This window comes from Phyllostomus discolor, chromosome 13, assembly GCF_004126475.2.
Source record: "Phyllostomus discolor isolate MPI-MPIP mPhyDis1 chromosome 13, mPhyDis1.pri.v3, whole genome shotgun sequence".
NCBI classification, from domain to species: domain Eukaryota; kingdom Metazoa; phylum Chordata; class Mammalia; order Chiroptera; family Phyllostomidae; genus Phyllostomus; species Phyllostomus discolor.
Window position 1 is genome coordinate 34741001 of NC_040915.2, and position 242683 is coordinate 34983683.

Genomic DNA, 242683 nt, shown 5'->3' on the forward strand with positions numbered 1-242683 from the left:
AGTGCTGGGCATTCCGTGTGCGTTTCCGAGGACTCCTTCCTTCATCAAGAAACGCCCGATCACCCTCCTCTCCAGCCCCGATGAGAGCGCACAGACTCCTGCCCACTGGGACCACGCAGCTGGAGCCAGAGCAGCTGACTCCAGGTCGGAGGGAGCGCCTGGAGCTGGAGGCGGTCAGAAGAGGCGGGAGAAAGCCCCTGCTGTGGGCGGGCGCTGCTCCCTCAGTCCGGCCTCCCTGGGACCCAACCAGGCCCCCCTGGAGGCTGCCTGAAAACTTTCCACTGAGTGCCCAGCAGCAGCTTCCTGCTCTGCGGGGAGTTCCCCCGCATCCCGAGAGAGGCACGGAAAATTGATCCCTTAGATTAACGGGCGAGCAGAGGGCAGGAGAGCAGGCGGGGAAGCTGCAGAGTGGCGGAGTGCTTTGTGTAGCAGTCCCCTCCCTCCTGACCGGAGTATTAATTGCTACATTACCACTGCCACGCAAGAAAGACAGTCAGCAAAGCCTGGGAGCGCGCCAGCTCCTCCCTCCCCACTCTGCTCCGCTTCATTCTCCTCCTCGGTGCCCTCGGCGCACCCCGTGCCAGGCAGCGCTGCCTGAACCCTGGCACCCCGAGGCCCTCCTGTGGGTCGGACCTGAGTAGAGGAGGAAAGGACGGAGGAAGGGAACCGACATCGTGCCGGGCAGGCTCTCTGGATGCAGGAGCCGGACTCACTGCAGAGGCAGCTGCGCTGTTCCGGGAGATTCTGGGGTGCGTCCCTGTCTCGGGGTGCGCCCAGGCAGGCTGCGGGCTCCGGGGGCACGTGCCTCGGAAGCCTTCCCCTCTGGACACGGACAGCAGAGCCCGCCTCCCCTCTGCCACCACCATGAGCGGCTGCTCCAAAAGATGCAAGCTCGGGTTCGTGAAATTTGCCCAGACCATCTTTAAGCTCATCACCGGGACCCTCAGCAAAGGTAGGAAGCCTGGCCTTGACCTTCGTTTTTTTGTCTTGATGTGATCTGGCTGCTCGGGGAGCCTCGGCGTGGCAAGCGTGGCTGTTCCAGTGTGCTCGGGTCTCAGAGGAGGCGGGGAGGAACTGGCGGCTGGGACTTGGGGTTGCTGACACCCTGGGTCCTGGCTCGGAGCAGGCAGGCACCCGGCCAGGGAGCTCAGCTGGCTCTGATTGCCTGGGACTTCGGAAACGGCTTTGGTGGCGTGTGGCCGATGAGTGACAGGCGGGCGGGGAAGAGAACCCTTCCCAGAGCGCTGCGTGCTGCTTAGCCGTGAGTCGAGTTTCAAGAAGTTACCCGTGGAGTGTTGTGTGTTGTTGATGAAAGGGATTAGGTGCGGTGGGCTGTGAGTAACTCTGCGGAGCAGAGACGCTGGAGGGGCCGGCAGGAGGCGGCAGGGGCCGTGGCCCTCCTCCGTGCTCCGTGGGCTCCGGTACTGACGTGCCGGGAGCTCTCTCTCGCCGGCTCCTGGTTCCGAGAGAGTGCTGCGTCTCTGGGGCTGCAGCCCAGCTTCTGCCTCCGGGGATCCCTGTCCCTCCGTGCCTCCTGCCTGTGCTGGTGTCTGTCTCCCCTACTTCTCTAAGAACCAGGCTGGCAGGCAGGTTGCCGGGCTAACTGCCCGGCGGCCCAGAAGGGGTGGCTGTGGACTGAAGCCGGGACTGCGTGCCTGTGACTCGGCCCCAGGGCAGAGGGGAGGCTGCACCTCGGGGGCGGCCGCCGCCCCTGCAGCCCCATCTGCCCCTCTGACCAGGGAGGGCGAGGCGCTCGGAGACACTCTGGCAAACTTTCTGGAGATCATGTTTAACGGGGGCAGCAGCAGCGTGACGTGGCTTCACTAGCTGAAAAAAATGTCTTTAAATATTCATGCCCTGGTTCGGGATGCAAGGCTGGAGCAGCAGGCAGGGGGTCGGGGAAGGAGGGAGGCCCGCAGAGCTTGGGCAGGACTTGAAAGCATAAAGGTGAGCGGGGAGGGCTGGTTGAGTGTGGCCAGCTCCCCAGCTGCCCCACGCACGGGTCTGGCCTGCAGCAGATTGAGAGGCAGATGTGGGTGGTGGTGATGGTGAGGTTTTGCTTATCTCCTGTCTCAGGCCCTTTTGTCATTCCTGTCCTGTCCCAGTGCACTTCTGAAATGGGGCACTCCTCCTCCAGGAAGCCCAGGTGGACTGAATGCCCAAGGCTGAGGGTCAGCTGAGGGTTGGCTGCCGGGAAGAATTATTGGAGGCCCCGAGTGTGCTGGAGCGAGGGGCGGAGGAGAGTTCGGAGGGCTCCGGAGACCTTACAAAGTCCTGCCACTCAGTCCTCGCAGACGAACTGAGGGTCCCCGTCCCATACAGCCGGCACCGTGACCTCAGGATCTCGGGGGTGGGGGTGACACGCAGCACCCTCTGCCAGCCTCTGCTTCCCAGAAATGCGGCAGAAGGAGCTGGGGCCGGAGTTAGGAAACCTGGACTTCAACTCCGGCCCTGCTCCCTGGGCAAGCCCCTGCCTCCCTGTGCCTGCGCTTCCTCGTGTGTAAAACGTGTCCGTACCGCCTGCCTGTCTCACCCCGGCCCTGTCGCTAGTGTCCGGGCCGCTGAGACGGGGCCCCTATACAGAGTGTGCTGCGGTGGCCAGATGTGGGGGAGTAGTCGGGGGCTGAGACGGGCCTGGGTCCAAAGCAAGTGCCCAGGCCGTCCTGCGGCAGGGCCGGGGGCAGACGCCCCTGGGTTCAGCTGAGCACGGTGGGTCCGTGCACCCCGGGCAGTGAGTGCCAGAGCGGGGAGAGAGCACGGGGAGGCGTGATGCCGCAGGAAGGGTGAGTGTGAGAACGTGAGTCAGAGAGAGTGTGTGTGCAAAGGCGTGTGTGCGTGGGTGGGTGTGTGTATGAGGGAGAGAGGACGAGAGATGGAGAGAGGGGATGGATAGACGGCTGTCCGAGTTCACGAGCGTGAAGGTGGTGTCCTCTGCGTGTTTGCCCACAGTCACTGGCTCAGGGTGTGTTCATTACCTACTCTGTCGCGCACTCCTCGCTGGACACACGGGTGAATGAGGCACAAGTCCTCCGTCCAGACACGCGCATTTGGGTGGGGCACAGACAGAGGACACAACACCACCTGGACAGCACACTGCAGGGAGGCGTGGGGGCCGGGGGCCGGCGCAGGGCTGCTGGGGAGGTGGCTTCTAAGCTGAGTGAGCAGGGGGGTGGGGCTGGGTGGGGGAAGGGGTGCTGGGTCCTGCAGAGAAACCAGCCGGTGGGTACAGTGGGACAGTCCCCCGTCTCCTCGCAGAACCCCAGAGGCTGAAGGCCACATGGCTTGGACTGTGCTTCATGGGAACCCGAGCTGGGGACCTGGCCTGTCTCTGACCGGCAGCAGGCCGGAGTTGTCTGTAGCCGAGGCTCGGGGCGCTGGCCACGGCCGGTGGCAGGACGGGACCCCGTGCCCCCGCCCCACAGAGGGCACCCGGTGTTCACACGGCCCTGGCTCTGCGCCAGGCGTGCGCTGGCAGCTGGTGTGCTGCCCAGCCCAGGTGTTTGCACAATACTGGCTAAATGAATGGCTGTGGGAGCCGGGCCAGGCCCGGAGCAGGGAGCGGAAAAGATCTTTCTAATGTATAGAGCAGCCCTGGGTGGGTTTAGATTAGGCGCTTTGTGGACATATTACATTTGCTTAATGACGTCTGGTTTTAATTGTTTTCACTTACTCATTATTCATGGCACCGACTGAGTCCTCCTTTTGCAGTAATCCAACCCTTGGAAAGATTTTTTTTGTCCCTTTCGGGATTGAGTAACGTAAAGATTCTGTAGGACCAGGTACCTCCTGCTGGCCCTAGGGACAACGTAGTGTTTCTTACCTGCCTAGGGAACCCCTGGGGAGCAGGGCGAGCCAGCACTGCCCCCCCCAGCCCTGCCTGTCCCTGGACCTCGGCTGCCCCCCTCGAAGCCGGCCATCCCCTTTGCTGTGGGTCTAAGCCGCTCTGTGGCCTGGAATGCTCATTGGCGCCCTTTTCAGAGGTGAACTGATCAGGTTCTTCTGCTCACGAGTCCCCTTGACCTTGAGCTTTTCCTCCGTAGCCCCGACCACCGCACGGGACCCACGTTCCTCTAGGAACACGTTTGCCCGCGGCTGTGGACTTGGGCTCTGCGTCGGTGGGGACGCCATGCGGCGTTACGCACCACTGTCACCTGCGCTCCTCGCCCGGCGCCCAGCCCAGAGCAGGCGCTTTGTGGTCGTGTTAAGTGAGCGGAGCAGACACCCGCCGGGGCCCACGACGGGGTTGAAGTCGCAGCTTCGCAGGGCGCACCGTGCAGGCCCCCGCCTGGGCTGTGCAGCCCACGTGCTCCGAACTCTGTCCGTACGCAGCCGGAGCGTGAGCCTCCACGTGGGCGACTCGTGCAGAGCTGTGCCTGAGTGTCCTCCGGCCTCGGGAAGGCACTTACGTTGTCCTGACTCGTGGGTGGGTGGAGCTCTGGCACTCCACTCCGGCCCCTCCACTTCGATTTGCTTTACATACTGGGTTTCTCTACATCGAAAGAGAGAAAGCTCCTCTTGCTTTAAAAAAAATGGCCGCAAACCTGTAAGGCAGTGGGAAAGGCAGTCGGTGCCAGGCTGGGACATCCCGGGTCCTTGGCACAGTGGCGGGGACGCCTGGTGCTGGCCCGCACTGCTCTGGCCTCGGCTCCCTAAACTATCGGGCGGAACCCGTGTGCCCGCCTTGCTGCACTAATGCGAGCGTGTGCATTCGGCTCCCTGCGCAACTCCTGCCCGGGAGACGTTCCCTGGAGCTGCGGGAGCTGCTCCTCTCAGGGCTGTGAGCGCCTCCGGCCCAGGCTCCTCACTTGCTGCTGGTTTCTCCAGTGCTGGGCGCAGATTCAGGGAGGTGTCTCTAGTGTCTAGAACATTCCCTGCTTCCCCTCTCCTGCACTTGCTTTGCTAAGGCCCCTCCCCGCGCAGAGATGGCTTGGAAGCCTCTCCCACACCTGATTCCTCATTCGGAGTTCGGGGCATGGTTCCCCGAGACGGGCCTGCCCAGCTCTCTAACTCAGCAGAAGCCCAGCTCCTGACTTAGGGGCCCAGTTAAACTAGGGGTCTGGGGGGCCCGCCTCTCCCTGTGCGCCCAGCTGCCCCACACCTCACGGAGCCCCCGGGGCTGCTGGGGCACAGCCTCCTTCTAGCCAGGGAGGTTTCAGCCCATTTCCTTCCGTACTTGGGGAACCCATCTGTCACCCCAGGCTGAGACGGGGCAGCCAGAGCAAGCAGGAGAATGGAATCCCATCCAGGAGAGCTTGCAGCATGGTCCCGGCCACCCACGTGGCTGCAGGGTGGGCAGGCGGCGTGGGGGCTGACCTTGTGAGATTTATGTCCGGACGAGGCCCTGGAGCCCCGACACCCACCGCCCTCCCAGGCCCAGGCTGTTTCTCTCTGTGTGCGGCAGGACCTCAGCTCCAGGCCATCAGGGACATGCCGTTCCTCTTGCCTCCTCCTCAGCTGCCCTTCAGGGTCCTCAAAAAACTGCCTTTGAACCTGGGGATGGGTCATTCCTTAAGGCAGGCTGGGCTCGAGTCCCAGCTCTTTCTGGCATCTACCCGCTGTGGGAGCTTGGGGGAGTCATGCACCCTCCCCAAGTCAAGGCCCCTCGCTTTCACTTGGAGACGATAATATTATCACCTGCACCAGGTTGTTTTTCATTTAGTGAGGGGAATGCCCGTAATAGGCTGGCGGCTCTCAGGGTGACCCTGCACCTGCAAGTTGCGGAGGGCGAGGCCCTCCTTAAGCGTGGTACCCCAGGTGCCGCTGTCCTCCCGCCTCCGCTCTGACCCTGACAGCAGGGCCCGTTATCGCCATGGTCACAGATAAGGAGGCTGAACTGTAGTTAAGCCAGGTGGCCCCGCTGGTGGAGCTGGAATTAGGACCAAGGCCCTGCGGTGGCCCAGACCAGGCGCGCACCTCTTGCCTCCACGGGGCTGGAGAAGGGAGCCCTGCGGGCGTGCCCGCCACCTCGGCCCCAGCAGAGACCGCCCCAGCTTCCCTCTGACCTTGTAGGCGAGTTCGTCAAGAGCTGTTGCGTCAGCCTCACAGTGCTGCTCGGACGTCCTGGTGACGTCAGGACCACAAGGGAGCGGCTAGCTGTTCCCAATTACAAGTAGCTGGCTGTGGGCCCCTCTGGCGGGTGGGAGGGTGCCGTGGTCTGTGATACCAAGGCACAGGGTGGTGTGGATCGAGTCAGGGGTGGATGAGCCTTCAGAGGACCCGGCCACGTCCGTGTGACCCTCAGCACTCCCAGGGCAGCAGGAACTTCCAGGCCACAGAACCTTCCCTGGGCCCCCGTCTCACCAGGTCCCGCGTCCTGAGAGCCGTGGGTTCCCGCGTGCGGGTGCGGTGGAGCCGGGCAGCCGCGGAGGGCAGCACGATGCCGGGACCGATGCCGGGACCAAAGGCACAGCTCTGCGCCCAGACGGCCCTCGGCCCAGGCCTGCCACGTGCTGACGGGTGACGGGACAGCCCTGGACAAGCCACTTCCCACCCGTGTCTCTGTCCTCCCGTGGAAAATGGGCCCGTCACTCCCACCACGCGGGGCCTCGGGGAGCCTGAGACGGTGCCTGTGACACTCGCAGTTCCCAGCACGTAGCAGCCGCCCCATGCAAACCGAGTTCCCACTCTTCTCCCCTCCTCCTACCGTTGAACTTGGACTTGTCGCCAGGAGGAAGGAGGCAGAGAAGGAGGCAGAGCTGAGATGGAAATGGGCTCTGGGTCAAGACTTCTCCCAGCCCTTCTGTGCCTCCAGAGCGGCCCCCACCCTCAGCCACTCTTGATCACAGGTTCTGGAATCTGGCCTCGCCGGCCGCTGAGATGGCCCTTCTTATTTATTCGGGGTTCACGTGTTTCCCCACCACCCCCCAACCCCAGGGCACATGGGCTCTGCATAAGCGTGCTCAGTGTGGGGCTGGTGTCCAGCCTCCCGCGCCTGAGGGAGGTTGAATAAATGACGACGGGCCCTTCCGCCACTCAGTGCCTTCCGCCGCATGCCTGGAGTCCCCCTGTGAGGCCTGCTCTCGGCTGGACTGGTTCGGGAGCTCCCACGCCCCACTTCCCTGGCCTGAATTTCTGCACTGGGTTTGATAGAAGCGACTGGCCAGAATGACCTTGCTGAGATTGGGAGGTCAGTGCAAGCCAGACCGAGGGCCTGGTTCCCCCTCTCCGTCCAGTTCCCACATGCTCTGTCGGCCTGTCCCCTCGGCAGCTGGCCCGTCCCCTGCAGCTGGTCGGTGTCCATCTGCACCCCAGCCAGAAGAGCAGGAGGGAGGACCCACAGAGCTGGGGAGGGTCTTTTATGGAGAGGAAGCCGAGAAGGGGAGATCCCATGGGCTTCCCGGGTCAGCAGGGGAAGGCAGGACTTCCAGAGAAGATGCAAGGGGAGGCGCCCACCACTGCTGGGCCCGCCCCCCACTCCTTGCAGGGCCCCGGCCTGGAGGTGGGAGGAAGCCTCCTTTCCCCTGGGGGAAGGCGGAAGGGCCATGAACACAGAGCCAGCCCCGGTCCTCCCCGTCGAAGCCATTATATTTCCCTTCCATGTTCTTCGAGCCACGAAAGCAGCAGCTTTGGAACCAGGCCTGGGTTCGAATCCAAATCCTCGTGGTTGCTCACTGTGCAAGCAGCTGCCCTTCTCTCAATGTCTTCATCTCTGCAATGAGCGAGGTGCCGGTTGCAAAGTCCCTTTCAGCTTTGCAGTTACGAGTTCTGGTGACAATCATGGTGACACCGCCCATGGCACCTGCTCACTGCTCTGGTCATTCCTCACGTGCCATTTACTTAATGGGCACAAGGACGCTGGGAGGTAGAAAGCTCCGGTCAGCCCCCCGACAGGTGGGAAGACACCTGAGCTTCAGACAGGGAAGGGCCTGGCTCCGAGTCACACAGCCGGCCCGGGATAGGACCAGACCTGGAGGCCGGGCTGCCGGTTCCAGGTGCCAGCTTTCCCCTCCACATCACACCGGCTCCCTTTCTGAAACTCAGATGCAGGACAGCAAGCAGTGAAGACAAAACCGATTCCTTCCCAGTTTGGCAAAGAGACAACATGCCAACTTCAGACATCAGGGTTCCCAGGCCGCTGTGCTGACTGAAGTGGCACCAGTCGGGAGAACTCCCCTGAGACCTGAGCCCCCCAGTCGACACCCCCAACCGTCACCCATGGGGTCACCCTCACAGTCACGAGACGCACCACGTGGGAGGACTGGCCTGACAGCCAGCGCTACAAGGAGCGGAGACGGGAAACCTCCCCCCCGCAAGCGTTCCCATGATAATTCCAACCTGGCCGATGTTCGCTTCTCGCTAGAACTGGGCAGGAGTCAGGGAGGAAGATGCGAACCTGAGGCTGAGTCTGAGAGGCATGAGTTAGCCCACCCCAGTTTCCCATCTATAATCTTCTTTTTTTTTAAAGATTTTATTTATTTATTTTTAGAGAGGGAAGGGAGGGAGAGAGAGAGAGAGAGAGAAACACCAATGTGCAGTTGCTGGGGGTCATGGCCTGCAACCCAGGCATGTACCCTGACTGGGAATCAAACCTGCGATGCTTTGGTTTGCAGCCCGAGCTCAATCCACTGAGCTACGCCAGCCAGGGCTGTAACCTTCTGATTGACCCGGGGCCGGCTTGGGTGGCATTTTCCAAACCATCTGCGTTTGACCGGCAGAGCCCAGCCTCGGCCTGCGGCTCGCCCTCTGCAGACGTCAGCTGGGAACCTGCCGTCCCTGGAGCTGGGACGTTCCCAGGCTACGAGGCACGCTCCCTGCGTCCCTCCCGGTGCCCATGAACCCTGCCCCTGCCGGCAGCCCAGAAACAGTGGCCTGCTGCCTGACAGCGAGCGGGCACCGCGGGAGGGGCAGGAACTGTCGGTGCTCATTGGTTCCCTGGGGCTCTCCCGGGGCCCCTCTGTTCAGTGCAGCCAGAGCCCTGGGTGTTAGTTATTACTGTTGTTATCCCGCCCTGGAGCTGGGGGAGGTCAAACAACCGGCCCAAGGCCCCAGAGCTGAGGATCACTGTCATGGCCAAACCCCTCAGCACCCTCACCCCCCCGTCATGGACTGAGTTCTGCTCCCCCCACCCCACACTCACACGCTGAAGCCCTCACCCTGGTACTGGGTATTTGTGCATTAGAACTCAAAACAGGATACTTAAGGGAAAGGGAGGTCGTAAGGGCGAGGCACTGGCCCCACGGGACTGGTGTCCTTACAAGAAGAGGAAAGGACACCCGGAGACCACGCACACACACACACACACACACACACACAGGAAAGGCCGCGTGAGGACACAGCAGGGAGAACACAGCGGCCACCATCCACAAGCTGACAGGGGCCGACCCGACACCAGCTCTGCCAGCACCTTCACCTTGGACTTCCAGCCTTGGGAAACGCGACCAGATACATTTCTGTTGTCTGAGTCGCCCAGCCTGGGGTGTTTTGTTACAACGGCCCCGGGAAGGTAATACACCCCAGCTCCCAGCAGACCACCGGAACGCACACACAGACTCCCCCTCGGGGGTGTTCGCCGCGGAAGCACGCCACAGCGGGCAGAACTGGACACGATCTTGAACCCTCCAAACACAGTGGGTGGGATGGACTTCGGTCCGTCTGCCTGGTGGGACGGCACTAACCCTGTGCGAAAGGCCTCCGGGGACCGCTCAGAGGAGCAGGCAGCAGGGCCGCCGCCGACAGGACAGTCGGGGGGACGCAGGGAGCGGAAGTGCTGGTGCAGCGAGGCTCCAGCCTGTGAGCGCCTGTGTGCGCGTGGAAAAAGCAAAATGGAAAAGAAAGAAACTGAAGTATTCGCCTGGGTCTTGGTCGAGGTTAAGGGCCATTGTTCAAAGTTCCCGATTCTCACCTGTACTGTCAGCACGGACCACAATAAGCACGTACGTTTAATCAGACTGTAAAGATACCGGAACCGACACACAGCCTCAGTGGTGTTAATTCTCCTCCACGCCTTCAGTACACGCGGTGCTCCCACTGTCGCTGTGTCGCTGCCTGTCCCCTCCGTGTCAGCGCACACCCACCCAGACCGCCCCGCCCGGCCCACACCCACGGCCTCAGCTCACCTCCCGCCCCGGTGCCCTAGGCACGTTACCTACCTTCTAGGTCTCAGTTTGTCATCCACACGGTGAGGACGATGGAAATCATCATGTATGTCTCCCCCGCAGCTCTCTGCAGGGGGGAACGGACGTGTGTGAAGGGCGTGGCGGAGGGTCTGGTGCACCTGAGATCGTTGGGATCTGTCCGTGTAGTGAGCATTAAATAGAAAAGCCCAGTTCTTAGCCACGAAGGTGTTTATAATACTCTCCGACCCCCACTAAGCTGCTCAACCCTGGGTGACTCACAGGGGTGTCCCCCGCTCGGCCCTCGGACCACATGCCGCCCAGGAGGGCTGTGAACGTGGCCCAACACAGAATCGTAAATTTACTTCAAACATTATGAGATCTTTCTGGGATGACGTGTCACAGCGTATTGAATGTGTGGCCCGAGGCAACTCTTCTTCTTCCAGTGGGCACAGAGACGCCAAAAAGTTGGGCACCCCCGGAGAAAGAGAGGGACCTTCTGCTTGTGGAGCAGCAAGAGTGCAGGGCCAGGTCCCACCGGTGTCCGTGTCCCCGGGTCCTGGCCCAGAACCTGGCCCAGAGCCTGGCCCAGAGCAGGCCACCCAGAAACGCCCAAAACCCAAAGCGAGACACTCGAAGGGTTCCGTTTGCTCTTTAAAGAAAGTGCTCATCAGCCCTGGCTGGCATAGCTCAGTGGATTGAGCGCGGGCTGAGAACCAAAGTGTCTCAGGTTTGATTCCCAGTCAGGGCACATGCCTGGGCTGCAGGCCATGACCCCCAGCAACCGCACATTGATGTTTCTCTCTCTCTCTCTATCTCCCTCCCTTCCCTCTCTAAAAATAAATAAATAAAATAAAAAAGAAAGTGCTCATCAGACACGAGCCCGTAGTTTTGCTGATGCAGCCACTCCGTTCCCACAGGCTTCCTGGGGCTGAGGCGTCCGCTTGATAAATTAGTTCTGGGTACGGGCCTCCTGCAGCTGGTGTTGAAATGCAATTTAATTTCCAATTAAGCCTGATCTCTGGGCCGAGGGACCTGCCGGCCCCGCACCGGAGGCTCATTCCGAGCAGACCTATCGTCGCCAGTGACGGACGGCCCGCCTGCAAAGCGTGAGCTCAAGGAAGCCGGGCCTCGGACCCCAGGGAGGTTCCACCAGGTAGGGGCATGCCCCGCGGCCAGGGACCGCTTTTCCTCCGGAGCCAAGCTTGTACGAGTCGGTTCAAGAAAGTTAAAAACCAAGTGCATCCGTCTGCCTGTGGCGGGGCTTTCTAAGAAGGAATCCAGCTAGAGATGGATGGAGAGGGCGAGATGCCAGACAGCCAGCCAGTGTGCTCCCTCCCGAGCAAGAGAGTCAGGGAGTTGCCAGTGAGAGGGAGGGGCGGGTGGGCGGGAGTTCTCCGAGCTCCGGCAGAGAAGGGTCTGTCTGATCAGGGGGCGGAGACACGTTTGCTCAGAAACAAAAGAGACGTGCGGAGTGTCTGCTACGCCCCAGACGCTGCACCTCGGGCCCCACATTCCCTTACAGCGAGTGTCCAGCCATCTCAGGAGCCCTGTACTGCAAACGACGTTGCACCCATTTCCCAGCTGAGGAAACTGAGACTCGGAGAGCTGACATAAACACCGACAAGCCGGACTCCAACTCGTGGCTTTTCTGAGCTTTCGTCTCCGCAGGTCCCCTGTCCAGAGAAAAGACACGCGCAGAGTTTAGGGCCAGAAGAATACGGTCACACGAAGCGGAAACTTCCCTCCCCCCAAATGTGAGTAACAGGAGAGAAAGCCTTGAAACGTGTCCTGAGAGTGGCGATAAGTGATGGCCGGGTCGGCCTGGGGCAGTTGACCTGAGAAAGGGACCAGCCACGGCCGCCCTGTCAGACTCGCTCCCGCCTTCCCTGCAGGAGTACGCCCGAGACCTGGGCAGGACGGTCCCGGTGGCTGAGAGTCCCCCTGGGGCTCGGGGGCTCCTCAGAGAGCCCCAGCTGCCCCCGGCCAGCGGGGCTCTGGCTCGTGGCCCAGGGAATTGCCATTCCAGGGGTCGGAAGGAACCAGCAGAGCGTATGAAACAGCGTTTGGAGATACGTGTGCGTTGGTGTCTAGGAATAGGACTTGTGGGCAGCGGAGCCGCAGGAAAGTCACTTAGGGACCACGACGGCGTCTCGAGGCCCAGCTCTGATTAACGGCAGTGAAAGGCTCCAAAGCTACATGTAAATGGACATCACCCACTCCCCGACAAATGCCGGCGCGGACTGTTACACCGGCGGTTTGGGACCGTTCGGGAACAACAGCGGGGGTGTGACCGAGGTGGGCGGGGTCCCTGAGAAAAGTCGCATCAGACCCGCCTCTCTTCTGAATAGAGGGACCAGTCAGGGGGGCGCTGTGGCCATGGCTGGCCTGGGCCCCTGCAGGCATTTGGTCAGTTGGTTGCCGGGGGCTGAGGGAGCGTGGGGTCGGGCTCGTTGCAGCTGACTCGTGGCCCTGTCTGGGCAGTGGCCACATCAGAGTCTACAGGGCTTTCTCGGACACGTCTGTTCGGGTCCCACCTACGTCTGCTGACTCTTCAGAGGCGTGGCTCCAGGGAGCTCCTCCCCCTCCAGCCCCCAGAGCCTGGGCTCCCTGGGGAGGTCTGAGGAGGCTTTCACCAGGCTCCCCGCACCACCCTCGCCCTGCTGGGCAGTCTGCCTGTCGGATGGGGGGGCAGAGACAAGGGGCAGGAAGGGCCGGGGTTAGAGAGAGTAGCGTCGGAAGCTATGGTCTCCGGGTAGGGGTCCCCACTCTGCCCTCGACTGGTGTCTGCCTGCTGCAAGTTAAGCCCCTCCCCTTCGCCTCTTGCCTCACCTTTGTAAGCGGGGATAGTAACAGCAACCAAAAGGGTATTGTGCTGCTCATGGAAAAGCTTAACCCAGATTCCGGCCTATCGGCGCTGAACAAATGTTAGCCCTTATTACTATCAGCGATGACAGATGATTGTACAGGGAGCGATTCGCTACACATGCCCTGAAATGGAAGTGGCCACCTCCGGCGGGGCGGGGGGGGGGCGGGGGGGACCGTGAGTCATTCATCCGCAGAGAGGCTGATACAGAGTGTCACTACAGGGGAATGTGGGAGGGAGGGTTCGAACTGCCAGATTAGATCTTTAAAGAACTCCTGACCCGTGAGAATGTTAGTTTGTGTCTGAGTGTCAGGAGTCAAAGGGGAGTGGAGCAGCAGGGGCTCCGGAACCCATGGAGGAGGAGGACTCGGCACTCCTGTCCCTTGGTGGGGGGGCAGGGAGAGAGGACCCGCCTTACCCCCGCCTGCGCTTAGCGAGCCCGTGTGTGTCGGTTTTCTTTGATGTGTGTCAGGAGCCGGGGAGCTCGGCGTGTGGTGATGGACACTTCGGGAGATTCCAGTGTCTCTGAGTCAAACCCTTCACTCGCACGCCGGGCGACGAACCGCCCACTTCACCCGACGTTCGGGTGGGAGTGGCTCACTCCGTACCTGTGTGCACATCCCTCCCCTCCTCCCGAGCTGTCAGGGGCTGGCTGGCGAGCGTGGGCCTTATCCGGGGGTGGGGGGCGGGGTGGGGCAGCAGCGAGGGCTGTGCAAACCCAGCAGGAAGCTGCGTTCCGGATTGGAGTGGACGGACGGAGGCCCGGGAAGGCGCCTGGGGGCTGGAAGATAACCCTTGTAGCCTCCGTCCGTGGGGGAGAGAACCAGGAGCCGGGAGGTGCTGGGAAACGGAAGCTCTCCTCCTGCTGCACCGCCCCCCCCCCACCGTGGGAATGTGACGGCACCCTGTGAGGTCTTGAGGGGCCGCAGGGCATGGGTGGGGGGAACAGAGAGACCTGTCTCCGGACACACCGAGCCAGCAGTTCTGAGACCTCCTGGCCTCAGAGTCCTGTCACAGTCTTAGAGTGCATGAACTCCGAGGAGGTTCGGTTTATGTGGGGGGTAGCTCCTGACATTGATTATTTTAGACATGAAGAGGACAGCTTAATGTGAATGCATTTACGTTAAAATAGCAAGCTCCTTCCGTGTTAACAAAATAACCTATTTTTATGAGAAACAATGATACTTTCCAAAAAAAAACTGCATTGAGAAAAGTGGTGTCGCCTTCCATTCTGACACGTCCCCACGTCCGGCTCACCAGAGGCAGCCGGGGCCTCACACCTGCTTCTGCGCTCAGCCCGTGGAGGGGCCGCACGTCCCCGGAGGTGTGAGCCGTGCTGCGTAGGTGAGCGAGAGGAGGTGAGTGACAACACCAGGGAGCATCTCAGCGTCATTAGGAAAAGGCTTTGACCTTGCAGGCACCCTCCCCTCAGAGAACTGCCAGGCTGGACTGTAGTGATGTCTGTTTGTCTTTCTGACCTGGTGTTGCTCTTTCTCCGGTCCCTCCATGGGAAAGGACCGCGGCTGGCGAGGTACGGGACAGCCTCACCTCGTTCAAACAGTATCTTTGCAAATATTTTGTGTCGCTCAAACGCCGCCCAAATGCAAGACGAATCCAGAGGACACTGGATATCCTTGCTCACTGACCCGTGCTGCCAGTTAGCCACGGAACGAATGTGGTACACTTCCACGCGCCCGAGCAGTTGTGAAATCAGGAGAAATCTCGGATAAATTGTTGATTTGGAGAGAGGAGAGCCTCATTTCGATGAGTCACGGGAATTGAGATGCCGGGGCTAGTTCCTGTCGCCTCTGCTGAGTTCGCATAGAGTGGGTTCTTCGCGGTGAGGAGGGAAGACCTTGGTGATGGTGGGGAGGGGTCTGGTGGGGAGAGTGGCAAGAAGATGGACAGCTCCTTGGAGGCAGGCAGTGCCCTGGGCCTCCCTGCCCATCCCCTTGCCTCTGACCTCCACCGGCGGGGGGGGTCTCGGTTCCCAAAGAGGCACGTGGGAGCGAGAGCCAGGGGCGCCTCCCCAGCCAGGTGTGAGGCACTGGCCCAGGAGAGGAAGAGTAGCACGGTGACACGGCAGCCATCAGCGGGGTGATTTACTGAGAACTGACGAGCACTCGCGGCTCCCGGGCGGCCATTCTTCCCCAGAACATCTTTCCTCGGCGTGTATAACTCCATCACACGTCAGTGCCCCTTTATCTCCCGCTCGTCCCGCTGCTCCCGGAGTTCGTGAGTGGCAGGCAGACGTGGACAGGAGCCGGGCGTTTGCCTCGAGCAAATGAAGGTCATGGTCCCTACAGCAAGAGACCTCAGGGTCTGGGCTTCCCCAGGCGCTACACTTTCTAAAGGGACATGCCCCTTCCCCCTGCAGGGGCTGGTGGGCGTTCTGAGTTTCTGTGTGTTTCAGCCCCAAATAAACACGGTGCACGGAACCCCTGTGCATGGAACCCCTGTGCAAAGGAGCCCTGTAAGGGAGACTCGGGGTGGGGGCTTTCTTTTTCTTTGTCATTTGTTACAGTTAAACGTAAGACTTTGGGATAATTGCAGAGTCACGGGCGGCGGCTGTAAGGAAAGGTACCTATGTACCTTTCACCTCATTTCCCCAGTGGCAGCTTCCCGCGGGAAGGTAATATGACTGGGGCTCCCTTAGAAGAGTGGGAGGACCAGCCTGGGAAGGGAGGGCCTCTGGGGGGCAGCAGGCCGCCTCCCCTCGCCTCCCCTAGCCTCCCCGAAGAGGGAATGCTAGGCAAGAGCCTGGAGGGCGTGGAGGTGCGTCAGACTCGGACTGGACGTGACTGGCATTGGTGCAGATCCGGGATGCCCCCGCCTCCCTGCCCGAGGGCGCCGCTGGGCTCCTGGGTTGTCCCTTACCTGGCCCCAGGGGTGGGGGGGGTTGCGTCCCTGAGCCCACCAGCTGAGTCGGATCGAGCACGGCATTTGAGAGGCCAGGACCTGATTCCCAGGGTCTCCCCAGCTGGACAGCTGCCCTTGCTACACGGCCACTGACCGCTCAGAGCCATGGTTTTTCAAAATATCTTCAATAAAGCCCTGGCTGGCGTAGCTCAGTGGATTGAGTGCGGGCTGCAAACCAAAGTGTCGCAGGTTCGATTCCTAGTCAGGGTACATGCCTGGGTTGCAGGCTATGACCCCCAGCAACCACACATTGATGTCTCTCTCTCTCTTTCTCCCTCCCTTCCCTCTCTGAAAATAAATAAATAAAATCTTTTTAAAAATGCATGTATAACTTTAAAAAAATATCTTCAACAGCACCTACCGTGTGTCTGTCAGCCACTATTCTAGAAACATTATGTAACAGCCCATTTAGTACCAGCAGCCCCAAAAGGGAGATATTATTAGTTCCCGTTTTGCAGAAGAGGAAGTTGAGGCACACAGAGGCTGAGTTATTTGCCTGAAGTCGCCCAGCCCGCGAATGGCCGGTCTGGGAGTCCGGACTCGGACGCCCACACCGCAAGCCCCCACACACCCAGGGGCCTGCGTGTCTCCCCGGTGACGCCCTCAGCATCTCACTGAATTCTTACAGGGCACGCCACGCAGCACGGTGCCAGGCATGCAAGAGACAAGCACCTAAACTGCTAGTCCATGCTGTTGTTGGTATCACTTCTTCTGGAAGCTTCTGAGTGTTCGTTACTTACTGTTATGAACAATAGCCTCCTTCCGGGGCACCTACTTCGTGCCAGACCCTCACCCAGCCCTCTCAGTGGCCCAGAGGGAGGCGTCTCTCTCTCACACAGATGGAGCCACCGAGAGTCGGGGCGGGGGGGGCTGCGGTCTGGCAGAGGCAGGGCGGGACTCGCACCCGGGGCCGCGTCCAGAAGACACAGCTTCAGGAGGCAGCCTTGCACTCAACGCAGGGCTGGCCTGCCCAGCGGCTGTTCGCCGAGCCCAAAGCCTGGTGCCAGGACACTGGTGCGCCACACCAGGGGTTCCCGTGCACGAGCACACGTCAGAAGCCCCCACCCACACCCCGCACCCTCAGGGTGTTTGACTAGGTGGTGCCCGGGGGCCCAAGAACGTGCATTCCTCCCAGGTCCCCACAGAATGCTGGCACTGCCGGTCCAGGGGCTGCACTTTGGGGACTCCCGTCCCAGGAAAGCCACCAGGAGCAGTGACAGTGGGGGTCGCAGCCTCCTCCAGTTCTGCCCTTTCCCCCCACCCCCCCGAGAAGGGCTCCCCAGCAGGGCCAGTGCCCCCTTGCATTTACCTGCAATGTCAGCCCCCACCTGCGCGGCTCCCCCCCTCCACAGAGGGCTCTTCCCACGGCCTCTGCTCGAAGGGCCCTGCTCTGAAAACACGCCGGGGGCCGGGGGCTCACAGGCTCTCCCCGAAATCACATCCGCTGCTGCTCTTCTGGTTAAAAACACAGCAAAACCAAACCTTCCCCTTGTGGACAAGACCGAAGATAAAAAAGGGGATAAGGAAGACAATGAACATGAACCACCAGCCCACTGGTACTAGTACTTCGACGTAGTATTTTAGTATATTTCCTGGTAGTCTCATAGGTTTTTTTTTAATGTATTTGTTAGCATTGGAATAAAAACGTGTACAGCACTTACTGCCCTAAAAACAAGAGATATTCTCAATGTGCTCTGCATAAGGGAGCCGCAGGTTTCGTTGTGAAACTCCAAGTTTGCCAAGGACAGCTTCCTGGGTGGGATGGGGCGGGGGGGGGGGGGGGTGGCTGTGGAGCCCGGTGAGAACACAGGCGCGAGGTCAGAGCCACTGCCGTCTGGGGGGCGTGGGTTGGGTCAGTGGGTCGGGGGCGGGGAATGGAGAGCTGGAACCAGCCGGCCTGCGCTCTCCAGGGCAGTAGGGAGCCGTTACTTGTACGTTCCTGAGCAGAAAGGGGCTGAACAAGGGCCGCACGTGCGACGGGAGACAGGCGGACTGTGTGGGGGGGGGGGGGGGGGGGGGGGGGAGTGGGGAGGCAGAGGAAGAGGCATGGGCACGGAAATGGGCACAGCCCAGGCTCCCCAGCGCCAGGCGGCCTGCACGGTGGCGCGGCACGGCCGGGCTCACTTCTGAGCCGCCAGGATGGAGAGGGACTGGTTGAACTTCACCATGGCGATGACGAGGAGGCCGCCGGTCAGCAGGAAGGTGGGCCAGAAGAGGGAGAAGAGCAGGGTCTGCGGCCCGTAGAGGCGCCGGTACAGGACCCGGGTCTCGTTCTCCCGCGGGGCCGCGAAGCAGCGGAAGGCCCGGTGTTCCTGGAATCTGCCTCTGACCTTCTCCGCGCTGGCCCGGGCCAGCTGGTAGTTGTCCAGGCTGCCGGGGATGTAGGAGCACTGTGGGGAGAGCGAGAGCGCCGCCCGTGGGCTGAGGCGTCCCTGCCTCCCAGGCCCTCGAAGGACAGTGCCTGCTCCGGGTGGGGCCCCCATCCAGTGGGAGTCAGAACTGGGTGCAGGCCGTGGGCTGTGCACAGCGCAGTCCCAGAGGGCACCTGCACCGTGTCATTGGTGAGTGTGGTGGCCTCAGAGCTGCTCCAGGGACCCGCTGACACCTGGAGCCAGGGGCCCAGCTGGAGTCCCGGCTCTGCCTCCATTGCTGTAGGAACTTCAGACAAGTTCACTCACCCTTTCTGAGCCTCGATAACCTCATCTCTTAAATGGGTCACAAGCAGGACCTTTTTCAGAGGGTGTTATTACAGAAGGGCTTCAAACTTGGCTGTCAGACGGGGCCAGTGAGTGGCAGTGAGTGACACAGGCCCAGTGGGCTTTTTGTGTGGATTCAGGGCAGAGGTCAAGTGCGCGATCACCTGCAGGGCTCATGCAGGGAAGGCCCCCAAGGGGTGTGGGTGAAGGGACAGGATGGCAGGTGCCAGGGAGACTGTCGGGGCGTGGTGGGGCCCGGTGGAGTGGAGACGGCCAGACGCGTCCAGACTGGCGGTCACCATCCGTCTGGACGATGGACACCAGGGGACCCAGAAGACCTTTGCAGCCAGGCCCCTGACATTTCACGAGAAGCCAGAAAACTAGATTTTAATATGAACACTCACATTTTTAAAAATATTGGGCAGAAGTTCAAATTGAAAAGCTTCTGTGGTCTAACCTGGTGTGAGGCAGACAAAGATGCTGGCGAGCCGCTATTCGACACCAGGACTGAAAGGAAAGGGGGAGGGGGTGCACGGAGAAGAGCTCGGTGCAGGCGGAACACGGGGCGCAGTTCATTCTGACACTGACTGTTGCCCTGGTGAGCCCCTGGCCTTGGCAGACGGGGTCCCCCTGGAGAGCTCTGCGGGGGGGCCTGTGGAAGACGTCTGTGAGTGAGATCCCTGCCCCCCAACCCCAGCCCCTCCAGCAGCCCACCCAGAAGGCTGGCCCCCTGAATCCCTGAGGGTGGGGCCCAGCAATCATGTGATTCCTTCATATTCAGAAGTCTGAGACCACTGGAGGAGGCCAAATTATGTCCAAGACCAAAATGTGTCAACCATTGAGCCAGCTTCTCCCCAGGCCTCAGCTACTCCCTGGGTTTGAATGAGGCCCCTCCCCCAAGGCTGCCTGCCCTGCCAGTGCTCGGCCTAGCAGAACAAGGGGTGGTGGCACCCTAGTTCTGACAGCCTGGGGAGGGAGGGAGCCGCACCCAGAAGCAGGTCACCTGCCAGCCAGGGAGCAGCTGGGGCTGGGGAGAAGCTGGCTCCAGAGGAACCTGGCGTGCAGAGTTGTAGGGCACTACAGGGTCTCGTTAGCAGGTGGATTCAGACTCCCGAGGTGAGAGGGGCAAGCCCAAGCCTGCCCCGTGCCTCTGACTGTGACCTTGGGTAGCCTCGCCCACTGAGCCACACGTGTGGGTGTGGAGCCTGGCAGGCCGGTGTTCAACGGCCAGTTCCAAACTGTGTGACCATGGCAAGTGCCACAGCTTCTCTGTGGTGTGGCACTTGCCACACCCTTGTGATGTGGGTTTGTGAGGGTGGCGGCCTGGTTGAGTTGTTGTGTGGACTGAGAGGGAAGATGCATATTATTAACACCTGGCACAAAGCCCAGCACTTAGTGAGCGCTCAGTAAACGGGAGATGCCGTTATCATTCATCGTAATGTAACTTAACGGTGATATTGCAACAACAGCTCCTTCGTTCTCTTCTCAAAGAGGGGCCTTTCACACGGCCCCCGGCTGGCCTGCAGCACGGGCCCCCTACACCCCAGAGCCGAGCACAAGCAGAGGGGCAGCCGGCCCACTGACCCAGCCTAGCGACAGAAGCAGGAAGGTACTTCCACCGTCCCACCCATGCAGCCGCCGGCCGCCAGCACTGCCCCTGGTGAGGCCTGGGTGCGGTGGGAGGGAAGACGGAGCAGCGGCCGTGGCCGCCAGCCAGCACCGCCCTTCCCGGGCCGGACAAGCTGCTGACAGCTCGTCTCAGGGGGTAATCTGGCCTCTCCTTCCTCTGAGCTGGCAACCGTGGCCTCGGGGAGGCAGTCTGCAAGCCAGCCCACTCCCAATCCCTGTCACACCCGTGATCACGTCTGTCTTTGAAAATGCGCTTCTCGCTCCTTGGGTTAAATCAGGGGCCACGGAATGCCAGGAAGAGGCAGGAGTCCCGGTCAGGGCTGACTCAGCAGGTTCGGCGGCTCCTCCTCCGGCTGGTGGGGCTGAGTCATTGCGGTGATGAGGACAGAATGGGTCAGGCCACCTTGCACTGTGCAGACCAGACCCCCTCCTCCAAGGCTCCCCACCGCCGGCACTGCCAGGGATCCCACCGTCCCTTCAGCCCCCGGCCCCTGGCCCCTCCCCGTCCCATCTGCCACTGAAGTCTGACTGCCGGCATCCGTCCTGCTGGAGGTCCGGTCGTCATCCTGGGTGTGTGCTGTGGCCCCGTGCCGCTGCCCAGTCACCCACCCGCACCCCGCTCTGCTCCGCCCTGGCGGTGCTCCCGGGGCCCCCAGCCCAGTGAAGACCCCAGGTTGCTCCCCCAGCAGGAATTCCCAACCTCAGGGTCACCTGGAGGGCCCAGGGGCTCTGCACCCGTCCGTCAGCGTGGGAGCCTGGTTCTGCTGAGCCTCCCTCCGGGGTGGGGGCGGTTCTCCTGCACAGCCAGTGCTGAGGGGCCCCCGCTTGCGTGACCCCTTTTCGACTCCACAGTTCGCTAGTCCTCGGCAGCGACGACAAGGCACCCAGCCTAAGCAGTGCCAGACTGTCACCAGCATTTGCCTTCTTCACGGTTCTCTTCAAGCCCCAGTGACCAGTAGACGCTTCTCCTAGGAAGTAGTGGACTTGGTTAGGGGGGTTCGGAGCCGCTACAACTCGCACTCCCTGTGACAGCCGGCACCGGGAGCACTGTTGGGAGCGAACTGTTCCTTCTGATGCCCATGCAGAGGGATTCCGTCTGCTGTGAGCCCGGGAAGGTGAGACGCCAGTCCTTGTGGAACCCGAGTTTCTTTGAAAACCGTTTGGCAGGTCGTGACATCAGCATCGAGACCAGAAGGCATTGGCCGTTGCTCCGTGGACAGGATTAGCCTCCCTCGGCGTCCAGCGGCCGGGCCTGTGTGTGTTTTGGCAACGTGGTGCCTGTGGGTCGGCAGAGCCCTCCCCTCAGCTCCCTTCCTTGTGCGGGACTTTGGAGGCGTAACAGAGAGTCCTGATCGCACAGGCACGCCCAACTCTGTGCTTTGTCAAAGGGTGGCTTCCAGCCCTGGCTGGCATAGCTCAGTGGATTGAGCGCGGGCTGCGAACCAAAGTGTCACAGGTTCGATTCCCAGTCAGGGCACATGCCTGGGTTGCAGGCCACGGCTCCCAGCAACCACATATTGATGTCTCTCTCTCTCTCTCTCTCTTTCTCCCTCCCTTCCCTCTCTAAAAATAAATAAATAAAGTCTTAAAAAAAAAAAGGGTGGCTTCCCTGTTTCCCTAACGCTGCTGTGCGCCTCGGGCTGGAATCCCACTCTCCCGTCTTTGTTCCTACCGTGTTGTAGTTGCTATTGTCTCTCGGACATCCTTTGAAGATGCTCTTCTTAGCGAAACAGTTTCAGCGAAGTGTTTTTCTGTAATTTTTTAAAATCCGGGAACTAATAGATATAACACGTAGTTTTCCTCATTCAAGTTCTGCCTCTCTCAAAAAAAAAGAAAAACAACCACACACACACACACACACACACACACACACACAGGTTGTTCCCCACTTGGGCAGAGCGGGGGTCGCCTGGGAACACACCTGTGCTCACCTCTGCAGCTGTCCCCGCTGCGCCCCGTCATGTGTCAGTGCCTGTACAGGTCCCGGGGTCCCTGTGTCCCCAGCCCTCCCGTCCAGCCTCGCCCTGTGCCCTGCGCTCAATTCACATGCCCCTCCATGTTTGCGTGGGTCCGGCACCTGCCTGGCATTTGAAAGCCTAACCCAGGTGCCCTCCCGAGTCCCTTCCCTGCCTGCCTCCCTCCCCGTGGGCTGGGAAATGCCCCCCCCCACTGGGCATTATTTCCCATATGGGCCTTCTCCTCCTCAGTCCAAAGCCCCTAACACAGGATACACCCCCTTGACTGTCGAATGAATGAGCCAGTGAAGGAGCAAAGGATTGTGGGCCAACGCGTATTCCCTGTAGGAGGAAGGGCCATGATGGTGGGTGCGGGGGCGGGAGGGATGCTGTGAGGCTGCGATGAGAAGATTGAGAAAATATCCCAAGTGCTGGCTTGGCTGCAGCCCTGGACCCCTGGGCTCCTGGGGTGGAGGGCTCACAGGGGTTTCCCTCGGTGGGGTCAGCTCTGGGCCTGGCCTCTCATTTGGCTCGCTTTATAGAATGAGTGACCGCTTCTTTTTCAGCCCGCTCTGTCCACCCGACAGGAAGCTGGGCACCCTGTGTGCGGTGCCTGACTCCATAAGAGCACTTCAGCGAAGGTGGAAACTGAGGCACAGAGGGCCTCAGTCAGCCACCCCAGGTCACACAGCCACTGAGTGGCATAGCAAGGATTCGAACTGAGGTCTGTCTGATCCCAACACAGAAGAGCTAGGTCTGGCTGGACCTCATGCCAGCCCGGGTCCCTGGTCAAGGGGGCTCATCTTTCTCAGCCTCCGCTCTCCAGAGAGGGGAGGGGGTGCCAGCTGGGGACAGGCCCGCACACCTGCCAGGGGTTGGGGGACAGGTACCCATGCCCCCAGTCAGTACCTGCTGGTTCTGGTCCCAAGTGTCCTCCGTGTGGTACAGCACGGCCCAGCGGCCCACGGTGGACACGTTGACCCACAGGCACGGGTACTGGGCCACCTTCCTGCCCTCCAGCTCCTCCTGGTCCCAGATCTTGGCCTCAATCAGGTAGCACATGGATTCCTGGGTCCACACGCTGGAGAGATCACACACACACACATTTCAGAATCAGGGTGGCACAGGACGCCCTGTGTGCACCCCTCTCGGGAGACCCGGGGCCCGGCCGCCCGTTGTACTGTGAGCGCCCAGCACTAAAGCCGCGTGACCCAGAGTCCCTCGGCCCGGGGGAGGAAATACAGACTCAGAACGTCCATGCTGACGGCCCCTCGGGCGGCACCACCCGAGCCATGGCCCAGAACGAGTGAACCAGGACTTCTGCGGCGGGTGCGGCCCAGGCCTGGGGAGGTCATGGAAGGAGCTGCCGAGATTCCAACGAGCAGCCGGGCCCCAACCCCGTGCCCACGCCACCTTCACCTGGCAGAGAGTGGGAGAGAAGCCCAGAAAGGTCACGTGACTTCTCCGAGGCCGCACAGGACCTGAAGCCCGGTCTGGGCGGCTTCAGAATCTGTGCCCTTTCCCCTGAAAAGCGCCGGTGAAGGAGGCTTTGATTTGTGCCCAATGGGGAGGCAGTGGGGGCAGCGCTTCGCCTGCAGGCACCGTGCTGGGGGGCACAGGCTGCTCAGAGTGGAGCCGCCCCGGCGCTACGGGGTGTGGGGAAGTCGCAGGCCCAGGAGGGGGAGGCGGGCAGACCCGTCAGCACCTCAGCAGCAAATCAGTCGTGACTCATCTCCCGTATATCGGGCGAGGGGCTGGCAGTCACCGGGATGTGCTGGGGGGCAAGGGTCTGAGCCTTATCCTAAGAAGAGGCCTAGAGAACTGGGGGTGTTTGTTCCAAATAGAGGGTGGATCAGGGACTTCCCAGCATGCCCTTGAAAAGCTCACGTGGTCGACATGTCAGGGAGCAAGGGCATGGAACATTCTCTGAGATTCTAGAGCAGAGCTCCAGGGGAGCAGATTTGGGCTCAATGTAGATACTTCCTGCTCATCAGAAAGTAGGTATGCGCAGTGAGGTAGTGAGCTCCCCGTCACTTGAGCTATGCAACAGGAGGCTAGATGCCCACTGATCAGGAGGTTTCGGGGGGTAGTCAAACTGTGCAGATGAGCTACAAGATTCTGACTCTCTGATTCCCCCTGGGATGACACTCACCCTGGAGCGTTTGCCCTGACCCTGCGATGTCTCCTATGGAAAGGGTCTCCTGTGTCTGTTGCCTACACGTCCCAGAATTCCAGACCAGCAGGGCCCTGTCCGTCTGGCGGATAATCCTTGACTCTAAGAATGAGGATCATCCAGTCTCTCTGCCTGGTGTGGGGGCCAAGGGGAAGGGTGGGAAGAAGCCTGGGGTCCCTCCCAGACCAGACCCTCGGAGGGGCGGGGGCTGGAGGGTGCGGCAGGCGGGGGCTCGGTACCTTTTCTGGTAGAGGGGCAGCAGGGTGGTGCCCAGGATGTAGTAGGCGATGACGGCGCACACCACCATGGCCACCCCCAGGCAAAGGGCTCTCGTCTCCCCGCGCTTCTGGGCCATCACCAGCTTCTTCCCCATGTCCACCGGGGACGGCGGTCATTTCTAGGGCCACAGAGACACACAGACATGGGATCAGCACGGGGGGCAGTCAGTGCGTGGAAGGGGAGACGGGTGGAAGGGAATGTGCGTGGGAGAGGAGGGCGCTCGGAGGTTAATATCGCCTCTATTTTTACATGGAGCTTTGCACCCTCAGAGGGCTTTTTGGACCCCGAGTAAGCCTCCCGCCAGCCCGAGAGGCCAGTGTTACACCCCCATTCTGCAGGTGAGGGACCTGTGTGGCTCAGAGAGGCGAAGTGACTTGCCCAAGGTCGCGCTGTGCGATAGGCTCCGTAACGGCCCGCAGGACGCCCATATTCTCAGCCCTGGACTCTGTGACGGTTCCCTCACTCGGCAAAGACTTTAAATCACAGAACCCGAGATGGGGCGATGGCCCTGGATTATCCGTGGGGACCCTGCGTGTCCTTACGAGACGGAGGTGAACAGAGACCAGGACACAGAAGAGGAGCAGGTAAGGTGACCAGAAAGGTGGGGATCCGAGTGACGCCACCCTGGCCCAGGGGATGCTGGCAGCCCCCAGAAGCAGAGGAGGCAGGGGCCACGGACTGTCCCCTGGACCCCTGCAGGGCGCACACTAGCCCTGCCGACCCCGTGACACCAGCCCTGCCGGCACCTTGCCGATCGGGCGCCTCTGGCCTCCAGAACTCCGCACGGGCGGATTTCTGCCGTATGTGGCACTCGGTTCACGGCACCGGGTTCACGGTGCTTTGCTGAGGCAGCACCGGGAAAGCGGCCCAGGAGATGCGCACCTTCAGCGCGAGGCCGAGGCGGGACATCCGCGCACTTCCTTCGGGGACACTTGTCCCCGGGAAAACCGGGAGCATTTCACAGGCCCGCCCAACAGGCGCACAGCAGGGCTGGGAAGCGGGCAGAGAGCCCGGGGGGCGGCCATGGTGAGGGCTGCCGCCCACTTCCAGGGAGGGCAGAAGGCCTTCAGTGGCCTCAGCAGCTGCTGCCTCCTCTGGGGGCTCCAGCCCCTCCCCCACCCCCACTCCCCCGCCAAAGCAGGGAGCAGGGAAGTGGCCGGCAGCGTTCTCCCTCCCTCCTCCCTCCTCCCTCCAGAAGCAGCCCCTCATCTCCCTCTGGGGACTCTACCGCCCAGGGCGGGCAGGGGCCAGCCCTCCCCCGCTGGGTGCTGTGAGCACCCCCGGGGCGTGACTCCTCATCACCCGAGAGTCACCTGGAGCCGCTCGGCTGCCGGCCTCTGTCCCTGGTGTGGGTCTCCCGTCTGTCCTGTGAGTGTCCCCGTAGAGTTCGGGAAAATGTCTGGGTTGTTTCTGTTTGCTTAAGGCAACCATAGTCCCTCTCTCCGGAGGATGCCAGGACCCTGGGCCCTGCTCTGAAATCCCCTGCCCCAGAGGACGTTCCAGCCAGAGGCCAGGATGATCTTTGTTTTCCCTGCCAGGTCTTTAAAGTAATAAACACGTTATCTTTTTTTAATCCTGAGGATATGTTTATTGATTTTCTTTTTGAGAGAGAGAGAGAGAGGAAGGGAGAGAAAGACATGTCAATGTGAGAGAAACATCATCCATTGCCTCCCGTCCCCCATTGAACCTGTAACCTAGGTGTGTGCCCTGACCGGGAATCGAACTCCTGACCTTCTGGTGTGTGGGATGATGCTCCCGCCGCACCACCCGGCCAGGGCTTGACGTGCTACTTTTTACGAGTCAGCGAGTGTCCAGGGCAGACTTTGGTCCAAGGGGGTTTCCAGCAAGGTGCTTTACTTCCTGCTTAGCTGCTCTCCTGAGCATTGACTGTTTCAAGTGACCCGTCGGAGACCATCTGCCCCCCCCCCGCTGCACCCCTGCTGTCTCCCCTCCCCGCCCCTTCCCGTGGGAAAGCGGGGACCGGGCACCAAGGATGCAACCACTCTGTCACTGCGTCCCAGATGACGGAGAGGGTTGACGCCCAGGGACACGTCTCCCTCCCTCCCTGGGGGCACTGAGCAGGGGGGTCCCCCTGCACTCTGACAGAGATGTCACAAGGGAGTGCGTTTCCCCGGGCTGCTCTCTGGGCTCAGCCCTCTGCTGGCGGCTCTGGAAGCTGGCTCCTGACGGCCAGGGCGCTGAGTTAATGGGTGACCAGGGCCCCAGAGCCCCCCACCTCCCAGCTGACCACCGGGTGCCAGCAGTTCTAGTCCCCAATGGCGGCAACATCAGCCCCTCTGGAGCCCAGGGTCCTGGCGCACAGCCCCTCCGGGAAGGAGTCCCCACTGCCCCCTCCCTCCCTCTCTCCCTCCCTCCCTCCCTCCCTCCCTCCCTCCAGGAGCTCCCCCTCTCCCCTGCAGCCCCAGCCCTGCAGAACCCCGCACTCACAGTCGCCCGCACCCTGCCGTCTTCAGGTCTTCGGCAGGCAGGCGTTTTCTGTCTGCCCGGCCCCCGGCCCTCACCCCAGAAGAGGCCGCCTGAGCTCCAGCAGGAAGCCCGGGCTCCCAGCCCTTCTCCGTCTCCAGGGAAGTGGCCTTTGGTCCCCATCTGAGATAAGCCTCCATGCCCAAACATGGTCACGTCTGAGTCCGAGCTGCCCCGGGCCCAAACTGCGGAGCAGGTACCCGGCCAAGGAGGAGGGAGGGGGACCGAGGGCACTTCCCAGAGTCTCCTGGGAAACAGGCCTCAAACAACAACAGAGGGAAAACTGGAGGCCGGGGAGGCCGTCTGTCCGGGTGGATTTGGCAACGCTGCTTCCCTCCGTCCCTCTGAGCTGGCGGGGTTGCAGGGATGAGACATGCTTTTCCTTTTGTCGACACGCGGGAGCCAGGAGGACTCGAAGCTGGAGGGGGCGGGGTGTCGGCCGCTGGGGGGCTGGTGTCCCCCCGCAGGAGGAGCCAAACCCTCCCGCTGCTGGCATGTGCGTGCTGTGTGGCCCGGGCAAGTCCCAGCCCTGCTCTGAGCCTCAGTGTCCCCGTCTCTGCCGCAGGGACTGTCAGACCTCACTTCGTCCAGGGCGGTGATGAGGATCACAGATGCTGGAGGTTTGGGGCAGGGAAAAAGATACTTCCGTTTTAAAGGCCAGCCGGGCAGAATCGGGGGGCAGCCCGGGCTCCGCAGCGGCTCGCAGCCCGGCGCAGGCCAGCCCGCTCACTCGGGGCCCTCCCGACGTCCGGTCCAGTGCTGGGCCGGGCAGAGATTTGTCCCCATCAGCGAGACAGGCGAGCATCAGCATTATCGGGCAAAACCGTGCTTCCAGATGTCTCCGTTTCCTCATCTGTAACGTGGTCGTTGTAAGGATCAAATCCAATACACTGGGCCTTTCCCAGCTACCGGGCATGATGTCCCCACTCCCTACCTTCTCCAATGGCGAGGTGAAGGAGCCCAGGCTGAATCTCCGAGGCCTGGAGCTGCTGGTCCATGCTACTGTGCTCCGAGGGCCAGAGCCAGGTTCAAAGCCGGCCGGCCCTTCCAGACGGCAAAGCCCAGGCTGTCGCTGCCGAGCCTGGCTCCGCTCTGAGACATGAACGCTCACCTCCACTATACAGTCCCCGGCCACCTGAGGTTCTGGGGGTCCCCCCGAGTGACCCCCAGTCCCCAGGGAGGCGGATGCAGCCCCGGCGTGCCTGATAGATGAGTCTCAGCTCCTCCTTCCCCCCCTCCTGCCTCGGCCGCTGTCAGGCAGCCAGCCCAGCGGACTGTGAAATGACACTCTCCGGCAGGAAGTCCCCTTCCCCTCCGCCCTTCGCTAATTGAATCATATTAACAGGAGAGTAAATTGTCCGTTTAATGGACATCAGAGCAAAGGAGGCCTCTTAAGGCCTTAGGCTTCGCAGGCAGATTGACAAGGAGGGACCCGGGGCCTGGAATGGGGCCCCACAGCAGCGGCTCTCCATGGATGGTCCTCGGTCCACTCGGGAGCCAGAGGGTCCTCCCGGCCCGTGAGGTGGAGCAGAACGCCGGTCCTTCCTCCCACTCCTGGGGAGAGTGCATGGCCACGCAAGCCCCTCGGAAGTGTGACCACAGGGCTGCTTGCTGGCAATCCGCTGAACGAGTTAGTGAGGGCGACACGTTCGGAACTCACAAACACACGTTGGCATTCTTCCCCAGGTACCTTTCCCCTCGGAAGAGGGGAACGGGCAGGGAGGGGGCAGGGGAGGCAAGCTCTTCTGCTGAAGAGAAGGAGCCCTAGTTCAGGGCTCCGACAGGCCTTGCTGTGGCGGGAACGTGGATGAGACGAGGGCCCGGCCGGCGGTGGTGGGGTCGCGTGTCCCAGGTGATCGTAGGGGGCAGGGGCGGGGGTGGGGGCAGTGATGGTGCCGCAACAATAAAGGTTGGCGCTTTGCACTGGCGGGGGTGTGGGCGTTCACGGAACACCTTCCCCGACGACTGAGTCTTCCAGCAGCCTCCTGGGGCCACCAGTCCTGCAGGCTCGCCCTAGTCCACTCAGGCGCAGGTTTTCCCACCCACTTGATGGCGTGGGTGGCTGACGTTCAGAGGGGGTACTAACTAAATGTCCCAAAGCACGTCCCTTGGCCTCTCGGAGCCTCAGTGTGTCCGTCTCTAGAATGGAGATGCCCGGACAGAGACCCTCGGTGCTTTGCGAGGAATCAGAGATCACACAGGGTGGCAGATGGTGTTTTCCCAACACGGCCACACCAACACGCACCCCACCCCACGTCCCACGTGCGTGCCTTCCAGTGTGACAGCAGCTCCCCTCCATCCAGAGTGGGCATCCCTGCCCTCTCCCCTTCGGCCCAGGCAGAGCTCTGTAACTGCTTTGCCGGTCGAATGTGGTGGGAGCGGCACGGGGATCCCCAAGGTCAAGGCAGAGATGGGGACCCGGCTCTCGCCAGGCACTGCCTCCAGGACACACCACAGAGCCAGCCTCTCTGGTGTGGAGAGGCCAAGGGGCCACAGGGAGGTGTTCCAGCCCCCGGCCCGGCCCAGCGACCGGCCGGCAGCCGGCATCTCCCACCAGACACGCGAGTGAGGAGCCTGCACGTGTCCAGCCTTCAGCTTTCGTGTCCCCGCATGGAGGCCGCAGACTCACGGAGCAGGGGCCACCAGCCCCCCGTCCCCTGTGTGCTCTCCCAGTACACGCACATGGATGCACACACACACACACACGCATGTACTGCATTCCTCCCGGCCATCCTCACAGAAGTCCTCTCGCTTCTCTTCTTTGCCCCACCTGGCAGGTGTCATGCCACCCCTGGCAGATGGCATGATGGGGCCTGGATGTGAACTGTGCTTTTGGATCCCACCGCCCATCCCTGTGCCCGCCCCGCCTCCCACTGACTCCCCCGGCCGCGGTTTCCCAGAGGACCTGCGTTCCTTTCTGACATCTGCGTCAGTGCCTGACAACCCCCCTCCCCGGTCTGCAGCCCTGTCTGGACAGTGCATCCACTTATTTATTTAAACCTTTTTCAATCAATACCTATTCTCCGCCGCCACTTGGGATAATAAGTTCCATAAATCAAATTGGCAAGCGTGTCCTGAGCCCCGCGGAGGGTGTTCCACCGGCCGAGTGCCACGGGGAGTGGCTGTGCGAGGACCTACTGTGCGGAGCCTCTGACCGTGTCCCTGCGCCGAGGAGAACCAGGCGTGGCCCTTCCCTGGGGGGGGGAGGGAAGGATGGATTTTTTTTTTAACTGCAAAAAAGACACCACGGAAAAAAAATTAAAGCCCATATTTAAGGGAGAGAGAGAAATAAAGGGCAGAGGAAACCAGAGTGAAAGGTTGTTCCGTGGAGTTGAGAAGACCACAAAACTGGACGATTAAGTGCCAGTGCTTGCATTCAATGGCACGACGGGACTTGGGGAGGAGCAGGACAGGGCGGCTCCCTGCGCGCGTGAAGACGGGACGCCTGGGTCCCTCCGCCTGCGGTTCTCGGAGCCGCGTTTCCCCTTCCCCTCGTTTTCGTCCTCAGCGACGCGGCATCCAGCCTGCCGTATTGCTAACGCGATTGTGAGCGGCTTGGACTTCTCCTTGAAACGAGGAAAAACACGAATAAGTGAGGAGCGCCCTTACCCACCTGTGCAGTCAGGGCCCTGCTCCCGTCTTTTCCTCCCGCAGAACCCTCCCCCCCCCCACCCCCCCAGCCCCCAGCCCCCAGCTCTCCGTGGAAAAGCCAGGCCCTAGAGAAGGGTAAGGAGAAAACCCCGCCCCTGGGAGGAACTTGCTGGGGTGGGGGCGGGGCAAGGGTCCTTCCCAGCACTCATAAAAGCACGCACACAGCCTTCTCTCCCTCCAGCGGGCACACCCCTCGGTCCCCACCTGCCCGAGAGCTCTCCCCTTCCTGGGGACTCAGTCCAGGGGTCCTCGCCTCACCTTCCACCCCCTCGGGCATTCTCCCTGACGCCTCGGCCAGGGCAGCGCGCTGGGCAGCACGCTCAGAGCACGGGGTGCGGCTCCTTCCGAGCAACTCCTCTCTCCGCAGTTTTACGTTTATTCTCGTGCCTCCTGCACTCGCCGGGCTCCCCACTCGGGGGGCATGTTCCCCGATATCTGGGGCAAGAAACTGTTCAGTGTCACACGACGCACACCCAAAGGTGTGAACGGAGAATCTTGGGTTTTACAACGGCTTGGTTTGAGGGGAAAAAGAAATCTCTCTTGCTTTAAAGAAAAGGTTTTTACCGCCTTAACGGTGTTGAAGTGCATAGTCCAGTGGTGTTAACTAGATTCCCTTTGTGGTTCAACAGCTCTCTAGAACGTTTTCATAGGGCAAAACCGAAACTCACCACCCGCGAAACAGCTCCCGTTCCTCCCCGCCCCCAGCGCTGGGCAGGCACCACTCCCCTTCCTGTGCTGGGAGTCGGGCTGCTATGGACTCGGCGGGCGGCGTAGAAACGGAAGCAGGCCGCGTTCGTCCTTCTGTGTCTGGCCCATTTCACGCGGCATAAAATCCTCAAGGTTCCCTGACGCTGCAGCATGCCACCAGAAGGAAGTCGTGTGCTCTTTAATGTAACAGGACATTGGATAGTCATTCTCCCACACCGTGAAACATTTTTAAAAGGGTTGTACAGTATTGCATTGTATGGGCAAACCAGGGCGTATTGACTCAAAGCTCTGTTGTTGGCCGTTTGGCCGTGGTCCTTGTTTGCTTGCTCTGAGTGGGATTCACAGTCGTCCTCTGCTGGTGGGACGATCCGCTCTGCCTCCACCCGCACCCGCCCTTGCACCCAGGATCATTTCTCGGGAACTGACCAGTGTGAGGGAGACTGGGTCTGCAAGGATGCGGTTTGGGGACCAGGTCCCATGGCCGGACATGAGGCAGCCGTAGAAGTGGAAGGCGGTAAGCAGGCCGGCTGAGTCTGACTTGAGCCCTGGACAGACAGACGTAGAGACACAGAGAATAGTCGCTGGAAGCTCAGGGATAGCTTGTGGGAATCTGGACAAAAGCAGTGCCACTTTGGGACCCAGGTGACAAAGTGGTTCTTCCCACTTCTGCTCGCCCTGGCTCTGGGGTGATGAGCACTGAGGACTCCCAGCGACACCGTGGCCCTGGGCAGGTGCCCCCTGAAAGGCAGTCTGCATCACCACTTTCGGGTGCCGCAGCAGAGGCGGCCACTGCTGGGGGGCGGGGGCGGGGTGTGCTGGAACCGGCTCATTGCAGCTCCGTGAGAGCCTTCGCCCAGCCGCCTGTTCTGCCCCTGGGAGCTGGCAGTCGGCCGGGGGTGGGAGCATTTATACCTCGGAAATCTGATACAAACACTGCAGTTCAGCGCTTTTGCTTCTTGGAGAACTGGTTTTCTAGCACAGGACTTTGGAGGACACACAGAAATTGGGAGATTTGAAGAGGTTTCGGGAACCATGGACAAAGGTGTGGCCAGGGAGCAGGGACAGGGAAGCTCAGGGACAGTGGACCCCGAGGGCCGGCCGCGGGGGCCGAGGGAGGAAAGAAAGGGGCCGTGTCCAGTTCCACACCTTTGAGGTGCCCCACAACGTAGTAGCCGATGGCTCTCGAACCCTTGAGAAGTGACTGACGAGGGTGAGCAGAGAGCTAAATCTTTAACTTTACCTCATTGTAATTAATTTCAACTAAGTAGCCACGTGTGACCTGTGTCCACCTTATTGGACAGACATCTCCGAGCCATGAGCTGCCGGCCACCCCACTGCCCGGCATTGCCTCGCATGTGCTGCGTCACGGCCCGTCTCCGGCACGTCCCGGGAGACTCTCCCACACCCCCTGCACCTGAGCCGGGGAGGGACTCCGTCCACACCGAGCCTCAGCCTCCACTCACCCTGGGACAGGCCCCCAGAGGGAGGGCACCCTCGGGCCTGAGGCTAGTGCTTGGGCGGCCCCAGGGCGGGGCTCCGGGCAGCTGCTTCCTGCAGGCACTTAAAAAGCCAGAGAGAGGCTGTTTAATCCCCTTTGTCACACATTAGTGAAAACGTCGTCTGTCATGCATACACAACAAGGTCGCTCCCGTAAAGCTCGGGGTCTGAGGTCCTCTTTACTCTCAGAGCCGGGACTGGTAGAAGCTTCCTAGGGTCTTGCCCCAGAGTCAACAATGTAGATTTGAACCGTGTCGGCTCTGGGGGGGTACAGGACCCCCGGGAAGACCCTATCTCGAAGGAGGGAACTGTGGCGGCTCTCAAGAACTGATATTTTTTTAAGTCAGCATTCATTGAGGGTTTTCTGCATGCCACACACAGAGCTCGTCCCTGCACACTCCTCACTGTGTTAGTCTCCAGGGCTGCTGTGACACACGGCCACCAAGTGGGTGGCTCAGAGCAACGGAAGTCTGTGCTCCCGGTTCTGGAGGCCAGGAGTCCCAGCTCAGGGGGTCAGCAGGGTGCTGTCCCCCACGGAGGCTGGAGAGGAGGACGGTTCCTCACATCTTCCAGCTTCTGGGGGCAGCGGTGGGGGCTCCTTGGCCTGGGGCTGCTTCGCACCCTTCTCTGGCTCCGTCTTCACACCCCTTCACCTCTCCTGTCTCAAAAAGACAGTTGTTGTTGCACTTAGGGTCCACTCGGGCGCTCTCAAGATCTGTAACTTACTTACATCTGCAAAGCTCTGTTTCCACAGAAGGGCGCATGCACGGGCTCCAGGGACTTGGCCGTGGATGTGTATAGGGAGGACGGGGGTGCACCGTTCGGGCTGCTACCCTCCTTGTATTTAATCCACATAACAACCCTGAGAGGGAGGCCAGTTAGCCCGGATGGTTTAACTGTCACAACAACCTCAAGATGGTCATGACTTTACTCAGCGATGATACATTTCTCACTCTCGGACAGTCCACTGGGTGTGCTTGGGGGCGGGGAGGTGGGAGCTCGCGAGGGTCTGGAGCCCCTGGAACGGTGCCTAGGGCAGAGTGCGTGCTCACAGGCACGGAGGTGAGCATCTGCAAGGCCGGCTACAGGGCCTGACCCGCCTTTTCCCAGCACAGTGTGCTGATGGCCGAACTCAAATCCACGGTGTTCCCCAACTTTACATCCTTGTCCTGAGCTCCGCTGCCCTCATCAGACGGCTGGGGACAGCCATCAAGGGCCCTCAAGCCCCACCAGCCCTCCTGCCGTGGCAGCCAGCCCCGGGCGGGTCCCCCGAGTCCTTCACGCAGGGCGTCGCAGCAGACACAACACAGGTGCACCTGTGCCCCCCTCCCCATACCCTGGCATGGAAAAGGAGGACTGGCACGTTTTTTTTTTTAGCTCATCTTCTGATTCAGACCAATGAAAAGAAAGGCCTTTTAATGGGCTGTGTGGAAAGGGAACCGCAGCTGTGTCCCTAGGCTGAGCGCTGGGCCCGGGGTCAGGGCGGGACTAATAAGGATGCTATAAATGCAAACCGCGGCCCGTGTCTCTGTGGGCAGCGCGCTCCGGTTTCGGAGGAAGGGAGAGAACTAAGTGACGCTGGGAAGACACACAGGGTTGGAATAAGGATGCAGAGGCAGACCTCGGCGGAGGCTGCACGGACTGCCCGACGGAGGTCGGCTGAGCTCAGCCGCGCGGAGCTGCCTGGGTGGGGTCGGGGCGGGGGTCATGGGTCGGGCCCCAGGCAGCGGCCTCATTACTGGTCCCCGCACCCTGTCTGTGGGTTCTCGTGCTGCTTTCCTGGGAGGACAGTCACACTCCCCGGACTTGCCCTCAAGCTGACGCGCGTGTTTGCACACCCGGTGACTGTCCTTTGAGCATCTCTGTGTCCCAGATCCCAACAGGCACTGGCGGTTCGGAGGGGAACAGAGCCAGCTCGGGGGCGTCCCCGGGGGCACACGGACACACCCACACCAGGCGGCCAGTGGGGAGGTGAGGCTAACCGGCCACGAGGTCCGTGGGCCTACAGGGCTGGAGCGCTTGCCCCCCTTTGCTCCCAGAGTGGCCCTCTGGCCCTGCCAGGCGGCCAGTGTGGTCACGATGGCAAGGCTGTAGCTCAAAGAGGGGAGGGAGCCCAGCTGGCTGAGCCAGGGTCAGGACCCGGGGTCCGCGCCTTCCAAGACCAAGTTCTCATCCACCTCGCAGACAGCTGTTCTGAGAGAAGACAGCCGAGGAGCAGTGTGTGTTCACACGTGCGCACATGTGCGTGTGAGTGTGGTGATGGCTCAGTGTCCACCTGAGGTGAGCATTCCTGGAAGACTTCCTGGAGAAGGCAATGTCTAGAGGAGTCTCAAAAGGAAGGTCTTGTGTGCCAGGGGAATTTGGATTTTATCAAATGTTTTTTGAGCAGAAGTTAGCCATGATCATACCCTCAACAAACCAATATTTAATTAGCAAGTGCCACGTGCACCGTAATCCGTATGGTGCTGGGGGGATTGCAAGGCTGTAATGAAAAATGTCGTGCCTGCCCTCTGCTAGCTTCGGTCCCGGTGGAGAGATGGGACAGAAGGATCAAAGAGCGGTCAGTGGCGGGGCTGAGAAGCTTACCCAGGTGCCCAGCAGAAGGCAGAGGCTGCACATTGCAGGCGGTGAGAGGAGGGCAGACTGGGCCCCAGGGCAGCCAGGAAGACACCCAGGGCAGGCGGGACCCCAGAGGGGTCGGAGGAATTCAGAGGACCCCAGCTGTTGCCATCATGGGGTCCCCGCTGCTTAGCAGACCTGGAACAGGCCTGGAACTCTGTCCCCTCCCTCTGGTTCCGTGACTCACTCCTTCCCGTCTCTGCCTCCTCCTCCCTGATACCTTCCCGACCACCCTGCTAACCTCTCCTCCACCCCACCCCCATTTATAACAGACACCGCCACCCTCTGCTGACTTTCCTCCCGGCCCCTGGTGCCGCCCAGTTCACTCCACCTGCTGGTCTGTCCGCACTGTCTCCCGCCCGCAGGCCCACCAGTGTGCCCCCACCCCGGCCTGTCGTGTGTCCTGTGCACTGCTGTGCCCCGTCATTGGGGCAGCACCTGGCGCCTCGCAGGTGCCCAGGGAAGAGTTGCCAGAGGAGCGAGTGCGTGAAGGCGTGGATGGTGGGTGGGTGTGCCTGCGAGTGCGTGGCTGCGGGGGCATCAGCTGGAGCACCGCGCCCCCTGGGGAGTGGGCCAGGGCCGCCCGGGTCTCTGCAGGTGGAGGCTGGGCCGGGCACCTCGGGGCCCGCTGGCTGGGGCCGGGGCAGGGCTGCGGTGAACACTCTCACACTGATCACGCCCAGCTTTGGCACTCAGCCGGGCGGGCCATTTCCTGTCACAAGGAAGCCTGTCTCAGCACCGCTGCACACAGAATGTCACAGCGCGTCCCCTGCAGCTGCGCTGTTCTCGAAAGGACCCCGGGCCTTACGTCAGATGACGTGGGCTCACACCCCACTCGTCTGCCCACACCCCCTCGCAGGCCAGGCCCGCCCCTCCTCTGGGCACTTGTTTCCCGTCCATGAGAGGGGAGTAACAAGGTGTGGCAAGGTCTCTTAATGCCTGGCGCACAGTAGGTGCTCCGCCAGCGCTCCCAGAATGAACTCGGAATGGTGAGCCCAGCACCTGTGCATCTGGCCCCGATTCACAGGTGCTGCTACCTGAGCAGGAGCTGCAGGGCACATGGCGTCTGCTGTCGCCTCTTTATCTGGGAGCAGGCGTGACGGTGTCGCCGGGGTGACCTGCGTGGACGCTGTCCCTTGGTTTCTCCGATGGAGGAGATGGGCGGCCTGGGGGGAAGGGAGAGTGGGCCCTCCTGCGCATGGTCCCCACTTCTGCGTCTCTTGCTCGTTGTCTGCCTCTCCCTCCTCTTTCCCCGTGTCTGTTCCCCATCTTTGGGTTCCTGACCCCACAGCCCAGCACGACCGACCCTGGGGCGGGAGGCTCCCTGCCGTGGGGACTGTCCTGCGAGTTGTGGGACGTTCAGCAGTGTCCCGCGCCTCTCCCCGCTGGGCACCGGTGACAGCACACACACCCCGCCATGTGCGTCAACCAGAATCGTCTGCAGGCTCCCTGGGGACATGTCCCATGTGGTGAACCCCTGTTCTGGCCCCCTGGGCCTGCAGCTGTTTCCTTCTGTTTGAGCAATTTCAGCGTTCGAGTCACCTTCTCGGAGAGCCCCCGGCCCGCCCAGCCTTGGGACTCACCGCCCTGCCACCTGTTCCGTTCCTCTGCGGAGCACTGCCTCCGTCTGGGACATGGGCAAGGAGGGCCTGTACCCCGTGCCCCAGGTCCCCCCAGAGGTCAGCGTGAGTAACTGCTCTGTGGGGAGGAGCCAGGCAGGTGCTGTGCTCCCTGGGGAAATGGGTCCCCCTGCAGGCTCCTGGGCGTGTCTGCCCCCGCCCTGGTGGGGCTGCCTGCCTGCCCGGCTCTGTGCTGCAGGGCTGGGACTGGGCTGGGATTGGAGGTCTCTAAGGGGAAAGAAGGCATTTCTGCATTTAACACGAAGAACTTGAACCTGAGGCTGCTGGTATTTCCTGCTGAGAAGACTAGCTAACGATAACCGCTCACTCTGTTTGGAATGCCTACCAGGTCCTACGCTCCATCCTGAGCGCGCCGTGCTGACAGCTCACTGCGCCCTCACAACCACCCCGTGAGAAGAGCCCTGTCACGACCACCCATTTCACAGGTGAGGAAACTGAGGCCCAGAGAGGCTCAGTCATTTGCCCAGATTCACGAAGGATTCTCAACCACGTTTGGCCAAACGGTCCACCTAGGAACCCTTAAATTCTATTCTCTTTTTTAAAACTGATGTTGGAATACACCACAGTATCTTTTCAAATGAACATACCTTTAAAAGTCAGTAAGTGACTATACCTTTGGCCTCAGCCATTCCACTTCTAGACCCTGAGCCTAAAACAGCACAAACACCGAGCCACAGGGAGGAGGTCTCAGTTCAAAGCAGAACACAGCCGGCACCGGCGTCACGAAGGGGATGCATTGTTCAAGTACACCGTGGCGTCTCTGGAAGACAAGTGTCGCGAGTGACATCGAGCCGCAGGTGCCCACGCAGACGGACACCCGCAGCAAAAACATCCGGAAAAACTGCGTGGGGACAGACTGCAATTTTGTCTGAACAGTGGGGTTCCTCGTGATGTTCTGTTTCATCTTTCTGCTGGTCTGCACTCTCCAATGTTCCCGCACGGAACATGGGCTGCGTCTGTCATAAGAAAGAAACCCCTGGCTGGCGTAGCTCAGTGGATTGAGCGCGGGCTGCCAACCAAAGCATCACAGGTTCGATTCCCAGTCAGGGCACATGCCTGGGTTGCAGGCCACAGCCCCCAGCAACCGCACATTGATGTTTCTCTCTCACTCTCTCTTTCTCCCTCCCTTTCCTTTCTAAAAATAAATAAAATAAAAATCTTAAAAAAAACAAAAAAGAAACCCAGCGAAAGTTACTGGATAAAAGAATAAACAGACATGAATCTTTCTCTCCCGAGGAATTAGTGAGCAGGTTCCTCCCCGACACCCGGGGCCGGGGCTGCTTTGCTGGAACCTCCCTTCGTCTCCAGGACCCGCTCTCAGCCAGTGGGGAGGTGCTGCAGGTGTCCCAGGAGGGCAGAGCGTGAGGTCAGGGAGCGCGTTCACCCGCGTCCCTCTCTGAGGTCGCCCAGACAGGAGGTCACTTCCAAGGTGTCTGGCTCTCCACACCCTGTTGCTTCCTGGGGTCTGGCGACTCCCCTCCCTGGTGTGGGGGCTGGAGTAAAAGTTCCGCCCCTCTGCCCTGGTCCCCCGCTCTCTTTCCTGTTTTCCCCACACCCCACCAACTCCGCCATCATCAGTCCTTCTGTGAATACACCCCCCCCCCGCCAAATTGTCCGCGTGCAGCGAGGCACCTATTTCCAGTTGAGGACCTGACAGATACACGTTTACCCTCTTGGGTGCTTCAGTCCCGATTTCCTAAAATTAAATGGTTCTCAACTTGACCTTGGACCCTGCTCTCCGATCTTTCTCTTGTGTCTCCCTACCCAGGGCCTCAGCCCGAGGTCGGGGGGTCAGGGGGTCAGGGCAGGCACAGAGTGGTTCCTCAGCGACTAGAGGGGGGCTCCGCAGGCGGCTCCAGGGCCGGTCTTTGCAAAGGCAGACCCTGGCCGGTCCCCAGGAGGGTGTGGGGCCGGGACCCCGGGAGAGGGCTGGTGGTCCCACGGCAGATGTGCAACTGCAGACCATGGCAGGGCCACGGCGCAATGTCCGTCGGCCTTGGACCCGGTGACCAGAGAAGCAAGGGGCAAGGTCCGGTGGGGAGAGAAAGTCAACGGCCCGCCTCCCTCCCTGCCCAGTGCCGTCGACCTGCCTGGTCACCCCCACCTTGGAGGCCACCCCCATCTTGGAGGCCACTCCCCGCCCCCGCCCCCCGGGCCCTGGAGGGAGATGGGCCGAGCTCTGGGCTTGTGTGTGATTCCGCCATAACTGAGCCCACCTGGACGGGAGGGGCTGGGTGTTCTGCTCCAAGTACACTCGGAGCTCGGAGTGAGGAATTGCTCAAAGTTCCGGGAGAGTCACTCTCCCGCCTCTCTGAGTCATGCTCCTCTTACACACGCACTTGTGCACGCACCTGTGCCCAGCACGTGTGCCCTCATCGAGCGAGGGGGGCCGTGCAGGTCATCGAGGCGGTCAAGGCAGTTCTGAGACTGGCGAGGGCACGTTCACCATCTTGGGGGGCGCAGGCCGGAGTGGGCCACGCTGGTGGCCGCCCCCGGCCAGCCCTCCCGGCGTCCCCGCGAGAAGGCAGCACCTGCCTGCCCGCTTAGAGGCAGGGAAACCGGGCTCAGGGCAACTGGATCAGGGGTCCAGAGGGAGTGGGGGGGTCACAGTCCGAGCCCAGGTGGGCCCGAGCCAAAGCCCAGGTGCCTTCCGCTCCCCACAGGCCTTCCCTGCTGGGGTCGGTCCGGCAGCCCGGCGCCCCCTCCCCGCCTGCTTTGTCCCCCCTTCTCTGGTCAACAGAAAAAGAAGTAATGCCAGGCATGAGATTTAAAATGTCCTAGTAGCCACATTAAAAACTAAATGGAAACAGGTGAAAGTAGTTATAATAGTGTGTGTTATTTAAGCCGGTAAATCCAAAATCGTATCATTTACTGCGTAGTCAATAGAAAACAGTTATTCATGAGATATCGTACATTTCTTCCTTGCTGTTCAAGTCTTGAGCCAGCGACCGATGTACCCCCGCAGCACACCTCACTTCGGACTAGCCACGTGGACCATGAGGGCAGCCAGGGCTGGGGGGCGGGCCCTGCGAGGTCCCGTCGCAGGCACGCTGCCATCTAGTGGACGGAGGCTCCTGGGACATCACCGCCGACAAAACTGGGTCCCGGGCAACAACGAAGTCGGGGTTCAGGGTTACTCCCCAAAGGGGAGAACTTGTCGGGAGGGGGTCGTGTTGCTGAGTTGGTCCCCACCGAGCAAATTCAAAACACACTATTAGCAAACCCTGTGTCAGTCTCGCTTCCTAGTCACAAGGAAGACTTTTAGCAGCCAGTGACGCCGTTTTCCAGAACGCGTGTTTAAAACCGGCCTTCGGAAAGACAGCGCCCCCTCCCCTCCGCCCAGGGTTACTGCGTGACCGCCCTGCGGGCCTTCTCCCCGGAAACCCCGCGGCTGCTCTTTGAAGCCTCAGGCGGAACCAGGTCTCCTCCGAGGGGTGCCTTTCTCGCTCACACGGGGTGCGGTTATTCGAGGACCCCAGTCCCCGAGGCTTTTTCCAGAGTGAATCCTGGACTGGGGGTCTGTAATGAGGGCTGATGGGGGTCTAGACTTCTGACTAGGGGGGACTTGGAACACGCTTTGTGCGACTAAAAGGACGCACTTGCATCGCTCACGGGGCGGGGGAGGGGGCGGGGCTGAGATGGCTTGGCAGGCGGGTGTGCGCCCCCCAGCGTTGAGTCTGTCCTCGGCGCTGTGCTGGGTTTGGGGCCCCCAGAGCCCTGGCTGCCGCCTCTAGGGAGATGCGGCCTTCTCAGCTGCAGTGATAAGTGACAGACAGTGGTAAGGAAAGCAAATGGCACCAGGAGAGTGTGCAAGGGCACCCGTGCTCGGGTCGCAGCTCGGGGCAGAGAGCAACGAGAGCTAAAGCAAAGGAGGGAGTGAGACAGGAAGCTGGTGCCCATCCCAGCCGCGGCCACCTCCGGCTGTGTGACCACGCCTCAGTGCTGCAGCCTCGCTGGCCCCTCGGCTCCATCACGGCATGCTAAGCAACGGACAGTCCCGACAACTTATGCTGCTCGGGTGGGGAGCCGAGGAGAAGGAGGAGCCAGACGTCCAGGAATCCCAGTGATTGGCTCAGGAGGTTTCCCGGCTGAGGGAGGACAGCCCCCACCCCCAGCAGAAAGGGGGGCTTAGAGCAGGGAGGGAGGTGGGCCGGGATGTCTGCCTCCTCTGTGCGGGGCGCAGTACCCTTCAGAGGCAGGAAGCCGGTCTAACTGGTCGACTTAAAGGCTCCAGAATTCTTTGGGAAAATCCAGAACGGCAATTCTCGAAGACTGTTTCACAGAATGCTGGTGCTTCCTGACGGGGATGGGTGCTTCCAAACAGACTTCTGTGCCGTAGGACCTTTCAGAACTTTTTGGTTTTCTGTGATTTCCTCAGAGGCCAGAGGGTACCCAGAATCCCCCAGACTCGCTTCCCTGTGGAACACTTTATTTTAAAGGGACATCGCTTCGGAAGGGTTCCAGGGAACACGCTTTGAGAAACACTGCTATAGTCCAACCCTGCTTTTTTTTAATAGCAGAACCGAGGTCCACAAGAGGCAGGGGGCAAAGCCAAGGCTCCCACAGACAGTGACAGGGCCAGGGCTGGATCTTCAGTTTTTTGACACCAGTGTTTTGCCAGTTTTCTTACTTTTTCTGTTCATGCTGCGCTCTTGAAGACAGACAGAACGATCCACAGAATTGTACTCCATGTCCCTGTGCCACCGCCCCGACCTAAGGAATAACGCGTTTCCCAGACAGTAAAAGCCCCTGGGGTACCCCTCCCGTGGTCCCCCAGGGGGACCCCTGTGCTGAATTTAGGGGCATGATTTATGGAAGCGCTGATGGAACTTCCAATACACCCCATCGCCTTAAGGGGAGCCTCTCAGCATCGCCCATGGTTTGTGAGTGGTGGTGGTCTTAGAATTAAAAACAGAAGAAAAGTGTCCGCTCGGCCCGGAGGAGCGGAGATTAAAAGCCCACCCCGAGGACCCTCAGGTGACCTCCCCGCCGCTCCCGGCAGGTCGGAGGAATGGTGGGAGTCGGTGAACTTTGTCATTCGCCAGCGGGCCCTCGCGTGGTTTATTAATTCTGTCGGATGTGGGAGCGTTTTTGCTTTCAATCCGTGTGAGACATCATGGCATATTTTCGCTGCACCTCCCCACCATCCGCAGGCCAGATGGGAGCCGGTGTGTATAAATGTTAATTGTGGAGCAGGAAAAATATATTTGCTTTCCGTAGCTAGCAGCTACCCGTACGGAGGTCGGGCTGTCTACTGGAGTTGCCAGACTTCATTCTAATGAGAACGGAAATAAAGGCTGATTAAATCAAATTCCCCATAGTGTAGAACCACTTAAATAAATGTTTCATATTGTTTGCATGATGCTCTTAAAATGTAACAGCTGCTTATGTAACCATTACGCCGGACATAAATCATTCATTGCCATCACTGCTGTCAGAGCAATACTCGGCTCCTCTTCTGCTGCTGCTGACATTTTCATCACGAGGGGGCTTTCCGGACTGGATGTGTGGGTGGCTCCTTTCTATTCCCCGGGCCGGGCAGGAGAAGCGGGGTGTGGGGGGAAAGGGAGGCACGAAGGCAAAATTGATCTGGGGCTTGCGCTGGGTGTGTCCCATTGGGTGTTTTCCTAGTTCATCCTCACCACAAGGTGGCGATACTGTTCCCATTTCATAGATGGGGTACTGAGGCCTGTGGAAATGAGGCAACCTGGCCAGGGCTCTCTGAGTAAGAACGAGGTCTGTGTGTGAACCCGGGTCCGTCGGAGCCTCAGCACCTCACACGAGCTGTCTGAGAATGAGACTCCACCCCCCACACGCCTCGTGCCTGCAGCAGTGATGAGGGCAAGGCCAGGGCAGGACCTGGAACCCGGGAATCCTTCGGGTCAGGGCTGGGCGATGATAGGAACTCCAGCTCCCTGGTCAGCAGCCTGGTCCAGGCCCTCGTCACCTCTCACCTGGCCACCGTGGTAGCCTCCTCTGGCCTCCCCGCCTCCGTCCTCGCCCCCCCAGTCCATCCTTCACTCAGCAGCCTGGGTCATCTTTGAAATGTGCACATCAGCTCACGCCATTCTCGTGTTTAAAAGCCTTCGATGGCTCCCACCACCCCTTAGAAAAAAGCCCAACCTCCCTCCTCGGCCCACGAGGTCCCGTGTGGGGTGACCTCTGCCGGCATTGGCTTGTCCCTCCCCCGCCCCTGTCCTCTCTGGGGACACCCGGCTTTTTTCCGGCTCAGATACTGAGCTCCCACCCACCTCAGGACCTTTGCACATGCTGGAAGCCTCCTCCCCCAGGCCTCCTTGTGGCTGACCCCAGCCTGTCATTCAGGCCTCAGCTCAGAGTCACTCCCCAGAAAGGCCCCCTGGGCCTTCCAGGGACACCCTTCATTGCATCGCTCTGGTTCCTTGGCCTGGCAGCGCCTGTCACCACCCCCGTTTCTTAGCTGGCTTACATTTTCTGCTTCCGTGGAGTGGGAGCACCATGACGGACGCCTGGGCTCCTCCCCACTGCGTCCCCAGGCCTGGGGTGGTGCCCGTCACGTAGCCCATGCCCACTAAATAGTAACTGGATCAATGAATTAGCTCGGCACCTCCATTCCCCCTGCCTCCAGACGGGGCTGACCCTGACCTGGCTGACCCTGACCTGGCTGACCCTGACCTGGCGTTCGGAAAGTGAGAACTTCATTCTGAAGGTCGCTCGCCAGCTCTGTGTTCCTCAGTGAAGAGGCTGAGGGGTCTACACTGTCTGCAGAGCGAGCGAGCAGCGCGACCCACTCGCGCTCCCCCGAGTCCGGTGGCGGAAGAGATGTCCACCACTTGTTTGTTGTTCTTCCGGGAACCAAGCCTCAGGCTCTGGGTCGATGCAGAATCTCTCTTCTGAGGGCACTTTCTCCTTCCTCCAGCCCAGACAGCAGGGGCAGGGCTCCGGTGCGGTGGGTGGGCCTGCGCACAGCCGAGGGCCGCCGGGGCCCTGGATGCTCAAGACTCTGTTACTCAGGGTCCCTGGGGGCACCGGTCTCTGCTGAAGCTGGGCTCCCCCAACCTGATTCATGGGGAGCCAGGTTCCCACTGTTGCTAGTACACGTCAGAGGTCCAGAGAAGAGGAATTGATAAGAGATTTTATATTTGTGTGTGTGTGTGTGTGTGTGTAGAGAGAGAGAGATGGTAGATAGAGGTAGATATGGCTACGTGTAAGAGGAGATTTATTAGAGGAATTGGCTCCCATGATCGGGGACGCCAAGAAGCCCCTCGATCTGCCACCTGCAGACCAGAGACCCAGGACAGCGGCGATATGATTCCAAGCCAAGACCTAGGAATCGGGGCCAGCGGCGTTTGCCTCAGCAGGAGTCTGCAAGCCCAGGAACAGGGCACCAGGCGGGAGTAGAGGGTGTCTGTGCTCAAGCAAATAGCATGTTCACCCTCCGCCTGCCTTTTCCTTCCCTTCCAGCCTGTAACAGATGGAGGTGCCCCTCTGTCCTCAGGGGGCTGGTAACCGGTGCTAATCTGTCCCCCAAAATGCCCTGGCAGAGACGCACCAGGAAGCCTGTCTTTTTCCGGGCCTGGGCCCGCCTGGCTCAGCGGCTGAGGAAACGCCCCATCACACCCACCCAGGCTCGCCCCCACCCAGCAGGGCCCCCCCATGCCCAGCATCTTCTGGGCTTCAGGGGATCAGTCTCTGTTTCCCCCCTGTTCTCCCCAGCTCCCCCTGCTCCTGGCCTTGCCGTCCCCAGGGAATCTCAGCTCCCTTCCTGCAGGCCAAGGCCCCCGAGGAAAGATTCCATCTCCCGGTGGTTTTGTTCGGCCTCGACAGTGTTTTGTTCCGTTTTGTTCTTTTCCTTCAAATTAAGCCATTTTTTAAAAGTGGAGGTTTTCATAGATACATGCAGGCTGCTGGGTTCTCTCTGAAAGTAGGCCAGCCTGGCCATTCCGAGCCTGTGTGGAAAGGGCTGGGCGGAACTGAAGGTCAGGGTTCTTCCGTGAGACCTGAGCCTCCCGCAGCCGAAGGACGCTCCCCCTGTCCGGCCCGCAAGCCCTCCCTGCACTTACTTGTATCCGCTCGGCAGCTGGCGAGTGTTCATGTTAGGACGTTGGCCGGCAGGGGTCACCCGAAGGCGCCCCTGGGGTCAGGCAGTGAGTCACCGCTCACAGGGCCCCCTAAAGCCTAGGAGCGCTTTACCTGCATCTGTCGTTAGGTGCTCACCACGGCCCTGCCAGGAAGGAGTCCCTCTCCCCTGTGGCAGACGGGAAAACTGCTCAGTGAAGGCACAGATGTTACCAAAGTGGCCACACGAGTAAGTAGAAATGAGATGAATCCTCCCCAGATTTACGATGGTATAAAACAAAGAAAGCGGGGCTGGTCCGGAGATCGGAGAATATGTCTTTAAAAAGGTGACGTCTGCGCACTGAGATCTGAATGATAATAAGTGTTAAACGGGAGAAGAGCAGGCAGGAGGGGAAGACACTCCACGCTCTCATCTCAGACGCACAGCTCGGCCCAGGGGGAGCCACGGAAGGAATGATGAGAGCCGGCACTGCGCCAGTCCACGAAACCCGCGGGCCCGGGTACCGGCGCTGTTCCACGCTTCCTGCATGACCCGTTGAGCCGGAGCGGAAACTCTCCGTCCCGAGCTCGCACACTCCCTGGCAGCCGCCGAGAGTAGTTACGGGGCAAAGCGTGGGTGCTCGGTGAGCAGGCGGGGTCAGCCGGCACCCCCCGTCGTCATGGCCGCCTCTGCCTCCGCCGGTGGCTCGGGAGCCGAGGTCCGGTTTCAAAGGGAAGTCGCCTCGTGGAGGTCTTACTGTACCATAGATGCGCCACGTTGTTGCGCTTTGCGTTTAAAACCCCTGAGAGACAGGAATGTTGTACTATTTTACAGATGAGGAATCGGGGGCGGCTGAGAGTCTCCCGTCACCAACCGCAGCCTTGGGACCCCCTCCCAGGACCACACTTCCCCAGCCTCTGCATCTCCCTCCGCCCAGAGGTGCCCCCTGCTGACTGGCTTCGGCTCTCACTTCCCAGCCTGGGAGCTTTGTCTGGACTCAGAGGGGCCCGAGCATGGTGCCCCCACCTTGTGCAGGGTAGTGCCATGGCCAAGGGCCAGGAGCGAGGAACCAAAGCCTGGGTTCAAATCCCGCCTATGGTCCACTGGCTGTGGGACCTCAAACTCTTGGTGCAATTTGAGTCTCAGTTTTTGTCTTCCGTAGCATGGGAATAATACTATACCTCCTTCCTCCTAAGTTGGCGGTGAGAACTAGATAACTGAGTATATATGTACTTTTATATGTATATATATACTCAGAATGTATATATTCTAACATGTGTATCAGAATAGTCAGTGTTCAGTTGTCAGGTACTGTCAACATGATCCCAGTGGTCCCCAGTCACGAGGCACATGGACAGGGGGCTGCTGTCATACCCCTCCCCAGGGACCAGGGTGGGCCACTGTAGGAGGGCTCAGGAATTCCGGCCCAGGTAGGATGTGCACCGGGGGTGCTCGGGCAGGAAGCTGATGTTTTGGATCAGCCTCTGTGGACAGAGGGGAGCACAAGGGACCAGGACTGGCCAGCAGGGTGAAGGCTGTGCCGTCTCCCCGATGGAAGGGTGTGTTCAGCTCCCCCCAGCCTTGGACGGTGTGGGCCTGTCTGAGCTGCAGGACTAGTGGCCAGAGTCCTTCCTAGATAATTCCCCGCTGCCCTGGCCTGAGACCCACAGGGCCCTGGAGCTGCGGCCAGTACCACCAGTGACCAGCAGAGGGCGGCCCAGGCCACAAGCTGGCTGGCTTCTGCCGCCAGCTCTCTCCAAGGAGGCTTTACTAGGAAGTTCAGCCTCTTGGCCTCAGCGTCCCCCTCGTCTTCCCTGCAGGCTGGAGACGTCCAAGATGCTCCTCACGGGCAGGGGCCGCCCCACCTCCCTCATCTCCGCCCCCTAAGGCCTGGTCTTTCTGGATTCTGTTAGCCAGTGTGGAGGCTTCCCAACAAACTGGAGCATGTGCTTAAACTCCCGCCCCAGAGCAGAGGGTCCCGGCGTCTGCAGGCCCGGCAATTCACCCCACACAGTCCCAGCGTCCTCGCTGTGACGGGGGGCTGCTTGGCAAGGCTGGTTTTGTGGGCTCACTCCTCGCCAGGAGCTGAGCTCCGCCCTGGACGTTGTGTGTCAGGAGGAGGAAGGGCAGCGTGGTGCTGAAGGTCAGAGCCACACCACTCCTGTGTGACCCAGCCACCCCCCCCCCCCCACCGTGGGATCCGGTGCTTGGAAGGAGCCCTGTTCTGCAGACATGTTCTGCAGAGACCCCCAGAGGGCGCTCCCTCAAGGACCTGGCCGATTTCCCTCTCTCCCCTGCATCAACTTCCCATTCCCCCTCTCCCCCCCAGGGAGCCCCTCATTACCTGAGTGCCCCCCAGCCTGCCGGCTGCCTCCACCTCCTGGGACCAACACCCTGTGCTGCCCGCCCACCACACACCCCTTCAGTGCCCAAGGCCCTGGCCTGCCTCGTCTCCCTTCTGTGTCAAGTGCAAGTGCGGCTCCAGCTCGACTGCAGGGTTCTGGAACACGGAGGCGGAGGCACCTGCATTTCCACAGGCAGCCCAGCCCAGGCCATCCGAGACCCACAGAGTTAAAGCCCCACCGCTCCAGACAACCAGGCCGGGAAATGGTATTCCAGCACAATTAATTAGGGCTGGTGAAGGGGACAGGAGAGCCATTATGCAAACAGGCGGCCATTCAAGGCCATTCATTTCCAGGAGAGAATTCCGGGGCAGCTGAGAATGCCGCCCATCAGCCGAGTCAGAAGGCCGCTCCCCATGGGGCCAATTCCTGCTCAGCCGGACCAACAGAAGGGTCGCAGCGGCCACCTGGGAGAGTGACAGGCCTCCCACCGGGCGACAGGAAACAGCCCCTGGGCCTGGGGCCAGAACCTGGAAGGTCCCCACCTGTCTTGCTCTGTGATTCTCAATCTTGAAGAGGCACCAGAACCCCCCAGGGAGGTTCGTGGAAGCCCAGATGGCTGGGCCTCAGCCCCAGAGCCTGTGGGAGAATTTACCTTTCTGACGTGTGTGTGTGTGTGTGTGTGTGTGTGTGTTTTCTGCTTCCCGCTGGGTTCAGCTCAGACTCCCTGGTCGGGAACCAGCCCACCGGCCCCCATTCTGGGCCCCAGAGGCCAAGACTGGACCAAGCAGAGCAATTGCTGGCCCAGCTCCTTCGGATCCGCAAACCCTTTCAAGGCCAAGCTGTGGCTGGTTTGAAAAGGCCGCTGTGTGCTTTCTGTCCCCCAGCCACTGTCTTCGAAACAACCCCCCACCGGTGCACGCCCCTCCCTGGCAGATCCGAGCGGGGAAGCAAGCTGAGAGGGACCCAGACGGGGCTGGGACACAGCACAGGACAAGGGTCCTCAGCAAGCGCGGGAGTGGGTGTGGGGCTGCATCCCGGAGCTGCGAGTGGCCCCTCTGGACGGGGTACCCAGCAGGCAGGCCTCCCCCTGTCCCCGGGCCTGCCCTCGCCTCTTCCCCCTCGTAGGTAGAGCCGCAGGCAGAGCCAAACCCAGGTGGGGTTTCCTCACCCCCGGGGTCTCTTCACAGTCTTCCCGCTGGGGTGAGACCCTGCACCTCTCGGGGGGGGGGGGGCGGGGGGTGCTTCAAAGGGTCCCTGCAGGATGATACCAAGAGCAGATGTTTAATGAATAAAAATTATCCTTGCGCCCTGGCTAGTGTAGCTCAGTGGTTTGAGTGCAGGCTGCGAACCAAAGCATCGCAGATTCGATTCCCAGTCAGGGCACATGCCTGGGTTGCAGGCCACACCCCCAGCAACCGCACATTGATGTTTCTCTCTCTCTCTCTTCTCTCTCCCTTCCCTCTCTAAAAATAAATAAATAAAATCTTTAAAAATTATCCTTGCCCTATAGGTGGCTGAAAAGGTTATCACGGATAACCTTAGGATGGGCAAAGTCCTTAATTCAAGGTCTTCTAATAGTTCCGGGGAGGGGCAAAGTTTCCCTGGAGCCTGAAGCTGAAACTGCCCTTCGTTCCTGACAACCTGCCTGCCACAGAGGCACGTCTCGGGGTGACTCGTTCTGGACCCCCTGTCCCTCCACAAAGCCTCCACTGAACTCCCCGGCACCAGCCTTGGGTGTTTCCAGAAACAAGGCCCCCGCAGGCTCCAGGACACGACCCTCTTGGTTCCGCTGGGTGGTCCCGGCCCGGTGGGTCCCCCAGCCCTCCGTTGATGGGTTCCTTCTCCCTTCTTCCCCCCACCCCTGAGCTCTGCTTTCCAGCCCCTCGGTCCGGGGGCAGGACTCTGTGCTCAAAGTCTGGGTCCACCTTTTGGCACCAGACCAAAGCTGCCTCCCCGGCCATTCTGCAGTGTGATGGGCCTCCAGCCCACAGCTGACACGCCCTCCAGGGCGTCCTGGGCTGCAGGAGGGGCTTTTCCTCTGGTCCCCACCTCACCTGCCTGCGAGGGTGTGTCCACTCTCCCCTCCTCCTGCTCCCAGGACCTGGGCCGGGGAAGAGCGAGTGCCCGGCTCCCTCTCCTGGGCACAGGTGGCCCTCCCGAGGCCCCGGAGCCTCAGGCCCCACTGAGCCCACAGCCTCGCTCGGGTCTTACCCCCCTCTTGCTTTTCTTCTCCTCCACTCTCTGCTGGGCTCTCCCGAAGCACTTCCTTGACAAACCTCCGGCACAAAAATTCCCGTCTCAGTCGCTGTTCTGGAAACCTGGTCTGAGACAAAGGGCGCGGTGGTGCTCCTGCCTCCGGCTGGGGGGCGGGATGGGTGCAGGCGGGATGGGTGCAGGCAGGGGCCAGCTGCCAGGCAAGGATGTAGTTGTAGGGGCTGCTGTCATGCCACCCCCTCCTTTCTGCAGCCTCTGCCCTCCCTCACCTGTGTCCACCCCCACCTCCCTCCGTCCTGGGGAAGGGCCTCCTGGTCCACAGATGCTCCCCCCCTGCAGAGTCAGGTGGGCAGGAGGGTCCGGGCAAGTCTCTGGAGCCCACTGGAGCCGTTAGCACCTCCCCCTGCCCTTCCCATGGCTCCCTGCACCCTGCTGCCAGGTGCAAATAAGAGAGGACGTTTTAATTCCGCAAATTGCAGCATTTAAAGCTCGGCAGGGTAACTGGCAGGCAGGCGCAGGTGAGGGACCGGCGTGCAGGCTTGGCGGGGTGCCAGCGCCCCAGGCTGCCTTCCAGGAAGGCTCCCCGCCACCTGCACTGAGACTCCTTCCTGAAATGTGTCAGGAGCAGCGTGATGGGAGGGCGGAGGGGGGCCGAGCTTGGCATCTGTCCCCCTGTCACTTTCACAGCCTCTCGCCTCTTGATACGGAGATGCTTGCTGGGCAGGGGAGGGGTGGGTGGAGTCCTGGCACTTTGCAGGGCCCTCCCGAGCTAGCCTGGGGAAAGATGGGTTAGCCTGGGGGTTGGGGGGGGGGGGTTTCTGCCTCAGTGCTTGCAGGCTGAGACAGCGGGACCCCTAAAGATTCTGGAACAGCCTTTCGGCCCAGCCCCCAGTCCAGTCGGGGACAGTCACGTGTGGCTCCCTTTCTGTTCACTGACGGGGGTGGGTGGGGGCGGTGGGAGCTCCTGGGAGTAGACAGGCCTGCGGCCGGAGAGGACCCAGAGCCCGAAGGAGGGGTCCACCCCGTCCTTCAGGGTTCTGCAGGCCGGTTCTGCCAGGGCTGTGCCCGGGAGGCAAGAGGGGCTCAGATAATTAAATAGAAAACGGCAATAAAGCCCCGGCAGCAAAGGACAGGGTGCCACGGACGCCAGAGCAGGGGCTGTTGTTTCGGAGATCGGGAAACGGAGGACCCCCGGGAAGGGACCCGCGAGGTCCCACAGCAGTTGGAGGCAGAGAGGAACCAGAGCAAACATGCTCCAGGCGAGGGCCTTCCCTGTCACCTTCCTGCAAGGTCCTGAGAGGCTTCTGGGGACCTCAGGATGCTGAGAGGGCAGGTGGAGGTTGTGTCCTGAGGACTCTGTGTCGCTCATGTGACAGATGCCCCAGTTTACGTCGGTAACTATGCAGAGATGGGACGGTTCCCACCGTCAGCGGGTTCCGGGGCGGGGAGACTTCCGGCAGTGCTGGGTCTGGGGGTCCGGCGGTGTGGGCAGGACCCGTCCCTCTCCCGTCCCTGGCTCTGCCTTCCTGCACGGGCTTCTCTTTCACGGGGTGGCTGCTGACAGTCTCCTTCCCCTCGGACGGCAAGCTGGCCTCTGAGCTCCAGCCACACGTCCCCGCAGGGCTGAGCCCCCTGCAGGGAAAGAGCTGGGGCCACGGGCAGGGGCTCCAGAGACCCTCCTGGGCATCCTGCTGATGAAACAGGGTGTGTCGTGAGGTTCACCCCTGAGCTAATTTCTGAGGTCGAGGTCGGGGCAGATGGGACACCCCAGTTGGCATTTGTCCCTAGTCAGAGCCCTGTGCCCGCCCTCACGTGTCTCAGCCCTTCCTTCTTCTCGGTGGCTTCTTCCCGGAGAGGGGAGCCCCCCATAAGCGCTGTGTGGCCCCCCATCTCTGCCGCCACAGCGCTCACTCAGCGGCTCCGGACGGCACAGATGCATCAATCACCTTCCAGCTCGAGCTCAGGAGTCCGAAGGGGGTCTCCCTGGGCCAGCGTGAGGGTGTCGGCAGGATCAGGGTCTTCTGGAAGCTTTAAAGAAGAACTTGTTTGTTCTCTTGCCTTTTTCATTTTCTAGAAATTGCCTTCTTCCTTGGCGTGTGGCTGCCTTCAAAGCCACACAGAACCTGTACGTCTCTCTTTGAGTCTCACTGTTCGGCTCCACCTTCCCCACGTAAAGGATCCCGTGGTTCTATTGTGTCCACCCGATAGTCCAGAATAACCTCGAGGTAAAGTCGGCTGACCCACAGCCTTAACTCCTGTGGCGACCTTGCTTTCTCCTCGCCATGTGGATAGCAGTTCACGCGAGCCAGGGGTCAGGTCGTGGGTGTGTTTGGGGCTGTATTATTGCACACAGGCACTGAGAGCATTCCAAGTGAGCAGGGACTTTCTCAGCACCTTTCTCTGTAGAAAAGAGAAAGAGCGGAATTCATAAATACCCAATAGCGTAAACTGTGTCTAACGGGAGAGGAAATGTGGAGCTACACCATTCCGGGACCGAAAGAGATACAGATGCCCGCAGCGGTTCCGTGTAAGGGACAAGGGCCCCGAAGGGATTCGGTGTGTCCAGCCCTGAGCACAGAAGTCCTGTCCAGCGAGAGAGGAGTCCAGACGCCTCCTTCCTGAAGGGGGGCCTCCCTCACAGCGTCCGGTTGCTGAGGCGTGAGGTCTGCCTCCTCAGTCTCCCTCCCACGGTCTCCTGTCCTTAGGGGCTTCCAGCCTTCCAAACCCATCGGGGCCGCGCAGGAGCGGTGCTCCGCCCGTCAGGCTATAGCCGGGAAGATTTGAGGGACGTTCTACGGGGGAACTCGGGTGTGAAATTGTACAGCCCCGCCGGTGGAAGTGCCCAACATGTCATTACGCGTGTGAAACAGAAGTCGCTTCTGGAAGGGTTAGATGGATGAAGCCAGGTATTTGGAGGATAACCCCGTATTTGGAGGGCCGCTGTGTTCCCCAGGCCCCACTGATTCAGACCTGGGGGGACAAAGTGGCTCAAGGTCGGCATCACTCATGGCGGGTGTCAGAGTGGCTCCTGCCACATCGCAGCCCTGGGATTCCAGCTTGCGACCTTGGTATTGACTCACTCTGTGTCTCACCTGTCTCCAGCACTGCCCCCCCCCCCACACACACACGTCTCCATTCTCTTGTATTCTTCACGGTGACAACTGCCGCGTCCATCAGGTTGAAGGCAATCGTTATGTCTTACACCTGTATCTGTGGGCCCATTGGTGATGTTTTCCTCATTAGTTCACTGCCATCGAGTATCACTCCACATGAGATTTGGAACGCGCCCTCCACCCCCGTGAGTCAGAGCCTACCTCCCACTGTAAAGCTGGGGTGCCGAACACCCTTTGTCCCAGACTCCCTTACAGCTATGGTCGACAAGTGTCCTAGGCTCAGGCAACCAAACCCTCCCCCCGAGGTTTGAAATGGAGGCTGTGAGTTGAAAACCGGGAAACGCACAGGACACATTTGAGAAGGGGATGGCGGGGGAGCCAGCACATGGAGTGTCTGGGGGCAGCATCTAGAATTCGGCCTCAGCCATGCTGGCCCACATCGGCTTCAACTCCCGGTGGGGCATCTTCACACGGCCAGTTCTTCAGTGTTATTTCAGTGCTTGCTCCCACCTTGTAGCCTCCAAGTGGACTTTAGTGTCTCTCCGAGATCAAAGAGCCAACTCATGTAACTCAGTCAACCCCCTTTCTTCTTGGAGGGACCAGGCTTCGTGTTTGTTCTCACAGGTAAATGATGCCCTGGTGGAGACAGATGGTCCTGAGTTCCCAGCTGGAGGCGTGCATGTCCCCTCTCTCCCCGAGCTTTGCACACGCCACTTCCTCAACCCCGAGCAGTCGCCACAGCCCCGGCACTCCGGATGACTGGTGCTCATGCCCTGAATGTCCCTCCTGGCAGCACTGACCCTGCTGCATTTTATTTCTTTCTGTGTCTCCCCCACCACTCTGAGCCATACGCGACTAGAAGCTGCACCATTCCATTGCTGACAGTCTGGCCCGGAATGTCACTGGATGAGCGAGGGAGGGAGTAAGCGTGTGGCACTGTCCCAGGCCAGAAGAGTCCCCAGTGGAGACCCACTGTCACTTCCTAGCAACAGAGAGCCTCTCAACTTGTGGGCTCAGGGGGTGCCCTGTTCCAGAAGCCCCCTGAGCGGCGCTGCCTCCTGGTATCTCCAGTAGCATTTGCTTTGTGCATCTACTGGGTGCCAGGCCCCGGCCACGTACGCCCCCACCGCCCATCCTGCACCAGAAGCACTCACAGAGCCTCTGCCCGGTAGGAGAAGCCCCAGGCACTGGGAGGGCAGGTCAGCCTGCAAGCCTCTTTAGTGGGCAGGTTGCCATAGTGATTCTCTGACGACCAGAGTGGCTTGAGGGAGCAATCACTACAGCAGCAACCACTTACGCAGCAGCGTTCAAGAATGGGCCAGGTGTAAAGCCGCAAGTGAAAAGACGTTTGAAACAAACAATAGTGCGTGAGCTGGTTGTCCTCACTCCCCCCCACCCCTCCCCTCCCCTCTCTGAGGAACAAACCTTCATGTCTCACGAGCCGCACCACCACTGTGAAATGACTGGTCTCCACACTGTCACTGACACAGCACCCGTGATGCACCCTGGAGGACACTGGAAATGTGCTTTCTAGTCCTGGAAACAACCGTGCACGGTGAGTGCTACTATGCCCACCTTACAGATGAGGAAACCGAGCCCCGCCGTGGCCAAGCGTCCCGCCCAGGGCTGCACAGCTGGGAAGGGCAGAGGCAGCATTTCAGGTTCCTGCTTTCAGATCAGGGCAGCGAGCTCTCCTGTGCCGGTGACACCGTCCCAGCCCTTCAGAGGGCTGGGAGCGGGCCCTCTCCTGTTGGGCCCCTGCCATGTTCTGCAGCATCGTGTTGTTTCGGGGGCGGGGGATCTGTTGTTTTGGTCTTCATTCACTGCTCCATACATGTGCACGGAACCTTTCAAATTCAGCCCCACGGGGCAGGCGTGGAAATGAGGACACAGGGGCTCCGAGAAGTGACATAAGGTGCCCGAGGTCACGGAACTGATGGGAAGCCGAGCCAACACTGCAAGGAAATGCCCCCAACGTCTGTTAAAGTGCTTCCCAAGGCACAGGGCCCAGAGGCCCTTTCCGATCCTGCAGAAAGCAAACCGGGGCCAGGAATGTGGTCCCTTCCCCAGCCGGCGGGGGTCGTGTACCTGCTGTGGGCGGGCAGCATGGCACTGCCTGCCTTCCCCAGCCCCTCAGCAGCGCCCCCACATGGAAAGGCTTAGCAAATGCCATTGATGTCGACATAGGGGCCACTTCTCCTACTGCAGTAACTTTGCTCTAAAGTGCAGTCAAGAAGCTAGGTGACGGGCAACACCGTTTGAGCAGCCGCTGAGTGTGAATGCTTCTGGAGAGCAAATGCCCCTTCAGAAAACGGTCACTTCTCCTGTGCTCTCAGATTGTCACTTGGGAGGGCGGAGGAGAGTGTGAGAGGAAGACCCCACGAACAAAGGATGTTGAGACCAGCCAAGACGGCGGCGGCACGCGCACGTGTAATTCAGGCTGCCAAAGTGCTCGCTCGTTTCTGACACCAAACATACTTAATCAGCAATAACCCCGTCCCTCCAGAAGGCCCCTAATTTGCTTTACTGCCTTTTCAGATTTGTCCCCTTTCATTTTCTGAAATATAATCATAGTTCAGCGACTCCATCTGCGAGCGGCCCGGCGATGAATTCTGGGTGGTAATGATGTACAACCAGCGAATAACAATTCTCTAATCACGCCGTTTCCTCCTACTGTCGCCTCATTGGAATTCATGGTTTTCAGGAAATTCAATTATATTTGCAATTTCATCCAGAAATCACTCAGATAAATAATGGACAGAGGAACAGCTCGCCTGTTTGTCAGGAGCTGGGCAAACGGGCGGAGGGACACAGAAGACAGATCTGCCGGGACGCGCTGTAAAAAGCCCCGCCTCCCCGAGAGGCGGAGGGCAGGGGGCGGGTTCACAGTCGCAGACCGCAGCCCGGCCTGAGCGCGTGGGACGGGACAGGCGCCCCTGTGTGGGACTTCCCCGTAGAGCAGGCCTGGCCTTGGGTCCTCCCCGGAGCTGGCTCCTGCTGGCCGGCAGCCAAGCCCCCTGGTCCTTCTTCCAGGTGGAAATTGATGACGTGACCTCCATGACCCCGCACCACTCTATCACGCCCCCCCCCCCCCCCCCCCCCCCCCCGGTCTCCTATTGATTTCGGCCCGCACACACTCCGGGCTCTCGATGTGAATCTTGCCCGTCGAGATTCTCTGACTTTCTAAGAAGGAAATTCATCTTCCTGCGGGAGGCAGGCTTCCCTCCGTGGGCCTTCCGCCTCTGTTGGGATGACTCGGCCCCTCGCCCACCTGCTGTCAAAGCTGCCCTGTGCCCACACTGCACGTGCACTCCCTGCTCTGACTCAAAGCCCAGATCTGTTCTCGGCCCCACGTGCTACCAGCCAAGCATCTCCCTGCATGTTTCTTTGGGAAGGAGGACTGGGACCACACCCACAACCCAGGTATGCGCCCTGACTGGGGATCGAACTCGCAGCCTTTTGGTGTACACCTGGCTGCGGGCTCACTAGGCGTTTTTGACGCTAGCCTTGCAGACAGTTACAACTTATGAGAGCTCCCCCAGTGCAGGCCCTACGCCAGGGCAGCTGCTGGGACAGACACCGAGGTGCCCCTCTGGAAAACGTAACCTCTCAATGGCAACATCCTTCTTCTCCAAGGAGTGTATCAATCACAGACACCCGGGAGGGGAGGGGCAAAGCTTCCTCCCTCCTCCCCTGCACACACCACTGCATGGGAGCTAAAGCAGCTAGCTCTCCAGAAAGCGATGTTACAGGCCGGGTCCTCTGCTCTGGCGAGAGTTCCCTATAGGAAATCTATTTCTCACCATCAATTAGCTTGCAGACCTTTTGAACGTAAGTGTTTTACTATAAATTCAGGGAGACGGGGAGTAGATGACGTCAGCGCCTTTTAGTCGGAGGCCTCAGGGACACCCTTCGCCCGCACAGAGCGGGGTTATTGGCTCACTGCGGCAGGGGGAGCACGCACCGTGGGGGGCAGGGAGGTGCCTGAGCACAGGGGGATGGGAAAGACCTATGAGAGGGTTGGGGCTCGCGCCGAGTGAGTTTGGGCAGGGCCCCAGGAAGGTGGCCTTGACTCCGGAACGTGCCCTTAGAACGGCACCTGATGCTTTCGAAAACGTCAGTGCCGCAGAGATCCACCGGGGTGGGCAGCGAGAGGGGCTCCGCAGAGCCCCCTGCCCAGGAAAGCAACCGTAAACGGTGAGAGTTACTTCTTAAAAAGCGAAAGTCTTTAGAAGAGAAGGCGCATCATTCAGGAAAACACTGCTCAATCTTCAATCTAGGGCGGAACAGTGAGCACGGAGGTGTTCAGCGTGGCCCGCCCCCTGTCCCTGCTTCGCTACTGAGTACGTGGCAGCTCCACACCAGGTGCTGAGGTCCAGGGCGTGGGACTCGCCTCCACGGGTCCCGACGGAGGGCTCATGGCCATGGAGCCTCAGCCAGGGGGACAGGCGCCTGTGTTTCTCATCCTCCCGCTCCGGTTACAGAGGCTGAATCCCAAGCAGTGTGAAGAAGGTGCGGGCTCCCCTCTTCCACCCGCCCCCGACTCCTCTGCTCCGGGTGCAGCAGACCAAGCATCCTGGGGCCTCGGTCACCTCGCCCCAGTGTGCTCTCCGGAGTGGGGGTGTCCTGTTGGACGAGCAAACCAGGAGGGCCACAGCCTCCTGCTCCCCTCCCCCGAAAAGTACTCTGCCAGTGAACCACAGTGTCCCTGTAAGAGGAGCAGGCCACTGTCCCCACCCCAGCCCCTGAGTCGTGGCTCAGAGATCTTGTGCAGGGAGAGAAGCAGTAGGATCAGGGCCCCAAAGCACAGCTCCGAGGAGCTTATTCTTCAGGACAGAGCACGGGCCAGCTGAGGACTCAAGGACACTCTCAGGAACTATGGAGGTTTGGGTGGCAAGGAAATAAGAGGGAGTTGGGCTCTGTACAAAAACAACAAGCTAGACGCAGGCTACCCAGTTTGCCAGAGATAACCAGGAAGGAGACCGCTCAGACCCAAGGGGCCCACGCTGAGCTGCATCAGACTGTGAAGTGATTCACCCAGGCCCTTACGGAGCAATCCGTCTGCAATTCCTGGAGCCGAACAGCAGGACACCGACAGAGGCAAATGGTTTCACAGGGAGATCAGGGAACGAGACAGCCAAAGAGGGAATATAGCACCCCCTAAAGCACTGACCCCCCGGGGCACCATGTACATGCGTGCCCAGGGCGCAGCCCTCTGAGAAGTGACATCGGAGACCTCAGGCTGTGGGGAAGGAGGCCTCACCACAGCAGCCCGGCCACATGACTACACGAGTAAACAGCAGCGAGACACAGGGGCGGGGCATCGGTGTGCGGCGTTGCTACAGTGTACGCCCCCAGATGCCCAGTTTCCAACAGAAGTCACAGGATAGGCAAGGCAGCAGAACAGTGTGGCCCATACACAGGACAATAAAGCAGGGACCACAACTGCCCTGGCGAGGACCCAGCTATGGACTTAGGAGACAGAGACTTCAAAGTTGCCATTAAATGCGTCCAAAGAACAGAAGGGGAAACCACAGTTAAAGACGTACAGGAAGTACGGTGACAATGTCTCATCAAAGACAGAGTATCAGTGGAGAGAGAGAGAAGCTATTTTTTAAGAGAACAAAACAAATTCTAGCATTGGAAACAGAATAACCGAGATGAGAAATGCAGTTGAGAGCCTCGTAGTAAATTTGAACTGGCAACAGAAAGAATCTGTGAACTTGAAGACAGACGATAGAGATTGTGCAACCTGATGAATAAAGAGAAAAGGAATTAAGAAAATGAACAGCGCTTTAGAGGAATGTGGGACATTGTTAAGGACACTGGATACATGCCTAATGGGAGCCCAGAAGGAGAGGAGAGAGAGAAAAGAGCATAAAACTCTCCAAGAAACAGAAGAGGGAGCATCCTCAACTCACTTTAGGAGGCCAGCATTAACCTGATACCAATACTCAGTCAGATGGTCGGACCCAACTGCAAGGGAGGCTGGGAAATGTAGTCCAGCTTTGCGTGCTGGAAAGAGAGTTTTGGGGTCAGCTCAGAGTTCAGCCCACAGTAGGTGAGCATCTCTTAATCCTGGGAAGATTTGGTATTACGTGTGGAAATGTAGAAGAGAACCATACCCTTGGCTTTAAAACAGTTGTGCTTTGAGATAAGTTGTGTTTATTTGCTTGTTTAAGGAAAGGTGGCCTTTGAGAGTCACCGATTAACTTTTCCAGTCTCCCGTGAAATGTTTAATTCAGCAATTGATTTAAATTCAGATTCAAGTTGAAACCTTACTAATAAATAAGTATTAGAACCTATAAAAGAATATAAGCTTTGTCATATTTATAAGTTTAATGAATTAGATTTATAGCAGTTACATACTTGAGGTTTGTTAGATAACTGAAGTACTTAAGAAGAGATTCAAATATATTAGATCTATAAATGCAGTTTACAATGTTCAGAGCAATTTAATTAAACACATTTGTAAATGAGAAGAAACATTTCTCAAAGGTGCCTTTAAAAGTGATTGTTAAAATTTGCTAGGCTTATAAATAAATAATAAGATTTGTAAGCAGAACTTTAAGTTTATGAAAGACTTTGGTGCGGTGTGAATTTGTAACTTTAATAAATTGAATATTAATTTTAAAAACCGCACAAACCTTTGAGTAAACTTTCAGTCCCCAAGAGCTTCCCCCGAGGGCACCAAATTAATAGTTTTTATTATTAAGAATATGGTCATGATAAAAAAGTCAACCAGTGAAGGAGGGGAGAGGCGAGGTGCCCAGGCCCACCCCCCCGGGGAAGTGTCATGCCTGGCTTCTAGTGCGCCCTTCCCTTCGGGGACACGCATATAACTCGCCCTCCCCACCCCACTGGTCCCCACAGGGATTTATTCTGTGTGACATCCTGCACCAGTTCTCTGCCTGACGCTGTGTCTCAGAAACATGTGCGTGTCTCCCGTGAAAATAAAGATGAGAATTGCTCCGTTCACCCCTCGCCACTTTGTTGGGACAAGGCTTCACCTCTCTCCCCAGGTCATGGCCAGACTTCCTTCCAGAGCCCACACCCCATCGCCTCCGCTCCCTCTCCCCCCACAACCCCTCGGCGCACAGAAGGCTCTCGCCCAGGGCACCGAGGCCTCCACGCCACCAAGCCCCCCCCCCCCGAGGCCTCAGTTCTCCTGCACCATGACCTGCAGCTTTTAAGGCTTCGCTCTCTCCCTTCTTGTCCCTCACGGGGCTCCCCCCAGTCTCCTCCCCCTGCTCCGTCTTCTGCTCTCGCCGCCTCTCTCCCGCCTCCCCTCCGCACCTGCCATCCACGGACACCTCAACACTGGGCCCTTAGGTATCCTCTTGTCCTCCTAAACCTTTCCCTGGAGTGGTCGCCTCCCTGCCCAGGACATCTGCCCCCACTGTATGCAGGGGACCCGCGTGGTTGTGCAGGTGTCTGGCCGGAAGCCCCCTCCGAGCTCTCAGCAGACCTGGGTACCTGCCTCAGTAGCACCCACGTCCATACGGCTGAAAGGCAGGGGTGTCTGCGTGATTCGTTGGTCCCAGTGCACAGTGGAGATGCAGGTCCCTTCGTCAAAAATGCTTTAAGGGTTTCAGGATGGGGGCAGGGGCGTGCTGAGCCACGCGTGGGTCCGTATGGGACCGGCCGCACAGGTCGCGCGCCCACGAAGCCGGCCCTGCTCAAAGGTGTCGGAAGCCAGAGTCTAGAGAAACATACACCTCCCACCACGTCGACCCTTCTCCTTCCTTCTCGGCAGGTGGCACCCCACCATCCAGTTGTGCCCGCCTGGGACCTGGGAGCCACCCTTGAGACTCCCTCTCCCCCCGCCCCACCGAGCCCCTGGTTGATGTCCTCTCCTGCTGCTGGGGGACCCCTGCCCCCGCACACCCCACGTGGTGCAAGAGCCCCCTCTCCGATCCCCACACTGCTTTCTCTCCACGTCTTCCCACGACCCCCACGGTGGCTAGAGAAACGTGTTTCCAAAACATCAACCCAGTCACGGCGTCTCGTGCCCCCTCCACCCCCTCCCCCCCGCTCTTCGCCTGAAAACCCTTACAGCTTCTTGCCGAAGTCTCTTCCCACACCATCCTTTCTTTGGGCCTTTGCACGTTATTGTCAGAATAGAGATTTTTTTAAAATGTTTTTGGACTCAAATTGGTCCGTCTCTTGTGGCTTTTGAGATGGGTGCTTTCTTAGCATGATTCCATTCAAGTGTTATTCACGTTTTCTTTCTCTATTTTGTAGTCTCTTTTTTTTTTTTTTTCCTTTACCCTTTAATGTTTGATCATGTTTGGAGATGACTTGTGAAACTCCGCTTGGTTGTATTCCAGACGCTCGGCCACCTCCCCAAAGGGTCCCCTGCTGAGCCGTCCTCTCGTGTCTGAATGCAAGCCGCCCGACCTGGCCTCCCCCGTCCCCCTTTGTGTCACCTCTCATTTCCGGCCTCTCCTTCCCATCCCATTGATCTCTCTTTCCGCGGGGACACGTTTTCTGATGGCCCGAGCTGATTCAAGGATAAAAGCCAGACTCTTCCGGGGAATGAGCGTCCTTAAATCAATCCGCCGTAAATAACAGTTCCTTCCACGGAGCTTCTTCTTTCCTTCTCCGCGCCAGATGGGGATAACAGAGGGTCAGGACTCTATCTTCGGGTGACAGCCCAGCATGCCGTGACCCTGGGCCAGTGATGGAGGGCAGGGTTATCGGCCAGGCACGTGGCGGAATTGATAGCCTGGGGCGGGGACTGAGTCGTGTGCCCCCTCCCCCAGACCGAGCTGCAGGTCTTTGAATTCTGAGCCCGTGTTTGCGGCTGGCTGACCCTGCCCGGCTCCGGGGTGAATGTGGGGTGGAGATGTGCTTGGTTTTCGGCACAGAAGCAACACATGCTCGTTGTAGAAGATCCGGATGACGGAACTGCTCCTAAGGGCCCCGTCCCGCAGCCCCAGTGCCTTTTCCAGAAGGAACCTCGGTTTGCTGAGTGTCTTGGTCCGAGTCTGAGGGAGCCCTGGCCGACTGTCCCGCAGTGGACGCCGCCCACCTCTCGTCAAAATGAGAATAGTTTAGTCCCATCGCCCTCGTGCGGCTGGGGGAGGGCGGGAGGCCCACAGAGGCACGCGGGCACGGTTAGTCGTGGCCTGTCTGGGATTTGAAGTCTGTTCCCATGAAGAAGCTCTGCTCCCCGTGCCAGGCTGAGCCCGCGTGCAGCCTTGGCAGAAATCGGACGGCAGGGGGCAGCAGGCCTGGCCCCACGCTCCTGCTCTGCTTCTGCCCACCCCCCACACTGATCTCCTCCCGGAACCCACTCATTTATCACCTTCGATGAGCTCCGCCAGGCAGGCTGTGTCAGGAAATGTCTTGATGTTTATTTTAATAAAACTTAATTATTAAGACAGCCTCAGAAGTCGTAATACATTTACCGGCTCATTTTTCACCTCGCCTGGTGGCCTCCTGGCAGCCAGGTGGGAGGGGTAGGCTATGGGGTGGAAGGTGTCAAGCCCTTTCTGGCTCCCCAGGGCCTGGGCGGCGGGGCGTGGGGTGCAGGGAGGAAATGAGGCCCCGACCTGTCCTCCGCCAGCCCACACCCTTCACTCTTCATCCAAGGGGCGGAGCCAGGAGGCCTGGGACTAAGTCCCGCCTCGTCACCAGCTGCCAGACAGGTGCTGGGGAAGGAATACCGTCTCTCTGGTCCTCAGCGTTCCCATCTGCAGCATGGGAATAGTCCCGTGTAAGCCTGCTAGGGCCATGGTGAGAAGCGGAAGCAAGGTCTCAGAGCGAGAGCCCGCCAGCGGGGCGATGGGGGTAAACCCAGGCTGGGAGCTGCCTTGGCAGCACCTGCCCCCACAGGCTGGTGGGCCAGCTCGCCTGGGCAGGGATGGGTGAAGCTGCGGGTCCCCACAGCCACAGGGACAGCTGACACGTACTGAGTGCTCTGTGTGTCCAGGCCCAGCGCTGAAGTCCTCACGTGCTTCAGAAGCTCGCTAAATTTCCACAGCCACCCTAGTTGCTGCTAGTACTGTGTGGCGGTCCCAGTGTTACCCCTGTTTCACAGACCAGAGAACAGGGAGGTCAGGGTGAGTCGAGGGCACAGCCAGATTTGAACTCCCGCCAGCCCCAGAGTCGTCCTGCTCACCAGGTGGCCAGAGCCCTGGGAGAGGGCAGGGAGGGGCAGGAGCTTCTGTAATCTGGGCGACCCTCCCTGAAGTTGAGACACAGGTGTGGCTGAGAGCCGTCCGGCGGCTCGGGTGGGGGTCGGTGGTCGTGGGCACACCTGTGCTGCTTACAGGTGACACACCTTTCCCTCGTGCTGCTTCCCTCAGATCCCACAGTGGCAGCCTGGTCCGAGCCCCACGTCTCAGGCTGACCGAGCAGACGGCCGACACAGGCTAGGGCGTGACAGATTCATTCCGACAGTAATAACAGCACGTGGGCCCAGGAGGCGAGAAGGCAACTCCGTTCACTGAGCCCTGAGAAGTGCCCGGCTCTGCCCTCCCGTGTGGTCACACATCCCGTCCGAGTCTCACAGACTCCTCTGGGGTCGGTGGTGTTGCCTCCACTTTGTTGGTGAAGAAACTGAGGCTCGGGGGCATAAGTGACTCGCTCAAGGTCACACGGTCTGGAACTAACAGCAGCGCGGGCAGACGGCCGGGTCGGACCGACCTCACAGCCCCTTCCCCATGCCTGCTTCCCTCTGCGCCGTACCCATTTCCTCAGCTGTTCCAGCCTCACGTCGACCACCTACTGTGTGCCAAGCACTGGCCTAAGCCCCGCGTGGACCCATCATCCCAAGCCACAGCTCACTTCAGGCGGGGAGAGTGGCCGGGGTCTGCAGGATGAGCTGCTCGGTGGCCGCCGCAGCCTGGAGAGGTCCTCTCCCACCCCGATGCCCCAGGAACACGCCGGCTGGTGGCGGCTTTTCTTAGGGTTTCTAAGTTAAGGGTTCTCACTGCTGGTAAGACAGGGAAATGGAGGAGATAAAAATAACAAAACAAAAGGGGGAGGTCACAAAGTTAGGAGAAGTCTCAAAATATCTTCCTGTTCCAGATAACACAACTGCGCCAAGGACACCTCTGGAGGGGGGTCCTTTACACGCAGGTTCACGGGCCCCAAAAGAGTTCTGGGCGGGAGAGATCACCCTGCCCTGCTCCCCTTCGCCCCCCTTTCCCCTCCCCTCTCCCCTCCTTCCTGGCCAGCAGACCCACTTTGGTGTAGGAATTACCCACCGGGGAGGCCTCCCGGCACCCAGCTCAGGGAACTCCTGACTGATCCAGTTAGAAGTGGCAAATGCTTTCTGGGGTGGAGGAGCTGATCTCACGGTTATCGGGATGAATCTTGGTTCAACTCGTTTTCTGACTTGCAGTTCCAAATTCACAGAAGTGCCTGTCTCTGACTGACTGCGGTGACAGACGATGACATAGTGGCGCGTGGAGCTGCCCTCCGGCTCCCCCACCCCCAGGCGCCGACACGTCCTGCAATGCAGGCTCCTCTGCATTCCAGCGGGGCCGCCTCAGCGCCCTGCGTTGGGTGCTGCGCGTCTCTGCTCTTCCAGCCTGGGGTTTCCTCCCCATTAGTCAGTTACACACGGGGGGCTGATGACCAGAAGGAGGAGCCAGGATAGGTTTGAAAGACAGTCACGCTGTCATCTGTCTTGAACTCTGGCCTTTCAATAGCGGCTTGTTTCTAAGTTACAGCCTTGGGACCGTGATGCGACCCACGGAAACAGCGACTGGCCTGAGATTTTGATTTAAAGCAAACCTCAGCGAATGAAAGAACCTGTTTCTGCTGACTTCCGCTTTGGAGGTCCGTTCTCAGGGAAAGAGCATTGCTATCCACCAGCCAACACGTCACTCCCTACTCTGTAGCAGAGAGCCTCAGGTTCCTCGGATTCGGGGGGTGGGGGGGGAAAATGAAAACGCTCTCCAGGTGTCCTGTCAGGAATGCACACCGGAGATCATGAAGCTCGGAAACGGTGCTGAAATGCAAACCATTTTACATCCTCGGGCCCAGAGATGAGGACAGTCCCTCTGAGTTACCAGGACCTGTAAATCCATGCTGGATCTTGTACCTAGGAGAAAGCAAATATTTCTTCCTACACGTCTGAGATCTAATGCCCTTCAAAAGGTGTTTATTTCTTGGGTTGTCTCCTAACTAGTCAGCAGGCTGGTTTAGCGCCGTTAGAGGCTGCGGGCCACTGTTCACGCGTGGAAGAGACGTGTTTGGGTGCCGCAGTGTGCAGTCCCTCCACAGGTCACCAGGGAGAAAGAGAGAGAGAGAGGGGGAGGGAGAGGGGGAGGGAGAGAGGGAGGGAGAGAGGGAGAGAGGGAGAGGCAAAGACGAGTCCCAGGTGGCCCTGTCCCCAGCGTCCACGTCTTCACAGGTGTGCACATTAACGTGCATATCGTGTGTGACAAAAACTTCAGTAGGCATGCATGCAAGGAGGACGGGGACCCGGTTGCCTTGTGGTGGGGAGCAATCAGGGAGGGCTTCAGAGAAGAAGGGTTGTGGAGGCGGATCTTGGATCTTCGAGCCTCCCGGAGGCTTGGGGCGGCGGGTGGGACCCGGGCGCCTGCGTGCTGCGGTGCAGAGGGCTCGTCACGGGAGCGGCTCAGGAGGGAAGCTAGAAAGGCAGCGGGTGAGGTGGGGGAGGGCCTGGTGGGCCGGCTGACAGTCGGGGTTTTATCCAAACAGACATCACGGTAGTCGGACGGGATGTCTTCTGCGACTTCCTTGCTTGGCTGTTCCGTAACGGCCGTGGCATTCGGTGGTGCGATGGCCAGGGAGGCTGTGCTGTTGGTGGGAACCAGGCTGTTCTCCTGTGCCGGGCCCACGCGGAAAGCGTTCCAAGGACCCACGACCGGAGCTTGCGATGCGGCCGGTTGTATTTGGGTGGGAGTCTGCCCCGGTTTCCAACGCCCATCTCCATCTGTGCCCCCGTGGAAGAAGTCAAGCGGTGTCTCAGCAAGGTCAAAGCCAAGGCCAGTGACCAGAGTCTCTGTTTCGTAATTAAAGCACAGTCCTCGGAGCCCAGGGGCGGCTGCTAAGTGGTCTCAGTCCCCACCCGGTGGCTCAGCTTGTCCCCAGCTGTGCGTGGGTGGGCAGAAGTCACATGACTAGGGAAGAGACCGGAGCACAGGGGACAGGCGCAGGTCCTGGCAGGAAGGCAGGGGGTGGGAGGGCGCTTCTCTTTGTTCCCCTGGGATTATAACCAGCAGCTTCTTCAAAATGAAAACAATCAACTTCCTAAGCTTCCACAGGCTTTTGATAAGCCCTCCCCCCACTTAGACTGACAGGTGTCTATGCCAAGGGCCCCACCCGGCACCTCCCAACCGTCCGGTACCAGAGGGCGGACAGTGCTCCTGGGGAGGCTCCTGTCCCCTCAGAGACCGGGGTCCCCTGGCTGTGTGAGTGAGCCTGTAAGTGCCGTGGCTTCCTGGCTGCACAAGCAGGCATACACTCCCCAGTGGATTAAACTCAGTGTCTGGTGCCCTTTGCTGTCTCTCTCATCAATAACTAGTTAACTACTTGCAGAACAGTATCCCAGACCCAGCAAAAGAAGGGGCTTCCTCTGACTGGACTCCTTTAACAGTTCCGGGGACAGAACAGCACTCACGGTGGACAGAAGGCGTCCTTGGCCTTCAAGTCCCAAGAGGGCACCAGCTATGGACGGCTGCCCCGATGCGGGGGTGGATCCCCAGGCCTGCAGGGCGCTCCCTGGGCGGTTCTCAGGGGCTGCGCTTTCCGAGGACCACGGAGACCCCGGTCTCAGGCCGGAGGGCTCACCGCGGGACCCTGCACCACCAAGGTCACTTTCCCACGCTCCGTGTCTCAGGAGAGCCGTCTCCCAGTCCAGCCCAGTTTCCCATTTCCAGAATGACTGTCTGCGTGTCTGAGTTTCTGTGTGAGGGTTTTGGCGTCTTGGATTCTTTTTTAAGTAGGACACGCTTGTAAGCTCGAAAGTGAAAAGGAAAAGGTTTTTGCAAGGTGTCGTGCCTTCCGGGTTACCACTCAGTGGGCATTCCAAGGTGCTGGGAGCGCCTGGAAATGACACGGACGGCGGGACACTGTCTGCAGCCGGGACAGCAGCGTGGGTCTGTGGGTCTCGGTCTCCTGCGTGCCCCCCGAGGCACTGAGTGGACGGGACAGGGAGACAAAGGGTTAGCGGTATCTTCAGGGCATTTTGCCCCGAACGATTCAATCCTGTTTTCTTTGGAAAGTGGGACTGCAAGAGATCTGCCAAGGAGGGACCAGACCAGAGGACCCCCCGAGAGGCGTGGTGTGGCTGCGAGGATGTGGGCCTTCTGAGAGGTTCCCTCTCCTTGTTGCTAAGGGAACTGGGGGCTTGTCACCCAGGGGCACAAAGAAGTCCCCAGCTGGAGCTTCTGAGCAGGGCAGGACATGAATGGCCGGTGGTTTCCTAGGTGGTGAAATCCTGCTTCTCTGGGTTAATGAAATAATAAAACGATCCCAGGGCTCTGTGAAAAGGAGTCATCCCGGGCCTGGGTGCTGGCGAGGGCCCTGGAAACGCTCCTTTTGATCACTTCCCCGGGGACGTGAGGATTTCTCCGTTTCTAAGAACATTCACATTAAAATGCAAACAGCATATGGCATACCTCACGGCACAAATAATTGTCAGTCCCTTTTGCTCTTAGTACCGTTCTGTGGGGGTAACACCTTGTTTCCTGGCCGGGACAGGGGCTCTGGAATTTGGGCTGCAATGCACCGATAGGTCCTGTGATGCCCGTGGGACACTCGTCACCGGGAGGGACACACTTGCCTGTTTGTGCTTCACTGAATTCAACTTGCCAACCTTGCAAATTCATTAAACAACATTCCTCCTGACATTCAAACACTGTTTGCATAATTGATGAATCAAAACTTATTAAAAATTAAACCAATTAGAGTTTCTCAAACTTACAAACATTCATTACGATATTAACCACACTCTCCACAACTTTTAATTAAAACCGTAAGTTTCATGTCTCCTGAATGCCTCAAACATCTAAAAAGTCAGCCCAAAGGCACACAAAACATCACAATGATTGAAAAATATATTCTTACATTAACCCTTACCCTAGTTACAAAAGGATAAAGATCATGGATAAATATCAGCGTTTTCAGCATTTTCTTACTGATTCTTGTGTTTTCCCAGAGTTACTTTCTCAGAATAAATACAACAGTTTCCTAGAATGAGGGTAAAGGAAATGATACAGTTTCTCTTGGAATTTCTCCCAGAACTAAAAGAAAAAATAGTATCTCAGGCCACCAGTTTTAGGGGTCCTGGTTCTTATTTGGGACCCCAATAAAGTGTCTTCCAGCAGGATGGTACTTGAGGTGAACGTGACCTTGCCAAGGATGTGGGGGTCCATGCCTTTCACAGAGACCTTCCTTCTGCGACCATGGGGCCTTCCTAAAGCGCCGTGTTTCATTTCCTAAGGAACCACGCATCAAAACTCAGCAGTTTGCTCTCTTCTTGGAGATATTTGGCCAATTCAGTTTCTCCTGCCACACTACCGGTTGGTTTCCTCTTTATTTGTTATTGTGCACGACCACGACTTTCTGTCTTGTCCCCGGAACTGTCAGATGTGTGTAAAACACGCCCTTCCCTCCTTACAAGGGCAGGGAAAAGTGCCCTCTGTGCTTCGTAAGCCAGCACATATTTAATAGAGGAAATGTCACCCACATGCGATGCAAGGCGGCTATTAAAAATAATGCAACGTGCAGTGCAATGCTATCCCGTTTGCCCTTTTTGCGCAGTCCCTGTCAACCTCTCTCTTTGGAGCTTCATTAGGAACTTATGGCGCTGCACGGATTCCATTTGTTTTAATTAATTATAGTTATTAGTCTCATTTGATATTCAGATCGTCTGGGCTCAACGCGGCTCCTCGGCCCTTTCATGACTACCCCGTGACATTCTGGGGAGCATCCTTGCATCCCACGGGAAAGGGACTTCCTTCCTACGTAGAGCTGCCCTCCAAAGAACGCCCCATTTCTTTCAGGGGACACGGGTGCTGGAGACAAACTCTGGACGTTCAGGGGTGCGTGAGCGCTGGCGGTTGGACATGCATGGTGCTGCGGCTGCTGCGGCTGCTGCGGCCACAGAGTAACCGACGTGGGGAAATACTTATGTCAAGTTGAGGGGTCCGCATTAGCCTTTCCACTTTAACTTGAGCCTTGCTCACATAGTGCGTCCTGCCCTGACATCAGCATTTTAAAACTACGTTCCGTACGACAACAGTTCAAGCCCTCATCTGGGCGATCATCCGCCTCCTTTTCGTTTTGTTTTTTGTTTATACAATAATTATACACATACACGATGGCAGCTGTTTCTCACTCATCTCCAGTCCGTTGGTTGGAGACCGTAGACGTCAGGCCAGCCTACCCCCCTAGGGAAGGGTTTCCTCTTCCTCCTCTCTGAAGGCAGCTGCCTGCAGGGGAACCACGGCCACGACAGGGAGCAGAGCTGAGAATAAGGCATAGTGACAGCTGCTTGCAGTGGGTTTGCGGTGGGGAGCAGGGCCCCCTCCCCGGCAGCTTCTGCCCTGGACGGTCCCCCTAATGGCGCCTGAAACTCAGTGGCTGTCTCCCGTTCCTGCCCTCGTGTCATTCCGAGGTCGCACTCACCGTTCATCTTCGCAGCAGAGCGGCTCTCTGAGTCCCCGTCCTTTATCGAGTGCTGAGGCGCCTGCCCCCCGCGGACGCACCCGGCGGAGTGTTGGCAGCGGCCGCGGGCGCTCCGCAGACGGTGTCTCCGGCCAAGCGCGAAGCTTTGGCATTCCCTCCGGCGGCGGCGCGGTGGGCCCACAGGGAATACAGGAGATACTGATACTTTGAAAAGAGTTGTTAGCGGGAGCAGACACTGTCTGGGTGGAGTCCGCTCTGAGAGAAGACCTGCCACTCCAACAGCGTCCCTTGCTCCCCAGGGTGTAACCCCGGTCGGTGCTCTCCCCCAGGGCCGCCCCGCCTGCCGGACTTCTGCACGCTTCAGGCCCAGCCCGGGCCCTTCCCCTGGGGCTCCGAAAGGGGAAGGCTCCTCGCCAGATTCGTCCATAATCGTTAGTAGGAATAACGACCATAATTATAACGATAGCCAATTTTCGAATTCCTACTGGGTGCCAGGCGCCATATGAGACTCTTGACGGCTATTCTGTCGTAACATTTGCATAAACGGTCCCATGACATGTGTGCAGTCATTTGCTTCACGTCACCTTTGACGAAACGGAGACTCGGGGAGCTGGAGTAACTGTTCAGGGCCTGGCTGGTTGGTGGCAGAGCCGAGAGCCAGGCAGATGGATGCTGGTGTTTTGAGGAGCCATGCCCCCTGCCAAAAGCCGCCCGTGGTGGCTGGACCTGCTTGCTCCAAAGTCCAGTCCGGCCAGCAGTAGGTTCGGGAAATCTGTGAATGGGGTTAGTGATGCACTGTTGCTCCGCCCCCTGGGGGGTGTGGCTACAGAGTGAAATAGACGTTGACTGTGGCTCTGTTGGAGGAAGGCTCCAGATAAAGTCACGTGTTCCCAGTGACTTCCCAGCAAACTCCCTTTGTCTTTCAAGACCCAGCTCCAGCACCGCCTCTCTTGGAAAACCTTGCGGACTGCCCGCCCCTCCATTCTTCTCCCCTAGGTGAATTGGGTGTCTCTCTTCTGAGCTGGCTGGCCTCTGAGCTGATCCCTGCGGGCCCACCCTCCATCGTCACGTGGTTTGTGAACCACTCTGTCCCCACAGGACAGTGAGCTTCCTGAGGGTCAGGACCGAGCCCACCTCACCTCTCTTCGCATCTCCTGTGCCATCACAGGACAGGTAGGGCAGAGCCGGGGCTGGGCGGATGCCAACAGACTCATTGGAGGGACTGGCCGGGAGCTCATCCGTGACAGACAGCAGGTTCTGGGTCATCGGGCAGTGTGGGAGCCAGGCGAGGGGCCCTGGTTTTGTCTGCAGCCTGCCTCCGCCACCTCCTACGCTCTGGACGCAATCCCAAGCTCACGGTGTCCAGCCCTCACCGCAGAGCACCCTCCCCAGCAGCCCTGAGCTGTGGGCACCGATATTCACACACCATGCAGGTGCCAGCCCAGGGAACGAGAACCCCACACTGTCACCTAGCTTGCCCAGCCCCCGCTAGAGCGCCCAGCCCTCTGGCTGGGGGCCAGCCAGCGCAAGGAAGGACCACAGAACAGGCATCATCTTGAAGTGCCGCTGTTGTCAAGGCGATCTTGTGGCAGGCCGGTGGGGGGAGCAGAGGAGAGGGCCAGGCTGGCCTCTCAGAAGGGCTCCCCTCAGGGGACTGGGAGGAAAGGGGTATATCTGCTTTTGGAGCGGCTGTGTCACCTTTCCCCCCAGCCCTCCACCTGTGTGCACGCCACCTGTGTCTGGGGTCCTCTAAGCCAAGACAGAGGCCCTTCACAGCCACGTTCCTCTGACCTGCAGCACTCGTCCTGGGAGGGGCGAGTGGAAGTCCCCCCCTGACCCCAGCCCCCAACCGTTCTTCCTGGTGCTCCTCTGTGTCCCCCACGTCCTTCTCTGCCCTTCCCCGCCCCCTCCCCTTCTCTCCTTGCTGGGTGATGGTGTGGGCCTCGAACACAGGCAGAATGGGCTTCAAGTGCTGGCTCTGCAGCTTACTCCAGCTCCGTGGCCTTGGGCAAATCACCCCACCTTTCTGAGCCCCAGCGGGCTGATTTGTAAACTGGGGAAGAGAGCAGCACCTGCCACAGAGGCAGTGTGAGCACGGTGTTACAAATAGCTAAGACCTTCAGGCAACTTCCGCAGGTGTGCCAGAAATGTGACTTTGCTTATTTCGCAAATTGCTGAACTTAGTTTCTATTCTTCTTGCGGGGTGGGGGACGGAACTGAAATCTCAGTCAACTCAGGGCACCCCGTCCCCCCAGGGTTGCCTGACTCTCCTGGGGGCCTGGGAAGCACGCAGGTGTGGGGTGGGCTCCACCTGTGGTGCGCAGCCCATCATCTCTCCAGGCAGGCAGCACCAAGACACCCTGGCTCCTGTGCCTTCTGCGGTCACCAGGCCAGCCGGGTCACAGAGGGGCCCTCCAGCCTCGGCCTGAGGTTTGCTGGCTCTCCAGGGCTCTCTGGGCTACACCCCGCTTGGGTGCAGGGGCAGGATTCTCCTCCTTACCAGACTCGGCCCAGAGAGAGGCCAGGGCTCCAAACCCCAGTCCTAGGAAACCTGGGCTTGTGGAGTGTGCAGCATTCCTGCCACGGAGTGGGCTGAGGGCTGGGACGGGGCCTCGAGGTCATTTCCACTCAGGCCGGACTTGGGAGAGGGGCAGGAGGCTCTCCTTGGCCCCCAGATTCCACCGCAGTCTGGGTTTCAGTGCTGAGCAGGCCCCCCTGAGGGGGGTCCAGGACAAGCCCCCATCCTGCCCTCTAACTGAGCCTTGTGTCTGACGCCAGAGCCCCTGTAAGTCAGCACCCAGAATGGGATTCCCGCCCCCGCGTGTCTGTGTCCTCTCTGCCCCGGGAGGGGAACGCTGCAGGTCTCGAGTGAGGGGCGGAGAGCATGGTCACAGGAAATAAGCGAGGAAGCATCCACTGATCCCCTGCAGTTTTAAGTTGCTGCATTTCTGTGGCCCCGCCTCCCCCAGAGTCAGCCCTCAGCGTGGTGATGGCCGCCCCCAGCTCCCCCTTCCTGCCCGCCTCCCCTGCCCCCACGCTCCGGGTTCCCTCCCTCTTCAGGCTCCACTGCAGTGGCGCCAGCAGCAGCGGGGCTGGGAGGCCGGGGGCCAGGCCTGTGGTAAACAGGAGGCGCTCACTGAATGCACTCACGGAATGAGTGAGTGGGCGACAGAGCGACTGAAGGTTTGTGATGGCGGTAGGACGACCCTCACCTTTCACCGATCCTGGGGACCTGCCAGGCACTGCACTTGAATGCTTCTTCTCACTTACTAATTCTCACACCAGCCCTAAGGAAGAGACACCATCCTTGCCCCCATCTGACAGATGTTGAAACTGAGGCTGGGAGGGGTTAAAGCCACACCTCTGAGAAAGGACGGGATCGAGTCCATTACTATGATCTTTCCTCCTTAGGGCAGAGGATTTTTTTGTGGTTTTTTTTTTAAAGATTTTATTTGTTTTTAGAGAGGGAAGGGAGGGAGAAAGAGAGAGAGAGAGAAACATCAATGTGCGGTTGCTGGGGGCCATGGCCTGCAACCCAGGCATGTGCCCTGACTGGGAATCGAACCTGTGACACTTTGGTTCACAGCCCGTGCTCAATCCACTGAGCTACGCCTGCCAGGGAGGGCAGAGTTTTTTGACCAGGTGTCCATGGCCGTGCCCCAGGGGGAACATGGCGAACACCGTGGAAGTGTGTGGAGAGCGTGAGTGTGTGTGCACGCACGCATGGTTCTTTTGGAGGAGGCGGTTCACAGGTTTCATCAGGTGCTGGAATGCTTGTTCGGGCATATTGGAATCCATTCATTTCTCTGCCCTTCCTCTGCCCATCCATCCTCCCATCCACTCCCAGGGGGCTGTCAATCAATCGCTCGAAGTACTTGCCTCATGCCCGGCCTGCTGCCGGCACCCAGGACTGCTCTGGCCTCCCGGCACAGAGCGTGGCCTCAGAGAACGAAATCCGAGATGCTCTGCAACGTCCTCCCTCTCCCGGGTCTTGGTGACTCGGAAGGGCCTTGCCGCCACGTCTGGGTGGCCGCACTGTCTGAACATCTCTCAGCCCCGCGCGGGGAGACTGTGCCAGCGCTGGAGCATGAAGGGGGGACCCTCGGGCAGTGCGGCCGGCGGGGCCTGAAAGGCAGAGCCTGTGTCCCGGCTTCCCCTGCGTGATGCACTCCCTGTGGCCTGCACTAGCCCTGCTCCCTGGAGGGGCACGGCCAGCCTGGCCAGAGGAGAGCGTGCTGGATGCATGAGGCTCTGGCTCAGGACAGGCACTTCCAAGCCCCTGTCCTGTCCCGGGGTCTTTTCTCCTCCCGGGGCGGCAGTGGGGAAGAGGTGCTTGCAAAGGAGACCCGAAGGGGAAACCGAGGCATTAGGGTTAGAGTTTTCTAAGTTGGGAGACTGTGTCACTGGGGAGACCCTGCCCCGGCATGTTTGTGATCACTCGAATCTTCAGCCTCACCCTACAAACAACATCCGTGGGATTCTTCTGCGTGTGGAAAGCGAGGCTTTCAAAGGTCAAATAGCTTGCTCAAGGTCACGACCCCCCTCCACCCCGTGCATCTGAAGCCTGATCTCCCTGACTTGGAAACTGTACCCCCCCCCCCACTCTGAGGACCTGTGTGCGATCAACGTCACTTTGTAACTCCGTAATTTGCAAAGGTTATCCCACTGGGTTTCTCTGAGCGTCTCCCCCACACGCCCCCTCCCCTTCTTTCTGTCCAGCCTGATGGCGGTTTGTCATTTGTCATGGGGGGGGGGGTGATTGTCTTTAGTCCTACACCACCAGCTCTCGTGGCTCATTACGGGTCCACATACTTCGAACAGTGCCTGGCAGGTAGATGGTGCTTCACAAAGATTGTGTTGAATGAAGGCATGAGTAACCAGGTGAGCCCCAGGCAACCAGTGATGGCGGGCGCTTGCAGAGAGCTGTCCAAAGAGACGAAGCCCTTGCCTTTCCTTTGCCCCGCCCACCGCCCTCTGAAGGGGTCCTGCTCTCTGCTCCCAGAGGCCGCTGCCCTGGCCCAGGTGTGCGTTTAGTAAGAGAGGTGGGACTCGACTGGTCCCAGGGCTGAGCGGGGGTGGCCTTTCCCCTGCCCTAAAGGGTCTCAGCGTGAGGGTTTGCGGAGCACCGAGGAAAACTGGGGCCAGGTGGAGCCGAGGTTGGGGGGTACAGGGTGTGGGGTGTGTGTGCGTGGGGGGTGCCTGCTTTGCTTTCTAAACGCTCCGAGTCTGTTTGAGGAGGAGCCAGACTCGTGCGTGTGGACCATGTGGGAAACGGCACGAGGCAGCAGCCAGCACAGTGCTGAATCGCACACAATCGGGTGCCAGCCACATCCTCTTCCTTAGCTAATCTGAGTCTCTTCACACCAGACGGGGACCCTGAGAACAGCTTCCCCATGAAACAGACGAAGAGCGGAGCCGGGAGCCAAGGGGAGGCTGCGGCTCGCTCACGTTCACACCGCTCTGCCCGGCACGGTGCCTGGCCCGCAGCACCGGCGACAGTGGCAGCCCCCTCCGTGCCCGGCCACGCCGCATGCCAGGCACCTGCCGAGGGCCTCAGAGGCATCACCTGGCCACTGCTCACAGTGACACCGCCATCCACCGAAAGTGAGGCTGGGGCTTAGAAAGGGTACTCAGCAGACCCCAAGTCACACAGCTATGAAGGGGCAAAATTGGGATTTGAACCCAGATTCAGCCCCCACCCCCCCCCAGACCCAGGCCCTTAATCTGACACTGCTTCCTCCGAGTGTCAGGGGACACACGGAGACCTTCCCTGGCTCACAAGGGTGGGAGGAAACGCGCCGGAGGGAGCCGAGAGGCAGGAGGAGAGACTGAGGGACCAACGCAGCTGCGCGTTGCATAATCACAGAGCAGCACGTGCGTGCTGGAACGGGATCCCTGCGGGTCCCTGACCGCCTCAGCCCTGCCTCCCTGCACAGCCTCCCCGGGGGGCCCTAAGGGCTCCTACAGGGGGGTGCTCATGATAGAGGGAAGGGAGGGCCTTGCCTCCCGTGACTCCCCAGGGCATGGGCAGGTGCTGGGGGTGTGTATCAGCCTGCTCGGGTGCTGGTCCAAAATGCCGCAGGCTTCAATGACAGACGTGTATTTTCCCACGGTTCTGGGCACTGCAAGTGTCCAGGTTGGTGTCTGGTGAGGGCTCTGCCCCCGGGTTGCAGACGGCTACCCCTCCTTCCTCCTGTGTGCTTGCCAGGCCTGTCCTCGTCATGTGTGGGGGACCAGGGGCGCCTCTCTGGTATCTGTCCTTACAGGAACATTAAGGACACTAGTCCCCACCCTCACAACCTCATTGAACCTTAATTACTTTTTCAGAGGCCCCTTCTCCAACCATAGCCACACCGGGGGTAGGGCCTCAACCTGCAAGTTGGGGGGCGGTGGGGGACACAAACGTTCAGTCTCCGAGTGGATGAGCTGGGGACCGAGTGTGAGCTCCCCCACCTACTGGATTAGGAGGAGCCACGGCCATGGAAGCCCAGGTGGAACGGGGCTGGCAAGGTTGCGTCAGCGAGTACGCCGTGCTGGGGGCGGCGGGTCACGTGGCCCCTGCAGCCAGGTGACTGGGGGGAGGCTCCCTGTCTCCGCACTCGGTTCTCTGCTCTGTCACAAGCCCCCAAGAGACAGGGAGTGGGCCTGCTGTCTTCTTCTCTCTTGTCCTTCACGCTTAATGTGCATTCCTCCTTGGGTGCTTTCTTCATGCACATCCCGCAGGTGATGGGTGCTGCGTCCTACGTAGCACGTGCCTGTTCATCTGTAGAGGACACCTGCCACCCAGGGCATCGTCGGGAACAAATGAGCTATCGTGTGTGTGAATATTTGGTACGTGGTTGGTGTATGAGTGAATGAATGTTTGTTGAATGAATACATCTTCACTTGGGAGAATGCGCTTCTTCCTCAGAAGGGCAAGGGTGATCTGGTCATCGTCAGTTTTCACTCGCCAACTGGGTCACTGAGCAAAGAAAATCCATTCATTCATTCATTCATTCGTTGGTTCGTTCAGCACTGACTGACTGTGCCCCTGTCGGAAACCAGGGGTTAAGCAGACAGCGTAGAGCTAGATCAGCAACGGTCCCTGCTCTTTGGGGACGCACCATGCAGAGGGACGGACAGACAAGGAAAGGGGCAAGGTGTGCTCTGATGCGGGGGAGCCCCTCCTTCTGCAGGAACCCCAAGGCGGACACAAACTAGGGGGTCAGAGGGATTTCTGAAGGAAATGACACCCGAAGCACATCTTCAAGGATGAGCAGCAGGTCGCCCGATGGAAAAGGCTGAGGGACATTCAAGGCGGAGGGTCCAGCAGGCACAAAGGCCCCGAGGCACATCTGGGCAGAGCGAAGGTCTGTGTGGCCGGAACCCCCAGGAGAGCGCCAGGGAGCAGGGGACGGGTAGACGGAGCCAGGCCGCCGAAGGCCTCTCAGTGTGTGTGTAAGCAGTTCGGACCTTCTCTTGGTGGCTTCGCTTTACTCCCTCCCGCTGCTCGGAGGCCGCCAGCGGTGGACTTCCGGAGGCCCCCGGCTCTCTCTGCTCTGTGAAGAGGAGCATTCGTCTGCACCTGCCTCGGAGGGCGCTGGGGAGGACGGGATGAGAGAGAGCGGCATCTGAGCCTTTTCCAGACTCCCGAGGGTGGGCTCCAGGCAGCGTGGAGATGATGGGGGCCCGAGGGTGGAGGGGCGTGGCGCTCCCTCCGGTGATCTGAGACGGCTGGGCGGCACCACCCTCGCCCCAGCGAAGACGCCTTCTCTGTCCCTTGACTCCTGGCCATCCTCATGGGTCCTCTCAAGTGACCTGTGGCCTCGGCCGCACCCCTCCCTTCTTCCCCCGCAGGGGTGGGCAGAGGGAGGCGGGGGCCGGCCCCTTCCAACCTTCTGTCATCCAGAATTGCAGGCCTCCTGGATCAGGCAGCGGAGTGCTGGCAGTTAGGAGAGCTGAAGCTTTTTTTCACTCTGGTGGCACCCAGAGGTGCTCTCCCAGGGACTCCATGGCCCCTACATCCTCATCTGCCAGCAGGAGGTGGTGGCAGAGCCTGGGACTCCAAATCCTAGTCCCGCATTTGCCTGGGTCACTTCGGGCAAATGCCTTAGCCTCAGTTTCTCTCTACAGTGATGATTAGACTTCATCTGCCTAACTCGCAGGGCGGGGGTCACGTGGGGGTCACGTGGGTCACACAGCAATGGGCGGTGCCACCAAAAGGGGTGGATGTTTGCGGTTCCCTCGTACACGAAACAGGACGCTCTTGGACTTGAGGAAGCGTTACGTGCCTCATAGGCAGAGAAAGTCACTCAGGTCCTTCTCCAAGTCGCAGGACACTGGTGCCCCTGAAAGGGCAGCTAGTGGGCTGGATGAGGGGAGGCAGCCCCTGAGGGTCGCTGCACCCTTGGGGAGTGACTTCGTGCCTGTGCGGCTGTGAGCCTGCATGCATGGGTGACTGGGCTGCCTTTTGCGCTGACTCTGGGTGCACCTCCGGGCCTGGGCGCCTGCGGCTCATGTGGGGCCCTGTGGATGCGCCCGTGGGTGTATTGTGGGTGTGTGAGTCTGTGTGCACCGCAGCAGCGCCTGCGTGGGCTGGCGGGACCCTGTGACCATGTGTGTGCAATTCTAAGGCCACATGTGGCAGGACCCCGTGAGCTGCAGACTCGGTGTATAGTGAGGACCCAGGCAGCTCCCATTTGGGGGAGGGGTGGCTGCTCCTCAGGCTGCCAGGAAGTGAGCCTTGCATTCCAGCATCTCAGGGGGCTGAGGAGAACCCACAGGAGTGGACCCCAACTTTGCCCCTTTGCACCAGAAGCTGAAACTGGGGTTCTGGTCTGTGCGATGTGGAGTGAGGACCCACAGCAGGCAGACTGCTTCCTAAATTCAGCACGAACCCCAAGTCTGCCCCAAAGCTGACGCTGATCAGTCTGGGTGGGGGGAGGAGAGTGGAGGAGGGAGCGAGGCACGAAAGAAACAGCAAGAAGAGAAAGCAAGGGCCCAGAGGGGTGCAGGACTCTTCTGCTGTCCCCAGCTCTCTGTCACTGGAAGGTGGCCCTGGCCTTGGAGGGGCGGGAGGGCCCCTCCTCCACCACAGCCCAGTCGGATGTAGGTTTTTCACCCCTCCCTGGCGGGGCACACTTTTCCCTTCCGCCCTGTGAATCCAGGCAGCGAATGAAGTAAGGTTTCCCTTGCAGTCGAGTAAAATAATGCAGCGCGTACACATTGATCCCAGAAGCAATCGGCTGCCCCCTGAATCCCACCCGTGAGCCAGGTGCTTGGGCCGGGCCTGGAGCGCAGCCTCTGGGAGTCTGCACACTCCTCCCACCCGGCGTGAAGGGGCGTGGGCAGCAGCGGGTCCCTGGCGCCCCGCTGGAGCCCCTGGCGGCCCGGCCCCGCCCCGCCCCGCCCCCCTGAGGTTACCCACCCACCGGGTGCTCTCTGCGTGGCTCAGGCTTGCCGCCAGCGGGCGGGCAGCGGGCGGGCGGGCAGGCGGGCAGGCGGGCAGGCGGCGCGCGGCTCTGCTCCGCGCGGTCCCGGCTCTGTTCATTCATGATTGGTACTCGGCCCCCGGAGACCCAGCCGGAGCGCCGGGAGGGGAGCCGAGCGTGCGGCGGCAGGAGGGGCGGGCGGAGCGAGGCTCCCGCACCGCACACAGCGCTGGCTCCGTAGCCTCGGCCGGCCGGGCGGGCGGGCGTCCGCCCCGTGTCCAGCTCCAGGCAGGCTCCCAGGCACTGTCGCCGGCCCTTGGCGAAGGAAGCAGCCAGGCCGGGGTCCGAGGGCTCTCGGGGAGCCGCTGGCCCTGTGAGTCAGTGCATGTGCAGGGCTGAAGACGAAAAGAAAGGGCTCCCCAGAGCCGGCCCCACGCTCGCTGAATACCAAGCTGCAAGCGGGCTGCTGGGCGCTCTGTTCCCCCTCCAGTTCGGAGTGGAGGGTCCACACTGATCTCTTTCCAGGGGAGGGGAGGGCCAGGGCCCGGGGTCCCAACTCCAGTCTCGGCTGCCATGGGGGCCGTCATGGGCACCTTCTCTTCTCTGCAAACCAAACAAAGGCGACCCTCGAAAGGTAAGATGCCTCCTTCTTCCTTTTGTTCCCCTGGCTGGGTTTGGGGGTGCTCAACGCGGAGCTGGGGTCTGCCACCCGACTCCCTTGGCCCAGACGCCCCCCTCCATTGGGAGCAGGTCCACGCTCCTGCATCCAGAGGAGTAAGAAGCCGGCGGGAGAATTGGTGTGAACAGCCGTGAAGGCACAGAGGAGGGCGCCAGAGTGGGGGGCGGGCGCCTGCTTCCTGGGTGATGGGCACCAGGACCCTCCTCCTGGGGAAACCCCTGGGAGCAGCAGGAAGGGGCAGATGCACGGTCGGAGGGGAGGACTGGGTGGTTGAGGGTTGGGGTAAAGTGTCGGGAGGCTCTTCCCCTTCCCACGCCGGCAGGTGACTGTGTGACTCCGGGCACCCAGCGAGGGTGCTCACACACTCCCCACTCCTCCGGCTGCGATGCCGCTGCAGACCTGGGAGCCCGTCGCTAGGGGAGGGCGCTCAGCCCGCCCGCCCCGGAAACCCTCTGCAAGCCAAAAGGAATCAGCCGCTGCCAGGTGCTGCCCCCCCCCCCCCCACCGGGGCTCGCATCCTGGTGCCTCAGGGAGTCTTTAGCAGTCAGGGCATCGCACGGGGGTGCTGCCGTGCCCTGGGAGCCGCTGGGAGCCGCGGCACTGCCAGGGTGTGGCGGGAAGCTGAGCGTCCACCGAGGACTAGAAAGCACCATGTCCCGGAGCCCCTCCTGCCCGGCCCCTGGGCCACAGCTGCCTTCCCCAGCCGAGACACGCTCTCTGTCCCCAGCGGGGCCGTCGTCAGGCGGGTCCGGGTGAAGTTGGGACAGACGTGTGTTGTGCCAGCGGGGACTGGGCCGGCCTCGCATCCATCCAGCAGTTAGGAAGTTGGTGGTTGGCAGACAGAGACCGGATACCGTTAGGAAGAAGACAATGGTGGTTTCGGTTTGGTGTTCTGTCTCGCTCAACTCCTGTCGTGGGTGGTCAGGGGGGTTTCAGTAACCTGACACTGACAAGTTCAAGTTCGACAGTGGAAGCCCAGGTTCTGGCGTGAATCCCTCCCTCCATGGCCTCAGGCAAGGCCCTTCGCCCCTTATGCTAGTGATCAGGTGTGTTAGGATAATAGCGCACCCCAGGGTGCACCCCAAGAGGCTTCTCTTAGGGCTTCTGTTGGTCTCGCTGGATGTGTTAGGGGAGTCCGCCTCACAGAGCCCCTCCCCGCCAGTGGCCTGTGCTCGCTGGGTCCAGGCATGTGGCCTAGCCCCCGGAAACATCAGGCCGGCTGCCCCCTGAGGGCTGAGGTCTCTGGGGAAAGGTCGTCGGGGACGAAGCGGGGCTGGGGTCCACAGTCTAGAACAAGGAAGAGGCTTCGGCCCATTTGTCCGGCCGAACCGCACGTCCTCCCGGCAGGGAAGGGCCTGGCTGCCCTCTCAGCCGTCCTAGGCAGGACCAACAGGTCCGCGAGCCTTGGCCTTGACTGATACTCAGAACACCCCCGATACTGCTCGACTGGGGGCGAGGTTCAGCCCCGAATCTCCATCCCCCCTCTCATCACCTGTCTATCTGACTCCCACGCATCTCACAGGCCAGCGGACCGTGGGGACAAGGATCTCAGGTGTTTTGAATCATTTTCTATGCCTGTGGCACTTTGGGGAGGCAGCTCCGTAGGTTGCAGAGTCTGGGTGTGAGTCCCCCCCCCTCTGTCACCTCACACAAGTCCCTTCACCTCTTCTCGAAGCCTCAGTTTTCTTATCCACAAATTGAATGAGAAGACTACCGCCAGGCAGGAGACCGGGGGTGTGGGGCAGGGGAGGGAGGGAGGGCCCTCACAGACCGCTGGCTGCAGCCACCAGGGGCCCAGAAGGGCTTGCTGAGCGGATGTGAAGATCAAACGGATGATGGATATGGAGCTGGGCAAAGACTTAGAGCTCAGACGTGGCTGTTCTAGCATTCTCTTCTCCCACACAAAACTGCACGGTACCCCGACTGCATCCCCGCAGGCTTCCCAGGGGCCAAGGCTCTTTGCTTCTCCCTCCCGGGATTCTAAGAAAGAGGACAGAGGGCCCCGGCATGCACTGAGCTCCTACTGTGTGCCGGACACAGTGCCGGGGGCTTCATCTGTGGGTGCGCTCACATTCAGCTCTCGCAAGCCGCTGGAGCCCCGAGCGGCCCGCCCCCGCCGCGCAAAGCCCTGCTGCCCGGCCGGCCATGAGCTCCCGGGCATTTGCCCTGTAGTAGCAGAGGCCGACTTTCCCGTCTCGCCCTCTGGAAAACTAATGTGCCGAAGACCCTTCCTGCAGAGAGGCAGGCGGCTTGGAGACTGGCCGGGAGACGAGAGTCCCCCTCCCTTGGGGACCTCAGTTTCCCCTTTATGGAAGGAGGTAGTGACATCAGGCATTTCCTCAGGTTTTTCACCCAGGCCTCAGATCTGCGGGGTTTTATTGCTGATGCTCTCGCCAGAGCTGCAGCTGTGATGGCTGAGACAGCGGGCTCAGATCTAATGCGATGCAGTCGGAGAGAGTGGAAGAGATGTGCCTCTCAGTGGTCGGTCCCCCGGGGGGTTCAAATCCAGGCTCTGTCACTTCCTAGCCGTCTGACGAAGGCTCATTTTCCTCCACCGTAAAACAGGGACGGTAGTAGTCACCGTCTGGTAGCGGCGTGGTGTGTGGATTTCAAGGATGACAACACAAGCCAGTTCCTAGGCCAAGCTCTGCTACATAATAAGTGGTCAGCAAATTTTAGCCGCTGTGGAATTCATGGCTCTCCCGTGTGGGGCTTCCAAATGCCTGGAGTGAGGCCATCCTGCAAGTGGTCAGTGCCTCTGGGTGTCCGGGAAGCTCGTTCCTGGAGTGCCCGTCCAGCCCTGCCGAGGTGACCAGGACCCCGAACCCCGTTGCCGCAGCCCCTCCCGACTTCTGCTACTGCTGCTGGCCCTGAACACATTCCGGCCTGCTCCATAAATACCCTGCATGTTTTGAAAACAGGATTTTGTAACACTCGTACGTTTTTCAAGTGGAGCAAAAGCTGTATGTGATTAGTGCTGGGAGAGGGGTGCGCCTGCCCACCCTGGGCATTCAGGGAGAGCGTCCTGAAGGCAGCAGAAACCCGAAGTAAGCGGAGAGCCACATCACCGAAGAAGGGCATTCCGGCATGTTCTCTGTCTGCATTTGGGGTCTCTGCCTTCCATGAAGGCGGTGAAAGCCCTGCTTTGGGGGACGCAGCCTCTGCACCCTAGTCCCAGGCAGAATTTCCGACTCCAGTAGTTTTGCATGTGCTTGGCACACCAAGGACGGTGCTCTGGGCTCGGGTGGGCTAGTGGGAAGGGTTGGGGTGTCAGAGTCCCCAGAGGAGGAAGTGCAGCTGTGGCAGCTGGGTCTGTGGTGGGGGGGGCAAGATCATTAAGGGAGAACATCACTAGGAAGACCCCTCCCTGGGAAATAGCCCCACGTGGCAGCGGGGGCTGGGCCATCCCCCACGACTGAATGAAGCATTCAGTACCTTCTGGGAGGGCAGAGCGTGGGATCTCCAGAATGCTCATCGAATAGACAAGCAAACAAAATCCCACGGCTATTAAATGCCTTTCTAAGGCCACACGGCCAGTTAGAGACAAATGCGGGACCGGTCCCCTGGCCCCTAGACCAGGGGGCGCCCGGCGAGGCTGGCTTTGGGGCCTGTTGGTGGGGCAGCACGTTCAGCTAGGAGCGATCTGGGAGGCCAGCAAGAGGCAGCGAAGCGGAGAGAAGCCATTGCCCTGCTGTGACAGGGTCCCGGCCTCCGGTGACACGGGGCAGGCCACCTCCCCTCGGAAATGTGGCTTTCCTTCTGTGCGAAAGAGGCGTACTGGTTTGCGGAGGCACCTCGCCTCCAGCGTTGTCTGCTGCTGCGTCCCCGTCCACCCCTTTCACTCCATTTCATCCCTTCCCCACCCCCACCTCCCTTTCCAACAGTTAAAATTCTGCCCGCATTCCAAGACTTCACTCAGCTGTTTCCACATTCTGGAAGGCTTCCCCAGGCCCCAGAGAAAAGTGACTCCTTCCATCTAAATGCCTAAATCTTTCAGGACGTATTTCTCCTGACTCTCAAGTCCTGCTGTGAGTTGTGCTGGTGCAACGGACGGTGGTTTTAATCCTCGTTTCACCCCAGAGTGTCGGCTGCTTGGGGCGGGGGGGGGGGGGGGGGTGGGCTTGTCTGAATCGTCATTCACAGCCCGCGGCTCGGCACCTTGCATGCAGTAGGCACTCAATACATCTTTTCTGGGAGGAATTATGAATAATGGGATGGTTGGCTGCTCTCTGTTTTTTTTTTCCTTTAATTGCAGACCCTGCAGGAAAAGTTAGTACCCCCCTGGAATTCCAGTTACCCGCCGTCTGCCTGGAAAGAATTCTGTTCTCTGGTCGGCTGGCTTTGAATTGGCTTTGTCTCCGAAATGTTCTGAGTCTGTTTACCGTTCAGCCGGGGAATGCTGATACCAGGGCGCCTAGTCCCCAGCCACCCCCCCCCACACCCCACGACGGTCACAAAAGTAGCCCACGCCCAGGGCCCGGCACAGTGCTGGCCTCTCAGTCCCAGAAGAAATTCAGGGGAGCTCCAGGCGAAGGGGAAGCGGGAGGCGGGGGAGGCAGAGACGGAAGTGAAGAGGCTGCTGCCTAAAACCAGTGCAGGTCCTCCTCCCAGCGCCTGGAAAGCCACCGAGAGACTCAGGCCTGTGTGCATACCCAGAGGGCTTTGCTCGGCGAATGCTCTGTACGTGCACGAGGGAGCAAGGGCGTGGAAAAGTGAGTGATGGAGTGAATGGGGAGATCAATAAACGTCGTGTGAAGTGTGTGATGGCAGGAGTGATGGGGGAAGAGTGTATGAATGAGTGACTGTGTGCATAATTTAACAAGGAGTGAAGTCCTCGACAGGCTGCAGTAAAAGACTTGTGTTTGCTTGGAGAGCATTAGTGGTCATGCTCCCAAATCTTGGCCACAAGCCCCTCTGCTCCCCGCCCCGCCCCACAACCAGGAGACGGGGAAGGAGTCGGGCGTAGAGGAAGCCCCGGTACAGCTCATTGTGAACTTACATCCAGCAGGTACTTCTTAGAAAGCTGGAAATTATAGATTCAGTCAAGAAGAATCCTGCTGACGTGTTGAATACCAGCAGACACGGAGTGTCTCTGGGGGAAGGTGGGAAGATGGGAAAGGGTCTCTAAGCTTTCACTCTTTAGTGGAGTCATTAAAAAAAAACTAAAGTGACCTGGCTGGTGTGGCTCAGTGGATTGAGCACTGGCCTGCAAACCAAAGGGTTGCTGGTTCGATTCCCAGTCAGGGCACATGCCCGGGTTGTGGGCCAGGTCCCCAGTAGGGGGCGTGTGAGAGGCAACCACACATTGAGATTTCTCTCCTTTTCTTCCTCCCTCCCCCTCTCTAAAAATAAATACATAAAATCTTCTTAAAAAACAAACTACAGTGAGGACTGACTCCGAAAGGCCACCTGGCATTCCAGGGTCAGGTGCACCTTGTCGGGGTGGGATGCAGAGCCTGTGTGTCTGCCCGCCCCTCCATCTGCTCACTAAGCCGCCCCTTCCAAGTCCTTGCACCGGGTTCCCCGATGTGATCTCCGCTCAAGGTCCACTCCGGCCACCCCACGCTCCCTCCACCTCTCCCTCTGTATTCGCCCGGGGAACTCCTGCACATCCTTCAAGAGCTCATTTAGTATCCCCCCCACACACACACCCCTGCCCCCCACTCCTGTTGGCGGAACCCCCTCGCGCCACCCCCCTCCCGCTCCAGTCTTGCACGTGGCGTGTTTGTGGGTTCACCCGGTTCTCTCTCTGACTGGCTCTGAGAGACTGGGTCTTACTGCAGGGCCTCTGCACGGCCTGACCCTGGGCCCAGATTTGAGGGTGTCGTCTGTGTCGGCGGAAGTAAGGGTGACCGGCCCGGGGTGGGGTCCACGGGCGGCCCAGAGCAGTGCAGGAATGCGGCGGCGCAGGGAAGTCCGGGTCTGTGGGCGGGGAGAGGCACCGCCCAATTCTGCGATGACCCTGGAGCTGAAGCCCCTCCCCCTTCATCGGGCAGAGAGGGAGCAGTGCTTCGGAGAGAGAGACAGGGAGAGGGTCAGGGAGAGGGAGTGTCACACTCGACCTGAGAGTTCCGGAACCTTCAGAGGAACTTGACTTATCTGTAAATGCTTCGCCTCTCTCCCGGTAGCATCTTAAATAGGTCACCTTCAGGGAGTTGTCGTGGTCAGCTGGGATGTGCTAGCTGGCTGTGCACGGGCCACGGGAGCAGGGCTTTGGATTCATTGTAACGGAAGGCCCCCTGGGGCGGGCAGTGGGGGGAATGAATGGAACCACATTCCATCAGGGACCTAGGACCAGGACTGCGCAACAGCTACAACCCCTTTAGTTAAAGGAAGAGGCTTGGATCCCCACTCTGGCTCTGTGACTTAGCTGCACCTCCCTCTGAACCTCAGTCTCCTCCTCTGTAAAGTGGGGACAATGACAGTGTCTCCCTCATGGGGCCGTGGGAGGGCTCAAGGAGGGAGTGAGCGCATCTCACTCACGGTGAGATGGTTTTAGCAGCTCGGGGTCGCACTGGCTTCGCTGCAGCCTCTTGTCCATCCAGGGGCAGGTCCCTTTCTCCTCCGTTGCCCCATCTGTACGGCGCTTCTTGCAGTCCCTCCCAATCTCTGTCCTTCGAACTGTGGCCTCCGATCCCCTCTCTCTCAGACCCAGAGCCACCAGGACCCTGAGCAGCTTCTCTGGTGACTCCTAGGGGGCGCCGACAGCTTCAGACGACAGAAGACATTCCCATCGGTGGGGCAGGAACATGTGGGTCATCGTCCAATAACAGTGATAATAACACTAATACCAATAACGACGACGACAGTTGACACCGATCGGGCTGCTTCTCCGTGCCAGGCACCTGGCTCTGCCCTTCTCCTGTGTCAACCCCTTCCTGGCCCCGGGGGACAGACCCCGCTCCAGTTCCCACTCTGCAGATGAGGACACTGAGGCTCTAAGAAGCAGCCTCAGCCAGGGTCGCACAGCTCGTGGGGAGCAGTGCCTGCTTCCGGCTGAGCCCAGGACCTGGGCAGTTGCACACCACACCTGCCCCCTGCCACCCGCCCCAGCCCGGCCTGGAGGAGGAGCAGCCGAAACAGGGCGCGCGGAGGCTGGGGAGAAGGCCTTCAGGGACAGACGGAAGCTCCTCCTTTGCCGCCGGACCCCCCAGCCAACTGCGGGCCTTGAGCAAGGAAGGGGCTTCTGGCCCCACCTCCAAGCAGCCCCGGGTCTGTTTCCACTTTATCTGACACTGCAAGGGCCCGGGTATGAAGTGATTGAGGGCAGAAGGCCAATTAGCAAACTCATTAATATGATTAAACATCTATCTTCTGCTCCGCTCATTCATGGGAACCAAATTTTCCTCCCTTCGTTACAGCCGTCGTTGCCTGTCAGGGGAGGGTCGAGCGCTGAACTATCTCCACGTGGGTTAGAGCCTCCAGCCTTGGGACTCAGCCACCGGATTTGGTCAATGTTTTCCCGTGGCCCAGAGGGGCGGGGAGGGGCCAGGCGGCCGATGAGGTGTCATCACTGGGAAGGAAACAAACCCAGGAACCTGCTGGCGCATCTGCCTCCTGCTCTCTCATGAGTTCCCTTCATCCTTAGCCACATGCCAGCCTAAATCTGTATCACACAGATGCATGTGCGGTGGCGGATGTGGGCAGGTACCCTTAGACCCAGATGTGAAAACAAACTCTGCATGGCGTTGGCTGTGGGACCTCAGGCGGGCCACCGAGCCTCTGCGAGCCTTCCTTTCCACAGCCAGAAGATAGGACGTTGGTAGTGAGTTCCTCCAAGGCTGTCATGAGGATTAAATGCAATAGTGCACGTAAGATACAGCGGTCGGATCATGGCGAGAATGCCACAGAGGTGAGTTTTTACCCTCTGGAGCCGTGTTGCTCGAGGTGTGATCCTGAGACCCGCGGCCTTGGCCTCGCCTGGGGCTGGTTGAAAATGCAGTCTCCAGCTGCCTGCATGTGTATATTGTTATAAGAGATATATATATTTGTATAAGATTCTATATCAAGCTGGGAGGGACTTTTGAAGGCTTCTGGTTCAAGTTTCGTCTTACAGATAACGAAACAGTCCAGAGAAGGCGAGCGGTTCGTCCAGTCACACAGCCTGAGTGTCAGACCTGGGGTCTGAACCCCAAGCTTCCCCAGCCCCGCTGGTCGTCATATGAATTGCTGCAAAGTCAGATTTCTCTGGACTAGCATTTCTGCAATTGACATGTTCTGTCCCTTCCCTTCCCTTCCCTTCCCTCCCTTCCTCCCTTCCTGCCTTCCTTTCCTTTGTTTCCTTCCTTTCTTCCTTCCTCCCTTCCCTTTTTTCTTTTTTAAAACCAGAAGAACAGGACTACGTATGCCTGTTACATTTTAATTTATGTAGGAAACCCTGACTCCTGATTCTGCAGCCATCCCCTTACCCCTCCGAGTTCTGAAGGTGTAACAAGTAGGCTTTCTGGGCCTTCATCTAAGTTGCTTCTAAGACCACAGACCAGGACAGGGTGCGGGGTGGACCAGAGACCTCTCTCCACAGGGGACCCCGCTGGCGGTGCTCAGAAAGGCAGAGCAGGCTGGCGGCCCGGTTCATGTGCAGAGCCTTTCTGTGTGGGGAACTTGAAGCCGGGAGAGCTGACAGAAGTTAGTGGGAGTCTAGCGGACAAAGGGAGCTCGGGAAGCATGAAAGTCAATGCCTTTCCACGGGGCCTCGGAGACCCTCTTTGTAGGAAAACGAACAGTCCTTCTGATTACTGTAGATAGTGCCCTGCCCTGAGCAGGGAGCTGGGCCCGGGGCTCGACTGGAGGATAGAAGTCGGGGAGAGAGGGGAGCGTTGCCGGAGGAGAAGGGGTTCCGGTGTCTGAGAGCCTTCCACCTCCCGCACCCTGCCACCTACCGACTTCGCCTCCTCCCGTTTTTCCAGGGGCCCTGGGCCGGCCGCATTGTCATTCTCACTCGGCCAACTGGGGAGCTGAGGCTCAGGGAGGTGCTTTGAGTGCCTAGAGATTAAAGAGCAAGGGTTGAAGCATGGCTGATCCCAGGGCCCCCACCTCACGGCCCCCTCCTCCAGCCGGAGGGCAGGTCAGGACCAGCAGGCGTCCGGTCCCCAAGACCAGGCCGCTCCACTGCTGCTAGCTGCCAAGCTCTCGGGACACAGACCTGACAGCCGCCAGGGGCCTCCTCCTGGCACCACCAGCCCCTCACTCACACCGGCCCTGGGTCCAGAGGGGGAGGAGGCCTCTGGTGGCTGCCAGGGGAGGGTCCCCAAGGCCCCGCAGCACCCAGCTCACTGGGAGTCAGTGTAGAGGCCCTCACGTGTGGCCGGGCCCAGTGATCACATTGCACACTCAGCAGGGACCTCTTAGAGAGGCTTCCCTGCTCACACAGCCCCGGGGGCAGGGGCAGCTGGGGGCGCCCACCCGTCCTTCCCGTCCTCCTTCACTCTGGGTGGGGCCAGCACCACCCTGGTTGGGACTCCGGGCACCAAAGGCCCTGAGGCTGCACGGTGGAGCCTTCACCCCCACAGCCCCACCCGCTGCTGCTCAGACGATTCAAAACAGAAACAGTGAAGCGAGTCCAAGACGTCTGTCGAAATCTGGAGTTTTGCCATGATGACTACTTTGCTGGGTTTTTTAAAAATGTACTTCCACAACACATTGGGGTGGGGTTTTTTTTTTTTCATGATTTTTGATGCTTCTCCTTGGGCGGTGCTTTGGCCATCTCTTGAATGTGCCTTTCGGGGCATTTCCACGTCAGAGTTGGAACCGGCCAGGAAAAAGAAAAACACGGGTTTTTCCAAGTAGGCGTGTTGAACACCTACTGTGCGCCAGGCTGTGTGCAAGGTGTCGGCAAACAGAACAACAATCACGACATATTTTTAAAGATCTTAGCGTAATAGGAAAAAAAGCACAGTCAGAAGAAAGGACAGTTGTACAGGGCAGTGCAGCTGGCTCCCAGCTGTGAGTATGCAGAGCACCGAGTTCAGTCTTGTACTATTGTTGATTCATTATCGTTTTATTTTCCATGCACGCAACCGCAAACCTATTTTTGCCACCCTGTATGGCACTTTGTGCCAAGTGCTATCCTGAGTGCTTCTGATACATTCATTGAATCCTCATAATGACCTATGGGGTCGGTGCAATGATTGCCCCCATCTAGGGGTGAGATCTCATACCGCGAGAAGTGAGCTTTCACCCCCCTCCCCCCATTCTCCAGGCCAGGAAACTGGAGCTGGGGAGGAAGCGACCTGCCCAAGGCCCCCCACGTGGCCGGCGGGAGAACCGGGATTCACGCCAGCCCTGACTGACAGAGGCTCCCTGTTGTTTGATGCGCTCCCAGAGTGCGTGCTAACCAAGGAGGGGCGGGAAGACCTGGGCCTAGAGATGGAGTATTGGATTCTGTCCTGACCTTGTCGGGGCACCCTGTCACTCCCCACTTCCCGTTACATCCGCCCACCCCCCCCTCTTGTGCCCCCTCCCTTGCATCTCTGATTCTTCCTGGCCGTCCAGAATGGCCACACTCCACGTCGCGTAGCTCATGCTGCAGCCAAGCCAGGCTCTTGTCTGGATGCCCTAAGGAAGAAGCTGCTGGAGGGGCCAGTTGTGTAGGACACTGTGCCGGGGTTCGAACCCGGAGGGTTTGACGCCAGGGCCTGCAGGCTTAGCCACCAGGCTGGGCTGTGTCCGGCACCTCACTGTCCTGAGCTGCAGATTGTGCCACACTGTGGGGGGGGGGGGGGACAGGATGCTCAGGGCAGGGACAGAGCATCTCTGCCTGAGGGAGGCGGCAGCATCGGAATCTGAGGACACAGCTGGGCTGGGCCCAAGCAGGAGTGCAGGTCAGGGGCGCTCCGGGCAGAAGGAGCGGCCCGAGCAGCCAGCAAGAAGTAGATAGCAAGGAAGGAGAAGGGATAAAAAGAGAAACAGCAGTGCCGTTTCACCCTTTGGTGACTGGAGGGTGTCAGTGGAAAGGCAGCCGTTAGAAATGAGGGGGGGCGGAGTGGGGGCGGAGACCAGTCAGGCCGCCCGCACTCGGGAAGGTGGCAGAGGGCCCCAGGGACGTGGGGGAGAGCCAGGGCGAGGAAAGGGAGGAGGAACCGGGACCAGGTCTGTCCCCTTTCACCCCTGCTCTGTCTCCTCAGAAGTCTCCCGGGGACCCCGGCAGCCCACACCCCTTGCGCCCCCTCCCCTCCCGGGGCACTCGCGGTGTGTGGGGCGTGGTTTAGCGGTCCACTGCCTGGAGTCGCCCCACGGTCTCTCCCTGTGCACCGGCCCTGACACACCAGTCAGACACATGGACCCCAGAGACCGGGGCCTTTCCTCCTGCTCCCCTGAGCTCCTCCGAGGAGCCCGGCACAGCTCAGGCACGTGGTTGCTACTCGGTGCCTTGGCGTGACGTCTCCCAGAGACGCACGAGCACGTGGGGTTCCCCGATTAAGATGAATGCAGCAAGGAGACTTGGGCGCAGCTTGGAGCCCCCCGCCCCCACAGCACATCCACAGGGTCTGAAAACCCACGAGTGTGGGTTTAGTGCAAAACATAGCACCTTGGAGGCTGTTGCATAGCAGCTCAGAATTGCTGGAGGGAGAGAGAAAGGTGTGAAGTATCAAAGGCCAGTCCTAGCTCAGCTTTCAGAGCTGTGTGTTGAAGCCGATTGTTCAACCCCTCTCCGCACATCAGTTTCTTCCTCTCTTAAACAGCAACAATCATCGTGCCAGCCACTCCCTGGATTGTTGCCAGGATTAAGTGAGATAACGCCGCTGGAAGTGTTGGGTAAACGAAAGCAACGTGTGAGCGTGGGTAGCAACGTGTAGCTGATAACGACCATAATGGCAGGAGTGATTTCCATGGGCATGGTGTGGAGCTCAGGGATGAAGGTGGGGAGGAAGATGGTGCTGGCGGCGGCAGCAGCCATGGTGATGGTGACGGGGGGTAGGTGGCATCGGTGGTGATGACCGTCGTAGGGATGATGTTGACAATGGTGGAAGCGGTGGCAACGGTGACCATAGTAGTGGTGTCCACGGTGGTAACAGTGCTGTGGAGGCCCGGTGATGTTAGTGGTGACGTGGTTATCATGGTGGGGATGGCGGTGACCGTAGGGTGGCGGTGACGGTGGTGACAGGAGGGGTGAGGCTGGCACTGGTGGTGTTGGCGATAGTGACGTTGGTGGTCGCGGTGGCGGTGGCGGTGGACTTGAGCCCTTTGTCCAATCTGTCTTCCCCGGCCAGGCTGCGAGGAAGGGTTTCCGACCCCTAGAATCTGAATTCCCCCGGGTGGATTTGTCTGCGGTGGGGAAGGAAGAACAAGACAAATCAGCTCACCCTCTAGAGTTCTCCTCTTACCCGTGGCGGCTGCGTTCAGAAACCATTTTACCCAGCTGCCTTCTTGACGCTGGCACCCCCAGCACGCCGCAGTGCCAGGCGTGGCCACAGTCAGATTTCAATGGTATTTGTGGGGTGACAGGACAAGCTCCAGAAGGAAACCGACAGTGCTGTTGTGCGAACTCACCAGAGTTCGGCGTTCCGCCCCGGTTCTGTGCTGGCCGGGCACAGAGAACAGGGGAGAAGACACCTCCCACCGGCTGCTTGCGGGGCCGTGGGGGGGCCTCCCTCCTCAGAGCCTGCCCTCTGTGCAGCAGGCAGGAGAGGCAGGCCCCGCCCCTGGAGGCAGTCTTCTGTTCTTCAGGCAGTAAGTCCCTCCTCCCCACCCCCCACCCCCGGTTCCCCATCCTGGGAGAGAGCACAGAAGGGGCCTCAGGTTCCGTGCCTCCACGGCCCACCCACTACTACCCTGGGCAAGCGAGAGGCACCCACAGGGCCCCTGTTTGCGGCGGGAAGGGAGTGATCACACGCTGACATGGTAGGGCCTGGTGGCTTTCAGGGGCTGGCACCGAGTCGGGGCCCAATACATGGAGGTAGTTCTGAACGTCGGTAGCATTTATTCTCACTCGATGGTAGAGAGAGTAATGTAATAAGCGGTAAATAATGCCAGACCCCGGCCTTCGCTCGTGCCTGTCTTTGGTGGGACACGTGTGGTGTGAGTCCCCAGGTCCTGGAACTGTGCACCTGTCCGATGGCGGGGTGGCGGGGGTCCCCTGAATGGGTCGCACATTGTCGGTGGGTTTGTTAAGAAAGATGCAATGGCCTGTAGGCAACATGCCATTCTGTTGAACAAGGAATAAGATTTGAAAACCGAATGGTCTCCGATTTACACCCCCACCCTGTCCTGTTTCTCATTGGCTGTTAGGGAAGTTGCTAGGTGAACCTCAGTTTCTTTGTGTGTCCTGTGAGGTTGACAACACTGAGCACATCGGCTCCTGGGGAGGAGTGGGGAGAAGGCAGTGTAAATGGAGCCGGGGTGGGGGTGGGGGTGGGAGTGGGGGTGGGGGTGGGGTCCTCTCCCGTCAGTGCAAGACCAGGGGCAATGGAACGAACCGAGTGGTTTGGGGATTAGAGCTGCCCGCAGCCTTTATCTGTCTCTGGAGCTGGCGCATTGTTCCCCGGAACCCAGGAACAAAATCCAGAAGGGGACGAAGGGCGGGAGGGACGGGTCCTAAGAGAATGTCACGTGTGGGATGCAGGTCGCCAGCTGCCCGGCCACGGCAAGCTCTCTGTGCCAGGAGACGTCAGGGTGGTGCCACGTTCACCATCGCGGTTGCTGCTGTGGTGTAAGGTGTGTGTGTGTGGGTGGGTGGGACCCAGCAGAGAGGACAGCTCAGCACAGACACGGGGTGGGCGACAGCGCAGAGGGATGGCCAGAACTCGGGGTGCTGTTGTTCAAGGGCGCCGGTGGAAATGAAGCCAGGCTGCCCAGTGTTACACGACTTCCGTCTGAGCTGCCCGGGAAGCATGGCCCCCACCCCCCACCCACCCCCAGTGCTCTCGTGTGTCAGCGGGCAGCAGCCAGGCTGCACGACCGACCTGCGTGGCTCCTCGCAGCCCAGACCCCCGCCTCACCCAGAGGTGCTCCCCGCGATGATGGTGGAGGTGAAACGCACAGATGCCGGAGCCAGGCCGCCCTGGTCTGGACCCGGGCTCTGCCTGTCTTGAGCTGCGTGATCTTGGGTGAGTCCCCTGCTCTCTCTGAGCATCGTTTCCTTTTCGGGTCAAGTAGGGGTGAGAGCTAGGACAGCCGTGAAGACTAACTGAACATGTTCATGCAAACCAGCTGCTCCATAATAGGTGCTCATTTCAGAATTAACAACAGTTAACCTCAGGCCATCGGCTTGACAAATACGGGTCCCTCTGCCACCGCAGCCCCAGCCCTTAGCGTAGGTGTGGCCGTTCCCGGCATGTGCTGTCACCCCCTCACCCATTCCCCAGGGAAGACGTTGGTCATCCATCACTTCCCTTCTGCGCTGGAAGGTGACCTCAGAATCCTTCTTAATGCAGCACCCCAGGCTGTCGCTGCTAACGGACTGCAGTTGGCCTGGAAGGTGGACGCAGTCCCTGTGCATCCCCGTCCGATCCGGTTCACGTCTGCTGCTCCCGCTGTGCAGCCCAGGGTTTGTCTTCAGCCACTTTTGTGACTTTGTTTCTCTCTCTCTCTTTCCCTCTGTGTGTGTGTGTGTGTGTGTGTGTGTGTATGCACTTAAACTGCTGTTCCAGGCTGCAAGAGCATTCCAGCCGCTTGTTGTTGGTTCATGTGTTCCTATCTCCATCCTCTCACAATCGCTGCCTGTGGGGCCTTGGGACCCGCGAGTACCAGCAGCTCCTGTCCGGGAGGAGGGTGCAGGGAACCGATCTCGTTAGAACTGGGGAAAATAGAAGGGGTGCACAGGGCTCACCGCCGGCTGCTGTTAGGAGTGGCCCCAGAGGTGGTGGCTGAATGAGCACCCGAAGTCTCAGGCCAGTGGACACTCCATGGGTGATGGCTGGAACCTCCCAGAGGTAGGCCCAGAGTAGAACCCCTCGTTTTTTCGGGTAACGCTGGCTGCCGTGGCACATGGACCCCCGTGTTTCAGCAGTCTAACCCAGACACCTTTCTGTATCCTGCACACACCTGGCTGACGCAGGCGCTCCCCTGGGCGAGCAGCTTTCTCCCCTGTGGCCGCCCAGTGTCCTTGTCACTCTTGTCACTGCACCCACCCTGGGGCCTCCTCTGCATCCCGGTGAAGCTGGTGGAGATAGCACGTGGTCTCATAACCGCCGTGCCCCGGCGGTGACAAACGTCTTCACTGGGGCTCAGGTTTCATTGGAGAGAGTATATTCCTAACCGCCCCCTCAAATTCAAGGGCAGGAGGGAGGCAGCAGATGGGGTGCGTGGTGGCCCGGCAGCAACTCTATACTCGAGGGGCAGCACAAGACGGTGAAGACCACAGCCAGGCCTGCGGTCGACGGCCATCCTGGGGGTCCCTGAGTCATCGGGGTGGGGTCCCGCCTGGTGAGGGCGCTGAGCCCCAGTGCTGCTGTGCGCTGGCCTCGGGCATGGAGGCGGCCGCTCAGGACCTGGGGCTTGGCCGGCAGGGCTCAAACAAACCTGCCTGGAGGTGCTGCCCGAACCAGGGACGCGGCCCGTCTGCACCCGCCGCGTCCCTCCGAGGGAGAGCCCGGCGCCGTTAAATATTCCAGCGGTTCCCCCAGTTTCAGGGATGATTCTAGGTTTCCCCGGGAGACTCTCCTATCACAACCTGCCTCCCAGGCTGCACGGCCTCCAGGGGGCGCAGTGCAGGTCGGACGCCACCAGCAGTGCCGTTCCTCAGGCAGTTCGTTCCCCGTGCGGTTCAGAGTCCGGTCTCCTCATCCGAGCTAACGGGAGTGTTCTCCCGACGGATGGGCCCCTTCCCCTTCCCGGAGAGCAGGCAAAGTCAGGCTTCTGAGCTCCCACAGCTGGGCGGGGGGGGGGCAGAGGCTGGGGAACGCGCCAAGGGAAGCGCCACCCTGTGAGGTCCCTGGGAAGCAGCCAGCGGCCTCCTCTGGGCACGCTCCTGCCTGGTCGTGAGAGGCTGCTGGCTGCCCGTGAACGGGTGGGGGCCACAGGCACAGCCCCTTCGGCCTGGGTCTCTTCCCAGGCTGCATGGGGGGGGGCACATCCCGGCAGCTTCTCTCTGATCTCTGTGAGGAAGGAGACAGGAAGGAGAGGAGTTCAAAAGCAAAAACCCCACGCTCCGTTTTCCCTCCAAAGCACACCTCGTGAGCCTCGTCGGTACAGCCACGGGAACAAAGGAATTCTGGTGCTTTGATGGTCCTGTCTGTGGCCGTTGTCGAAATGAGTCTGATGCTCGCCAGTGCCGCAGAAGGAATTCTAATTGCATCGGAAGACCCGAGGCAACCGAGTAAACTGATTAGCTGCTTGCTCTGAGTTGATAGATTTTTGTTCCCCCCCTGGGGCATAAATGGGGCTGAGGGAGATGATGGCAGAAGCCCCCTGGCCGGGGACCCTCTGGGATGGGACCGTGTACGTCCGGGAGGCCAGCCACGACGGCACAGACCGGTGTCGCCGGAGGGACAGCCTGCGGGTGCCCACCTGCTGCTGGGGTGGGCGTCGGGGCTCCCTCGGGCCGGGGACTGCGCTCCGGTCCCGGGCCGGGCTCACTTGGACTCGACAAGTGTCCTCCAAGCAGGCGGACAGAGCTCGGGCTTTTGGGGGAGGGGGTGCTCCCTTGGGAAGCCCTCCCCAAGAAAGCCAAAGCGTTCTGCCCGGCATGATCATTGCATGGATAATTACGCGATCCAGGGCCTGCCGGAGAGCTCTGGGCCGGTGCCAGAGCAGAGAGGCAGGGCTCCGGGACTGCAGCCGGCGGCGACTGCTGCTCAGAGCCGCGATTGAGAGAAGAGGGTGAGCCGTTGGCTTCCCGAGAACCCTAGCTGGCGCGCGGGGCCGGGACTTGGTGAGCGTCAGGCTGAGCGAGATGGGGAGCGGATGAGTCCTCTCTTCCTCTGCGCACCCTCTTCTGGGAGGCGTCCCTAGAGTTCCGACAGAGCCCTCCGTGTCCCCCTTCCACGTGCCGCCTCCCCGCAACAGCCCATCCCCTCCAAGGGCCCCACGACACCAAGCTCCGCGGCACCCACGTCGCCCTGTGAGCCGCAGCCATGCACCTCCAAGTGCACGGTGGGCGCCTGCTTTGGGGGCTTCCTGCAGTGTGTTGCACCCCGAACCGAGCTGCACCCCCTGACCTCGGGCTGCCCCTTCAGTGGGCAGCACTCCCCGCTCCCTGATCAGGCCCCCCACTGGAGACCCAAGAGTCCGTCTGACCTTCTCCTCCCCCATCCGCACGCCACCCAGGGCCAGGTCCCGTCCTTTCCACGGCAGACTGGTCTCTTTCATTCCGCCCCACCGCCCGTCCCCCGGGCTCCGCCCAGGCACGGGTTCTGAGGTCACCTCTGGCTTCCCCATCGAGGCTCCTTGCTGGCCTCTCCACCTCCACCCTCACCCCCTGAGACCACCCTCCCCCTGCCCCCAGAGCCTTCTTTCGTCACGTGACTCTGGTTGTCTCTTCCCCCACCGGCGCCCTCAGTGGCTTCCGGTCACTCTTGGTGCCGCTCTTACCCCTTTGGGCCCTGCTCCGGGCCCTTCCCGATCTGCCCGGCCTGCCACGGCCACGGTCGTGCCGCACTGGTGCCACCCAATGCCAGTGGGTGCCGCTGGGCGCGTCCCAGTCCTTCGAGCGTGGCTTTGCCGTGTCGGGACACGGAAGTGTGGGGTGGAAGAGCGTCAAGGGTGTGTTCCAGGCTCCGGGGCCGGACTCTGGCTCTGCCTCTCCCATCCCCCACGTGCTAGCTGTGCGGCCTTGGCCAAGTCCCCCGCCTGAGCGCCCAGTTCCTCCAGTTTCCCGTCTAGAATGTAGCAGTAATAGTAGCAAAGGGCCCTGCCCCTGGGGTTGTCAGCAGGATCAACACTCATACAAATAATTCGCATAAAGCACTCAGAACACAGTCAGTGCGTGGTAACTGTCTTATCAGATGCTTGCCGCTTTCAGCGCCCCCATGCTCTCACTGTACAAAGGAAGAAACCGAGGTCCTGGCAGGGGAAGGGCCCGGCCCAGCCGCCCCGGAGCCTGACATCTGAACCCCAGCCTGTGCAAGAGGGATTGCTCCCCTGTGAAGTCCCTGCGTTTGAGGGGCGGATGGGGTGGGGAGAGCCATGCAGCCCCGTGTGGCCCAGGTTGAACACGTCAGGAGGCATCGGACCGCAGGGCAGTTGGGCAGGAGTGGGCTCCCGTCCACGGTGGGGGGACTTGTTCCTGTGAGGCCCTCCCGAACTCAGTGTCAGGCTCCCCATTTGCCAGGTCCCTGCTGTGGGAAGGGCCCAGCATCGGTGGGAAGGGCCTGAGCCTGGGGAGGCGGGCCGGCCTGACCAGGGCAGCCACGGGGGTCCCTGCCCGGGTCCCATCTCTGGCCTCCGAGGGGCCCGTCCCAGAGGGGCTGAGCCTGGACTCTGAAAGCTGCCCGGACCCAGAGCCTGACTGTAGCACTTTACAGCTGCGTGACCTCAGACAAGTGACCAAACCTCCTGAGATTCAGCTTCCTCCTCTGTATAATGGGGGCTCCCAGTCCCAGCTGCCTCCCAGGGTTGCCATGAAGAGAAAGGAAATAACCCGCAGGCAAGCCCCCTTGGTGGTGCCTGAGACGCAGCGGAGGCTCCACAGGCCCCGGGTGGTGGGGCCGCCCGAGCCCGCCAGGGGCTGCAGAGCCGAGTGTCTGCACGGAGCCCGTGAGCACTGCCGCCCCGGGCCGCGGAGGCAGGAAGCCCTCCGCACAGACCCCGCACAGATCTTCCTCGACTGGCAGTTCTCCCTCGAGTTAATTTGGGAGCCTTGACCTTTTCTGCCTGTGTGTCTCTGACTCAGACTGCAGCAGCGCGGTGCCAGCCAAATGTGGCAACCAGCCCCCTTCCTCGGCAACCGAGAGAGAGGCAGGCGTGTTCTGGAAGCTTCTCCCGAGGCGGGAGCGGGGCGCGCCATCTGACAACCTAGGGTACTCGTGGTCGAAGGGAGGCAGGCATTCAGCTATTGCCTCTCCGCCATTTCCCTGGGCAGGGGTGCGGGTGTTCGTTCAAGTGTGGGGGCTGTGCCTCCCAGCCTGCGTCCCGGGCTCCTCGGCCTCACCCCTGCACAGGGCTGTGCTGGTCCCCAGGGAAACGGGGCTGCCGAGAGTGCCAGAGCCACCAGGCCCCCCCACTGGGGGACACGTCTCTGCACTTTGGGGAGTAATTCCACCTTACGACCCCCTTGGAATTTCCACCAGTCTCACTCTCCTGTGCCCAGCGTGGTCCGGCACGTTCACCTACAGCTGGGTTCACACCACTGGGTTCTGCACTCTCTAGCTGTGTGCCCCTGCCATGCACGTGTCCCCCTGCTGGGGACTCGGTTTCCTCACTTGTAGAAGCCAGTTGATACGTGTGACTGTGAAGGGAGAACTGTGTCCGAGGTGCCTGGAACCAGCCTGTAGCACGTGCTCAGTAAGTCAGCTGTGCCGGCGCCGTCAGCCTGACATGTTAGCCTCCTGTTGTCAGAGGAAGAAAGGGGAACCCAGAGTGTCCAGGGACACGCTCGGGGGGATTCGAACCCAGCCTGCTGGGATCCATCCAAGCCCTGGGCTTCCCTGCTCGTCCCGGGCTGTGTTGGGCCGTCACTGAGGGGTTCATTCATCCTTCTGCATGTCACATACGGGCTGCACCCAGCTTCTACCCCCCTTTAATGGAGCTCTGCCCTTCTGGGCCTTGAGGATATGCTGGTCTTGGGGAGTTGCCATGGAAACCCAGGTGGTAACATCTGGGAGGGGAAAACTGAGACAGTGTCGTCTGCTTTCAGCCTTGTATCTACACCCTTTGCCGGACTAGCCCCTTCCCATCCTCTGGCATCACCTCCTCCAAGAAGCCCTCCTCCATGCCACGGCCAGCTCAGGTGACCCTCCTCTTGCTCCAGGACACCTCTGATTACCACAGCCCAGCCCGGAGCTCCAGGCCGTGGCACTCCAGGTCAGAGAGCCTGGCGTACAGCGGGAGTTAAATAAAGCGGTGCCTCTCCTGCCTTCTTGGCTAATGTTCCAAGTCATTGCCGGTGAGATTTGAGGCAACGGAACGAGTGAGTCTTTACCAAGCTGTGTCAGTCCAAGGCAGGGGCGCTGGCCCGGGAGAAACGGCATGCACCGGCATCAGAGAGGCCTGGCCGAGAAACCCTGACCGGGTCCCGTGGCTTCTGTAGGACATTGGAAAAGGCACTGTGCCTCCCAGAGGCTCTGTGAGCTCACCCTTGGAATGAGGCCACAGACGTTGTGAGGACCCAGCATGAGGGCAGCCGCTCAGAACTGCTGCAGGACCAGGCAGCTGAGCTTGACATTGGCCTCCAGCTGTTCAGGAACGACCCAGAGACCCATCACTGGTGGTCGTTATGATCTTGCAAAAACGTCCACCTGAAAAAGCGGAGGAAGGATGGAATCCATTTTTGGCAGCAGCAAAAGCAAACTTGTTTGCAGGGCAGTGGTGAGGAAGTACTGGCGTGTCCTTCCTGGCGTGGCCTCGGCCCCCAGTGAGGCAGTGGGGACAGCAGGTGGGGTCTTCCCTGCAGAGACCCCCACGGTGGGGCCAGAATACTATTTCTGGCAGAATGGCCTCTAGACCTAACACCTTGACTTTCTTGAGAGCCTCTGAATTACCAATGATCTTTTAATAAATTCCTTCCCGCATAAACCAACTAGAGTGGATACTGCAGTTTGCAACCAGGGCCCCCGACCGACAGCCCCATCCACACACGGTGGAGTGATGGCGCCCAGGTGGGTTTGGACAGGACCCTGTGGGAAGGCAGCGGGAGCTCTGGGCTGTCAGCAGGGCCAGGTGAGGAGGCAGCACCAAAGAGGGTCTCAGGGAATGTAAAGAGGAGCATTGCTATGCTGACGGCTCTTTGGAAGCCCTCGCCTTCCACATCAGCACCGGTAGGCTCTCGCGCACACGCGTGGAGTAACCCGGGGAGGCTGTCAGCAGGCAGTTTTGCTTCGGAGGTCCGGTCTGCGCACTGGGCCCTCGCCTTCCCAACGCAGCCGGCGCACTCATGCACGCCAGGCTAGGCCGATGCTGGTGGGCCGGAGACCACCGGTGAGGCGGTGAGGCGGCGAGGTTCCTGCGGCCCTCGGGCCTCAGGCAAAATGTCGCATGTTATGCAAGCGCCAACTTCAGCCTCGTGAAATAATGAGATCAAACCCGCTCCTGGCAAGTCCGCCACCAATAATTATTGCTATCTTTGGTAATACCCGTGCTCGGGCGCCAGGAGCTTCCCGTCTCATCATTAGCATGCTTTGTCACGCCACTCCTGCCCCTAATGAGGACGTTTTTGTAATTTGCTTTGTTGAAGAAACAGGATTGGCTCCTTTACCCCCACAATAGCCTGATAGCAACGTGGTTTGCTATTTTTACCTCTGATTCACCCCAGGGTGCGGCAACAGTGTGTGAGGCCCCGAAGCAGCCCCCGCCCCCCAACCCAGGGGGGCGCATCCCTGGAAACAGCCAGCCTGGCCTTTGGAATCTTTCTTCAGCCCTTGTGAACTCCCAAGTCCTGGCCCTATCTCTTTTCAGACCCAACTCACACTCTTCTCCGTTGTCTCCTGGCCTCAGACCACTCTTAACTCCCTTAACTACTCCCTCTCTCTCTGCCAAGACTTTCTACAGGCAGTTCCCAAGCTTGAAACGCCCTCTTATCCATCTAGCCAACTCCTCCATGGCCTTCAAAACCCGTGTCTTGAGTCACCTCCTCCAGGAAGTCTTCCTTGACCCTCCTTTTTTCTCCTCCTCAGGCTGACCTAAATCTTAGAGATTAGTGCTTCCTTTTAAAATTTTTCCTTGGCTTATAGTCTACAGTAAACTCAGACCACAGACTTGGGCATACAATAAATGTCACTTTCTTTCTTGTTTGGTAACCAAACTCAATTTCAACGTCAGCCCCCATTCTTGCGAAGTGAAAGGAACAAAATATTAGTCAACTTCGGGCCCCCATCCCCTTCTCTGGAGTTGCATTTCCGTGTCAGGCAGTTTACTGCTCGGGCAGGGGTCCCAAAGCATGGAGCAGGGTCAAGGGCACGTGGTCTCAGTCTTCTGTCTGGGCTGGCATCGCCCAGATGTCCTTGACCTGTCTGGCTGGAGAGCACAGGCCCATGCCGAACCCTGGTGTGTCCTCCTCATCTGAGCCTCAAGGCCTCTTGAGTCCAGTTCCCTCCCCCACCTCCCCTTCCCTCCCTTCCTCCTTCCCTCCCCACTTCCTCCCTCCCTTCCCTCCCCTCCTCCCTCCCTTCCTCCCTGCCTTCCCTTCCCTTCCTCTCTCTCTGGCCCCAGGATATATCGGGCTTTCTGGGATGCGGTCCTCCGACACCACCTCGGACCTGTTGCATGGACACCATCTTCCTGCACAAATCACTGCCACCCTCTCCTGCCACCCTAGGGAGTGACGCAGCTGGAGGGGAGGGTCACAGTCCCCTTTCAGGTGACCGCGGACGGACACCTAGTGTTCCTTCCCTGCGGTCCTCCTCCTCCTCCTCACCCCAGTGCAGGCAGGTCTCCAGCCAGGCAGGGCGGAGGTGGGGAGGCAGGGGTCTCTCCGACAAGCACGCAGGCTCCCATGGGCGCTCTCGCCCCGGAGTCCTCTGACGCCCTGGGCCTCGACACTCAGAGACCCCGGGCCACCCAAGGCCTCTTCTGTCACCGCTGCAGGTCTTCGCCTGCGGCTGTCAACGTCTGTTCCGAGGCTAGAAGGCAAGTAGCGCCTCTCTGTTCTCTGCCTTCCGGAGGCGGCCGGTGCCGACCCCTCCCTGCCCCCGGATCGGGGAGGGGTCCCTGGGTGTTGAGAATACCAAGGACAGAGAACACACCGTGTCCTCTGGGAGCTCAGAGACGGGAGGGGCCGCACCTGCCTGGTCTCCACATGCCGAGCCCAGGCACGGAGTAGGGGTTAACACATGCCAACATTTGCGGGCACTTCCGGCGATAGGCATTCCGCACCTATCTCACACTGCCACCAGCAGGCACTGGGTTTATCCCAATTCTGCAGGCAAAGAAACATGCAGAGAGGGCTGGGCAGTTTGCCCGAGGCCACGCTGCCGGGGTCCACAGCCCCCACAGGCGGCCCAAGAGTCTGGAGCCCCAACCCCTGGGCCTCCTGCCTCATGCGCCCAGCGCTTGGCCCGGTGCCTGGGCCTTGTAGGGGCCCAGCACAGGGAACTCTGCTCTGTAATTTCCTGGTGGGGTGACATCGGACCAGCAGCTTACCCCCGTAAGCCTCACTTGCCCCCTCTGTGAAACGGGGGTACTGGGCCCGTTAGTGGAGGGCGGCCGTGGACGCGAAGTGACTTGGGGGAAAGAGCTCAGACTCTGAAGCCCAAGGTCCGTGTGCACCGAGGTCTCGTTTCCTGTCTCAGGCGGCAGCCCTGGGGAAGTCACCTGGCCCCTCCCGACGCCGGTCCCCTGACCTACAAAAGAGGCGCAGCCGACAGCTCTGAGGAGCGGTAAATGAGTGTTGGTCCCAGCAGGGGCTGGGGCAGGAGGGGCCTGCCCTAGACCAGGTGAGCCAGCTGGGGTCCGGCGCTCAGGTGCTGCCCAAGGCCGTGGTTTACTCGTCCGGTCAGTGCAGTCCCAGAGTGTGCCCAGCCCCACCTGCGGTCAGTCTCTGCCTCGAAGAAGCTCCAGATGGGCGAGGCCCAGGGGACCTGAGCCTGCTGGGCGACTCCAGGGGCCACTCGGGAGTCTGGCCACGGCGACCGCCCCCTGGCCTCGTCCGGTGCTGCAGCCTGCGTGCGCTGCCTCGGTTTCTCGGAGAGAAAGAATTTGATGAACGGCTTTTCCCCACAGCAGTTGCTGCTTCATTTGTTTGTTCTTGCTGTTTTCATTTCTCATTAGCTGCTAAATCGTCCCCTTGGCTGCAGACCTGTTGTGGCTGACTCAGCCAGCGGGGGGCTGCCCGGGCCGCTGCACTGTCCCAGCGACCTGGGAGGGGTCAGAGGCAGTGGTGCCTGCCGGGCTCCGTCTCTGAAAATATAGGTTAGGCCCTCTCCTTAGAGACTTGAGGAGGGGAGGTCGTGTCCTCTGCTCCCCAATGGGAACATGTGGGCCGAAGTTCTCCTTGATCTCTGGCCTCATAAGTCCGTGGACCACAGTGGGATGCCCATGGGTGAAGGGCAGATGTGAGCTCCCTTTGATGTCATCACTCTGGGCTGGAGGCCACCAGGGAAGGCCAGCAGCTTTGGTGGGGATAGAAGCCAGAAGACAGGCGTTAATTCGTGTGTGCCGCACATTTGTGCTGTAACAAAATGCCGTACACAGAGTGACGTATAGACAAACAGACATTTACTTCTCCTGTTCTGGAGGCTGGGAACGTCAAGATCAAGGCTCCGGCAGATTGGGCATCCGGTGAGAGCCCCCTGCCTGTTTCGTAAAAGGCTGTCTTCTCGCTGTGCCCTCCTGTGGCGGAAGGGGCATGGGAGCTCTCTGGGCCTGTTCCATCTGGGCACTGATCCACGCATGAGGGCCGCACCCTCAGGGCCCACGCACCACCCACGGGCCCTGCCCCCTAAAGCCATCACACTGTGGACTAGGCTTCAGCCTGCAAATGTGGGGGAGACAAGCGTTCAGACCATGGCGCAGGGGCCTGGGTGTTGCACGTTTCCTTGCTTCCCCAGCCACGTCCAGTAGGTGCCCAGTGGGCGCCCACTCCCGTTGACAAAGGGTCAGAGACAAGACGGGAGCGACTGTCCCCAGAGGCCCCTCCGACTGAGGCCCCTGCCCCAGTTGCTCTCCCGTGTGACCAACAGTCCCCCTGAAAATCTGCAGGCAATTTCAAACCCCTGTTCACCCCACCCGCCTCGCACCGATGCAGGCCTTTCCCTGAGCAAACACCTGCCTTCCGTGTTTACTCAGGGCGTAGGAATTAATATCCTTGGAACTCTAACTCAAACATCGTTAAGAAGGTAAATCTACTTCTGAAAAGAAGACGTCCGATTGCTCGTCACCAGACCCAGTCGATACGATTTCGTCTCCTCCGGTCGCCATCGGTTTAGAGATGACACCCCAGTCCTCTCTGCTGTGAACTGGCCTCAGCAGTCCCTCTCTTAGGTCAGTAGCAGTGCCTGCCATAGGTGGTCGCCGTGGGGATGGGCAGTGACGCCCACTGAGGGCCTGGCTGAGGGTCTCCTCCAGAATATACACTCCGTGAGTCAGGGTTTCGTTTGCTCCCTGCAGCGTCCAGTGCCTCACATGTAGTAGGTGCTTAAGAAAAACACCGCCATCGAACTCTGAGACCTGGAAGGTGGCAGGGGCTTGCCCAGGCTCACAGCGCACACAAGCCAGGCACTTGAATGTCTGAACCTGTCGGTCCCTTCAGCCCCCTTAGCAAGGACAGCTCCGCAGTGTCTGGGCTCCAGTTCCCGGCCTGTGTGCGGGGATGCGTTATTCTGGTTCCGGTTACTTTCTGTCCGTGTACATGTAATACTTTTACCTGTGTGGTTGGGTGTGATTCCACCACCTTGCTATTGGTTTTCTACTTGTCATTTCTCTTCTTTCTTCTCTTATTTCTTCTGTCTTGTCCTTTTTGAAAATTAAACAAATATTGTTGTTATTCTATATTTTTGTTATATTGGCTTTTTGTTTAAAGTCTTTGAGTTATTTTTCTATGATTACCTAGAAGTTTCAGTATATTGGGTTGACCAAAAAATTCCTTTTTTTTCCATAAAATGGCTCTAGTAGCATTAAGTTGTCTTTAACTTCATTTGGAACAGTTTTGTTAGATGATGTTGTGACAGCTGTCATATCAGTGTGCAGTGAAAAAAAAACTTATCAAAATTGGTAAATTTTTGTGTAGCCATTTTGATATTGAAAATGGAAGAAAATAAACATTTCCAGCATAGTATGCTTTATTTCAAGGAAGGTAGAACACGACTGAAACACAAAAGGAGGTTTGTGCAGTGCGTGGAGAAGGTGCTGTGACCGATCAGATGTGTCAGAAGTGGTTTGTGAGGTTTCATGCTGGAGATTTCCCACTGGCCGATGCTCCGCCATTGGACCAGTTGAAGTTGATAGCCATCAAATCGAAACCTTAACTGAGAACAGTCAACGTTATACCACACGGGAGATGTCCGACAGTCTCCAAATATCCAAATCAATGAAGTTATTGGTGAAAATTAAAAATATATCTTTTATTTTATGGAAAAAAAAACACATGGACTTTCTGGCCACCCGATGCTTCCTGAGCCCCTGACAGCTTGCTTTGAAGACTTTCCCTACGTCCCCAGCAGTGCGAGACCTTCACGACAGCTGTATCCCATTCTTCCTCTCCTGCCATTTGTGACACCGGTGCTAAACATTGACTTCTACCTATGCCGTAAATACCCCACGAGCCAAAATTCATGTCGTCCTTTTAAACCGCCAATGTTCTTGAACGCTAGCTCACGTTTTTCCTTTGCAGTGTTCTTCGTTCATTCTTACAATTCTTCATTCTGGCTGAAATCCTTTCTCTCCAATCTGAAGAACTTTACTTAGTGTATGTTCTAGTGCCGGTCTGATGGCATTAAATTTTTGCTGCTTTTTAGCTTCCATTTATCTGAAAATGTCTTTATTTTGTTTCCATTTTTGCAGGATTTTTTTTTTTGCTGTGCATATAATACTAGCGTGGCAGTTTTGTTATTTTTTTAAATTTTAGCCCTTTAAGGATGTTTTCTAGAGTTCATTCGTTTTCGTTGAAAGTCAAGTAACAGATCTGAGTGTTTCTTTGAAGACAGTTGGTCTTCTTTTTCTCTGTGACTGCTGTGCAAAATTTCTCGCTGTCTTTCCTTTCCCGCAGTGTGACCATGGAGTGTGCAGGGATGGTTTTCATTCCGTTTATCTTGCGAGGGGCTCACAGAGCTTCCTGAATTCGTGATTTGGTTCCTTTCATCGGTTTCGGAAACTCTTAACTAATTCTCTCCAAATATTGCTCTTGCCCAAACCCTCCCCTTGCTTCTGGAATTCCAACTGTGGGTATGCCAGAGCTCGGCCAGGGACCCGTGTGGTGCTCACGCTCTGTGGTTGGTTCATGCTTCTTTCTTCTTTTCTCCCTGACTTTAATTTCGTTGGACTCTTACCTATTGTCCTGCCTTAAAATCCCCGATCTTAACATCTATGATATCTTGTCTACTATTAAACCCATCCCCTAAGTTTGTACTTTTTTCATGGATTCTACGTAACTGTTGGAAAATGACAGACTTGAGAAGGCTGCCTATTTTCATGCACTTCCTTTGTCATTTCCTTTGTTTGTTTGTTTGTTTGTTTGTTTTTACCATGGTATCCAGTGTTAACATCCTCGTCCTACAACTGCAATACCTGGGTCTTCAGTGGATCTCTTTGCATCATCTACTTCTTTTCTCTCCCCGGCCCCACCCCCCCACCGCCTCTTCACGTGCCTCATCCTTCTGAACACATGATGGATGCATGCAGTAAAAACCTGTGGCGGATTCAGCTAACGCACTCTGCCAGAGAGGCCCCCTTCCCCTCGGTTACGGGGACAGGAGACAGGCCGATGATCCCTGTCTAGTCAGGAACTGAGGTGGGGCACGGATGGGTGGCAGATTTTAGCAGTCTGAGTTCGCCACCTCTGGCTCATCCCTGACCTTGAATGGGGTCCTCCCAGGCTGTTGAATGCGAGTCCGGCTGGCCTTCTTCCCCATCCCTGAAAGGGGAAAACTGTCAGGCATTTATGTCAGGCCCTTGCCTTCTCGTGGGACTCTGTATTGGGAGAGTCTAAGAAATTGTATCCTCGCCATTAATCCCGGCTTCCCCGTTACCTGTGCTGCCTCAGCACTCAGCAGTGTCCTGTGGGGGAGACTGGCCTTACATTCCTGGCTCCTCTGGTCCTCAGTCCATCCCGCCAGCCCAGAGCTCTTGAGTTCGCGCTTCCCCAAGCAGATATTTCGGCTTGGGCCGAGGCCAAGCTGCAGCCCACGTCCAGAATCACAAATGCCCCGAGGAAAGGCAGCTGCCAGCAGCTAACAGCAGACCTAGCAAGGGCTCTTCCTTTTCTGCCATTTTGGCCCATTTACTCCTCATTTCCACAGCTCTTCGATGTCTTCGAAATCTGTATTTTTGCAGCTTTCTTTCCTTTATCATTGTCACAGGGGGAGGGGAGTGGGTGGGGCTTGCCTGTCACGATCTACTGCGTCTTGCCTGAAAGCAGGACTTCATCCTGTTATTTGCAAGTCAGCAGATTAAACGTGATCATTTCTCATGTAAACGGTAATACCAGTTTAGATTCACCCTTACATTCATTACATATTTGCTCAGCCCTCCTTTCTGAATCTCAGACCTTCTATCTGGGTTGATTTCCCTTCTGATGAAGCTACATCCTCTCAATTTCTTTCGGCGAGGATCTGCTGGTGGTAAACTCTTCCCTGCTATCTGTCCAAGGAAATGTCTGTAGTTTGCTGTCATTCTTGAAGTGTGATTTCTCTGGGCACACACTTGCCAGCAGTCAGTTCTGTCCTACTGGCACTCAAACCGTCACCGCCCTGTGTCCGGCTTCCACGGCTGCTGTTGGGGGCACAGCTGGAAGCCTAATCGCTGTTCATTTGCGGATGATCCAAGTTTCCCCCCAACTGCTTTTAATACCTTTCCTCCCCGATGGTGATGGCGACGGCGCCTTCGAGGTCGGAGCTGTGTGCTGTCGGAGTAATCAGAAGCAGTGGCCCTGGGTCGGACCCTCTGGCTCCGCCCTCCGTGTCTGGTGATTGTCTTCCATTGTTGCCACCTCTGTCTTCCTGGCCTGCCTTCTGGGAAACTGTTATTTACATCTACCCAATTGTTGTTCACCAATTCTGTCTTTGGTGCATGTCCACTTTGTCCTTTAACCTGTCCATAGTCATTCATGGAGATTGTTAAAGATTTTAATGGTATGTTTTTTTATTTCTACAGGCTTTGTATGATCCTTTTCCAAGTCTACTAAGACAGTTTTTTTTTAGTGTCTTATTACTTGCTCATGTTTTCGAGCCTCTTTTACTTCTTTAACCACATAAACATTGCCATCTTTTATGCTGGGTCTAATGAAAATTCTAACATCTGTCGCTTGGCCGATCCGAGTTTGCTATTTATTTTCCCACTGGCTCTCTCTCACGGTGCCTTGTTTGCCTCCTTGTGGGCTTCGTACTTTTTGACAGTGGATGTTCCTTGGGACTTTGTCATTGAGAATTATTTCAGGACTGGTTTAAAATTTGACTTCTCCAGAAAGGGCTGTATTTGCCTCTTGCAGTCACCTGAGAAAACTACCAATCCCAAACCATTTTATTTTATTTTATTTTACTTTATTTTATTTTCAGGTAAAGAAAAACTTTATCCAAAAAATTATTGCACAGATGTCAGGGGAGGGGAACTGTTGTAGCAGAAGGAGGGAGACTTTTGCAATAGGAAGAACATACAATCATAAGATCTGCCAGCTTCCCAAAGGTTAGCTGGATCAGTTCTTTTCTTCGTCCAGAGGAGTGGGCAAAGCTACCGTACCCCAGACCTGGGGAGGTGGATGAGCAGGGGGCGTGTGGTAGGACAGTAGACCAGAAAATGTGTCCTCTTGAGGTCCTTCGATTCTCAGGATGGGACACTAGCTCCTCCTTTCCAAGCACGGGTTGCAGTTAACCTCAGGGGCTAGGAGTGGCCAGGGAGTGCCCAACTAATCCCATGGTAACTCACTGTTTATAAGCAGTAGACCTGCTTTCAAAGATACTGATTTTACAGGTGGCCCAGACTGAACCATCCTATTCCTCTTTAGAAAGGAGAACCTGATGCTGGGACTTCCGGCACGGGGCCTGGGGCTGGGGCAGCGGGGCAGTGCACGAGGGAACTACCTCACGGGCACTCTGAGGGGCGGGGCACTGCCGGGCCTCCGCCCACCCAAAGGTAAGCCCTTCGATCTCCGCTCCAGGTCCACCAGAGCCAGGGGGCTTGTCATCAGGAGAAATGTCACTGGCATTGAAAAGTACATGCCATGTATCTATCAGCTTTGGTTAGTCCAGACTTTTTTCCCCATAATTGCAAAGATTGAATTCCTGGCTTCTTGTTAAAACAAAGAGATTTTAGTTCCAACATTTTACCACTATCATGTTCTTGGCTAAGAAAATCTGCTCTGGTTTAAGGAACGGGCATTCATACAACAATTGATAAAGTCTATTGTCTCTTAGCCATACAAAGAATATAATTAAGCAAATCTGGGACATTGATAGCTGGCTTCCTGATGATGAGGCATTAGAACACTTGATTTAACCCCAGAACTTCCAAAGTGTGTTCCCTAAAACATTAGACTATGAAAAGGGCTTCTACGTTTAAGCTTAAGAAATGTTATATTACAATACTTGAGCATTCTCTTGGAGATTCCTAGCATTCATTCAAAGGCTTTGAGAAGTCCTACAGTCTAAAAATCTGTTTAATTTGATGCTTTCAAATCCTTTTAGAAAATACTTAACCACAAAAATAAAAGGAGCTTGGAACAGTGACCGTTCATTTTCTGGATAGAATTCCCTTTTGTCACGGAAATGTGTGTGCTATTAATGAAGATTGAAAGGGGGTATTGGCCATATAAGTAACACTTATTTAACAAATATTGTTGACCACCTACTGTGCCTACGACTATGGGCATACCTCGGTGAATAACACAGATACAGTTTCTGTCTTGTGAAGCTCATAGGATCACTGGGCTGTTGTGGGAAGCGTTAAGAAAGAAACATCAAGTGGCTGGAACCCAGCTGTTCCTGACGCTACTGGCCCGTAGCCATGGAACAGGCCCACAAGCTAGGAAGCTGCCTGGGCACTTGGCTATGGCGCCTAGCCTAGAAGCCACAAAACTTACCGACGCAATTGTATGACTCAAGGAAACCATAAAGGAGATTAAGCACAAACATACCTGGTTCTGGAACAAAAGAAAGAGTTTATCAAGGAAAGGAAGTTCAGGAAAGACAGGTGAGCAACTAAGTGCTTTTTAAGGCCTATGGAATCTCTGATGAATCTGAGGATTCTTCCTAAAATAAGTCCTGCAATAGTGTCTGATTCATGGTCCGAGTCAGTAAATATTAGCTGGGGTGGCGAAGACGGTGATGATGGTGATGATGATGATGATGATGATGATATTAGTGTTGCTGCTGATGGGGATGGCAGTGATGGTGATGATGGTGTTGGTGATGGTGGTGGTGATGATTTGATGATGATGATGGAGATGACAGGAATGATGATGATGATGATGATGATGATGCTAGGAGCAGTAGTAATCTTCAGCTCCTTCCTTCCACTCCGTATTAGGTTTAGCTGGTCACCGAGAACTGTGAGTCTGCTTCTTCATCAACTCTTAGAACAGGCCTGGATCTTTTCTCAGCCTCCCCCTTATCTCGTCTTCCTGCCTCTATCTTCCATTCTCGCAGTCCACACCCACCCTACACCCTTGTGATCTTCCTAAAGGTTGAGTCTCGCCACAACTGTGCCTTGCCCAGCGGGCTGCAAAGACCCCCCCCCACCAAGGCCCACACTCAAGGTGCTGGGTGGCACTGCGTGGGTCGATGACTCCCCATGGCCTCCCTTCCCAGCCTGTCTCTCCTCCCCATGTGTCTTCCGCTCAGCCATGCTCAGCCATCTCCCCGAGCGCACCATGTACGGTGACATTTTCATGCCTTTCACTTGCTCCTCTCCTTACTTGTCTTTTTCCCTCCTTGTCTTTTAGCAAAACACACACTCATCCTTCAAGGTCTGCTCAACAGTCAGAGCCGGATCTCCACCCGGCAATGAAATGGCCTTTGACTGGCCTCCCACCATGCTTTCTGTGCTTACCTGTATGGCCTTTGCCACGTCCAGGGTCGGGGTTATCTGTGTCCACCCTGGGAGGAACTGCTGGAGGGCACGTGCCACATGGGGTTCACAGTGTGCTCCAGCCCCCCTCAGTGTAGCAGACCAGGGCACCGCAAAACTGCGGAGTAAATGCACCCTGCTGGAGTGGCGACCGTGCGGGTGCCTCATTTCTCACAGGCCCTGCGCTGCGCACACTCGTTTCTCCTGACAGCCCTGAGCCAGGGCCCTACCCAGCTCGGGATCCAGGGGGATCTGAGGCCAGGCTTCGTTCTCTTTTCCACAGCCTCGCCTGTTCTCCAGAGGTGCCTGTGTGCCCGTGTGCGTGTGCGTGGGTGGCTGTGTGTGCATGTTCCCGGTGCCGTCAGGGACGGGCTGCAGGGAGAACCAGTCCTCCGCTCCACAGATCAAGGGCACTGCATTCTCTCCGCCTTCAGGAAGGTATTAAAATTAGAACCATTTGTCACAGGAGGTCTTGGTGCAGCCTCGGCCCTGGGTGGGACCAGGATACATCTCTTGGCCTCTGAAAGGGGTGAATCCATTCATCCGCGCATCTATTTCCCTAATATTTGTTGAGAACCTGCCGTGTACAGGGCACCGTGGGGGGGCAGGGGGGTGGGCAGGGATACGGGGCAGGGATACGGAACTGAACAGAAGAAAGTGGAACCGAGTGCTTGTTTTCTCGGGATTTATGATCTGCCGGCGCAGGTGGAGGCCGACAGCAATCAAGGAAAGAAACCGATGATGATGAGGGCTGCAGCGGAAATGAACAGGGGTCGTGAGGAGGGTAACGGGAGGGGGCGGGCAGAGAGAGGGCTGCGGCTTCTCTAGCAGGAAGGGAGGAAGGAGCTGCTGTATAAACGTGTGGGGGAAGGAAGGAGGCAGGCCACTCCGGGCCAGGCGGGGACAGGAGGAGGAGGAAGGCCGCCACGGCTGCGCCACAGTAAACGGGGAGGGTAGTGGTTGAAGAGGCAGTCGCTCTAGAAGCGTTCGAGCAGGAATGACCAGCTCCCTTGGGCACTTTTCTTTTTTTTAATTTTAATTTTTATTTTTATCATTGTTCATACACAGTTTTCTCCTTTTTACTCCCAATCCAGGCCCCCCTCCCACCCTCCCCACTTCCCTCCCATTACCACCCTCCCCTTAGCTTATGACCATGTGTCCTTTAAGTTTGTTCCTGTGAACCCTTCCCACTGTCCCCTTAAATTCCCTCTTCTCTCCCCTCCGGTCACCGTCAGCCTGTCCTCTATTTCAGTGTCTTTGGTTATATTTTGCTTGTTCCTTTGTTTTGTTATTTAGGTTCCTGTTAAAGGTGAGATCATATGGTATTTGTCTTTCACTGACTGGCTTGTTTCACTAAGCATAATGTTTTCCAGTTGCATCCATGCTGTTGCAAAGGGTAGGAGCTCCTTCTTTCTTTCTGCTGCATAGAATCCCATTGTGTAAATGTACCATAGTTTTCTGATCCATTCATTTACTGATGGGCATCTTGGTTGCTTCCAGCATCTAGCTATTGTAAATTGTGCTGCTATGAACATTGGGGTGCATAAGTTCTTTTGAATTGGTGTTTTAGAATTCTTAGGCACTTTTCAAAGCTGCAGCGTGGGGACGGGATTGTAGAGAGTGGGGTGGACCAGAGCGGCAGTCAGGAGCTGTCCGCCGCACAGCTGGTGCTGACGAGAAGCTGGGGGCCAGCTCTGCCCTCTCTCCTCGCCTCCCCCGGCGCTCAGCTGGCCCTGGAGGGCTCCCTGTGAATGACGTCACCCTCAGCTCTGGGCTGCAGGCGCTGAGGGGAGCTCCCCCCGAGGGTGTGCTGAGGACACGCGCCCCGCATCAGGCTGCCAGCCCAGCACTCGAGGATGGAGGGAACATAACCCCGTGAGCACCCCCTGTGGCCCAGAGACTGGGTGGAGCACCACAGGCACTTCCAGGGTGATACTGAAGCCCTGGGGTGGGGGAACGCCCATGTTTTCCAGGTGAACCCTAACATCCTGACCAGGGAAGGGCACCTGGAAGTCCTACTCGGTGAAGTAGGAACTATCATATTTCCCTTGACAGGTGAGGAAAACCGAGGCCCAGAGGGGCTGAGTCACTTGCCCAACGTAGCACTGAGCCAGATGCAAGCGCAGGTAGCCTGGCCCAGAATCACGTTCTGTTGAAGTCCACAAGATGCCACGTCCCCTCCACCGTCCGTGAGCTAGAACGATGGAAAGGCCCCTCCGTGGGATCCCAGCAGACTGACACGTGTCCAGTACACCCCACGGTGTGGTGCTGCCAAGTGGTTCCCGGCCCGGTTACCCCGGGGTTTGCGATGGTCAGGGCGCCTCGTCGGAAGCCCGTCCGTCCTTGAACAGAGGTCCTTCCTAGTTACGGTTCCCTGCAAGGAAGGCGAGGCCCCAGACAGGGGTCCCGGAACGAGAGTGTCCCAGATCCTGGACGTGAGGTGGCAGTCTCTGGGCTCAGCATGGGACCTGGAGTGGTCCCTGGAGTGGTCCCTGGAGTGGAGGAAGTGCCCAGACACTCGACGAGCGAGGAGACGGAGAGAGGAATCGGCGTCTCGCCCTGCCCGTGAGAAAGTCTGTGAGGAGACCTGGCGACTGACTCCACACCTGAGACCGTGCAGGTGGCAGCGCAGGCGGACAACGCTAGGACTCCTGCCCTGACGCTCCAGGTCAGACCAGTGTGTCAAGGTCAGACAGTTGCAAGGCTATGTCGTGTCTAGAGGGGGCTTCAGCCGGCCACTCAAAAGCCTGTGGGACCATGGCCCTGTCCAGCCAGGTCTTCAGGTTTTCCATGAGGACCTGGATCTACAGGTGCCATGTAAAGTGACCTGTTTTTTTAAAAACTGCGTGTCCCACAGAAAGCGCATGTGCTTGCTAGCTGGACCAAGCCACTGGCTCGAGACCCCTCGGTCTAGAATGGGTGGGAGCAGGGGCAGGGTGGGCTTGGCTTGGTGATCTAAGGGGAGGTTACGTTTTGCACGCCGGCTTATCCGGATTCAAGGTGAGATCAGTGTTCATTTTCCCGTCGTCATCTCAGGGCTTTGGTTAAGCCTCGTGTAATGTCGTGGCCAAGCCCAGCCAGTCTCTAGAGGGATCAAAGGATGTTCTTGTGTACAAACTGGGGCCAGGATGCTAATGAGGGGCCAGGGGCATGGTGGGCGATGGCTGAGGCAGAGGACGCGTCTCACGCAGCATCTCGGAGGCCAGGCTCAGGGCTGACAGCCCAGCTCTCCTCCCCAAGATGGGGTCCAACCCCCACAGCCAAATGCAAGGATGTGAGTTCCACTCTCCTAAGCAAGAAAGAAAATGACTTCACAGGCACACTTCCCAGCTGGGTAATTCTTTCTGTGTTCCACTTAATCCCTTCTGGGGCAGCCGCGCTTCCTCGGGCTCTCCGTCCGTGTCCTTCCTGTATTTGTCACCCTTGCCTGTCCCCCTTCCTCTTCTCTCATCCCCACCTGCTTCCTTGGGGGGTGGGGGGCAGGGATGCACTCCTCTTGGCTCCGTTCGGGCAGACCTTTCATCCAGGCTGTGGCCAGCACCCAGCACCCAGCGCCCAGCACTCGCACCAGGTATTTAATTAAACCAGGGATCCCCAGGGGGTGTGAGGAGCCGGCTGGCAGGCAACGGGCGCTCTATCTCCACATCTTATTTTGACAAGTGCTGCAATTATCCCCTGTCGCTGGCAGGCGGAGGCAGGATCACTTTCCTCCTCAGCCCCGTCGTCTCGGCACGGGAGGACTTCGGCTCCTCGCTGCTCTGCCGGTCAACACCCTGCTTGCCTCGGTTCGCCGGCGAGGCCGAGACTGAGCGTGGCCGTGACTCGGGGTGACGCCGAGGTGACTGTCAGCAGCACCCTGGTGGCCACCCCGGGTCCCTGCTCCACGCACCAGGGAAACTGCTCCCAAGGAGGATCTTCTGGGGCAGAAGAAGGTCGAGGCAGGAACCGCAGCCTCCGTAAGGGCAGAGCCAACATGTGTGGAGCACCTACTGTGTGCGTCTGCTGTCCAGCCTTCTCAACAGCCCTGCCCGGTCGGCATCGTCATCCCACGTGGGTGGGGGGGGGTGAACTCTGAATGGGGAGCCACGCAGCCGGCGGCGGCGGTGGTCTCAGGTCTGCAGTCAAGGGGCCAGCTGACCCCGCAGCCTCTGCTCTTCCTACTTGACGGTGCCGTGTCCCGGGGACGCCACCCCCGCCCCCCACCAGGCTGTGCCCGAAACCACCGTGGGCGGGTGTTGAGAAGTCCTGGCTCTGCCAGGAGCTACGCGGCCCCCCGAGGCATGCTGCCCCCCGCCCGGTGCTGCAGGGAGGTCGTGCTCACCCATCAAACAGGGTCTCCGAAACCTTGCAGAATGAGCTTGGGTGGCATCTTCGAAGGTTCGGGAAAAGCAGGGTGGCCTGAGGAGTTGTGAGGAATCAAGGAAGTGAGACTGTCCCCCAATCCAGGGTGCAGGAATGCCAGGCAGGGAAAGACGTCGCCGAGGAAATGCTGGTGGGGTGGGAACGCTCCCCACGCCCAGCCCGGCTTCCAGGTGCCCTGTGACCTGGCCCCCCGCCCCAGCGCAGGGCAAGGCTGGACTGATGGGGTCCAGCCTGCTAGGGGCCTCTGACGCACTCCAGCGTGACAGTGGCCACACCTTGACTCTTTATTGAGCACAAAACGCACGCTAAGCGCAGCATGAAACACGTCAGCGCACGTCACCCGCAGGCCCTGGGAAGCAGGTGCCACCATCCCTAGTTGACGGAAGAGCAGAGTGAGGCTCATCCCACCGCTTCCCCAGGTCCCACGGCAGGTGGGGGCGGGGCTGGGGCAGCCTGGAGCCGCGTGCACCTCTGGCACCTCCCTCCACGCTGCTTGTGTCCCAGAGCCCCCCAGGCTCCAGGGTTCTCCTTGGAGGGGCTGCAGGAAACTGTTTGGGGGTGGGGGTGGGAGGAATGCCTCTGAGCCGCTGATCCAGGGAGATTCCTGGACTCCTGCATCGAGCACCATCTGTGCACCCGGCTCTGGCATCGCTGCCGCCTGGTGCCCTCTGAGCACGTTCAGGGGCTGCCTGCGCTTCCCTTCCTCTTGCCGGTCAGGGAGCTGCTCCCCGTGGGAGGGGCTCCTCCTCAGGCAAGGACAGAGCTGGGGAGGGCCTGGTGTCGGCAAGCAAGAGGGACAGACAGATGGGAGGGAGGGTCGAGGTATGCGGCAGATGGGCCAGGAAGCAGGAAGCAGGCTGCAGCCAGCTGCCCGGCTCTGGCACTTTGAAGTGTGTCCTCCGATTGTCTCCATTCAGGCCCATCTGCGGGTGGCTCATTTTGTGAGGGGAGACCCTGGGTGTTTGTTCCAGAACCCAAGCCGTGATTAGGAAAGGCAGGAGCCCTCCAGGGACCCCACCCCTCCCTGCAGAAGAATATTTCTAGACCCTCATTCTGCCGTCGGCTCCAGCTGCCACATGGGGAATTCTTGCTCACGGGCAGCCTGCATTCCAGTTGCTGAGGCTGCCTATTAAAGTGGCCCGTGTTGGCCGGCCTCGGGAGGTGGACGCCTGGGTTTATGTCCCAGCGTTCCCGTGTACCAGCCGTGTGACCTTGAACAGGTCCCTCCGCCTCCCCGAGAGGCAGCAGAGTGAGGAGGTGAAGCGCACAGACTCCAAGGCGAGCTGGCCACAGCTCCGATCCCAGCGCTGCGTGCAGCCCCTGGGCCAGCTGTGACACCTCGGCCAAGTGACTCAGCACCCCGAGGGCCGTCCCCTGAGCTGTGAAATAGGATCCCGCCGGGCTGCCACAGGTCGTAGCAAACTCATGCATTGGGAGACTTGGCGCATAGCAAGGGCTCCAACACGATAGCTGCCACCAGGGAACAGCGAGTGTGTTTCAGAGTGAGTGTGGAGGAACCCCGGTCAGTGGTTTTCTCTCCGGAAGCTGTGTCTGTTGTGAAGCCATCCCAGGGCGGGGTGTGACCTGGGGGAGTGACGACAGGCAGGCGGTGCTGGCACCTCGAGCCCTCTTTCCCCCCCCCCCCTTTGCCCCCCCCCCCCCCCCCCGCCCCCAGCGTCCTGCACACGGGTCACGCTGTAAGCATTTGTTGAGGCTCCTGCCGGTGCTGAGTTTTGTGCCTGGGGTCAGGCACTCGGCAGTGAACATGCAGGTCCTGTCCTCTCCAGGACAAGCAGTCGCAGCCTGTGAGAGGTGCTGGTGGGGACCAGGGAGGACTTTTCTGGAATGTGGCCTTTGAGCCGTGGGACCATCAGACGGAGGACCCTGCCAGGAGCTCCAGGAGCCCTGCGGGAGCAGCCTGTGCAAAGGCCCCGAGGCGGGACCATGTTGGAGGCACAGGTCGGAGGTCAGAGTGGCCGGAAGGCAGCGAGGGAGAAACACTGGAGACAAACAAAGTTGGATAAGTAGTCAGGAGTCTAGTCCTGGCCAGGGGCGGGCAGGGTGCAGGCACAGTGAGAAACGTGGGCTTAGTCTGAGTCTTCTGGCAGAAAGTGGTTAAGAGGGTTAAGCGAGTGAGAGGACATGAGTAAAGCACTTGAAATAACGTCTGGCATCATTGCGAGCATTTATTATGGCCACTCCTGGCCTTTCCGCACTCGGTACTGAAGCTGCCCCTTATCTGCCAGCAAATAATAGACACTGCTTTAGGGGAGAGAGTGCCGTACTTCAGTTTCCATGGGCTTGGCCGAATTCCGCCTCTCCCTGCGGGCGAGACTAAGCCAAGCCCCTCCCCTCCCCGCCGCCCCCCCCCCCCCGCCGCCTCCCCTGAGTTTGTACAGAATGGCTTCATCGCATCCGTCCCCTGCCCACGTGGCTGTGACCTTGAACTTCAAAGTAAAGCAGCATGCTCAAAGATGCTCATTATTTAAACCGCTCTTGCCATCAAAGATCAGAAGGTCCAAGCTGGCTGGGACCTCGGGAAAGAAATGTCTCCCAGCTGTGTCCTTGGACAGGCCAGCCTCCGAACTCTCCCGCAGGAAAAGGTCAGAGCGGGGCGAGCAGGGACAGAGCCGCTCCACGCAAGGGGGCCCGAGGACTCTCGGGCGACCCTGACCGCATTGTCAGGGAAGCTGCAGTCCCAGCAGCTTGTGTGGCCCCTGGGGCCAGCAGACGGGCGGCCCCGGCTGCCGCCTCCCAGCCCACCTGCGCGTCTCCCAGAAAGAGGGAGCCGAGTGCTGACTCAGCAACCCGAAACCCCAATGTCCCCCAAGTCTATTATTACGTTTTAACGAGCTGGAAAAGCACAAACAGGAATCCTTAAGGGCATCAGCTGTGACTCACGGAGTCTAATAAAATAAAACGAAGTGCTTCTAAGTGCAAGGGTTGTTGAAAACCCGGAAATTTTAGGTCGACGCACGGAGCTGTGCCTCGTCAGCCCCCGACAGGCCGAGCGGCCTCAGGCCAGTCTCCCCACCTCCCAGGGCCTCAGGTTCTCTGTCGTGAAACAGGAGGACTAAACACCGGCAGGGTCCCCACATCCCCTCCCACCCCAGACCTGCCTCCACTCTCGGTGCCCCTCGGTGCACAGCCGCCCGGGCAGCCTGGGGTCTTCCTGAGCCCCGTGTCTGATCTCTCTGGGGAACCCTCTTCCCAGTGCCACCCCGCCACCCACCTCCCCTCCCAGCAGCACCCACCATCGCTCTAGACAAGATCAATCCCCTTCTTACCACCTCAGCGCCTTTTACACGTGTGACACAGGTAGAGAGAAACGCACGTTGCTTTCAAAATTCAGCCGCGGTCCCAAAGCACCGTTCACGTCACTCTTACTGAAGCTGCCGCGGTGAACCCACGGTGGACGTGCTTGCACGCGTGTCAGAGCGGGGCTTCCTCCTCAGCACTCCACGCCGCTCTCTTGCTCCGTGTCCCCTGGCGCCACGTGCTCTTGCTCCCAGCAGCCGGGCTCTGCTTCTCGCTCTCCGCCTTCCCTTTCCTTGCCCCTCTCTCCCTTCCTCTCCCGGCCTCTCCCTCTCGGCATGTCGACCCTCCTCCAGAGAGGCGGACCCCTCAGGGACCCAGCGGCCAGGCCAAGCCCCCTGTACAAGATGGACACCCCTGCCGTCCCGCGGGCAGGAGCTCAGCCTCCTGGCTGGAGTGCGGCGTCTGTGGTGGGTTCGCTGCCGCCTGCCAAAGGGCGTCTGTAATTAATGTGGGCCGTGATTAAGGAGCCGGCGAGGTGTTTATGCTCCTCCAGGGCTGCGACGAAACACCCGTAACATTTAATGCGGCGCACTGACATTTAAATGTCAATTAACGAGTCCCGCTCTGCTCGGCTGCCCCCAACCCCCAAATGCACGATGCCCCTCCCGCCTGCCTCAGCGACCCCACTGGGGGCTGTTGGCATGCGGGTGACCAGGCAGCCACAACAGGGGTGTGCAGGGTGCGCCGAGTGGGCTGGGGTGGCGGTGAGGGCCTTCCAGGCGTGGAGGACGTGGAGGACGGCAGGACAGCGCCAGGCTGGGAGCAGGGATGGGCGGGGAGTTGGCTGCAGCCTCTGTGTGGAGGGGGCTCGTGGGAGGCAAAGCCCAGAGGCGGCACCGTCTGCCCCCTTCCCTTTGGGGCTTCACCTGCTCACCTGTGCGCTTGTCCCTTTGGTGCAAAGCCGTTGCCTCTGTGGCCAGTCACCACCCCCCCCCCCCCCCCCCCGCACTAGCCTGGGAGCTCGTGAGTCTGGAGTCCGTGTCTGATTCAGTTTCCCACTGCCCACGGGGCTGCAGTACACAGGGCCTGGCGCACGGTGGGGACACGGAAGCGGGCCATTCAATTCAGGGCCACACTGTTTTCTGGGTTCCTGCTAGGCGTCAGGACGGACCGGAGGAACTGAGGTCAGAAAACGGTCAGGACTCAGGCCTGACCCGGAGGAGTGTATCATGTTCTCAGAGACAAACAGAAAAGGCAAAGGCTACGGTAGATGAAAGCAGGGAGGCGAGGCTGCTGGCTCAGCAGGGGTCCCCGGGGCGGGCTTCCTGGGGGAGCACAGACAGAGCTGAGACCCAGAGGATGCGTGTGCATTTGCAAGGCCCAGTGAGCCAGCACCAGGCTGGGGCAAGCCTGGAAGCGACGAGTGGGCAGAGACAGGGACATCACAGCTTCATTATGACACTCGTCCCCGGGGGGCCACGTGGCTGCCTGAGGCTCTGCCACCAGCACAGGAGCTCTGCGAGCGCAGGGACCTCAGCTGTCTGGTTCATTACTTCCTTCCTAGTGGCAGGAAGAGCCCTTGACGCACAGCAGGCACTTGACAAACATTTGCTGGGTAAATAAACAAATGTTCTCTTCTCTGGCCCCCCTTCCCTTGTCCAGCTCCCAGAGCCCAGTGGGTCCCTGGGAGTGCATTTCAGCTGCAAGAGCCCTTTGCAAAGCCTGGCATCCTGTGGGCACCCCATTCCCTCTCCCCCGCATGCCACCCACCCCCCACCCCTGAGCTCCTGTGTCTGAGAACGACACGCTCCATTTTCTAAAAAAAAAAAAAAAAGTCCCTTCAGCCAGCACAGATTTGCATCTGAAGTTTCCTGGAATCCTAGTACAGAGAGATCCGTCCCCCCGAGCCCAGGGCTCACAGCTGCAGCTGGAGAACGAGACACAGCAAGCGGGGCGTCTGCCCAGAGTGGGACCGGGCTAGGCCCGCGGCTCCCGCAGACCCCGTCCCGAAGGCTGGTGTCCCTGTGCTCCGCTCGGGAGGGGGAGCCCAGTCCTGAGGGTTCTAGACTGTCAGGGGGTGTGCGGAGCGCTGCTCGCTCCGCCCACACCCTTCCACACCCCAGACACAGACACGGCTGGAGACTCGTCTGGGGAGTCTAAGAAACCCAGGGCTCCCGTCTTCCATCCACCCAGCTCACTCCACGCTGGATTCGAAGGCCCCCTGAGTGCAGATGAGCATTGATCTGGCAGCCTGCTGCTCCTCGCCTTGGCTGGGGCACGGCTCACACTGCCCGACCACACAGGCGCTGTGGGGAAAGGGACGAGGCTGGTGGTCCTTCTGAGTGGGTCAGTCGGTTGCCCAGTTTATTGGAATTACACCCCAGTGGCTGCTGTCAAAGGAACTCCGTAGAATGGTGGGCAGAGCCCACTGGACACGGGCTCGTGGTCCTACCTCCAGTCTTCATGGTCCTGACGCCACCTGCCCACGCTCAGGGCGTCCGCACCCATCATTCCCTGGCCCCTCACCCTCAGCCCGGGTTCCTGAGGCCAGGAGCCTGCACCAAGTATTCGGCACAAGCAATGCAGGAAAAAAAGTTTGCCTCTGTCTCCCTTCTTTACATCTTGTCTGGGGGGGATGGGAAGGCGCGTGCACACAGCTTATAGAAGGGGAGGTTCTATGGTTTGGGGTGGAAGGCTCCCACCCTAACACACCCCTGCCCACGAACACCATTCTTACACACACACACACACACACACACACACACAACCACGCCACCCCCGCCCCCTATGGCTACATCAACACTGTGACACAGCCAGTGTTCGACAGCGTCATTGAAACGAGGAGCCCACACCCCCCGGCACAAAACTGGTCCTCGCAGATGCAGGAAGAAACCATTTGGCCTCCTGCAAATAATTTCTTTATTTTGTCATCTTTAACTTTCATAATTGTGTATGTTCTATAAGGCACATTGCCTGTGTACACAGAAGCCGATGCTGAGAACACGTGACAAACTACACCCGAGTCCTGGGGGTGCTCAAGTGTTAGATCTCCATCTGTTCTTGTGACCCCGTCCCCACTCAGAGGTCCTCGACCTGTCCCGAAGGGTCCTGGAGGGTACACTGGGGGCAACAACGTTTATCTGAACAGCATCTTGCCCCTGGCAGCTCACGTGGTCTTTCCAGAGCTCAGATGTGCCCGTGCAGCGGGAGACAGCCCAGTGAGGTGGCGCTGACCGTGGTGCTGAACCAGTGTTGCCTCTGGACTGAATTGCTGGGGGCGCAGACAAGAATTCAGACCCCAGGTTCTCCCTGCCCTCCCACACCTGTGGATCCACGCTCTCTTCAGAGATGTGTATCTTTAAAGGCACCTCAAAAAGTTGCTCCTCATCCGGGGAGGCAGAGGGTGCCTGTCGGACCTCACCCAGAAACCTGCGTGTGGTTTGTCATTATTTTTTATTGTTATGAGACATTTTTTCCTGTTTATGCTCTTGCAGAACAAACAGACCACTTATATCTACATTGAATTACATTACATTTATATTTTCATGTTCCTTAGAAAAGTCACCAGGTTCCCTTCATTCAGTCAATAAATGTTTTCACCAGTGACACTCACTACCATTTTGTTTTCATTGGACAGATACAAAATCTGAGGCCCACGGAGACCGAGAGATTTGTTTCTGACTCAGCTTGTAAGAAATCGATTCGGGAACTCAACCCGAGTTACCCGGCTCTGAATCCTACGCCCTCATAACGTTACCCCGGGACATCTCAATGAGCTGGCGCAGAGACCAGAGCTCTGTGTGGGTGGGGGGTGCCTTGTGCCCCCGTCTTCCTCTCCCCTTCTCATCCCTGCCCCCCAAGTGTGGGCTGTGGAGGAAACTCACATCCAGGGCACGCCCTGCTCCCTTCCGATCACCACAGAGAAAACAGCCTCCGCCTGCCCATCAGTGACGTGCGGCTCTTTATTAGCGACGGGGACAGCACGCTCCAGTGCGCTGGCCCACGGAGGGCAGCCATGGGCCAGCGCACCGGCCCCCCACCCCAGAGCCCCACGGAGGCACCCCAGCGCCCCCCAGTGGTGGGATCAATACCTGTTCATGCAGCCCTGTCCCAGACTCTGCCTCACGGGACCAGTGAGGACTGGCCCAGGCAAAAGGAGAACTTACAGAGGCCCTCTGCTCTTAAAAACACTCGCAGTTTCTGCTTGTTGCCCAGAAAGGTCGGTAAGGGAGGGGCCATTTGGTAAGGACCTCTTACGTGCCAGGCTCTGCTAAGCACCGCATACACATCATTCCGTTCAGATCTACTAACTCCACGTGGGAAGCACCATGCTATTTGTTTCAAAGCGCGTGGCGTAAGTAGTGAAATCTAGGCTCGGAGTCCTCGCCCTGCCACTTTGTCCCTGGGATACCTTGTGACCTGAAATCGTTCATCCAGAAAATGGGAGGAAATGGTGCCTGGCTCCTCGGGGTGTTGGGAGGGGTGACGGGGTAATGTATCTAAGCCAGGCGCCTCATCTCCGCACGCCCCAGCAAAGCGTTAAGATGCCTAATACGTAAGCAAGTCGAGACAAGGGCATTGTTTTTCATTGTTTAGCAACATGAGGAGGAAGACTCAAGGAGAACAACGGTGGGAGGAAGCTTGTTTTCCTCTAATCCTGAGCTGTCTATGCCATTGTGTATTTTTGTTTATGCTTCTAAAGGGAAAGGGGAAGATTGTTTGGAACCGAGCCCCTGGGAGACCCAGTAACTGGCCCAGGGGCACACAGGGACCAAGGGGAAGGAGGCGTGGCTTCCACACCCATGCTCCCCTCGCACACGCTGCTGCCTCCCGCCCCTCGGGAAACGGCGTTGCGATGGTTCCCAGACATCAGAGCCCCCGCCGACGCATGGGCCAGCGTTGGTGCCTAGGAGACTGGACCAGCGATGAAAGCTCGGGTGGAAGCAAACAGGAAGGCAGAGGAGGGGGAGGTTGGCGGTTCCAGGTCCCTGATTGTCGGGGGCGGCGCTGTGAGCGGGAGTGGAGCACCATGAAATTAACGGCCCACCCAGAGCACCTGAGACATTGAGCTGGTTATTAAAATGCAAATTCATAAACCAAGAGATGGAGGGAAACACGCAGAGAAACAGGGAGGGAGGGAGGGAGCTGCAGCGTGGAGGACGGGCAGCAGGAAGTCCGCGGCAAGCTGCTCCTTACGTTCCGTAAAGGGGTCTGACCCGGGCTTCTGGAGGGCAGAGGCCCGTAGCTTGGGCGGCGGGAAGAGGCGTTATCGCACCGAGTGGGACAGGGGTCCGTGTCTGAGGCTCGGGGGCAGGCACGCACAGGTGACAGACGGTGGTTCTCAATAGAGGGGGGTTTTGCCCCTGAGAATGTTCGAGATCATCTGGGGGCCTGTTTGATGGTCACAACCAGGAGGATGCGCTAGAGAGTGGAGATCCGTGTGCAGCTAACCATCCTACGGTGCACAGGGCCGCCTGCCACAACAGAGAGTCATCCCGTCCCAGACGCCCACAGTGTCACCCCTGCCCAAGGGGACCAGTGAGAAATAGGAGGTCAGACCGAATGTCAGATGGGAAGCTGGGAGGAAAAGAGGTCAGACGAACGTAGCCAAAGTGATCAGTCCCGTTAGGAGGCCGGGCAGGGAGAAGTCAGGAGGTGGAAGCAAGCTCAGAGCTCAGACGGAAGGGCGGGGATCTGATCACGGAAGAAGCAAGGACCAAGCAGCAATGGGAATGGGCCGGCGAGGCCGGAGCCAGGGAGAAAGGCCGCCAGAGAGGAGCAGTCCCGATCAGAGACTGGGTGGGGAGTAAGGGTGGTGGGTGGGGGTCAGGGCGATGGTGTTCCGGACAGATCTTTGGACAAAGTCAAGGAGTCTGGGTGCCTCACGGCCAGGGGCCAGCGACGAGCTATGGGACCTAAAAACTCCACCCCAGACCCCAAGAGTCCAGGGCAGGTCGCTGGCTGGAGGTGGCCTGCACTGGCTGAGAGCGGAGGTAAAGGGGAGAGCCCCGGGCGGGGGGCGGGGGAGAAGAGGCTGCCAACACCATAGGGGATGCTCTCAGGAGGGGAAGATCTGACCCAGAGCCTCCAAAGAGGAAAATGCAGATCAGCTAGGAAGACAATGAAGGCAGCGCCATACTTCTTCCTGGCTGTAGAAATACTTCGCACTGCGGGCACCACGGAGAGTCTCCTTGAAGAACTGCCCCAGGCGAGGCTGCAGCCGGGGACAGGGTGGCCCCCATGTGTAGAGCACAGGCCATGAAGTCAGGCGCGCGCGGCCCCAAATCCCTGCTCTGCCGCCTGCTCCTCTCTGCACCTCCACTTCCTCATCTGTAAAATGGGAGCAGTAGCGGAGATTCCCCGTGTGGGTCGCCTGAACTGTGGAGGACTGTGGCTGTTGCTGTTGGAGCTGATTCCCTCCCTGGTGTGTCTGGGCCTGTTGGTGCATAGTTGTCGCAGTTTAAGCCTTCATTCACTCAACAAACATTTCCCGGGCATCTGGCAGGGCCCAGACACACGCCGAACACGAAAACTACATGGAGGAACAGAAACTGATTTCTGTTCTGTGTTCACGGCATTCCTGAGGTTTGAAGGGGATCTTCTTAAAGCTCATAAACTCCCTCCTAAGGCATCAGGCCCCTCTCTGAGGTCCCCAGTTCGAGGCCTTGGCTTGCCCACTTCTAGCGATGACCGCTCACCTCCTCCCGAGGCAGGCGTGTCCTTTCACGGGCCACCCTGACTACAGTCAAGTTCATACCTGGTGGTCCCGGCTCTGCCTCTGACACGGCCTACCCTTCTCTATTTCCTCGTTCTCGGGGGCCAGTGTATTCCCACACAGCTCCTCTCCCGCTGGATCTGGGTGGTGTCCAGACTCCTCCGCACTGGTGAGCGCTCCTGCCCGGCGTGGGCTTCCGCATGCCCCTTCCCACTCAAGGTGGAACGCAGCCAGTCGCTGCAGCCCTGGACCTTTCCGCCCACAGGCATGGCCTCCCGGGGGCCCGGGGACGTCAGTAAGAGACAGAGCTCTCTCATGGTAACCTGGAACATTCTACTACTTTCTCCACCTCCAGAGAACACAGGGACTCCCCAAGCTCTCTCTGAGGCATCTGTTCTGACCCAGGGTGACCAAGCTCCCCCAGGTCTGTCCCTGTAGACAGTGGGAGAGGGGCTTTCAGTGACTTGCTTTCCTCAAACCACCTCTTGACAATCTTGGTGGACTCCCCCCCTCCACCCACCCTTCCTTTGGGAAGTCTCAGGCTGCCTTTTCCACACGGGAGGGCAGTCCAGGTTCCTGTTAGGGTTCTTTGACCCTATGCCTCCCGCCCCCTCTGAGACTCAGTTTCCTCGTCTGTCAGACAAAGACACTGACAGCACTGAACTCACGGGGTGGTTGCGCGCCATGCGGCGTCAGGCGGGGCACGGAGACACAGCAGTGCCTGGCACTCAGTAGGTGCCCCGCCACGGTGAGCCCTGCCAGGCCGTCGTTTCAGTGGAGGCAGAGGAGCCGGGCTCCGTAGAGCACATTCCAGCAGAGTCATCGAGACCAGGGAGAAAGGGAGGAGGTGAGCATGGAGAGAGATGGGGAACGAGCGGCCCTAAAGGAGAGGCCAAGGCGTCAGGCACCCGGTGTGTGGCCATCGCGGTGGCCATCCCAGAGGAAAACACCTGTCATGCTCCGGGGCAGGAGGGGAGCCTGAGGCCCCTGTTTTTTCATCCCGTTCTGCCCTGGTGTTCTGCCCACGATGCCGTGCGCGGTAGAGAGTGGGGTCCTGTCACCCCAGCGTGGCCTCTGGCTCTCCCAGGAACTGGGCGAGGGACACCAGGAGTCACTCCATCCCCCCGAACCTCCCCCTCCTATACACTTAAGAAAAAATATATTCCCTCGTAAGAGCATCAGGAAAATTAGGGAGCTGAATTCCTTATACCATGCCTTGGGTATGGTAGTGGCTGTAGTCTTCTTATCGTTATTTGCATGATAATTACCTTAATTATTACTGGCATTCAGAACCACGGAAGAAGGGGGGCCGCATCCTTTACTTCTGTGCTATTCCCTCTTGGAGAATGCACGCCAGCTCACCCTGCCTCACACCCTCCCCCTCTCGTCCTCCCCCCTTCCTCGCCCCCCCTCCCAGCTTCTCCCTCTGTTTTCAGTGCCCCACCGGGGTCCTAAGAGGGCTGGAGGCTGGGATTGCAAGCCACCAGACCTCATGTCTTGCTCTCATCCCTCTCTCCAAAACCTTATCAAATATTAAAAGCTGTGAAATAGGAGGCAGGTTCTTAATCATTTTAATCACAGCATTCCTCTGCCTGTTCAAAAGGGCTCAGAGGAATCGATTCAGAAGTGGTGATTACGCCCGCGGCCCGTGCCGGGCTCGGGTCAGCCCCGGGGCGCAGTGACAGATGGCAGGCGCGGGGGAGGGCTGCTGCCCGGTGGGGGCGCCGCACGGGAGATGCCTCGGGGGAGGAAGTAAGTTAAGTCAGTCCCGGTTAGGCGTCAGGATTTAAACGTACACCAAAATGCACTGGCAATCAACTTACCTTTATTACGTTAAGGGCCGGATGCTCTCAGCCTCCCTGAGGCTCACAGCGCCGGGGAGGTTTTTGTCATCATCCTGACTTAACAGCAAGGAAGTTGAGGCTAAAGAATGTTTCGTGTCCCAGGGTCCATCAGAGAATGTCACAGCTTTGTGGAGCTCGGACGCCTGCCCAGTGACTTCTGGGCCTGCATCACTCCTGAGTGCAGGGACTCCGGCAAAGATGTCCGAGGGACTGCCACCCCCGTTGCCCTGGCCCCTCTCCTGCAGCCCCCTCTGTCTGTCCGGTCTGCTCACCGCCCTCTCTCCTCCCCCGTGCGTTCCGGCGGACTCCTCTCCTCTGGCCCCTGGGATGGATCCATGCATGTCAGACCCCCAGGGGGCGCTAACCCTTTCCACCAGCCTCTGCATTACAGCCCAGCCCAGCTGCCACGCCCCTCGCTGGTCTCAGTTCTGGGAGGTCCTGTCCTCCCCCCACCACTGCACATTCACCTCCATGCCACACGCTCCAGTGAGACTCTGCTTCCTCCTGTTCTCGCACACGCTTCCCCCTTGCCTCCTTGCCTTTGCACGTGCTGTTCCCTGCAGGGAGCAACTTGCTCTGTCTCCCACTGCCCCCACCCCCCAGGGCTGTGCGGAAGCCTCCGTTCTTCCTGCAAAGGTCGCTGGCCCCTCACAGGTGTTTTCCCCCAGTTGCTCTGCCAGGACTTTCCTCTGGCTCCCACCACCAGCCCGTTGCTGGGATGGCTCGTTTGCACAGTGGCGGGGCCGTTGGCTGGCCGGGCTGCAGGGAGACCAAGGGCTTGTCTGCTTGCGCCACCCCTGCAGGGGCCCAGGGGCGAGCACGGCACCTGTGCAGAGCAGGGGCACTCGGTGGACACTGGCTGAGTGAGGCCCCTGAATAGAGAGACTGTGCTTAAAGGTGGGGCCCTCTGGAGTCTTGGGGAGCCGGGCAGACTCTTCAGCTTTGGGCCAGGGGAGGCGTGCCCGTGGGAAAATTGGCCATTTGCACGCAGAATACAGAGAACCATTCTTCAAAATCACGAGCAAATATGTCTTCCATCATTTCCCTTGAAAAATGCATCTCTCTGTATCTACCTTTCATTTCCCCCGTGTTTAATAGAGATGTGAATACACAGGACTTTGTCTCTGCTGTAAGACAAATAGCGCCCTGTGCGCACGGTGATAAACGGCCAGTCAAGCAGTCTGCTTGTCAGAGAGGCGAACGGGAGCGCCGGAGGCCCCGCGAGGCGAGCCAGCCGCACAGAGCCCGTCTGCAGGGACAGCTGCCCCCGAGCCCCAGGCCCGTGCTGCCCGGGGCACAGGGCCAATCTCCCGACCTTGCAGAAGAAGCTGGGAACAGAGTACCCGCACCACGGCCAGGTTCTCCAGAGCTGTCTCCGTCACACACACACACACACACACACATGCACGCACGCACATGCACACGCCCAGAATCAGGCACATGTTAAAAGCAAAATAAGCCAAATAAAACATCTGCTGAGACATGTTGGTTCTTAGATTGTAACTTCTGCGTCCGTTTTCCTGCCGAGTGGAGGAAAGCCCCCTGCAGCTGGACCCGACACCTGGGACCCACCCAATGCCTAGGGTGGTGTGCACCCCGAATGCTTCCGTCTTGGGCTCACAGCGCTTTCTGGGGGCATCACCAAATCCCCACACCGAAGGAAAAGTGTCTTTAACCCAGCCGGGCAGCACGTGGCAGAGCAAGGCGCACGGGGAGGGCTGAAACCACGGGCACATCGCCTGCGTTCCCCCTCCGAGGCAGCATCCAGGGCTTCCGGTGTCCGCGATTCATCAGTCACCTCTCAGCTGTCACCACGAGTTGTACTGTGTTCCTGTCTGTAACAGAAATAGTCATTTCCGGACCTTGCTTCGGAAACAGCCCCTCTGGGGAGGGGCTGCTGACCTGCCGTGGCCCACCTGCGCTGCACAGCATTTTATACGGGTTGGTTTGCCCCATCCCTGAGACTGAGTGCACCCCCATCTCCCGATGGGGCTCAGGGGCGCTCCCCTGCCCAACAACAATCAAAATACTCTGGCAATTAATGGTGGCTGCCTGTCGAAGCCTTCCTGGATTGTAGGCGCTGTGCCAAGCACATTGAGTCTCCTGTCTCATTTCAGCCTTGTAACACCTCTAATGTGTTTGGGGAGGGAGAGGGCCCTCTTGACCCAGGAGTTCAGTGGGGCAGGGACAGGTGAAGCCCAAGGCCACAGAACTCATCAGCAAAGATGCGGAGAAGGCAGCTCAAGGTCAGGTCCAGCCTCTGTCATGCCAGCCCCATGCACTGCCGTAGTCTCTTCCAAGCTGGCTGGGCAAGGAACAGGTTCCTTCTGCAAAAGCTGCAGCAACCACAGACCCCCCTGGGACCGTCCGTGGGTGTGCGGCTGGAGCTTTCAGCATGCGCCTGCTGTGTGGCTTGCCTGCCTGCCCCTGGGGAGGGAGCTGCTCGCTCGTTTCCCCGTTTCCCGCTGAGCAGCCCGGGAGCCTGCCCTCTGGAGGTGTTCCCACCTCTCAAACCCAGATCCTCAGAGATCCTCCCTGGGGCCCATGGACCCTCCGGGGTAACTTCTTTCTTAGATTTAAAACTCTTCATTGAAGTAATAGTAATGGAAACCTCAGTTGAACAGTCTGGATCATCTGGTTTAATCGCCTCCGCTCAGCCTGCGCCAGGAGTCTTCGGACCACGGCCCAGGGACCGAACCAGGGCCCGGCCTGGCTTCGCGCGGCCTGTGAGCCTTCTGCGGCGTTCGGTCACTGGGGTGGGAGGGGAGAGCGGAAGAAGAAGAATATTGCACGACATGAAGATTTTCTGAAATTCCCATTTCAGCGTCCGCTGAAGTCGGTGGGACCACAGCAGCGCCCATCTGCTTGCACGTTGTCTTCTGTTGCATTTGCAGTGAGACAGCAGCGGGGGGCGCTGCAGCGGAGACCGCGTGGCCGGCAACAGCCCTGCCCCCTCTGACCCTTGGCAGCGTAGGTTCTTGGACCCCTGAACTACCTGCCATGCCTTTGTATTGTTGATGTAACAAACGTCCAGACCTGTAGAGAATTCTTACGAGTTTACTTGAGCCAAACGGACGAGGACGGCTGGGAAACAAAATCTCAACGGGCTGAGAGAGTGCTCCGGAAGAGGGCGGCTTTACCACTTACCGTGCACACCCAGGTCAGGAGAGCAGACCCGGGGCTACACGGGACCCGCTGGCAGCAGGTGAGGGAGGGGGAGGAGGCGGCGTGGGGAGTCTCTGAGACCCGGTGCAGAGTGAACAGAGAGACATGCACTTCTTTCACGTCGGCGGGTACAGGACAGTTCCCGGTTCGCGTGGAGCTGGCCAGCGGGAGACCAAGGTGACAACAAGGGTTCCGTGGCCTCGCGCTCTGCGCCCTTGTTCCCTGAGGGGTTTGGAGAGGGGGGTCACTCTGGCATCCCACAGGCATGCTGTCATTATGGTCGCTGCAAACAGACAGCAGACAGTTAAGGTAAAAGACTGACCTCTGTCGAGAAAGAGGCCATCCTGGGGCACGACTGCCCGCCATGCCTCCCTTCTCGTGGGCAAGTCTCCGTGCCAGACCGTCCGCGTGGCCGCGTCAGGTGTCTGAGCTGGTCAGTTTAGCACGTGGCCCCTTTTCATCCACAGAGTCCGTGCGTGCCCTTGGGCTTCCGGCTGAGCAGGGGGCCCCGATGATTTTGTTTGGGGCCTTTCCTTTCAGTGTCACGAGCGGGCGAGGAAGAATGAGGAGAGAAGGGTCCCGGTATCCAGAGTGCCTGCATGAGAACACACACACGTTTCCAGTTGTTCCGGGGACAGGAGACCGGGGGCCTGGCCCCGTAGCAGCTGCAGGCAGCCGGGCAGGCCCCGCAAAACCGGCCGGCGCCAGCTCCGCGCCGGGGACGCTCTGCACGCAGCCATCCCACCCTCAGCCTCACCGCCGCTCACTGCACGGATGGCGTTAATCCGAGGTTTATTGGCGTGCAGTCTTCTTTGTGTTTAATTTGGAAATTTGTTTCGGTTTTATAGTGCCATAAGAGCCATAAGCAGAGGGATTTTATACCTAGCTTTATGTGTGCGTATATTAAGTAACATTATGATAAAAATAATTTGAGTCAACACTTAACTGAAATTTTTCCCCATTAAAAAGAGCACATGTTATTCAAGTTTGAGGAGGAGGCGCGGAGGCGAGGGAAATCAGTCCCATTGTGTCTTTACATGAGTGTGCTCTGTCTCAGACGCCACCTGCCATCTGGCAGAAAACCCAGTCTCAGGTGTTTGGGGGGGTCCCTACCCCGACCCCAGGGGAGAGGGGGTTGCTAAAGGAGAGCCCAAAGCTTAAGCTGGAGCCAGATTCTCACTTCAGGGCAGGGCCAGTCCCTGCAGCATTGCTCTCGGGTCTGCGTGGAGTCTCTGCCCGCCGGCCCCGCGGCCCATCCCTCAGGCTCTGCGGCCGCGAGTGTCTCAGCGTGCTTCCCTCAACTGCTTCCCTCGTGCCCCCTCGGCCCGCTTTCCCTCCCTCCTCTCTCCTCTGGACGAAGGGAGCGCCGTTCTCTGCAAAAGGCCTTTAGAAGTGTAATGCCCACTCGACTTTCCTGCATGAGGATGGGCGGTGGAGTGAGAGACGACCACTCACAAACATCGGTCTCTCTGTCGTGAGTACGGCAGCATCCTAAAAGACTTCCCAGGAGGCCAGGTGTGTTTGGGGAGACCCCCGGTGAGCCAGTAGAGGCACACACAGGTTACACACCGAGGGGGGAGCTTATGTGACAGAAGTGAGCGGAGGGAGCGTCCAGTGTCCAGGTCACTGGCAGCATCTGCAGGTGGAGAGGTGGGCGTCGGTCTCAAGCCAGGTGGCTGCGGTGGCGGTCCGAGTCCGGTGGAAGTCCAGCAGGGCTCTGAGCGTGACCCCTGGTACAGCCAAGCTCAGGTGTAGGCGGTCGGAGCTCTGAGCTCTCACAGCCCGTAGGGGGCAGACGGGTCCCACCCAGACGGGTCCTTATCCAACAGCAGACTTGTAATTTTGGGTGTTCCAGGCCCCTCCTAAGGGCATTTTCCTTACGCCCTCTTACCTCAGTCTTGCCACAGCACTTGACACATGTCGTGGCCAACAGTGACCCCGTGTTGATTGTCAGAGGTGTCCGAAAACTCGGCTCTGCTCCTGCTCTGCCCACTCTTTCTTCTTTGTAGTTCACTGTGTTACATGGAAAACCCTTTTTCTCTTACCAAAAAGTTTTACCTGGGCCCTGAAGATTAGAGAGCAAATGAAACCTTCTCAGCACCTTCAGAGTTCCCCGATGTATCAGTTAGCGTTGCTGTGTAACAAATCACTCCAAATGGAATACCCGAAAACAATAAAGAAACGTACTGTGTTCACAAGGCTGCAGCTTGTGCAGAGATTAGCAGGGGTGGCCGGTCTCTGCTCCGAGTGGACTCACCAAGGGTGGGAGGGGGGTGCTGAAAGGGGCACTTTCTAGACGGTTCAGCCACGTGCCTGACACAGCGGCGCTGACTCGTCAGGTGAGAGCTGCAGGCAGGAGCCTTGTTTTCTGCCTGCGCAGCTGCTCCATCGGCTCCTTGCTTGGGCCTCAGAGTACATGGTGGCTCGGGGTGGCCAGACCGCTCCCGTGGCGGCCACAGGCTTCAAGGGCAAGTATCCCAGCCAGTGAAGTGGAGTTGTATCACCAACTTACGATCCAGCCTCAGAAGTCACATCATGTCACCTCCCTCACACCCTGCTGGCTGCTGTTGTAACAAAAGCCCCCCCACCCCAGTCTCATGGCTGAGACCATAGGCACCACTTCTCGATGGAGAAGCGGCAGGTCCTTCTCCAAGAGCACGTGGCAGCTGTCATAGCTGGCATCTTCGGGGAAAACAAACACGCCATGGCCAGCAGAGAGCGCACGACCTCCGCTCTGCCCCCTTTCCCATGGCTGCTCAGCTGCCTGGGCAAGTCAGGTGACTTCAGCTCTCCAAGCTTCTGTCTCCGCCACTGAGGCGAGGCCAGTGCCAGGCCACTCGATGAGATGATGCAAAAAGCTGGCCCAGTGCCAGGCACACCGCACACGCCTCACAAATACCAACTTCCTCCTCTCTTCCCCAGCCTCATCTCTGCCAGCCGGGATGGACTGCAGATGCCATCCTTCACGGCTCCCACTGTGGAAGTTCTTCCCCTCAGGAGACCCTGCGAGTGCTCATAAATTTACAGGTCACGCACATAGATCGTTATTCAAACGTTGGCCTTTTAGCTAAGTGGACCCGTGTTTCAAAGCTGCCAGCTATGGGGAGGAACCCAGCAGGGGTCTTCTTGCCAATGCTGGGTCTACAGATGAGGGAAATCTGGACCTCCCTCTAGTGGGGCTGATGGAAGGACGGACCGCCACATGTCTGTCCCAGGAGGGTGACCGACGCCCCGCTTGGGTGTCGGCTCCCCCGAGGTTTTCCTGAAAGCCCTTCCGGCTAGCCCCATCGGGAGCGTTAGCACATCAGATCCCAGGCTTGGGTGAAAAATGTAAACACAGACCTGATTTTTCATTTTAAATGAAGCCAAGCATATTGCTCCCAGCAGATGCCGAGTGACTCAATCTGTCCTCTCGGTTTTGAAGGGAACTAAAGAACAACATGGTAAAATAAAGCAAACAGCACATTTATTGGTTGATAAAATGCTGTTTTAGTCTACCCTGGCATTATACGGTGATTGCTATGCAGCGAACATCTGTTATTAAATCCAGACTTCTGTTGCCTGGATACATTGAGTCAAAAGCTGGAGCAATGAGAAATCCATTTACGTGTCTGTTGCGTGTGAATGTCAGAGCTCATACGATGCCATTGTCTTCATTCTAAGTGAATCGTTTCAGGCAGGAGCGTCTCCCCGGTTAACTCTGACTCCAGGTCAGTGCTGTTTCCGTTTGATTAAAAAGGGTTAAAGAAACAAAGAAACAGTCTTCTCGCGGGCGCTCTAAGTAATTTTGTGGATGGATGTTAGAAGACCACATGGTCTATTTGGAAAAAGTAGGACCTTTTTAAGAAAAGTTCATGTCCAACGACCCAGTAATTCAAACCCTGCGGACCTCTCCCGAGGACGTATCGGAGATCAGCCTATGGACTGAAGAACAAGGATGTCCATCGCAGCGTTACTTACAGCACGAGTTGAAAGTCACCTAAATGCACATGAATCAAGAGCTTCGTCTGTATTGGCTGCAAACTCCATGTTGTCCCACATCCCAGCGTATTTATCAGCTCCCTCTAGATAGCCTTGTTCCCGATTGTTTACAATATTATGCTAATCCTTAAAAAATGTCAGTGAACAACTTTGTGTAAGTGTAATTACCTCTTTGGGTAGATTGCTAGACATGGAATGGTTAGGATCAAGCGTTATTATATTACTTATTCATCATCCAGCAGATGTGCCTGCAGTGCCCACTGTGTGCTGGGCACATGGTGCTGCACACACTGGGGCCACACAGTGAAGGTTCCCACCTTCACGGAGCCATCAGAGGGAGAAGGGCGGGAAGGAAACTGGAGGAATCTCGCAGACACCAGGGGAGGCTAAGAGGCAGCTGAGAATTGTGGAGAACCAGACAGAGATCTGAGCGCCACAGATCACAAGACATGGAAAGAATCACCCTGGAGCTAGTGTGGTTCCCCAGGACGTGTGGAGCTGGGGGAACCGGTGCGTGTACTCATTCACCAGATGGATAACATGCCAGGCTGTGTTCCAGGCATGAGGACCCAGCGATGAACAGGACCAGTAAGGTGCCTTAAAGTAGGAGACGGACAGTACGTTTCAAAAAGTGATCAGCGCCAAGGAAGATGTAAGGAGGAATGGGGGTGAGGGGTCCACTTAGACTGGCCCAGGAGACTCTCTCTGAGGACAGGACATTTGAGCTAAAATACGAATATTGAGAAAGGGACCGTGACGAATACACACGGACAATGAGATTTCAGGCAGAAGCAACAGCAAGAGCAAAAGCCCTGAAGAGGGAACAGTGTTCCAGGAGCAGAAAGAGAGCCCGGAGCGGAGCCCACCAAGCTACTAACTTGGAAAGGCCCAGAGTCAGTGTATCAGTCAGCAACTGTCACTGTAGTGCTGGGTAACAAGACACCCCAGCACTCCGCAGCATGCAACAAGGAGCCGGGACTAGAGCCCAGGCATGAATCTGTCCGAACTCTGTTCTCTTCCATCCGTCTTCACTGCCTTCCTGTGCACAACCTGTGTGTGCCGAGAGCCACCGCAGCCTCGGAATGGATTGAGTCCGTAACGGCCATTTCTACATCTACATGCAGTGGCTCTTGGGCCCTAACGAGCTGGAGGAATACCTGTGGAGCGGGTTAAGTGCCTAACACCCTAGGCGTCGCCCCCTGAGTCCGGGCAGGCCCGGGGAACGAACCAGGAATCCGAATTCTACAGAATCGCTCCGAGCCGTTACGATGAAGAGGGTCTGTGGACCACGTCTGGAGACTTGGCGATGGGAAAAGTGCCAAGAACAGCCCCAGAGAGGCCAGAAAAACGGCCCTGCCTGTTTACCTTCAGCTACTGGCCCTGCCCCCACCTCCAGCCCTCCGTCATCCAACGTTTTCAGCATGCGCGCCCCATCGCTGGGAAGCCACCCCGCTGGCCCGGCCCTGGAAAGTTAATGGCACCTCCTGCGTCTAGCAAACCTCCCCCAGGGCTCTGCTCCTTGCTGAGCTGGCTGGGCTCTCTCGGGCACGATCAAGGGAAGGCAGGGCTTCTTCAAACAGCCCTGCAGAGGTTTCTCGGGATTTGAAGGCTCCTCATCCCCCACTCAGAGCCGGATTTGGCAGATTTGGCTTCTCGCTCGGAGGCTGGAAGACCTGCTGGGCCAGGACTTAGAAGAGCTCACAGGGAATCAAAGCAGCGCCCGCTGCCTGTCTCCCCGGCATCCCGCGCTTCCTCTCTGATCCCTGCCTGCGACAGGAGGCCTTCCGAAAGCTCATTACCGGCTCGCTCGCTTTGCCTGGAATGAGCTCCTAAACGCTCTGGGATAAGCAGCCCTAAATGGGAAAGAAAAAAAAAATATGTATATAGAATAACGAGTGTCTTACAAGTTCAGAGGTACGCCTGGTGCTTTCTGCCAGGCCAGCAATCTCGCCTTCTCTGCTCTAAATTCGGCTTTCTGAGCCTGGGAGGAGAGATGGCTGTTGGTCCCTGGCCGGCCACTGCCCGAGTGCAGTGCGCTGCCCTCCTGCCGCACCTCCCCCGTCACACCAGCCCCTCGGCCCACTCTAAAGACGGCACACGTGCTCCCAGGGATGCTTCTGAGAAACGCTGCTGGGGAGTGATTTCCGTGGTCGACCTGAACAGAAATACCCTCTCTAGAAAGACGGGGTGCTGGTAACTAATATTAACTGAGCATCTCCTCCATGTACTTTGCATGCATTAGCCAGCTTAGTGCCTGTAAGCCTCTCCTGAGTCAAGGACTGTTATTACTCTTGCTCCTCTCAGCAGCAGTGCGGGGTCAGGGAAGTCCCCGCGGCGTGGTCACAGGAAGCAGGCCCCTGACCCTCAGCCGCCTCACTACCTGCTCTGCCCACTGTGGTGTGCAGACGGCGCCTGCGTGGCTCCGCCCAGGCTGCGCGGAGGTGGACACAGTCGAGGGCGCACGCAGCGCATGCGGTGCATGGGGTGCATGGATACGCAGGGCCGCCTCACTTGGGGAACAGTGAGCGCAGGAGTCGCGGGTCCATTGCGGTAGAGAAGTGCCGGCAGTCGGGAAGAGCTTTCAGATACTCAGACCTGTCCGGTGAAGGGTCGAGCTGCCTTAGGAAGTAGTGATCTCTCCGTCCCTGGAGGCATACAAGCAGAGACTTGGCAACTTCTCACTGGGCACAGTTGCGAGGGGTCTCCAGGGTCAGGTACAAATGACCCCTAGAACTTGGGAGGCCCTTTGGGTCCCGAGTTTATGGGACTCTGTAGTGGTTCCCCGGAGCCCTGTCTCCAACAGCACTTTCTGTCGTCCTTCAAATGCCCTTCAGGGTCACCTTCCTGAGAAGGCAGGTGGCACTCCCCCCAGATGCTGTCTCCGTGTCCTGGGAGGAGGATCCCGTGAGATCATTCACATCCAGGCTCCTTCGGGTGGTCGGTCATGAATCCTGGTTCCCAGAGCCAGATGGGACCCCAGAGCTAAATGGTTCAGGTGAAGAAACGGAGACCTGGACATAGGGGCTCCCTGGCGCCCGATCACGAGTGGCCGAGCCTGGTTGGGCCCGTCCAGCGCTCGCTGCCACCCGGCCTCACGGAGTGTCAGAGCACGAAGGACCCTGGCACCTTCTCGCCCAGCAGTGGCAAACAGGACTCACTTCCCGTGCCACCGTGTCAAACGTATTTTTTAAGGTACTGGTTTTTTTAAATTTTAAATATTTTATTTATTTATCTTTAGAGAGGGAAAGGAGGGAGATAGAGAGAGAGAGAGAAACATCAGTGTGTGGTTGCTGGAGGTCATGGCCTGCAACCCAGGCATGTACCCTGACTGGGAATCGAACCTGCGACACTTTGGTTCATAGCCCGAGCTCAAAATGCTGAGCTTCGCCAGCCAGGGCTCAAACGTATTTTTAAATCGCAGTCGACAATCGGCATTGCGTTAGTTCCAGGCGTACAGCGTAGTGCTTGGGCACTCGTCACCTTCCAAAGTGATCCCTGCAATAGATCTCTCAGCCGCCCGGCGCCGTGCACAGTGACAGCGGTGTCAACAACTGTGTTCCCCCCAATGAGCTTTATATCCCCATCCCCACGTTTACAACGGGCAGTTTGCACTTGCTGATCGTCCCGTTTGTCACCTGTGCCCACCTCTGGCTCATTGGTCATGGTGTCCCGTTTCAGAAGGACTCTGGGGCCACACCTGGGTTCAGTGGTCACACGGTCCGTGCGTCATTTCTGACGGCTGCCTCGGGCACCGGTGGGGAGGTGAGGAGCCGGGTGCCACAGATTCGGTGCCTTTGAGCTGGTGCATCTCAATGACTTTCTTTCTGGACATGCAGACCGAGCCCTGTAGAAGCGACTCGGACGTTGCAGAAGAGATGAGAGGTGAGAGGAGGCTTTGGCCACGTTGTTATGAAAATGGTTCAAGGGTGTTTGCATGGTGATTAAACCTACCCAGGGAATGGAAAAGGTGCACAGTCGCCTTAAGCCACGACAGCATAGAGCAGATGACAGGTGACATCTAGGTGCTTTGCCCTCGCAGGGGGCTCCACCCCTTACTTGGCTGGTCGTGAGCAGGTTCTTCCAGAGCTTTTTGCTGATCGGTAGAGTGAGGGACAAGGCTTCTCCCCCAGGGTTGCCGTGAGAAAGGGAGAAAATGTAAGTACTGGGCGTGACCTGACACCTCACGGTGGCTCAGTCAATGGGAGCAGGTACCAGCACTGTAACACTGCACCCACCCCCGGGTCTGCTTTGCACGGCGGCATCTTCCCGGGCTGTCAGCGGGTCAGCAGCAGGGGCCACCCAGAAACACACTGCCAGGGACCCATAGGCCACCAACCCCAGTCTATCGATCTGGGCAGGTTTCTGGAGTCTCTTGTTCCTGAAGGAACCTGGAAGCCTCCTTCTAGCTGACCGAGGAGGGAGAAGCCAGGCACCCTTTGGGGTTCTGCTGTCCTCCCCCTCCTCCCCCTCAGCGGGGGCGGAGACCTCATCCCACCTCTCCCGGACACTCACCCCGCCTCCTGCCTGCCCCACCCCGAGGCCTCAGCGCTCAGGAGCCATGTTGCTCTGGGCACCGTGCCCGGCCTGGGCACGGGAGGGGGAGCTGGGGCAGCTGTCCCGGCCCTTCTTCCTAGACATCTCTGCCGCTCGTGTGCTGGGCTGCACCAGGGGAAGCCCGGGGCCCCGAGGGTGCTTCAGCTGCCTCCTCCCCACCACACTGACTTGGGGTGACGCTCTTCCCCCCACCCCTCAGTAACTGCCAGCATCCCTGTTCTCCTCCCCCTTCACCCCGGTTTGGAGAAGCTTCATGTAGCCCGAGGGCAGCATAGCCCCACCTCCTCCTCCGAGGTTCTTTGAAATCTGTTGTTTGGGGCACAGAGCAATCTTCTAGGCTTCCGCCCTGGAGGCTCAGTAAACTGAACATCTTTCTGGCTTTCCCGTTGCATTCCCCCCACCCCCACCTGAGGCAGTAAGATTGCTGAGAGAGAGAGAGAGTGAGTGTGTGTGTAGGGGCAGAAGGGCAGTGAGAAAACCCGTAGTGTTATCCTGCAGGATGCCTGAGCCCAAATCCCCAGTTGCCCTAGGAGGTCAAAAGAATCGACCTTACTGTAACCTTGAGGGTACAGGCGCCCAGAATGGGCGTGTGCCCGTCTGAGGTCGTGCGGGGGTGAGTGTGGGCACTGAGGTGGGGCGGGAGCCCCCATCTGTCTGGCCCCACCACCCGAAGATGCCGTGTGGGTGGTGCCACCTTAGCTGCTGTGCAGAGGCTGCCCGAGGAATGGCTCTGAGAATTCCGAGGTGGCATCCGAGCTCAGTAAACAAAACATACGGTGATCTATTAGTGATGTCTGCCACAGGCGCCAGACCAGAGGGCAGCCATGCAGGGGGCACCCGGGCCGTGCCCTGCTGCCTCACCTTTGTGCTTCATAGAAATTCTGGGGGGGTGTTTGTTGGCTAGATAAATAAATGAGTGCATGGATTATTTCATTAGGTTTCGAGATGTGGTTTGAGACAGGAAATGAGAGAGGCTGCCTGTGGCCCTGGGGACACCTGGCTGGATGGGGAGAGGTTAAGAGGAGCAGGAGAGACTGGGGCCTGAACCTGGAGAAGCTTGGGAGGTCAGCCTTGGAGATCTGTGAGCCGTGAGAGGTTTGGGCTCAGGGGAGCAACGTGGGAAAGGCTGCATTTAACGCTGCAGGGACCTGGCAGCAAGGAGTGGAGGAGGCTGAGGGACCGGCTTGGAGAGCTTTGCAATTAGTGGGAGGCGGAGGGGAGGTGCCCAGCCCACGGCAGAGGGAGGTCACCGTGACAAGGACAGGAGGACGCGGAGAGACAACCCACAGGACTCGGCGGCTGGGGGAGGGCCCTCTTCCCCAGTGACTCATGCGCCTCCCTTTCTAGCTGAGTTTCAGTTTTATTTTCGGCTCCAATCAGTGGTAATAGAGACGTCCAGGTGCTTTCTTCCCCTCGTTCCGCATTCCTCTCTGCCGTTTCCTGGAGTCTAACCGTCCCCCGTTTTCCCAAAGAGGAGAAATTGGCAGCGCAGAGCAGAGCCGGCCCAAGGCTTCCTGACCGTGACCCCGGTGGCCCCATCCACTGGGAGCTCTCAGGGAGCGGCCCAAGGTGGACCCTTCCCAGCCATCGGCCCCCTGAGCCCCCACAGCGCTAGGAGGCAGGAGCTACTAGTGTGTGTATTTCACAGGAGGGGAAACCAGGATGCAGAAAGGCAAAGCCACTTGCCTGAGGTCACCCAGCTGTTGAGTAGTGAGTCCAGAAACAAAATCATTTTTAAAAATAAAATCTGAGTTCCAAGCTTGTTGCTCTTTTAGCTCAATGCCTCTGGCTTAATGGAGCCATAAAAACTCACAGGTCGAAGTGTCCTTAGAGAACTCTCATTGAAAGGCTCCCTCACTTTGTACAGGGGGATTCGAACCCCAGAGAGGGACCTGTTCTAAGAGTGCCCAGGAGGTAGCGGATGAGCTGGCGCGGAACCTGATGGTCTGGGGGGCGGGGCATGCACGTGGCTGGTTGGCGTCCTCTCACACCTTCCTCCACGTTCCCCCAATCGGGTGCAAGTGCACCCTGGGGTCCTCTAGCTCCTCAGCAAAGCCCCAGCAAGTACCGAATTGACAGCCTCTCTTCAGCCTCTCGGCCCCACTGGCTCCCCACTGCCCCTGCTCAGAGATGTCCAGCCGCGCCTGCCAGTCTCCCAGACACGCCGTTTCTGCCCATCACTGGGCCTGCTGTCCCGGGAGCCCGTCCACCTCCGCCTCTCACCCCCACGGTGGAGGCAGCGCTGTATTGCCAGAGCAGTCAGGGTACCAAGCAGCTTCTAGAACTCAGCTCACCCTGGCACAGCGAGTGGAGGAAGTCAGAGCTGAGTGTCCCCGCTGGGCAGACAGGGCCGCTGGCCGAGGGGCTCATGACCGATGTTCACACGGCAGGCACGTGCAGGACCCCACCGGCCACCTCTCAGGAGCCGGGCCATGTCCCGCCGCATCTCGGTGGGAGTTCTGCATCCCCAGACCCTGGCCTCCGAGCCCTGCGTGGGAGGAACCGGCGTTCCTGCCTGTCTCCTGGGGCAGCTCGCAAGCACAGGGCCTGGGCCCTGCAGTGGGGAGGCCGGAGACCGAAGTGGCTGGTCGCACAGCCTTCAATGGCGGATGGATCTGCTTTCGAGTCCCAGCTTTCCCTCCCCGCTGGGCAGCGGGTCCGCCTCCCTGAGTCTCAGTGCCCCTGTCTGTGAAATGGGAATAATGAACCCCTCCCCCTTGGGGTGGCCGCATGAATTAAATGCAATGATGTCTGGAAGTGTGTGGGGCAGTCCCTGGTGCATGGTGGGGTTCGATAAATGACGGCAATCATGCAATACTAGTAATTTATTATTATTATTATTATTATTATTATCATCATTATTATTATTATTATTAAAGGTTACACCTTTGTAACCGTCACAGCACGTCGTGGGTGTTAGGTGCCGTAGTAAGATGTTGTGATTAAGAGGATGACGGTGATGATGGGGGTGGGGAGGAGGAGAATCGGTGGGAATACAAGAGCCCTAATGGGCCCTAGACATCACGGGGCAGCACTTTGTCACAATAGAAATGAAACGAACTTCGGAGCCAGACAGTTGTGCTTCAATCAATCACCCGTCCACACGACGGGGGAAGTCACTTCCTCTCGGTCAGTCTGGGCCTGTCCCTCATCTTCTGCGGGGCCGGCGGCCGGCCTGAGTGGAGCTCCGCTCTCAAGCGCGTGCTCAGCTCGGTGCCCGGCCGAGCGCAGGTTGGACACACGGTGGGCAGCGCAGTCACTCTGGTCTCCCCAGCCTGCAGACCAGCGCCCCCTGGGGGCAGGGTGCTGCACTGCTTGCAGAGCTCCTCGAGGGTGGGGACAGGACGTCCATTCACTTACCCAGCAGCCACACCCGGAGCGGCGTCTCTGGGGGGTCACCGTGCCCAGCAGGGACTTCGAAGTGCAGGAAAATGCAGAGGGGAAGACGCACCAGAGACAGGTGTGCCATCCCAAGAGGAGGTGCCTGACCGGGGACGGGAGGGAAGCATTAGTCTCCTATCGCCGTGGTGACAGATGATCGCAAACTCAGTAGCTTAAAACAGCACAAACTTGTCCTCAGAAATGAGAAATGAGCAAGGTGGGGCCACGGTCACGTCGCCGCAGGGCCGCCTGCCTTCTGGAGGCCGCAGGGGAGATGGCCCCTGGCCTGGTCCAGCTTCTGGGCACTGCCCCAGTGTCTCCTCCCGCGGCCCCTTCCTCCAGCTTCTTGACCTCTGCATGTCATCACAGCGCCTTTCTCTGTCGTCCCGCTGCCTCTGACGCACGGACTCTTGTACATCGGGCCCCCCTGGGTCCCCACGGATGATCTCTGCATCTCAGAATCCTTACTGCGGTCACACGTGCAAAGTGCCTTTTGCCATGTAAGGTCACATATTCACAGAGTCCAGAGATTGGGGCGTGGACATCCTTCGGGCCATTATGCAGCCTGGCCCGGGGGCAGTCTGCTTTAGGTAGCTCCTGTCCTTGCCCTCAGCAAGCGCAGTGCTTGCGCGGTACCGCAGGGGCAATGAGTGAATGAATGAATGAACAAACATGAACGCAGAATGACAGAGAGAGACAGGCAGGGAGACAAAGCCAGCCACCCTAGGCAGCCAGACCCAGATGGGCTCTCCCGAGTCCCCTGAGAACCTGTGGCTCTACTCTTAGATGCGCCCCCAGGCATCAAGGGTCAGGCCTGCCAGAGAGTTACACGTTTCGGGATCAAAGGTAAAAAAACGGGATGCCTGGAGAACCCAGGAATGCGCTGCGCCATTCCTCACCTAACCCACAGCCATCTTTCTACCAGCCACTGCTGTCCCCCGTTTCCCGGGTCAGGGGCTGAGGCACAGAGAGGCGCAGCGGCCCGCCTGTGGCCACACAGTTGGCGAGGGGCAGAGCCACAGAGACAGGACTCGGCGGCCCGGCGGCAGGCCCCATGCCCCTGCTTCCATCGCTGCACGTTTGGCGCGCCCCCTCCTGGGGCCGCGGGGCGCTGTGCTCGAGGGAGCGTCCCGTGCCCCAGCGGGACTCTTCGTGCGCCTTGCAGTCCTTCCTGCAGGTTTGGAAACGCAGTGGTCAGCTGCGGCTGAGCTTGTCGTTCACTCGTGCCTGTGGGGACGCCCTGCCGTTGTTTGTCAGGGTGGAGTCGGGGGAAAGGCAGCCTCGGAGCAGGGCCACGGGACAGCCTGCCTTGCTCCCCAAGTCTCGGGGCCCCCACCCCTGCACCCCCGAGCGAGGCTGCTCCGCACAGCTCCTCTGGGGAAGGAAGTGGGAGGCCTAGCGAGGGGGCCGGGAAGCTGTGTGGGAAACAGCCCTCAGCAGCTCGTGTGAGTGGAACCACACAGTATTTTCTCTCTGCGACTGGCTCGTTTTACTCAGCCGGCTCCCTTCAGGCTCCCCCATGGTGTATCAGAATTTCCCTCTTTTTCACAGCTGAATAATATTCCACTGTGTAGCCTGTGCCCATTCTGTTTCTCCCTTCACCCCCCAGTGGATGCTCGGCTTGCTTCCACCCGCCGGCTGTTGTGAATGCCACCGCCGTGACTGAGTTTGCTTCTTCCCTGCTTCCAGGTCTTTTGGGCACCTACCCAGATGTGGGATTGCTGGATCATCTGATAATTCCATTTTTAACTTCTTGTTTTGAGACACGGCCACGTTCTTTCCCAAAGCAGCCATGCCACTTCACGCCCTCAGGAGCAACATGCAGGGGCCCAGAGCCTCCTGGCCGGCACTGTTCTCTGTCTTCCACCGTCACCATCCTGACGGGTGCGCGGTGGCACCTCGCTGTGGGTTTCATGTGCTTCCCCTAGTGATCCGCACTGCCGAGCATCTCGGCCCGTGCTTCTTGGCCGCTTGTAGGTCTTCCTCAGAGAAGTGTCTGAGTGAGTGCTGCCGTTTCTTTATCAATATCGTTCCCAGTCCTGGTTACAGCCCAGTGAGGTGAAAACCCACCTCGCCCACTCACAGAGGTGTTTCCCGGGAGGAGCCTGCCACTTGCCTCCTGCCCTGCCAGCCCCTGTGGAGTTATCACAAAGAGAGGGGTGTGTTTAATTCACACGGGAGGGCATGTGGGGGCCAACAATACCACCTTCCATCCCGGGGACAGCAAACTCAGTCTTCCCATAATTAAAATGTCACTGTGATAAATAATTCCATCAGTCCCTTCCACCTGTGAAGGGCTTCCGCTCTAATTGCTCGCATTCCGCTGAATTACAAGTATTCAAGGGAGAATTTAAGGGGTGCTTAGGTAACAAAGATAAATCGGGTGTGTTTTCCACCCTCCCGAGGTCCCTCGTTGGGCCAGGCATCCGCACCGGCCGAGGGTCCGCATTCCCCAGGTCTCCGTCACTCCCTCTCAGGGCAGAGGGAGACGGAGGGGTCCCCAACGGCAGCCGTGCGCATCAGGAGCGAGTGTTGGGGCCTTCCCGCCCCTGCTGTCACCGTACAAAAGGGGGCAGAGAGCCATGGCCCCCCTTCCAGAGGGACATGCGCCTGGACAAACCCGTTGGCCTTTCTGGACCCCGGTTGTCTAACAGGACAGAGGAGACCGAGTCAAGATACGGTTCTCGCTCAATGAGGAGGCATTTGATATCGTTCTTGGGGCTCCCCATTTTATGCCCAGAGGACCCAAGACTCCAACAGGGTGACTTCCCTTGCATGACACAGCAGGAGAATGGGCAGAGCCAGGCTCTCTGAGTGCTTGACAGGGCCTGCATGGTGTGAAGCACACAGTAGGTGCTCCACGAACGCACCTGCCTTTCCCTTACGCTCTGCCAGGCCGTCTGTTGGGATTATGTGTGGTGCACAGAGCCGGCCATGGGTGCCAGCCACCTCAGGCAGCACCCTGGATCCATCCTCGCCCTGGGGAGAGAGAGTCGGCATTTCGCTGCTCCCTCTGGGAGGAGGGGGTGGCTCCGTGGCCAAGAGCACAGGACTTCGTAGTCATAAAGCCAGGGTTCAAGGATGCGGTCCCCCACTCTGGGACGGGTGTGTTACAGACTCTCTCTGACTACAGCCCTTTTCTCTCCCAACTGGAAATGACGGCAGGCCCTGCGGGAGCTACAAAGGCGGCGCCTGGCGCAGTGCGCACGCGTGGGGGGCGTGAGCCGCTGTTCGTGGTGGGTTCCCCATGGAAACTGCAGCGGGGCCGCCTGGCCGTGTGGTTCTGAGTGCTGTGTGCACAGCTGGATGGCAGGGAGCGTCGGGTCACCCCCTCTTCTGGAAGCTCCCCCAGGCCTTCGCCTTCACAGCGTGTGTTAGAATCCACATCAAGGCCCCTCCCACCCCAATCCTGCCAAGCAGCGGTCCAGGCCCCGCCCCTTCCGAGAGTCCCAAGCGACAGGTGTTCCTTGGCCGTGGTGTGGCTGGGGGGCGAGGTGAGGGCCGCAGGTGGGGATGGGGGATGGCGCCACCCTGTCGCGTGTCTGCTCTGAAACAGAGCCCACGGGCTGTCAGTTCGGGGGGCCGTGTCTGAGAGGGCTCGCCAGGCTCCGTCCGCAGGGGAACCCGTGACTCACACGCAGGGGTGATGGGCTGAAGAGGCAGCGAACCCTGCATGCCGCCCCCACTCCCCGCCTCACCGGGCCATTTCGGAAGACCAGCTCTTCCCCACAGGAAGGACTTGGGTCTCCTGAGCAAGGGGCACTGGATTTGCACTGGGCACCGTGTCTGGAAGGGCCTGACAGCAAAGCCCAAGGGGCTGCAGGGAAGGGGCTCCTGCCTGCCCCCGCGGGCCCGGCGGGGCTGGTTCCCTCCCAGCTCCAGAACTGACTCTCGGGGCGCAGGCCATGATGAGCCAGCGGGCTCAGTGCTCCCAACGTGGGGGAAAGGGGAGGGGAGAAGGCACCAGCACCTACAGAGCACCTGCGTTAGCTCATCTGCTTACCCTGTTAACCGTGACGAACAAGCGTCTTTATCCCATTTTACAGAAGGGGAAGCTGAGCCTCAGAGCCCCGAGTTAATTTTGCCCCGGTCACACTGCCAGCAACTGGCTGGATTGGAACCCAGGGCGCAGTCTCCTGAGAATCAGGCTCAGCCCTTTGCTCTGTGCAGGGTTGCGTGGCGGGTTTAGACCAGACCATGGTCCTGCGGGGCTCCCTCCCAGCCTCGGGGAAGGAGTGAGTAAGGGGAGGTGTGCAGGGGTGAGTGTGGCGCGGAGGCTCCCTGCGAGTTCGCTCCCACCCTGCCTGGGGAGCAGGCTGCCAGCCGTGCAATTACAAGCTGCCTGGGGCTCCGCTCAGCGCCAAAACGCAGGGACCCGAACCACTCCTGCAGCTCCAAATCTCCGGGAACAGGGCTCTGAAAGCAAAGAAAGGAGGTATAATAGTGTACAAAGGGTCTGTTCATTCTCTTGTACTCACAAAGAGCCAGTAATCCAAATGACTTGTTCTAGAAGATTAGAGATGCCCCCCCCCCAGACCCACCCCCACCCAGGCTGGCACATTGCTCTGCAAAAGCAGGCGCCTGGCTGTGAGGCCACGTATCTGGGGACCAGGACTCCAGCCGGAGCCACAGCCAAGGAGACAAAGAAAAAAAAGCCAGCAGAGAGAACAGCACCCCAGCAGCATGCAACGGGGGGCCAGGGGGACCAGTTCGGCCATTCCCCAGCTGCCTGGCCCCCAGAAAGTGCTTTCCTTCCCCTGGGCCCCATTAGACAATAGTCTCAAAGCTCTCCTCCTGTCTGAACACCCCTACATTGTGGAGCCCGCCTAATAGGATTTGGGGGAGGTTGCCCAGAGCTGGAGCTGTGCTCAGGGGCATAGGGTATGCAGGTGCTAGAAGCGAAGGGGCTTCACCCGGAGGGCCCCCCACCAGTGGGACTGCAAGCGGAGGCCCGAGTCCAGGGTCAGGGCTTCCGGGGAGCCATTGGGCTGAGCAAGTGAGAGCGAGCGTTGTTGGCTGCCACCGACTGAGCACGCACCGTGTCCCGGGCCGTGCCCACTGTCAGTGCTCACTTACTCCTTTCAGCCCACAGGCAGGCAGGCGATCGGTGAGTTTTATGGGGAAACTGAGGCACAGCGAAGTTAAGCTCTTGTAGCAGCTGCTACAGGTTTGCACCCGGCTGACCGGGCTCCAGCAGCTGAGCCCCTCACCGCGGGCCTGCCCTGCCTCCGGGGCCCTTGGTCCAGGGCCCTCATCACAGAGCAGGTGTCTGGGCCCCAGAGAGTCAGTTCTGGTTAACGGACAGGAGCAGGACAGCCCCCGTGCAGCTGTGGCAGTCCTCTGACGGGAACCAAGGCAGAGTGACAAATGGGGGCCCTGGGTCCCCCCCGCCCCCCACCGCCCGTGAGGGAACAGCTGTCAGGCCTCGCTGCGGGGCTGAGTCAGCCGTCTCGCAGACTGTCTAATTGAAACCTCTTCCCCGAGCAGCCACATCCCCCGTCACAGGGGCTGGCCCTGAGTGTCCCCCCACCCCATATCTTTGTTTGCAAAGCGGCTTCTCCCCCACCCTCTCCACCCCCCCGCCCACCTCCTGCTGGAGCGGAGAGTCATGGATTTCGAAGATGAATGTATTCACGAGCCCATCCAAGGGTCATGAATCGCTGGCCCCAGTTACTGCCTCCAATCCCGACAGGATGGATTTCCTGAAGCGGGTCCCCCAGTCAGGCAGGCTCGGTCGGGGTCGTGCCGCCACGGAGCCGCTCCACGCCGGCCGGGTGGGTGTGGGCTTCCCAGTCCGACAGTGCGTGATTTGTGGCTCACTTCCATTGCTGGAGAGAAGGAAAAAAGAAGTAAAAATTTTAAAATATATATTTAAATATATAACAAAATTTTTAAATAAGTAGATAAATGAACATGTTAAGTGTATGAATAATATACATGTTTAAATAAAAAATATATGGCATGCATGAAAAGAAGAAACGAGAGAGAGAGAGAGAGAGAGAGAGAGAGAGAAAGTGGAGAAGCCTTCATGCCAAATGGAAATAAGACAAGGTAAACGCACCAAATCTCATCTCCAAGCCTGTTTGAAAACCCTGTCCCAGAATGGTCAGAAAGGGCCCTGGCGTCCCCAGGAACGGTGTCCCTGCCGAAGCGTGCCCCCGCTGCACCCTGCGGCCCCCGCTCTCGCCCCCCGGTGACTTGGTTAGGATGGCTGCAAATCAGAACAAATCACAGCCAACCCCAGCCTCCCCCTCCAGCCCTCCGTCACTCATAATCAGACCGTGTATTTTAGCAACAAAATCTCCTTCCCTGGCTGAGCAGCTCATTCATCTGCCTCCTCCGAGCTCAACGCCCTTTGAATGGGAGATGAGAGGAAGCCACCTGCTTACTCCGGCAGTGGGGAGCTGGAAGAAGGAGGGAGTGGCCAGCCCTCCCCACGGCTTGCTGGCCGGGCAGCGGGACTCTGCGGGAGGGGGCCACCGGCCAGGTGCCCGAGGGAGCCATCCGATCCCACGTTTGGTGAGTGCCCGCCCCGCCCTGGACACCTGGCCCTGGTCTCCGCATTCAGACTCAGTTGCTACCCTTTGTCAGCCGTGCGACCCCAGACAAGCTACCTGGCCCTTGGCGTACAAAAGCCAACCCGCGGAACAATGAGAGGCAGACTCGGAGAACCAGGACACCGGTGCAACTGCTTTGATTCCACTTTCACTCTTGCGAGGCAAGAGACTCCTCTCCTCTGAGCTTCGTGTTTCTAACCCGCACAATGGAAACAGTGATGCCCACTTGGCCTCTCTCGCGGGGTTTTCTGAGGATCAAAGGAGCAAGAGAGGTGGACGCACTGAGGGTTTCACAAGCGGGAGGCGGAGGTGCTGTTTCATCGTTAGGAGCCGCGCCCTCGGGTCGGGTGAGGTCATCTGCCGAACTGCACACACTCAGAGCTGGGGCAGGGGGCCTGCCTGCCTGCCTGCCAGCCTGCCGCCTGCCCGAGCTCCGCCCGTTGCCATGGGTACCACGGAGGAAAAGTAGGGTGGCTCGGGAGGGTGCAGAAGAGGAGATCTGAGTCTTGCACAGAGAGGGGAGCTTGGGGGGCACCCAAAGAGGCCCCTGCACACCCCTGGAAGGGCCCTGGACAGGAAGAGGGGCTGTCCTGCTGCGCCTGGGACCCATGGCCACGAGGCGGCCGAGGCCCTGAAAGGGAAGGGGCATCCTGCCCGCCGGATGCTGGAGCTGAGACAGCACATGCGAGTGCAAACGGGGCCGATCCACGCTGGGCGCGCTTGCTCCCTCCAGACCCCAGCCTGTGTGCGTGCGGTGGGAGACGGCGCGGGGGGAGGAGGGGCTGAGTGCTCAGGCTGAGGCCCCTGGACCATAAGGAGGCTGCTTCTAGATCCGATAAACCTTTGCAGACCCGCAAGCAAGGCTGCCCCGGGGCTGAGGCCGGCTGTCGCTGTCCCAGCCAGAACCAGAGGCCGAGGGAGCACGAGAGCAGCATCCAGGCAGAGCCAACTCCTTCTCGCAAATCTCACCCTTAAAACTTTCCATCAGTCCGTGGGTGAAGGTGGAAGCAGCAACTGAAATGAGTATGCGGCATATAGGAAGCGCCTAGTAAATGCCGGCTATTGTGGCCACACCGCTGGAGGGAGAAGTTACTGCAGCATGCCCTTGACCTGTGGCCTCTCACCCAGACACAGTTCTCAAGGCCCTTCCTTCCCTCCGCCAGGTGCTCTGTGCAGTGCAATGGGGACATTTCTGGGAGGGGGCATGGACAGGGGACAGAGCACAGACTCAGGACCAGAGGGCCTTGGCATAAGCCTGCGTCCTGCCGTGGACCTGCTACATGACCCTGGGTGGGGGCACCCCTTCTGAGAACCGCAGCTTCCACAGTGTCTAGAACAAATGCACCCCCAACACCGCAGGCCTTGGCAAAGACACCGGCCGCTGCCGAGTTGGAGACACCTTGTGTTCGGTACACGTCTGGCTCCGCCCTCTCCCTCGGAGCAGCCCCGTCCCCGTCCTGGTGTGTGTGCCAGGGCTGGGAGCCGGTCTGCCATTCCCTTCGAATACCCCAGCTCTGGGTCTGGAGCTGATGGGACGCATGGCAGGGACGACTGGGAGTCACAGCAGCGTGGCAGAGAATATGGTTTCGTGAAAATAGCATTTGGAAGCAATTATGGGAGCAATGGATCAGAACCACAGTCGGCTGCCAGCTGTCCCCAGGGACGGAGCCGGAGATGAAGGCAGGAGGGGGCTCCTCACCTGGGAGCCCGGAGACGGCATCCCGCAGAATGGCAGCCTGGCCTCAGCTCCACCTGAAAACCCAGGCCCGCGGCCCCGCTGCCCTCCCTCCAGATACGGCAGTTCGGCTGTTTGAGCTCCTCTTAGTTCTCAATCCCAGCCGGACCCGAGTTGTATGAGAAAGTCATGCGAGACGGAAGAAGGAAACGGCATGACATCGGAGGGCAGGTGGGGGCAGAAACAATAAAGACGTTAGCAGTGGGGAGCGCAGAAGGAGAAGATTGCATTCACTTGCCTGTCAGCAGTCCCGGTCGGCCCCTGCACTGTCCCAGCCCTGCGCTCGGTGCTGGGGACCAGACCCGGGCCAGACCCGACTCCTGTGTCCCTGCGGTCCAGACTTGTGCTAGGCTGTAATGGGGACATCGCAGCCCAGCACTGGGCTGCCACACGGTTTTGGGGCACCCAGGAAAGTGTCCTCAAATAGGTGGAGCCTGTCCGGAGCTAAGCTGGGCCGTGACCCTGGCAGGGGGCAGGGGAGCAGGCAACAGGGCACAGAGGCTGCCACCAAGACTGGGATGGCGTCAGGAGGACCAAGCCAGGGTCAGCGTCCAATGCCCTCCCCCAGGACTTTCGCTGTTTGGGTGGGGCAGGCTGCTACCTCCTGCAGGACTGGAGACCTAGAGGCTCAGGGGCCTCACCCTGCACCTCACCCTGCACCACACACACCCCTCTCTGACCCCTTCACTCCCAGACTCTGGAGGGTGAGGTCAGACCCTGCAGGATGCAGACACATGTCCTTTGTTTTTAAGGCCAGTGGGTCAACGAACGTTTATTGGAGGGCCTCGTACCCGGGACCAGCCCAGGCCCGCAGAAGGGGCCCTCCTCACCTGGCCCGGCACTCACCCCCGCCCACTGCACCACAGGGACTTGCAGGCTGGACGCGCTGGATTAAAAACCCCGCAGCTGAGCCTCAGTGCCGTGGAGACAGTAGAAGCCGCATCACAGGCTGCCTGGGAGGATGTGGGGGCACCTGCCCTGCCCCCTGGCTGAAGCAGGGGCCCCGTGAAGGGCAGCTGAGAAAACCCTTAGTCTTGGAGGAGAATTGGGAGGTGGAGCCTCCACCCAGCTGCCATTTGGGATAGGTGACAGGAGCTCCCAACCGTAACTTCAGTTTCTCTCCCATCCCCACCCCCTCACTGGTGGCCCCTCGCCGAGGTCTGGCGGCCCAGCACTGTGGCCTCCCGGAGGAGCCCAGGGTGGCACCGGCCCATTCCCGGGCTGCTCTGGGAAGTCCAGAGCCAGCTTGCACCGCATTGCCGCACTTCAGCCTCCCTGGGCCCTGGCGAGTGGGTCTTCATAATTACCCTGACCAGGGAAGCGAACCAGACTCAGCAAGGAGGAGGACTCTCCCCAGGGCTCAGGGCTGAGGGCCAGCTCTGGGCTGCAAACCGTGAGCTTCCCAATTGCAAAGCGCGTGGTCTCAGGGTTCTGCACAGGGCTCCTGGCTGATGAGCTCTCTCTCCCCTCCCGACCCCAGAGGGAGCCAGCCGGGCTGGCATCCCAGAGAGAGCTGTCTCGGGAGCCCCCCCGACGTGTGAGAGAGTGGGGTGCCCAGAAGGACAGAGGGGCTGAGCGAGCAGGGCTCTGCCCACCCCCAACCTGCTCCAGGACATCTTTCGAATGCAGCGTGTGGATGAGGCACTTTGATAAAGACCAAATCCCCTCTCGTTGCCTGGCAACCCGGCTCACAAGTCATAGCAGGAAAGTAATTTACAGGAATTCAAAGTGTCTGCTGGGGCTCTGCTGAGCCGAACCGGTGCAAAGAGGAGCCACAATGGCCCGAGCCGCACCTTCGCTGGGAGGGAGGGGCCGGCAGAAGAGCTTCCTCTTGCCTCGCCTGAGAGTCATGAGCTCCGGCTCGTGGATCATGTTTCATTAACTGATCTCCTGATGTGATATCAAAGCCCCTACTATGTGGCAGGCCCTGTGCTGGGAGTCAGGCGCATGGTGACAGGACAGAGGGCGTCCCAGCAAGGGGCCAGCGGGAGCCAGGGCAGAGCGGGAGAGAGCGTGGCACGCACGAGAATCCTCGGTGGTCTGGCGAGGGCTCCTGCTGGGGCCGCAGGGCAGGTGGAGCCCAGGCGGAGCCTTGAACGCCGAGCAGACCCATCTGACTTGAGTACCCGGACTGTGGCGTTCCTGACGAGGGCACGGGATGAGATTTGTGTTCGCTGTCGGAGTGCAGGTTAAGTGAGAAACAGGAGGCGGAGGGAAGAGCCTGGGGCCGCCCGAGTCAGTAGGGAGACTATCAGAGAAAACTGCAACAGGCGGGGGATGGTCAGGCCTGAACTCAGTGTGGGGAGAAAGGGACAGACCCCAAAGATGTGAGGAAGTGAACAGGGCTACTGATGGGTGGTGGGTCCGCAGTAGGGACCCCCGCAGGTGTTCAACTTGGCCAGCAGGTGGTGCCACTTATGAGGTGGGGAGGGAGGAAAGAAGGGTGGGCCCAATTTTACTGGGGAAGAGGGGAGCCCAGTGTCCCGTGACCCTGAACTTGGCCATCTCAGGTTTTTTCTCTCCTCCCCAGCTGTGGGTTGGGCAGTGTGAGAACCTGGGCATCGCACACCATGTGACCTGTATGCCATGCACGCATGGCGTCATTTAGTCTTCCTAACAATGCTTATTAAAATCAGTAACTGTTACCTTACCAGCTTGTGTCCCCGAGGCCATATCCATGGCCATAACTCAGAAGTCCCCGGCTCCCCGGCTCCTGCTTCCGCTTGTTCTCTGCAGAAGCTCAGCTCCCAAGGCGGCACCAGCTGCTGCTTTCTCCTGCCGCTCAGCTTCCCCTCCCCTGACGCACCGCTCCGTCCGGGAGGCTGCTCCCTCCCGCCAGGAGCACCCGGCCCGGATGCCAGCGTCTGCCACCTCGCTGCCCTCGGTGCCCAGCTGCTCCCATGAACCCCATGCCCCAGGATGTGCTGTCCCTCAGGACACGCCGAGGCCCATGGAGGGCCCGCTCCCAGTCAGTCACCAGCAGGCCCAGACACGCCCAGATCCCAGCGCGGGTTCTCGACAGACTGGGTGCTCATCACACTCATGCCCAGGGGTGCCTCTGGAGTCCCGCAGCCCTGACTTAGTCCACTCACCAGCCTCAGGCACCTTGTGCCCCTTGTGCGGCCTCTGTGCCTCTGTGTTCCAGTGGGCGACGCAGGGTGAGGGTAACAACGTACTTTCCCCAAAACGGAGGTGAGGAATCAGTGAGTTAGTGCTGGTGAAGGGCTTAGGAAATGCCTGGCTCACAGTAAGTGCTCAATTAATCTAAGCATCGTTATCTCATTAAAGTGAACATGCATGGAGTGATGACGATATGCCAAACCCAGGGCTAGGTGCCTTTCCTAGTTTTGCAATCACTTAATGGATAAGGTCATGAAGTACCAGTCCAGAGGTCACAATGTCCCAGGAGCGGGGGACAGAGCCTGGACAGGGCTAATGTCCATGCGTGGTCTGCTCATGGCCAGGAAAATACCGTGTCGTCTCGGGTACTGTTGGCCCCTGCCTCTGAGTGCTCCAGTCCCAGGAGGGTCCTTGTGTTTGCCGAGGGTGGCAGTGCACGAACCTGCTCAGGGCACCCCGGGGTCACGGAAGGGTTCCCAGCCGAGAGGGGGAACCCACATCTCTAATGTGAAGTCTGGGTGATTTGCAGTTGCATCACGGTCAGTGTGAACGCTTTTCCTCATCTCAAAACCTCCGGCAAAATCTACGGGACGTCCGTGCTTTTAGAATTGAGTTGTTGGGGGGCAGGGGACAGCGCAGGGAAGCGTATTAATTCCTTGTGGCTACCGCAACAAATTGCCACAAACTAGGTGGGCTGAAGACAACAGAAACCGATTCTCTCTCTATTCCAGGAGTCAGAATTGCAAAGTCAGCATCCCTGGGCCGAAGTCAAGGTGTGGTCGTGGCCACCCCCGCTCAGGGGCTGTAGCGGAGACCCTGTTCTTCTCCCAGCTCTGGTGGCCGCCAGCGTGTCTCGGCTTGTGGCCGCCCCCCTCTCATTTCTGCATCTTTGGCCTCCTGCCCTCTCGTCTTCCGCACGTGTCAGATCCTCCCCCACCTTCCTGTTGTAAAGACACATCTCATTCGGGGACCCCCCTGGATAACCCTGGACGATGTCCCCATCTTGAGGTCCTTGGCCACTTCTGCATACTCTCTGCTCTGTAAGGTGACACCCGCAGGTCCCAGGGATTAGAGCATGGATATCCTGGGAGGCCATTATTATTCAGTGCACTCCAGGGCGGATGGAATGAGGGAGTGTGCCCTCCAGGGGGTGTGCAGCTGGAGGCCAGGCTGTCCCCAGGGGCCGCACCGCACTTAGGTCACACACAGGGTCACACCTCTTCCAGCCAATGGCACAGCTGGGGCCAGATCCGGGTCTCCAGGTCCAAAGCCTGCCCCACTGCCACGCCCACTCCTGCCTCTTGTTTCGCTGAGTCTTGCAGCACAGTGATGGCCTCTGGTTCAGGGCCTGTCCGAGTCTCCTGGGTCCCATTTGGAGGGTTTGCACCTCAAGGCCTATGCCGGGGTCCGGGAACGAGAGGCCACCAAAAGTCGACACTGCGCTATGGACATGCACTCCATATCCCGTCCCTTTCCTGGATCTCCCACAGCTGTCTCCCAGGCCCCCCGCCCTCCCAGGAAGGGAGGACCTCCTTAAATTTATCCCGGATAAGGCCCCACTTTGTCCGCCAGCCATTACTGGTGTTGACGAGCAGACCCTGAGGTTGGCGGGAGCCGGTGATGAACAGGGAGAAGGACATCGGTAAATGGGGGAGGGGGGGCACACCTGTCTGGCCTCATGCTGCCGTCATGTTGGGTGAGAGTGCTTGCTGAGGTCAAGCAGCACCCACTGTGTCACCCCAGCAGTTCGTGGTGCGCCCTGGGCCTCAGTGTACCCATCCACACAATGGGGGGAACTGCGTCTGTGACATCAGTATTCGAAAGCCCTTGGCTCAGAGCAGTGGCGGCGACCAGCCGCAGGGCTCCTCTGTGCTCCGTGTCACATCTGCTCCTCTGTGCTCCGTGTCACATCCGCGCCCCTGCAAGAAGAGCAGAAACACTCAGGACTGAGGCCCGAGCTGGAAGCGGGATCCTGGGTGGAGGCGGGGAAGGCTCCTCTGGCTTGGAATCAGGCCCTTGGACGTGGACTCAGTGCTTTCAGGCTACCTCTCAGCCCTCCCACAGCGAGAGATGTCTGCCTCCCCCCGTGCGACGGCAATATAATGGGACCCCCGGAGCTGCCCACAATGTCGCGTTCACCAGGGCGCGTGTTGTTCGCCGCGTCCCCCGCAGAACCAGCCGTCCACACGGCAGAGCCCGGAGAAGAGAGACAGCTGCGTCCCTGCAGAGGCTGCTCACCACACAGAGTGAGAGCGCCCTCCCCTCCTCCTCCCGGTCACGTGCCAGAGGCCACGGTGGGCAGTGGCAGCCGCGGGCCATTTGTTCCCTTGCCCGATGATAATTACAATAATTGCTCCCATCGATCGAGCGTGCGCGCGGGCCCGTGCTCAGCGCCGCGCCGCGTGCGTTACCTCGCGCCACCTTCCGAGGGGCTTTAAGGCGGGCCTTGGTATGCTGCCCGTGAGCACGCGGAACTCGGATCCCATGTCAGCCTAACGCTGGAACCGAAACAAAAAAAAAATGTTTTTTTTCGATGCTCGTGTGCTCGTGTATGTGAATGAGGAAAGTGTGACACACGGGAGAAAGCAAGTGAGAAAAAGAAAGGGAAGCCAGGCAGGAGGCCAGGGCAGGCAGGACTCCCCGCTGGAGGCCCCGCCCCCTCCCCCCGTCTGTCTCGAAGCCGTTGGGCGGTCCCCGCGGAGACGGAAACGGGGTCTGCGCCGCGAGCCTCCGCGGAGGCGGTGCTCCCCGTGTGGTCCCGGGTCTGCAGCCTCCAGGTCGCCCCCCAACCCCCTGGCGACTCAGGAGGGACTGACGTTCCCGCCCCCAGCACAGACGCCGTGGGGAGCTCCAGCCGATCTGTTTTAACGAGTGCAGGTGATGATGGTGCACGCTCGAGTGTCAGAACCACGTACCTCAAAATGAGGACGCCCCAGGTCCCCACACTACTGTCCGATATCTCCCCCGAGACCTGCGTGGGCTATTGTCATAACCAAGTCTTGACTGCCAGCCACACCAGGGGCCGCGCAGGGCGGGCTGGCTGCCGCTGAGGTCTCCCCGGCGTAGATCCATGAGACCCTGTGACGGTGAAACTTGATTGGGCAGCGCCGGAGGGGCCGAGCAGTGACTTCAGACACGGGCAGGGCATGCGGGCCCGTGTCCACGCTCACGCACAGCTCGGAGGTATGGGGACCCTGGCGGGGGGCGGGGGGGGCATCCTCGCACAGCTGTTGGGAGCCAGGGCCCCGGGGCCAGGCCGACCCAGATCTGAGCCCTGGAGGTCCCTCTCCTTCACTGAGCGACCGTAGCCCGTCCCCTGCTTTCCCTCGCCGCGCCTCGGTTTCTCCGTGTGTAGAATGAGAGTAACTGTCACACTTGTTCCACGGGCTTCCTCTAAAATCCACTGGGCTCGTGGGTGATGTGTGCGTGTGGCCGCCGAGTCACTAGGGGGCCCCAATGGACGGTCCGGTTGTTACAAACAGCACGTTTCCTACCGGGGACGGCGTGAGCCGCCCGCTCGCCTCCACGTCTCCTGCCGCCACCGGTGGTAGCGTCGACCCTCCCCCCTCCTGGAAGAGCAGTCTGGAGACGCCTGTCCTAAATGTATCGGGTACCCAAGTATCTTCCTCACATTTTATATCCTTGTATCTTTTCAGCCACTCTGCACTGCAGCTGTCACTACCCAGTTTCTGGCCCAGGAAGCCGAGGTCCCCCCAAAATGATCTGACCTTTCCGAACTCACAGAGGCCAAGACTAGGGTTTCATTCCGGGTTCGCTGGTTTGAGCGTTGACTCCAGCTTGTCGATCGTTTCCTGGGGCTCTCCTGTGATGGCGGTTCAGTCCTCTTTGGTTCCGGGGCCGCGGGGAGGGAGGCAGCTTCTAGAACTGGAGCAGAGCCCATCCTAGGAGCCTGTTGGGTTCGAGCCCCAGGTCTGCCTCTATGGAGTTCCAGGCCGTGATGGGGGCGCACCTTGCCCGGGGCTCCATCCTCTGACCCATGCCCCCGGCATCTCTGGGAGGTGAGGTTCGTTTCCATGAAAGGCCCCACACAGCTGGGTGTGGCGGGAGCCCCAGGGAGCGGGGTGGAGACTTCAGAGCCACCCGCTCCAAGAGAAAGAAGACGCCCACACAACCCCTGAGGAGGGGGGGTGTCATGCAGACCCAGTCAGAGGCCCAGACGGCGGCCATCCACCCGGCTCTCTTCTCTCCCGGAGCCCAGGCCCAGCCCAGCACTGCCTGCTGGCGACCTGGCCGCCTTCACACCCATCACCCTCCCCGCCCCAGTAGCCCCTTCTGGACCTAACGGTTTGCAGAGGAAGAACGGGCAGCAACTTTGGCATCACTCTGGGTCCCCAGTTATTATACCGTCAGAGCAAGTCCCGTGGCCGAGCCCAGAGCCGGGGGAAGGGCAGGGCGGGAGTGAGGAGTGCCAACCTGCGGTGCCTCCTGCACCGGGCTGCCTGCCGGGCGGGAGGACTTGCTCCTTCATTCCTTCACTCAGGGTGCGTCGGCTCAGCACTGGCCGGCAAGGTGCCGGGTGCCCGCTGTGCAGCCGTGAACAGAGTGGACGCAAGTCCCTGCCCTCCTGGAGCTTCCATTCTAGCGCCTGACCCCGCAGGTTTACCCACAGGCTTGTGCTGGGTGGCCACCCCGTGCCAGGTTAGGACAGGCGTCGGAGATGAAGATGATGAAGATGCCCACCACACAGCCCCTGCCCTCAGAGAGCTCATCACCCGTGGGGACCCCAATCACCACACAGATGCAGTGAGAGGCGGGAAGCATGTGCGAGCCCCAGAGAACACCTGGCACGAAGTGCACCCCATCTCTGGGCCCCCCCCCCACCCCCCACTTTGCCAGACCTCCTCCCAGCCACCAGCCTCCTCTGCAAGCCTGGCCAGCCAGCTTCCCAGAACAGGAGCTCTCCACAGGCCCCGGCCAGGCACAGTGCAGGGGAATTAAGTGCAATTAGCGAGGCGGAGCCATCTGGTAAGAGGCACTTGCTCTCCCTCTCCGAGACTCGAGACTCGTGGGGGTGGCGGGGGAGCAGGACACAGACGGCGTGGCTGAAGGGAGCGTCCCAGGGACCTAGGCAACTGGGCGGGCGAGTGGCAGTGAACGGGCCCTCTGCCTGCAAGGCTGAAACCGCACAGCCTCCCGGGAGAGCCGGAGGTCAGGGACCGGTCAGCCCTCCCCAGAGATGCCCCCGCCACCCTGGGCCTGGAGAGCTGGCGTAAACCAGTTTAATGGAGTGCAGTCTCGCTGCCACGGTGGCGGGAGGGGAGAAGACGGATCGCCCTGCCCGCACTAACGACGTTAAGTCCGGCTTTTAGTGCGTGTGGTCGGCGTAACTCAGGGACTCCACCTGATCCACGGGGCACCCTCTTCCAGGTCACGGCTGTGCCCCCCCCCCCCAATCTTGGGCAGGCTAGAAACCCAGGCTGACCCCTCCCCACCTCCCAGGGGCAGTCGCCCGTCGGTCCTGCCCGTCCACCTGTTACACATGCCCCCTGTCTCTCTCTGCATTGTTGCCACAGCCCCTCGTGGTCCCGGGCTGAGTCCTGGCCCCATCCACGCTGCACACGGCACAGAGGTTTTCCCAGAACTCACACCTGATCCCGACTCCCTCCTGGTGACCGCCCCACCCCCAGCCTGTGCTGAGTTCTCACAGTGCCACGGCCATGGTGTCCCACCTCTTTCTTTATCCTTGATGCTCTTCCACCCGCCTCTGCCTGGCAACCACCTGCTTGTTCCTAAAATCCCGGCTTCCGTCTGCCCTCCTCTGTCCCGCCTTCTCTGTCTCCCATTCCAACCCCAGCTCCTGCCCTCCCGCCGAATTAGTGCCGACCACTGTGAAATTCTAATGCCAGAAGCATTCTCTGTGCCTGTTTAGGTACTGCATGTACCTCTGCGCTTTGAACGTAAAAAGAGTAAGATTTCACACGTGCGCACACGCAAACCAGTCTTCATCCCTGTGGAGACGCTCCCGTCCCGTGGAGAGTGCTCGCTGCACTCGAAACCTTCAGATCAACGTCTGCAATGCGTCCCATCAGATTTTATGAGAGAGAAGCAGCTTACCAGGAAAGAAATGATTTTACGTAGTGACGCCTCTTCCAGGAAGCCTCCCATCATCCACCTCGAGCCAGATTGCATCTTTCTAACGGCACTGCCTGTGCCGTGTCCCTGCACGTGCATGCAGCCATCTCTACATGTTTATGGCCCTCGGGAGCTTACACGCTCCCTGGAGTCCTCTGTTGTTTGCCCCCCATCTCAGTGCCCGGCACATGGCGGGAGCCCCACAGGGGGTCAGAGCAAGCGGGAACCTGAGGCCCAGTGCCACGTGCCGCTGGGGCCAGGCAGCCCCACCGGCACAGCACCGCCAGGCGTCGTCCGCTCTGAGCCAGGAGCCCCACACCGCGTCGTTACTGGCTCCTCAGCAGAAGCCCACGGAGCAGTGGCTGACACGCGTGTAATGACGTTGTAACAGCCCGAGTGCAACTCCTAATAAATGGCCTAAGTTTCTGCAGGAGCGGAGCTGGCATTTTCTCTTTTTAAAGTATATTTTATTGATCATGCTATTACGGTTGTCCCCAGTTTCCCCCCGTGCCCCCTCCACCTGGTACCCCGCTTCCCTCCAGCAATCTCCCGCTTAGTTCATGTCCATGGTTCGTGCACGTAAGTTCTTTGGCTTCTCCACTTCCTATGCTATTCTTTACACCCCTCTGTCCATTTTGTACCTGCCACTTATGCTTCTTAATCCTTGCACCTTTCCCCCCATTCTCCCCCTTCCCCCTCCCAGCTGATAACCCTCCAAATGACCTCCGTATCTGTGATTCTGTTCCTGTCTGGTTGTTTGCTTTGCTTTGTTTGTTTGTTTGTTTGTTTGCTTTTAGATTCAGTTGTTGATGGTTGTGAATTTGGTGCCTTTTTAAAGTTCATAGTTTTGATCTTTTTCTTAAAAAGTCCCTTTAACATTTCATGTAATAGTGGCTTGGTGGTGATGAACTCCTTTAGCTTTACCTTGTCTGGGAAGCACTTTATCTGCCCGTCCATTCTAAATGACAGCTTTGCTGGACAGAGTCATCGAGGTTGTAGGTCCTTGCTTTTCATCACTTTGAATACTTCTTGACAGTCCCTTCTAGCCTGCAAAGTGTCTTCTGAGAAATCAGCTGATAGTCTTGTGGGAACTCGTTTGTAGGTAACTTTCTGCTTCTTTCTCTCTGCTTTTAAGATTCTCTCTTTACCTTTAACCTTCAGCCTTTTCATTATGACGTGTCTTTGTGTGGTCCTCTCTGGGTCCAACTTGTTTGGGACTCTCTGTGCTTCCTGGACTTGCTATGTTTTTCCTTTGCCAAATTAGGGAAGCTTTCTTTCATTGTTTTTTTTCAAATAAGTTTTCAATTTCTTGCTCTTCCTCTTCTCCTTCTGGCGCCCCTATGATTTGGATGTCGGCACGTTTGGAGATGCCCCAAGTGTTCTTACACTGTCCTCGTGTTTTTAATTCTTATTTCTTCTTACTCTTCTGGTCCAATGCGTATTCCTTCCGTATGTTCCGAATCATTGATTTGAATCCTGGCTTCCTTCCCTTTCACTGATGGCTCCCTGTAGATTTTTCTTTACTTCACTTTGTGTAGCCTTCATTTCTCCCTTCATGTTGTTGCCACACTCGGTGAGTTCTCTGTTTGGAACTCTGCATCTGAGAGGTTGGCTCTCTCCACCCTATCATTCTTTTCATTCTTTCTCTGGGGTTTTGTTCTGTCCTCCCACTTGGGCCATGTTTCTCCGTCTCCCCCATTTGGCAGCCTCCCTGTGTTGGTTTCTGTGTATCAGGTAGAGCTGCTTTGACTCCCTGTAAAGGGCACCCATCTGGATAAACGTGGCTCCTTTAAATCCTCGGCTGTCCGACTGCCACCCAGCTTGCTTTTCTGACAGTTCTGGGCGTTACTTGTTTTGAGGTTTAGTTGCAATTCTTTCAGTGGTTGTGCGAGGAGGTGAGGCGTGTCTGCCTGCGCCTCCACCCTGACCGGGAGTCCGGAGCTGGCGTTTGCATGAACACTCCTGAATAATGGTCGGTCCTGGAACCAGGCAGGGAGACCCCCAGCAGCCTACGCTTTCCCACCAGATCAAAGCTGGTGAAGGACACAGAATTCCCCGCCCCTGGCATCCCCCACGGCTGTGGCCACGGAGCGTACAGGCTGTGAGCCCGACTGCCCATGCTCAGAACCGACCTTGCCACTTCCTGCTGGGGCCTTGGGCTCTTTAAACTGCCTCGGTTTCTCTATCGGTCAAATGGGGATAAAATAATACTTAGAAGGTTGTTGTGAGGATTGATGGAGCTGGTGCAAGTCAAGTCCTTAGCACAGAGTCTGGCACATAGTACGTGCTCAATAAACAGTGCTTGTTATTTGCTTAATTTTGGTGGAGGTTCTGTTCATCTTCCCCCAGAGAGCTCAGGGAGCTACAGTGCCTTGTAAGGGACAGAGCTGGGGCCCCCGGGGGCAGGGCTACGTTTGACGAGATGACACCTGTGGAAGCCCCGGGTTCTCATCACTGGCCTTCAGTTTATTTATTCAGTTGAACACCACCTGCAGGCCGGGCACTGGACCCAGCACGAGCAGGCCCGTCTCCGTGGAGCTCCGCATCGCAGTGGTGAAGGTGGGTGGTGACGAAGTTGGCAGATCAGCGTGTATGACGTCAGGTGGCAGTCAGTGCAGCGGACGGACATCCAGGCGGGGTGGGGAGGCAGAGGAGGCCGGGGGCGGCTTCTAGAATGCTGCTCAGAGAGGGTCTCTCGCCAGAGGTGAGGCCGGAGCACCCGAGACAGGTTTCAATGACCCGAGAGAGCGAGCCGTGTGAGCACGGGAGGCAGGAATCTAGGGGAGGGGGGAGATGGGAAGGAGCCACGGAGACAGGGGCTGGAGCAGGCTTCCCTCCCCTGCTGACTTTTTTTCTTGTAATTTCAAGTAAGTTCCTGCACAACAGGGCGAGGGGCTGAGGGGAGGACGTAGCAGGGCCCTGGCACCCAGGTAGGGGCTGGTGAGGGGGTGGGGCCCCAGGCTTCCCTCGATCTGTGACAGAGGTTGTGACAGAGGTGGCGTCTGGCGCCCTTCGGCTCCTCCTCCTCAACAGACACCCAGTCTGGCGCCTCCGACCCTGGCATCTCTCAGGCTCCCCCAGAGCCACACTGACCTTCACCCAGCTCCTCCCACCATCTGCCTCTAGGTCTTAGCCCAGGCTGTTCCATCTACCCGGAACACACTTCCATGCACTGGTCATTACTGGGCCGACTCCAGCTCATCCCTAGCATCACTCACGGTCTGTCTCCCGGAACCCAGTCTTTTCTCTGTGTCCCTAGGCTGTGCAGGGCCCCTCAGCCCTGCCTCTGCCCTCGGACTGTCCCTGGCAGCCCGGGGATCACGCTGATTTTAGCTGTGGCCGCCTGTCCACCGCCTGCCCTGAGCAGCATGCCCCTTGTGGGCAGGTCCTTGTGGTATTTGTCCCGGCATCTCCAGGGCCCAGGCCCTGGCATCTGGTGAGCACATAATAAATGTTTGCCCTGAACTGGAGACGAAGGATCTCAAGACAGTAGTGCAGGGTTCCTCCAATGGAGTTCCAGGTCAGCGTGCCTTCGCTGCGAGGGAGGGGAGAGGCACCCAGCTCGGAGGATGCAGCAGGAGCAAAGGGCAGGAGACCAGAAAGCACAAGTCTGCCCCCCCTCTCCCCGAGACCAGCAAGTTGAGTGGGAACCTCAACAGGGTCAGATTCCAACCCCTCCAGGTGTACACACCGCATCGGGTGTGCCACCCGCTGGGGTCGGAGCCTCACCCTCCGGCATCTGGACTCTCATGAGCCAGACTTACAAACTATAGCAGGCCCGGGGTGGGGGTGGGGTGGTCCCTGCTGCTGCTAGCCAGGCCGGCTCTGAGCAGAATCCCCCCAAAAGGGGGGCTCCGGGTCCTGCAGGCCCCTCTGCTCCTAGAGGGTCTCACGGCTCGTTGTCACCAAAGGCTCAGGAAGGTCCTGCAGGAGACCCTAGTCGTCCTGTCCCCTGAGTTGAACGGAATAAGGAATCCTCCTTCCAGCCCACCAAAGGTGCGTGCCACGAGATACAGCCTCGCCCCCTCTCCACGCAGGGACCCCGGAGAGTGTCACAGCGGTGCCGTCCCTGTCACTCAGTCCCCTTCGCGGCAGCTGAGAGAGTAAACAGACAAGGGAGGGAGAAAGCTCCTGTCGTGCAGGGCCTGCTCCGTCTGCCCGGGAAGAAGGTTCCCAGAACAGGGAGCAGAGCCGCCCCCGGGGGACGGGAAAGGGACCGAGAAAGAAGCCCCCCCCCCCCCCCCGCCACCGCTGGGGACGGGAGCACTTCTGCTGGCTTCGTCTACAAAAGTGTCCGTGGCAATTTGTCTCAATTGGCCTCATTACGGATGCTGTAAACACCCAGCGTCATCAGGCAGCACTGGCCGGTTTGGGTGCCGCCTGATTACGCCCTGGCGTGGCAGTTCCCGGGCGAACGGTTTCCCCACCAGGACCTCGCTTCCAAAGTCCTGGGGGCTCAGGAGGGCCCTGAGCTTAGACGGCGTCCCCGGAACCAGAAGCCCGCTGAAGGCAGAGACCCTGTCCTGCCCATCATTGTATCCTCAAAACCCAAACAGTGCCTGGCATGTAGTAGGTGCTCAATCAATAGCTATGGTAGGGGCGGGTGGGTGAGTGAGTGAGTCAGTGATTTTTCTGGGCACTTAACACTCAATCTCAAAGGCACTGCACCAGTGGGGGACGCTTTAATAGCTTAGCTTTTTTCCTCATTCTCCGGCACACAGATATAATGCCACCCCCTTCACATCCTTTCCCAGCGCCTCCTTCAGGAGCGGGGCGCCGTCAGGCACTAGTCTCTGACGGACCCTGGATGTGGCCAGGCTCAGGATCCTGGGCAAGCGGCCGCACTCTCCGAGCCCCACTCACTCCCCCCGGAGAGCGGGCCCGCCTCCCCCTGGGCAGCTGCCAGGTGTGATGAGCTGATGGACAGAAGTCTGGCCGGGAGCCTGGAGGCAGGAGGCAGGTAGGAAGGCCCGTTGGGTCGGAGTGAGGTTCCCGCAGGCCCTGCAGCGCTTGAACTCAGAACAGAGTGAAGGTGCCACGGTGACGCCCGCCTGCTGGGGGCGCCAGCGGGCCGCCGGCTCCAAGTGCAGGCCCTCGGCACGTGCTGGTTAGCCCCTGTCACGTGGCGCAATGGAGAGGAGAGAGCGGTTAGCACGCAGGCCTCTGGGTCTTACTGTCCGTGCCCCTTAACCAGTTGCCGTGTGACCTTAGTACAACCTCTTGCCCACTCTGTGCCTTTACCTCACAGTCCAATGTGGGAATGGGGATCCGTGGTAGCAGGGAACCCTGGGAGACTCTGCAAACTCCCGGCACTGTCAGCGCCGGATTCCGTCCATCTTTCAGCTGGGACCCTCCAGACCTGTGTGCCAGGGTCCCCCAGGCACAAAACTCCCACCAGGGAGGACAGGCGAGGGGTCTGGAGGAGCTGGAGGAAGAGGAGACAGAGGGTCACGACCCCCAGCAGACGGCAGGAGCAGGGCGAGAAGCCCGAGGCCAGACCCGGAGTCCACCCCTCAGTAAGGAACGTGGAGAGGCTCAGCCCACAGCTCTGGAAAGCAGCTGTAAAAACGCCTGCCTGTAACAGGTTGTAAAAACCAGCATAGGGTCCGCCTCCCACCGGAAGGTGCTTGGAGAAGGGCAGTTCCGTTTTCCTTCCCCCTGGAGACCTTTGTGTGGGACGTTGGGGTGTCTTCCTGTACCCGTCCCACCGTCTCCCCATCCTGCAACATGGGATTCGGTCCCCACCACCCACCCCCTCTGGGAGGGGCCCCGATGGGCTTGAACCGCATTGGTTCCCTTGGCCTTCACCGGGGTGCAGGGAAGGCATGTGGCCCAAATTGGTGGGATAAGATTTAAGCTCAGAAAGCTCTGGTTTGTTGATGAGAAAGAGAGATGCTTTCTCTGGAAGGAGTCTGGTACAAAAACGAGGTCTGCTGCGGCTGCAGCCACCTTGCCACCACCAAGGAACCAGCCGTGAGAACAGGACTAACGTGGGACTCAGGGAGGGGGCAGGCGTCACAGAAAGACGCCGAGGTCCCGATCACAGCGTCCCCAACATCACAAAGCCGCCAGCTAGTGGATTCTCTCTTACGCTTTAAGCCAGATCAAGTCACATTTTCGGAAAACTAAAACACAAAGCATTTTAACGAACACAGAAATCTTCAGATGTTCAGGGCTCCTCAACCCACCCCCAAACCCACTGGGAACTTGTCACAATTTAATGAGCCAATTTAGATATGCAAATTCATTTGCATTAATTGGCTCTCCAGGGAACGGGTTTCTGCTCTCTCTGAAGTCACTGGGAGCTCGGAGCCCAGTCGCCGCTCTCCTCCAGGGCCCAGGGCTCCCCCTCCCCTCGTCGGGCCACCTGGCCGCTCTGCTTCCCTTCCACCTCCTGCCCATGCGGAGGGGCCCGCTGCAGGACAGAGGGGTCCGCCTCCTGGTCACTGTTCTAGGTCCTGGGGCTACAGCAGCGATCTTGACCGAGAAGGTCCCTGATCTGGTGGATTGCAGCTGCAGCCTCCCGTCATGGGGGCGGGGCAGGGGGGCAGGAAGGCAGGGATGGTTAACCCGTCAGCCCACTGGAAGGTAACAGGTTCACGGACTGAGCTGGACGCGTGAGGGTTACAGCCCGAGAACAGCCCCTTTTTCTCCAAACTCTTGTCTTCCACCGTCTGTTCTCTCGAAGCCTCTCCATGGGCCACAGCTCTGGCTGTTCTCCTAGCTCTGCAATCACTTCGGCTCTCGTCTCTGTGATCACTTTAGTTTTCAAGGGCCAGAAAGTCCCTCCCCAGTGGGACTTCAGCCTCCCGTGCAGTTTGACAGTTCCGGTCCACCCGCCCTCAGCCCTGAGTGGCTCAGCACCTGGGGGTCGCCAGGCAGGGAGGCTCAGCCTGCTCCCGCATCTCCCTCCGCTCCCAGCCTTCCTGCTTCTGGCAGAAGGGGATGGCGTTCCCAGCTTCCCTTGCAGCTAGGGTGTAAGTGCATGTCCTCGGCCGGGTGGGCGTGGGAGCCTGAGACACAGAGGCAGGTGCCTGGCCGAGGGGAAGGCACCCTGGTGGCTGCAGCAGGAGCTGTGGCCAGTGTCCTCCCCGGGGGCCGATGTGGCCTGTGGCCCCCGTTCCCTGTGTCTGTTTTTGTTCTGGGACTTTACAGGGAAGAGACAGGAGCGGGACCCCGGGGCCTGGCATTTCTCCGTTACTCATTCGCCATTTGTTCAGTGGCACAGAGCTGTTACCGGCCCTGAATGGTGTGAGGGGCGGGGCAGGGGAGAAACCATTTCACACTGAAGACAGAATATCCATGTCCTCTGGTCCGCTGGCCTCCAGGGCTCGTCCGTAGCTCCCTTTCGGCCTCAGCGGCCTGAGGGCCCATCCTCGCACCCAGCCCACCTACCTCCCCCACCCCCCGCCTCGCCAGCTCCCACGTCTCCCGAGCCTCGAGCTCGGCCTCTTGCGCTCCTTCAAGCACCTTTCGTTGCTGGCAGCACCGCCCCCGCCCCCCGCCCCCCGCCCTCCCCACCAGGCCCAGCACCACACTCACGGCCCACACAGCCTGACGCTTGAGTCAGAAGCGTCTGTGCTGCCCCCCCACCCCCACCCCCAGCCCACACAGACCGAGGAGCCAGAAGACAGCAGAGCCCCAGGTCCCCCTGCCACTGCACTGCCCAAGGGCCTGGCTGACCGCAGGGACTGGGGTACCCAAGCCATGGGCGACAGCTCACGCCCACAGCACCCTGGTCTGACTGGAAGGCCCTGGGCGGGCGTGTTCTGGAACGGCCTGTGGAGTGCCGCCCCCCCCCCCCCCGACCATGCCAGCTGGCACAGTCAGGCTGAGGCTTGTGGGACCCCAGGTGGCAGCTACCCACCCCGACCCGAACCTCTCAGCCCTGCCTGGCACTGAGGCCCAGACGCCGGAGGGGGACAGGGGCCTGATTCCGCAGCCCAGGGTCCCCAGGAAACAGCTCCGCAGGGTGGGACTGTCTGGTGACCTCTCCGGCATACGTCAGAGCTTTTACACTAAAAGCCTTCCTCCTGAACACCGTGAACGATCCCTAACCTCGGAGGGGCCCGGGAGTCCGGTCCAGCCCACCCTTCTTCCCTCACCCTCTGCAGAGAAGCCCCCGGGGCCCCCTGCCCTTGGGATCGCCCCGCCGCAGAGATGGCGTGGGAAAACGAGAGTGCCCGCCAGAGGGTCTCTGTGGTGGCGTTTGTCCTAGAGGAGGCCCTCCTGGGCAGACTGGAAATCGCCCTCCCAGCCGGCCACCTGCCCTCCCCCTCCCCCCAAACACGCATGGCCACCTGAACCGGCTGAAGGTCACCCAAAGGGCCCCAGGGCTCCCCAGAGCCTGTCTCACTGTCCCAAAGCCAGGGCCCTCTCTCTTCCCGACAGCGCAGGCGCGTCAGGGGAAACCGAGGCGCGGGGAGGTGTAGTCTCAGGGTGGGTGACGGAAGCCGTTGGAACGCCTGAGAACCTCCAGCGCGGCCGGGTGTGGGGTTCCCCCTCCCTGGCCGTCGGGCCCCCACGAGAGCAGGTAGGGGACTGCCAGAAGCACGGCGGGGGGCGGGGGCCAGTGAGACCGGCAGGGAAGGAGAGGGTGCTGGCTCCGTGTGAGTGTCGTGCACAGCGGCGTGGGGTGGGTTCTGTGCCCGGGGCCGGGACCTGCAGCCCGCACGTACCTCACGCTCCCACCGCAGGCCTGGTTGTTCCTGGTGGTCCATCGGCGCGTGAATATGTACACACACACACACACACACACACACCCCAATATGTGACTACACAGCCGTCACTATGTGACCAGTTACACACACACACATACGCACACCAATATGTGACTACACACCCATCACTATGTGAATATTTACACACATATACCAATGGGTGAATATCCACACACATCGGTGTATGAATATTCACACACACATCAGTGTGTGGATGTTTACACACACATCAGCACATGAATATTTGCACACACACACCAGTATGTGAATATTCACACACATCAGTACATGAATATTCACACACACACACACACCAGTATATGAATGTTTACGCACATATCAGTATGTGAATATTTACTCACACACACACCAGTGTGTGAATATTCACACGCACACCAGTGTGTGGATGTTTACATGCACATCAGCACATGAATATTTGCACACACGTCAGTATATGAATACTCACACACACACACCAGTATATGAATATTTACACACACATCAGTGTATGGATATTTGCACACGCATCAGTACATGAATATTCACACACACACACACCAGTGCACACACATCAATGTGTGGCTATGTGCGCACACGTGGCTGCGGCGCACACGTTTCTGGGAACGGCGTTTCCCGGAGGGGTGAGCTCCAGACTAACTTGCAGGACTCGCGTGGGGAGCATCCGAGTGGTGCCGGTTTGCACTCCCCACCCCACCCCCAGGCCCCAGTGCAGCTCAGACGAGAAATCTGCCCTTGACCTCCTCTCCCTGTTCCAGGCCTGCAGCCCAGGCCGCCGAGCCCAGCTCTGGACGGGAGCCAGGTGCTCCCACGGGCTGTCCTCACCCCCACGCCCACGCCCGCCGCGCACTCCCGTCCAGCCTGCGGCAGACCGGCTCCGCCCCTCCCTCCCTCCCCCTCCCGCCCCTGCGTCTATGGATTTGCTGTTCGGAAAACCTCTGTTCCTTCTGCGCCCTGACACAGGCATCGATCTCGGGAGGGCCTGGCTGCTCAAACTCGCCGCCCCAGAGAGCAGGCGCTCCCCTGGTTCCCGACCAGGTCTGGGGCTCCGAGGGGCAAGGCAGGGGCGTCCTGCTGAGGGCGGTCGTGGGGGCGGGTGGCACGCAAGACATTTGTCCACACAGGGACCTCCCGGCTACCATCCTAGGTCAGGGCCAGGAGGAAAGAGACCCGATGCGGGAAGTTGGAACTCAGGGACCACGGCCCCTGGCAGGGCCAGCAGGGGGAGCGTGGGGCCGGCGGAAGGTTCTGGCGCTGCGCAGCGCTGCAGCCCGGAAGTGGTGGCTGGGTGCGCTGGTCCCCTGCGCTCCCTCCACCCACCTCCCCACTGCGTCCTCACTGTTCTGGGTCGTGCCGGGCTCATCCCACCCTGGGGACTTGGCTGGGCCTCCCCCTTCGGGACTGCGTCAGCCTCCAGGGCTGCCCCCCCACCCCCACACCCCCCGCACGCTGCCTACCACGTCCCCGGCACAGGCACACCGCGTGGGGCACCAACCGTGTGTGTGGAATGCATTGAACCTGAACCTGATAAAGGAAAGCCAGACAGGCGAGACTCCCCAGGAACGACAGGCTTTGTCAAAGGCGATGGCCCCTCCCCTCCGGCCCTGCCCCAGAGTAAGGAGGGGTCTGTGTCCCTCTGCAGGTGGCCACCGCTGAGGGGCGGGGGGGGGGGGGGGGGGGGCAGCTCACAGCCTCATCCTGACCCTCGCCAGGCTGCAGCGGGGCGCCCTCTTCCTGGGCCAATCCGGGCGGGGGGAAGGGTGGGCTGGGACCCCCAGGGTGACGGGGTCAGGAGCTACCTGGGTGTCTCTGGGGAAGAGCAGGAACGAATCCAAGTGGCCCCTGGGTGAACAGTCTGGGGCCACTGTGGTGCCGCGGGCACACTCTGGGGAGACGGAGATGACCGGGCACTGCCCCTCCCCGCAGGAAGCTCACGGGCACCCAGAGGAGAAGCCAGAGGCGGGACCCGGCACCTAAGGCGCCCTGGGGACTGCCCCAGGGACTGAGCGGACAGGGGAGACGGCCCAGGAGGCAGACAGCGCCCCTGCCCTGTGCGGAGTGCTGGGGCTCCATCGACACCTAATCCTCGCTCCTCCTCTGTGCCAGTGACCACTGGTCACGGACCGGGGCCTGGTCCCCGTTGCCTCCGCCCAGGCTGGACCAGCGGATGGGGAAATACTTCCCAAAGGAGGGGACATTTCGGCTGGGCCTTACGGATGAGCAGGAGTTCCCCCAGGGCACGAGGGGAGGAGTACCCCACAGAGGGCAGCAGGCGCAAAGACAGGCCAGGCAGAGCCGGGTTGGAGAGGGGCGCTCGGGCCCAGGGGAGGGCCGCGGTGAAGGGCCCAGCGCACTCACCCGGAGGAACCACTGTGTTTTCTGAAATCAGGGAGAGAGGCGATCCCGGGGAAACGTGGACCAGCGTGGGCTGGGGCGGGGGCGGGGTGCCTGAATGGGCGCAGCACAGGTGAAGAGAGGTGAGACCGGGGGTGGGGACTGTGGATGGAGGGAAATGCTGGAGGAGGAGCTGCCACAAAGCAAAGGGGTCACCGGAGTGTGTCTTAAAGGTCGAATTCTGGAGCGCAGTCCCCCACACAGTGTGCAGGAGCAGCCTGGAGCCAGGAGGGAGCCGTGCTGGTGGGTGATGGGCCAGAGAGCAGCTTCTCCGAGGCCGCCCCTCCTCCCAGGTTCAAGGGTGGGCTGTGGAGGCCACGCTGGGTTAGGAATTAGGAGATGGGGCTCTAATGCGGACTGTCAGCGACGTGCTGTGGGGCCTTGGCCAGGTGACTCCCTCTCTGAGCTTCCGTCCCCTCGTCCACAGGCAGGGACAGTCAGCTCTGTGAGGTAACGGCTGTGAGACTCCTTGCCCTGGGCACCCTGGGCAGGTGGTTCGTCATCCATGAAATGGGCCTTGGCATTCCTCCTCCCCCCCGGGAGGCTGTGAAACCAGAGCCAAGAGTTACCCTGCAGCACACAGTAGGTGCTCAGGCCACGCTGTGGGTCCACCTGTGGCTGCTGCTGCCTACTGGCACGGTCCCAGGAATCAAGGCCCAGGACTCAAGGGTGAGCCTGAGCCTCGGTGGCTGGTCTCTGCCATTCTCTGCATTTAAGGCTTTTCAAAAGCGGCCAGAGACCCAATGAAGAGGCAGATGGACCCAGGAGCTTTCTGGACGGGATTTAAAAACAAAAGCAAAAACAGAACTGTCTCCCTGCACAGAAGCAGCGCTGCCTTCCTGACCACGGAGCCGCCGGGCCCAGAACGGCTGACTGACTTGTTTCCCTCCTTCATTGTCACCGCGTCTGGTGGCAGAGGCAGAACCCTCCCAGCCCCTCAGACCCTGCAGCGAGGCCGCAGACCTGGGTGCGGTCCCGCTGCACTGCTGACGAGCTGGTGACCAGGGCCAGGCCTGTCAAGTTCTGAGGGGCCTGGGGGAGATCGCATGGCTCCGTGATGGCAGCTGCCACACTGGCTGGTGACGATCGGGAGCGCCACGCCTGCCCCTTCACGGCAGGTGGCCCCTGAGCTCTGAGCCCTCCCCTGCCACACGGGAGGCCCTTCCTCCCCGTCCTTCCGTCCTCTGTCCTCCTGCCCGCGTCCCAGCCCAGGCCCCTCCTCCGACTTTGGGGAGCAGAGAGACCCCGTCTGAATCCAGGCATCAGTGGGGAGGGAGAATACATGCCTGGGTGGCCGGCAGGGGGGGTCTCAACGAGCTTCGGGTGAGCCCTGGAATGGGTCCCCATCTGACTGAAGCCCCCCCGGCTGCTGGCTTATTAACTCTTCTGCCGTTACGATCCCCCCTCCCCCCCGTGCCTTTCTGCACGGGCTCCAGGGCTTCAGCCCCACCCCTTCCCGGGGTGCTTCCTGGCAAGGCTCTGAAGGATTCCTTGAAGAGAACGCACCCATCTGTCTCTGCACTTGACCCCTTTTAATGCTCGGGCTGGAGGCCGGGAGGTGAGGAGGGAGAGCATGGCCCCGCTGTGCTATTCTGGGCATGTGCAGAACCTCTCCGGGCGCAGTTTGCACCCCATACCGCCGGGGGGGGGGGGGGCAGTCAGGAAATGGGAGAGACGTCATAGTCCCGGGATGGGCCGGGGTCCAGGGTGGCCTTCCATCCAGGCCGTTCTCTGCTCGACGTTTGATGCAGTGCAAGGACCTGACTTTGACCATCCCCTACCCCGTCCACTGGGAAGGACTGTGAGTCCCCGGGACTAAGAGGATCCATCCTCATTGTGGGGTCGGAAAAAACATCCTCCTTTCCAGGGGAACCTGCAGGGGGGGTCAGACTGCAGGCCCCGCCTGGGCAGATTGATTTTCCGGGTCTCCTCCAGCTAGAGCTCCGGAAACCAGGAGCTGGGAGCGGTGTGCGGCGCCACCTGGTGTCCAAACTGGGCAAGACAGGCCCGAGTAGGAGTCCGCAGAGGAGTACAGGGAGCAGGCGCAATTTAGGGGAGGAGGTCCCCAGGGAGCAAGGCCCCAAGGAGCAACACCCTACTGAATACGTACACAACGCACAAGACGAGAAAAAGAAGTGGGACACCCAGTGGCAAGAACAAAGGAAAAGTTACATAGAGAACAGACTGAAACTCTAGCCAGCGCGGCCCCGGAAGCCTCGCTCACCGAGATTCTGAGTGCCTGGGGAAGTCGGGTGGGAGGCGCAGGCGTCTGGGAGCACAGCGATGCAGGAGGGGAACCAGCCGGTGCAGGCCAGGCAGGTGCCGAGGTCCGAGAGCCCGGCGGGGGGTGGGGGCGGTGAGCAGGGCACACACACGGGTGTGTGACCTGGAGGCCCTGGGAGGGCGGTGGCTCTCACTGCGCATGTGGGAGGAGCCCGTGGAAGGTTTGCAGACAGAAGGGACCAGGTCCGGCCACCAGCCAGTGTTGGGAACGGAGGCTGACTCTCAGGGGGTGTGAGATGGGGCAGGAGGGGGACTCCTCCCATAAACACCTGCTGCACATGGTACCCTCACCGTGGGCCACCTGGGAGGTGGGACCTCAACCCCCCCGACTGCATTTTGTCCTGGTTTTTTTGCTGCCTTCCCAGCTGTCTTTGCCCCTACTTGGGGGTACGCTCCAGGAGGGCAGATCAATCATCTCTTGTTCCCTGCTGACTGCCAGCCCCCCCAGAAGGGCGTTGGGCCCAGAAAGAGCATTCAGTTCATATTCACTGAATTAGTGAGTGTCCAGTACAATGGTGCCGGGGCTCTGGGAGGGAGCTTTGTCTGCTCCCTACCCTCTCCGCTCAGCTCACAGCAGGGAGAAGGGAGAGGTGCCCAAAGGATGCAGAAAAGCGGCTCCCGGGGTGGGGGAGGGGCTCGGGGGTCCCGGGCAGGAGTTGCAAGGGCTGCCCAGTGGACCCAGTGCCTCCAGGTTTATCATCAGCATCTGGGAGGAGGACACCACCTGTAACCTTGGCCCAGGCCCCAGGACCCTCGTTCGCCGGTCCCCGCCCGCAGGAAGGCAGCCTGACCAGGTTCGCAGCCGGCAGCCTTTGCCAGGTGCATGTTGGACAGCAACTGCCTTTGCTCCGAGGTTTGAGCTCTGCCCCAGCGCCCTGCCACCTGGGCTCCTCTCCGCCACCCTCCGAGGCCTGCAGCACCCCCGGTTTCTGGGGACAAAGTGGGCCCCGGAGACGTTCAGTAACTTGCCCGGGTTGCCCATCTCGTGTCTGAGACGCGCATCCAGACAGCTGGACCCCAGAGCCTAAGGTCTTGGTAGTTACAGGGTAGAAATTACTTTACCATTCTGAGTGGCAGTTTCTGAGAATAAGAATAATAATTGCCGTATTTGGGCTGTACGTGTGTCACCTAAAGCCATAAGGAGGTCGTCCCCTCCCCTGTGTTAGGCCTTCCTCCTCTTCCTCCTCCTTCTGGCACCCACCGCAGCCCAGGCTGCTGGGTGGTCCTCTCTCCATCCTGCTCCAGCCGCCCAAAGCAACAACAGCGTCTTTCTGGCACAGACTTGTCAGATCCTGGCCAGCCCTGGGGCCCTTCCCCGCACAACAGTGACAGAGCAGGGGGAGCATGGAGTCCGGGAGGAAGTGGCAGAACCCTCCGCCCCAGTCTGCAGCTCCCTTCGTCTCTGCACTGGGAGGAGGCGCCTGCCAATTCCAGCTGTGGCCAGCAGAGGGCAGCAGCCGCCTGGGGAAGGCGTGGATCTTGGGATCCAGAGGAAACAGCAACCGTGTGTCCACGCGGGGACTGTTCCCTCCAGGGGGCGCAGAGGGAAGCAAGCGAGATTTCTCTGGGGGCGCACACACTGCCTCGCTTGGGGTGGCCTGCCTCTGAGTTCTTCCTCATTCCCGTGTGACCAAGGACTCTCTGGCCGCTGCTCTCACTACCACTGCTACGGAATGATGATAGTGATAATAATAATAATGCCTTCTGGTTGGAGGGCCTTTGCGTTTCTCCCAGACCGACGGCCAACAGTGTGAAGAGTTGGTGTATTTTATATGAGACACCCATCGTTAGATGTTTAGGTGAGACAAGCACACCTCCAGGTGTCGGCCGTGGGCGGGGGGGGCAGCCCGGGCTCAGCTCCTGCCTCCACCATGAACTGCATGACCATGGCCAGTCCCTTCTCTTTCCTAGACCCCCTTTTCTCACTGGTAACATGGAAATAAAAATGGAAATAAAAATTGAGCTGGACGCGTAGGGGTGGGTGCCGTGAGGAGAGCCTGAGGTAGTGGCCCTGCTCAGTAGTTGCCCGGCCACCTCTGGTTGTGACTTCTCTCTTGGGTCTCCTCGGCCCACCCTCTCCTGGGGAGCCTTTTTCTCCCTGCCTCCCACCCCCCCCCCCACTCCTAGCATTTTCCAGTTCAAGAGTCGGGTGTGCTCCACCTGGCGCACACCTGTCCACAGATCAGATCCCTTCTCTCCACTTCAGTGACTGGCTCAGTGGGACAGGTTCAGCTGTGTGTGACCAAATTCCAAAACAACATTATGTTAGATCATGAAGTTTGTGTCTCTCATACATAAAATAAATAAATAAATAAATAAAGGCAGGAGGTGGTTGGTGTAGAGTTGGTATACCAGCTATTAGCCCATGGCTGCTACTCATGGCCCAAGAAGGCTGCTTGAGCACCAGCCATCACTTCACAGGCAACGGGGACCTGGGTGAAGACAATGAATTCCAGGGAGATTCACAGAGTAGAATCAACAGGACTTGGTGATGGATTCAGTATGGAAATGGGGGCCAGAGAGGCGGAAAGGGTGACTCCTGATTGGCTGATACAAGTACCAGATGGTTATTGTTTCCATCTCCTGAGAGAGGGAGGGACAGTGACCCGGTGGCCAGTGAGGGGTGGGCACAAGAACCACGATGTGTGTTAGCCTACCAGCACTGGGAAGGCCCCTCTGGCAGGGCATGGAACAGTCCGTGAAACCTGTGGTCTTGAACCCGGAGCTGCCCCCTTGAATTCTGGGCAAACAGGTGCCTTCCGGCCTGGCTGCGTGCCCCTCGCTGATGGTGCTCCCAGACCACAGGGCGGTATCCGGACGCGGCTTGAAATGAACCCAGGCAAAGTGGGGAAGCAGGACAGAGCGTTCGGGCCCCCAGCCACAGCAGCGTGCTCGTTACTGCGCTCACACCCCCAGGATGTAACCTCAGTCAGCAGCGAGCCACAGTGACCAAAAGTCTCCTCGTGTCTGCTAGGCAGGCTCATGTGTGTATCTGGGGAGGAGCCTCAGCGTTGAGACTCTCAGCCCTTGCCTTGGCCGGAGATTGCGAGGTGCCCCAAAGATGCGAGAAGCTTGGGAACGTCCTGCCAGGGAAACGTACCCAGTCTCTGGCGGCCCAGCGTGGGAATGGACTGCTTCCCCCGGCAACGGGAGGCGGGGGGAGCAGCACCTTTCAGGGAGAAGGCAGACTCCACCCCATGGTGGCTGATTCCTTTTGGCTTGCAGTGGTGCAGGGGGCAATGCTCCCAGTGAAACACACGGCCCTGGCGGCTGAGTGAAGGGACGCATCTTGGCCCCTGCCATTCCCTTCCCCAAGGAACTGATCCAAGCGGCGGCCATACCCCCGCCCCCCCCGCCCCCCGCCCACCGTCAGCCCTGAAAGCAAAACCGCTGGGATGGCCCCCAGGTGTGTGTTCCCGCCAGACCCATGGGCGTGGCTTACCCGGCACCCAGGTCCCGGGAAGAGCCTCTTTGCAGACCTCTGGGCCTCCTCACGGTTCTCTCGGGCTGTGGGTCCAGCCAAGGTTCAAGTGTAAGAGGAAGGAGTGGGTTAACCTGGTGTCTTCGCCCCGCCGGGGAGGCCTTTCCGGAGCCAGCTCTCCTCGGGCGCCAGGGCCTCGCTGGTCCCCAGGGAAGGTGTCTGTCATCCCCACCTGTGTTCTCTCTTGCAGGTAAGTCAGGCTCGAGCGGCCGGGAGGGCGGTGATGACACTGGCAGTTTGGGAGCAAAGGCGGCCGCAGTAAGACACCATCGATGCCTGCATCTGGACTCTCAGCCGGGCCGGGCTGCAGTGGGCAGGCTCCTCCTGCCCCAAAGGAGACTTCCCTGGGTTCGGGGAGGGGAGACAGGACCTCGGGGTCCCACTGAGGGGGAAGCCTTGGTTGAGGGGAGCAGAGGGGACCGCGGCTTCGGGGTACACCAGGCCAGGCCCCGGCCCGGCTGTCTGTGCATGCGGCATGCCCGGGGCTGCCTGCTCCCAGGGGGGCGTCTCCCCACGACCTGTGTGACATTGGCTCTGAGAGCTTCTTCTGGCAGCTGCTGTCGGCTGAGACCCACCGGCATGGGTTGGAGGGGCGCAGGGAGCTTTCGGGGCCTCGCCACTCCCACCGGCTGCTCCAGAAGACCCTCATCCTCCGTGGCATGCAGCCCCGGCCGTTTCCAAACTCATGGCATCCCACCCGCCACGTCACCCACCCCCAGCCCTGTGTCTCCTCCTGTCACTGTCTCCCGCCCATCACCTCGAGGTGGGGGCCCGTTTTAGTCTCCGACCACCCGCGTGTGGGTGGGAGGCTGGATTGTGACGTCGCCAAGGGGTCGGGTTTCTAAAGGGACTTCTTTAAGCTTAATTTTTAGTTATCGGGGGCGCACAACATTGTATCAGTTTCAGGTGCAACACACTGACCAGACATTTGCATGCCTTGCAAAGTGACTGCCGCGGTGTCTGCCAAGTAACCATCTGTCACCGTTCAGAGTTGCTCTGGTACTACTGACCCTGTTATTAACGCTGCACGTTACACGCGGGTAGCTGCCTTATTCAATAGCTGGAAGCGTGTGCCTGTTACTCCTCTTCACCTTTTCCTCCCATCCACCCACCCCCGCCCCTCTGGCAGCCACCAGCTCACCCTCTGCATCTGTGGGTCTGTTTCTGTTTGGTTTTGCTTTGTTTTTTGTTTTTCTTCTTAATTCCACATGTAAGTGAGATCAACAGTGTTTGTATTTCTCTGTTTGATGTATTTCACTCAGCACAATGCCCTCCAGGTTCATCCATGTTGCAAATGGCATGGTTTTATTCTTTTTTATGGCTGAGTACTATTCCACTGGGTATACGTCCCAGGTCTTCACTGTCCACCCATTTATTGCCGGGCACTTGGGCTGCTTTCGTATCCTGGCTATTGTGAGGAATGCCGCAGTGAACATAGGGGTGCCTATGTTTCTTGGACTGGTGTTTTTTGTTTTTTCTGGCAAGCACCCAGAAGCGGAATAGCTGGGTCATGTGGTCGCTCCATTCTTGGTTTGGGGGGAACCTCCGTACTGCGTTCCTCAGCGGCCACCTCAGTGTACATTTTCCCCAGCAGAGCATGAGCGTCCCCTCTCGCCCACATTGTCACCAACACTTGTTACTTCTTGTCCTTTCGATGATGGCCATCCTGACCGGTGTGAGGTCGTGTCTCGTTGTGATTTTGACTTGCATCTCCCTGATGGCTGGTGATGCTGAGCATCCCCGAGTGTGTCTGTTGGCCAACCCAGCGTCCTCTGTGGAGAAGGGTCTCCTCAGGTCCTCCGTTCATTTGTTAATCAGATTATTTGTTTCTTTGTTTGTTTTGATGTTGAGTTGTACAAGGTCTTTATGTATTTTGGATATTAACCTGCTTGGCTGAGGCGACCTTTGACCTCTGGCCCTAAACCACCCAATGCGCACAAGAACCTGCCCGGGGCAGCCCCAGGACCCGGTGCTAACCCCCCTCCAACGCTCCTCGCCTTCCCAGTGGCCCCAGGCCTCAGCACCCTGCTGAGCACGGCGCCCCGGGGCAGGGCCCTCTCTGGCCCGGACAGTGCGGGATAGGGTCCCCGGGTCTGTGCAAGTCCGTTTTCTCCGGATGTGGGGGATGGGAGGTGGCAACGATGTGCCACCTACTGGTCCCAGGAGTAGGTGCCCCCCCACTGAGGGCTTGCAGGTGATTTCTCCCAGGTTGCCCTGGGGTGGCCGCTCCCAGGGCCGTCCGTCCACCGGAAATAGGGAGTGAGGGGACAGACAAATGCCTTCAGACCCCAGGGTGGGCACCAGGCTCCCCCCTCTGAGACGTAATGTCCCTGAGACCAGGTGTTTGGGCCCCCGGATGCTGCCCAAACCTCAGCCAGAATCCGCCGACAGCAGTGGGTCTCTCCCCCCCCCCCCGGCCCCCCTCATCCCAGACCCTGGGCCCTGCGCCCTCAGGGGTGGGGAGCCCTGCCCAATGCCCTGACCCTCCTCCCTCCCAGCTGCTCCCACCGCCCCACCCACTCCAGCCTGCCCGCACCGCCCCTTCATCTGTGAAGTGGGGATACGGGACTGTCCTCCTGTCAGACAAGGGCCCCAGGCGAGCGGTGACTCATAGGTCCTCTGAGTGCCACTGAGCCCCACAGCCTGCCGCTCCGGAGTGTCTCCACCCTCCCGTGTCCATGGGTCCCTCCTCCAGGCCACCCTCCCTGCCTCCCCCGGAACACGCACACGCCCCTGAGAAGGGGCAGGCAGAGCACATACTCTCTGCCACCGCCCTGGGGGTGCCAGGCAGCCCTCAGCCCCCCCGGGGGAGGGTGTCCTCAGTTCCCCTCCACGTCAAGTGTGGGGGAAACCGGGGGGACCAGGCAGCCAAGCCATGGCCCCAGCTCCCTCGGTCGTTAGGCAGCAGAGCTGACTTTCCAGACCTAAGAGGGGAGGGGGGCGGCAGGAGTCGGGAAACTGCCCCTTCAAGGAGCTGGGAGGAGCCTAGAAGATGAAGCTGGGGAGCCGGCACGTATTGAGCACCGACTGTATGCACAGTCACTGTCTTCAGTGTCTCAGGCCCCCAGAGCCTGTGACAGCAGAGAGCATGCACACGTGCGAGTCCTTGTAGGGACACGTGTTTCCATTCCTCCCGGGCAAGGGCCTGGGCGTGGGCTGGTTGGGTCGTCCGATGGGTGAACGCTTAGCTTGTTAAGAAAATGCCAACTTGGAGTTTGCCAAAGTAGTGGTACCGTTTGTTTGTTTGTTTGTTTTCATTCTACTCACACTCTATTGGCACATTGGCTTTCCTCAACATGTATAACTTCGGCTCCAAAAGGCATGGTTAAGAAAAAGAAAAGGCAAGCCCCGGGGGGAAGAAAACATTTGCAAAGCTGGTCCCCCATAAAGGCCGAGGGTCTGAAACCTGCATGGAGCACAGCAACCGCCTCCGAGGAATGAAGGAGGAATGAAGGGCCCAAGCGAGGAGCCCATTTCAAAGGGAGCGTCTGAGGCCAAAGGAACCTCAGAGCAGGGGAGTGTCAGGCCCAGGGGCAGGGAGAAGGGGTGGGCGAGGCTTGACCTCTGCGTGTATGTGTGAGTGTGTGTGTGTGAGTGTGTGTGTGTGTGTGAGTGTGTGTGTGTACACATATATATGCACAATAGGAAGACGTGCTTGGCCTTTCCTTGGCTCTTAGGGGGACACCCAGGGAAACGTGGGTCGACAGAGGCAGCCTGGACCCCACAGGAAGAGCCTTGCAACCGTTGGGCCCCCTAGAGAGAGGCCACGTGACCCGGAGAGGTAGTAAATAAATACTCCTCCCCGGTGGGGTGTAACTCAAAGCCAAGGTCGGATTGGATCGCATGAAACCTTTTGCTTATCCTGCGATTCTTGGAGATCCTGTAGTACCAAGGGAAGGGAGGAGAGTTCTAGAACTTTCTAAATGTGTCCCTATGGGTTTTTCCTCCTCCAACTACGCATGGGCTTGGGCCCAGGTAAGAAGTCCAGGACGCTAATCCAGTCTGAATACCGAATGCCTGGCCCCGCCCCCAGACCAATCCTGTCTCCCTGCGGACCAACCCCAACCCGTGCTGCCCGCACCCACCTCCTTAGCCAGCGCCATCCGGTGGGGGGTGGGCAGCCTTGGACCCCTCCCCATCCAACCTTCTCTCCCCACCCCACCCCCACCCCCACCGCTTGTTCCTCTCTACGTCTCTCCGTCCTGGGCATCACTTACTCTTTACTTTTAAATATTTGTCTCTGTGACGACGACGACAACAAATGAACCTCTGGGACAGATTTACAAAGAACGTGCCCAGAGAGGCGGGGGAATCAATTATTCAGCATCCTCTCCCTTCGTAGCTATTTATTGCCTCGTGCGCGCTGTCGCGGTGCCCGTCACTGCGGGCCGCACTGCGGGCCGCGGACATCAGCGCCCGGGTCGGACGGCGCGTCGGAGACGCGTGGGCGGCGTTGCGGCGGCGCTATTTTATTTCTGACTGTCACGGCGCACGCCGTTGTTGGGTAATCGTGTTCATGTTTTTAAATGTGAAAAATAATCAAATAGAACCGGGAAGAGATTGTACAGTAATTCAAGGGGATAGTAAACCACCGGGAAGTTAGTCTGCAAATAAACAGGCCTTTGAGGTTGTCGGGGTGAATGATGGGGGGAGGGGGGCAGCTGTGGGGGGAGGAGGGGTGAGCTGGGAGGACAAAGAGCAGGGTGGCTGCAGGACCTGGAGGGAAGGGGGGCTTGCAGGGGCCACAGGGAGAAGGGCTGACGTTCCTGGGTCTCCTCTGGGGCAGCCAGACACAGCGGGGCGGGGGCAGTGCCCACTTAGGATGAAAAGCGGAGGCTGGAGTGGAGACAGCTGCTTGTCTGAGTGGCCCTCGCTGTCGGAGTCCAGGGGACCTGCCAGGGCAGGGAGCGACTGCCAGCTGTACGTGCCCCCTGACGAGCCAGGCGTGGCCTCGCGCCTTCCCGCACAGCATCCCTCTTAAAGCAGCCCTGCGGAGAGAGAGTCACTGCGTGCCCGTTTTGCAGATGGGGAAGCCGGGGCTCAGAGGGGCTAAGCAAAGCGAAGGGCTTCTGCCACCCCCTCCCGGGGAAGGGAGGACACTGGGCATGGAGTGGGGGGTCCAGGCAGGCAGGGCTGGGGCGCAGGCAGAAGAATCGCCGCAGTAAGTGGGGGAGGACAGCCCAGCTCTGAACCCCTTTTCTGGCAGCGCCGACCCAGGGGGACGGCGTCTGGCGGTTTTCTGGACCAGGAATTGTGCCCTTATCGTGTGCGCACAAGGCGTGGGGGAGTGTTCTCATTGCCCACACCTGATCGGCCCCAGCGACCTGGGCAAGGAGCAGGAAGCAGTGAATTGAACGCGTCTCCTCCGCTTCCTCCTCTTCACTCCTCATCGGCGTCATAACATGGGGATCTGGGAGCCGACTCGGCTTCGAGGTGGGGCCCGTGCAGGGACTGGGGAGGCCCCCCTGCCTACCCCAGACACATGCTGCAGCCACACCTGAGGACCCCCGATCGGGTGCGCGTGCCCCGGAAACCAGCTCCTTTCCCCTGGAGGCGAAGGGTAGGGTTTCTCGGAGGCATCCCGATGCAGGGGGGCGAGGGGGGGGGGGGCGGGGGGGGTGCCCAGGGACCGGGGCCCTTCGGGAACAGCCTTCCCAGGCCCCGGCCGCCTCTTTGTCCTGCAGAGCCCCCCGGCATTTCTCTGGTACACGTGGCACAGCATGGCCATCCTCTGCAGCTCCAGGGTGTATCAAAACGCGGCTTCACCCGGCCCGTGGCTCCGTCACCTGGAGCGTCATCAGGTACACTGGAAGGTTGCAGGTTCAATTCCCGGTTGGGGTGCGTACAGAGGGCAACCTATTGATGTTTCTCTCATATCGATGTTTCTCTCTCTCCCTTCTTCTCTCTTTAAAATCATTATGCATATCCTTGGGTAAGGATTTAAAAAAAAAAAAAAAAAAACCACTTGGCCTCCCAGAGAGAGACTGAACTGAGAGCTTCGTCCCAGCTCCCACATCCCATGAGGAATACAGACAGCCCCACCCACTGCACCCCACTGCACCCCACCGCACCCCGCCCACCCCACCGCACCAAGCTGCGGGTAGCCAGGGAGCCAGCTCACCTTGTAGGAATACTGTGATTTCCATGAAAAACCTGAGTTGGGGGAGGGCCTTTCCCACGTAAGAGGGTGACGGTGTGATGAGCCCCCAGGTGACCCCTCCGCCCAGGAGTTCATCCCCTGCAGATGTCACACCCCCTCTGTCCTGTCCCGGTGCCGTCACCCCTGCCCGTCCCTCCTTCCTCTCCTTCTGAAGTGTGCTCTCACGGCTTCCCTCCAGTCTCCAGCTTCCCCTCCCCCCGCTGGGGGTCAGTCCCGGCCCCTGGGCCCCCACGCAGGCTGCTCTGGTCCCTGCAGCGCTGGCACTGGCCGTTCCCTGTGCCCCCGGGCCCGGGGTAGCCAGGCCGTGCATGAGAGCGCCTGCTTCCCCTCGGGACCAGAGGGTGCTGAGCGCCGGCCCCGAGCCGGGCTCTGTGCCTGGGCGCGGTGGGGACGCCCCAGAGAGCACATCGCCGCGGAAGCCTGGCATGAACTCCCCTTCCGACCATGTCCACAAATTGGCAATAAATCCCTGAAATTGATACACTGCCCCGTTCACAATACAATCGTGCTGCACTCTGGTGTGGGTATCCATTTACAAAGGGGGAGGACTGGCTGGACCCGGGTTATTACCATAGGAAATTCATACAGATAATCGCTTACTCATGAATATTAATGCCTTTAACGAGGGCACAGCATTTAACACAAAGCGTTCATTCGGCTGGCGCTAGGCCTGCTCATTACTCTTTCCTGCATGGATATTGCCCTCGATTTCCACGGGTGTCAGGCACCTGGGTACCGCTCAGGTCTACCTGTCGCTGAATTAGGTGAGCCGCCGGCTGGCCGAAATTAGAATGTTAACTCATTTCCAGAGTCGTCGTGGGGAGCCGGGAGTCTCACATTCGGGCTCGTGATTTGCATTCACCTTATCTGGCTAACGTGCGAACAGCTGTCGTCTTTATGGCTTTTCGAGATATGGTGAGACGACGTTCTCGCCGCCTGGTCCTGAACTCTCCGTGTTCGATAGGCTGTGTATCATCAAACCGTGACCTCGGAGCAACTCAAACCACGAGCTGGGGTCGCGTGCACCCCACTTGTGTGCATCGTGACCGCTTTATAACAACAAGGACCTGTAAGTTACCCGGATGGAGAAGATTATTGTGAAATAGTTACTTCTGTAGCTCTGGGGTCAACAAAAAGGGTAACGATTGGACGTAGTCAGAATTACCCTCGAAATTCCCTAACCCATCCTTCAGATGTAAGGTATGACACTGTAACGACTCAAAATACATCCGACAAAACCCCTCCTTTCTCCCCTAACCCAGTGAGAAGCCAGAAGTCCCGGGACCCTGAGCTGTGCCCTCCGTGGAGGTCAGCATCCCCGGCAGGGGTGGAAGTCCGAGAGCCCAGGGGGTCCTCGGCAGTTTCAGCGCGGTGGTCAGTCAGGGTGGGGGACGGAGGGGCCCGAGGAGGCGGAATCTGAACAGGGGCTGAGCCCTGACCGCGTCCTCAGCACGACTCAGCGGACTCACCACCTAGCTGCGTGTCTCCCTGAGCAAACAGCTCTCGCCCGTTCTTCTGAAAGCCTTTCCCTCCAGCTAATTTTGTTCCAAGCCATAAGCACGCGGCCTGGGAGACCTGAGTGGGGGTCTTAATTAACCCGGCGCGCAGCAGAGGGAGTGGGAGCCCCGGGCCCCGGAAGCGCTTTCTGCAGAGGGTTCAGAGCTTGATAATAAAATGGTGCTTTCACTCTCATTAATGGGGCCATTGATTCAAGGACCGGACCCGGAGGATTATTGATCAGTGTTAATCATTAGAAAATACCAAGTTAATGAATCTAACTGCCACGAGACCGCTGCGGGACTTGGAGGGGCAACCAGTTACATACAATAACCTTGTTCGCTTCCAGTCGGGCAAAAAGGCATTTTTGTTTGTTTGTTTGCTTGTTTTTAACAGATACCTGGATTATTCTAAGGAATAAACGTTTGTATTTTAGAATTTATATATTTATTTTTAGAGAGAGGGGAAGGGAGGGAGAGAGAGACAGAGAGAGAAACATCAGTACGTGGTTGCCTCTCGCACACCCCCCACTGGGGACCTGGCCCGCAACCCAGGCATGTGCCCTGACTGGGAATTGAACCTGTGACCCTTTGCTTCTCAGTCTGGTGCTCAATCCACTGAGCCACACCAGCCAGGGCAAGAATAAACCTTTTAAAAATTAACTTATCATTTTAGAAGAGTTTTGGACTTAGAGGAAAACTGCAGAAATAAGTACAGGGAGTCTCCAGGCACCGCACACTCGGTGTCCCCTGTCCTGGTGCACTCCCCCGGCCTCCCCACGGCTCGCGAGCTGGGGTCGCTGCCTGATCAGCCAGACTCCGGACTTGACTGCTGTTCCCTGGGTTTTCGTTCCACGCCCCTTTCTGCTCAGGGTCCCACCCAGGACACCACGTCACGCTCAGGCATCGCTGTCCTTACACTTCTCGTAGTTGTGACAGCCTGTCAGGCTGACCCGGTTGGCTTTGAGGAGTTGTTACCAGGAAGGTGTTTTGTGGGTGTCCCTCAGCTGGGTTCTGCCCGATGTTTTCTCATCATTAGGCTGAGGTTTGGGGAGGCAGGCCTTGGAGGTAACTAATGTGCCACCGCAGCACATATTTCAAGGGCACCTGCAGTCGGCATGGCTTATCTCTGTGCTGTTGACCTTGGCCGCCAGGCTGAGGTGGTGTCCGCCAACTCTACAGCTTCTCTCCGCCCCCTTGTCCACACCGCACCCCCGGGAAGGAAGTCACTGTGAACCGGCCACACCTGAGGGGAAAGTTATGCTCTGCCTCCTTGTGGCCAGAGCATCTACATAAATCATTTGGAATTTGTCTGCAGGAGACATTTGTTTATACTAGAATGGGCCTGCGGATATGCATGTTTATACTTCCGACTATAATCCACCGTTATTTTTCCTTTTTTTTTTTTTTGCTCAGATTATTCCGGCTTTGGCCACCGGGAGCCCTGTGAGTTGGCGCCTGTGTCTCTTTGACACACCCCGTCACTGGGGGCCTTGTTTTGTGAGCTCTTCCTCTATTTCTGGCTCTTCAACATGATCCAGGCCCACTTGGTGCATGTCTTGCCCTGGCTCTAGAACCAGCCATTTCTCCAAGGAACCCTGTTTCCTTCTGTTGGAGAATCCTGTATTAATTTTTCATAACAGGCTGTTGCTCTATTTTCTTTATGCTCGTACAAGTAAGTCATGGTCATTGTGGAAAATTCGGCAAGGACACGACAGAACAGGGATGAAGATAAGGATCGCTAGGAACCCGGCAGCAGGGAACACCGCAGTTAGCGTTGGGGCAGCTCCGCCTGCCGGTGTGCTGGTTGCTGGCTCTTGGGAAGTCCTTTCGGTGCATGATCTTCTCCGTCAGAGCAAGGGGCACCCGGGGGTCAGGGACCGGTTCCCGTCTCTGCCCCCACGGCTGTGGTTGGAGCGGATGAGTTGGTTCCACCTTCCTGGGGTTGTCTGCTCCCTGGGCCCCTGCCCACTCTGCCCTCTGGATGCCCAGGAGTGTGGGCGTGTCCTCCAGCGGGCTCTCAGGGTGAGAACGCTTCCCACTTCGGCGACCTTGGACATGAGAGTTGACTTGACTTTCTTCTTCTTCTTCCTCTTCTTCTTTTTTGCTCTTTATGAAGTTTACTTTTAATTATAGTGGACATGCAACATGAAATGTGATACTAGTGTCAGGTGTACAGCATAGTGTGATTCAACACGTGCGTACCTTAGAAAGTGATCACCACAGTAACTCTAGTAACCGCCTGCCACTGTGCCAGCAACTGGGATACAATTGACTCTTCCTCACGCTGTGCATTCCATTCCCACGACTTAGTTGTGACTGGAAGTCTGTGCTTCTCAATCCCCTTCTCCGTTCCCGCCCAACCCCCCTCCCCGCCCCCTCTGTTCTAAGGAGTAAATGAGATGATGTGTGCAAAGTGCCTAAAAGAGGCCTGGCACAAAGAACATATTAAACAAGTAAAAGCTGCTGTTAGTGTTGTAATAACAGTTACGGCGAATAACCCAAAGGAAGACGCCCTCTAGTGGTGGAAGGACAGGCTCGGTGTGGTCGGCGGACCCCCGGGAGAGGCGTATCTGCCCGAGCAAACTGCCACCTCCGCGGGACCCCCGTGAGGCTGGTCTGGTCCTTTCCAAGAATTTGGACAGCCTGTGGGAGGAACTGCCTCTCTACCGGACCAGAAAACGGAAAAGAGGGTCCTTGGGGTCTCACAAGAGGGGCAGTGTTGCGTCGTTGCCGAGAGCGGGAACCCGGGCTGCCCGGGGTCCAGCCCCAGCGCCGTCCGGGACCTGCCAGGCCCCTGTTCCGTAAGCTCCTTCATCTCCCCAGGTCAGTGTGAGGACTCCTGCATTCCGTGTCTGTGAAGGTGCTGCGGATACTGAATAAACCCACAAAACTAAGAACGCAAATTATTTAGTACCTGCTGCAGAGGGAGCACTTAATTTATATTAGTTACTATTTTTATTATCCCACCATTTAGGTCTCTTTAGATTGCAAGTATCCGAAAAACCATCCTAAGATTGCTGAAGCCCAAAGGAACGTATTGGCTCACGACACTGAACGCCACTGTTTCGTGGAATCTCATTGGCTCCGATCCGGTCACGTGCCCGCGCCTGCCGCAGCGTCCTTGACTGCGGGGATCCTAGGACCTCAGTGGCCACTCTGAGTCCAGGCTTTACCCCTGAAGGGAATCTCAGGTGTAGATGTGGGGAGGCCAAAAGCAATGCGTGCTTTTCCTGGAAACTTCTTCCCTTCTCCCTGAGGATGAGACTCAAGAGGAGAGACCTCTGAGGGGTCACGTATTGAGCAGACAGGGCAAGTCACAAACAGACAGAGTCCCTATGCAGGAGGGCTTCTGGCCGGGGACAGAGCGGGTGGTGGTGCAGAGGTGGGCAAACAGGAGGCCGGTGTCTGTGCAAGGACCTCTCCCTGCAGCCCCCTCACCTCACACCTCGTGGGAGAGAATCTCCTGAAAGGTTTGACCCTGGGCTGGGCTGGGCTGGGCTGGAGTAAGGGAAACACCACTAATCTAAAATCAGGAGTCCGGGGTCTGAGTCCTGGTTCTGCTGTGTGACACGGAGCAGGTGGCTTTCGCTGCCCCCTCCCTTGCCCGTGAACAAGTTGGCTGGCCCAGCCCCAGGTCAGCCCTAGAAACCCCCGCCCCGACTTTATCGGATTGCTCTCTCGGGTTGACTTTTCCTTTAATAAAGAGACACTGGGCACGGCTGGGAGGAGCCCAGTGGAGGTGTCGGGACCTGGGGGCCAGGCAGAGTTGGGGAGTCATGGAAGGGGAGGAAGGGGCTGAAAATGCTGATCAGTGCCCCTAGTCTGTGCCAGGCACTGGGGTTTCAACATCACTCACGGGGCCTAATGCCAGGCAGGTTGGTTTGCGGCATACAGCACGGAGGGGTGGTCTCCAGGTGTTTCACGCAGGCCAACTTGCAGTCGGGCTGGTGGGCACCTGGGCAGCTGCTGGGCAGCGGGGCTTGGGATTGCCAGGCTCTCTGGAAGAAGAGTCGCTGGCCGCCCTTCTGACTGAGTCTTTCTCTGGGATGGCATCGTTCCGCTAGTCTTCCTCCTCTGGAGAGCACATCCCACACGACTAGGCTGGGCTTGCTGCCCCTGAGCCACGCTCCCATGGTCCACTTTCTCCTAGTAACCACCCAGCCACGTGCTGTCACCACCCAGCCGTCCCCTGCTGAACCTGTGAGCCATGGGACTCAGCCCCCTCCTGTCCCCAGCACAGATCCTGGTACCAGGAGCTGATCTGTGTTTGTTGAATGAATGAATGCATGAATAAATGAATGTAGATAATCCAGAATATTCTTTCTAGCCCAACATTATACAGCAGACCACTATGGCCCAGTACGACTTTGGGCAAATCATGTAATCTCTATGGACTTCAATGTCACATCCTGTAAAGTAGATACAGTAATAATTTGTCCCCTACCTCATGGGACTCTGTTGATGATTAAATGAGGTAATATATGCAGTTCTACTAACGAGCCTTACTTAAATGCGCCCTATGTTCCTGGTGTTGTATTAGGCTGCAGATAATATGTTTAAAGTAATAGATATAGTGGTACTTAACAATGTATTCCTTTTCTTCCCCCAGAACAACATGAAGGTTCAACTTTGAAGTTAAAGCTTATTTGTTGAAGCGTTGGATGGATGGATGGATAGGCGGTTTACAGAAGTAGGGGCCTTCCACCAGCAGGAGATGGGGGGGTTGGGGGTTACCACTGGCTTGGCAGAAATTCATAGCCTTTTGGAATAACTACCTTGGATTTCAGAGAGTATCTGGGTACGGAGGTCTGGCCTTAATTAAAGTCTCGGCACAGTGTTAAATGCCATTTTATTTTAGTTCGTAATTAACACTAACGAGATGAGTGGATCACAAGCAGCACACATTCTGAGAAAGTGAAAAACAACGTCTGAGCTTGGTGGTTTCCAGTTTTGCTCCCCACCCCCCACCACCGCCGTGCTCTTTCAATTAAAAGTTTTGAGGAAATATTGCAACAGCGCTCCTTGTCTTTGTGGTAATGAAGCATATTAATTTGAATGTGATGAATACAATATTCCACTGACTTTTTTATTCCCTTATCTACAAAAGTTTGAAATAATGGGCCAATTAAATCAGAAGAGAAGAAAGCAGGGTTTGCCTGGGGCTCCAGTTCAGTAATCAAAGAACTGAAAGAACAAAGTTCTATGACGGTGTCTGAGCCAGACTCCAGCCCCGTGGTTACAGCTGAGAGATGCTCACTCACAGTGACTGATGTGGACCAGGGCGGAGCAAATGCTGTCTTTGCGGTTAAGAGGCCAGGTTCTAGATCCTCCTCCAGGATTTTTTCAGTGAATGTTTGTTGGATGGATGGGTAGATGGATGGTAGGTGGGTGGATGGATGATGGATTAACGGATGGGTGATGGATGGACAGACAGATGATGGTTGGTGGATGATGGATGGATGGATGGATGGATGGATGATGGATGGATGGATGGATGAAGGATGGATGGTGAATAGATGGTGGGTGGATGGATGGTGGATGGATGGTGGGTGGATGGATGGATGATGGATGGATGGCGGGTGGATGGGTGGTGGATGGATGGATGATAGATAGACGGATGGATGGTGGATGAATGGTGGATGGATGGATGGATGGAATGGAAAGATGAGCCAGACAACATCTCAAGGTCCCCTTTTCCCCAAAGTAGCAAGTCTAGTCTAGAGCTAACTTAACCTTTTCAAGACCCAGAAGTTAGAAGCAAAACTTAGAGCCAGGCCCCTGAGCCTCTCTCACCATGAACTTCTGTATTGGAAGAGGGACATTCTGGAGCTGACACATGGCCCAGGTGTTTCCATGAGGACCTCTAGAAGACCTCCCACCTTCATGTGAGCCTTCAGTTATTAACCCCACCTTGTCATTATGCACAGGAGCCAGTCTGAGGGCACCTACCCCACGATCTTGGTGTGCTTTATCCCCCCCATTCTGTTCTCTACTTTGCACTAAAATGCAGTGTTCCCCCCGACACACACACACACATTAATGATTTTGCTCCTTTGCTTCAAACCCACTGTGACCAGGATAAACACATCCTTAATATGGTCTGCAAGACTCTGCATGCCCTGACTCTTTAGTGCTCCGAGCCTTATCTGTCACCATGGCCCCGCCACCCCTGCCCCTTCTCTGGGCACCAACAGTGGCCTTCAGTCAGTTCCTAGGCATCTCTTCAGCACTCAGGTGCCCCCTCACCTCAGAACCTTTGCACATGCTTTTCCCCTTAAATGCTCTCACTCTACCCGTCATCAAGTTAATGCTGACTCATCCTTCTGTTTTTAGCTTAAACATCAACTTCCACAAGAAAGGCATCCCTGATGAAATGTCCTGTACCAGTTCCAGCCTGGGTTGGGCCCTGCTTTTATGTCATTATAGCCCTAAGCATCTTCCTTTCATGGCACATATCACAGCTTGTACCTACCTGCTTATGCTACTATTTCAGTCATGCACCTTCTCCTTCCTTAGGCCGTCAGCACCGTTGATTTCTAACCATTGTACCTCTTGTGTTTAGTACAGTGCCTGGCTCGCAATAGGTGCTCAATAAATATTTCAAGTGAATGAATGGTTGGATGAATAAAGGCCTAATTCAGGAGCTGTGACTCTTTCTACTTACCACTTCTGAGCTTCCCTTTTTGGGCGTCTTCATTTCTGAAGCACCCGTGCTCGGCCTGACCCTGGGGGCTCACCCAGCTGAGGTCTGCCCTCGCTGGGAGGCGGTTCACCGCGTGACAAGTAACAGATGCAGACGCACACGGTGACCACACCGTGTGGCGGGCGCTGCAGGAGATGTGAGTGGCGTCTCCTGGAAGCAGGGAAGAAGTGTCCCCGTTCCCCAGTGGGCAGGCATCTCAAAGGACCCGTTTCCTGGGCCGAGCCTGAAAGGGAAGGTGTTGGCCGAGGAAGTGGAGGGAGCGAGCGGCCAGAATTTCCAGCAGAAGGACGGCTCGGAAGGCAGAACGTGGCCCTGGGGGAAATGCAAGTCCCTGTGGAGATGGGGCCCTGGACAGAGAGGCAGGGCCGTGAGAAGTAAGGCTGGGAGGTGGGCAGTGGCAGGAGAGCCCAGGACCTCCGGTGATGGATGGCCAAAGACGGCAGCGGGGGCAGAGCGGAAGGGACCGGTGTGGGGAGACAGACCTGTAATTTGGAGAAGCCCCTCCGGAAGGCCTTGGGAGAAGAGGTGCTGGTATTTCAAGCGAGAGGCTTCCTCTGCTTTGGAGACAGAAGCTCAGTCCCAAGGCTGTCCATCAAACTCCTCTCCAGAATCCAAACTGCCTTTTCCAAAGGGTGCGCCGTGTAGCTGACCTTGCTTATTCATTGCAGGGAGAATGAATTCCAGGGTGGGGAATTTTTCAAAAAAAAATAATACAAGATTAAGCAGTGTAATCAGCTGCTGCAGAAAGTTGGAAATGCAATAAATAATAATAGCATTGAGAGGCTGTTTTTAATAACTCACCAGTGTAATTTAGCCCTGGCTTCTCGGAGCATATGTAAAATATGTCGTAATGTATGTAATCACAAATGCCTCATTGCCAGCCTCTGAAGACAAATGTCCTCCCAGGAGGGAGGGGGGATGGGAAGTGGGGGAGGAATGGAGGGACCTGACCGCAGACCGGGTGCAGGATGGCAAGCATCGCTCACCCCGGCAACGCCAATCGGAGACTTGGGACCCTTTGCAGAGGGGATAGGTCTCCGAGGTTTGTCCTCCTGGGAGGGGCGGTTTATACGGCAAAGGAGAAACTTGCGGTCTGTAGGAGCAGGTCGCTCTCACCCTCTAAGGAGTCACCATTTGCATGCAGTCCATATTCTAGTAACAGAGCATCCCCATCCGTCTGTTCCAGGCGGTCCCCAGGGGACGGGTGTCTCGGCAGCGTTTGCTTAACTTAGTTGAGTCACTAAATATTCATGAAACCATTAACATTTGTTATTTAAAAGTACCTGATGAAATATGACTTTTAGTGATTCTCGTGCACCGCGCCCTCCCCCGTATGCTTGGACCTCGGGGCGTCCCGGGACTCAGGGAACACCGCCGTCTTCCCTGCTCGTGTAAGGAGACCATGATGGCTCAGCAAGATCAAGTCCCTGAAAGGCCGTCGGGCTAGTGAGTGTCAGAGACGTGGAAGGGGATTCCCCTGAAACTCATGGTTGACAGACACGTGTGTCTGATGAGAAGACAGTCAAGACTTCAGCTGAGCCCTGAAAAACACCGGAGTTGGCTGTAGCCAGGCAGAGAAGAGATCGCCCGTCCACGCAGGGAAACAGACACGGGAACCGGTGCAGGGCGGTGCGGGTCACGTCCTGGGGGCCCGGGAGGTGGTGTCGGGTGCACTGGGTCTGGAGCGGTGCTGGCCGGAGCTGAGGCCCAGCCTGTGGTCCCTTTTGTAAGAGCAGCCTCTGGACAGGAGGCTCCTTGGTGGGTGGCTGGATCGATCTTGGTCACTGTTGTGTTTCCTCAGTGCCTGGGGCATCGTAGGCAGGACACGTGATCTCAAAGAGAAGGAGAGAGGAAGGAAGGGAGTGGGGCTAGGAGGGAGGGAAGAAGGGAGAGAGGGAGGGAGGGAGGGAGGGAAAGGAAAGAGGAGGGAAGGAAGGAAAGAATGAAATGTGTGTATCGAATTGGAATTTCTTGAAATTCAAACAGAGCCTGGCTCCCTCCCGCGAAAGCGAAGGAGGAAAGAATTGAGACGTGTCAGTGGCTGTTTAAATGCCATGACTCACTGGCCTGATTTACAAATGACTTCCCACCGACAGCATGTAAGGTTTGCTCCTACCAAGAAATGATTCGCGTTGACAAGCGACAAGAACATCGTGCACTCATTAATGAACGCACTCATTACTCTTCCCTGCTGGGACGCGTCAGCCCCTGCGTTCTAGCCTGTTCTACGCAGAGGGACCTACACCTGCAGCCACTCAGCCCCGAGGGGCCGAGGGGAGGGGGAGGTCGTGAGACGGGGGAGGAAGCCCGGGTGCCGCAGGCTGGGAGTGAGGGTGTGGTGGGCAGCCCTGAAGTTCATCCTAAATGTCACAGCATTCTTGAAGCCGCATTCAGGATCCTCCCAAAACTGATCCCCTAAGGTGCTTGGGACGGTCTTTCCCCGGGGCTTTCTGAGATCCGGGAGGAAACCCCACGAAGCACTTCTCCCATGATGTCGCCTGCCCCCAGCCGGCACGGAGCTGGTGATAAATCAGAACCAACCAAACGGATCTGACTGCTGGGGGCCTGGAACCCAGGGAGTGGACCGGCAGCCCCAGTGGACTCCCCAGCGAGCTGCTGGAAGCACGACCCTCCTCCCGGTGACGTGTTCCCGAAGAAGGACTTCCGGCTAGTCGGATGCTTAGAAGTGTTGTATCTCTACCTTCCCCATCCCGTAAACATCCTGTCGGGGCAATTACAACTAACAAAGAGGTCAGGTCATTGTTGGCAGAGATTAAATGGTATAAGTGCATTAAAAAATCACCCTGCATGGGGTGGTTATGATCGCTGCTGTTGTCATTACTGGGGAGAGAAGCGAGGGCCGGAGGCAGAGAACTGAGCAGAAACAGGAGACCTGCAGACGGTGGGACCCTACCCCCTAGCCCCGACTGCCCACCCCTCCCGACCGCCAGGACTCTGAGCCTGAGGACAGAGCCCCCAGAGGAGCTGAACTCCGGGCCTGGCTCTGCCACCAGCCAGTGGTGTCGTCTACTCAGACCCATGCCACCTGGCTGAGGTTCTTCCGTGACTCCGCCCTGACGAGAACCTCGCTGGTCCTTGCCACCGTGATCGACCGATCGGAGGAAACCCGGGCGCCATCCAGCGCCACGCCTCCGGGCCCGTGGGCGAGGCGCTCCACACGGGGTGTCCGTCTCTCCGCCTCCGTCTTCTCCTCCGGAACGCATTAATAATGCTGCACCCTGACTTAAAAGCTCATTATGAAGAGAGACGTAGTATTGTGAAACAGGTATTTGTCCAGAAACTAGAATGTGCGAAGTGATTTAAAAGGTTAAGCAGACATTTGCAGGTGAAAACCCTAGAGAACTGTTTAGACATTGTGAGCTTCCTAATGGGAAAACCTTTTTTTTTTTTTTTTATAACCATCCTCCATGTCAAACGTCTGCCCAGCAAACACCTAAGAAAGGAGAGAGGGAAGGAAAGGTTGGTGGGGGAGCGGGGGAGGCAGGCAGGCGAACGTCATTTCATTATTAGTGTACAGTCATCGTCTTCATTAGAAAACTCATTTAAACAGATCCCGCCAGTGCCCCCCAAAGGGCGCCGAGATCAAGGCTCGGGTAGCGAACACAGGAACAATTTCCCCATTTTGGCCAGCGGGGGGGAATAATAACGCTTCTCTCCCTGAACCACGACCGTCTTGCTGTGAAATTATCTGCTTTCTGGTCGGACCAAGAGCTCCGAGTGGCGCTCTGAGGAATTCTTTTATTTCTTCCCCACCTTTTCAAGAAAAAGAAAACTCCAGACGTAATTATGGGCATTATTTTCATACCAACTGCAGGCGGAACCTTCCGGAAGAGGAGGCTCCCGCCCAATCAGTGCACCCACAGGAGACTTAGACGGCACCCCGCCAGAAGGCCGCTCGGAGGCCCACGTGCCAACCTCCCGTGAAAGTGGACACGGCATCGTACGTTTGCTTTCAGTGAACCGAGTGGCCGGCCCCGCCAACCGTGGGGACCCTGCACCACGGGACACCTCCGTTTGCCCCCGATGACCCAGAAACGAGCGAGCCGGGAGCAGCAGAGGGGGGCAGCTGAGATAGGATTTCATTCTCTCACTGCTGGGGGTGCACACTCGGGTGTGTTTAGGCAGCAACGAATCATATTCAGATGAAACCGCTTTTCTGCAAGGAAGACGCGTGACCGGAGCACTGGATTTCAAGCACCCAGAAATGTCCCGAGGAAGTCTGCCTGAAAGAGCGCCCCTCCCTCCCCAAGAGCCAAGCCTTCCAGCCGCACATACTCCTGAGGCTCCTGTGTCCAACCTGCAGCTCCTCCCCGGGACCCAGCTGACCTCCCCGAGCAGACGGATGGTAATGCTGATGAGGATAATATAGCTCTGTGACTCTTTCTACGGATAATGACGCATTTACTTCAGTCTGCACAATAACCGTCTGAAACAGGGCCTGGGACCATCTGCTTCACAGGTGAGACACCTCGGGACAGACAGGTGAAGCGACTTACCAGGAGGGGCAGAGTTCAGCATCCAGGAGGCAGCCTGGCCCCCAACGCCGTGCTCTGAACCCCTGGGCGGCACTGCCACCCACGGGTGCGGGGAACCGTGCCACGAAGCCTGTGGCACCGAATTATTGAAGCGATGCTATGATACTGGTGCCCATGTTATTCCCATTTTACAGATGCAGAAACCGACTCCAAAAGCTTGGTGACTTGTCCCAGCTCACACAGCCAGTAGGTGGCAGAGCTAAAATTTAAACTCAGGGTCTGGGAAGCTGTGTTTAGCAAAACCTAGGTCCTGTGGCCTATGTTGATCCATAATCTGTACCCACCCCCCCCCACCCAATTCAGGTGTTGAAGCCCTAATTCCAAATGTGACAATATTTGGAGATGGGACCTTCGGGAGGCCACTGGGTTTAAACGACATCCCGAGGGTCGAGGCCTCAGATGAGGCTGGGGTCACTGTAAGGACAGGCAGAGACTAGCTGTGTCTCCACCGGGCAAGGACACAGCAAGAAGGTGGCCATCTATATACGCCAGAACCCCACCGTGGCAGCACCCCGACCCCAGCCTTCGCAGATGCCAGGGCTAGGGGAAATAGGTGCCTGTTGTTTAAGCCACCTGGTCTGTGGCATTCTGTCACAGCAGCCCGACCTGGCTAAGACACTAGGCATTCGAGAGTACGGCCTTCTTGGCTCCCAAGATTCCGGAGGGCCCTTGAAGGCCAGGGCTAGCATTTGTCTGCCAGGGTGTGACGGTGTGGATCGGAGTCCAGGCTTCGGTGGCGCTGGGGGCAGAACAAAAGTCAGGTGTCTGGTGCGTGAGGCCGTGTCGGTACCCACCCACCTTCCCTCCTCCACCCACCCCCACCCTCACCCCCACCATTCTCACCCAGAGGGCGCCACTCACGAATGGTCACACCTGTATTCCTCTATGGCATACAGACCAGAGGAAAAAAAATGTCTGCTGGTGCTGATAAAGTAGAGAGAGCCAACCAAGTAAGGATTCTTGGCCAAAAAAAAAAAAATAGTCATTTGGGACAAATTAGTGAGAGCGGTGCCTGATTCTGTGCAGGGTCACATCTGCAATGCGAACGTGTCCACCCTTCCGTCTATATGGAAATAAGAGAAAGCAATTTGAGAAGTGGATCCCAAAGTACTCCGTTAGGGCAAAAGGTCCTCCTCGAGTGGAAGCTGGAACTTGAAGAAAAGTGGATGAGGAGGCTCCCGTAGAGGGGGGACCTAGCAGACACCCCCGGGCGCCGGGGGTGGGGGGCGCACCATGAGCGTCTCTGGTGCACGGTCTGTGGGTCTCTCACACGCACCAGACCACAGGGGCACCATCCCTCGGCTGGCTGTGTGGGGCGAGTGAGGACTGTGGAGTCAGGTAGACCTGGGTTTGCCACCCCGACACCCACTGCCTAGGAGACTTCCCCTCTGATCCTCGTGGGCATGGACAGTGGTGGCAATACCCCCACAGATGTGTTGTGAGAATCCAGGGAGCAGCCGGCGGACAGAACCCCACAGTTGCTAGAAAACAGTAATTAAGCCTGCCCCTTGGGCACCTCACCTGAGAGGCAGGTGTCCCTAGCGTTCAGGTTAGAAGACAATCAGGAGGGGCCTTGCCTCTGGGGCTCGCATTCTTGTAATAATTTAAGTCTTGAGTTGGTGTCAGCAAGGCAGACAGTGGGACCCGCTGCTTTTCCTTCTCCTGTCATTCATTCCCTTGTGCATATATATTCATGCACACAAGTCGGCATTTCTCCGTGAAACGTCAGGATCAAATGTTACATGCACATTTGCTCCCTCTGAAGAGGTTGCGTGAATGTGCATTCCCATCGACAAGTCATGAGTGGCTTCTCCCCGCTTTGTTGCCGACGTAGCGCGTCCTCCAAATCCAAGGTCAGTGCACCCTGCTCTCACACCTGCCACGGGTGCCCTTGTTTGAGGGAGGTCGGTTCACAGAAGAGGGACACGGGCCTCATGGAGATCAAGGAACTTTCCCTAGGACAGGCCTCTGTGACCCTAAGTCTCCAATCTCCCCTCTTTGCCATGTTGGCCACCCTGTCCCCAGTCTCCACCCCCAAGGTCACTGCCGACAACTCAGTGCAGGAAGCGTGTGAAGTTCCTCGCAGAGCTTCAAAGCTTGGGACACACCAATGTCACTTTGCTTCCTTGGGGCCTTGGGTGGGGGGCATTGTTTTTGGTTTTTGTTTTGCTTTATTTCCACAAGTGTTTCTGTTTTGTTTTGAATGGTTTCTGCTTTTGATACAAAACCCTCCCAGACACAAACGTACCTGTGGACTCACTCAGCGCAGTTTCCGATTACTTCCTTGGCGACAGGGTTTCCAGGGACACGTTGTGATGTCCAGCTCATTCCAGAATAAGCTTGATTAGCTTTCTACTGGAGAAGCACAAACTGCCGTCCCTTTGAAAAAATAGCCTTCACCTCTAATCTCTCTCAGCCTGAAAGCAGAGAGCCTCTCCCTTCCTTTTCTGAAAGAGCCCACACTCACACAAATTCCCTCTGAGTCACAAAGAAAATGTAGTGAGACATTGCCAATTATGGTCACGTTCAGGGAGTAAGTAGATGGTTAGGGGTTGGTTAAACCTTCGGGGGAATTGCCCTGGGAGAAGAGGAAATAAAAGTAAAGATTACTAGGAAACAACGTAGAGATTGCCAGCTAGGAGGAGAGGGAGGAGGGAGCAGGAGGCGGGCAGGGAGGGAGGGTGGCGGGATGAGGGAGAAGGCTGGAGAAAATACACCCAGCGCTCAGGAGAACCGCGGGCAGGGGGCTTGAAAAGCTCGCCCGGCGTCTGGCTGCTGCGCCGGCCGCGTTCCGAGAGGATGTGGACCGCGGGCGAGTCAGAGGGGCTGCAAACGTTGGGAATAGTGGTGGTCGTGTGCTCCTCCCTGAAACTTTTGCACTACCTCGGGCTGATTGACTTGTCGGACGGTAAGCGAACCCTCCAGCTTCCCCGTCTTGTATAAATGTGGTTTTCGGATCAGGCTGTTGTGAGAGCAGTTTAGAAAAATGCATGGGAAGTAGCGCGGGGACCCGAGAGATTTGGAAAAGCCGGGCTCAGTCAGAGCGTCTCTGATCCCCGCGCCCCCTGGGACGCTGTCCGCGGTGCTGAAACATCGCGCCTGGAGCGTTAAGGGGTGGAAGGGGGTTGGGATCCTTTCTTCTGACCCTGTGTGCCTGTGAGCCTTGGTGGATTCCAGCCGCGAGAGCCTCGCACAACACATCACAATGCTCTCTCCAAGTATCTGATAACTTTCTGTGTTGTCCATAGAAGCCGACGAATTGTGCAAGTCCTTATACTGATGAATTCTAAGAAGTAGCTGGGAAGATGATGGTAAAACTTTTTGCAAAATGCTGATCACGGTGCCTGACAACTGGAAGACATTTAACAAATGTCAGTGTCTTGGTCCAACCCCTCAGCTTCACCCTCATAAGAACACTCACTCTAAAACCGCCTCATTAGCTGTGACTTCAGCGTCTATTCCTTAATGAGAACGTAGTCAAAAATTCAGGTTGACCACGCTGCTTATGACTAGGAAGTTACTGGTCTGGTCTCCAGAGTTAAAGAAGCTGGATGAATGAAGAATATGTTCTTTCTCATCATGAGATTCTGTTCCGAGTACAACAGAGTTTTTCTATGTGATTCCTAATACATAAAATTAAGTTCCTGGAAAGATTCCAATTTTGATGAGCAAAGCTTTACATGAGACTAGCCTCCGAAAGTGTATGTTCACATACTGTATAGACAATGCATATTCAATGCATACCTTTACTGGACTGCATAGTGTAGACAGAATTTCTCTTCAAAGGGGCATCACGTGCTACCGATGTACGTAATAATGAAATGGGTTTGTAGACAAAGGAGTACTTCAGGACCAACCAAAGCTGAGGGATAGCAGAGGCTGATGTGCAGGATTCTGTGATTGGGTGAGCTCTGGTTTCTACCAGTGATTTGTCTCTGGTTACCATTGATCAAGTTCTCTGGATCTCGGTTTCCTTGTGGGGATATTGAGGAGTTCCGATTCCTGCTTCATGAGATTCTGGATTGAGCCAGAGGTTTCTTTGTGTTTGGATTTGTGGTGGGGCTGGTAGGCCAGGCTCTGAGCCCTTCATCTCTGCTTCAGCAAGACCAGCTCTACTGTATCTGTTCTGTGTGTTAGCCCTGTAAGTAAGAGCTCTTCAAGCTTTAGCTTAAAATGTGTGATTCTTTGACTCTGTGAGTGCATGAATTGTGGTTTCCTGAACTTTTGAAAGCTGAAGCACATTCAGAAAACCTTTTCTTTCTTAAAAAAAAAGGCTCCTAAAATCTCAGAATCTGTAAGGACAGTTCCATGTGCACATAGAGACTCCTCCTGGCCCTCGGTCCTTTATATGTGCTGTGGTAAAACTCCAAACTCAGCCTGCCAGTCCATAACAACTGGGCAAGGCCCCTGTGTTCCCCACCAGACCCCATCACGTCCCATTCCTGTGCAGAGCCCCAGAGCAGATACCCACTTGGTTAGAAACTAATGCAAGAGCTCCCTGCTTCCTTCTACGGTTGAAGGTGCAGCGGGACTATTACCCTCATCTGTCTTTCCATTTCCATAGGTGTCTGTCTCCCTTCTCTTACTTTGGTGCCTCAGGGTTACAGCTTTTGGCTTTAGTGCCACAGAAGAGGTCAGTTATTCATCTAATGTTATGGTAGTGAGGGGATTAAGGTGAAATGTAGACAACATGTGTTTAAGACTCCTGCCAGGCACCCTAGGTGATCAAAGGGATTAACGTTGACTCAGCACCTGCAACCTCTCAGGCATAGTTCCAGGTGCTTTTATATATGTGAGCTGGTGTGACCTTCAAAATAACACTCTATGGAAAAAAATTAAATCACACTGGAAAGTAGACATCACTGTTCCTTTTATATAAGGAAGAAGAAGGGTTAAGAGAAATTACATAAAAATTCCAAAGATACAGCAATAGCAATGAGGAGGCATTGGGTCTAAAACTTCACCCTCCTTCTTGTGCACCAAGAGCTTCAGGGAGTGAGCCAGCTGCAGATGAGGCCCGTCACCACATCTGTGCCACGCACGGGCTTCACTGCTACAGCCTTCACTGTGTGCGATGTGAGGAACTCTGTTCACTCGTCGATGTACTAAGGAGGGAACACCTCCTCCTACGAAGTGCACAGGTACCAGTATGATGCAGTCTCTCTGCAGGGAGCAGTGGGACGTCTCTGACAACCCATCATAGTCTTTCTTTGCCCTTGATCTCATTTCACTTGTCAGCAGCAACTTTGAAATGGTGCAGACCGTGGGCCCAAAGTTGAAAGCGCTGGGTTCCAGTCCTGGTGGTGGTATTTATCAGTCGTGTGATCTCGGGGGAGTTTCTTTTCTTCTCTAGCTTTCACGGTTCTCATTTGTGAAAATAGAGAAATGAGAATGATGGTTGTTCAAATTTCCCAGGGCTGCCATCACAAGCTATTTCAAATGGGTTGGCTCAAAACAGCAGAAATGCATGCTCTCACAGTTCTGGAGGCCACAAGTCCAAGAGCAAAGTGCTGGCACAGCCGTGCTGCCTCTGGGGCCCTAAAGAAGGGCCCTAAAGAAGGTTCCTCACCCCTTCCCGTATCTGGTAACCCCACGTTGTCCTTGCCTCGTGGCATCTTAACTCCTCCCGGCCTCCACCTTCACACGGCCCTCTTCTCCCTGTGGGTCTCTGTCTTCACGGGGCATTTTCCTCTTCTGATAAGGACAGCAGTCATATTGTATTGAGCCCACCCTAATGACCTCATCTTGACTCGATTACATCTGCAAAGACCCTCTTTCCCAATAAGGTCATTCACAAGTCCCAGAGGTTAGGACTCCAACGTATCTGTTCGGATGACACAAAACCACCTATAGCGATAGCAGTAATGCTGCGTGTGGCTGTTGTAGGGTTAAATGGAGTGATTCGTGGGCAAGCACCACAGCCTCATGGTACCTTCCATAGGAGGAATTCACTGTTCCAGGTCCGAGCATTGGCTGAAGGAGTGAGGCCACATGTAGCATTATTACTCCGGAAGTTTGCTGGATCCACATGATGACAAGAGATGTGAAACACGTTTCACATGAAGCCAACTACCCACACACACCCAGCTTCACCCATTTCTTACAGGCTTAGAGCTGGGCTAGTACTTTATAGCTTAGGAAACCATTGCCTATCTAGTGTTTGACCTGGACAGCAGAGAAATTCTGTGAGGTATAAAGATCTTATATTACTACTGAACTAATTTTATAGTTAAAAAAAAACTGAGGCTCTGGGGCTTTGACGGCAAGGCCACCTGGCTAGGGAGTAACACTGTCAGGACTCAGGTCCAGGCTTCTGAGTCCCACTTCAGAGTACTGTCCAAATGCAGGGGCCACACGCAGCAAGACCCGCACAGAACCCAGTTCCGGAGCACTGGGACTACCGCTGTCTCTGTGCATCAAGTGTGTGTATTATTATTCCTCTTGGTGAAGTACCCATAACTTAATACCATTAGGTTGTAGTGGGATATTCGAATCATGGCCACCCAAAGATTTTAGGTCCTAATCCCTGGATTCTGTAAATGTCACCTTATGAGGGGAAAAAGGTGATTAAGTTGAGGATCTTGGGATGAGGAATTATCTTGAATTATCTGGTTGGGTCTCACATGCCACATCATACATGTCATGAAAGAGAGGCAGGCAGAGGTGAGGCACAGACAGAAGGGGAGAAGGCAAGGTGAGGGTGGAGACAGGGAGGCAGCCCCAAGTCAAGGAGTGCAGGCAGCCACCAGAAGCTGCAAGAGGCAAGGGATTGGTTCTTCCCTAGAGCTGGACCTAGTTGACACACACGTGCATACAGACACACACACACACACGGTGTGTGTGCCCCCCACCACTGAGTAATCACGTTACCCCACGTGGGTTGCTCCTCCACAAACTTAGCCCCAAACTTCTCTCTTTTCCCTTTTTCTATTTCCTACCTCCGGATTTGGTCATTTTTAATTCTTCTGTAGATACAGTTACGTTTTATATGGCACACTTAATCCTCGATTTCTTACATGCTGGCTTTAACAGTGTCTAATGCCCACCTTCTATGAAATATCAGAAGACAAGGACACGTTTACTTCTTTCTCCTCCCATCTTCCCCTCTGCCTCCCAACCCTGTTCGTTAAAGTGTTAGTATCTTCGCATTGTCAGGATCTGTGATGCTCCCAGAACGTGCCTCTGTCGAGGTGAATGGGAGCAGCTTCCTCAGAAGCCTCATCCCCTCCTCCCCCAGTCCCATCTCCGACTGTGGGCAGGTTCCCAGAGAACAGCCGGGCTCCCCCTCCTCCAGTCAGGAGAGCGCCCTCTGTGTTCAGAAGGGCCTTCAGAACTTCCCTTCAATCTCCGAGGGGTATGCAGAGCTGCCCAGGCCAAGGCAGCCACAGCCTGAGACCCCCAGCCTGACCGACAGAACGGGGACTGACGCCAGCCAGGCCACTACACCTGCCCAGACCCGCTCTGCGGTGGAGACAAACCGCCCACAGCCCAGCTAGATCGGCCGGTGTAGAGCAGTTGGTGTTCTGCAGTCCGCCAGAGCAAGCGTGACAACCTTCCCGAGACTTCTTTTTGTGTCCCAGACTGTAGAGTCTGAGAAAGAGTGAGAGCCACATACAAGCCACAGCAACGGCCTGCAACTGGTCTGAGGTTCTTCAGAGACAGGGAAACAGAAACTGTTCAACTCACCCCGATGTGTGAAAACATGCTTTCCTGTCTATTCATGTAGTTATTACAGAAGTGACGAACTGTCAATTTTTTTTAAAGATTTTATTTATTTATTTTTAGAGGGGTAAGGGAGGGAGAAAGAGAGAGAGAAACATCAATGTGCAGTTGCTGGGGGCCATGGCCTGCAACCCTGGCATGTGCCCTGACTGGGAATTGAACCTGCGATGCTTTGGTTCACAGCCCATGCTCAATCCACTGAGCTATGCCAACCAGGGCGAACTCTCACTTTTTAAACAGTCCCTTACAACACAGATAAAGCGGACGTGCCCATCGCCTGCCCCAGCAACCCGAGCCCACGTTCACCCCCAGGGCCGGGGACTGTCTCGACACCAGCCTCACTCAGAAACCGAACATAATGACACAGACTCCTGAGTAGCAACATCGAAGGGCCGCCACCTGGTTTTTATGTTAAGAAAAGTGCCTATAAAATCTGTTTAAGGAATAAAATGAACCTGCGTAGTCCATCACGTTTTGAACTGCAGATGAAACTGGAGAGAAAGGAGAGATAAGAGAGGAAGGCGAAAGGTAGAGGAGAGGGGAGGAGAGCGAACTAGTCAGAAGGGTGGGGTAGGACGCGGTGAGGGAGTGGAGGAGAGGGAGGGAGGGATGGAGTGGGAACAGCGGTAGCAGGAAAGAGAGGTAGCCCGGTCGGAGGCCAGCCCCCCACCCTCCGCAGTTCACTCGGGTGTCCGGGTAGGTTACCTCCTGTCATCACTGGCCTTTAGAGTCCGCTTAGCTAATTAACAGTCTATCAGCTGCTGTGCGTGCTTCGGTCTCCAGAGGCCACGCTGCAGAAGGAAGTCACAGCGGCCCGCCTGGCACTTGAGCTGCGGCCAGAGCACCGTCCCCCAGCCCCAGCCAGCCCCAGGGAGAAACCCCGCCTGGGTCTTTGACGTCTACCAACTCCCCGCGGTTACTGTGGAGTTCCAGCCTGCGCCGTGACTTGCCCCGGCATCTGCCGCGCTGGGCGTGGGAGGTTTTCTGAAACAGAGTTCAGGGTTGTGCACACTTGGTCGTTTATTGTATCCAGTGCCTCACTCCATTGATCCGGTGCCTCGAAATGAGCCAGCACGGCTCTGTTGTCCCTTTATTTCCTTCAAGGCCACGTGCAAAGGTTAGCAAGTCAAAGCCGCCCATGGGTGGCTCCTGTCTGCCTTGCCCTTCACTCTCGGTGCCCCGCGTCCTCCCTCTGTCCAGCCCCAGGGTCCCCAGCCCGTCTCATACTCCCCAGAGCCTTCTGCTGTGGTGTCCGCTCACACGGTCCCTCCGTCATTGTCTGTCTCCCCGGCTTCCCCGCTTTTAACCCACCTCCATCAGAGCCCGCCCCATCCTCTGTGCCCCCTCCTTCCACACTCTGACCGACCGACCTAGCAGAAAGCCCCTGGAGAAACAGACCCCCGTGCGGGAGACCCTTTTGTCAGTGAACTTATCTATAAAGAGCCCAAGTCAAATATTTCCCTTTCTCACATACTGTTCTGCCTTTCAACTGTTCGCCGCTTTCATGTTTGCTTGAGTTAAACGCCAGCAGGGAGATGGCTGAGATGGCCTGTCCCCTCAGGAGTCCCTCTCAGTGGTTCCCCCCCAGGGAAGTGCCTTGAAGAAGAGAGTTAGTTCCCGTGCCAGGAACGAGCGTGTGTTGAATGAATGAGCAACTGGGAGAGTGTCTTCATCCTGCAGAGATGCGGGAGGCCGGGGGAGGGCCCGACGCATGGAGACCTTGACTCTGGCTGCCCTGCTCAGCATGCAGCAGATGCTCAGGAAGTGACGAGCGAACGAATGAACAAATAACTCCTGGGTGACGGGCCCGGAGATTTATCTCCAAGGCTTCCTGGCATTTGCAGTGCTCTGGGGGCCCAGGACCAAGGCTCCCAGCTTCACAGCAAAGACCCTACACCCCACAGCGTGACCACACTCCCTTCTTCTTGTTCCCCACCGGTGGGTCTCCGTGTTCTCAAAAAGCCTGGCTCCTTCCCCGGACCTCTCCATTCCCTTCTTCATCCTCATGCTGAATATTTCCAGAAGCTTGCTTCTGGCTTGCCCAGGGGTAATCACCTGACATTTCAGAGAACATTCCAAGAATAGAGAAGTTCTCCTGCTTGCGAAATAGACGGACACGCAGTAAGAGCCTGTGGATGACGGTGTCAGCGCACACAGCAGTGACCACCCCCGTTCACAGCGAAGGACCTAAGAACCTCTCAAAGCCAGGCTCAGGGCAGCCCCACTGCCATTTCTATGTGACTAAGGAGAGAGCCCTGGCTGGCGTGTCGGGAGGCCTGGACACCAGGCTCAGCCCCGTCCCTGAGCCGCACACCAGGGCCCTTCTCCGGGCTCAGCCTGGCCAACCTGAAAGTGGGCAGTTTGGAGTAGATGGGTGGGTGACCAAAGGGTGACCTGCAGAGTCACCCCGTGGGATCTGGGGAAGGGAAGTGACATGCTCCTGATCTCCCGCCCTGGCCTGTCACCTGACTGCTGCCATCTCTTCTGCACCCTTAGCCCCCTCTACTCACAGTCCCCTTTGACTACAGAAGCCCTGGCCTTTGTAGGTGTCTGCAAGCCCCTGGGTGCCGGCTAAGGCCTGTCTAACCCTGAGGTTCTCATAACCCCACGATTCCACTGCCCATAAGAAGACCCGTGAGGCATTTGCTCCCCAGGTGAACCTAAGGGACGTGACCCCGCCAGGGCCACAGCCTTTCTCTATGGCGCCTTCACCATGACAACCACCCACCAGTGGGGATGCCTTATGTGCTCACTGGGCCCAAGCTCTAGCCCCTGGAACACGCACAAAACGCGGAACTACTGAGTGACGTTTCTGTTCTAATAGCTGTGAAGAGTGGAGGTGAGCTGAGGGAGGGTTGCGCAGCCACAGTGAGATCACCGAGCTTCTGGCACTGAAAAAAATTAGGTGTATTTCACAGAACGCTTAGCTGGACAAGACCCTCATGAGCACAGAAAGGATCGGAGTCGTGGAAGTAAGCCTGGCATTCGAGTCAGAGGCCAGAATTGTAACCCCAGCTCTGCCATTTGGTGACTAATCGCTTTGGGCAAGGTACTTCACTTCCATGAGACTCAGTTTCCTGACCTGTGCAATGGGGTGACAGAAGCCACCTGGCAGGGGGTTGGCAGGCTTCATTGAAGTGAATGTGCAACAACATTTGGCTCAGTGCTAACGCCTAATAAATGTTCTGCAAGGGGCCAAAGGGAGGAAGTGATTTCCCCAAGGTCACTTCCTCAAGGTCACACAATGAATGCCTATTGTCATGATGTTGCCCGAAGCTCGGCATTGCCGTGGTCCGAGAGGCCCCCGGAGCCCATAGGGACAGCGGGGCCCTCCGGGCCTCCGCCTCAGTTCCCAGCACGTTGGGGGCGAGGCCCTGGAGCGGGCGTGAGACACCACCCGAGAGCCTCACTCCCAGGAATTCAATATAGAAAACACATTAAGGCCTGTTTACATGGAAGTGCTGTTTATAATTATTGTTCCCCGCGGGATATTCCCCCACTGCTTCCTCCAATCCTGCTTTAAACTGCTCCGCTAATAGAGCTTCCCCGGCCTCCTCGGAGAGACATTCACAGATGCTAATAGAGACATAATTCAAAAATTGCTTGATATACATGCCCCCGATTTCCCCAAGAACCACCTAAGTAAAGATCCCCGAACATGCAACGCACTCATTGGCCAGATGCAATTAAACGTGCGTGGTATGAAAGGTATGGGCTGCTGCTCAGGCAGGTCTGCATTCAGCGGCAGCCGGCACAGCTCTTTATCCTAAGGTCCCGCCAAGGCCAAGTGCAGCAGGAAAGAAGCAGGCCGCTAGATGGGAGCCCTGAAGGGACCCCTTCTCCTGAGTCTCTACTGCGAGCCATTGTGGACCCGCAAGGAGGCTCTTAAAAAATCCTCCAGGTCAGGAGGAGCAATGGATCAACGCTGAGCAATTCCAAGGACAATCACCCGCATAGTGGCACGTGTAAGGAGGAGAAAGACGCAGACGTAAGCCAGGCAGGCATTAGAGTGTTGCAGCCCGCTGTGGCGACAGTGTGTTGTGGAGAGACCCCAGGACAGGCGGTCTCTGTCTGTGGGGCCCTCGGAGAGCTCCCCAAGCTTCCTGAGACGTAACTTGTCCAGCGGCAAACTGGGGACACTAGCATCACCTCCTAGGGGTGCTGGGAAGATTTTTTTTTAAAAGTTAACAAATGCGAAACCACTCGGCGTATCTTTACGTAGGAATTCTCTAAACTTCTTTTATAGAAACCTTTTCTTTCCTAAAACCTGACTGTGGAGAGCGGGGACGTGCTTATATGCTTGTTAAACAAATAAACGAGTGTGGACCAAGTCCTCACCGTGCTAAAATTAAATTAAAAGGGGTAAACTAGGACCGATGAAAAGGAGTTTGACTTACCCCAAACTAATAAACTTAATGAAACTCGGTATCTCAAGAGGAAATTAATAGAAGTTAAAAATAGCCTAGGTTCAAGGTGACTTCGGAGAAGTTTCTGGAGACGAGATCCATAACTGATTAATAAACTAAAAATATAGAGAATTGCTCAGGGCTAGAAAAGGAGAAATTCTTGCTTCTCTCTCCATACTTCTCTCCCCGCCCCCCTTTTATTGCAGAAGAAACCGAAGCCCAGAGAAGGGAAACCGGGGGTTTGGGGAGATGGTTCAGTGTTCCTTGCCCTGCCCTGGACTCCCTAGGGACAGGCCAGCCCTCCTAGTCCTTGTCCCATAAAGTGGGTGTCCCTCAAAGGAGGGGAAGAGGAAGGAGCTCCACCCGCTGTACACCTGCTCTGGGCTGTGTCCTGGGTGTCTCCTAGTCCTCGGGAAGCCCCGAAAAGTGAGCGCCCTGCACACAGGAGGAAACGTCACCGGGCAGGGGACACAGTTGCATGGATTACGTGGAATTCAAGCCCAGCTCCCTGGCCGCAGCATCCAGCTCTCTCCACTTCTCCAGCCTTTCAGAGGCAAACGTCTGACCACAGAGGGCTCTCAGGCAACGTGGCCTGCTCTGAATTGACATGCGTGAGCCTCGGTTAAACTGTAAATGCTGGGACTTTTCCATTATATAAAGTGTTTGAAAGGCCCCTTGAATTCCCCTGTCCTATACCATGGGCTGCAGTCAGTGCGGCAGGTGCTTTTTGGTTTTGTTCTGGGGCGGGGGGAGGAATTGCAGGTGCAAAGGTGGGGGCCTCAGGAAGGGCAGGCAGCCGAGAGGCGGGCAGGAGGCGGCTCTGCCCTGGTGGCTTCTCCACCCCCATGGCTTCTCCACCCCCATGGCCCTCAGGTGGTACCTTTGCAGGAACCACAGTTGGAAGGGAGCAGCCAGTTCGCTCCTGAAGCGAACCTCAAACTCGGGGTGGGTGGGGGCGTGGATCTAGCACAAATGAGAAGCCTGGCTGGGCACGGCCCCTCCGGGATGACGACGCCCTTGGTCCCGCACGGACCGGGGGAAAGGCTGCAGTGCTCTGGGCCCAAGACCTCAATTTATCTCCGGGACAATTTTAATTGGAAACCTCGCCTGGCCGAGGCCCACTTGTTCAGAAGTAATTAGAATGCTAATCCATAAGAAAGATGTCTATTAAATATAAATTAATAATAGGTAATACATTTTGGCTTGCAATTTTGAATAATAGGGCCATCTCGTTCTTAAAGTAAAAATTCATATATTTTTAATAAGCCCGAGACGCTTCCCAGAGCGCCTCGCAGATGGCTCATTTTTATGGCCCCATAAAGAGACATTGCGGGTAAATGTTTTGTTCTGTGTGTTTGTAATGGCGAAACAGAACCTCGGAGAGGTGCTTTTGCGGGGGGGTGGTCTCCAAGCACTTTCTGAGCACCAGGGTTCCCTCCTGCCACCATGGGGACAGAGACAGGAGGTGGCCTCCCCCTCCTCCACCTCTCAGACACCCAACCCTTCATTCCCGATCAGACAGATGCAGCGTTGGCCAAACCCAAACGCCAAGGCAGGTCAGATTCCCCCCAGGGTCACGTCACGACTAATACCCCAACCCTGGGGACCCAGGAAATGGGAGTGTATAAAATTACCCCCACGAGGCTGTTTATGGAGCGTGTCCTGCAGGCTGTGACATGCGTCGGGCATGGTGGCTTCCCGGGGAGACCCGCCCTTCACGCCCCCTCCTGTCCTCTGCACACCCAGACCCGTGAGAACACCCCAGGCTGTTACCCATAGGCGCCCATGCACATACCCTGGCGTTAGCCCTACGAGGGGGATAGCTGTGTTCGGTCTGTTCCACAAACACCCGTGAACCCTCCTACAAAGCGCTGTAGAGACCGGGGAACAAATACCCCTGAGCTACCCTATGAAGATGAATGTGTAGGACCCGAGGGTGGTGACTAGCTAATGTCCAGCCCCAGTCACTGGGTGATTGACGGACACGGCCAAGGCTAAGTCAGCATCCACTGAGCCTGTTCTCCCTGACAACCCACTGCTGGGGCCGGGGTGCAGGCAGGTGTGACGCCACTCTCTCTCAGCCTCCCCCACGGCACACCACAGTCCGCCCTGCACCCGGGTGCTCAGGCCTGCAAAATCCTCTCTCTCCCCTCTCGGCCCCCCTCCCCCACACCCCCAGCCCCCTACTTCAGCAAGTCTGGCAGACTCGCTCCACCAGGGAGATTCAAAACCTGCCCCCTAGTGGGCTCCTTCAAAGCTGCCATCACCGCCCAGCCAGTCGCCACACTCTCCCAGCGGGTCTTTCCGCATCTCATTGAAATACAATACGCACCAGAACCCATGTGGCCCATACCCAGATTTACAACAGAAGGGTGAGGAGGAGGAGGAGGCCGATGACCACCGTGGCAGCGTCCCAGAAGCACCCCCTGGCCCCGTTGCAATCACTACGTCCAAGGACAACCGCCGTCCCGACTTCCGCCTGACGGCGCAGACCCACGGGGCTTGCGCGCCCTCTGGTCACCCGTCCTGTCGGACGCGGCTGTGGCGCATCCGTGCACATCACTGTGCAGCCTTTCGTCGTGGAGTGGGTCGGCTGGCGACTTGATCGTGTCACTGTGGGTGGGCACTTGGGCGAGAGTTTCTCGTCTGGGGCTCTTGTAAACGTGGCACCTCTGCTTCCCGTTGCTTTAGAGTCCGCTGATCTGCCCTGACCCCACCCGCTCCGCCGTCCTGCGCCGCCACCTGGCCTCCGCGTAACACCCCTCCCCCAAGGACGCGCTCGTTCTCCCCCCAGGGGAGTCTGGCATGTGCCGATTCCCCTGTCTCCGAAACTCTTTCCCTGCCCCTCTCTCCCCTTCCAGCTTCTGCTTCCTGTCTGCAGCCCCCCCTTCCTGCTGACTCCACCAGATTCTTTCTGGTTTTCCCCCTCGCACTGCCCCGCTCATCCCTCACAGCCCTGGACTCGGTCCCTAATCGCGTACTCGTGCGTGTGATCATTGGTTGGGCGAGTCGGGCCTGGGGAACAGAGCGCGCGCCTGACTTGTCTGTAGCCACGTTGCCGGCCCTTAGAGCCGTACCTGGCACAGGATGGGCGCTCGAGACATATTTCTTAAATGAGTGCCTGAACACACCCTGGCCTCAAGGGGCTCAAGGTCAAGGGGGACAGAACAGCCTTTCTGTGCTCCCCACACAGTGTGCCGGATGCTGTCTGGGGCAGACAAGAGACATTTCCGCTTCGGAGGAGGTCGTCCTTGAGGTGACCTTCGCTAGAGGGCTGTGCAGCCTCCTCAGGCACCATTCACAGTGCCGTCTCCATAGTGCCCCCTGGAGGTGGGCACTGCGGTGGGGCGGGTTGGAAGGAGACCCGGGAAGCAACCCAGCAGACAGGGCAGGAAATCAGGCACCAGAGAGACAGGCAGGAGCGTGTGCGAGAGCACAGCAGCATCGCCCAGGGGGCTGCGCTGGGGGAACAGCAAGTACTGGGAGAGAGGAGTGGGGGGGGGGGCAGGGTGGCGGTGAGTGGGAGGGAGGTGACAGACGAAGCCTGAGGGCTAAGCAGGGAGCAGACCCTGAAAGGCCTCGCATGCCTCAGTAAAGAGCATGGCCTTTCTCCCACAGGCCGGGGGGGGCCCCGTGGAGGCCTTAAAGAAAGGGGGGTGTTCAGATGTAGTTCCTGTGAGCACCTGGTTGCCTGCTTCCCCAGAACCTCTACGCAGGGGGTCCCTGAAAAGCTTAGTCTCATCTGTCCTCCCCATTTAGAATGTCTCTCTCTCTCTCTCTCTCTCACACACACACACACACACACACACACACTTCCTTCCCATCCGGTAAGCGCCCACACATTCAGACGGCAGGCCCGCCATCACTGCCTCCAGGAAGCCTTCCCTGACTGCCCGCACTGCACCAGAGCCCCCTGCCACTCCCTCCTGCAGCACCCAGTAGGTCCCCCTTTCTATGGGTGCCTACGAGTCTTAGATTAAGTCCCTCACACACCAAACTGTGCCTTCACTGGGGACAAGAACCACACCTGTCTTTGCTCACCATCAGTCACCCTGCCATCAAAGCACCTAGACACCCCAAAACCACATGCCCTGTGAACGACAGCTTCACACAGGCCCCCCTGCCTATGCTCACGGTGAACCCACAAGCAGGGCCGAGCCTGCGGGCGGGGGGGCTGGAGCTGTGCTGTGGTCCTGGGGGCAGACGCCACGCACGTGAAGCTGAGTCCCAGGCGTGTTCACACCCAGCGCCCCAGCTAGGACACGTCCAAGGAGGCGTTCTGAACCCACACCCATCTGACTGCAGAACCAAACTTGACTCATGACATTTTCCTGTCTTCTGGATCCTGGCTGTCCTGGCACGTGGGGCCTGGAACCTGGAGAGACTGCGCGCCCCAGAGCGAGCTAGTTCCCGGGGACGGGGTGTGACTGCACTGCCACTGCGCCTTCGACACACGAACCAGACAGTCCGGAGCCTGCACCCACCCGTCTCCTCCACCCAAGTCGCACACACCAGCCAATGTCCCCGCTGCCCTCCGTCACCCCAGGACAACTAGGAACCATCCCCCCCCACAATGCTCAGAGGCTGCCAAAATCGTTCACAACTTCTAATCCTCAGCTTGCTTTGTAGACCCACCCTGCCTCACCCACCCCTTCCCCTGAAACCCCAGTGAAGGCACGTCCCCCGCCTCCCCCCTCCCTCTGCCCCCAGACCAGAGCTGGTGCCCGCCCCCCACCCCCCGTGGCCCTGCGTGGCCGGCCGTGCTGCCTGTTTCCACGGGTCTGTGCCTGCAAACTCCTTTCCCCGAGACAGTAGTCGTTTCCGTGTCTGCGCGTCTCACTGTGCCCAACGGAAACACATCCTGGGCGCTGATCTTAACACAAAAACCCTCCTAAAGTATTCGGGGTCTCAGGGTCCCAACTCCTCGAGGGCAAACTCTGCCGCGAGCGTCTGTCTCCTCCTCCTGGCTCCCAACGTGGCGCTGCTAAAGGCACCCGGGAACGTTCGCAGAAAATGACCGGGAACTTCTGGGGAGCCCCCGCCTCCCGAGGACCCGCTCCAGCCCCTGTATCGGGCCCAGGCACAGAGCGAGCTGCCTGCAGTGGCCTCGGGACCAACCGGTTTTACAAATTATCAACATCTCCCCATTAGCTGTTGCAATATTAAATTGCGTGACTGGAAATGAATGAATAATCCCACGGGCAAGTGAGGGAGACCAAGCAGCGGGGATTTAATAACAAGTCCTGCCCTCTCTGCAAGCAGAAGGTCTCCCTAATTAAATATTAAAAATCTATCCACACAGCTACAGCAAAAAAAAAAAATTGCTTTTTCAGCAGCGGAGCTTTAAGACACTTCCTCAGAGGACCCAGGTGCTATGGAAATGTCCTCCTGGGGACGGGCCCAGTTGAGGGATCGGGGGACCTACCGCTTGACCAGCACGGTGGGGGTGCCGGGAGCAGGTCTCACAGATGCCTTGTCACAGGGGGCTCCTCGGGAGGACCACGGGACATGCCTAGGGTCACACCCAAGAGGCACAGCTGGGATTTTAACCCAGCTCAATGTGGTTATAAAGGGCATGCTCAGGTGCAGCAGGTTAAGAGCGAGGGTTTTGTCGTCAGGCAGAGCGGGATTTATCTCAGCCCAGGCCTGTCCCGTCCTAACCACGCAGCCTCGGGCAGTGACCTTGCATCTCTGAGTCCCGGGTGCTTTGTCTTTAAAAGGGTGGCCACGTGCAGCTCGTGGGCTTTGGGGAGGTAATGTACAGGAGGCTGGAGACGCAGGCCTGGTTCCTGGACATGCTTCTGAAATGTCAGCTGCTGTTGTGGTCCGTGGAAGACACCCCTGCCCCCAGCACCTCCAAAACACCTCCTCCAGAGGGGAGGGTGCCCCGTCCAGCCCACCGCCTCTAACCAGGCTGAGTCTCTTTATTTCTTTCCAGGTTGGGGACCAGTTACTAGGGGCTGTCTAACCTCTCTGGGGCGTATAGTGCATGCCAGGGACACCCCCACTCATATTCTCATTTAAACCTCGCAAGAGCCCTGCACAGTGGGGTTATTCCCGCCATTGCCCGGTGCGGAAACCGCGATGGATAAGCAGCACGTGTTACCAAGGCGACACAAAGATCTCCAAGCGGAAGGGTTCCGTCCTCCCCTGCCCGGCTTCCCAGGCAGCTCCACCCCGGGGAGTCCAGGTGCTCCACGTTTGTCCTTTAAAATAACCTTTATGGATTTCTTCTTATTAGAAACTCGTACTTACTCCATGCAGAACCTTCAGAACATGCACATAAGCCAAAAAAATATAACAGCCATCCATAATCCAAACCCTCCGAGATAACCACTGCTAAAAGTTTTACGTATGATATCCTAGCAGATCGATCAATCGATCGATCGGTAGATAATTTCCTGTTTTACAAAACCTTCATTTTTTCCCTCATCGAGGAATATTCCTGAGAAATCATCTCAAACGTGTACAGGGTTCGCCATTTCCCTAACCCTGGCCTCCTTGCTTCCTACCTTCGTAGATGTTTGCTTCAGCAATGATCACATTTATTTTATATACTTAATCCCTCCCTTTTAATTACAACTACCAGGACCTATTTCCCCCTGCAGGGTCATGGGCCACATAAAATAAGGATGAAGGAGGAAGTTCCGGATTAGCTGGGAAAAGTCTTGCTCCGAGACTGTCTCCGGCCGGACCCCATTCTGGATGCTGCAGCCCGCTCTCCAGCCAGGCCGACGCAGCCTTTGGTGTTTTAAACAGGAGTGACCTGGCCCCATGGCCTGCTAGCTGAATCCCCAAGTATCTCAAGTTGCAGGCCTAACGGAGGGGGAGAAACAGGCCTCCTTCCCTTTCCCTCCCTTGCAGGGAGCTGGGACCAAGTCTGAGTCTCAGGCCCGTTCGGTTAATGGAGGCTCTTTCTTGCAGTGAGCCAGCCAGGAGAGGAAGGAGGCAGAGCCAGCAGGCAGTCCGTGCACAGAGCTTAAACTATGTCTCGAGCCGTAATAAAGGCTGGAAGGTGAAAGGGGACGTGTGCCTCCTCCCCCTGCCCCCCACCCCTCATCCCATAGCTGGGAGCAGTGACGGATATAGACAGACGTGTTTCGGGGCCTGACACGCCGCAGCCTGGGAGGTCACGGGGAAGGCAGGACTAGTCGCCGTTTGGGTTTCTTGCATGCCAGACTGGCTTTTCAAAGACACCTGTGGTCCGACTTCAGCTTTATGTGGAGCCACTTTGAGACTTAAATGATGAGAAACACCACTGCCTCACAGCAAGGAGTTCAGGAGGACTAGGAATGCGAGCCAGAGCTCCGATCTGGAAAGTTCCGTCAAAGCGTCACTCCCAGCTCCATGGTCGCCACCCACCACCCCTCAGATTACACAGCTACGGAGCCCTGCGACCCGCTAATGTATTCACACGCTAAATTAGCTCAGCTCACAATCCTGGCGCATTCGTCCTCTTAAACTACAGAAGGAAGGCAGGGGCCCTGAGCCTGTCTTACTACTGAGAGCGCTGAGTCTTGGAGGAGGGAAGGGACTGGCCCGGGCTCACCGGCTCTCAGGCCGCAGAGCTGGGATTCGAGCGGGACCGTCTGGGCTGCAGAGCTCACCATCATCCCCCTCCGGCTGACGCTCAACTGGGCGGCCGCCTGCCCGGACCACCTCGAGTGGAACAGCGCCTCCCCTGGGTCGTTTCCCTCCAGTCCTGTCACCTCATTTTGTTTCCATTCACAACACACCTCAGCACCTCTGATCCCTGCCCGGTAGACCTCCCTTTACTCCCTGCTTTGCCCCCAGTGCCCACAAGAGGAGCTGGCACCTGATAGGTGCTCAGTAATTATTTGTTAAGTGAGTGAATGGCGTTATGAAAACAACACTGACTTGCTAGACGGACTGGACCCGAATTTAATCCTGCTCTGCCAGGAATCAGCATGTGACCTCGGACAAGTCAGGGTCCCTCGCTGGGCCCCAGGAGCCACGTCTGTGATGTTAGAGGGCAGGATGAAAGCGTCTCTCTGTAATTCGTATGCTCTGCGACTTATGCAACTGGTTACCCCGTGAAGGATAACAACCGTCTCAGTGTGGAGAGGCAATAGAGAGTAGTGGGGACTGCGGTTTACTAGTCAGCACATGCCTGTCTAAAGTGAGCCCCTGCTTCTTAGCTCCAGCCCGTTGCTGCCAGGTGATAATGCGGGGCTGCACAGCTATCGCTTCAACTTCTAAAGGGAAGCTAAAAACCCATCTTTTATGTGACGTAAATGTTGCGCGACAACAGCTGTGTCCTGTGGGCCACCAGGTTGCACTTTCTAAGCTCAACTGTCCTACAGCAAAATTACCCACCAAATTCGCCAAATACTTTCCAGATGTTCACTTGGCTGCTTTCTCAAGATTCTTCATGTATTTCCTGTTTGGCTCCTTGTAGCTCTGCATGCTTTTAGCAAGTAATGAGCCCTTACTAAGCACCTACTAACTGCAAAGTGGGTGCTGGACCTCATGTGGGGAGCAGGATACCAAAAATAAAAAGCAAACAAAACCAGATAAGAGACATCTTCCATCCCCCCACCCCACCCCACTCCAGCCAAGGAAAACCGCGACACCCAACGGTAGATGTTGTGTCCGCCGAGTGACCGTTAAGCACGGTCAGCACGTCTGGGGTGGGCGCAAAAGGCAAGCTTTCCACATGGCGGCCTGGGGGTAGTGCCCGGAGCACAGCGCCCTCCGCCTGGGGTTAGAGAGCAGCTGGGGTTGGGGTCAGCAGGCCACACGCCCTGCCAGAGACAGGGGTCCAGACATGCCCAGACTGTGGCGGTTTCAGAGACCCATGCCGGGGCGACGGTGGGGAATTGTGCTGGGAAGGTACACGGGGGGCCCCCAGCTCGGAGCCTTCAATGCCAGCGAGGGAGTCAGGGCCTTTCCTGCGCTGACCCCGCCCCCCGCAGGGAGGTGGTGGGCTGGAGCAGAGAGACGGAGGGAGGAGCTCCCCTCCTCCTCCCGCCTTCTCCAGGGCGCGGGCTGCAGGGGTTGCTCCAGGTCCCGCTCGTCACCTCGCGCTCATCTCAGACCCGGCAGAACGGACGGATGAGCAAACGGAGCTCCCGGGCAGCCTCACGCAGGCTCGCTCCTGGGGAGTCGGAGGACGTCTCGCGCTCACGGTCTGGACGCTGAAGCAATTCCGGGAGGCAGCGGGCCTTTGAAACAGCCAGTATTTCCTCCCCCCCTCTTTCTTTTTAATGATGGTTTCATTTTCCATTTTTATTGGCCGTTCCCCGATGGCTCCCGGGCTCTCCGACTGGATGGGAGACGCGCTGACATTTATAGAAATCAATACATTAATAAATCACGAAGTTCATAACGTCTGATTTGCTTCTAAATGAGACAGAACTATTATCACCATAAAGTCGCACATAAAACAGGCCCAATTGTGATGTATGGTCGAGCCTCCTCCAAGGCGCTGGAGTGAATAACCTTTCCCCCAAAGAAGGAAACAATCAAGGCTGAATCACGTCATTAATAATTCAAGGTGTGTCTGCCAAGGCTTCATTTATTAAGTGCACAGTTAAGAGCTTCCGAGCCGGGTCCTGCTGGTGACCCCGGGCCCTCTTCTCCTGGCCTCGGGCGGACAGACCAAGGCTGCAGTCCTTGCATGGGGCACTCAGGTCCTGCCTGGGGGTGACGTCCAGTCCCCCACTCCGGCCAAGCAATGGGCTGAAACCGCTCACACTCTGACGGTCAGGATTACCGTATTTTGGCATGTGTAATGCATATTTTTTGGCCCAAATTTTTGAGGGAAAAATAAGGATGCACATTATCCCTGAGTATCATGATTACATGCCATGAGTATAACAATCCCGTGTATGATGCGCACAAAAATGTGGGTGCATGTTGCACACGGCAAAACTGGGTATTAAGGGCAGAGGACTCGGAGCCCTGTGATAACTGTCGGGGAGAAGAGGCGGGGCCTTTTCTGCAGGGCTGTCAATCATCAGGCCTCGGTCCTCACCCTCCGGGCTGGTGCTTCTGGCGTCCCCGCCCACCATGCCCTGCTCCGCCCTGTTTCGCGGCACTCAGGGGACCGGGCTGCTCGACTCTTTTCTCCGGAGTCTCGGGTTCGTCTGCGCCCACCGCAGTTCACAGAGATGGATGACGTCCAACCTGAGCTGGCGGTTGGGCACCTCCACCAGCAAATCCCAGGACGAGGAAATCTTTCCTCTATTGAAGAGACGCACACTTATTTCACCAGATCCGCCAGACAAGCCTTACGCGTGGCCTGGAAAGCGTCTAACCGATGGGATCACTGGATTCTACTGTTGAGAACAACCCTTACAATAACAGCCATAATGCGCGGAGTAACATTTTTTGAGTACCTACTATGTGCATAGAGCACGTGACATACCTCTCTTGGACTCACAGCTACCAGGCGGGCATGATTATTCTAACACACCTCACACCGTGTGGGGACAGTGATAGGGTTAGACCAGTTGTAAAACCGTCAGCGTGCTCCAGCAGCTCGCCAAGATGGGCGCTCGCTCCGAGGGCGCATTGATGCTGAACTCCAGCCCAAGCTCCCTTGGCCGGTCTCCACTGTTCCCATACGGTGTACAGAAGTCTGTTCTCACACCGACAACCACGGAAGGGTTTACTTGGCTGGATTGCGGGGGCTTCGGGGGACTGTAGTGCACTCATCCGGGAGAGTTGAGCGTAAGCCAGCTCTCCTGACAGAGCAGAAGTGTGTGGAGCCGGGTCGGGCCGGTGGGCTGTACACCTCCCTTCCCAAGTCTGTATTCAGCGACTTCAGGTTGAGAGCCTGCACCAGGGCATGGGGAGGGTATTTACATCAGGGAAATTAGAAAATGCTGTCCGCCTGGCTTCCCGCCTCCCGAGAGCCAGTGTTCAAATGCCCCCCAGCCCCCCAGAGCGAGCCCTCTGTCTGGGAACCGTCACCTGGCAAGCTGGGACGCTGCCTGGGCTGGAAGTAGACGTTCGCTCCCCTAGCACGACCTTGACCAAGTAAATGTCCTTGGATGCAAAGACTCCGTGCCAACCTGAGGTGAGGCCTGCGCACGTGGCGATTTCACTTTTCCTTCAAGGAATTCCTTCAACCTCCCTCTACACCTTCATTTTCCCCCTCTCAAAACTACAAGGGGCCCTTTCTCCCTGGACGCTACTCCCCCCGACCCCATTTGCCGTGAATGGTCATTGTTGCTTCTCATTCAAAAGGAGCAACAGAATGAGTGACAGAATCACGCCCATAGGATCCTCTCATTTCCCAGAGAAACCTTTTGGACCCACATGCCCTCTGTCCCCAACACGGGGTGGCCACGGCTCATTAATTGGCCACCCCCACCTGCTGGCCCTTCAGGGCAGTGTCCAGCTGAGACCAAAGCAGAAATGATGGGAGGTGTCCCACCGCAGCCCGGATGCTAGCTGGTGGCAGGACGGGGCCTCCTCTGACTAATTGCCCCCCCGGAGCCGTGGAGACTGCCAGAGCTCCCGCTGTCAATCATCGGAAGTTGCACACGGGGCACATTCTCCAGACAAAGGGGCCCACTCACACCACCGTCCAGGGCTCCCTGCCCGTGGAGGACACGCGGCAGGGAACCTGGCATTTCTCCGTGTAGCTCGGCGAGGGTCTTAGCCGGACTCAAATGTGGCTTTGGAGGTGAGGGCACCCAAGGGTCCCTAAGGTGTGTGGCCTTGCTCCTGGCCCTGAAACACCACACGGGGCTCCTTCCCTCTGCCACCCCTGGATCTAGAGGGCTCCCCTCTTCCCCAGGAGTGTCTTTGCTCCCTTACCGTTGGTGGTGCGATGTTCGCGACACGGTCACACAGGCAACAGAATTGTGGCTTCTGTCACAGTCTAGGCAGTGACTTTGTGGGCTTTTCATAATCGCATTACGTTTCTGACACTTTCTGCCTCCACCCTCCCAAGCAGCCGCAGGGTGCGTCCCCTTCCCACACACTCTCATTTGGGAAGACAGGTCGGAGATCCAAAATACCCTGCACGTGAAATAATCTTTAAGTCATTGGATCTAGAAAACCTCCTGTCTGATGAGGTAGCAGTACTCAACGATTTTTTATCGTAGGACTTTGGGTTGTTTGTTTGTTTGTTTGTTTACAACATTTTCCAGACCGAGGCACACACGAATGAGGAATGCATACATTCAGTTTTGCCTAGAAGGGGCAGGGGGCTTTCAAGATTAAGAGAACAAACGCTTGGAGCCAAACAGGAGTTGAGTCTCCTGGAACTAAGGAGACGGAGAACCTGTCTGGAGCACTCAGAAAATCTCTCCCAAGGCTCAGCCTGGTGCTCCCAGGGCTCGTGGTCAAGTTCAGGGCGTTCAGAGCTGACGAGAGCTGTCTGTCTCGGGTGGGCCTGGGTGAGGCTATGACTCAGCTCCAGGCCTGGGCTGCAGGACTCTCGGCCTCCCGATGACACTTTGGAACCACGCGGGGTTCCTTTCCGCCTCTGCTCCGTGTAGACGCCAGCAAGGGCCTTCATGCCCAGATTTACTGGGTTAAGCCATCCATCATAAAGATGGTGCTACCTGCCTTCAGAATAAGCCAACCAACCACGTGGACGGGGAGAGGAAAGACTACACTTTCAGGGGCCAGCATATTGCTGATATGTCTCCAGTGCAGCCAGCTCAGGAGAGGCGGCATTGGGAATGGACCCTGGGAACGCCAGACACGGGATTTCAAGAGGAAGCATGGCCGGCGTTTGGTGTTACGTGCACGGTCACCCACGTCATTTGCAGCTCGAGCGTGTCCCCTAGGCGTGGTTTTGCCAGCAGCCCCCAGTTTCCACAGGCCACGTTTTCATCATCAGTTACTTCAAAATGCTTTCTAATTCCCACGAGATTTCTTCTTTGATCCCTGCCTGGGTGACTTAGGAATTGAGAACCATATCGTTGGGAGATTCTCTTATTTTCTTTTGGCTTTTGATTTCTTGCTTAACTCCACCCCGGACAGAAAACATTTTGAATACTCTGGATTCTTTGGGCTCTGTTGAGATGGGCTGTATGACCCAGGAAGTGGTCGGTGTTGGCAGAGGCCCTGTGCGCACTTGAAAAGGACGTGTGGTGTTCTGTGCGTGCCGGGTACAGAGCCCCATGCGTGTCGGTGGGGCCGAGTTCTTACATTGTGCCGTCGATACTCTTATTGATCTTTCTGTGTCATCAGTTATGGGGGAGGGGCTTGCAAACCTCCAGTTTTGATGGTGAACTTGCTATTTCTCATTTTAGTTTTGTCAGCCTTTCCATATATTTCGAAGCCATAGCATTAGTGCATACTAACTGAACATTGTTGTATCTTACGAAAACTCTCTCTCGCTCTCTAGCCAAGTTTCTCGCTTTCAAGTTTCTCCCCGAAAGTCTACTTGGTCTGCCGTTAAAACAGCCGTGCTGGCTCTTCCAGATCTGGGTTTGCCCCCCTGTTCTTCTCCGTCCTTTTCCTTCGGCCGTCCCTGCGTCCCTGCGCTCATCAGTAGCATTCAGGTCGGGTTTGGCTCTTATTAGAAGGCTGCTCGCCTGTATTGAGGCTTTTCCACGTATCTCTGCGAGCCTGCTGAAAGCCCTGGCTGGCTTTGTGAGCTTTTGGCTTCGGCTTGGACTTAGTTTCTCTTGACCTGTCACTGAGGAGTTAGCCAATGCCGTCGAGCACTAAGCAGCCCAGGCTGTCTAGCAGCTCATTGCTCTGTGGTCCCGCTGGTCTTAGCCCCGCCCCTCGCCCCTGCCCCAGTCCTGATCCAGTTCCTGTCTTCCCAGGCTGCTGAGAGTTCTGCTCCTGGTCCTTGCCCTTAGCAGGCTCCTTCTGCACAGTCCCTCAGCCTCGTCACCCACGCCGCGTAGAAATCAGAATCCGCGTCGAGTTGAAAGGCAGCCTCGACCGTCAGGCCCACTTGAAGGAGTTCCTCTTTCCCCCGAAACCGTGACTTCCAGGGCGCAGGCCACCTCGGTAGCTGCCAGTGCTTCCAGACAGGTTTTCACTTGTTTTTCATTCTCCTTGTCTAGTTCCCAGCGAGGGGCCGGCTCTGCTACGGGGAGCCTGCCGTGCTTCCCTGGTCATTTGGTGTCTGCACTGTGGCCTTATCCGTTCTTCCTTCAAGACTCAGAGAAATGCTCACCATCCCCCTTGAAGCTGCCCCCACCCCCTTTGGTCCTCTGCTGTCCAGGAGGCATTAGTTGACAGCTTCAACTCCTCCTCTCTGCTCCCAGGGTCTTAGTCAAAGCCACACCGCTTAGAACAATTCACCAACAAAGAGTTTCTGACCATCAGTCCATGACACCCGACGAACGGGAACGTTACAGTCGGTGCGTGCTGTAAGCTGTAAGTGTGAAACATGGATAACATGGGGGAATCACAATGTGATTTCCAGTCGTAGCATCCCTTGACAAATGGAAAGCTCTGGACTCCCTGGGCGTGAGTTCCACGGGACAACAACGAGCTGAGCCACTGGGTGTCGTGGGGCAGTGGCTCCCTGGCGCAGCTCTCTGCGCTCGCATGCCCATCCCCCGCCTCATCTAAACGGCCCCCCGGCCGCCGTGAGCGTTTGGGCTGCGATCCCTGGTCCATGCGTGCGCCTCCCTGCCAGCCTGAGAACGCCGTGTGAACAGACTCGGGGTCCTTCGCCCCTCTCCCTGGCAGGCCAGAGAAGGCCACTCCATGTGTGTAGACATGGCTCTGTGAAAAGGCTGCCCAAGCACTTGCAGGGCCGCGAAACTATCCTGTGGGATACAGGATACGATACTTTCGTCAAAACCCATAGACTGCACCACGCAAGGAGTGAAGGCTAATGTGAGCTGTGGACTTCCGTTAAAAAAGTGAATGTGTCCACCTTGTTCCCTCAGTTGTAACAAACATGCCGAAGCAAGATGTTCACAATAGGGGAGACTATGAGGGTGGGTGTGTGGGGACTCCCTGCATCTCCTGTAAACCTAAAACTGCTCTAAGAGTAAAGTCTGTTGGAAAAAGTAAATACAAATGCCACTTAATAATCAGAGCGGTAAAAGAGGGCAACTAGATCCAGCAAAGCGAGTTTCTCCTGTGCAACTCAGGTCAGGAAATGAGTGGAAACACCAGTGGATTCCCACCCAGAGCTCCATTTTTAGAGGGAACGGGGAAATAAGCCCCTCCTATTGGGGTGGCCAGTGCAGGTGACCAAGGTGGTGGCCGGACCGCCCCCCACATTGTGCACAGGGGTGCCGGGGGGACAGGAAGGACTTCAGTCATCGCTACAGAGGAAACCCAGGCTGGCCCCCAAGTAGACTCCCAGGGGGGAGAGCAACAGAAAGAGCCCCTATATCCCATTCTCTGGGACCTGGGGCCCCCAACTCCGTGGTGCTCTGGGGGATACTCTGGGGCTTGATGTATTGTCTCGTTTCACACTCAGCATCACAGGGAACTCTGCCTGCGTCCACTCTGCCCACAGGTCCCACCGTGCTCATTGGTTATTCAATGGTGCTTTTCCTTTTCTGCCTCTTTGTTACCTACCAGCTTGAGAAGGGATGAGAGAAGCAGGCTTTGTAGATCGTAAGCTCAGTGAGAGCAGGGGACAGAGTTGTTTCATTCACTGATGTACAGGGTGGGGCAACTGTAAGCCCACTTTTGCCTCACCCTGTACGTACAGTAGATGCTTCATTGATGGTTGTTGAGTAAACGAATCAAGAGTCGGCTCCAAATCACAAAGGAGCAGAGATGGGGCATCCTTTGCGGAGGGTGTCTATCTATAAGCCACCCTTTAGCCAAACATGCGGGTATTTCCAAGGCCCATCCACATCCATGCATCCTCTGCCCCATGCCATCCCATCTCTTCCGGCTGCATGGCTGCATGGCTGCGGGCATGCTCAGTGAGCCCCCTGCTGGGCGCCGTGGGCACTGCAAGGCGACCCATTGCTCTTGCCTGTTCTGACCCTGGGAAAAAGGACAGGGAGGGAGGAGGTCAGCCCAGCTCTGCTCCAAGACCCCTCCGCCTATGCCGAGCTGGATGGTGACCTGGACACCCTCGGGGAGGCGCCGCCACGGAAACCCCAAGCGTGGTTTGCTTTTCTGATGAATGGATTTGGTAAAATGTCTTCTCACTTTTTCCTAGACCTCGCCTGGTGGTATTACCAGTATCAGAGAGGTAAAAAAGTTTAAACTAACTCGACTACTTTGGTCACATTACTTTCAAAGGGAGAGCTATTTAATCAAGTGTTTGTACTTTGTGGTGACTCTTGCTAACAAACCCCACCTATATAGGAACCGTTGGAAACACTCTTTGAGACACAAGTTATAGGAAAAGCTTTGCTCCTCCCCTAAGCAACTGAGGTGTTTCCCTCTCGTGGGCAAATATACGTAAGCACCCAAAGCCAGTGTGCGGTCCAGTGCGGTGACCTGCATTCCTACGTCCTCCTTTTCCCTGCGGTCTTGGCCTCCTGATCTAATCCACATTTTCTGAGGCAGTTTTCCTTGTTACTTTATCTCTTATTATTGTATCGTATCTACTCATGTGACTGCTCCAATCCCTGGGCGAAACAAAGGGGACTGTGTCGAACCAGCGGTGAGGGAGAGAGGCGGTGAAGACGGAGTGGGGTGAGGCGGGGGGAAGGTCGGCGGGGGCGAGGTAAGTAGCACCGGTCAGACCCCAAAAGCTGAAATGCTTCTGGAGCCAGGAAGGTGGCGTGGCGGGAGGGTGTGAGCCCCAGGTGGCGGATGGAGTGAGCACCAGAGTGGACAGCCACTGCCCAGCTCTCGTACACGGCTAGTCGCCTTGGGACAACCGGAGTCCGGAGTGGTCAGACAATCCCCGTTTCTGAGAAGAATCAGAAATCCAAGTGTGTGCATGCGTCCCTCATCTTCAAATACTGGCAGTTCATTCAAAAAACAAAAAACAAAAACAAACTAAAACACATTTTACAAGCCAATCAAGACCTACCTTTTGGGCTGTGTCCATGCCAAGAGACATCGTTTTGTCACCTCGAGACCAGGTGGGTGGGAGGAAAGGGCCACCCAGAGACCCCAGGAGGGAGAAGCTACTTTTCAGTCCGGGGGAAGGAGAGGGTCGTGGCAGCGGCCAGGGGCCTGACCGAGGAGGCCCCACACTGGGAAGAAAACCAAAGGCGTGGGCCCCCTGCTAGCCACAGTCCAACCTGTACTCGGGCCGGAGCTGGCTGGGGGCAAGACCTCTGTCAGTTTGTCACAAACCAGTTTGCAGTTTGTGCTGCAGGAAAGCAGACGCCATTGTCGGGGCGCATGAAAACGACATCTATGCAAGAGGCCCTGGACCCGGTGGCTTCTCGGTCCGGCTCTGGCACCACCCGTCGGTGTGACCGAGGACTCAGGCAAAGCCATTTAAGGACCTGTGCTACACGCCCTGACCGTGGGCCCTGTGTGTCTAACAGACACGGGGACTCCCTGAGAATACGGGCAAAACGCCACAACACGGGGCATTTTCTTCCCCGAGGGTCTGCAGCTTTCACCCGCACCCAAAGGAGCCTGCCACCCCAAAACTTTAGGGCCCACTTAGTTTGAGTCGTCTGCCCCAGCCTCTCCTTCAGCCGGGAACCCCCCACACCCTCCCCAGTTGCTTGTTCTAAATGGTCCCCCACTTTCTGAGCTGCTCACACGTGGAGAACTCTGTCGGTCAGCGGTCCCGTCCACCTAACCTTCGGATGCTGGGGGCCAGGGTGTGTGCCCCCCCCCCGGCCCCCGCCCCACTCACCACCACACACGAGGTTTAACAACCCAGGGGCATGGACACATTTGACAAATGAGCAGTATTTTACAAACGGAAGGTATTTTAATGTATCGTTGTCGTGTGGTTATCACCGCAGTGTGAAATCTCTGTGTTAGCTTTCTGTCATCGAAACCCAGTCTGACTTGGTAACGGGCGCATCATTATTTTTAACGACAAAAGTAATGACCACGAGAAACATGTGTCCTCAGAGACACTTAAAACAAACCTCCGAAGAAACTGGCAAGCAGGCGCCCTCCCTGCCTGTTCGTCCTGTTTGCTCTTCCTCCACCCAGGGACCGGGGCCACCCTCCTGTCTTTACTGGGACCCCCTGGATAGCACCCAGGGACTCTGGGGGTCGGGGGGAGGGGACAAAAAGCTCCGCATCCCCTTCAACGTTTCTTCAGAATATGTTTACGGTGGCCAAACCACGAGGCACCCGAGCAAAGGGAGGGAAAGCTGGAGTGAGAAAAGGGGTACCTGGCATGGGCACCCCAGAAAGTCACCACAAAAAGAAAAATATATACACAAATTAGTGGTCTCCATTCATTTGCCACGCGTGACACGTGGCAGGCACGGTCAGCACAGGCTCACAAAGACAGAGATTAACATTGACAACAGGGTGCATCTCCAATGAGGGAGGGAAGAAACAACTTCATACATGTTTCCTTTCAAAACATTTCACAAACTTTTGGCTGGTAGGTAGGTAGGTGTACGCTGGACCGTGATGTAAACCCTCGTTCTTACTATGAAGCAGCAAGAAAGAGAAATCGAGGCCGGCTGGGTAAAGCCCCAGGTGCCCACGGGCGGGCTCCTTCCCGGCGTCTGGAGCCCCAGGGACGGGGGTGCCCTTCCACGGCGGACGCCCCCGCAGCCTGGCGAGGGGAGGGCGATGACAGGGAGGCACCGCCAAGCTTGGCGTCGGTGTCCGGATCCGCAGACATCACAGAGTCCGTCTGATGTGGACACTGATCCTGCTGCCCAGGCGGCAAACAAATCATTTATTAATAAAGCCCATGTCTCCCTTAACGAAGCGGGTTTAATATTCGGTATTCCGATAATTACTCAGTGCATTTTTAATCCAAGAGATGGCAAGCAAGTACAGTTTCTGAATCACAGTTTCTCAAACTCCTGCAAAGAGACAGATTTCTCTGAGCTTGTGAGGAATTCAGTCACGAGAAGGTTAATAGAAATAAGACAGTCTTGTAAAAAAATATTTTTGAAGCTTCTAGGTAAGATAAACTTGGAAAATATACTAGACGCCTTCAACTATACACCATTTCTTCCAAAAATACGTTTTTGTCTTCCTCACTTACATTTCAATATAACTTTTACCTCTTTTCAGTGTTAAATATCTCTGCATTTTTAAAATAAAATTGCTATTCAGTCTAACACTGAATTAAACCAACAGTCTGAGTTCTATTTTAAAATGAGTTAAATATGTATGAGCACTCTGAATTAGACTGAGGTGGGGTTTTGTTGTCGGTCTGTAATTGCTACTTGTTAGCTACAAACACTGCAGCAGTTAAAGGCTCTGTTAGAAGTATAAGAAAACGGCCACTGGCCACTCTGTGGCATCAACAGAGTATCTCCTGTATGTTGAACAGTCCGCCTGACTCCGCGGTAGCAAGTATTGTTACCAAATTCCTTCGCCTCCTATTGGAGGATCCCCTGGAAACGTAGCCAAAGGTCCGTTCCCTCAGGAAAAGGTTCACGATTCAAGCTCCCTTTGCTGGATTCCTTTCCTGCTGAAATCAAAGTATCAAAGGAAAAGTGGTGCAAAGAGACTATCTAAAGCGACCCCCAGAGCCGTGCCCCCTCCCCCGCCCCGTTCTCCCGGGTGGACACAGCCTGTGCTCACTCTCCGTGGCCATGGGGGCAGGGGTGGGGGAGGGTGACGGGACAGCAACCGTTCCCAGTAACCTGCCCAGCGTGTCACTGTTCTTGCCAGATTTACGGCCGTTCAATATATGAATCAGGGGCCGTCTGCAGGACGACCGCAGGCAGAGGAGGTTTAGCTGGTAATCAGTTCTCGATTGGAGTAAATCTATAGGAAGCGCTCCGGCAGGGCCCGGAGGAGAACCCGCGCTCCTCCGGCTGTGATGGGGGAACGCTGCACCTCCCAGCGGTTTGGATTCGGGGATCCTCCTACAGGAGATGGGCCGAGTTCTCGCTTTAATTCACTGGCACTCCCCGGATTTCTGCTGCAAAATTACATTGCGTTGCAGTTCAACCAGCCCCTAATTCAGCCGTGCTGAGAGCCCTCCAATGCCTGAGAAGTTTTCGTTTATTCGGACTAGCTCCCGTTTGAGTTGTTTTCCTGTTATGTACGGCTAGTGAGCATTGCAAAACAGCACCGAAAAATACACTCCCACTCTCAAGTTAATAGTTGATGCTGTAATTTGAACTTTTTGCTAAAATACACTAGCCTTTCTCTGGTTGTCCCAAATGGTGCGAATTCACTCCATGTTTCTTAAACAGCTTTGTCTCCCTTTGCGTGAGGGTGTCGATCGGTCTGCTCACTTACCCGTGTCTCTAGAACATTCCAATGTTCCGTGGGCAGCAAACTGAATATGCAAAGATATTCCCAAAGAAAGGGAAACGTTCTCACGTGGGCTGATTTTAGCACCTCTGCCCCTGTCTGCCCTCGGAGTGTCTTTCTGTCCAGCACTGAAGCGTCCTCACCTGGTGCCCGACACACCTGGTGTCCGACAAACCTGGGGCAAAGGGTGGGCTGATTGTGAGAGACAGAAGGTGACTGGGTGGGGCTTCCGCGGGGGGGGGGGAGGCTGTCCTCATTGTGGTCCCAGTCCACTACCCTCTGACTCCGATCACGACACCACCTTTGTGCCAGCCCCGACTGTGGTCCGACAAGGGGCCCCCTCCAAGGCCACCCTTCCAACGCCATCCCTCTGGTTCCAGATAAGATCGAGGACGAGCTGGAAATGACCATGGTCTGCCATCGGCCCGAGGGACTGGAGCAGCTTGAGGCCCAGACGAACTTCACCAAGCGGGAGCTGCAGGTCCTCTATCGAGGCTTCAAAAACGTAAGGACCCACGTGGCCTCTGAGGCCTGGGCAGGGCCTCCCTGGGGCTCAGCTCCCCCGGATGCCCAGGGGGCCCATGAGGGAGTTTTAGCGTACATGTCGTTGTGAAAGGAAGGAGGTCCATGTTATGAGAGCAAGAGGCCCTGGCTGGAAAGGACTGCTGGTGAGGGTGAGTCACAGCTTCCACGTAACGCACGCACACTGCCAGTGTTGCTGGTGCCCCAGAAACACCGGGGCGTGGTCTGCTGCTCACCACACAGACACAGGCTGCCGTGCGAGCCTGCATGCCAGTGTGTTCATTTCCCACCCTTTGAACCTCATGATAGCCTTGCCGGGAAGGTCCTGTTAGCCCCATTTCACAGCGAAGGATGTGGAGGACCAGAGACGGACTCATTCGAAGTCACAACGCTTAGCAAGGCCTGAGCCAGGGACCAGACCCAGGCCTTCCTCACCCCCAAGTGCAAGCTCTCTCCACCCCGACCACCAGTGTCCGTTCTGTGGGGAGGGCTCATCTTACAAAGCAGCTTCCGTCCAAAGGTGGGGCTGCCTCCCAGCCACTCACCTCAGGGACATGCAAGACCCTGCCACCAGCAGTCATGAGGACCCCTAGACCCCGAGGCGGGGCCCAGTCTACTCCCCCCGGGGTGGGCCCTCGGACTCCCCCGCTGACTCTGCCCCCCTCACGCAGGAGTGCCCCAGCGGCGTGGTCAACGAGGAGACGTTCAAGCAGATCTACGCACAGTTTTTCCCTCATGGAGGTGAGTCCGACCTCGAAAGAGATCCCGCCCAGCCCCCTCTTTGTCCAGCAGCCTTCCTTTGTCCCGGTTCGTGCTCCTTGTCACGGGCCTCCTCCTCCCAGACATCGGGGAGCACTGGGAGCAAGATGCCTCCCGGACTGCGAGAGGCAGCTCCAGGAGGCAGGCGCTGTTCTCCCCGCTGGGACAGCTGAGCTTCAGAGAGGCCGAGTCCTCACACAGCGACAGGGGGTGGCAGACCCGGGCGAGGTCTCTAAGCATCTGATGTCAAGCTTCGCCACGTCCGCTCCATCACTGTGCCCCGCGCTCTCCGTTCTCCTCCTGACGGCAGCTGAGGCAGGTCAGGGCTTCGGAGAAGAAACGTCAGTGAACACCAGAGGCCACAAAGTAAACAAATCCAAAAGCTGCAGGGAGCAGGGGGTTGTGCTTATAAATCTAGGTGAGCGAGGGTGTTCCGCCAGGGACCCTGCTTTCCCCCCCCAACCCCCCGTGAGAATCCCCTGTGGTGCCGTGGGCCTTTCCTCTGGCTTCCACGTGTCCCGTGCCACCTTACACTTTGTCCCCAGGAGCCATCTCCTATGGGACCCCCTCCTGGACCCTGACGAAACAGAGACCCACGCGTCCCAAGCCCAGCTTGGCGGCAGCAGGAGCCTCTGGGGCGTGGGACCCCGCCCAGGGCCCCGCCCACGTTGGGGGGCAGCCTCGTCCCGGTCGGACCCCAGAATCGCCAATGGTTGGGGTCTCTTGAGCCACTCCTGACTGAGTCTGAACTGCGTGGTGGGCTCAGAGGCTTTGACGATGTGACTCAGTGAAGAGGGCGACGTGATTTTCCAGAAGCGTCCAGCAACAGGTCAGGCTGCACCTGTTGCACAGAGCCGGGCACGTGAAGCTCAGAGAGGCTGCGTCAGGGGCTGCAGGCACCCGGGGTGCAGGGGCACAGCTGCTGCCCAGACCGACCCGGGGAGCGTCTCCATGCAGTCGCCGTGTCCTTCCCCCAGCAGGAGCCAGGAGCCAGGAACCACACACAGACGGGCGGCAGGCCCTCCCCTGGGGGTGGCCAGTCGGACAGGCGAGGGCCTGTCTTGCTTCTGCTGGAACTTGCCGTCTAACCCCAGGACTGGCAGGCGGGCCGGGCTCCTCCCGGTGGGTTTGCCACCGCAGAGGCGGCTCCCTCCTGTCCCCCGGCAGCCCCGTCCTCTTCTCTCCCGCGTGGCTGGACGCGGCCTCAGCCCTCTGCAGAGCGCCTGCCCCCGTCACCCGCCTCTCCTTCTCTGCCTTGCAGACGCCAGCACGTACGCCCATTACCTCTTCCACGCCTTCGACACCACCCAGACCGGCTCCGTGAAGTTCGAGGTACGTGTGTCTCTGGGACTCCCGGGGCGCCCGTCTCCCCTCCCTCTACATCACGGGGTGCTGGGGGAGAGGTAGGACCATCACACGCCCTCAGTCAAGACACAGAAACCTTCGTCCGTTGAACCAGCGCTTCCTGAATACAGAGAGACGTGGCAGCCACGGCGCCTGCCCTGCAGGGGCTCCGGGCCTCCAGGGACCGATGGTACCGTTTCATAGGTCACGTGCACATGGGCTTACCACGTGGCGGGCTCTGTATGCAGTGCTTTGTGTGTATTAACTCACTGAATCCTCACGATGACCCTGCAAGGTAGGGGACTATTACTGATGATCCGAGACAGGAGCGGAGAGGAAGGCAGAGAAATGGAGTGGCTTTCCCAAGGCCAAACAGTAAAGCAGGGATTTGAACTCAGGGAATTCCCAGAGTCCCCGTTCTCGGCCACGGGACGATGCACCCACCCGGACAGTGAGTGCAGCCGTGGGATGAGCCAGTCCCAGGAGGCTGGGTCTTCCTGGGCATGGAGGGGTCAGCACACACAGGGCTCCAAGCAGGGCAGGGAATGGGGTGGCACTTGTCACTGGGCTGGGCCACATCCCTCCAGGGACAGAGCACGAGGGAGACACCACTGTCCCGGGGCCAGACCCAAAGACAGAGCCGCAGCCCACCCGATGGGTTGGCGTTAACGTCACTCATGCCTCTTGCACTTCTCAGGACTTTGTAACCGCTCTGTCCATTTTACTGAGGGGGACCGTCCACGAGAAACTAAGGTGGACGTTTAATTTGTACGACATCAACAAAGACGGATACATCAACAAAGAGGTGAGTGAGCTGGGGCCAGGGCCGTGAGAGGGCCACAGGGCGGGCGTCTGGTCACTGCAGATGGGAGGTGAGCAGCCCCAGTCCTGCCCGGGGGGGCGTCCGAGTGAGGACGGACCTGCCTGGGGCTCACAGGGCCGGTGCCTGGCAACGTGAGGCAGCTCACCTTTGACCTCGCATTGCCCTTGTCCCAGGCACCGAGAAAGGGTTCAGTCGAGTCATTGGTCCCCACTGGTCACACGTATCCAGCGCACATTTCACCGCGGGCATGAGTGACTTACTGCAGCGTGGAGTTGCCCTGCCCTGGGGAGCTTGCGTTTAGCAGGTTGACAGGTTAAGGCCAAACGTTGGAGTAGTTTCCGCAGTTATCACCCAGAAGAGAAAAGGGAGATTTTTGACAAAGAAGAGACAACAGTTGGGAATCATATGGGAGACGGGGGTGGTGCAGAGCGTGGCTGTCTAAAGAAATCATCACAAGTCATTTCTGAACCTTCCCTGCCTGACGCGGCTAGCACCCCGGAGCCTACATGGTGTCCAGCCAGGGAAATACCCAGCAGTCCATGTGGAAACTCCCTTCGGTGTCTGCTGCACCCCGGGGTCTCGGTGGGTGCGTGGATTTATTGTCCTAGAGCACCCCACTTCCTGAGCACCAAGCCTCGCCCCAGTTTTCACTCCTCACTCATCCAGCCATGCATTTGCCCAGCATACATTTGAGGGCTTCTTAGGCATCCCAGGTGCTGAAGATACAGTGAACGGCCCTGAAAATGTGAAAACCCTGATCTCCCCTCTCAGCAGAGGTGCCACGGGAACCCCAGTAAATACAGAGAGGGCAAATACAGGCGGCCGTCGGACACCAGGCAGGGGTAGCGAGATGGAAATGCTCATACGCTGTGTCGCACTTTAAAAACTGCTTTATAAAGCGGTATGTGTCATATTATACAGAGCAGCTCAGCTTTGCTAGGGTGTCCACCTCTGCTCTAGTCAACTGTCGTTAATGTCACTCACGGCCACAGGGACGGGTCACCTGGTGTAAATGCAGCCCCACAGGCTCACGCGTTCAAAGGAATCAATGGAGTGGGAAGAGGGTCTTCCAAAGCTGGAGTCCACCCCGGTCCCCACATAACCCCTCACTGTGGGGAATGCTCAAGCAAAGGATCCTACCCACAGGCTTCTGGAGGCAGAGAGAACTCCCCGCTGTCCTCTCTTTAGGAAAAAGCTCCCTGAATACAGCACCATGCCCCCCCCCCAGCCCCAACGTGCTTTCCAACTCCCTCTCATCAGCTGAAGAAGGTCCTTGTAACCTCTGTCATGCATAAGGGGGATAAGGAGCCCCAGACTGTCCCCAAAGGTGAGCCTGACCTCATGGTCCCCCTACTGAGTGCTTCCGTGTCCCCTGCGCAGGAGATGATGGACATCGTCAAAGCCATCTACGACATGATGGGCAAGTACACCTACCCCGTGCTCAAAGAAGACACTCCAAGGCAGCACGTGGACGTCTTCTTCCAGGTCAGTGGGCACACCTGTGCGGGAGCTTGACGCTCACCCTAGGTCAGCCATCCCCCTCGCGTCGGAGTCTGCACACGGTAGGAAGCAGAGAAGAACTGCAGATGGGCTGCTCTCCGGGAGTAGCCGCTCTCACTAGCAGACACGTATGCCCTATAGGACAAAACATAGCATAGTACGGACCCCAAGTTCCATAGACATTCTTGGAGGATCCAAGTCGACAGAGGAGACGTCGTCAAGCACGTGTGTGGAGGTGGTAAGCATTTGCATCTAGAGAGGAAGGGAAATAAGGTTGGAAACGCTGGTGGGATGGATCGTGAGGTCTTTAGGCTGAAGACCTCATCCTTGTCCAGCAGAGAGGGGGAAGCCCGAGTTAATCGTGAGTAGGAGAGTGGCAAGATCTAGTGGTGTTTTAGTAAAAAATTAACCCAGCAGTAGAGTGTCCAAGAACACCTGAGCTTTTTCCAGTCTAATCCTGTCACTTTGTAGATGGGAAAACAGAGGGGGCACAGAGGCTTAGAGACCCACTCGAGGTCACACGGTGAGTGACAGAGGCAGAGGTAGGGGCTGTCACGTCCGGTGCTCTTTCTGCCAGGTCAGCGGGCTAGGAGAGCCCCGGAAGCCACGTGCGGGTGCCAGCAGGCTGACCTGGCGAGGAAGAGATGAGTGTCCGGAGCGTGTCTTTACATTTTAAGAAAAGTGCTCTCGTGGGGGTCGGAGTGCTGTACCCAGGGCCTGCATGGAGCTGTCTCGTCACCCGTATCCTCAGGGCCGCATTGGTTAATAAAAGGCAAGATTCGGAATGCCGATTACCAGGTTCTTTAAAGGGCTTCCTCTTGTGTCTTTCAGAAAATGGATAAAAATAAAGATGGGATCGTGACTTTGGACGAATTCCTTGAATCCTGCCAGGAGGTAAGGCAAGATCTCAGGGCACGATGTCTCTAAATCTGGGCATGGAGAGTCGGGGCTTGGTGGCCTACAGATGGGACAGGATGAGAAAGCTCTGAGCCCTCAGGTCAGAGCCACCAGTACCACCAGCAACACGTCAGAATTCCAGCAATCCCCACTCCCCGGAATGATCTGTGGTTGCTCTTGGCCAAGCGCAAACTAAGCCCAAGAAGCAGTGGGGGTGGGGGGCGCATTGTGAAAACCCAGAGGGGTCTCTGAAACCACAGACTCCCCAAGTGGACCACACCATCCTTTTTTTTATTGTTGTTCAAGTACAGTTGTCTCCATTTTTACCCCACCACAGCCCCCGCCCCATCCTTGCCCACCTCCCACCCTCCAACCTACCCCCTTTGGCGTTATCCATGTGTCCTTTATACCTGTTCCTTGTTGGGCCTTCCCCTGTTTTTCCCCATTCTCCCTCCCCTCTGGATACTGTCAGTTTGTTCCTTATTGCCATGGCCCTGGTTCTATTTTGCTTGCTTGTTTGTTTTGTTGATTAGGATCCACTTATAGGTGAGAGCATATGGTATTTGTCTTTTACCGCCTGGTTTACTTCACTTAGCATAATGTTCTCCATTTCCATCCATGCTGTTGTGAAAGGTAGGAGTTCTTTCTTTCTTTCTTTCTTTCTGCTGCGTAGTATGCCATTGTGTAAATGTACCACAGTTTTTTGATCCACTCATTTACCAATGTTCATAGCAGCACAATTTACAATAGCCAAGGGCTGGAAGCAACCTATGAATACACCGTCCTTTTTCAACCTGCTTCTGGCTTGATGACCCGCTCCCCAGACAGCAGGAGAGGAGCCGTGAACAAATCAAAAGCCGTGATTCTCCAACTACAGTGTGCCTGCGGACTGCCTGGGCTGATCCTTGAACTGGACATTTCTAGGCCTCAACCCCAGAGACTCCAGACCTGGGGTGGGGTCCAGAAATCTTCATTTTTAATACAAGTGCCCCAGACCCATGCTTCTAAGACTTCCATGTGCAACCCAGCCTCGCTAAAGCTCTTGTTAACACGCACATCCTAGTTCAGTCCGTCTGGGCTGGGGCTCGAGGGCTGCTTCTCGGACACTCCCCCAGGTGACGCTGATGCTGCTGGTCCTTGGACCACTTTTTTTTTTATTGTATTGTATTAGACCACACTTACACTAGTCTAAAGGACAGACAGGCCCCAGGGGCTGCCAGAGACTGACCTGGAAATGATTGCTTCCCTCTACTTTAGAAAAGTGCATTTGTGCCCGCACGTTATTTCAGAACCGTGCAGTTACTCTGAGCTCCACTCGTAAGAACTACAAATACAAGAAAGCAGGGGAGGCGTTATTAACACATGCTGAGTGCCTACTGCGTTTCAGGCACATGGCAGACACCTCATGACAACCCTGAGAGGTAGAGGGGCCACATCCAGGGTGACATTCTAACCCAGTACTAACTAGAATGGCCTGAGAATTGACCAGTCTTCACCCACCTTGGCCCTGCGTCCTGCGGCAGCGCCCTAGAGGACCCCTGCCAGTTGCCAACCTGTGAGTGGACGGATCTTTGGGTGGTCCAGGGTTCCCGAGCCAATCACCAGGTAGCCAGAGGGAAGACGTGGGGTGGGGGCAGTTCAGGCCAGCAGCTCTTCACCAACAGGTGAACTTGGAAGTTTTAATTATTATGAAAGGCTGAGCAGCTCTAGTTACTATACCCCTTTTAAAGAAGAGCATGCGGAAGCACGGCAAGGTGACGAGATGTGGCGAAGGCACACTCCATGACCGAGATGGAAGTTGAACTCCATCATTTCAATTCTAAAAACCACGCGCTGCTGGGGCAGGCTGCTACAACTTTGCTGAACAGCTTTTTAATTGATTTAGTTTCCCACAGTAGCAACTTCTCTAGCTGCTCATTAATTAACTCATTGGTTTTCACAGCCTACTGTAAAAACAAATACTGTGATTGATACGGTTTTACACATGAAGAAAGTGAGGCATAGCGAGATTAAGGAACTTGCCTAATGTCACCCCGCACCCCTAACGCACTCCCCACCCCCACTGCTTCTTGGGCTCAGTTCGAGCTTGGCCAAGAGCAGCCACAGATCATTCCGGGGAGCGGGGACTGATGGAATTCTGACGTGTTGCTGGTGGTACTGGTGGCTCTACCACGTGACAGAACCAGGCCCTGAATCACTCCAGGCAGCCCGACTCCAAAACCCATGCACTTAACCACTGTGAAACCCCACCTCCCTGTTCTAGACACTTTTAGAAGATTCCCATACCCAGAATCAGCTTTTGCCTTTGTTGATTTTCGCTACTGTAGCTCTGCTTTTTATTTCATTAGCATGGGCTCTAAATTATTTCCTTTCCTCTGCTTTTTTATTTTAACTCGATTTTCTAGGTTTTCATCTAGCTTTTTGAGATGGAGGTTTAGATCCCTGGTTTTCAACCTTTCTTTTCTGATATATGCATGTAAAGAGACAAGTTTTCCTCCAACTACTGCTTCCTATCTGCCAAATTTTGATGTCATATTTTTATCATACTTTAATTCAAAATATTTTCCATTCCCAGCCAGGGTACATTCCTGGGTTGCAGGCCATAACCCCCAGCAACCGTACATTGATGTTTCTCTCTCTCTCTCTATCTCCCTCCCTTCCGTCTCTAAAAAATAAATAAATAAAATATTTTTTAAAAAATAAAAAAAATAAAAAAAAATATTTTCCTGCCCATGAAATGCAACTTATCAAAACTAACAAAACAACAAGTTGAAAACCTGAATAGTCCTATGTCTGTTAACGAGATTGGAGTCTGTCATTTAAAACTCCCCCCGCAGAGAAAATGGCAGGCTCGGATGCCTTCGCTGGTAAATTCTTCCAAACATTTAAGGGGGAAAAAATGATTCTAATTTTATACAAACTCGAAGAGTAGAGAAAGAAGAACCTCTCAACTTGATTTGTGAGGCTGTCATACCCCAATATAGAAACTTGACAAGGACATTACAAGATTTAAAAGAAAAAAAAAACAACAACTCAGGCTTGTACATTCCTTCCGGATACAGATGGGAAAGATCGAAGCCGGCAATATGGAAAAAGCATCGTGCATCAGGGACAAATGGGGTTTGCTACAGAAGTGCCAGATTGGCTTAATGTTCAAGAATTAATCAGTGTAATTAATGATGCAATAGGATAAGAAAGAAAAAACGCCACCATCTTAATAGATGTAGAAAAACCATTTGATAAAATGCAATGGCCCAGAGCTGCTTCAAAGCAGCAACATTCACGGTTTCACCAGGTAATTTGTTCCTTCCAAATTTCTCACGGCCAGAGAAGGTGCCCCTGGCCTGGAGGGGCTGATCGTCCAGGTCCCAGCATTCCTCACTCCGGGTCCCTCAAGGCCTGGCGGAGCTTTTCCTGCCCGGGAGACTCCCCCTGGAGGTTTGCTGGCCACGGTTTCTCAGGGGGAGCCTCACCGAATTCTAACCATTCTCCCCCTTCCCAGGACGACAACATCATGAGGTCCCTCCAGCTGTTCCAAAACGTCATGTAACTGCGGACACTGCCATCCGGCTCTCGGAGACCTTGGACGAAGCCCACGCCTGAACACCTTGCCCCGCCCCCTGCCCATCTCACACCCTGACTCCGGGGCAGGGGCGCCTGCTCCGCTTCGGAGGAGGCCTCGGCGGAGGACTTCCCGCGGAGCCCAGGACCACGCGGCTCGGCCTCTGATTGCCAGCTCTCCCTCCTCCCTCTCCCGGAGAGAGAGCCCAGACGACATTGGAAGCATGCTCCTCGCCTCACACCGCTGCCCCGCGGACGGTCCCTCTGCTTCAGCTTAGTAGCGCCCACCTGTCCGCCCGCGTGCCCCAGCCCACCGCTGCCCAGCGCCGCCGCCCTTGATGCACCTGGAAGCAGGACGACCTGAGCCAAGCGCACCCCGTCCTCTGCCGGCCTCCCAAACCAACGTGCCTGTGGCCCTTCCTCCCTTCGGTGGGAAGAGTGAGCGTCGCACCGATCAACCTGAATCTACCGCGGCCGCGGCCGGATGGGGAGCGCCAGCACCTAACCTGTCTCCGTGGGCTAGGACAGGGTTACCACGCGTGGCGTGGCCTGACGACCCAAACCACCCACGTCTTGTGTTTCCAGGGGCCAGCGCCGATCCTTCTGTCTCACACCAGCGCCTGTGCTGGTGGTACAAATCCCCTAACTGCCCGGGACGGGCGCCAGCGCCCTGTGGCCCGCGTCCCCACGCCATCTCCCGCTAGCGCCCAGCGCCGCATGTCCCTTCCAGAAGGCCCCGAATGCCTGCAGATTGCTGTAATTTTATACCATCTTCTAATCAATAAACAGAATTATTTCTTACACCCCTAGTCGTCACTTCCTCCGTGGCTCCTGTGAGCAGCAGAGTTAAGTCGTGAAAAGGGAGGCTACTCCATTCCTTTGGCCTCCAGTTGCTAGTACTGACCCCCAAGCAAACATCCAATTCAGATGCAAATGCCACGTGCACTTGTGGCTCCAGGAGGAGACTCTTCCCAAGGCCTCCCAACGACATTGCCACTCCCAAGACCCCGTTCTGTAGGAAGCCCGGGCCCTCACGGGGTGTGGGTGCGGATGCTGCGGGAGAGAGGTGCCCGGGTCCTCCTGCCGAGGATGTGTAGTCCAGTCTATCGGCAGCAAACCGCTGCTTGTGTGCGCCACGGTGGGTCTCGGTCTTCCCATTTGACACATTCAAAATCCCATTTAACAGATTAAGAGCTGAAAGTGGCATTCTTGGAAGGAAAGCAAATATAACAGAACCTCTGTTATCTGCCAGGGGTTGTACCAGGGGCTTCATGGACATTGTTTCATGCTCACTGGGGAACATCCTGCAAGGCAGAGTCCTGGTGTCACTGATGAGGACACTGGGGCTCAGAGAGATCAGAGGACCGGCCTAAGGTCGCACACAGCTCCACAGAGAGATTAAAGTCTTCCCACTCGGTCCCCGAGCCTTCCTGCCAGGGGAGCTGCAGGTACCTTGCACAGATGGCATTCACCGTAGTCAGTTCAGAGAGGCATGGGCATTCTCTGAATCCAAACAGCAGATGAGACACCGAGGCAGACAAGGGGAAAGCCTCAGGTCCCAGAGAAGGCCACCCACCACATCTCATGCCTGCGTGAGACGCTCCCAACCCCATTGCCGTTGACTGCCACCTCCCTGGTGGGAAGTCGTGGGGCTGCGGCTCTGTTTCTCTCTTTGCACTAACCCAGCACAGCCATGTGGTCACCTAAGGAGGCTGGACATGGGGCTGGCCTCCAGCAAGGCACGCACCCAGGCCCAAGCGGAGGATCTGTACTGAGGACCCTTCCCACGCAGGGCCTGCACCTGCATCAGGAGGCTGGACAACGTCAAGGCCGTGGTTCTCAAGGTCAGGTCCCCGGCTGCACATCACAATCATCCCGGGACCTGAAAAGCGTCAACACCTGGGCCCCATTCCGGACCATTTAAAGTGGGTGGGGCCCGGCAATCAGGACGCTTTTAGAAGCCGCCCAGGTGATGGTCAAGTGCACGCAGAGATAAGGACAGAAAGGCACCACACCCCGGACTAGGGATGAAGCACGTGAGATGAGCCATTTCCCGCCCACCCACTGTTAAAGAATTAGGCCTGAGACCTCAAGGCACAACACCTCCCCTGGGCCGCCTGCCCCTCTGGGAGCTCCCCCTCCCCAAAAGCACTTGACACTAACAAGCCTCCTCATCTAACCGCCCTGGGTCCATCTTCTGGCCGGTTCACCCCCCCACCCCCACAGAGTTTCTCCACCTGCACCCCATCACTCCCTAGGCCCACCAGGAACCCCCCAACTCCAGTCCCACCCCCGCACCCCCCGCCCTGCTGCCAAAGCCCAGGCAAGGCCCCTTAGGCAGACTGATGGAAGCCAGAGACAGAACCCCCTGGCCCGTTCCGCCTTTCTCTCCACTGAACCATGCTCACTTGTTCTGCACCGGAGCACCTGAAGCAGTGCCAGGATTTTTGCGGCGCGGGGGTGGGAGCTAGGGGTATCCAACCCTCCCACCGCCTGAACCTCCGCCCCACCCCCCGCCGACTGCCCGGTCCAAGGGGCCAAAGACCCCCCTCTTAATGCTAACACCGAATACGTAAATCTCGGGGAGGTATGGAGAAAGACAGACTATGGTGGTGACCGATGGGAGAGAAGGGTTAAAACGGATGCGACAGGTCTGCCTCTTAAGCAACCCCATGCCCAGGCGGGGTGATCTGGGCACCGTGGCGGCGCCAACAGGGTGTGAGCGGCGGCTGCTGCTCGCCGCCGAGCCGCTAGATGGCGCAGGCGCCCCGCCGAATAGGCCGCGGACCCGTTGCAGGAGACTCCAGACCACGCTTGCCCCGGAGCCCACGGGGTGCGCGGCTTCGAGCCACAGAAGAACGCGCCTGGCTGCTCCCCAAGGAAGCGCCAGCGCCGGCCCCGGGCGCAGTGTGCACGCGCAAGCCCGGCACTTCCGAAAGCCGAGTGCCTGGTGTCGTGCCGTGCTACCACTGCCTTGAAATTTTTAATAATCTGTGAACAAGGGAACCCACGTTTTCCGGTTTGCACTGCGTCCTACCCAGAGCTTCCATTTAAAGAATTGTACTCCGTGACTCGTTCATCCCAGCGAAATGAAAATACCCCATTTTATGGACCAAGAAACCGAGGCTCAGAAAGGGGATGAGACCTGTCCAAGGTCACACGCTGTTTGCTGATGGAGCCTGTGGGAAAGGCATCAATGACCCCCAGGCGCAGGGTCCTTTCCAGCCCCCATCGGAAGCTGTCCACGGCTGTCCACGGCGGTCCCGTCCTTGCCCAGGCCCAGGTGCAGGCCCTGCTCACGGCCCACGCGAAGCAGCCTCCTTCAGGCCCACCTTGCTGGCGCTCACAGGCTGGGACGGGGTTGGGATGGGGTCGGATCACGGGCCCCAGGTGCAGCGCCATTCCCAGAGTCTCCATTTCTTCTGGAGGCTGAAATGCACTGTGCAGCCTGGAGGAAGAGGCAGCCATCCCTGCCCAAGTTGTTGACCCTGGCGTCTGTTTCTTGGACAGACAGACAGCCACAGACTTGGGCTATCCGGAGGACAAAGGAAGAGCAGGTCAGTGGGGTGTGCGGAATGGCAGGGAGGAAAGGGTCTGGCTTCCCCAGGCAGTGAGGCCGCCCAGAGCTAGAACCCCAGCTCCCCGCCCCTCCTGTCCAGCCCCATGGCCCTAAGCGGTGGGCGCCTCTGACCCTCACTCTCATCAGAGCCGAACAAGGAAGAGTTCTCAGGGTTGCTGCCAGGGTTAAATACTTCAAGTGCCTGGCGAGTGACAGGTCCTCAGTAAATATTTCTTTATTGACTTTTGGTTTTTGTCACAAAGACAGCTGGGTTATCCTCTCTGGTTTCTGCCCCTTAGGGTATATGGGGTGGGAGGCAGAGGTCTCGCAGAGGGTTGGAGGGCGGAGGGCAGGAAACCTGTCAGAAATGTGGTCCAACAGGCCAGACCAGCGAGTGCCCCCAGGGAGGCAACCGACTGACTGTGGGTCTGGTTGGAGGGAGCCGTGCACAGCACAGCGTGGGGCTGCAGGAAGGCTGGGGGGCAATGCTAGGCCATGGGCAGACGGAAAACAACAGAATGAGGATAATACTCATCTTCCCCCACGTGGTCGTCCAAGCTGGGGCTGGCATCGTTGCCTTTTCCCAGCCTTCACAGTGCCCCACCCTCCGCCCAGCTCCCCTGAGAAGCCAGCAGGGTCCCAACCCATCCCCCCACTTCACAAACGAGTGACTCGCCCAAGATCAAGAGGGCCACATAAGGACTGGACCCAGCCTTCTCTCAGTTTTGACTCGGGCTCCATCCCACTACTGCAGAGTCAGGGCCCCAGGGGAGGAAGGGGAGGGAAAGGCAGAACAACCCTCTTTGTTTCTCCATCTGCCAGACCCGCACAACTAGGAGTGGGTGACAGGGTTGGGGTTGGGGGCCGGGGAGCGGGAGACAAAAGATTCTTCTGATTCCACATCCTGGGCCCTCTTCCAAGTTCAGGCTGAGCCGGGTCCCAAGGTTGTTCTGGAGCCTCTGAAGTCAGACAGGCTTGGGCTGCCACCCCACTGCTGCCAAGTGCTTGCTGTGTGACCTCAGGTGAGTGACGCCACCTCTCTGAGCGTGTTTCCTCGCGTACAAAGCAGGGACGGTGACACGGGCAAGACTGGAGCAGTGTGGGGGAAAGTGAGTGGGTTCTGCAGACGGTTGGACTGGGTTCAGATTTCCGTCTACCGACTGGACAATCTCAAGCAAGAGCCTTCACCTCCGTAAGCCTCCATTCTCCATTTCCTCACCTGCAAAGTGGGGTGTTAAGACTCCCCACCTGAGTTGCTGTACAGAGATAAGAAGCGATAGTGGTCAATAGTATTAATCCCCCTGGAGAGAGGGAGGCGGGTCGGGGAGGGGGTCTGCTGCATGTCACTGCAGAGGCCACTCAGGGCCAGGCCTGGCGCCTGCCCCGGCGTCCACCCACCGGAGCCCCGGGCCAGCCTGGGCGCCTCCAGAGCCGTCG

General features: G+C 58.1%; 2 protein-coding genes across 4 annotated transcripts; one reads left to right on the forward strand and one right to left on the reverse strand.

Annotated features, from left to right (window-relative positions):
* Positions 1-488: 488 nt before the first annotated feature.
* Positions 489-238490, forward strand: KCNIP1 (potassium voltage-gated channel interacting protein 1). Of its 2 annotated transcripts, none has more exons than XM_028528009.2 (8): positions 489-952; positions 228662-228786; positions 229475-229544; positions 230824-230894; positions 231604-231711; positions 233110-233214; positions 234061-234123; positions 237629-238490. In XM_028528009.2, exons 1-8 carry the CDS (start codon positions 865-867, stop codon positions 237674-237676), a joined length of 678 nt encoding a protein of 225 aa, XP_028383810.1. In that variant the 5' UTR covers positions 489-864; the 3' UTR covers positions 237677-238490. The 2 variants fall into 2 exon arrangements, with proteins under 2 accessions (XP_028383810.1, XP_028383812.1); XM_028528011.2 differs by lacking the exon at positions 489-952 and adding an exon at positions 78999-79536 and having other exon boundaries at positions 237629-238486.
* KCNMB1 (potassium calcium-activated channel subfamily M regulatory beta subunit 1) lies at positions 17623-27237 on the reverse strand. Of its 2 annotated transcripts, XM_036013628.1 has the most exons (5): positions 26029-26039; positions 25276-25282; positions 24530-24687; positions 23027-23198; positions 17623-18227 (listed from the first exon to the last, which is right to left on the reverse strand). In XM_036013628.1, exons 3-5 carry the CDS (start codon positions 24661-24663, stop codon positions 17958-17960), a joined length of 576 nt encoding a protein of 191 aa, XP_035869521.1. In that variant the 5' UTR covers positions 24664-24687; positions 25276-25282; positions 26029-26039; the 3' UTR covers positions 17623-17957. The 2 variants fall into 2 exon arrangements, with proteins under 2 accessions (XP_035869521.1, XP_028383813.1); XM_028528012.2 differs by lacking the exons at positions 25276-25282; positions 26029-26039 and adding an exon at positions 27018-27237.
* Positions 238491-242683: the final 4193 nt, after the last annotated feature.

What these genes read in the sequence shown, in the direction of transcription:
- KCNIP1 (XM_028528009.2), top strand. Translation starts at nt 865, where the DNA reads ATGAGCGGCTGCTCCAAAAGATGCAAGCTCGGGTTCGTGAAATTTGCC. An exon ending in ACAGTTTTTCCCTCATGGAG is followed by an intron (nt 229,545 to 230,823) that starts GTGAGTCCGACC and finishes TCTGCCTTGCAG; the next exon opens with ACGCCAGCACGTACGCCCAT. An exon ending in CCGGCTCCGTGAAGTTCGAG is followed by an intron (nt 230,895 to 231,603) that starts GTACGTGTGTCT and finishes TGCACTTCTCAG; the next exon opens with GACTTTGTAACCGCTCTGTC.
- KCNMB1 (XM_028528012.2), bottom strand. Translation starts at nt 24,663, where the DNA reads ATGGGGAAGAAGCTGGTGATGGCCCAGAAGCGCGGGGAGACGAGAGCC. An exon ending in CTGCCCCTCTACCAGAAAAG is followed by an intron (nt 23,199 to 24,529) that starts GTACCGAGCCCC and finishes TGATCTCTCCAG; the next exon opens with CGTGTGGACCCAGGAATCCA. An exon ending in CTTGGGACCAGAACCAGCAG is followed by an intron (nt 18,228 to 23,026) that starts GTACTGACTGGG and finishes CTCTCCCCACAG; the next exon opens with TGCTCCTACATCCCCGGCAG.